General features: G+C 39.7%; 12 protein-coding genes, 1 long non-coding RNA gene and 2 other non-coding genes across 31 annotated transcripts; 9 read left to right on the forward strand and 6 right to left on the reverse strand.

The window, feature by feature from the left end:
- The first annotated feature begins 3,174 nt into the window (after positions 1-3,174).
- LOC144071030 (cyclin-dependent kinase 17-like) lies at positions 3,175-33,747 on the forward strand. Of its 2 annotated transcripts, none has more exons than XM_077595713.1 (17): positions 3,175-3,489; positions 17,371-17,519; positions 19,977-20,144; positions 20,784-20,917; positions 23,315-23,440; positions 24,557-24,613; positions 25,110-25,224; positions 25,488-25,582; positions 25,691-25,753; positions 26,083-26,206; positions 26,301-26,421; positions 26,695-26,792; positions 28,662-28,767; positions 31,933-31,975; positions 32,077-32,167; positions 32,646-32,723; positions 33,163-33,747. In XM_077595713.1, exons 2-17 carry the CDS (start codon positions 17,393-17,395, stop codon positions 33,198-33,200), a joined length of 1,584 nt encoding a protein of 527 aa, XP_077451839.1. In that variant the 5' UTR covers positions 3,175-3,489; positions 17,371-17,392; the 3' UTR covers positions 33,201-33,747. The 2 variants fall into 2 exon arrangements, with proteins under 2 accessions (XP_077451839.1, XP_077451840.1); XM_077595714.1 differs by having other exon boundaries at positions 19,980-20,144.
- A 1,502-nt stretch (positions 33,748-35,249) lies between these two features.
- LOC144071031 (ETS domain-containing protein Elk-3-like) lies at positions 35,250-48,599 on the reverse strand. Its single transcript, XM_077595715.1, has 5 exons — positions 48,274-48,599; positions 41,141-41,349; positions 40,227-41,012; positions 38,160-38,282; positions 35,250-35,792 (listed from the first exon to the last, which is right to left on the reverse strand). Exons 2-5 carry the CDS (start codon positions 41,345-41,347, stop codon positions 35,694-35,696), a joined length of 1,215 nt encoding a protein of 404 aa, XP_077451841.1. The 5' UTR covers positions 41,348-41,349; positions 48,274-48,599; the 3' UTR covers positions 35,250-35,693.
- Positions 48,600-49,960: 1,361 nt separating this feature from the next.
- On the forward strand, positions 49,961-57,881 carry hal (histidine ammonia-lyase). 2 transcript variants are annotated; one of them, XM_077596367.1, is made up of 20 exons: positions 49,961-50,260; positions 51,269-51,329; positions 51,434-51,461; positions 51,543-51,617; positions 51,698-51,770; positions 51,865-51,931; positions 52,011-52,048; positions 52,766-52,891; positions 53,376-53,515; positions 53,654-53,701; positions 54,459-54,606; positions 54,698-54,793; positions 54,900-54,958; positions 55,108-55,188; positions 55,490-55,555; positions 55,630-55,795; positions 55,857-55,991; positions 56,743-56,851; positions 56,952-57,021; positions 57,135-57,881. In XM_077596367.1, exons 1-20 carry the CDS (start codon positions 50,014-50,016, stop codon positions 57,264-57,266), a joined length of 1,965 nt encoding a protein of 654 aa, XP_077452493.1. In that variant the 5' UTR covers positions 49,961-50,013; the 3' UTR covers positions 57,267-57,881. The 2 variants fall into 2 exon arrangements, with proteins under 2 accessions (XP_077452493.1, XP_077452492.1); XM_077596366.1 differs by having other exon boundaries at positions 49,964-50,260; positions 56,952-57,881.
- Positions 57,882-58,222: 341 nt separating this feature from the next.
- trnay-gua (transfer RNA tyrosine (anticodon GUA)) lies at positions 58,223-58,310 on the reverse strand. Its single transcript is given in 2 exon segments — positions 58,223-58,258; positions 58,274-58,310. It is a non-coding gene; the product is annotated as a tRNA-Tyr (tRNA).
- A 684-nt stretch (positions 58,311-58,994) lies between these two features.
- LOC144071351 (netrin-4-like) lies at positions 58,995-71,618 on the forward strand. Its single transcript, XM_077596365.1, has 12 exons — positions 58,995-59,057; positions 60,165-60,413; positions 61,624-61,699; positions 61,946-62,481; positions 63,549-63,821; positions 64,835-64,961; positions 66,225-66,413; positions 67,389-67,596; positions 68,484-68,578; positions 68,892-68,960; positions 69,882-70,055; positions 70,494-71,618. Exons 3-12 carry the CDS (start codon positions 61,642-61,644, stop codon positions 70,634-70,636), a joined length of 1,872 nt encoding a protein of 623 aa, XP_077452491.1. The 5' UTR covers positions 58,995-59,057; positions 60,165-60,413; positions 61,624-61,641; the 3' UTR covers positions 70,637-71,618.
- Positions 70,414-78,856, reverse strand: LOC144071353 (methionine aminopeptidase 2-like). Its single transcript, XM_077596368.1, has 11 exons — positions 78,761-78,856; positions 77,492-77,641; positions 77,344-77,406; positions 77,141-77,243; positions 76,870-77,031; positions 76,483-76,664; positions 76,141-76,235; positions 75,620-75,716; positions 75,431-75,534; positions 72,780-72,895; positions 70,414-72,319 (listed from the first exon to the last, which is right to left on the reverse strand). Exons 1-11 carry the CDS (start codon positions 78,843-78,845, stop codon positions 72,067-72,069), a joined length of 1,410 nt encoding a protein of 469 aa, XP_077452494.1. The 5' UTR covers positions 78,846-78,856; the 3' UTR covers positions 70,414-72,066.
- Positions 78,857-80,688: 1,832 nt separating this feature from the next.
- LOC144071501 (uncharacterized protein C3orf20-like) lies at positions 80,689-93,315 on the forward strand. 2 transcript variants are annotated; one of them, XM_077596689.1, is made up of 18 exons: positions 80,689-80,834; positions 80,905-80,978; positions 82,187-82,527; positions 84,193-84,222; positions 84,575-84,619; positions 84,706-84,808; positions 85,325-85,516; positions 85,600-85,749; positions 85,819-85,939; positions 86,433-86,552; positions 87,053-87,200; positions 88,617-88,794; positions 88,922-88,999; positions 89,717-90,074; positions 90,635-90,751; positions 92,527-92,669; positions 92,732-92,877; positions 93,179-93,315. In XM_077596689.1, the coding sequence occupies exons 1-17, from the start codon at positions 80,751-80,753 to the stop codon at positions 92,862-92,864; spliced, it is 2,415 nt and encodes an 804-aa protein (XP_077452815.1). In that variant the 5' UTR covers positions 80,689-80,750; the 3' UTR covers positions 92,865-92,877; positions 93,179-93,315. The 2 variants fall into 2 exon arrangements, with proteins under 2 accessions (XP_077452815.1, XP_077452814.1); XM_077596688.1 differs by lacking the exon at positions 93,179-93,315 and having other exon boundaries at positions 92,732-92,941.
- A 1,353-nt stretch (positions 93,316-94,668) lies between these two features.
- Positions 94,669-109,983, forward strand: LOC144071583 (FYVE, RhoGEF and PH domain-containing protein 6-like). Its single transcript, XM_077596815.1, has 21 exons — positions 94,669-94,871; positions 96,993-98,763; positions 101,253-101,385; positions 101,702-101,769; positions 102,008-102,038; positions 104,190-104,341; positions 105,136-105,292; positions 105,462-105,549; positions 106,220-106,270; positions 106,346-106,404; positions 106,661-106,732; positions 106,823-106,891; positions 107,133-107,216; positions 107,289-107,368; positions 107,471-107,573; positions 107,975-108,121; positions 108,296-108,401; positions 108,481-108,572; positions 108,643-108,771; positions 109,575-109,714; positions 109,803-109,983. Exons 1-21 carry the CDS (start codon positions 94,859-94,861, stop codon positions 109,837-109,839), a joined length of 3,582 nt encoding a protein of 1,193 aa, XP_077452941.1. The 5' UTR covers positions 94,669-94,858; the 3' UTR covers positions 109,840-109,983.
- Positions 109,984-110,382: 399 nt separating this feature from the next.
- Positions 110,383-110,470, reverse strand: trnay-gua (transfer RNA tyrosine (anticodon GUA)). The gene is given in 2 exon segments: positions 110,383-110,418; positions 110,434-110,470. It is a non-coding gene; the product is annotated as a tRNA-Tyr (tRNA).
- An 84-nt stretch (positions 110,471-110,554) lies between these two features.
- On the forward strand, positions 110,555-119,452 carry nr2c1 (nuclear receptor subfamily 2, group C, member 1). Of its 2 annotated transcripts, none has more exons than XM_077597038.1 (14): positions 110,555-110,830; positions 112,117-112,249; positions 112,340-112,576; positions 113,228-113,300; positions 113,404-113,583; positions 113,667-113,817; positions 115,134-115,230; positions 115,671-115,852; positions 116,515-116,668; positions 116,741-116,862; positions 116,933-117,078; positions 117,175-117,312; positions 117,415-117,520; positions 118,392-119,452. In XM_077597038.1, exons 2-14 carry the CDS (start codon positions 112,181-112,183, stop codon positions 118,561-118,563), a joined length of 1,827 nt encoding a protein of 608 aa, XP_077453164.1. In that variant the 5' UTR covers positions 110,555-110,830; positions 112,117-112,180; the 3' UTR covers positions 118,564-119,452. The 2 variants fall into 2 exon arrangements, with proteins under 2 accessions (XP_077453164.1, XP_077453165.1); XM_077597039.1 differs by lacking the exon at positions 110,555-110,830 and adding an exon at positions 110,886-111,027.
- Positions 119,453-122,520: 3,068 nt separating this feature from the next.
- LOC144071668 (transmembrane and coiled-coil domain protein 3-like) lies at positions 122,521-137,660 on the forward strand. 2 transcript variants are annotated; one of them, XM_077596977.1, is made up of 5 exons: positions 122,521-122,670; positions 123,010-123,090; positions 132,649-133,586; positions 134,255-134,390; positions 134,853-137,660. In XM_077596977.1, the coding sequence occupies exons 2-5, from the start codon at positions 123,025-123,027 to the stop codon at positions 135,156-135,158; spliced, it is 1,446 nt and encodes a 481-aa protein (XP_077453103.1). In that variant the 5' UTR covers positions 122,521-122,670; positions 123,010-123,024; the 3' UTR covers positions 135,159-137,660. The 2 variants fall into 2 exon arrangements, with proteins under 2 accessions (XP_077453103.1, XP_077453102.1); XM_077596976.1 differs by having other exon boundaries at positions 122,522-123,090.
- Positions 137,435-161,439, reverse strand: LOC144071669 (uncharacterized). 2 transcript variants are annotated; one of them, XR_013299696.1, is made up of 4 exons: positions 161,291-161,439; positions 149,806-149,931; positions 137,967-138,046; positions 137,435-137,880 (listed from the first exon to the last, which is right to left on the reverse strand). XR_013299696.1 is itself a non-coding variant. In XM_077596978.1 (4 exons), the coding sequence occupies exons 1-4, from the start codon at positions 150,072-150,074 to the stop codon at positions 137,812-137,814; spliced, it is 306 nt and encodes a 101-aa protein (XP_077453104.1). In that variant the 5' UTR covers positions 150,075-150,088; the 3' UTR covers positions 137,435-137,811. The 2 variants fall into 2 exon arrangements, 1 of the variants encoding a protein (XP_077453104.1); XM_077596978.1 differs by lacking the exon at positions 161,291-161,439 and adding an exon at positions 150,044-150,088.
- LOC144071667 (uncharacterized) lies at positions 152,529-183,805 on the forward strand. Of its 5 annotated transcripts, none has more exons than XR_013299695.1 (10): positions 152,529-152,769; positions 164,600-164,875; positions 166,933-167,007; positions 169,346-169,569; positions 170,043-170,121; positions 172,676-172,793; positions 173,774-174,053; positions 174,416-174,547; positions 177,466-177,529; positions 179,997-180,081. XR_013299695.1 is itself a non-coding variant. In XM_077596972.1 (10 exons), exons 1-10 carry the CDS (start codon positions 152,568-152,570, stop codon positions 180,007-180,009), a joined length of 1,512 nt encoding a protein of 503 aa, XP_077453098.1. In that variant the 5' UTR covers positions 152,529-152,567; the 3' UTR covers positions 180,010-183,805. The 5 variants fall into 5 exon arrangements, 4 of the variants coding, with proteins under 4 accessions (XP_077453098.1, XP_077453100.1, XP_077453097.1 ...); XM_077596972.1 differs by having other exon boundaries at positions 177,417-177,529; positions 179,997-183,805; XM_077596974.1 differs by lacking the exon at positions 177,466-177,529 and having other exon boundaries at positions 179,997-183,805.
- LOC144071670 (uncharacterized) lies at positions 176,560-237,956 on the reverse strand. 5 transcript variants are annotated; one of them, XR_013299697.1, is made up of 4 exons: positions 237,811-237,956; positions 226,882-227,020; positions 196,653-196,732; positions 176,560-176,764 (listed from the first exon to the last, which is right to left on the reverse strand). It is a non-coding gene; the product is annotated as an uncharacterized LOC144071670 (long non-coding RNA). The 5 variants fall into 5 exon arrangements; XR_013299698.1 differs by lacking the exon at positions 176,560-176,764 and adding an exon at positions 194,302-194,571; XR_013299699.1 differs by lacking the exons at positions 176,560-176,764; positions 196,653-196,732 and adding an exon at positions 211,079-211,453.
- On the forward strand, positions 187,521-220,627 carry LOC144071666 (filamin-C-like). 3 transcript variants are annotated; one of them, XM_077596968.1, is made up of 47 exons: positions 187,521-187,918; positions 193,021-193,269; positions 195,463-195,560; positions 196,593-196,743; positions 197,112-197,230; positions 197,301-197,378; positions 197,470-197,632; positions 197,851-198,051; positions 198,190-198,297; positions 198,879-199,016; positions 199,157-199,283; positions 199,371-199,507; positions 200,000-200,193; positions 200,266-200,379; positions 200,553-200,696; positions 201,337-201,460; positions 201,684-201,844; positions 201,937-202,027; positions 203,137-203,306; positions 203,382-203,499; positions 204,140-204,402; positions 204,750-205,347; positions 206,281-206,454; positions 207,595-207,757; positions 208,471-208,799; positions 208,882-209,005; positions 209,399-209,555; positions 209,650-209,839; positions 210,149-210,172; positions 210,253-210,494; positions 211,384-211,483; positions 211,557-211,697; positions 212,521-212,649; positions 212,808-212,981; positions 213,056-213,220; positions 213,409-213,612; positions 213,696-213,848; positions 214,071-214,193; positions 214,364-214,612; positions 214,986-215,258; positions 215,383-215,520; positions 215,664-215,779; positions 217,319-217,451; positions 217,890-218,066; positions 218,162-218,380; positions 218,659-218,883; positions 220,023-220,627. In XM_077596968.1, exons 1-47 carry the CDS (start codon positions 187,552-187,554, stop codon positions 220,208-220,210), a joined length of 8,223 nt encoding a protein of 2,740 aa, XP_077453094.1. In that variant the 5' UTR covers positions 187,521-187,551; the 3' UTR covers positions 220,211-220,627. The 3 variants fall into 3 exon arrangements, with proteins under 3 accessions (XP_077453094.1, XP_077453095.1, XP_077453096.1); XM_077596969.1 differs by having other exon boundaries at positions 214,989-215,258; XM_077596970.1 differs by lacking the exon at positions 198,190-198,297 and having other exon boundaries at positions 214,989-215,258.
- Positions 237,957-252,799: the final 14,843 nt, after the last annotated feature.

Genomic DNA, 252,799 nt, shown 5'->3' on the forward strand with positions numbered 1-252,799 from the left:
ACTATACATGTATATGTATATATATATGTATATATATATATATATGTGTATATATATATATAGATATAGATATAGATATATATATATATATATATATATATATATATATATATATATATATATATATATATATATATATATATATATATATATATATATATATATATATATATGTATGTATGTATGTATACCAGTGGCGGGCGGTGCATTTTCTGGTAGCGCCTTCAACGTATCAATCCAACCCTCAAAAACTATTTTATGGCTATGAAACCTCTACTGCAGCTACAGCTGCAACACATAAAAAATAATATAAATTAATGCACAAAAATGGGTAAAATCCACTTCCTAGCAGCATTTTATGATTAAATACAAATACTGGAGCTTTTCAGACATTAAAACCAGGCCAGGGGGTGATTTTCCCGGGAAAAGACAGCGATGAACGTCAATGGCGTACGGGCAAACATTGCCCGAAAATGGGGTAAAATCCAGCCGAAAACAGCATTTATTGATTAAATACAAATACTGGAGCTTTTTAGACATCAGAACCGGGCCCGGAGTATTATTTCCCCAGTAAAAAGACAGCGATGAACGTCGATACGTCCATACGTGAAATGACAAAAAATGCACTAAAATACTAAAATGAGGTAAAATCCACTTCCTATCATCATTTATTGATTGAATACAAATACTGGAGCTTTTGAGACATTACAACCAGGCCAGGGGGGTGATTTTTCCCGGCAAAAGACAGCGATGGACGTCAATGGTGAAACGCCAAAAATTAAACTGGGGTAAAATCCACTTCCTAGCAGCATTTTGTGATTAAATACAAACACTGGAGCTTAAATACAAACACTGGAGCTTTTCAGATATCAGAACTTGGCCTACAATTGAAATATTATTTAGGAATATAGCCATATTTTACTCACCAAAAATCCTTTTTACACAATATCCATCCTCCTTTCTTTCTTCCTTCTTTCCTATCGCCATCGAAGCTAATGATGAAAGTCGAGCCTGTCCTGTCATATTTCTGGCATAGTCCGTTTTGAAAATGGCTTTAAATCAAAACAACAATATACTATTTGCTTGTGGAGCTAAGTTAGCACACTGAAAGTGCCGCACACCATTTTCCCGGCTGTAACAGGCTTGCTAGCTTCGGAGTTGACCGCCCTTTCTTAATGATGTCCATTTTTTTCTGTAAAAGTCCGTCTGGAAAATAGCTTTGTGAGAGAAATCTGCAACAGAAGCCATTTGTTTTTGCCACTGTCGGCCATGTGGGTGGAGTTTGCGATCTCTGGCTGCTTTGGCCCACCTACTAGCCAATCATAGTTTGTGAAAGCAATGACATGTCCCAGCCAGCCAGCAGAATCCTAACGCCTATGAAAAATCATTGTGGGGTTGCCAACTCGAAATCTGATTGGTTAAAAGCAACAGTCTAGTTTAATGCAGCAGAGCCCGCAAGAACTGATTGTGAAGGCTTTGAGGCAGATCTGATCTGGCTACAAATAATCGCTGAAATGTGATTGGTTAAATGCTTCAATATGAAAACACACATCTGGACGCAGTGCAACCAGGGGGAAAAGCAATGAAAGGAATTTAACAGACCATTTGGAATAATAAGTATTGATGGACAAAATATAATATGATTCAGATATTTCTTAGGCCAGCAGAGAAGGCCTTGAAGGCCCTGACGGCCCGCCACTGATATATACATACATATATACATGTATATATGTACATATGTACCTATATACATATATATACATACTGATGTATATATGTGTATATATATATATGTATATATATATGTATATATATATATATGTGTGTGTATATATGTGTATATATATATGTGTATATATGTATATATATGTGTATATGTATATATTGGATTGGATTGGATAACTTTATTCATCCCGTATTCGGGAAATTTCGTTGTCACAGTAGCAAGAGGGTGAGGATGCAGGAATAGGAAAGGCATTTTAGACATAAATAGATAGGTAATAGGTAAGTTAATGAATAAATATATAAATAAATAAGCGTGTTGCTTAGCACATATATACATACATACACATAAATGTACATGCATGCATACGGTAGGTCTTAACACTGCCACGCCATTTTTTGTTAAAGAGCCTGACAGCTGATGGGAGGAAGGATCTGCGGAAGCGCTCCTTCCTGCAATGAGGGTGCCGCAGTCTATTGCTAAAGGAGCTTCGGAGGGACTCCACAGACTCATGCAGGGGGTGGGAGGTGCTGTCCATGATGGACATCATCCTGGTCAGCATTCTCCGCTCTCCCACTTCCTCCACAGAGTCCAGAGGACAGCCCAGAACAGAGCTGGCCCTCCTGACCAGCTTATTCAGCCTGTTCCTGTCCCTCTCCGTGCTCCCGCATCCCCAACAGAGCACTGCATAAAACACTATAGATGCCACCACAGTGTCGTAGAAAGTCCTCAGCAGTGTCCTGCACACTCCAAAGGACCGTAGACTCCTCAGTAGGTAGAGGTGGCTCTGGCCCCTTTTGTACAGGGCATCAATGTTTGTGGACCAGTCTAGTTTGTTGTTGAGGGGAACACCCAGGTACTTAAAATTCTCCACATATGAGTATATATATGTATGTGTATATATGTATATGTATATATGTATATATACATATATACGTATATGTATATATGTGTATATATGTATATATGTATATATGTGTATATGTGTATATATGTATATGTATATATGTGTATATATGTATATATGTATATATATATGTATATATGTATATATGTATATATGTATATATATGTATATATGTATATATATGTATATATGTATATGTATGTATATGTATATATATGTATATTTATGTATGTATATATATGTATATTTATGTATGTATATATATGTATATTTATGTATGTATATATATATGTATGTATATATGCACACGTATATGTATGTGTGTGTATATTTATCATGGTGAGGCTTTAAATCTCATACTTATACTATACTCATTAAACTCATGTACATATACAATGACAATAATAGCATTCAATTCAATATTTCTGTCAACAGGGGGCCCTGTGTTGCCGATAGTTGTCGTCACCCCTCTTCCTGTTTTTTTCTCATTTGGCCACGGGGTGACGCTGTTCCTCCCCCAAAATAGCCATGCAAAGAGGATTCGGCTCTTGTCGTCGGTCGGATTCCCCGTCCGTGTGTCACTACTATCATGGTCGTCCTCGCTTGGGAGAAAAAAACACGGCTGGAACGCGTCGTACAAGCGTTATTTAAAAGCCCCAACACCACCGTACCGGGCGCCATCGCCCCTCCAATGTAAAAAAAGAAAAGAAAAGAAAATCTAAGCCAGAAAAGCAGCAGAGAACGAGAGAAGTTGGCGTTTTCATCCACCACGCGAGCAGGGAAAGACGGCGGCATCCGGCTCGAGAAGAAGCTCGGAGGTCGGGGGGGACTCCCGTCGGAGCAGCGCTTATCGGTTCTGGTGAGTAGGATTTATCTATCTATCTGTTTATCTATCTATTTATGTTTTTTTTTGTTATTTAAATGTCGCTAGCGAAATCCAAGCTGCACTCTCCGTTGGCGACTCGCAACCACGCGGAAAATGCGTTCGTTGACTGTTCCACTATTTGTGGATAGAATGCACTTTTTTTGTCCCTCTTCACATTCCTAACGAACGGGCCACCAAGCTTTAATACATTCGTAACGATTTTGTGCTTCCCCAACATTGGGAAGATATTTTAAATCAGGAAAATATCCGTACAAGGTAGGTACATGGGGCAATTGCCGTCTGCTGGTATCATTATTATGCCCGTGACCATACATTGCATGATCTCAGATCCACACGTTTTGCACATTTAAATCGTTACAATCGATCAAGTATAGTCAAAAACATGGCACAGGAGTAAATACTTCACATTTAACAAATGTAACAATTGCAGGAATTTATTTTTAGTGACATTTAAACATCCAAAGCCATGCTTTTCGCCCACACATTATTGTGTGTGTTGTACTATGGTATTTTAGTTATGTGCTATCTTAGTATCAAAATGTAGTGGGCAACATGTAAAAGAATTGCATACATATAAGAAACAAAGAAGAATTGAGAAACTTCCTTGCCTAATGGCATGCCACATCAATTTGGGGATATTTTGCAATGACAAATGTTGTCATTCTTGTTTACCTTAAAGCAGTGTTTCCCAACCTTTTTTGAGTTGCGGCACACTTTTGCATTGAAAAAAATCCCAAGGGAAATTTCCCGAATACGGGATGAATGAAGTGACCTTCTCTAATCTAATATTAGAGAAAAAAATAAGCAACAAAATGACTGTTTCACAATTTGAATCTTGTAATAGTATCTATAATTTAATGTTCAAGCTATTTTGATTTTAATCTTGCAATACTTCAATTTTAATCTCGCTATATTCATATTCATTTTTTTCCCTCTGAATTTTACATTGTACGACTTCTTGGAATTTCCCGCGGCACACCTGACCATTGCTCACGGCACAGTGGTTGGGAAACACTGCCTTTATAGTATCTAAACATGCTTGAGATGACTCTTACAGTACCTGCAATGGAGGTTTATGTCAAGTTGTATCATTGTGTAGTTTTATTGGAACTTTTTTGTTGTATTTTTTGTAACTTCTAAAATTGCAGGAAATAGTATTGATATTTGTGTAAGCTTTCTTGTAAACAGACTGATTAATATCTCACAGCTCTCATCCCACACAGGTTAGGGCTCACTTTACACTATTTTTTTTTTTTTTCAATCTCAGAAAACAAGATGCGATACCTTCTAGATGTCTGGCAGTTTTCTCTTTTGGCATGTATCGTCTTGTTTTACACACTGGTACTACCCAAACATTCAATGACCCACATTAGGAAGATGAAGCACAAGACAGACCAAACAGAAACGAGGAATGATATTATTAGAGAATATTTATTTTGCTATTTACTGTTGATTTTGTTTAATATTTCTTTGTTAGATGGTATTTGTAGCCCTTTGCAAATTTAATGATTTGGGCCTGTAATTATAAAGCGGAGAAAATACGTATTTGGTTAGTCACTAATTGTTTAACTTCTTCCACTTAAAAAAATGAGAGGCCCGTAATTTCATAATTGGTGTAATTTTTTTGAAGCACACTGTAAAGTAAATTTGAATCTCATTTAAAGTAGTGTATAGTGGCAATAAATGTATATCTATCTATATGAATCAAAAGTATGCAGTTTTAAGGAGGTTGAATGTATTTTTGACTTCAGCCTAGAAATTAAATTAGGTGCGGTTGTTTTACTTTTCCAAGGCACTGAGTTGTTTCGTGTGCTGCCACCACGTAGGGCCATCCCCCAGATAAAGACCTTGGGGGACATTGATGCACCGGTGTAACCCGACCTCCTGCGAAACAGCTGTGGCCACGCCAACACTGAGTCCTGGCGCAGATCGAATTTTGGTCCAGTATGCCATCATCTCATCAAACTTTTTTCCTGGAACCACCATCAAAAACATTTCCACACGTCCCAAATTATCAATATAAACTCCCACCCTCAAAAAGATCGATTATACATTGGGGTGAAATTTGATAGCCTTTATTCTTACGATGGCTGTCTACGAATTGTAATGTTTCAGTACTTTTGTTAGTGGCAGCCAAAGCGTTAATTTGGCTGTATTCAGTTTTGAAAGTCCAACTATTGGACACTCATACGATAGTTGGAAGCATCACCATGGTGAATTTAGAGTGCAACACAGTGTCATCACAAGGTTAGAACAAAGAGAAAGGAAAACTCACAGAAAGGCAAGGAAGCGGATTCCTTGAAAACAGCCAGTTCACCAACACCAAATAGTCAGATATGCATTCAAAAGTTCATGATTATCCAGTCTCCCCTGAACATAGCATTTTAGGCATTGTCACTGAATCCCACAATTTTCAATCGTACTTTTCTAATTTTGTGTAACGGTATGTAGCGGACATCTCTTTCCCAGATAACAAGAATCACCCACATTCTTGTCACAAGGGGTGTTTTCCTCTGACTGTGAAGCGTCTGGCCAAGACTTCTGTCTGAAGGTTAATGTGTCGGTGCTCTCCAGAGAGCAGCTGCCATGTCACAGGCAACACGCCAGTCTATAGATAGCCATGAATACAAACTCTTTCCTTATTCTTCCCCGTCCGCATTAACCCAACGGATCCAGCACCGAGAGGCTAAACCCCCCTGCCCCCATCAGACATAAATGCTTGACAGGTTTGTCCGCCTCCACTCCCCGATTCCCGAATTTGGGAGTGTCTGGATTGGGCCAGCTGGCTAGATTGGGCCATAGGCTAATAACCACATATGTGGCTTGTCAACTCGATGAGTGTCTAAAACAGCTGAGGGGCTATTATCGCCTTTTCTCGTCACTCTTTGAACACTCATTGCGTGCTTTTCCTGTTTTTGGATAGGTTTGGGTGGTCGTTACTAAAAATGGGGACAGTGTTCATACTCGCCTTTCGCAACTTTAAGATTTCCCCAGTGAAAGACTTTTGTAGGATGAGATGCTTTTGTATTAAGATGTTTGATGCTTTTTTTTTTCCTGGCATCTTGATGCCAACGGACTATTTTTAAGTGAATTTAGGAGCTTCATTAAGAATTTTACAGCCCTTTTGTGGCAATCTTAGGTAGTGACTCAATATCGTTATCGCCGCCTGATACAACTTTTTTTGGATATCGGATTTAGTCACATGATCGGATCACGCTTTTTAGTGCTTCATCTATTCAGAAATGCATCATTTTCACTGGTCTACAAATATGGTGAAAATTAAATTAGTATCGGCGAAACATATATTGAGTATATCTGGATAGGATCAGAAGTCAAAAAGTCAGTATCCCTAAGTATCGGCAATTATAGGCCATTTCATGGTTAGCGTTTTTAAGGTTGTTTTTTTAAAAATGGATTTCGTTAATGGTAGAATTTATTTTTTTAAGCCATTCATTAGCATTGAAATTTAATCAACATCAAATGCATTTGTACTGAGGTGGCTTGCTTTGAAAATGATCATGTTTCAGTGCAATGTTGACTGAGAGTCAACTTGGAATGAGCGTCTATCAATAACGGCGACAACCAATGAGGTCATTTTGAAAGTAACATAAATGGTGTTAGAACAGTAAGAGGTTTGTTGATCTGTTTCAGTGTTGTAAGTGGTAATTTATCAAAGTTACTGTATGTTCAATGTAAAAACAATTCATTTAAAAAAATTCTACTTTGTATATCATTGTCAGCTGAGGTAATATCTCAATTTTGAATTGTACTTTATTTGAAATACTCATGGCTGCCAAACAGTAGTTCCCTATGTTCTATTCTGTTCTACTCCTGAGTGCTATCATCAGAGGTAATTGAGAGATTTTCAACAGGTTTATTATCATTGTTGAATATTACAATCTATTAATCTCTCAGTTATTCTGCTGAATAACGAAAGAATCCGCCAAATATATACAGTTAGAGTGACTGACGAATAATATAAATTTGTGAGAGTATAAAAATTTGACAAAGCTGCTCTTAATCATTCCACCCATGTCCGCCTCAATTTGATCCAGAAAAAACTGTCTAAAATAGTGAGTGGGAGGCATAATCGTGGAATCAGGTTTTCCAGGCTCCTGGAAAGTACAAAGAAGAAGAAAGTAGTCATCAAAGAGGAAAGCGGAGAACGTTGCGTTTGTCAGCCTGTTTGCTTTCCAAAGAGATGGGCGAGCAAATATCTTAACGCCTCACCCAACCGGTTAGTTGCTGAAGAATATTTTATGACACCTCTAAATCTAGACATCTGAAAGACCCAATCAGGCCTGCCGCAGCTCAACTGTGAATCACGATAATTAGGAAGCAAAATGCAAACCAAAACCCTGTGGCTAAAAATAAGTCTTTATCAATCACCTGATCAATTTCCCTTTGATTCTAAAGCCGATTGAGTTTCTCACCGCACAAAAATTGAAATGGCATTGAGCATAGTGGGAAAAGAATTCCCGCAGGAGGTCAAAACTAGGTGTGCATCATAACAAAGGGACTGTAGTGCCCTTGTTGATTTCTACTCTGGGTCGAAGGTGTTTGCCTTTTTATTTTGCGTTCATCACTGCTCACCACTTTTTAACCTTTTGGTTAACACACTGCAGGTGGAACTGTGAGTGTGAAATGTTGTATATGTGCTGTGCGATTGGCTAGCATCCATTACAGGGTGTCCGCTGCCACAGTCAGCTGACCTAGGCTTTATTATGCCCATGGCAATTGTGAGGAGAGGTGGGATTGGATGGATGGAATTCCAACGGCCCCAGAATTGTAACATTTGGAACTCCACTAAACTGATCAGGAAAAATTCGGCCTCCATAAGTGTTACAATAATACAGTGTCCCACTTTGAAGACTTCAGTTCAGTTAGTATTGTGGTGTTGTAATGAAAACCCCACAAAAATAACCCATTGCAAATTCCTTAGAAGAAACGAGCTGTGGTTTTTCAAAAGAGTAATTCATATTTTTTTATCCTTAAATGAAATTTTTGCTTACACGAGCCTTAATGCATTTTTGAGGTCTCAGATATGTCTCATAAAATAAGCAAAGAAGGAGCGTTTCGACAACTACTTGGGGGGGGGGGGGGGGGATAGAATTTGGAAAAAATACAATGCATATACATCATAAAGTAAAAATACAGCATGAAGTAAACGCGTTAATGATCCCATTTACTTTGATTTGCTTTGTACTTTGTGCTTTTGCTTTGTTGTTCTGTCTAATCACCCTCTTGCTACTGCCCAAATGAAATTTCCCGAATACGGGATGAATAAAGTTATCCAATCCAATAAAGTTATCCAATATTGTATCCATAACAGCAGAATGCCAAATTACAAGATTCCGTAACTATCACTTATTTAGGTCTTTTGCCGAGTAAACGCATCTTATGGAGAAGCACCACCAATTTCGTCACACGCAGTTTCTGGGTGTGATGACAAGTAGGCTTTTTTGTTGTTGATAATGACAACAGGGCCTATGTCCGATTATTATTATTATTAATATACAAAAACAATTGTGAAATGGTGCCACCTTTGCCTCAATTTGATTCAGGAAAACCCTGCTTGATGGTTAGATGGCTGAAGACTAGCAAACATACAGAAACTGTAAAATTGTCGCACTTTTTAAAGCTAATAAAGCAGCATTTCTTTTAGAGTTTTATTTGGTGCCACTGTTTAGAGATGTCACTACGGGCATTACGTTATCCGAGATTGTCAACATAAACGTTCACCGATAAACATCAGGGTAACCGCAGAGACTACAAAAGCCGCTCAGCTGCGTTTGTTAGCTCTTTGATATGGCAACGATTGCGTGATAACCCCGTCTTGCTGCGTGGCCCCCTAAACAGATAGCCGCATGGCTTGTTGTTCCCTTTTAACATTGTTGAAAGGCAGCGAGCCCCTGCTGAGTTTGCTAGTGTAGCTGTGGTGGGGGTGGATAATTGAGTCGGGGGGTGTCTCTCTAATGGTGCTGCTGGCCCATGCTGATGCTCCCCAGCTGTGTTGACTCCGATCTGATGAGCCCACGCGGCCACGCCCCAGTGATTAACTCCCCAGTGTCATGTCTGTAATTCATTTTCCGCCTTTACAGTGAAGCTCCATTAATCGACCGAGATGTCAATTTGCAAACGGTTGGAACAGGTCCGTAGAAGATGCGATCCGTCCACCTCATCCAGGTCAGGACTCGAAGCTCACTGCGGTCAGCAGACCAGGAGAGCACGACTTGGCCAAAAGGCCAGGCTGGCAACCTAGCTGTTAGTGTTCTCTCTTGAAGGCGGTTTCTACGGCAAACAACGCATACGATGAACCTGTGTGCAGCCGTAACACGCAAGCAAAAGATGGGAGTCTCAGTCAAACCAAGAGCCAAGCAGCGATGCTTTATTGACATTGATTAAGCAGCCAAAAACACACGCCAGTCTTCATGTCCTAGGCCTGGGAAAACTAAAGATATGTACATCCGGGTTGTCCCTCAGACGTTTCCTTCTGAACACTGTTACTCTAACCATAGTTATGTTCCATATGAAATACTTGTAAAAAGAGAAAAAATACTTGGATAAATGTTGCTTTCAATGGTCACTACATGGTATTTTGCATTGTGGTGAATAACTAGGGGAAGGCTACAAAACTCCTGTGAAGGAAATTGGAAGACACCAGTTGGTACGCTATTCCTGTTTGGTAAGCAAGCTTAAGTCTTCATAAACAAACATGATTGTGTGGTCACTTTTTACTCTGACGTTATGCAATCTTTGCATAACAGATAAGCGCTAAATCGTTAAACAGGTTTTTAGATGACTTCTGTGCCTCAATGTTTAATGCGTGTAAATACAATCTTCCTTTTGCGGTGCTCAAAACAGGATCAACACGTAATACACTGGAAGCAAATACTCAATATCACAAATACAAAACTGGATTTAATGCCTGTCGACTATCCAACACACTGTTTTGTAACCATCTTTGGAATTTAAAATAGTATTTACAATGATGCCTTGGGATAATAATCATGTTCATTTAAGTCATTTTCATACTAAAAAGTAACTGAACATACAAAAAGACGAAATAATCTCCTTCAAAAAATGAATAGAAATTGCCATAATCCTTTCCACATACAAGAAAATCTGTGCTTACACTTTTATTTAAGGAAAAACAGCACCCAATAATATTGTTCTTGATCAAAATAAAAGCACTAACCATCAAATAGAACCACTGATTGAATCAAAAGCAATCAATTCAGTACCTAGAGGCAAATAAGAGTGTCCACCCAGCCTACTATTCATGTTTTAGGGATGTGGGAGGAAACCGGAGTACCCCTATAAACCCCACGCAAACCCAGGAAGAACATGCAAACTCCACAAAGTGAGGACCAACCTGGGATCGAACCCTCGACCGCAAAACTGCGAGGCCCACGCTCTAACCTCTCGTTCGCTGAACACTATTCATTGTAAATAAATAATTTTGGGAGAAATGAAGTGAAATCTGAGGACACGCTGCACACGATGTTTTTTCAGTGAGTCACTAACAGATGAGCTCCCGTTCAGTCATTGAGACTCTCCGTTCCCTCTTTCACACAGTGTCTATCATCAACTCTTAAGTGTACATGTGACCACTTTTCTTGTCATTACTAGAATGCTCGAGCTTAAGATCAAGTGAGTCATGGGTTTTTAGTACCGCTCATTCAGGTTGAGCACAATTTTTATCAAAACAATGAACAGATTGTTCAATTCTGTGGATTTAGGTTTGTTATATGCACACTCATCGTTACTTTCTTTACTTGATTGCGATACATGGGTTGGTAGGTAGACACAAATACTACAAAAGGTGTTGTAATTCCAGTTAACCAGTTTATATTCCCTGTCTTTAAACTTTTAAAAAATCCAACAAAAAAGGGGAAAAGATACTTTACGTCTGGTTAGGTTGCCATTGTAAGATTGGATCATTGTCAGAAACCTGCGACATCTTGCACAGTTTTGCCAAACTTTGAAACACTTTTTCCCCACTCACAAATGTTTTATCTCACATTGATTCTCCCTCAAAATGCGTTACCATTAAAGTAGCCGTTAGATCAGGTCCTAGGACCAGGTCACAGGAGAGAGCTTATACCAGAGTGAACCTCTCACTCAAGCTGTTGTAACCATAGCAGCGGTGTTAATCAGGCCAACCATCCAGTCTCATTGCCTGGGAGACTTATGGACCTGCGTAACATTTTTGGCTTTACATCTACTCGCCCTCTTGCCCATCTCTAAAGCGTATCATCACACACCTGTCTACCAGCAAAACAGGTGTTGTATAGGGTGTTGCGTTGGGGTTGCTGGTGGAAAAAGCCAATATGGAGGGAGCTACATGGTCATCTGCAAGTATCGGAAGGAAAAAAATAAACAGTTTCAGGGGGGTTCTCAGCTCAAATTTAGGCAATGGTATTACATTTTAGGCCCCTCTCACACCCCCAAAGACTCGATCCTTTTTTTCCGAAAAAACATTTCTGACCCATTTTGAGTCTTCAGTCCCATGCGCTGAAATTGCAGTACTTGAAACAAAGATTCTAGAGTTAGAGGTGATAGAACATTAAAATTAAGTGGCGGGATTTGGCAGTTAGAAAAAAAAACTTGACGTTGTTGCTTCACTCATCTTTATTTTTCTGGTGTCCGTACTAGGCTTGTGCATTTAAAGGTCATGTAAAATCCTTTATGTATTCGTTCTTAATAGAGAGCAGAATGGCCAGTCACCACAGGTCACAGACCTCCTCCCCTCTTCAAGTCCATGTGGTTCGTGCATACAATGCATTCTTTATGTAACAAACTAAGAGTCTCATGATAAAGCCAGCTCTTCCACTCATGTCCTCATTGTCTTGGTCCGAGTGAGAACAGTATGCTCTTTAAATGGGCTAGGCTGATCTCACCCATGAATCATGCGCCAGTCAGCCATCATGCTATATGCCTCCAGCAGTGTATTTTTGTTTTTTGTTTTAAACAAGCAACAAGCTTTATGTTGGTACTTAAGCCACCTCATAATGTAACCACAATGTGTCATGTTGCAATTGTGTAACCCATTTGTACTATACAACTATGCAACATAATGCATTCAGTTGTCTCAGATTACTCTGAGGGATCTGTTCAGAATACATATCAAATGACATGAAAACACAGCATGCACCAGTGACACAAAATCAAGTCATTTTCACTCTATCAAAAAATTTCTAAAGTAAAAAAATTCCAACTATGTTTGATTCATTTAGTGGCTGGAGAGTTGGATTCAAAAAGCAATATCTCAGAAAATTATTGACTACTTTAGGGACTTTTGTAAAAAAAAAATTATGTACCAAATATTTCCTCACTTTTTAAGTTTAAAAAAAAAAAACTTGGGATACCCTTTAAAGCAAATTATGGAATATATATCTATATATATATATATATATATATATATATATATATATATATATATATATATATATATATATATATATATATATACATACACCCTACATCTTGAATGTAGCTGTCTGTGTATTGTCACATTACAGTCTGGGAAATTAATTAATCTAATTTTAGTTTTAAAAATGTATTGCAGTTGAGTTTGTTAATGTTACATCAGTGCTTCTAGTAGTTTTCAGAGAAGACCTTGCTTGACACCTGACAACTGGTTGACACAGTCCCACTATGGGGTCAAGAGGAGTTTATGACCTTGCATTTTTCTATTTTGGTTGGTGGCCCAGACAGTACCCTGTGGCCTGAAAACGTAGGCTGCAGATGCACAAAACTGTTTTGCTTTGCATACCTGTTGATGCCCGAGGTTGGGTCCTAATTGTGGGATTCCTGACCTTCTCCTTCATGCTACAGTGAGAAAGTGGTTGAATGCAAGGAGATGCTAATTTGCCTACGAAACATGGTTTCATGACCAATTTGTCATTGCTATTTCTCAATTGCTGACCACACCTGTGATTTAGGGGTTACGGTGCATACGTCAAAGCGAAAGGGGTGTAAGATGGGAGATGGAACATCAGTATGCACACAGCCTCGTTGAATGTCTGCACTTTAAAAATGTGAAAACCCCCAGGTTGCTATGGCAACAAATCCCCAATCCTCCCATGCTTAGACCCCTCCACCTCACTGGTTCCCCCTGTTGCCACCTCTGGCCCAGTCCCGGTGGCTTTGGGGCTCAGATCTTGGACCAGCCTACTTAACAGGGATCAGGCATCATGTCCAAAGCCCTCAATCCCCGGCATGGAACATGGGACAGCAGCCTAGTGCTTTGATTCTGTTTGGTAACTAATGAGATTTAAATGACTCATTAAATTTAAAGCAACCATACTGTATGAATCAAAAGAGAAAGAATGAGCTTCACATTAAAGTGATTGATGGTAATCCCATCAAATACTACAAATCAATCACAAATTTTGACCAGCCAGCATGTTATCAATGTTAGGCCTGTTGACATTGTGATGTTTAGTCTTACTTCTGGTCCGATTTCTGGTCAATAATTGCGGCAAGATTTCTAGTTTGATTTGTTGCCGTCAGTGACATTGAGCAAAGGTAAGCACAAATCTTTGACTTTTCTTTTTTTTGGTCCAAATTGATCACCTGTTTTTCCATGTATGTAGTTGACGAAAATTCAGGTGCATTCATTCATTGATTTTATAAACGTTGACTCAATAAGACGTGGGCTCTCAAAAATGTACAGTTGTGTGTCATTTGCATTGGTATGATGAGCGTTGTTGCAATGTTTCGTAATTTGAGTTAGAAGAAGTACTATATACCTAGATGTTAAAACAGGAGTGGTCTGAGAATGGATCCTTGAAGAACCCCACGTGATTTTGGTTCATTCGGGCCATGGTTTCTTATAGACAAGGAAATCCGCACCTTTGTTTATTAGGTTTTTTATTAAATTTGGTTCAATAGTTATTTCCAAAATTGTTGTTCTTTGACCAAATTATTATTTGATATTTGATGAGTAAATGCAGCCAAATAATGGAGCTCACTGACGCTTTTGTAACAGAGCTACTTCTTAAAGAAACAGAAACAGTCATCTGAATTGGGTATTGATGGCAAAATAATCACTTACAGATGTTAAAAAAGGTACCCTAACTCAAGTTAAAAATACAGTGGTACCTCGACGTACGAGCACCCCTACATACGAGCATTTCGAGATACGAGTAAAATTTCGAGCAAATAATTATCTCTAGATAAGAGAAAAAATTTGAGATGCGAGAAAGCCAGGTGGCCAAGACATGAGGCTGTTTATCATTGTAGCGCACTGTCTTTTTTGCCGCATGTCTTTCGTGTATAACAGATATCTACGAGCACTGGGCGGAGCGTTGCATTTTCCCGATTTTTTTTCCCCATCACTCAGCGCGAATGCCGGAGTGATCGCTAATACGAGGTATATATTACTTCTCGTTGGCTGCTCATAAGAACATCAGGGGCACTGGCTGCGCAACTCCTCGTGTAATATCTCTGGTCGCAACTACCTCTTTGTAATGTTTCTGCAAGCACTGGGCGGAGCGTTGCATTTTTTCAGTGTTTTTTTCTCCCCCTTAACCTGTTGGCGGAGCGATCGCTAATTCAAGACTACTTCTCGTTGGCAAGTGGTCGTGCGTGATCCTAGTGTGTGGACATTTGTGTGCATCATTTTCAGAATATTTTGAAGGGAATACAACAGCAAACAGCCCTTCGATAGTGAACGTGAGGGTGGAGGTGGGGCAAACGGCCAACGCAGCCAGGAGAAGGTATAAAAATGTAAAACAAAATTAGAATTAAGTTTAGTGTAAGGTTAGATTAAACTTATTTTTGAGTGTGTCTGCATCGTAATCCAAGTTCATTTAAATTTGTTTGTTATATTACGATTCACCGGTGCAAAAAGACCCCCCCCCCCCCCCAAATATTCGACCTAGTTTTCTGCACGCACTTTTTACTGACATATATAAACAGTACATACAGTACTTAAGTGTGACATGCCTGAACTTGTCTGTCTTGCAATGTTTTGGCATTTTTCTCTCAGAATCAATGTTCAGCACCCAATATTTTTTCTTGCACTCAATCTAAACAAATTCAAACAGATGAAACTTGAAGAGTAGTATTCCAATTAAAGAATGGAAATGCCCACAGCAGTAAATGAGCATTCTGGCTGGATAAATTTGGAAACAAGAGTCAAGTATTCCATTCTTAATATTATAAGCGCAACAACAATGAACTAAATGTGTGTGCAAAAATCATTGTTATGTCATGTTGATGTCACAGACTGCGTGCTTGTGCTTTTTGCTATTGTCGCCGGGTGCAACTGACCGATGTGCAGCTGTTATGACAGGCCAGTTGACATTCCCTTTCGCTTTTCTCCCCACAGTAATTTGAACGTTTGTCAGACAGAAAACACGACGACGACTTTAGGAATATAAAATATATCTTTGTTTAAATTTGGGGATCGTGACATCTAGTGCTCAGTTTCGAAAGCATGAAATGTTCGAAGGCGAAGAACATACGATAGCCAAAGAGATGATGAATAGTCCCGGAACACATAAAAATTGTTCTGAAATTCAACATGCAAACAGTTAAACTTGTATGTCTACACTTTGACATTCAGCTAAATTGCTTGCTTACAGCAGTGTCTTCACTTTTAAAATGAACTGGCATTTTAACACACAGTCGGATTCAACAAAATAAACCTAAAATAACATAATTAACATAATAACATATGCATGATACTTACAGTCTCTCTGTCTTCTTCACCGTTGGCCTGTAGCTGTTAACCAACTCGACCACAAATGTATGGACGTTCTCTCTTGAAGCAGATGTGAGATGTCTGTAAACAACATTCTGGATAAATGTTACAACTGAATCACTTTTTTTTTAATTCTGTGGGTCCATATGTGTGTAGCTTTTGATCAAAACAAGTAAAAAATTAAAATAAAATAGAAACCTGAATGCTATGCATTCCAAAGTTACCATAGAAACAAGCTGCTGCTGAATCCACTTGCACTTTACAGTGGCTTGGTTTGGAATCTTCTAGACTAGTGGCAATAAAGTTTGGTGACGAATGATTCAAACCCGACATGTTTAGTGTCAGCCACATTTAAGGCTGTATGCTATGCATCAGTGTTGGGGGGCACCTGTGTTGTTATCCCATCTTTTTATTCATCAGCGATACATGTCCTGATCTGTCAAGGTGGTGAATTCTGGCTCTTTGCAAGGGCTGCCAATGTCCTCTCTCCATTTCCTACCCTTTCCTCTGGCAGTTTAGATTGAGCCTTTTAACTTCAGCCCGAGAGAATCTCTCACCGACTCGTCATGTTTTCTTAGCGGCGGGATGTTGAGTAATGCGCCCCAATGAGCAGAGTCATCATTAACATTACGGTGCCGCTTGGCCAGCGTCATTGTTGTCCAGTCAATCACTGGGGCATTGAATACTCTCTCTGGATGTGGGATTGTGAAACATGGCTGCAGGCGAATGACGTTTATTTCTCCAGAGCCACACTTTATATGACTTGGTTTGTTTTTGGATAGATGTACCAAATCCCTACATGCTAATTGGTATATTTCTATAGGCAATGCATGTACGTGCATGCACGCACACGTACATGTTTTGGGGGGAGGGATAATTGACTAAAATGTCCAGTGGCTATAATTACATAGTGATTAAAGAGTAAAGAATGATTGAATGTGTGAACTTACGTTCAAAGAGCAGAACTACAAAATGTGCAACTTATTCTATATTTTACTGCACAAAAAATGATTCCTAACGCAGCTGTTTCTTTGTCAAGAAATATGTCAAGGCCTGCGGTGGATAGATAGATACCCAGAGTACAACTATTACCTTTTATCTCCTGTGACATGTACACTTTGTCTTCTGTCATGCTGCAGGCCTCCTCTTCCCGAGAGCTCCATGGAAAAGATGAAGCGCTTAAAACGGCGGTTCTCTCAGACACTGCGAGGCAGCCACACTATCGACGAGTCGCTTTCGGAGCTGGCTGAGCAAATGACCATTGAGGAAAATGCTTTGAAGGATCATGGTGAGTGTCCAAATTGGACTCTTCTTCAAAGCATGTACATTTTGGAAATACATTTCCCAATTTATAAAAAAAAACTCAGCCAAACTTAAACATCACAATGAATTCCAGTTAATCTGCCACTTTGGCCAGATTATCTGATATGCACACCGTTCTCATTAAGGAACTTTTATGGTGCTTGATATGGTTTTCTCTTTCATGTTGCCTGTCCATACCGTGATTATTTAACTGTGTGTAATGTATCCCAAATGTGAGCAAAAGTGACAGAAAAATCCCCATTAGTCAAGTATGCTTTCGTGATTGTTACACGCGAGTGTCCCTGAGTATTAGTTGAACATCATTCTGATCTGGAACACGGCCTGCCAACTCCCTGTTTGAAATGGGAATTAGTGAGCTGAATATTAATGAACTGGATTCGTCTTGTCACCAAAGCCAAAATCTCACATTTTTATCTAACGCTGACCCAGAAAGTCACTACTGAATATCTTTTAATAAAGTTGGCTATATGCCAACTTGACAGCAATATAACTGCTTTGCTTAACTGTACAATGTTCTAAATGCTCTAGTTTGCCTTTTTTTAATACTACTTGCCAACAATGAAATCTGAATGAAAATTATGAATTATGAAATTTGTACACATCGGACTTGTGCATGGGGGGCGCTGGAGCGAGTGGTTAGCGCATCGGCCTCACAGCTCTAGGGGTACTGGGTTCAAATCCAGGTCATGTCTATCTGTGTGGAGTTTGCATGTTCTCCCCGGGCCTGCGTGGGTTTCCTCCGGGTACTCCGGTTGCCTCCCACATTACAAAAACATGCATGGTAGGCTGATTGGACACTCTAAATTGCCCCTAGGTTTGAGTGTGAGCGTGAATGGTTGCTTGTCTCCCTGTGCCCTGCGATTGGCTCTCCAACGATTCAGGGTGTCCTCCGCCTCTGGCCCAGCTGGGATAGGTTCCAGCACCCCACGCGACCCTAATGAGGATAAAGGGGTACAGAAAATGAGATGAGATATTCCCAACAGCGACAGGCACCGCAGCAGGGAATGTTCCACAGCATTGTTGGCATGGTGCTCGAGCTTTTGAGGAATTCACAAATTCTCCATGACATCCCCATAGCAACTTTCAGTCTTTCTTCTATTTCAGTACTACTCCGTTGCCTACACAGTTAAGCAAACGGCTCCCAGGCCTTCTATCAGGTTTCCTGACTTGTCTTTTGTCCCTGTCCCTCTGCTCTCTTTGTCTCTGTATGTTGCAAATTACTTTTGTGTAGTGATTCACTTCAGGATTATGTGCGATGGGATGTGTGCAGCCTGTGCGCCAGAGAGTAGGCTCGAGAGGAGGTAGAATGCAGTAGCTGGTTGAGATGTGATCTCAACTGTGTGATTCAGGGGAAAGCACTCTGGTCCTGATGTGATTATGCAAGTCATACCTTGGGCAAGCAGTAACAACAGCTGCTGAGAGATAAGGCAGCAGGGAGAGGGGGGATCAAGAACTCTATATTTTATACTGTTTGGTAAGGCAATATTTTTTTTGCTGATTTTTCAAGTTTCTTATTTGTAAGTTTAATTTCTTGTTTTCTACGGGATGATCCGTCGTTTAACAATCCTCCTTTCAAAATATAGAAATATAATTTACTGAACCCTGGTGGTGAAGGCTTGCTCACCAGAATGAGCAGTGCAATCCCAATTCAATTATCTTGAGGCACATACACACATGGGCTCGTACTTCTGTTGAATTATAGTACTACAGTAATACCACGACACTTTGCGGATCGACTATCGCGGATTCACCATCGCGGCTTGGATCCACTAAATAGAAAAGAAAAGTTTATAGCATAGGAACATTTTTTTTACCTAGGTCTACAATGACTTGTGTATCTTGTGTCTGTCTTTCTACAGTAACCAAGAAATTTCCCGAATACGGGATGAAATAAAGTTCTAATCTAATCTAAAATTACAAAATTGAAATGATGAAGGCAAAGGCAATCACAATTGGAAATTTCACTGACCAATAAAGGGCAGTGCCTACCTTTTGGAGTTAAATAAGAGTACACAAAATAGGGGGAAAAAACGAATCACATTTGGAGATTATTTCACTGGCTACTGGAGGGCAGTGTCTACCTTCGGGATCAATACGATGTAAATCTAAATATGTGACATGTGGCAATGCTATTTTGGCAAAAACTCAGTCCATTTTGAAGCTATTGCAGAACAATTGCCTTTTACCGAATCAACATATAGCTGTGTTGCTTGTGTTAATGTGTGGTTCTTTCTTTGCCACTGGCATAACACTGTGATGAGGAAAACTCTTGCTCAGTAGTATTACTCAAACACAAAGTTGCATCAATGCAACTGACTATATGGGAAAAGGTAACAGTTTTGAGGTTCAATGCAACCCAAGGCATGCTTTGGTGTCTCCATCCATTTTATAAAGATTTCCTTTTACGTTTCTTTTGTGCTAGCAGAGCCAGTCATGAAAAATGGTCGCCCTCCGTCAGCCCGCAGTGTCCACTCCTTCCTGCACCAGTACACGGGCTCCTTTAAGAAGCCACCACTGCGGCGGCCCCAGAGCGTCATCGGTGGAGGCCTGGGCTCACTCATGACAATGCCTCGCAACGGCAGTCGCCTCGGTGAGAATGGCACCACACCAAAGCCTCTTTTGTAGCAAATGGATTTATTTTATGCCTTAAAAAAATGCACCTCTGAATACAGTAGTTTTAAAGTTTGACCTCTACATGCTTTAACAGTAGCGACATTTAATGCAAAAGTGTAGTTCAAAAAAAAAAAAAAAGTTAATGTAGTTTCAAAGTGTACACATTGGTACAGATTTATAGTCGGGGTGGGCGATATACCCTTAAGTCATATTTTAATATTTCGAGAAAATTTGCGATGACGATATTTGTAACTTTTTGGAAACAAAAATACTGAAAAAGATTTATGTATTTGCTGCTTCTGATCAACAGCATTTATATTGCAAGCAATATTTAAGACAGACTTGTTTTTCACTCCAGTTAAACTTTGTGCAGTTTTGGATTTATCCCATGTCAAATTGCAGGGTGAAATACTCATGAGGAACGTAGAATAACAACAAATTATTACACATGATCACCTCACCTATGTTATGGCAGTTGTGTTGCTGTTACTAGCTTCTGTAATATTCACACTACTTTTAAGCAATCCAACAATTGCAAGCAAGCGCAACCAACATACCAGACTCCCTGCCTTCCTTCCCACCTTAATTTCTCCTCCTGATCTTTCCCCCCTTTCAGATATTGTGCACGAGAACCTGAAGATGGGGTCTGATGGAGAGAGCGACCAAGCATCTGGCACATCTTCGGATGAAGTGCAATCACCCTCAGGTGTCTGCTTGAGAAACCGCGGCAACCGACGCATCTCTGCAGAGGTCAGCAACTGTCCCCTCTCTTTTAAAACTTCATTTTCCAACCTATAAACCATCAATGACTTAACCACACTTTCCTAACACATGGTTGAATATATTCACTCTTGTACAAAACTTGAGCAAAAGTTATTACAATAAATGAGCTGTGCAGAGTGACACTGGTATAACATTGGGCGGTGAATCCGTATCTTCCAGTTGGTTAACTGTAAAAAGTCAAATGCGAATGTAGTGAGTTATGACCTCGGCGACAGAACGAATTAAATGCACGAGTCATATTACCGATGTGTTAGAATGGCGTCATGTAATAGAAGGTGCGTTAATGTTGTGCGTTGTAACTAAAGTGTAGGCGCAAAAGCTGCTTAGTGGCCTACGCAAGGTCAAACAGAGACGCGTAGTCCACCTACTTGGATGCCCAGCATGTTTTTCATGCCTGTTTAAAATAAATATAATCAGTGTGCCACCCCCCACCCTTTTCACACACCCACACATTCATTGATGGCAGATTGTGATGTTGTTCTAGTGGTTAGTTAGTTTAAATGTGGTTATTGTTCTAAAGGACAGACCACTTTTTGCTGCAGTAGAATCTTTGGAATGTTGAGGATTTCTCAATAGATCACAGGCATTAAAAGCCCCAAAAGAATATTGATTCTACGTTGAGATGAGGACTTTAGATGAGGATTTGAACGTGTATCCACTTGCTGGGTTTGTTTACTCACAAAGCCAATTCAATCAATTTTAATGGCTGCTTATTGGATTAAGGAATGTGCAACTGGCATATGTCAGAGAGGTACTCTGCACGTTTGTCAGTGAAATATCATCGTGTCATTTCTTTTTCTGTTAAAAAGGGTTATTCATTTATTTAGACTTTTTTTTAAATTAAAATGTTGATATAAATATTAATTCAATCCAATATTGGTCTCATATGGTGAAATACAGGGAATGACTTAAGGAGTTTAATCCAAATAAGTAATCAAATTCACTGAAGACAGTGTTTATGATGTTTGATTATAAAAAAAATCATCATATCGAATTCTTACAGTTAAAGATAGAACATTGTATGATACCTAAATATTTGGAAGGTGCAGAATAACACTTCTAAACACCACTTCAGATAATTACCGTATTTTTCAGGAGTATAAGTCGTACTAGCCAAAGAATGCACAATGAAAGAAGAAAATATATATGTTGTACTGGAGTGTAAATCATATAACATTAATTCATTTTCTGTACCGGTTATCCTCAGTTGTACAATATTATACATTAAAGTAATGGGAAAATACAGGACAACAGTTAAAATAAGCACCTGTTTGTGTAACATATTAACAGCCTAAAAAAATTAGATCAGGTTGAAAAAAAATGTATACATCACACCTGTGTATAATAAATTGTAGGAAAATTGAGAAAAAAGTGTGATTTACAGTCCAGAAAATATGGTGATAAAAAAGAGCCATTACTAAGAAGTATGACCCTAGTTACAAACGTCCTGTGAATGTTTGACAACAAGTATCAAGTTGAGGAAATCCCGCTTCCTGTCATTAGGTGTCCTGCTGTTGATGAGTGGAAACCATTGCTGCTTGGAATTACATCACATGGATTATCGTAATACGGGCCAGATGGGCCTTTGGGTTGTAACAGATTAGGGCAGCTTGATTGGTCAGCAGCAGGGGGGGATGCAAAGGTCACGTGAGGGATGTCATCACTTGGCCTTGGCGACCTCTCATCACCCAGAAGAGAGGAACTGGTTTGTCGTTGCAATGAGAATAATTTGCGCTTTTTTCCCCAGGTGGCAAACATTCTATCTTTTTAAATTGCGGTTAATAGCATGCGATCCGAGCCATTAATTGTATTTAGAATAAATGGGATTTTATCATCAGTTTCAGAAGATCAAAATCCTGGTTGTAACTCACATTTTTACCTCAGAAGATAAAGCAAATTGACCAGGGGATGCATTTCTAATTTAAAAAAATATAATAATAATAATAATAATAAAATGTAAGTAATTCTGTTCAGCTTTGTCATAATTTTGTCACTACTCAGAAAGGGCTCAGAAATTGCATTAAAGCTGCTACCAAGAGGCCGGATTAACAATAATCTAACAAAGAAAGGAAATGCATGATGGGAAATGTTTGGACTGTGTATGCACTTATGTAACAAAGAGGAAAGAATAATGCTTTTTATTCTGTGTTGTTCCTACAGTGTTGTTTCACCCAGAACTCCTCAAGTCGCTACAACATCCATGTTTCTATACCACCAACTTTCTGTTCACTAAATTTCTCTGTATTTGCTTAAACTGTCGCTCATGATTTATTCAGCTTGTTTGCACTGTTACTTACTGTTTTTTTTTTGTTTATTCTCTCAACTGACTGTATGGTATTATGTGCTCTATGACTCCACGTGCAGGACCTGAACAAGCGTCTGTCCCTGCCAGCCGATATCCGGATACCTGACGGCTATTTGGAGAAGTTGCAGTTTAGCAGCCCACCCTTTGATCAGCCGCTCAGTCGACGGTCCCGTAGGGCCTCACTGGTAAGCGGGCGGGTTGCGTCGGGGGTTCCACACGAGAACAGAGAAGGACCACATAAATATAAAATATACAACTATTTAGTGTCATATATTTTGGCTTCCTAAATGCTATAATGTTACATTCTATTTTATCTTTTTATTAATTAGAATGTAATTTACCAGCCTGTCACTACTTGGTAGGAGTCGCGGAAGGTCAACGCTGACATTGAATACATTTGACAATAAAAGAAGAATGAAAGCAGGAAGTATTTTAGTTGACCCCAGTTTTTCAATCTCGTTACCCTGTTCACTGCGCCTTTTTTTTACTGTTCAAGAAACAGAAATCAATAGATGAAGATTCATAATTTAATATACATTTATATTTTAACATACAATTTTGATAGTAAATGGTAAATAAAGCATTTAAAAAGAATGAATAGAATCAATTGAAATCCTGGGAGTAATGTTTTTTTTAATAAGATGTAGTCTTAAATAAACAACCAGAAAAAAAGGAATTGGAATGTTTAAAACAATTAGAGCCATCACTATATATTCATTTTAGAATTGATCAACATTGTTTTTTTGTATTCATTTATTTTAAAATCTGAACATTTCTGCCACCAGTTCCCAAAGCATGACTTTGTAGGGACCTGCTCTATTGTAGATTTAGGGTTTGTCTGGACTGTTAATGATGGAGGAGGGGATTATTGTATACTGCAGATAAGTAATTCAATGATTATTAACCACTATTAACCGTGGCTGATGAACATCAAATTCTATAGTTGCAGTTCCTTTTAAACTGATTAGAAGGCGACTAACAAAAACATCTTAGGGAGTACTTTGCTAAAGCCGGTGTTCTAAGCCAAATCCAAGAGCCATAGAATAACATTTTAGTTTTGACTTTAATATGCCTGACTGCATGTTCTTTAATTAAGCGTTATTTCCCATTCTGAGAGCCAGCAGCCATTTGTCACAAGGGATTAGCTAAGATGTCGGTGGCGGTTGTTTGACTTCCCCGGAGCCGTTGCCAAGCCGTCAAAAGGAGTCATTGTGGTGTCCGTTTGCTTGTCGCTAATAAGGACGACGTTCTCGCATGGCCATGTGTCTTCATCTCTTGCTCTCTCTCTCTCGTTCCTGCAGTCGGAGATTGGATTTGGGAAACTGGAGACCTACGTAAAATTGGACAAACTGGGGGAGGTATGCCAAAGTTTTCTCTTAACTGCTAGTGTTCCCACTTGAAGTCCGAACTTGAGATATTTCTACTTTGTTCCTCAATCATAAATGGTTAAGGCAATACTAGCCAAAGAGAGTGAGACTTGTAGTCTAATTTTGTTACCTTCTACATTCAAAAATTGTATTTCGGTTAAAAAAAATAAAAATGAATCGGAACTTGTAAGTAATTCCGTTCAGTTTTGACATAATTTTGGGAGAGCTATCCTAACTTTTTCCACGATACAGATTTTTGGGCTATAATTTCCAACGGAGTATAAATCACACCAGCCAAAGAATCCACACTAAAGAGTATGTATGTATATATGTGGCATGGAAGTATAAGTGGCATTTTTTCGAGACAGAAAAAAAGCTGAATCATAGGATTTCAATGGTCAGAAAAATAAAGAAAACAGATGTAAGCGGGTTTTTTTAATTTAATTGTTATTTTTTATAAACACAACCCCTCTTTTTTCCGCTGTAGGGCACCTATGCTACAGTCTTCAAGGGGCGAAGCAAGCTAACAGACAACCTGGTGGCTCTGAAGGAGATCAGGTTGGAGCATGAAGAGGGGGCGCCATGCACAGCTATCCGGGAGGGTATGTCAGTTTTCTTCACTTCTCATCACATTCTCACTTTGCAAGCGTTTTAAGGTGATCCAACAAATACATTCATAATAAATAAGAAATCGACTCTAATGTTGATGTCTAACCTTTGCAAAACTCTTTCTTATCTAAAAAAAACAATGCAATCATCACCGTTGTCTTGTTTCCTTTTTTGTATATTATCACATTACCGCTGACAAAACATCACAGTAATGGACGAATCCACCCTTTAACGGACGGCTGTTTTTTTCTGGCAGTGTCGCTACTAAAGGACTTAAAGCATGCCAACATTGTGACGCTCCACGATATCGTGCATACCGAAAAGTCACTGACGCTGGTCTTTGAGTACCTGGTGAGTGCCTCTGTGACAAAAGCACACAAACTTGGCCAAGAGGGATACAATTCAAGCAAATTTTATTCATTCATTGTCTTCACTGACATTTTTTTCCCTGTGGTGTAGGACAAAGACCTCAAACAGTACATGGATGATTGTGGGAACATCCTGAGCATGCAAAATGTCAAGGTGAGCACCTGCAGGTGGCTTGTCAACTATTGAAGATGAGCACTGTATATGAGAGACCCCTGCTGGTGGGCGGCAGCGAAATATCTCTGTCAGTCCATGTATTCAGTTTAGTCCCCTGACGAGTTTATGGACCAATATTGATGGTCAAGTCCCTGAGAAAATAAGATTGGCATGGGTGCCGAAGCCAATCCCAGCTACTAAAGGATACTTGAATTGATTGTTACCAAATGGCCATCTGAAATATCTGCTAAAACAAATGTTTTGTGTGTGTTTTTAATTCACATCTTTCTTCGCGCTCATCCTAAAGGTTTTCTTCTTCTTCTCTCCAGATATTTCTCTTCCAAATCCTGCGCGGCTTAGCATACTGTCACCGGCGGAAAGTTCTCCACCGAGATCTGAAACCCCAAAATTTGCTCATCAACGACAGGGGGGAACTTAAATTGGCCGACTTTGGTAAATTTGCCATTTTCATATGTGCTGTGAAAAAATGATTCGTCTCCATTTACATTGATTTTTTAAAATTATTTTTTTTATTTTTTTGCTGCAGGTCTCGCCAGAGCCAAGTCTGTGCCGACTAAAACATACTCCAATGAGGTGGTCACTTTGTGGTACCGACCCCCTGATGTCTTGCTGGGTTCTTCTGAGTACTCCACACAGATTGACATGTGGTGAGTGGATAAGTTTGATGAGTCGATAATGTTTTCTCGTCCGAATTTTGATGTCCCATTTCATTGATGGGCCTTGCATAGAGTCAAAGTCAGTTTTGACAGGGTATAATTAGCCCGGGTCATCTTTTTTCTGTTAGAATTTGCCGCCTTCTTTCTTCGAATGACTTTGCCCTACTTTGGAAGGGCACAGTGGCTGTGTGATGATCACAGACTGTGAAAAAAATAACTTTGAATGTTTGTGCTCATGCCACCTACACCGTGGGTTCCTGTCAGGGGCGTGGGCTGCATCTTCTATGAGATGGCCGCAGGCAGGCCCCTGTTTCCCGGATCTACGGTGGAGGACGAGTTGCACCTCATCTTCAGGCTTCTGGGTGAGTGCTCGTTGCCCCCTAGTGGCAGGTCTCTTCAGTAGTAGCAAATTTTACTGGATGTTGGTCAAATAGCACGTTGATAATGACATTCATTTATTTCATTTTTTTAAACCAATTGAATTATGAAAAGTCAGCAGTTCGGATTCAACTTTATATTTACATTTGAGTATTTTTTTTGTATTTTGTTGTCAGTAAATCATTAAGGTGGTACATGAATTCAAAGAGATACATGTGTGTACAGTGGTACCTCGTCATACGACCGCTCGTCATACAAAATTCTCGTCTTACGAGGGAAATTTCGATCGAATAATTCGCCCGTCATGCGATCAAAATTTCGTGATGCGACCAAGCCAGGTCTTTTTTGCATATCTTTCGTGTATAACAATATCTACGAGCACGGAACTAATTAATTCAGACGAGTTTCTCATACGACCAGGAAACGCACAACGCGCAGGCAAAAAGAGGGCTTTCTGGGTAATGAAGTATACTCGTGCACACAACACCCATAGGCAATGGCAACCTTTCTCAGAATAAAACTTCATTACCCACAATCAATACGTTGGTACGCTCAACTATTGTATTTCCTGTTATTCTTTCTAAGGAAAGAAGCTCCCGCGATCGTTCTTTAAAGACTATTTCTCGTTGGCAAGTGGTCGTGCGTTATCCTATTGTGATGACATTTGTATGCGACATCATCGAAATATTTTGAAGGGTAGACAAAAACAAACAACTCTTGATGCGTTCGTTTTGAAGACTTCGGCGGAGCGGCCAGGTGGTGTCAACCCGTAGAACTACGTAAGGTAAAAAAGATTACAACAAATTTAGAATTTAGTTTTGTTTGAAGTTACATTAAACGTTGAGTGTCTGTATATAGTTATTCAAGTTAATTTAAATTTGTTTGTTCGTTTATGAGTGCATTGTTGCCGTGGATAAAGCCCCCCCGAACAGCCCCCCCCTCCGCCTCCGTGTATGGCGCTGTCTCTACCCTCCGCGAAATGTGTCTAATTTTACTCCTATTAAACACATTATTACTATCAAACCACTCGTTATTTATTACTTTGTCAATATATGGCGAATTATAAGAAATAAAACATTTTTTTCAATCCAATATCCTGTTTTTGGTGTTTTTTTCAGAGAGTTGGAACGAATTAATTTGTTTCCCATTCATTTCAATGGGAAACTTCCGCTCGAGTTACGAGAATCTTGTCATACGAGCTCAGTCCCGGAACGGATTAAGCTCGTATCTCGAGGTACCACTGTATTATGTTACCTTGTTCATTTTCTAATTATCATGCATTCCTCAATATCTTCAAATATAATACTGTTAAATGTGTAAAAATAATGAATTCACCAATGGTATTGTTGTATTTTCAAAAGCACTTTCTTTAATAAAACAATGTTTTGATGGAGCCCATTTAAAAAAAAATATGCCAAGAAAGTATTTCATTCCTTAATGTTCAATGCACTTATGTTTTTTTATTTTATTGTTCAACAAATCATTTCAACCAAATCACTGTGCATTCATTTGCATACAAGTAAATGTACATAAAAAAATAAACAATTCCTTCACATTTGAAATTTTTATTTGGGGCTAATTTAACTGATAAAAATCTAAATTCAATATGTACATATAAATGTATTAATTTTACACTGCTGCCTATTACTGGCTGGGATAGGCTCCATCACCGCCGTGACACTTGCGAGGATAAGTGGCTCTTATAATGAATGAATATTTTAACATTTTTCATTGAGTCTACTCCAAACTTATGAGTTCCATGGATAGAGTAATATAAATATTTTTCTAACCACTTTTAAGGGCACCAATAGCTCAATAACTTCAGTCAATATTATCTGTGTCTCTTCTTTCAGGCACTCCCACCGAGGACAACTGGCCTGGTATCTCTTGTGTGGAGGAGTTCAAGTCCCACAAATTCCCAAAGTACAAGACCCAGGCGCTCATCAACCATGCACCCAGGTCAGCTTTCATTTCTACCGTTCAGCAGATTTATTTACTCTTCGCTATAATGCTGCTTTAGCTATACCGACTGTGATCAACCATGTTTTGGAAAAAAAAGTTTGGCTTCGTTAGTGTAGTGAGGGCTACACTAGACGAAAGCAAGAAACAAATTGGTCTCTTGGGTAAATTAGGCTACAAGAGGTAGAAGAAGGCTACTTGAGGGTCAAGGCCGTATGAGTGGTGTTTACTGTAGATCAGGGGTCTCAAACTTGCGGCCCGCGGGCCAACTGCGGCCCGCGGGACGATAATTTGCGGCCCCCGTCTTAATATGAAATATCGATTTATTTATTTTTGATTTTTTTTTTGATTTTTTTTTTTTTTTTTTTTTTACCCCTTTCCCCATGATGGCGCCGTTTAAGTGGCAGCCAGTGGCAGTAGCTCTGTCCACTCATGTTTTTCTTGTTTTACAGCATGTTTTACATGAAAAATTAGAGGGAACATTGACATGCACCTGCTTGTGGCAGGTGTGATACTGGTGTGCCGATAGCGAGCAATGATGATGTCGTGACCGGATGATTCGCCTAAAGACGTTTCGCCGACGGACGTTTGACAGACGGACAGGTCGTACTAGTATTTGTTAGTTTAATGATTAAATACAAATACTAGTATTTGTATTTAATCATTAAACGCTGTTTTCAGCTGGATTTGACCGAATTTGAGAGCATTTTGAGCCGTTTGGCGAATGGACGTCTATAGACGTTTTTTTGCCTCCATCGCGATATCATCCAGTATTTGTATTTAATCATTAAATGCTGTTTTAGGATGGATTTGACCCGATTGCTGTCATTTTACGGCTCGGTTCTGCTACATCTGCCTGCCCAAGAGTGCTTATTCCCGGACTGCCATTGATGGTAGACGAACATTGATTTTTACTATAATTTGGAAAACACCGGCGGCGGGCCGGATTAAAAATCCTAACGGGCCATATATGGCCCGCGGGCCGAGGTTGAAAAACTTGTACACACACGATCCGGCGGGGCGAGCGTTCGAATCCCGTTTCGGCGAAACCTCCGTTCGGCCGAATGAACGTTCGGTGGAACGTCCATTCGGCGACCTGCCCGTCTGTCAAACGTCCGTCGGCGAAACGTCTTTAAGCGAATCATCCGAGTACCGATGATGTCGCTCACACTGGTACTCAGTGCGCTCAGGGAGGTTGTCTTTCTGCTCAGACCAACAAAAAATTAGAGGGAACTTTGGTTCGGAGCTGAATGAACCAATCACGGTGAGGTATACGGCTCTGGAGGGCGGGACATCGGCCGGGCTGTCCAGTGCCTCGCTCACTCACTCATTCATTCCTCCAATCAGCTGGGCGGAGGAGAAGCCGTGAGGCCGATCACTCCGCTCGGCGCGCACACTCCTCCGCTGCTCTCAGCATAGAACTGAATGAGGCGCTATGATCCGTGATCCAGCCTGTGTCAGTGTCTGTAGCCATCTCCGCGATTGAAACGGAGAGCGAAAGTGCACATGCGCCACAAACCCGCGCGACTGAATGTGAAAGATCAACCCGAGACTCATTCCAAGTGGAAAAACATATTACAGAGCCCCAGAGATGTCTCTTTCAAAGCCTGCCGTGAAGAGAAAGGTCGGTGATGAGCACAGACAGTTTCAAGAAAAGTGGGGAGTGCAATATTTCTTTGTTGAACACAGGGGCACCCCGACGTGTCTCATTTACACTGAAAAAGTTGCGGTGCACAAGGAATACAATTTGAAACGTAATTGTACTATGAGACATGCTGAGGAGTACGAAAAATACCAGGGAGATGAGAGAGCCAACCAGGTTGCCAGTCTTAAAACACGTCTTCTGAGGCAACAGGATCTCTTCAAGAAGGCTACCAAAGACAGTAATGCAGCAGTCAAAGCTAGCTACGCCGTTTGTGAGTTGATTGATCCTGTGCTAAGTGATCCCAAATGGCTCATGGACTTGGCTTTTCTTGTTGATATCACACATGAGCTTAATGTACTGAACAAGAAGCTACAAGGCCAGGGGCAACTTGTCAGTGCTGCCTATGACAACGTGAGAGCATTCTGCACTAAACTTGTGTTATGGAAAGCCCAGCTCTCTCAGACAAACCTTTGCCATTTCCCAGCATGCAAGGCTCTCGTGGATGCAGGCACACCATTCAGTGGTGAGAAGTATGTTGAGGCCATTTCGAAGCTACAGGAGGAATTTGATCACAGATTTGCAGACTTCAAGACACACAAAGCCACATTTCAAATTTTTGCGGACCCCTTCTCCTTTGATGTGCAAGATGCCCCTGCTGAGCTTCAAATGGAGCTCATTGACCTGCAGTGCAACTCTGCACTCAAAGCCAAGTTCAGGGAGGTGAGTGGTGAAGCAGACAAGCTTGGGCAATTTTTGAGAGAGTTGACCCCCAGCTTCCCTGAACTTTCCCGAAGGTTCAAGCGGACCATGTGCCTTTTTGGGAGCACATACTTGTGTGAGAAGCTCTTCTCCACCTTGAACTTCAATAAGTCCAAGTACAGGTCCAGACTTACTGATGAGCATCTTCAAGCTCTACTGAGGGTCTCCACTGCTTCCTCCCTCAAGCCAAATGTGACTATGTGAGAAGAAGCGCTGCCAGGTCTCTAGCAGCAAGGAGTAGGCAAAAGAAGCCGTGTTCAGAATATTTCATGTTCAATGTTCCATTCAAGTTCAGAAAGTTAAAGGTTAAAGAGCTGTTAATACAGACATTTGAAACTGAATAAAAATAATTCATTTTCTCTACTTAGCCAGCCAGTGTATATCTACTGTATGCTCATTAGTATTATTTGGTTTTATATTACTGATTGATTTATTTTTTATTCATCTTTAAGTTAATTTATTTAATTCATTATTTTTTGTTAAAAAATAAAGATATTTGATAACGTTGGAAAGTTTTATCAGTGCTTTTCTTGTGGAAATCCTGATGCGGCCCAGTCTCACCCAGACTCGGCCTCTAGCGGCCCCCAGGTAAATTGAGTTCGAGACCCCTGCTGTAGATGAATGTGTGTGCGCCCTACTTCCCGTAAGGAAATCCTGTGGAACAGTTGACTGTGTTTCCTTCCTGGGGCCGGCCGGCCGGCCAGCGTCTATGACTCACTTCGCCTTTCCTCGGCGTTCTCTCTTTTCTCCCTTATCCGCAGATTGGACCCGGATGGCGTCGACCTGCTGATATCCTTCCTCAAAGTGAGGCTCTCGCCGTCATCGCCCAGAAATCCCGTGTGCCGCGAAATGCCGCTTGACCCCCCCCCCCCCTTTTTTTTTTGTGGTGTGCCGGGGCGTAACAGTACGAGTCTAGAAAGAGGCTGTCTGCAGATGAAGCCACGGGGCAGCCGTACTTTGGGAGCCTGGGGCCTCGCGTGCGCACACTGCCAGAGAGTGAGTAAGAAGATGGCAACCAAGCCAAGCAGACTTGGCAGGAAGCCTCACAAAAGGGGTGTCCAAACTTTTTTTTTCCTTGGAGGGCCGCTTTCAGAAAAAAAAAATCAACCAACTTGAAATCCTTCCACTTTCATTAGCCAAAGAGAGGATAGGAATTGGGTGAAAAAGGTCCGATTTTTAACGTGTTTTTAAGCATCAATTTATTGGTTACTATTGACGGTGATACACGTGCAATCTGTTTTGCCTGGGAGGGTTGGCAGTGATCGCCGTCAATGGCAGTGAAACATGATTATTCAATGCGAGGGGAAATGGGTTTAATGTCTAATATAATATTATGTCTGTCAATGGCATGGAATGAGTTGAGAGCTACCTGCAACAAAATAATCCTGAGGTATTTTAGGATTTTGTAAAATATATCATCATTTTCCCCACCCATACACACACACTAACTCTGACCCATTCCGTCCTTGTTTAGACGTCTCCATATTCACGTTGAAGGAGGTCCAGCTGCAGAGAGACCCCGGTTTCAGGAACTCCTCGTACCCCGAGTCAGGTATTGCCAAAATCTCATTGATTGGTTCATCAACCCTTGATATTGAGAACCTCTTAAGAAATTTCAGCAGCCAAGTCTTGGAGATTTATCCACAAGGGGGCACAAATTCCCTATACAAACAGCTAATGTTTATCCAAAAAGAAACCATTTCATGTTGAAATGTTTGAGAAAGCCTAAACCTACCTACCTAGCATACCTGAATATGACAATAAAAGAAGCATATTGAACCAATCACAGTTCCAGGAGTAGGTTTTAAAATTTTCCTTTTTTGACTACTGTTTTTATTTTTCCAATTTAGTTTGAATCCTTTTTTGTTTTAGTGTAGGATTTATATTTTTTCTTAATTAGTACAGCTTTTAAAATATATTTTTATTTTAAATAGTTTGAGTTTTTATTCTTATATTTATTTTATTTCTTTTGTTGTTGTTTTTTTTAACAGGTAACGGGAAGAGCCGAAGACAAAGCATGCTGTTTTAGATTCTTTGGACTGAATTTTTTTTGTATGGTATTTTGGAAAGAATTTCATGATTTGTACAGTCCCACTGCTGGATTGCGGTGGAAAATCATTTTCTTCATCGTCCTCATCAGCAGTACAAACCACTCGGGTTGCTTGTCCAGACGTGTGACTCCCATTCCCCCAACCCTCCACCCGTATTCAAGGTTTGGCCTCAATGTGGCACAACAGACATTTATATTCTATATTTATTAAGAAGAGAGAATTTGCTGCTAAAATCCGACTACTGTTTAGAATTCTAACTGGCTCCGTCACTTTAAAAAAAACTAAAAAAAACATGCAATGTGTATAGATATAATTTTTTGGGAAGTGGTAACCATTTTGTTGTGATTTTCTTCATTTTTCATACATAGAGCTCTACCTTTAAAAGAAGACCTTTTCATTGCCTCTTGAAATTGTTTGCACTTTTCTTTTTTACACCCTCCTCTGTAGGCCGGTGTTGACTGGCTTGTCGGGATATCATTCCTCTCAGGTAAAGCGTGCAGGGAATTAAAACAAAGGTACACCTCCCGCAATGTTTTTTTTTGTATCCTGTATGTAGCCTCAACTTTTTGATTAGCTGTGTCTTCTCTTTTACAAAGAAAAGTTCAAATCTCTGCCCTTTGTGTTTACGCCAATAACAATCTAACTAAAAAGACACTTATGGAGAAGCGCAGTTAAGCATTTATTGTATTAAATCCAGTGGTGGCCGTGAATTTCACAGGCGTTAAGCAGTACTACCTCTGAATCAATCCCTCAATAAATATTTTATGGCTAGAAAACCTTTACTACAGCTACGACACATAAAAAAAGCATAAATAACAACCCTAACCCGGCCTCACTGTGGGGGACCTGGGTTCAAATCCAGCTCAGTCCAAATGTGTGGAGTTTGCATGTTCTCCCGAGGCCTGCGTGGATTTTTTCCGGGTGCTCCGGTTTCCTCCCACATTCCAAAGACATGCATGGTAGGCACACAGTAAATCTGCAACCAAATCAATTTCTTCTTCTTCAGCCATTGTGGGTTGACAAAACCACTATTAAGTCAACACAACAATATATTTGATTGTGCACCTCGCTCCAGGTAGTTTGCTAGCTCTGGCTAGTCCACTCTATCACTAGCCAATCATAGTTGGTGAAAGCGATGACCTATCCCTACGCCTGCGAGAAGGCCTTGGAGTTGCCAATCCGAAATCTGATTGGTTAAAGCAACAGTTTTATCGACGCCTGCAGAACTGATTGTGAAGGCCAACCAGGGAAAATCATTAAAAGGTAGCTGACAGACAATTTGGAATGATTTAATAAGTATTCATGGTGAAAATATAATTAACATCAGTCTGTGATTCAGATTTTTTTTTAGGCCAGCAGAGAAGGCCTTGCAGGCCCTGATGGTCCACCACTGATTAAATCCTGTTCTAGCTCCACATACTGGAATACAGGTAATCAATCTACAGGGTTACGATTTTATGACGCCCATGCCTCATTTGCCATTTTAGCTCCGGTGTAATAGATTCTGCTGAAGTAATGCATAGTGCTCGTCTGTGTTTCTATGCCTTTTTTGCCCTCATTTTTCAAGTTATGTCCCCAAGGAAGAGAGCTGGGTTTTCAAGACGGATCCTAAAGAAAACCATAGAAAATACATTTCCCATCATAAAAAAAGAATGTAGAAAAGGAAAGACAATATTAAAGACCTTAGACCAAAATTAAATTGTTACACAAAAAGGGCCCACTAGGATAACCATAAGATATCAAGAAGAATTAATAACTATTCAAAATGATTCACCATACAAACACAGCTGAAATTTTGATTAATGTATGCTTTGAACATATTTTTTTTTTAACTTGTAAGTCCGAGATGCTTATATAAAATAGTAAGAGTCTGAAAACCATTACTAGAAAGAAAGAAGAGACCACTAGTTTAAATGCTAAATGCTAATTTTTAAAAAAGTATTTAACAGGGAGTGCTGTGTATGTATGTAAATTAAATCTGAACATTTGTTTTCCTTCCACTCTGCTGGGTGCAGGAAGTCACAATGTTCAAGCATTCAATGCTTTGTTTATTGAAAATGGATGACATTCTTCACAATACAAAATTATACAGAATACACACTGTATACCACGCCCAGTATAAAAAAAGAGGAAGTACTAAAAAAGGAGGCTTCATTATTTTGAAAATCTTGTTTTCAAGAAGTTGGGATGGTAGAGAGGAAAGGCAATGACACAAAATTTAAGGCACAGCCGGTATCTGAGAAGCATAGTGCATATGTTACATAGAGGAAAAAGAGGTTATAAACGAGCATCTCGCTAGTAACTAGCGATATGGCTTTTTTTTTTAAAACCGAGTGCTTTCACCACTGACTGCAACCTCAAGCGACCCAAGTGCAAAAAAAAAAAAAAAAAAAGAAAAACACAAATGAGGTCAAAACTGTCTCACGAGAATGTTAACCAGGATGAAGAAGGGGGCAACATCCCTCTCGGGATCAAGATTTGTGTGTAGCAGAGGGTGAGGAGGATGAGGAAGGTGTTCCTTCCAGGCTTGGCAGTGGGATCGGCATGTGTCCGTTGATTAGGCTGGGGAACTGCGGAGGAAGAGAAAGGTGGGCCCACAGTTAGGAAGGGGGGAGGAGAAGGTGGGGTCGTGGGCGGAAGCGCTGTCAAAGGCTCGCTTTCCGGTGAGGAACCGCCGCATTGTCACGGAGCGAACTTCCTGTTATTTGTTCATTGTGCCTCTTCCTGTTCGTCTCTGTCACCCGAACCCCCCCCGACTGTTTTGTCAAAAGGCCTTCTCTATAATCTAATGCACTCTTCCAAATATTAAATTTGCTTATTTCCAACAGCCTATTCTATTCATCTGGTCCACGTATCGCTATGCTAACTAAATCTGCCCAAAAATACTGTATATTGTGAATGCCCTTTTCTGAAAAACTCTGTGTTTCATAACAAAACAAATACAGAAAAGGCATTATTCGTTAGAGATACTCAGTTTGTTCGTTAACTTTTCTGTTCTTTTCGTTAAATCATTCGATAGATTTTCATTCTGACAGCCAGTGTATCAAATTCATGGTAAATATTGGGTCTTTTGTTTTCAAACGCATCTGGTTTTGCAGAAAACACCACTTCTATTGATATGAATAGCAGTTTATAAGAGCAATCAGTGCCATTGACAAGTACATCAATAACCCTTACCTTGTATGAACCTGGAAAACCCCTTTCAAATTTCCCTTATGCTGGCCTTCCCCTTTAAGACAACAGCATATTTTCTGTCTTCTGATTGGCCAGTCAGAGCAAAATTTGTTATAGCCGAGTTTAACAATTCTATCTTTAATGATGATACATTTGATGTGAATAACCATAATTACCAGAATTACTTATATATGAGTGATTTCATTTTTGTTGAATATTTGGTATTTTATGCCCCAGATCTTCATGGAAAAGTTTAGTACTATTACATTATAATTATTTTGCACTAGAATTGGTTTCAGAGACCAAATGACTGGTCGCCACGGTATAATTCAGTGTGGAGCACGTCGTGCGAGTTTGTTTGCGTGCGTATATGTGACGAGCAAGGATCCGCTCTCAAAACCAGTTCACCCTGTTCAGGCTGGTTCGCTCCCCCGGGTTCAAACAGGAAGTATTCACAGGATTTCCTCTCCCGCACTACAGTGCTGAAACCGGACACCCGCCATTCCCCCACCCGCCGGACCTGCTCGCTAGGTCTGATTAGTCGCACAAGTGTGCTAGTCTGTTGCGGCAACACAAAAACATCTTGAAAATTCTTTTGTGATTCCTTTGCCTTTGACCCGCTTGATCTGACAGCAATACTTTCACGTCAGCCAATTGAAATTCTCCTGTTCACTTGTAAATGTAGCTCAGTCTTTTTACTCCCGATATTAAATATGCCACAAAATGTGACATGTGATATTACATTATTTCTCAGACCAGAACAGTTGTCAAATTTCTCCTTACTGATTTTGATAGATTGGACTTTGGACCCACCCCCTTTTAGTTTGTCATCCCTAGGTAAGATGGCGGCGCCCTGAACGAGCCATGGCAGGCACTAGTAAGTGAATTTTTTCCCGTTTTATGCAAGATACGTTTTTTTTCTCTTGAATTTCATTCATGGACGTCAAAATAAATTTTCTTTAGCATTTTATCTGTTTATCTTTTCTGTATTTTGAAATAAATGACCGTAATGGCCGCATTGTCTTGCATTATAGCGTTTCGTTTCGTGACTTTAAAATTGAGTGGTCAATGTCAACGACTTTGTTTTCGGTTAGGGTTAGACTGCAGGGGTGGGCAAACTGGTCCTCGAGGGCAGCTCTGGGTGCAGGTTTTTGTTCCAACCGGTCAAGCACAGACACTTTGACCAATGAAATTTCTGCAGAAAACAAGATGCACCTGACTGCAATCCACGGACTGGTAAAAAGATGTCCTCCTTATGGGTTGGAATGAAAACCCGCACCCTTTGTGGAATAGTTTGCCTACCCCTGGGTTAGAGAGATAAGCAAAGCTTTTTAGAAATTGTAGTACTTATTAATTGTTTGTGCCTTTTTTTTACTGTATTGGCAAACTAGGTGTAAAATACACTTGAGATGAATGCTTGGGCCAAGTATAATAATGGAGTATGATGGGGATTGTAGATAAAGTGCTATTGTGTATGGTAAGTGCAGTAAACACTGATTTTTTGTGTACTTTTTCAGAAATATTATCTGTAAACTAGGTATTGTAAACAACAGTACAATGTGAAGCATTTCCTGAATTCCACGTGTACTATGGAAAATATGCGCCATCATTGTTTAGCTTTTTTTAATCAAATCGGGTAGCCTATTGTAATTATTTGTTACATTAAAAGTATACATTTCGGTGCCTTTCTAACATTGAAACTTCTTTTTTTACTCTACGAGTATACTTCAACTCAAGCACAAGGTGTGAGTAGTTTGTCTCACCTGGAACAAGGAGCCGTGGCCCTGCCGCCGGGCGGGGCTTAGAGGGGCCACGGGGCTGAGGCTGCTCCAGAAGTGAATGCCGGACAAGAGCGGACTGTGAGCCAGCAGCAGACCGGAGGGAGTCTGGAAAAAGAGGGAGGAGGAGGAGGAGGAGGAGAAGAAAGAGGGAGGCGTCAGAGAAATGGCTCCGAGGCCTTTCGGGGCTAATGCAAAACATGCTGAAAATGCAAAATGGAGCAGCTTTTTCGGCTTTTGGAAAAACAAACTGGCGGAGCAGGAAGGAAGTCTGCGGTTTCTCCTCTGCAATACAGGGGTGACGCTAGGGCGGGGGGTGTCTTGTTGTCGATGAAGAGGGGCATCCAGAGAGAAAACAGATGAAATCAATTTCTCTTTCTGGGTCTTCTCCTCACCCCCAAACCCCCCGTGTCACCTCAGAGAAGCCAGCCAGTGTTGCAGCTCCGCTGCCATTATTAATGGAATTATTGGAGCATATGGCATCACTTAAGTGCCTCTTGCCTCCTTGGCCCGCAGACATTTTTTTGGCGCACGTTAACGTCTCTCTCTCTCTCTCTCGCCCTCGCCACCCCCGGCAAACACCGCCGCGTCACCACCGAAGCGTTCCCAGATAGCGACAAATATTTATTTCGCAAATCCTCTGTTGACATGTGATTTAGGCAGCCGGATTGTTAACTAGCAAGTGGAAATTGTGGAGCCACAGCCCGCTGGGTCCACAAAGATGTCACGAGACTAGTACTCTTCTATGGACTGGACCGGGGATGTCCAATCTATGGCACTCAGAAAAAACGGCGGACTATGAAGATATTATTCACAAGAAGCTTTTAGTTGGGCATACATTATGTTGCACTTCTCAGCTGCAACAATAAATTAGGCTAGTAACGGTACAATTATTTTAGGGATCAAAACCTCACATGTTGAAATCAACGAAGGAAACGGCGTAAAATTTCAGTATTTTGTTTTACATGAATAAAGTTAGATAAAAAAATAAGCCAGTGTATTGGTGGTGATTTTCCTGACTCATTCACTGTCATTGAAAGTTGTGGACATCAAATTGAGTGAGAAAATTTCACTGGACCAATTTGATTCTCAGTCCAAATAGATTGTCTATGGTAGCCCATGTGGTAATACTTTTTCTTTTCTTTTTTTTCTGATGATGAAACAGAATGATGAAAATGGAAGGATTTCAAATTGGCCCTTGCATCCTTTGATTTTTCCTAAAGTGGCCCCCGGCTGCATTATAAATGGCCTGTATTTAACATGTAGAGAGGAAACCACTCCAGAATAGGGATGTCCCAATACTCATTTTTTGACTTCCGATTTTTCTTAAAATATGTTTTTCCAATAGCGATCTAATGCCCATATTTTTAGACCTGTAAATTCAATGCAAAAGATAGTAACCAGCAAATGATAAATCACTCAATCAACAAATGCTTTGGTTATATTACGCGATGATTTGTTATTGTTATTAGTTCTTAAGTGATATCGCCCAGCTCAGTGTTTGATTTATACCAGTCCAAAGCACAGCAATACTGAAAAGTAACTTCCAACCAATTTCGATACTCCCAAAATAGTTACCGTATTTACTCGCATATAAGCCGCTTTTGTCGGACAAAAAAATGATTATTGAATCTAGGCTTATAAGGCTTATATAGTCCACTGTATAAAAATCGAATCCGAACGCTTAGTTTATAATTATTATTTTTTAATCGGTGAACTACTGTAACAATCATATACTGCTGGCACTATTTATTCCCCAATCCTGAAGTACAATGGAAGTTTTTGTATATAGTAGACTATATGATGGATTCTACGTACGGATTTTGCATTGAACTCTTCCCTTTTCTATTGACCTCTCTCTCATCACGACCACAGAGGTCGGTAAGGACGCCAATTTTTAAAGGTGGCAAAATCCTTGTTTTGTGGATTTTTGCCGAATAGCAGCTTTGCGTGTAAAAAGAGTGCCAAAGAAGCAGCATTAATTGAAAAGCCGCAATCAACAACCGAATTGCGGTAATGTTCAACTCTAAGCATTTCGTTGCGTTTCCCCACCTGTGCGGTGAAGAAAGCGGGAGTCAGCGATCCGGACGGCAACGCCGGACTGTTGAGTGCGATGGAGCCGATGTCGCTCCCTGCCAGCAAGAGGGAGGGGGCTGAAATGTCCAGAGCTTTGGGCTTTTTGCTTTTGGCCGGGATGCCGTCTCCTCGACTACAACTACTACTTGAGGAGGAGGAGGAGGAGAAGCTTCTGCCGACGCCTCCGCCGACGATCCTGTTCTCAGCACCGGAGTGCAAGGCTCGCTGCCTGTGCCCGGACGACAAGTTGAGGGGCTGGGCGCTCTGTTCCGAGAAGTCCCCCTCCTGGTCCTTGTCCTCGTCTCCGTTGTCGTGGAAACCGTTCCGGCCCCCCTGCTGGATGGGGAAGCGGGGAGGCCGCTTGGGCGTCCCGGGTGAGGCGTAGGCCTCCACTTTGACGTCGTTGGCGCCAAAGCGGATGACGGAACGCGGCTCCTCCTGCAGCACCCGCAGCAGCTCGGGCTGGTTCTGGAGCGAAGCGATGCTAAAAGACGAGTACAGGCCCGAGCGGAGGTAGTCGTTGCGGCTCTGCTGCGCCCCCAGCGCGGCCGCTCGCGTCCTCCGCAGGGCCTCCTCGGCCTCTTCGTCCCCCTCCTCCGTCTCCTCCTCGTCCACATCCAGCTCGGAGACCTCGCCCTCCTGTGGGGGGAACCTCCCGGATGCCAAGCCCATCTCCACCATCTGCGGATCCATCTTGAGGATCTCGGGGAAGGAGACAAACTTGTAGACAAACTTTTGTCCGATCACCTTCTTGATGATGTTCTGCCGGGGAGAATCAGAATGGCGTACTTTCAAATTGAATTTCCAAACACATCTATGAGCACTCAGTGGAAACATCATTCAGCGTCAAAAGAAGAAGACAGCGAAGGACTAGAGGACGTGGCGTTTACCTTATCGTAGTAGTATCGCAGGGCCCGGCTGAGTTTGTCGTAATTCATGTTGGTCTTGTTCTTGCGTAGCCCCCACAGCTTGGCCACCTCCTCCGATTTGAGCAGCTTGAACTCTCCGTCGGTGGACGTCCAGCAGATCAAGTGCTTGTGGCTCTGGTCCAGCAGCAGCTGCAGCAGGAACTGCCACAGAGTGATGGCGCTGTCCATAGCTGCATCACGAAAACACATACCCCCATTAGAGTCCAGCCAATTCAGCACTTTAGCTGCTAGATTTAGCAACTTTTCCGAGTAGCAAAGTGAGCCTTGGTGAGCTCCAACTCTATCAAAAATATGCGAGCAAACGTTTGCCTTACGAGTATTTGCAACGAGCAGCAGTTTATCCATCAAAGTTGCGATGAAACAAGTGAAATGATAACAGACCGTAATTTGGACACAATTCAAAACAAGACAGAAAAAGCTTAGTAATGAAATTACACCCCATTTCGTCTTCCTTTCTTACATGCCTTAGCCCCGCCCACCCAAAAAATCGCATAACAAACATGTCACACCCAGAATGAGCTATAGATTTTTTTTTAACATGCTTTCCATAGGCACGCTAGTATTCTCCGGTTTCCGTCTTTCCATTCTGTCAACATCAACAATGATCAATGCTTGGTGTGATGTCACAACCAGAATTGCTGAAAAAAAGTGGGCATTCCCACATGCATTGTTTTGGCTTGAATAAACTATGACATTGTAAACGAAAAAGCTTGATTTGAGTACAAAATGTATGTAAAATTACATCATTTCTATTTTTTTTGACATTGTTACCATTTCATAGCACCATTGAGGAAGACCTCTTACTCATCGAAAGAGGCGATCCGATCGAGTTTGTTCCGAGTGCACATTCCACTACGAATTGAATAACCCACTGCCGAGCCCGTCACACTTCCTGTGGAGCGAAAGCGAGCCAGGTTGAACCGCAAGCATACTTCTGGCTTGAGCTGTCGTCCCTCCTCGTGCGTGTGTTTTTCCTCTTCTCCTTCTACCGCCTGCACTCGCGTGTGCTCATCATAGTATACTCCCAAACTAAATTTAGTGCTTGCGGAGACATAAGTGGGGTTGCAACAATCATTAAAAAGACATTCAGTTTGATTTGAGCGCTTCTTTGGGGGTCCATATTTCCAATTCATTTTTAGGGGAAATTTAAATTGAATTTTGGATTGAAGGAATCAATCCATAGTTGATGATAATCACATTCGGGTTTGAATGCTATCTTAACTATAAAAATGAAGATTTGAGTCACAAGTTGTGGTAATAAGTCACAAGCCGCAGAGTGTGAATAAATACAGACAAAAAGCTTTCAACTGATTATTGACACTCCCAGATGACTTATTATTGTCAAACTGGCCCCAAACAAAGTAACTTCCTCATGTTTCTTATTTAAGCACACCAATTTAACCTTGTCTTATGAAAAGTGTCTGTCTAGCTTCATGTTGATGCACAATAATAAAAAAATGCCATTGGCCAATGATACTAGAATCAATTTTAGAATCATTATATAAACCTATATTTAGGTTATTTGTAAACAAACAGAGGTAACTCATGGAGACAGTGCGCAAGACTACTCACTGGCACATCTTTATCTTCTGCAAATAAAATGACAAATTGCTCATTGACTCTTAAGGGGCTCAACGTGCAAGAAAGTAATACGTATCATATTGTAGTATATAGACAAGTATTATACAGATACTTAAAAAAGCTACTCCTTTTAACTAAATGAAGGTCCTCAAATCAGTTCATTGTTGTGTCAGAAAATTCTGCTATTATAGCAGGTGTTAATGATATACTAAATGCAGTGAACAATATTTTAAGTTCTTTATACTTGTTATTAGTTGAATTTTGAACAAATATTTCGCAGGGTGGCAGCTCAGCACTACTTTTGTCCACACGCAGCTCCAAAATTCCCCTCCACGTAGTTTTTTTTGTACAAAAATGCCACAAGTTAGTGTCAAAGGCTCCATTTTGAAACTCTTGTTTTAATTGGCGGACTTCCTGTATAACAAAATGAATCAACGGTATAACTACTGGAATTTTCCAGGAACAATTTCACGCTCGGAACACAATGACCACAGTGGCTTTGTTGTCCCTTAGCTTTCCTGTCACGCCTGTTTATTGGTGACAGGTGAGTGCTGCTTAGTAACATGTAACAAGGAGGGAGGAGATGTCCGGGGGAGAGGGAGGCAGCGGTGCTCGGAACCCGTTTCCGACGCACGCCATCCGCTGACTTTGGGATGTGCCATGTGAAACTACAAAGCTGTCAAAGTCAGGACTTCCTGCCATTCTGCTAGCAAGGACAAATAGCCCAGCGGAAGAGATCCCACAGCAGGAGAGCACTTCCTTACCGTCGCCACCACTCATTTCCCAATGGTGGCAAGATCCTCATCATCACCCTTCATCCATCAATGCTCATGGCATGCAGGGACCACAGCACAGGATGTAAGAGTGAAAAAAAAAACAGAACCCAATACATGTGTTCACCTGCTAGGATGCGGTCATTTGTTTGAGTTTGATCAAATATGAGCACTTGCAAATTTAGAAAGCTTTACTGTAGTACCACTTGGTGCCACAAAATGCCTGTAGCACTCTACTGGAAGCGATTAATTGTGCTGTAATTAAGAGTAGTGGCAGAGAAGGACCCAAACAAGTGTGCTCTACCCAGATTAATTAGGCAATATTCATATACATACTATTAAGTGTTGTTCAATATGCTCTCTCCTTTAAATTCTATTAGAGGCTGAAAGGTGTTTTGTTCTCAAATTTAAGCAAAGTATGATTTTTTTTCTTATTCCGCAAAATTAATTTCATTTCTTATTTGAAATTATATGCAAAATTTTATTACATGTTATGTTGAACAAACATCTACAATTATGTGATCAGTTAACAAAAATTGAATAAAAATGTTGTTTAATAATTGTTGTAAAATAAAAATATATACACAAATTCTTAATTATTTCAAATTTAAATAGCAATTTATATATATATATATATAAATTACAGTTCATACTCTAAGCATATTATATATTCCCAGTTATGTGATACTAATATCAACTAAAATATTTTTCTTTTTCTTAAAACAATTGTTAAAATATACAGTGGAAAAAAAAAATTGAGAATGGATTATTTTCATGTGACAAAAATATATCTAATTGATATTGGAAATTGTACGTGCATATAATTGTGATAACAGTTTTAAAAAAGGATCAAATTCAGAATGCAATTGGTTTGGCATTATTGTCAACTTTATCTGTAATGCAGACTTTAGTGAGTTATACTGTCTGGCTCTAAGTTACTGAAGGGAAACAGCATACCTGTACACAACCACAAATATTGTTGAAAAAAAAATCTTACACCAAATTTAATCCGATTCTTTCACTCAGTTGGATCAGTTTCTTTAAACCAATGGTGACCGGTTGGTTCTTATGGCAATGCCTACTGGTAGACGGAAACAATTATTTATATCTGATTTACACATCTTTACCAATTTTGAGGCCATTTTGTTGACCCGTCACCCCCCCCAAAAAACTCAACTTTGTTATTTTTCTGGCTAACATTTTTTTTTTACCAAGTTTGACGATTGTACAATTTATAGTCTCAGGATAAATCCTTATTGATATGTCTCCTTCTCTCGCACTCTCTGCCTCTATATCACTTTTTGCCCTATATATCCGCCTCTAAAATTAAAAAAATATTCCTGATGATTGTAAATTAAAATTAAATGAAATATTACAGAATGTTAACGCAATATGATTTATAAATTTAAAAAATATTCCCGATGACTGTAAATTAAAATAAAATTAAATATTACAGAATGTTAACGCAATATGATTTATAAATTACAAAAATTGTGCAGCAGACAACTAAGCGTGGAGGCAAGTTTATAAAAAAAAAAGACTCAAGATGTTTCCTACACTTCAGATATGGTCAACTTAAACACACACTAAGGATTAAAACACCCCCCAAAAATATATTTTCTGAACGTGCCCACTAGCCTAATGCTAATATACAATGGAATTCAAGCAACAATGAAAATTAGCATCAAGTGGCCTTATTTGTCTATCCAAAAGAATAAATATTAAGGCACATGAGTCTCACCACATTTCTTTTCATAAACAAGAAATATTAAAAGATTCAGCTCTTTGTACACGGCCAAACAAAGGTTTAATCAACCATCCATTAAAGAGAAAAACAAAATCCCAACAATGAAGGTGCGTCTCAGTCACCATGGTGAACACAGACTCAAGGATGTTCTTTTTAAAAAAATGAATTGCAATGTTGAAGGAATGTCTTTTTTCATGTACCTATTAAAAAGACCCTAAATTCCACAGATATATTTATACTTTTTATAGTACTTACATTGTTGAACATTTCATTTTATGTACGTATATACCGAATTGGCCTGAATATAAGACGATCCTGATTGTAAGACAACCCCCTTTTTCAAGACTCAAGTTTGAAAAAACTTTTTGAACACAAAATTAAATTTTTATACAGAAAATAATTACAGTACAGCTGAACAAATGATTATAACAATTTAGTCGAGAAAATGCATGTTATTTTGCCTCATTCAAATCATGCAAAAACTCAATCACATCTTTATCACATTTTTAAGTACAGCAGTACGACGAAAATTTCGATCGAATAATTCGCTCGCGATACGATTAAAATTTCAAGATGCGACCAAGCCAGGTGGTCATGACATGAGAGGCTGTTTATCATTCTAGCGCACTGTCTTTTTTGCCACATCTCTTTCGTGTATAACTACTATATCTACGAGGACTGAACGATTTATTCAGACGAATTTCGATACGAATACGATAAACAGGCGGCACAGTGGAAGCGTGGTTTGCACATCCGTCTCACAGTTCTGAAGTCAATCGTTTGCATATATTCTCCCCTATGCCTGTGTGGGTTACCTCCCAAAAACATGCATATCAGGCTGATTGAATACTCTAAAAATGTTCCTAGATATAAGTGTGAATGGTTGTTTGTCTCATTCTGCCCTGTGGTAATAGTCTGGCTGGCTGACTGGAATGAATTAATATAGTAAATAAATAACTGTCCGTATATGAATCAGTTATTCACAAAGGCCCATTTAAAATTTTGAAAGATATATTTGTGACAAAAAGAATTGTTTCATTTAAAAAATGAATCACGATTAATTAATTACATTGCCCTGCGATTGGCTGGTGACCAAATAAGACACCTTCAAGCTTTTCCATAACTGACTGAAGGCAAACTTTGGACATCCAGTGATCAGTTTCTAGGCAGATTTTGGAAGGCCATCTCACAGCCCAGACCTTATCCCCAGATTTCTTCCTTTGGGTCTACCTGATGGTCCGAGTATACCCAGAACTATCACTAAACTGAAGCAAGCCATCAGGGAAATAAGTATATTCAAATGCCCCAATTGAAACAGAGCTATCACAATGTAATAATCATATAAAAAGGTGATTTCAACATAGCAACAAAAAAAGCAATCACAAATCCCTTTTTCATAAAACAGTAGTGCACCGCCAAAATAAGGTTCCAAAATTTATATGTAAAAAATTGAAATGATCGAATGATTGGTCACTCAAAATGGATTGGGTGTCTCAGTCAACGGCAACTAATGAGTTAATACTTACAAATGTACACAACACATTTGAAAAACCGGATTTTTGGGGGGGGTTTACGTGATCAGATTGACAACATCCCTAATTTATATTTTAATTGATCTTCTGTACCACTTATCCAATTTAAAAACAATGCACTTTTTTTTAAACTGAGCTTTCAGAGCAGTGGTTCTTAACCTGGGTTCGATCGAACCCTAGAGGTTCGGTGGAGCCTCTGCCGCGAAGGTCAAGTCACATCGACTCATGTCTATTGACCATCACTGGCTGCAGATGATCACGTGACATTGCTTGGCCAACCAGTGCTGCAAGGAATTTATATACCTTGAATTTGAAAAAGATAATATTTAATTTTACACTAAAGGTAGGGTTCGGTGAATGGGCATATGAAACTGGTGGTGTTTTGGTAGCTCTGACAAGGTTAAGAACCACTGTTTTAGAGTTTGCCAACATGGATCAACTTTTGCTATTACCTGATTACTAAGTGACTGACTGGCCGCCTGAGTCACGGCCGCTCTCCCGAGCATTCTTGCGCCGGGCCTTCAGGATGCTCGGAGCTGCCGTGTCCCCGCCGGGCTCACAAAGCCGGCCAGTGTGTTGCCCCAACGGAAACTCTTAATGAGATTAGTAGACGGCGTGCTGCAGACATTACTTGGTCGGTTGTGACCACATCTCGCCCGCTTCCTGTTCGTACAGCCATGGAAAAAAGTCCATGCTGTGATTTCCTCACCCATTCATCTCCCCCCTTTGTTGCTGTTGGACTTATTTTGAAAGCCCAAGGGCTCCTATCTTAAACCACTGTCGTTGTGTTAATGCAGGTGTAATGAAACTTTTCTAGGGCGGGGATTTTTCTGGGATTTTTTTTAGGATTTTTGTCATTTCTATTAGATTAGATCAAGTTGGACCTTTTGGTCCTTTAGTAATCTGCTTTTTACAGTTTCTGGTTAAGTTCTGGTATCAATCATAGTGTTTGGGTTCAGTTGCACACGTGAGTCAAGGCTGTTTTTGTTTTGATCTTAAATTGACCTATGATTGAATTTTAGCAGAACTTTATATAAATCTAAGTTTTGAAGAAAGGGGCGTTTTGTGACTTCCTGCACTTGAGTGGATCAAATTTTGATTTGAGGAAGTGGAGATATCATTTGCTGGCCTTTGAGGATGATTATGCTTTTATAAAATAAGTGGAAAAAGTTGAAAAATGACGCGCTTTTGGAAAAAAAAAAGTTGAACCTTTTTAGAAACAAATGAAAATCTAAATTCTGTAGTTAGTTGGTCTACACGAGGCCAACGATAATCACGATTAAGACGATTAGTCTGTAAAACACTAGAAGTTTTTGTCCAGTCTTAATTTTTGTTCTCGGAAGCACACCGGAAGATAATAGCCAAGTTCCCATTCGGATCGACAAAACGTTGAATTGAAAAGCTTTTGGACCAAAAACAATGGCGAAAATGCAACAAACTTGAAGAAAAAGTAGAGTTTACCTGCGATCACTTCCGTGGCCTTTCTTTGCTGCCGAGGAACTTTTAGCGTGCCGCCGCCGGAGAGATGGCTTGTTTTTCCATGCTTGCAAGCTCCACGGCTTGTGCTCTGTCTGAAATCGGATCCTGGACTTTTTCTTTCCGCGAGCAGGAAGTCGGAGCAAGCAGACGCAGAGCCGGCGGCTCACTTCCTCTCGCCGACGATTCCCCAGGCGCTCTGCCGTCTGTGTAAACACACTTTTCCTCCCCTCCTCTTCGCCTCTGCCTGCCCGCTGATGACGGACGCCAGTCGGCACACATGGCCAGCGAGACAGAAAGAGAGTGAGAGAAAAAAAATCCGACAGCCCCTGAAGTGACATCATCCGTGGCCGTCATGGCGCCTTCAGGAAATCTTCGTCAATCTGACAATACCCTATTAAAAGTTCCCCTGCGCCACGATGATTGCTGATTTAAGGTGTATTAGATATTTAATATCTATATAAAACACATACATACTAGTATTAGAGTCATGATTTATATATTTTGACCTAATACTTGAGTCCACTGCAACGAAGGCCGTCGTGATGCATTCAGGATGCCCTCGGCAATCGCATCATTTTATGTATATGAACTGTTCTTTTAAACTCATTCGCAGTGATTCCCAGCCATCTCAGTGCAAATGTTTTGGACGTCTATCACCGTCAATTACTATAAATTTGTTACTTGGACATTTTAACCTATCTGAACTAAGTCATATACAACTTTACAATACGTAGTCAGAAGTTACCCCAAAACAAACTAAGCACTTGCTTATGACGCTTTTAACCACTAGAGAACGCCCAACTACAATTTTCAGTCAAGTTAACCCGGAGCGTGATCTTTTATTATAGAACTAGGGAGCACGATTCATTCATTCATTTTCTGTTCCGCTTATCCTCAACAAGAGGGGACGGGGGTGCTGGAGCGTATCCCAGTCATCTACGGGCAGCAGGCAACCCCAAATTGGTTGCCACCCAATCGCAGTGAGGGTGCAAGATTATTTTAAAAAAAATCATTTCAAACTATGTTTTTTCCCTCCTTTTCACGTAGTTATTAAGCCCATTTTTTTAAAAAAATAGTATTTCCCACTTAAACATCCATTCATTTAATTTCCGGACACGGGGGCGCGGGGGTGCTGGAGCCTATCCCAGCCAACAATGGCCCTAAAACAGCTAATTGCTAGTGCAGTGGTGAAAACCTTTTAACATATTGAAATCAACGTAGGAACCTGTAGAATTTCAGAATTATGTTTTACTTAATAAATGCATGCATATCCAACATAATCCAGTGTGATAAATTGACCTATCTCAGTTGTGATCTTTTGTGTTCTGTTCCACAAAATTTGTTGCAGTAGTGTAAATATAAATGTTGCATCCTTATGCCTCTGGATTATTATATACAATACAATAATTGATGGGGATAGACGTCCAAACTAATTCACTGCCAGACCCCAGTCAAATTGGATATGATTTTTTTTCTCTGAAAGCAAAATATTGGACAATCTTTGCTTTATGCATGTGTTTCAGTTATATCACCAAACCAAAGTGGATTACGGTCACTATGTCCCAACATCCGTACGGTGACCGAGTAACCAACCTCTCGGAAGGGTCAAACCGCGGTACCTCTGAGGCGTGGCCCGGGTAAACCGCGTCTGATTGGTGCCCATCCGCTCTCTGGACAGCACCTTTTTGGAGGAGCCCAATCCTCCCCAAAGTCAGTGCCGCCATGCCTCGGTTTACCGTCCACATCCGAGATGAGTGGCTATGCGTGTCGTGCCGGGACAGCTCGTCCACCATCCGCTGGCTCGGCCAAGAAGCGCTCAAACGCTACATGAAGAACAAGCCGGACAACGGGGGCATCCAGACCCTCAAGGAGACCCGCTTCGTGGTGCGCAGGTGTCAGGGGCTCGGCCTGCTGGACGCCGACGACACCATTGACGACGTCCTGGAGGATAACGACTTTGTCGAACTAGGTAAGATAAGACAATGAATTCCAATCAGCCTTTGCACGAGCTCTTCGGTTTAAGACGGGGTTACGTTTCCTAACGTAAATGGGAACACAAAGGTGATCAGGAGTAAAATGCAAAATTAGTACAGTCTTGTAAAATCATTTGCTAAAATACTTCCCTGTACACGGTTTGCAACTTTAAATCGCCAAATTCTGTGTTACATTTAAAATTAAAATGTTATCAAATCAGTGCCCGTCAAAACCTTTTTTCACCACACTCCTGGCCAATATTAAAATACAATAGCAAGAAATCTTGAAAATATTAGTAGGTAAAACACTTTCAGTGCGTGAATATGACATAGAAAATATTTTTTTGTACACAGTACACACCCAAGTATACCGCAAAATGCAATTTTTATTTTATTTAGAAATGTCATGTACTCCTGTATAATACACAGCTTTGATTTAGGAGAATGTGCAGTATCGTGTACCGAGCAAACATTAGAAATTATGATGAATGAAAAATAGTTCAGTGATTGAGTAGATGCACTGATGACATCATTGTGTGTTGTCGGAACCGAGGTCACCTGTATTGGCCACTCATTGAAATAGATTTAAAAAAATATCAAATGAACCTTTTCCCCCTAAAAAATGTAAGTAAGATCGCTATTTGAAGATTTGTTAATATTTTATATTACTGAATCTTTACCATTATGTGTTGTCTTTTTCAATGGAGACAGCAGTTCCCGTACTAGTTGTAATTGAAGTCAAACATTTATTTGTCAAAAATCTGTTTGAATCATGCATATTGTTTGCTGTGGAAGATATGTAAAAAAATGTAAAAATCTATACACCTTGCCTTGTTCAAATTCTACATTTAAAACAGCAACAACAAACTTTTCCTCATTAAGAAAAGGGGATGCGTAAACTTTTGATTCCAACTACATATCATGACCATATTTTCTTTCATTAATATTGGATGAATTTTGTAACCCGTCTACAATACGTGAACAAAAATATGTTCTACTTGCAGCTATCGAAGGAGACACAATGTGTCCTGACTTCATCCCATGTGAGCCTGGAGTTTCCAATATGTATCCATTTCAATAAAAGTATGAAGTATATAGTAATGTCATGAAGTTAATGACATGTGAACACTCTCAATGGTAATCCTTACATGATAATGCCAACAAAATAGAACAGCAGCATACAGGGAAGCTGGAGATGTAAGTCTTTGCATTTGCAATATTCAGCCTATCCATTTATCAGGTGCCTATCCAATGCATTCTTTATTCTTTCCCATGCAGTTTCTTTCTTTGGACGGCAACAGCCTAACATCAACAGACCTGGTCAACTTAGGCAGAGGCCTTTACAAGATAACAGTCAGTAACAATCAAACATACTTGCTTGTCAGTACTGATCTTTGACTCGCGTTTGTTCTGCGTTCCGCCTGACATTCCAGCTGACCCCAGAGGCCGAGAGAAAGGTTGTGCAATCCAGAGAGCTTTTGGACACCATCGTCAAGGAAAATAAAGGTACTGTAGGTCACTTCAATACTACGGAAATACAAGGGATGAATGATATCGTGTCCAACACACACAAATCAATTGTGTTGGTTCTTTTTTACAGTCGTTTACGGGATCACGACTGGTTTTGGAAAATTCGCCCGAACTGTCATTCCAGTCAGCAAACTCAAGTAAATACACATTTCTCTTGAAATTGTTCGTGTTTGATGCTGAAAACCGACTGTTTAGAGCTGTTTTCATGTTGCATAGAGAACTGCAGGAAAACTTGATCCGCTCACATTCAGCAGGTAAAACACAACTACACACATGCTTGATTGCATTCATAAATTTTTTAAATAATATTTTTGGTATTGTTTATTTGTAGAATGTCTTGATATGTTCCAAAATTGTTGTCTTTCTTTCATTTTGATGACATGTTTACCTTGTACTGTAGATTCCAATGTTGAAGAGGTAAGATAACTATATTATTAATCATAGCAAGGGAACTTTATAGATGATATACTGTACATATAGTATGGCTAGGGATTTTAAGGTATTTGTGGAGCTTTACAACAGGATATGGCATTAATATGACATAAATCTAAATTATAGAGAACAAGTTCAAGGATGTTGTTGCATTTCCCACTACTTTTGAACATGAAAACTGTGCCAAACAAAGCAATTAATTTTCACGTTAACCCCCAGAAAAAAACTTTTCTTTTTATTAGTAGTTTAGTACACAGTGTAATGATGTTTTCGGTTACATGATGATAAATTATATCAATCAATCAACCCAGATTAGTTCAATTTAGGGGATCTCCTTCTGGATTTTTCCTTTACATTAAATACAACAATTTCTTATTTATTTAATACAGCATTGATAAGTACAAGTGATATATTACAATGAAGAAAGAGGCTAAATTCATAGATCTGCCTGTCTTGTAAAAGTAGTGTGATTATTTTTTGTATGTCGTTTAGGGTGGTTTCAATTTAGCCTGGAATTGAAATGTCAGTGTTTTGTCCAGGTGTGGGAAACCCGCTGAGTCCAGAGAGGACCCGCATGCTGCTGGCTCTAAGGATCAACGTTCTGGCCAAAGGGCACAGTGGCATTTCTTTGGAGACCCTTCACGCCATGATCCAGGCCTTCAATGGTAAGAGGCGACAATTTCATAACACGACAAATTTTTTGTGTGTGTGTATTGCGAGGAAATATTTGACGTACAAACAAATCTAATAGCATCCACATGGTCCATTTTTTTACTGACTGCTTTTTTTTGTACTCAAAAAAGGGAAAACCTGCATTTATATTCAATAAAAGCTAATTTATGGGTAATCCTTGTTTGGGACCGTTTTAGTGTCTACATCGGGGTAAAAAGTGGACACAAACTTTGCTGTTTGGCTGGTGAGGTAGTTGATACATTATTTTCTGAATTAATTGATGATAAATCAAAATTCAAAACTGGGTATTATTTGATAAATGAAGTTGGATAGCTCACTGTCAATGCCACATCTCACAACACCAAACAGAAATTCTACCACGTGACATTTTGTTTCTAGAAAAACTCCTGATTTGGAGACTCATAAGTCAGTGTAGCACTATTTGTTTTTGTCTGACTAGTTATTGTCACGTTGCAGCTTCCTGTCTCTCATTCGTCCCGGAGAAGGGCACAGTTGGTGCCAGCGGAGACCTGGCACCACTCTCTCACTTGGCCCTCGGGCTGATGGGCGAGGGTAAAATGTGGTCACCTAAGAGTGGATGGGCCGACGCCAAATACGTAAGATAAGCTCTCGCGGCTGCTGACAGGCCGAGTGGCTTGCTCGCAGAAGGATGCAAGGTCCAACGGGAGGGAAAACATATTTGTGTTTGACGACCCTTGACCATAACGCCCCCCCTTCCTTTCATCTGTGATTAGGTCCTGGAGGCCCACGGGCTGAAGCCAATTTCGCTGAAACCCAAAGAGGTAATCTTGACAAAAAACAACAACAACAGTTTGCTGTCATATTTGCTCAAACAAGAAGGGTGTCCTGTACCACATTTACATCCCAGCTACGGGATTCAACTACTAAACTGTGTGAAGTCAATAAAGAAGGAACACAATTTTATAAACAACTCACGTGGGTAGTAATATGGAGCTACAGCACAGACAAACATTTATTGTTATGGCTGAGGAGTTTTCCTGACTACAAAACGAGGGCGAGTCGTTGTGTAGCAAAGATTGGGCAATCTGGTTTCTCGGACTTTTCACCTATCACAAAATACAAAGTCGAATAAATCAAAGATGTCTTCCACCATTCCAAAAGTTTTGAACAATAGCAAGAAGGATTGAGTGCCTTTAGCCTTAACTTACTGGAGCATTCTTATCACCTTGTTTGGATCTCCTGTTTTATCAAATCTGATAGTAAACCATTGCTAGAAACTATTTACAAACATAAATGTCTGGGCAAATTGAGAGTTCATATTGCCATCTAGTCACCACTGAGGAATAAATGACCCGAACCACGACCAGTTAAGGCGTAGTTGGTGTCATACTTGTCGTTTGGCCACTCGCTTAATACAAATCAGAACCAAAACATGTAGCATGTAGTATGTTAATCTGACGAAGCCAATATTGTAAATGACAAAAACTTTGATTTAAAAACAGGCTCCATTGGATGACTTCGTTACAATATTCTGTCACATGATTGCAAATTGCCGGATGTTTTGTCTTGTTCTGCCAGGGATTGGCTCTGATCAATGGCACTCAGATGATCACCTCGCTAGGGGCGGAGGCTGTGGAACGAGCCCAGGCCATTGCCCGCCAGGCGGACATCATTGCTGCGCTCACTCTAGAGGTGCTGAAGGGAACCACCAAGGCCTTCGACAGTGGTAAACAGAATTGAGCGAGCTTAGAGGATCTCTCTAAAGAAAATAGGACAATTTCAAGGTTGAGTTTCTTTGCGATATCCATCCGATCCAGACATCCACTCTTTGAGGCCCCACCCAGGACAAATAGAGGTGGCACAACGTTTTCGATCTTTGCTGGACTCGGATCACCATCCATCCCAGATTGCAGGTAGAGCCAAATTTTTGCAAGTGGATTAGAAGCATCCTTTTTGTTGAAGGGATTAAGATCCAGTCCCACCTGCAAGAGGTGAAAGTGTTTTTGTTGTTGTGTTCAGAGAGTCACCGTTTTTGCGACCGAGTTCAGGATGCCTACACCATGCGTTGTTGTCCTCAGGTAATGCGCAAATCACACATTAATTGCAGCTGACTTGAAAATCACCAAGTTGCATGTAGATTATTGTTTTGTTTTAACTCACCTCCAGTTGATCTGAATGAGTTGGCATGTATTCATTGACCTGATTCATGTTCCCGTTCTGCTTCAAGGTCCACGGCATTGCCAATGACACAATTCAATTTGTCCTGAACATCATCAACACAGAAATTAATAGTGCTACTGACAACCCTGTATCCTCCATTGTACTAGAAATGTCCATAATTGTATTTTCTTGGCAGTTGGGAGATGAACTCAAGTCGTTCGCCAGTCAGTCAGTCTTGTATTGGTTGTACACTTAGTCAAAGATTAAATCAATTAGGTATGTGAAGCAGCAACATTTTTCATTGTTGCCCTTGGTTTATGACAAAGTTCTATTCCAACATAGCCTGAACCTTTTTGTCCTGACTGACTTTTAATGATACCTGATTTAAGGTATTTGAAGTAATTATCATTATGCACACTATCGTTAGCTTTTCCTATCGGCCATACAAGATGGTGTTTGCTGAAAGAGGTGAGACTATTTCAGGGGGAAATTTTCACGGAGAGTACCCAGCAAAGGTAAGTCAAACACAACTAACTAACAACTTCAAGCTGTTGTTTTGTCCTTTTCTCAACCGTTACCTTCCTTTCAGGCATTAGACTTTTTAGCCATTGCCGTGCACGAACTGGCCTCGATCAGCGAGAGGAGGATCGAAAGGTTGTGCAACCCTTCTCTGAGTGAGCTGCCGGCTTTTTTGGTCAACGATGGGGGACTCAACTCGGGCTTCATGATCGCTCACTGCACTGCCGCTGCGTTGGGTGAGGCTCCCGTGTTTTCCCCCTGTTAACTATACCCTCCTCACTAATCTTCTGCGTACAGTTTCAGAGAATAAAGTTTTGTGCCATCCATCTTCTGTCGACTCCTTGTCCACCAGCGCTGCCACGGAGGACCACGTGTCCATGGGGGGCTGGGCTGCAAGGAAGGCCTTGAGAGTAGTAGAGCATGTGGAGCAAGGTCAGGAAACATCTCTTTTTAATTGCGCAGTACTAGGGCGGAACCTTGATTTCCGAAACTCACCCCTATTTTACGTTAAGACTTTGCATGTTGCAGGCTCTAAGCAAGAGAATTATAACTCTGAAATTGGAACTTTGTTAACATACCAGCATTGGTTGTTATAGTAACTTTTTCCATTTTCTAGATTCATTTCCTGTCCTATGCAATCTTCACTCTCAATTTACTGAAACTTGTACTTTGTCATATCTTCTCTGGGATGCATGGGTGCATTTTTTGCCAAGGGATGCCAGTTTTAGTTGTAGTTTGATTGGTGAAGATTCGTAAACAAGGGGGAAAAAGTGCAATTGATATTCTTCGACTTAAAAAATGTGTGGAAAATACAATAAGACAGAAAGAAACAGAAATTACAGTGAGTTGACACTGCACTAACAGTCTAAAGCAGAGGTCTCCAAACCGGTCCTGGAAGGCCGCTGTGGGTGCAGGTTTTTGTTCCAACCGATCCAACACAAACAGTTTAACCAATGAGGTTTCTGCTGAAAAAAAGAGCACCTGACTGCAATCCACTGATTGCACTTCTAGGATACCAGATTGGTGGAAAGGTTTCCTCTTACCGGTTGGAACGAAAACCTGCACCCACTGCGGCCCTTTCTGGAATAGTTTGGGGACCACTGGTCTAAAGACCAGAAGTGGCATTAAAGTTGACCTTCTTTGTTGATTTGTGTCATCTGAAATTGTTTGTATCTGTGCTCAGTTCTAGCTATTGAGCTGTTGGCGGCCTGCCAGGGAATTGAGTTCCTCCGCCCGCTCCGTACCACCACCCCACTGGAGAAGGTCTATGACCTGGTGCGCAGTGTAGTCAAGTAAGTCAAACACATGAGGGCCAAGGTACAGAAATCGTTACGCTCCAGTGGAAAAGAGGTACATGATGGTTAATAGTTATCTATTGTCCCACTTTTGCAGGCCGTGGATTAAAGATAGATTCATGTCTCCGGACATCGAGGCGGTGCATCGTCTCCTGCTCGACCAGAAGGCAAGTGCTAAACGAACGAACAAAGTTTAATTGATCTCCCTACATGCGAAAAGTGAGAGACTCGTTTTTCAGTCTGTTTTTTGTTTTGTTTTTAAACATAATTTTTAACCTAGGTTTGGACCGTGGCCAAACCCTACATTGACAAATATCAGACTGAGTACATCCCTGAGTCTCGTCCGGTCTCTCCGACTGCCTTTTCTCTGGAGTCGCCTCCGTCACCAAGAAAGCGCTGTCGCCATGACTGAAGCCACACATTCAAAATGAGGAGTGTGTATGTTTAGTATACGTATACATACATACACATATACGTACTGATAATAGGTGTCAGCATAGTATAGATATGCTTAATTGATAATTATTGAATTTTGGAAAGTGATGTATCCTATTCGCATTAGTACTGCCTCACAACTACCTCAGCCATTGTACTTAACTGCAATGCAGTCCCATCTTTTAAACGATGTTGCATAAATGACATCAGAAATAATCACGATATGTTGAATTATGGCATAGTTAGTAAGATAACTATAATATATTTTGTTGTATGTTATCCATTCCTTCTTCAAGCAGTAATTTTTTCATGTGTAGTATCTAGTTGAAATTTCCATATTTAGCACTTACTTTGGAACTTTCAGTCAGCACCTGATTCTCCGCAGGCTTCAAAACTGTCATAAGCACTCACCAAAATTTATGACCTAAACGCAGATATTTGTTCCATGAAATTGTTTTCAATTTATTCCCAACTGTCAATTGTCTTCATTACGTAACGTCTTGGCTTCACTGCCTCTGGTACGTGTATGTTAGATTTTGTTTGTTGTTGTGACAATATCCAATTTAGTAATTAAAAAAGTGAAAGCATTTTATGCCAGTTTGTGGGTCATTAAAACAGATACACATTAATACAACTAATAGTTTTGTAGCTACTACATAAAGGACTGACTCTTGGCTACTACTTCTTTAAGAAAATAATTGAATTGACAATTGAATGCTTATTGTCATTATACATATATAATGAGATTTAAAGCTTTTACCACGTAGTGCACAAATAACAACAACAAACAGACAAATAAATAAAAAATAAAGTAATTAAATAACAACAACTACGAACGATATTACTTTGTATTCACTGGCTGGTGATTATTTGTTACACGAGCGGTGAGAAAGAGCGTCAGCTAAAAAATCTAAAGAAAAATAAATAAAGATTTCCTTCGAGCCGGATTTGAACCAGCGACCTAAGGATTTCTACGCAGAACCACTACAGTCCTCCGCTCTACCAACTGAGCTATCGAAGGGATACACTACCTTCTACGGGTGCTAAATATATATCACATATTACTATCCAAGTTGTTGCGTTATATACATTTTTTACATTACATTACTTTTTGGACAAACGTGCTCAAAACGTTTTGTCGTTACTTAACAATAAAAGTGGAGGCTTGACGCCATTTACGCTACCCTTCAATGTTTTATGTGTATATGAGGCTGATGATATCATGCACGTTAAAAGCCAACGAGCATGGAGTCATCACTTCTCGGCCATTTTGGGTCAGAATCCATTCGCAAAATAGTCAACGCAGTTTTGAAATAGCTATAGTAAATTGTCATTTTTTGAATAGATGCATTAATACTGATGCATTATCATCAGAAGAACCCCAAAATATCAGCAAAAGTCAGTACAATATGATATACACCCACCTTAAAAGCAAACAAACAAACAAAAACATGATTACACACGAGCGCATATTATAGTAATGAAATACATCTATGAGCGCTTCACCCAATAAATTACGATATGGGGATTTTATACTCTACCTGTAAAGAAATTTCAAAAATTCTCCATATGCATCTGTGGCATCTGTGTATTTCTCTGTGAGTGCATAGTTGTGTCCGTGTCGATATTTAAACAATAAAGCCCAAAATATAAATGTCTACCTGCCTGGTCTCCTGTTGAGGCACTGACGGTGTCTGTAGATTAGTATTTGGAAGTGGGACCTGTAATAGCAAGAATTTGAAAATTAAGCAATCATACCATGTGCCAGGTGAGTCTTAATCTTGACAAGCAGACAAGCAGGTGTTGGTGATACCCCATATGACACACTTTGATTGTGTGGACATAATTTGCTTTTCTGGAATGTTTCTGCTGTTAATAAGGGCTGCAATATTGGGGATAGTTTCAGTGGCTGGTGGACTGCTTGATGGAGGAGGGTGTATGGTCCATCATATCCTTTTACAGTCTGGAAATAAGTTGAACAGCAGTTGTGGAACAATCTGTCATCTCTTCAAGCCGCTACTGTAGAAAGTCTGCAGGCTTTGAACTGACTAAATAGAGCAGGGGTAGGGAACCTATGGCTCGGGAGCCACATGTGGCTCTTTTGATGGGTGCATATGGCTCGGAGCTAAAATATGGAAACCGGTGGTGAGAGAGCCTAGTCCCGAACGCACCAATAGGAACGTCACGTCAGCACTGTGGCATTGATTTTTTTTTATTAGTCTTATGCATCCATTCTGTGTTTGATATTCATTGATTAGTAACAGCGTAACAATGTTATCAAAAGAATCCAAAGGCTTTTTTGTACTTTAAAAGTGGTAAAATGACCCAAAAAAAAGTCATTTTCATGTATTTTGACTTTTAAATTGTGGGTATGGCTCTCAAGGAATTACATTTGAAAATAGGAATTGTTTATGGCTCTCTCTTTCAAAAAGGTTCCCGACCCCTGAAATAGAGAGTAAGTTACCCATGATGTCAAATGGAAAACACTCTTACGTGTATCGGCACAATCCCCTCTACCCAAAATTCAGCCTTGAAAAAAGTAGTACCTCTACTTGTGAATGTATCTACATACAAAATACGTATTCAGGTTACGGAAGGCCTCAATTGAAAAATTTAGTCTCTAGTTACCAAAGAGATTTCAAGTTACGAGACGCAAAATCTGTATAACGTCATGTCCACATAAAAGATTGAGCTTCAAGTAAATGATATGCCTTACTGATTGATATACGTACTGAAGCTTAGTGGAATTTGTGTTGTGTAACAGAACAGATGATGCTTTAAAGGCAAATGGAGCTTGTTTTTTTATGTTTGTTGCTCTTCCCCTGCTTGCAGAATGCCTTTGAGACTCTCGTATTATTAAATATCCTTCCTGCAGGAATGTGGCGATGGGAAAACATGCGAGGGATTTCCACAAGCGTGACGAAGACGACAAGCTTGCCTCAATAAGCCTTGGAGAATGTGAATACATGCACAGAGCCGACTTGGTTAAACGGCAGAGGTTGTCGCTGTGAGCTGAGTGGCAGTTGTGGAGGAATGTCCTGATCCGACTGGACCGTGGGAGGCCTTGGGGAACAAATGCGGGAATGCAAGCGTCTCCTGTGACCTGCTACACAAGCGTTTAAAGGTAAAACCAGGAAAGGTGTACGTTTCTCGTGGCTTGTGAATTAGTACATTGTTCTGGACCCAAAATATACGTATGTAGTCAAAATATATGCAGTGTAGTATCTGTAAATTGTTACCTGGCATTTATATTGAGTTGATTCAATTGGCAATTGTTTATATAACACACGCGATATATTTGTTCAATCCATAACTCAAAAACAAGTAAAACAACAAAATTATCGGTTGTAAATTTCTATAATTCTGTTTTTATATCTTTAATATTTAACAAGTAAAGCGAATTTTAGGGAAAAAATGTGATGCACCAATAATTCAGTGTGCAAAAACTGAATACATACCTGCAACTCAATTCAAATTAACATACATGAACTACCGTCTCTGAACCACTTCGCCAATCATCTTAAAGACTGGCTGTTAGACGGCCAAAATTGCGATCACATCGCTGTCTAAAACTGTGCTATGTGTGTGTGCGTGTGTGTGCGCGCGTGTGTGTGTCTAGTACCTGTCATCGTTTATCTTCAACCTACAGATGGAAATTAGCCCTCGGCTACAATCTTACATATTTACATATATATGTTCATTAACATGAATATAAATATGTTCATTAATATGTGCTGTCCCTTATTAAATAAATCAAACTCAAACTCAAGTGTGAAAAGTACTACATTGACTCAGGACTTGAAAACTCAACTCATTTTTACTTTGTGTGTGTATATGTTCCAATTGTGATTGTAAGGCCTTGAAGAAGGTCATCTGTTTTCCTATGTTGTGTCTTTCTCCAAGTTGCTCTTTTAGGGTCAAATACTTGAACTGGTGCTGAGAGGATATAAATAGTACTGTATAACAAGCTGGGAGAATAATTACTGTCACTGTTCATTTTTTATACAACGCATTATTACCATCTTCGTCATCACACAGATGTGCAGTTCAGTACATCTGCCAGAAATAACACAATACATAGCTTCTTTTTAAAGGTCTTACTTGAGCAATTGGGCTGGGAAAGGAAAAGCACTGGGCGGTACCAACATCCTTATATTGCCTGATGTCAATGGAGCGTCCACTGCACTGCGCGCTTGAGGAAACATGTCACTCGTGTCTGGGTTTTTTTTTTTGAGGGGGGGAGAACTCTTCAAAGAGCTTTCAGAATGAAAAACCATCCATAATTCAAGCATGTTTGATTGTTGTTGTTTTTCCTTTCTTTCTTCAATCCCCAGATAATTTAGTACCTCACAATGCCACTGTGGACTCATCTCATCCTCTTCACTCTTTTTGGATCATCTCTCCTCAACGGTAAGTTTGATGCGGTTTATATACACTATTTCTATTAAATGTTCCGGTGCCATTGACGGCGATGGGTGCGCAAAGCCACAAATAAGTGCCTCATTTTCAGAATACAGCCTTAAATTGGCAGGGTTAGGCTCCAGTGCCCTTGTGAGGATACGTGGAACGGAAAATGAATGAATGAATGAATGAATGAATGAATGAAAACAAACCCCAGCTGTCTTCCCCTCCCTGATTAAAACATTTGCCCTGAAGATCTAAATGCAGACCACCGCTGCATGAGGAGAGCCTGCAAACCGCGCATGGGTAACCTGGCAAAGGGGAGAGTGGTAACCAGTCAAACGGAGTGCGGCGCCAACTCATCAGAGCCATTTTGCATCTTTAACCATGCATCGGCAGTTCCCCGCCGTCGCCGCCCGAGAGGGTTTTGCTCAACGCCACCTGCATGCGGCAAGTGCAACGCATCTATCACTGGTCAGGCGCACCCCGCATCGGCCATGAGCGACTCATCATTCATCACCTGGTGGCAGTCGGCCACGGGCGTGGACGAGGAGATGCTGAGTCTTGACCTGGAGACAGAATTCGTCTTCACGGAGATCGTCCTGGTGTTCCGCTCCCCGCGACCCGCCGCCATGGTGCTGGAGCTCTCTCAGGACCGCGGGCGCACGTGGAACACCCTCAAGCATTACGCACGCGACTGCGTTGAGGCATTCGGATTCTCAGAGGGGTCGCTTGCCGGTGCAACGTGCACGTCCAAATATTCGGGAGCGTTTCCTTGCACCGGAGGAGAGGTGAGCAATTGAGCGAAAGGAAAAATAGTGAAGTACACTATTTCTATTAAATGTTCCGGTGCCATTGACGGCGATGGGTGCGCAAAACCACTTGGACTGGACCTTCCAGTCAAAATGGAGCAGAAAATGAGTTAAAACCAGTCTTGCAACCTAATTCCGCCATTCACGATCACTAAAAACAAATATGCATCCTTAACCTTTTTAGGTTACAGTGGTCACTATAGTTGACAGCCATTAGATCTTTAACTTTTTATAGGGTAAGCGACTATTTTCAGTCATAAAAAACTGAATGTGTGTGTATATATATATAAACATATATACGTACATACATTCACATTTTTAATCATTCTATTTTTTATATTATTTTATATAATGCATCTATAAATGAAAACAATGTTAATAAAAACTAAATTAAAGTAATTAATATGAATAAAAACAGAAATTCACTCTGGTTTCGGCACCAAGAAACCCTAGCCACCCCTCGGAGTATTGATATGTTATAGCCTGCAATTGATGGCGATAGATGTCCAATTGACTTAAACTGGGACAACTACTACTCATGAAAGGTCATCAGATTTTTCAGCTACCTGTACTTCACTTGAATATTTGTGTAATGACTTTACAGAAAAGTTCTTATTTTCCAGACTATCAATCTCACTTTTTTGATAGTTTGATAGACTGCAACTTAGATGTTTTTTTCCTCTCTTATATAGTTTTTTAGGCTATAGTTGTCTAGAAAAACAGTTACATTAACAGATACCTATTTAACCTGTTGGTCTCCATCTTACTATTGTTACCAGATACATGTCTGTTCTCGGATTCTAATAAAATAAAACATTGCCGTTCCAAAAATACAACTTTAACTCTAGTGAGACTTTTTCCTCTCTTCATTGCATACTCTTTGGCAGGTGTGACTTCTACTAAGATGCAATTTATAGTCAGAAAAATCCAGTTTTTACATCTGCAAACATATGGGTAGTAGTTTCTACCCTCTCAAGTCCTCAGCATCACCTATAATAGACATGTTCACTATTTGAATACTGATTCCTCCTTCTATCGTTTTTCAGGTGATTTATCGGGCCGTGCAAAATTGGAACTCTGTGGACCCATATGGCCCAGCAGCAAAGGAAGAACTTGTGTTCACCAACCTTCGGGTCCGGCTGTTGCGACACCAACAGTGTCCCTGCCAGGCCCAACAGCCGGGAGCAGCCCTGCTGCCCACCGACCATTATGCCATTTCCCACCTGGTTATTAAAGGCAGCTGCCTGTGCCACGGACACGCTGATCAATGCATGCCAATCAAGGACGTCCGGCGGAGCCAGCAGCAGACCGTGGACATGGTGAGACTGGATTTAATGACACAGTTTCATCAACTGCTGTGGCGGGCTGGACATTTAGTCCTTAGGCGTTCGTTGGTGCTGCAACAAACAACAAATCATTCACCCTCATTTAAGGACAATTTGAAGTCTTAAATTAACTTATATCACCGTGCATGTTTTGAAATGTTGGCGGAAACCGAAGTACTTTGAATGCTATGCAAACCCTATACAGGAAGGCTGGAACCTGGTTTGAAAACGGCATGCTAAATACATCACACACAATATAGCTGATTATTACACTGTGTGTTTTTGAGTGCAGAGTCCTACAAAAGTGTTTTTTAGAGCATAAAAGTTTTACTGAGACCAACCAATTGGATGATTGGAAACATCTGACATAATCGAGTGCCAGCACTCTTACCCAACGAGGACATATTTGAAATATGCCCCATTGCTAAGACTGTCTTGTAGTTACATGGTCCAGCACAAGTAAAAATCCTTAAAGTTACAACAGTACTTATTTTACGGTAGTTTACAATTTGTAGTGTAAATGTTACCATTAGGCGGCCCATTGGTCGAGTAGTTAGCACGTTCACCTAACAGTTATGAGATCGAAGGTTCAATATACCCAGTTGGTTCCGACCTTTGTTTGTGGAGTTTGCATGTTCTCCCCGTGCCTATGTGGGTTTTCTCTGGGTACTCTGGTTTATTTCCACATTCCAAAGTCATGTATGGTAGGCTGGTTGAACACTCCAAATCGCCCCTAAGTGTGAGTGTCAGCCCGAATGGTTGTTAAGCCTCCTTGTGCCGTGAGAGGGCCTGCCAACAGATTCAGGATGTACCCTGTTAGCTCGGATAGGCTCCAGCACCCCCGTGACTCTTGTGAGAATACCCTCACTTTGGGTAGTATTTATACTATTATTTTATCCAAACAGTGAATAATTGGGACTTCATTTTGCGAGCAAAACTCCCTCAACTCACTTAACTGCTTCTAAAAATATGAAATTATATTTTTGTTTGTTGTTTCTTCCTGGCAGGTCCATGGTAAGTGTGTATGCAGACACAACACAGCTGGTGACCACTGCGAGCGCTGTGCACCGCTATATAACCAACAACCCTGGCGGGCCGCCCCTGGCATCAAGGGAACGCCACATCAGTGCCAAAGTGAGAGAGTTTTTCAAATAATTTGGTTACTGTATTCTGCAGTGGAGGGCTGTTCATTCACATCATTCAGATCAGTTTACAGCATTTGTAAATGTTTCTTTTAAGTTTAAATAAGGGTTAGTAACTGAACTTTAAAGACTAATTTAGAGCCTAATGGAAGTGAGTATTATAGTGAAACAAACATTAACGAAAATACAGAAGTTGAAAATTGAATGGTCAGGTTCTTAACAATATGTAAACATCCCCAAAAAGGCAGGAAAAAAGGTTTATTCTTTTAGCTATACTTTCTTGTGTCATAGTTTCTTTGTAATGAAATAATTTTTAAAAATCATGGCAAAACATAGCACTGATTGTAAAGGTCCTGGGCAAATTAGATTGATTTGAGCAACACAGTTCAATTGGAATATGAACCTAGCATTGACTTACAGTTGTGGTCAAAAGTTTACATACACTTTTGAAGAACATAATGTCATGGCTCTCTTCAGTTTCCAGTTGTTTCTACAACTATGATTTTTCTCTGATAGAGTGATTGGAACAGATACTTCTTTGTCACAAAAAACATTCATGAAGTTTGGTTCTTTTATCACTTTCTTGAGCATTGTCCACAAGTTCTCAATGGGGTTTAAGTCAGGACTTTGGGAAGGCCATTCGAAAACCTTAATTCTAGCCCGATTTAGCCATTCCATTACCACTTTTGATGTGTGTTTGGGGTCATTGTCCTGTTGGAACACCCAACTGCGATCCTTTGACTTTCCCATTGTAGCGTTCATGGGCGTTTGCATCCAATGAGCCCTATTTAAATGGCCTCCGAGAAGTCACCAGCTGTAGTCACTCATAATCACTCACAAGAAGTTAAGAGGCCATGCTATGAAGCTCATTTCACTGCACTGACAAAACTTTCTAAGTCACCAAAATTGCTTCGTGTTGCTGTATGTATATTTTTGACCCAGCAGATTTGATCACTTTTTCTGTTAACCCATAATAAAGTCATAAAAGAACCAAACATCATGAATGTTTTTTTGGCAAAGAAGTATCTGTTCCAATCACTCTATCAGAGAAAAATCAGAGTTGTAGAAATAACTGGAAACTCAAGAGAGCCATGACATTATGTTCTTCACAAGTGTATGTAAACTTTTGACCACAACTGTACATGCACCAGGAATTTCCTCCCAGCTTCCATGGAAGTTTAGTTCGCTGATTTCCTTTTGCATGGGTACACATCTTACAAAGTGTGGCTCCTTCATTGTTTGCTTGTTCACACAGAATGTAAATGTAATGGCCATGCCAAGAGCTGTCACTTTCACCGTGGACTGTGGTTAGCATCGGGTCGGCGGAATGGAGGCGTGTGCGATGACTGCCGCCACAACACGGTGGGCCGATACTGCCAGAACTGTAAAAAGGGTTTCTTCAGGGATCCAAGCCGTCCGAAAACAGCAAAGGACTCCTGCAAACGTAAGACTCCCAATATCTTTTTCACTACAATATAATCCCCCAAGCTGAATGGCGTGTCAGTTTTCACACATGATTTGCTGTAGTAATTCACAAACTGGAAAATGATGGCACTGCCAGATTTAAATTTAAAAAAATAAAGAAATATTATATATAAAAATATATATCATGTTCTCTTTTTGACCTTAAGACATTGGAAACTTTGTTGAGTTTGACCTACCTGTCAACCTCGGCTAATCACTCCCCTTATTATTGATTGCAATTCCCTTTATTAAGTGATAATAAACCGTACAAATGCAACGCGGCCCGTATTTACTCACATAGGGCGTACTTAAAAGTCTAAAATGTTCCCAAAGTGGATGGGGTGCCTAATCAGTCGGTTTGTATCCACTAAATTCAAGATTCCGTAGATGTCGCTGTATGACGCTGACAGCTTGAAAAAACGTATAAAATATCAAATCAAATCAAAAGCCTTTGTTGTCATCATACACAGCTGCGTATAACGAAATTGGTGGGAAAAACATATAAGTTGACAGGTATGCCCCTATGATAGATTGTGTTCTGCTCACCCATTGGTATTGTTAACAAGAATGATCTACTTGAATAAGACACTTCAAATATAGCTGTTGTTGTTTTGGACCTGTGACTGCTGTTGTTGGAAACAGCAAAGGAATTTCCCAAGTGCTTGCCATCACATTGTTTCCATCCTTCCCCTCTGCATCACTGGGAATGCTGCAACATTTTCACATAGAAGAAAAGCCATTCTTAAATTATCCGATAATCTATCACCACATATATTTTTTCCCCATTTTCCCAAGGCATATTAAACCAGATAACTAACAAACTAAATGTATTGGGACCAGAATAATAGCAAAGCAATGCCACAAGATGGTGCCAAAGCACAAATGATTCCACTTTTTTTCTGTTTCAAAAAGCATGTATACAGTGTTAACACGCAGCTTCATTTTTTTTCTCCAGCCTGTTTGTGTCACGGTGTTGGCTCTGTCTTCACGGGGGGCTTGTCTCTGTGTAACCCTGCCAATGGTCAGTGCCCATGTAAACCAGGTGTGGGTGGCAGCCGTTGTGACCGCTGCGCAGTGGGACACTGGGGGCTTCATCAATATGGCTGCCAGCCATGTGACTGCCCAGAGCAGTGTGACCATTACACCGGTGACTGCATTGCTGGGTGAGTGAACCAGGATAGAGGGGTAGCCAATCTCTATTTAAGTAAAAGAAGTGATTTTATTGGTGCCTTGAGAAACAAGAATATATATATATATATATATATATATATATATATATATATATATATATATATATATATATATATATATATACTTTGTTTATGAAAAACAAACAAACTAATACACGCTGGTTTAGGGCCCAAGTAGTACTACAGAGTTTTTTTTCTTTTAGTATTTTATTTATTGCCATTAATTGCGATAGACGTCCAATTCATTTGAACTGGGAAGACTAGCTGTGAATGCTCATTTTTAAATGCTATTGGGGCAGTGAAATGCATGGCCCGCTACTCTCGGCACTAGACGTCCAATCCATTTTCCCAGGAAGGGTCGAATGAACGTCTGTTCTTTCTCGCGCTGTCAATAACAGCCAATGAGTCAGAAGAAAAAAATAAGACAGCTGTGGCACAATTAGTAGAGTGAGTCGACTAATGACCCAAGGATTTGACTGCTCAATGTCAAAGTGTCCTTGGACAAGGAAAAGATCCTAAATTGCTCCCGGTGCGCACAGCAGCGCTTTATCAGCCGCAGCATCACAACATCCGGTATTGACTGCAATGGATTGCTATAATCTCAACATACGTAATTTAGTGGGAAAAGTTTGGGATCAGTATGATCTCCAAAGAAATTTGTATTTTTATGCCACCGGGGGAAAAAATAAGTTTCAAACACCCCTTTTTTATAACAGTAGAATTAGATGTGTTTAAAAATAATTTATTTACACTGAAGAATGAACAAATTCATTGTTACTTTGCACTACTGCTGTCACAGCCTTATGGTGCATTGTAGGAGCTTACACAGCTCCTTACTGGTTTCTGCTTGTGCGGCACAGCTCACAGGTGCAAGCCACAGGGCAACTCAAGGACAGTAAAGAAGATTCCCCACACTTCAGGCCAGAGGAGCTTTTCTCTGCACTGCATCATTCTGGTGAGCCATCTTGTACACTTTGTTTTAACAAGAATACTTACTAAATATTGACTCATCATTAGCCAATATCAGCAAAACGAATACATTCCGATTGACACTGAATACTAGAATCACCAGGAGAGTTACATCCCACTGGTGCAGTAAAATAGCTAATTCCATTTCCATATTTCCACCTCGGGTTGCAAGTTTTGTTGCCAGCGGTTCACTCTTAAACTCTTAAATGTTGTATAAATGCAAGGGATGTGCCCACTTTTGTATGATACTTTGAATCTGTGGAAATCTGATTGTCTTTTAACTCATTCTTTTCTTCTAGAGAAATGCAAATGTGTCGAAATGACCCTAAGCAACCCCAAACTCTTTTGTGCAGCTGAATATGACTACGGTAGGTCTGAATAGAATAAGAATTGTCAAATAAATACCCTAGGTCAGGGGTGTCAAACTCATTTTTTGTCGCGGGCCACATGGTAGTTTTGATTACATCCGGAGGGCAGTTATGTCTTCCAACTAGGCTGCCAAAATTAATCGATTAATAAATTGTCAGCTTTCTCGATCGTGCTAATCGATAGATCATTTTTGGACATTCAAATTAGTACATTTTTTTGCAATTATTGATTTAAAATGAGGAAACACAGGAAATAATCTACAATCTTCATTTGAATTTCATCATAAAACAGAAAGTTGGCACTCATCATTTACTTTTTCGGGCCACACAAAATGATGCGGCGGGCCAGATTTGGCCCCCGGGCCACCACTTTGACTGACACATGTGCCCTAGGTCAAAACTTTTTCCTTTTTTTTAAATGAATCTCAAAAAGTCTCAAAACTTTTTCCTTACATTGTGCTTGTCAATGAAGTATAAATTAGGCTTCCTGTTTATTACTAGGGTTGTCATCAGTGCTTAACAACTGTCTCTGAGGGCATGTTTTTAGGTTTAGCTAAATTATTGCTAACCTTTGGTAATGCAGTGTCACAAACGACTTTGCACAAGCAATTGGGGATTCACACTCTGGCTCAAGGAGACTTCAACAGGGTCACAAGCCTTCTGCTTTCATCCATCACTTTACTCAAAGACTTTTAGAAGACACTTCAAAAAAGTTCACATGCCTCATTCATTGTGCTCTTTGTGCTCACAAGCTTTGTACTCTTCTTTACTACTGTAAAGTTGCAGAATTAGATCTTAAAACTTTGTCTAATACCCAAAAGTGTGGTAAAAAGATATTTATACCAATCTGAACAGATGTCACATTTATCAATTGCTCTTTCTGCCGTGTTCTGTTCTCCTCACCGTATTTTATGGTGTCAGTACTGGTGGGGAAGGTGATGTCAGCTCGTGATAAAGGCTCGCATGCCGAAGTGGAGATTAAGGTGAAGAAGCTTTTGTACCAAAAGCCTCATGTGAAGATCCAGAGAGGAATTATCACACTTCATCCAGAACCCTGGACCACGCGAGGATGTACTTGTCCCATCCTTAATCCAGGTCAGATACAGTACAATTTCTTGACATGAGCATTCCAAGCAGTGGATATTTTGTATGCCGTTGGCCCAAATCTGTTACCAGATTTTTTTCTCCATCTTCGGGTTATGCTATTATTCACTGTAAACCATGCAGCTTTATATAGATTAAATCAGTCAACTGACTGTCATGAAAATATCCAAAAATCTCTAACGGCGTTGTTGGAAACTTGACATGGAATTTATCTCTGGTATGCATTATTGCAACAAGTGAGGAAAGCCATTTAAGGATAGAAGTAGTGCAAATGTGTTGTGCAAATGATGAAGAGTTGTCAAGTCAAGAATTGGGTTTTGTTGAGTTTTATTCACCCGCCCATTTCTTGTTCCTCTCTTTTGAACAACAGCTTTAAATGTCACCTATGCTGAGGAGCAAAACATCCTAAGATATATGATTTTTGTACAGGCTCTGAGTACCTGGTGGCAGGCCATAAAGTCTGGCGGAATGGCCGACTGGTTGTGAACGGCAAGAGTCACGTTTCGCCATGGGTGTCCAGTTTGAGTCGCAAGATCATCCACGTGGTCCAGAGAAACTGCAGACCGTGGTAGGACGCGGCTACACATTTTCCAAAGTGGAAAATAAACCAAAGTGAAAGTGGGGGGAAAAAACAGACGGTTTGTCATTTATCGTCTGGAGCCTTCAAGCCAAATATAAAAGTGATGACATTTTTTTTTTTTCTAAGTGGTCGTTTTTTGGAGAAGACATTTGTTGCAGGCAAAATAAACATCCTTTTTTGATAGAAGGACACTGACACCAAAGAATCCAAATGAAACCAAAGTGAGCTGATGGTAGTAGTTGGGGGCGAAAGTGGACTGGTGCATTCAAATGTTGTTTTGATAATTTGACAACCCATGTTTGACAACATTTGTTATATTTTATTTCAGATTTCAGGTAGTAATTAGATGATGATTACTACACAAGCCAATGCTTTTTTCTTGTGAATGCTTTCAGAGTTGGTCCGTCTAATATCCAATCAATTCATTATCTACGGTATAACACTTATCCAATGTTTATTAGAATGTTAATTAGTACAGCTATGGGTTATGTGGCTATGTTAAACTCTCACCCTAATCAAAGGTTTCAACCTTTCACATTTTCACAGCATTCCAATAGATTTTGTCTTGGAAAATAGTAGCCTACTTAAAATGTTTAAACTCGTGTACTTTTTTAAAATAGATTTACCACATACAGAGTAAAATATTTTATTTATATTTTGAAAAATATTACTTACAGCTGAGATGAAACCCATAAGAAACCCATTTTAAAATGAAAAAAAGGAAAATAGGATGGTAAGACAGGTTAAACATTGCAAACTATTTTTTTGTCACAAACTTTTTTTTTTATTTGTAATGATTGTGTCGTATGAGTGTTGTATGAATACTGGATGCGTCCATATGCCCTTTGTTTCATTTGAAGAAAAGCAAAATTAGGCCACCATGATCTAATATCATAGTTTAAGTTTGACACATATTGTACATCGTAAGGAGCAGTTCCGTGTCAATTGTAATCAAATAAAATGCCTAAAACAATTATCGTTGTTACCTTTTTTAATGTGTTTAAATCCCTAATTATGTTTCTTGATAATTCTAGTTGGCTGCTCTGAGTAGATGACAGAAAAATGGTGATGTCATCAAGTGTCAGGGCTAGGACTTCTTGAAAATCTAATCTATTAAATAAATAATTACCATTGCTAATATAGTTGAGGTCAATGGTCAGCACTAAAGATTTTTTAAGGTCCTTTGGAAGTTAGAATAGCATGGCACCATATATTTACAGGTAGCAGTTCAACCAGGAGAAAGGCTATCTGTTGCAAATGAACTAATACATAATTGTATTTGATCTGTTTTGTATATTTGTATTTGCCCTTTGGAATTTTCCATAGGACATATATGTGTTTTAAATATAGGTAATTATTTCTAAGCAGAGAAAGCCCATCAAGGCAAATATAGAGGTACGTAAAATAAATGTGTTCTCTCAGCTAGTAGTCATGACCCCGACTCACAACCTCCTTGCAGGTGGGCCTGAGGAGAATGGTGTGTTCATACTGCGCTGTGTAACTGCCCTTGATGTCGCACAGAGGCGGGTAGGCATCCACGATGCCCAGATCGCACAGGTTCTTCAGTGCTAGCAGGTACTTGCTCTCTCCCAAACGGTCCAACCAGCGACGACAGAACGCCAGCGTGCTGAAACTTTCATTTATTACGTTCAGTAGGTGCTTGGCCCTCGGAAGCCTGCAGTAGTGTCAAATTGGGGTCTTAATTAGAATATATTTCTTTCAGTCTTTGTCTTTAAGACCGTTCATTCATTCATCTTCCGTACTCCAGATCCTCGCAAAGGTTGCAGGGGTTACTGGATTTTAGGCTGGCGTGCCTCCTGGAGACCACGTCATTGTGGACCATAAGTACTGTCATGATCTTCATCTGATTTTTTTTAAATACTTTGTATTCATGAAATTTTCCAAGCAGACTACATTTTGTTCAGAACTCCTAACTTAGTGGGAGCCATTGGTGGTGATAGACATCCAATTCATTTGAACTTGGGTAATATCAAAAGGATTGGACTTCTATCGCCGTCAGTGCTGTTGAAACATGATCATTTACAGTGAGCCCTTTCATATTAAATGAATTGCAAATCTATCAGCATGAATAACATTCAATAAGAAACGGTTTAAACGCGAGTTTGAAGTCAGACCTTATCGGCACATGTCCCACGTTGAAATTTTTCATGTAATGCGAGCAGTCCATGTCATCGTAGACTGCACCACGTCCCGTGCTGCCGAAAGTCTCAATGGCATACGCTTCACCTTCCTGGAAATTAACGTGGAAAAAGAAAAACATCAGGAATGTAGTGTATTCTGCGATTGGCTGATCACCAAATCAGGGTGTCCCCCACCTGGTGCCTGTAGTTGGCATGGATAGGCTCCAGCACCCCCTGTAACCCTTGTGAGGATAAGCGCTATGGAAAATGAATGAATGAAGAACAGAGTTTCTCAACGCTGCCTTGCTCACTAATCGATGTCACAAGCCATAACTGAAGGACCTGGCAGGACATCCCCAATAAATTCATTCATTCGTTCGTTCGTTCATTCATCATCGTCTCCTTGTGCCCTGCGATTGGCTGACCACCGATTCAGGGTGTCCCCCCCCCCGTGGCCCTGAGACAGCTGGGATTGGCTCCAGCACCCCGCGCAACCCCAATGAGGATAAAGCACTTCAGAAAATGAGATGAGATGAGATTAGTGTTGGACTAACTGTGCACACATTTAACATTTATGTTCTTTTTACACCACATACACATATAGTAATGGTTTTAGCATTTGCACTAACATAGACATTCCAAGCTGTACTGTACTGTATATCAAGTAGTATGTTATGCTAAAAGCTAAATTTAAAAGTTGCGTGAAAATGGATGATGAGCTCTTGTGCCTTTTTGTCTTTGAAACCACAAAAATAGTAAATACCTTAATTTTGATGTTGGATTTTATATTTTCTGGTTTCATCAAGAAAATATAATCATTTACATAAACAATATGATACAAAAATTGGAGGATACCTGTTGCAGTCAGTGATTATCTACACACATGATTAGTAGTATATATGTTTTAAGTCTTTTCAGCATTCAGTTGAATGAGAGAGTCTCAAACCTTTTAATCAAGTGTCTACCTCACATTGTGAAATGAAAAAGATGGTTTGTTCATGTGCGTCAGCAGGCAAACCTTGTTTGCATGTGCTGATAACACTGACTTTGATAATCTAACTTCTTGCAGCCCTGCGGCACACCCAAGCACCGAAGAGGCAACTATGTTACAAAAGCGCTCACTATGTATTTGAGCAGAACAGATACTTGCGTCAAAATATGATTGTACTTTGTAGTCACTTTATACGTACAAGAATGTCTAATGGTACACAGTACCATAGAATGTGAGGTTATTGTAAACAGTAATAATATCTGTAGCTTATGTGCATATTGTATTTTTTTTACTCTACGTAACCTTGAAAAACTGATAAAATATTATATACAGAATATTTTGCACCAGCTTAGATACGCAATGAAATCTTGTTTACCAGGGTAAAATAGTAAAAATACCTGAAAATCTACTTCACCGCAGTAACATAAAGTAGTATTCGATCCAGGTTACTTTTTACAGACGACGGTACACACACACACACACACACACGCACAAACACGCACACACACACACGCACACACACACACACACACACACACACACACACACACACACACACACACACTTAGCTAAATAGGCCCGATCCAAAGCTGCCATATCAGCAGGCCCGTTGTATAGTAGAGTGCAGTACAGCACACACTTTTGGAAGGAAAGGTTGACGCTGCAGTTTGCCAATTAAAACCATTTGTGTCGAGAAAAAGTGACCTCCAGTAACTACACTGCAGCGAGGAGCTACACAAAGACCTTGGTCCTCGTCCCTCTCCTCGTTTTCACTCTAGCAGCTCTCGGACGCAGCAGTGAAACAAGGGCCCGTCACTCCAACACGTGTCGGCAGCTCATGCAGCAGCTAATTTAATTCCATTAAAGGCTTAATTAAAGTGCTGATGAGGGCGAGAGGGAAGCTGTTAGGGCACCCAAATGAAAAATGGCCTTGCATTGTAACCTTGCAACCTCAACTTGCCGTTATTCTTCCAATTAGACCCACGTTTCATGAAGACACCAGGTCAACCCATGCCCCCCCACCTCCATACACACACATTGTCTGAAATGATGACTTGATAAAATTGGATCGTTTTTGATATTAGTAGCATTTGGCCTCTGAATGTTAATATACACCTAATACCACCACTGTCGCGCAACAATACAATACAAAAAAGCAATAAAATGTAGACAACTCTACGTCATTTGGTTCAGTGTTTCCCAACCACTGTGTCGCAGGAAATTACAAGTTATAAATTAATTGACATTAGGTCGGTGTGAAAAAATAGATTTTGGAATAATTTTGGGGAGCTATTTTATTTCTGGTGATAAAAATTTGATGAGAACGATTTTATATTGGTAATGTAAGTGACATAGTTTTACATTTCCAGCTGATATCACTCAATACTGAATATACATATATTGCATTCAGCCCAATTATCTTTATCTATGCACTTTACTTTTATTGTTCATGAATTTTACTGGTGCACAATTCATAACAACACTAATACAAATCACGATCAGTTATGTTAAAATTGAATTAGAGATACTGTCGTATATGTATTTTTCAGGGGAAAGAAAATGGAATCTTAAACACACCCGGAAAACCAAGCTGTTTTTTAATATTGAGTCTAATTTTTTTTGTATGAGTACCACCAAACACATTTGCACTTACTTCCATCCTTGTGGCCTCTCCTCCTTTAACAATGGGAACCGTTTTCCCTGAGTGTATCCTGTACTGTCCAATGGAATGACCATTGAGGTTCCGGATCGGCTTCACTGCAACACAATACGGCTAATGAGCACAAATAGAAGGCGTCAGCGTATCAATGTAAGGGATATTAAAGACCTGCTTGGTCATCACCTTGGTAAGTTTTGCCATCTATGTCCACTTCGTAGGACTCCATGACCTCCTGAATCGTCTCACCGACATCGCACAGCCGCACGTCGATACCTGCGCACTGGAAGACACGGATCACAAGTACAAGCGCAAGCTTTGGAGGAGGAAACTGCGGCGAGGTCAGAGATTTTGATGCTTGCTTAATGGACAATGCGGCCCAAAAATCCACAAAGTCTGATTTAGCGACAAGTTATGAAATGTGACCCATTTATGCACTTACATCCAATTAGAAGTCTGAAACTGGGGTATAAGGTATTGTTAAATTCCCAAATTTAGGGAGGTTTGTTTAAATTGTTCAATACTCATGTGGTAGGGACTATAACAATTGACCGCTTAGTGAAGTCAAGATCAACAATGAAATGTTAAAATCCCTTAATACCTGTCACACAAAGCAAAACACAAGAGATAAAAATGTCAACATATTTTTTCTTGTATTTGCCTTTTGAGGCCATGTCACACTCCACTTGTCTCAAGGAGACACATACCTTGATTCCGGTGTTTGTTGCATCTTTCACAGCCTCAAGCAATCCATCATACTTTGGATTAAAAGTGACGGTGAAGGCACAGTCAATTATTCGACCTGAAAGGAACGTAAACAACAACATCGCATTTAATAACCTTTTCATTAGAAACAAACAACAGGTGAGCTACATACCAGAACTTCCTACTTCCGTGTGATAAACGTTTTAAAATGCCAATTTCAGTAATGTTCCATTGTTTCTTATTTTTGCTAGGCAGAATTCAAAGGAACATTTTCAGTTCATCTACAGCTCTAGGTTGAAACAGGATGCCAAATAGATACGTTTGACGAGTTGAGCCTTGCTTACCATTAATGTGAGTTCCAAAATCAATTTTGCAGACGTCGTTGTACCGCAGTATTGTGGGGTCTCCTGCGTTTGGGGTGTAATGGGCGGCACAGTGATTGATAGAGCAGCCGGTGGGGAAAGCCAGACCAGCATGCAGTCCATTTTCCTTTATGAGTCTCCTGGAGCAATCTTCCAGTTTCTCACTGGCAAATAACAAACAAGCAGGAGGTGGATTTGTAAGACATAACATGCAGTTAGCCTTTTGGCCTGTATTACTCCAAGACATCAGTTTTGTTTATTGGATAACTGAAGTCCAGTTGAGGAATCGCGACTTAATCCCTGATAGGTTTTGTAAAACTGGTGCTATTCTCGGCCAATGTAATATGTAAAGGCTTGGCCAATACTCACCAGATGTCAATCATGGTCATGCCTGGTTTGATCCAGCTCCTCACGTAGGAGCGAACCTGGCGGTGAGCCTCGGCTGCCTGCCTAAAGTCACTCCACATCTCCTCGTTGGCCAAGTCCAGCGCTCGCTTCTCCTCGTTGGACGTCCGCCATGCCGCACTGCGCCTGACAATGGGACCCATGACATTTTAAGTACACCTGCACCCTCGGAGTAAGTAACATGTCATCCATCCACGAGCACAAATCCGTAAGGACACGCACGGCGGTCACTCACCCGTCTTTTGAAGGCGGATATTCACACTCCTCTCCCTTGGGAAAGTCTCCGCTGGGATAAAGTTGGCAAATGGGGACTGAGGGGGGGTCAGTCTGTCCCTTAACTGTGCCCAAACAGAAAAAGGAAAAGAAACACTCAAAATTGTAACCCTCAGATTTGAGAATATATTAAACTCCGTATCAAAATGGTTCCGATGTACTCACCTGCTTTCTTTTTTTTCTTTTTCTTTTTTCTTTTGACAGTCGAGTTGTCTCCATCGTCACCATCTGCCAATTGCACCAATAAATGTTAGATTTAGAACCTTACTTCACCTTAGTTTTCGTATGTGTTGAGATGACCAAGTGGACTTACCCTCTTCCTGATCATCATCATCGCGCTCTTCTTTGTCCTCCAGTGTTGTCTTCTCCAGATGTTGTGTGACTTCAGCTACTCCTTCGACTTTGTTGTCATCCCGCTCGGAATTGTTTGAGCCCACAGCTGTGGAGTCACATATCTCGACACCTTGAAGGGTAAAGAACACGTTTCAACACCCAGTTTTCCTTGTGAAAAGATTCAAACAACCACATTTTACTTGTACAAGGTTTCAATACAAACTTTTTGGTGCATCCATGGCAGCTTTTCCCAGTGAGTTTTCAAAAGACACCTTTTTTATTGCAAGTGGAGAGTTCCAAATTGTAAAATGTCATTGTCTTAACCTTTTCCTAAGTTTTCCCACACTACAGTAGTACGGTGAATAATCATAGAGTGTTACTCTGTGCCATCAATATCTACTACCCATCCAAATCCCCTATATGCAGCTTTGTACCCTTGTCCACATATGTTGCAGGTCAACACACACCCACACACACACACACACACACACACGTAGGTGCTTTGAGTGGATAATTTGTAGTATCAAGAAATTGCCTCCAGTAAGAAGTTGGCAGGGCGTGCGCATAATTTCCATAGCAAAGGAGTCAATATCATCAAGGTCATCCATCCACTATTGTGTATACAGTATGGTATGTATATGCTACAGTGAGCACATTGAGACAGTGAAGCATGTTCAACATCTTCATTATTTTACTTTCAAGGCTGCCTTGTGTTTAATGAAATCCTATCTTCACACCTTCAAAGTGCCACTGTGGTACAGTCGTCTCATGTTAGTTGCAAGTGTCGTATACTTGAATCCTGTTCAAGGCAAATTTTGAATGTCTTAGGTTCCACATTCAATTTCCAAAAGACTCTTGTTTGGTCGTGACTTTCAAAACTCTTGATTTTAATCCCAGTGATTCCTGATTTCTGGCCAATCAAGGTTGGGGCCTTGTTGCTATGACATTGGGGCCTGATAGAATAGAATACTTTTCTGTCATTGTAACAAGTACAAGTAACAAGAATGTCCATCTCCTTGGCCCTGTGTTCCCCTGGCTGGGATAGGCTCCAGCACCCCTGCGACCCTTGTGAGGATACGCGCTTCAGAAATGAATGAAAAACCAAAGGTACCTTATACATTATCCTAATAGTAATAAATTCTCCAGTGAATATGTATTCAAATTTAACAAGTCTCCACTGTCTCAATAATCTCCCTTTCAATGTTGCACTGCACCTGCAAACACAATGTACGGAGAAGTTCATCCTCACCTGGTGCTGATGACTTATTATTCTTACGCCTTTTCCTTTTCTTCCTCTTCAAATCATCGGCCACGTCCTCGTCCAGCAGCTCCATGCTCACAAGGCTATGAGAAATGAAGAGAGGAAGTGTGTTGTGTCGCAGAGAGAGAGAAAGAGGGAGAAAGGGAGGAGGGTGTGAGAAAGAGAGAGCGTAGTAAAAGTACATACAACATTGAGAGTCCTGAAGAAAACCAAATAGTAGATCATAGCATAGTATCTGTTGGTCAAATCTGTCGGTTCTTAAACTATTTGCTGTCTGACAAATGTAGAGGTCAAATTCATTTATAACCCATTCTTGCTTGTTTTACGACTTTTAAAAAAAAATCCTTACAGGGCACTAGTTGAACTCATTGACTGCCATTGATCACCTTATAAAATCAGCATTCATGTTTGGGTACAGATCTGCAAGTGTCTTTCACACTCACACTTCAATGCCAAGCAATTAGTTAAATACTATGAAAAGAAAAAAATAAACCTCAGAGTTACTTAGCTCTGTAATTAATGTCTATTTCTGTTGTTATTCATTTTAATTTTACATTCAACTTTTGTTAACAATTTACAAATGTATTTATAAGTATCCAAAAACGAAATAAAATAGCCACTTGATGGTGTAGTCACTGTAGTGGTTCACGCGCCTGATTTTGGTGCGGGCAAGCGTGGAATCAATTCCCGCTTGTTCGTGGTGTGATTGTGAGTGCGATTGATTGTCTGCCTCTATGTGTATGTGAAACTGGCATCCAGTTTAGGGTAGTAGTCTCCCTTTCGCCTGTTGTTAGATGGGGTAGGCTCCAGGACCCCCAATTGCAGGGCACGAGGAGATGTGGTTGGTTGTTTATCTCCTGCCCTGAAATTGGCTGGCCACCAATTTAGGTTGTTCTGGTGCCTATAGTTGGCTGGGATAGGCTCCAGCACCCCCTGCGACCCTGGTGAGGATAAGCAGTACGACATGTCTTGTGGTACTTGGTGAAATTAATATTCAAATTAGCCATAAACAGGTGTTCTAGCGAGTCGGGCTACTTGGTCAAAGTAAGCTCACTTTGCATTGTAATTAATATTTCCATGTTAATTGCCAGAATTGGTTAGTGGTGAAAAGTCACCAAAGTAAATACATCAATATTACTTACTGGCAGCAACGATAAAAGCAAAGAATCTCAGTCAAAGTGATAGCTTATCTTTTTTTGTTTAATTTATTTGAAATCAATAAACTAATAATTGTGATACATGTAGATGTTAAGAATGACGGTTTGATAATTTCATTGCGTCCACTGAGAGAGCTGTTCAGATGTTTTCCAAAAGAGTAACATTAAGAATAATGATTTCCATGTTGGTGGACTGGTGGAGCGAGTGGTCAGCGCGTCGGCCTCACAACTCTGGGGTCCTGGGTTCAAATCCAGGTCGGTCCACTTGTGTGGAGTTTGCATGTTCTCCCCAGGCCTGCGTGGGTTTCCTCCAGGTACTCCGGTTTCCTCCCACATTCCAAAAACATGCATGGTAGGCTGATTGGACACTTTAAATTGCCCCTAGGTGTCCAAATCAGGGTGTCCCCCGCCTCTGGCCTGGAGTCAGCCGGGATAGGCTCCAGCACCCCCCGCGAACCTAATGAGGATGAAGTGGTTCAGAAAATGAGATGAGAAGAGATGAGAATGTCCATGTTACTATACATCTTAGTGGTCCGAACTCGTTAAGTTTTTTTGTTTTTGTTCCTCGAGCGCACTCTTCAGATCAGCTTGACAAACGTCAGTCACTACTATATTTACCATTTTGCGACTACAGCTATTCACCTGTAAAATCTCGCCATGATTTGATTATTATTTTTTGTGGATCTGGGCTACAGCGAGCTTTCTCTTGCTTGTGTTTTGGTGGACGTTGGGAGAGAAACTAGCTCTGACGACGGCCGCTTTGTGTCACTTGGTGACGCAAGTGACGCGAAAGGACTCCACTCGTGAGCGAAGCCGTCGTAATGGTCAAAGCTCGAGCCAATTCTTCCCTCCACATGAATTCGTTGACGCTGCTGACCCCCAACCCCATATATTTCTTCGACCAGGTGGGCTTTCCTCTCTGGCAACAGTCAAGTTGCTCGGGGTTTTTCATGATCATTTGTCCTCTTTTGCTAGCCTGCACCACCACGAAGTAAAAAGGGCAAAGTTGTGAATGTGGTTAAACCCAAAGAGGAGAGGAAGGAAAAAAGGTATGTCAAGATATGTGTATGTTGGAATAATGATTCAAACCTTTTATTAGGCCTGCGCAATTTTAGACGTGCTATTTTTTTTTTTTTTGGCATCGGAAGTTCAGTCATTCGTTTTCCGAATCGCCTATCAAGGGTCGTGGGGGGTGCTGGAGCCTATCCCAGCTTACTATGGCCACCAGGCGGCGGGCACCCTGAATTGCTGGTCAGCCAATTGCAGGGAAAACCCACGCAAGCCCGGGGAGAATATGCAAACTCTACACAGGAGGACTGACTTGGGATTGAATATATATATATATATATATATATATATATATATATATATATATATATATATATATATATATATATATATATATATATATAGTTAGACATTATAGTATTTTATTATGTTTTTTTTAATTATAACCTCATTTATAATTGAACAAAATGGTCAATCTAAGGTAATGATATATAATATACACATTGATTACAGCCCCAGGTAAAACTGCAGTTTATTGTTTATTTTTTTTACATGGAATTCAAGTCATTTCATGTCATTGATGGCAATAGATGTCCAATTCATTTAAACTGGAAAGACTGGCTATGAATCCTCATCTTTCACTACCATTGATGGCTCTAGATGTCCAAACAATTTTGATTGGGAGGAGCGTGTTTTCGAGTACAGTTAAAATTAATTAGATGTCCAGTGCCGTCAATGGCAAATTAAATGTGTCATGTAAGGGTTTAAAAAAATCCTAATTTATGCATAATAAAATTAAACTAGTCAAGAAGTGAGCAATTTTAGATATTAGCTGCAGCTTTTAATCAAGAGCCGTTTAATGATCAATTAATGATAGCTAATCATGATCAACTTCTTTGATAATCAGTTAGCAATTGAAATAACTTAAGTTATAAATATAATTGCCCAAATCCTTTGAAGTACAACCTCAAATTTAAATGCTCTCAACTTTCTCGATTGTTATCATCCAAGAAAAGTAATAATCCGCCTGCAGTATTTGTTGACTAAACAAGTGACCTAATCAAGAACTCAAAATTAAAACATTCTTTTATAAAATATCAATTCAATATCAAAATAATCAATTTTAAATCTCTTATTTCATAACCTAATTGAATGAAAGCTGGTGGCATTGAAACCCTTCACCAGAAGAAAAGTATTTTACAAATTATGAAGCTATTTTCGTACGTTTTGTTTTTGTGTTATTTCACAGGTCGGAAAATGGCAAACTGGTAAAGCTTGTAAAAAAGGCCAAAACCGACGAACTCCCAGACATATTGACAGGCGTAAAGGAAGAAAAATGCGAAGATGACTCAGCAGAAGATGAGAATGAAGACCCGTTGGCTAGCCATAAGCGGGCAGCCCCTCGCCTGCTGAATGAGTTGGGTCGCTTACTGTACCGCACCAGGGGCGCCGCTTTGCAGGCGGCCGACATCTTCAACTACTCGGCGGACACAGCGCTCAAGTTGTCTGCTAAAGATGCTGCACGATTCAATGCGGCAAGGAGGAGAAAGGCACAGAAGAAAACCACTAAAACCATTCAAGACGAAACTGGTAAGGCCTGCCACACACTTGGAAGGACCATTGTCCAATCAGCCTACCATGCATGTTTTTGGAATGTGGGAGGAAACCGGAGTCCCCGGAGAAAACCCACAGAGACTCCCACTGTGAGGCCGACGCGCTAACCACTCAGCCGCCAGGCCGCACGCCATATTATTATCATTATTATTATTATATATATAGGGTGGCCCGGTAGTGTGAGTGGTTAGCGTGTCGGCCTCAGAGCTCTGGATTCAAATCCAGGTCATGTCCATCTGTGTGGAGTTTGCATGTTCTCCCTGGGCCTGCATGGGTTTCCTCCGGGCACTCTGGTTTCCTCCCTCATTCCAAAGACATGCATGGTAGGCTGATTGGATCCTCTAAATTTCCCCTAGGTATGGGTATGGGTGTGAGTGTGCATGGTTGTCCGTCTCCTTGTGCCCTGCGATTGGCTGGCCACCGATTCAGGGTGTCCCCGCCTCTGGGATAGTCAGCTGGGATAGGCTCCAGCACCCGCCATGACCCTAATGATAAAGCGGTTCAGAAAATTAAATATTATTATTATATATATTATTACCTTAGTCTTTGCAGGTCTGCTCTGACACTCGTGACAGGTGGGACAAAGATAACAGCACAACTGAGCAGGAAAATAAAAATGTCCTCCCAAAAGATAAAATATGTCAATACAGTGGTACCTTGAGATACGAGCTTAATTTGTTCCGGGGCTGAGCTCGTATGTCGATCTTCTCGTAACTCGAACGAACGTTTCCCATTGAAATGAACTAAAAACAAATTAATTCGTTCCAACCCTCTGAAAAAACACCAAAAACAAAATATTGGATTGGAAAAAATGTTTTATTTCTTCTAATTCACCATCTATTAACAAAGTAACACATAACTTGTGGTTTAATATTACTAAAATGTGTTTAATAGTACTAAAATTATATGGATTTCGAAGGGGGAGAGAAAGAGAGACGGACAGAGAGGGGGGGTGCTTTTTGCACGGCAACATGCTCGTTTCATAACATAAAACAAATTTAAATGAACTTAGATTACGATGCAGACACTCAAAAATAAATTTAATCTAACCTTATACTAAACTTAATTCTAATTTTGTATTAAAGTTTGATACCTTTCTTCTCCCGCGTTGGCTCTATTTGCCCCGCCTCCAACCTGACTTTCACTATCAATGGGCTGTTTGCTTTTGTATTCCCTTCACAATATTCCGAAAATGATGCACACAAATGTCCTCATAATAGGATAACGCACGACCACTTGCCAACAAGTAATATATACTCCTCGTATTAGCGATCGCTCCACCATTCGCGCTGAGTGACGGGAAAAAAAACACTGAAAAAAATGCAACACTCCGCCCAGTGCTTTTAGATATCTGTTATACACGAAAGAGATGCGGCAAAAAAGACAGTGCGCTAAAATCATAAACAGCCTCTCATGTCCTGGCTTTCTCGTATCTCGAAATTTGTCTTGTATCTAGAGATAATTATTTGCTCGAAATTTTACTCGTATCTCGAAATGCTCGTATGTCGGTGTGCTCGTATGTCGAGGTACCACTGTATATAAAATTTGGAACTAAATGTTTACTTTCATCATTGTTAATCTGAAAGACTGCATCATTGACATTGTGTAATGCAAACCTTAACTTGTCTTTGGTTTGTTTAGATGCTGCAGATGATCCCAATGAGGTGTCTGGTAAGTCCTTACTGCCGATGAATAGGTTTTAATACGTTAACACGTTTTGTCACATTCATATGAGATGTGGATAGTTCAACAACCAGACTATTTAGTATTGTGAAATACTTACCATACTGTTATCGTATGCAGGGAATGTGAGTATTTCAACACCCTGAAATGAAAAATGTGGAACACCCACACTTCTTCAATAAAACATTTCATTACAAACTTGCTCATGCAATATCGCAGTTGAAACATCTACATTTTATCTGTTTCCAAATTTACTTGAGGTAAAAAAGTATTAAGAAAAAAATCTTATAGTTAATTTGTCTATGTTGCTTTTCTGTTGAATCCTATTTCTTCCATGAAGCTCTCAGCCCCACAGATGAGAACATGATAAGCAATCAAGATCCAGGTGAGTGGCCAGTAGTCGCTGAAGCACTGCCAAAAGACATAAAATTATTAGGCCTTGTTTCATGACTACCATTTTCATATTTTCAGAATGGCTTGCTATGCCAGTTCAAGCCTTGGAGGAAGACACGCCTCCTCCTCGGAGTGTGTGCCAGTGGGTGTTAGAGAGACTCAAGGCCAGCAAAACTCCAAAGTGAGCTATGCCAATATCCCGTCTTCAGAATATACAGTTGTATGTTTACTTATAAAATTAATGTGTTGCAGAAGTAGTTTCATAACTTGGGATTTTTTTGTAAGTAGTTGAGGCATATTTTACATTGAATCAATATAATTTGTTCTAAACCTTTTAAAAATGATAAAAGTATACCAACCTTGTTTGAAATATGTATACAAAAAACGGAAAAACAAGATGATTTTTATTAAGCCATTAAAATGACTGAGAAAGACAGACATGTTCCAATGATGTGGAATTGCGAGTGGCAGCTTAGTAAACATACTTGAACATCGACAAAGAAGTCGCCAGCTCTGTCAGGTTTTTACTCATTTATTTTTCGAACTGAAAGGTCAAAACGCGGCTACTGTCTATTGTAGCTGACGCCAATAACAACACTGGACCAAACAAAAAAAACCGAAAGCATTACGTCAATTTTTTCTGCACATGTCGCTCTTTCTCGTCATCAATCATAAACATCATGCTTCCATCTGTCAGCTTAAAACCACGAGTGATGGATCAAGTGCCAAGCACTCCCATCCTCCGCCACTACGTCGATCCAAAGGCGGGGATAAAGTCCAAGAGTGTGTTATGCGAGCCTTTAACCTTCAACGATGAAGGGACTCTTCAGCGGATGCCTCCGCTCAAGAAATTACATTGCAGGATCAGCAACGGAACCTCCTTCGTATAGTATCCTTTACAATGGCTATTTTCAAGGTAGCTCAGCGGCTCTGATGGTGGTCATCTGTTGCACCTTGATGCCGTGCCCTCAGCTACCCGTCAGGCAACATGGCTGTATGTCACAGCCCCTCGGGTCTTCCGACAGGAGGCTTCTACACCAACGTGTTCACCGACAGCCACACTCCTGGCATCCTGGCCACTGTCACCATGTTTGGCGATGGTTCTGCTTCGCACCCTGTCAGGTGGCTTAAGCACTCTTATTTTGGCAACGTGGCTGCTTTATACAATATGTTAAAATAATTCTCCTTCAGCTCTGCGGTGACAGCCTTGTGGGACCAGCATGGTGGATTAATGTGCGACTGGGAAGGCAAGCTCAAAAAGGAGTGGAGCTGGAAACCTGGCGAAGAACCGCCTGAAAAGATTCTCATCAAGGTGAACCATGAATGTTAAAATTATTGTATTAGGGTCTATTTGGTCACATTGCATTCCAATTCCAAATGATTGCATCTTACAAACTCCATAAGGCAAGTCCCTCTGATACCGCTGCTCATAACGTACTAAACAAAATGTACTAGTTGTTTTTTGCATGTTCACTAATGTAATTTACATGTATGAAAATACTGTGAGCATTGTATTTTATTCAGTTATGAATAATGGTTTCATTTAAATGAATATTGCTCTATTTCCACTTCATATCCAAGTGCTTCCAAACTGAATTGAATCATAATCGAACCATTGTCCTTAAAGATATGTTTTTTTATTGAAACGTATGCTTAAAGTATCAATGTCGTGAATCAACTTCATACCAAAGAAGGTCAATCCCATTGATTTTATTCAGAACCAGTTATGAATTCACATCAAGCCTCAAGTATTTATTTTACCTACTGTATGCTACATAAAGTCATAACTTCTGTGTGTGTTGCAGCTGTCTAAGGGCATCTCACTACGGCTTCTTAGTGGCACGTCGGCTCTTCTGTGTTTCAAGTCTGATGATAACAAAGTTCAAATCCCACTCTCAGCAGTCCCATACTCAGCGAAGGAAGTGGTAAGACTGATAACATTGATGATAAAGCTTAAGTACATTGGGGTCCTGGGTTCAAATCCAGGTCATGTCCATCTGTGTGGAGTTTGCATGTTCTCCCCAGGCCTGCGTGGGTTTCCTCCGGGTACTCCGGTTTCCTCCCACATTCCAAAAACATGCATGGTAGGCTGATTGAACACTCTAAATTGCCCCTAGGTATGGGTGTGAGTGTGCATGGTTGTCCGTCTCCTTGTGCCCTGCCACCGATTCAGGATGTTGTCCCCCGCCTCTGGCCCGCAGACAGCTGGGATAGGCTCCAGCACCCCCCTTAACCCTAATGAGGATAAAGCGGTTCAGAAAAGATGAGATGGACTATAATGCAGTACCAGATTGTCTTATTTAATATATACCAGAGCCCACATTTTACATGTGATGATTGTCAATAATAAGGTTTAATTTAATGGATGCTACCAATCAGGATTAAAATCAATTTAGATGTGCCACCCTGCCATATTCCCCTAAAGGATCCTGACCAGATTGTCCCAGAAACAGAGGGAACAGTGTTTGCACGCTGGAGGAAAGGATGTCTGGTGGTGGGCGAAATGACCAACCTACGGCTGAAAGTGCGAGATCTCATGGACGCTTGGCTGAAATATTACCGCACTGCCACTGGTAGCTATTGCTTCATACTGCTTTTTTATCTACAGTAAACACCGGAGATATATTCATGACCTTAATAGATTAAAAATCATCTTTTTCCCCACTTCCGCACGTGACCTTAATTAAATACATAAACTCAAGAAACACTTTACAAAGTATCCTTCAAGATGTTTTGATTATGCTTCATGAAAAAAGAAGGTGATCCTCAACACTTGGAGGAAATTAACAATAGACTAAAGAGGACAACTTTCTTAGAGTTCCTATTTTTTTCTTAATTGTTTCAATCTGTTTATTTTGCAGACCCTGCTAAGTTTACAATTAAACATTGCAAAACTGAAAGAGTGTTGCTAATGTAACGAACGCTAAAGTGCAAAACCCAAAAAGTGTACTAGTGTAATGTAAAAGTTAAAAAAACATAGACAGCGCAACAGGGATTTGCGGACCACGGGGTGTTTATCTTATAAATTTGCAAGTGCAACAAAAATGTACACACAGCAATAAGAAAAGCATTTAAATATATTTGAATGTTCATTCAAACACTTAATTGTACATCCAAGCATTATTATTTCAGGCTTCAAAAGCATGCAGGCTTAAAACTAAAATATAATGTGAGACAATAAAGATGGGCTAATGGAAAATAGCCTAGCTCTTGCAAAAATTCTGAACCTTCAAACAATTGCCCACATAAAATGCGTGTAAATGTATTCAAACATAGCACACAACAATACTATTTTCTCTCTTCAGGGACAAAAAAAACGGAAAAAAAATGTGTGCCTTGGGGTACTCGGACGTTTCGTCAAAAGACGTTTGGTCCCCGGACGTTTGGTCGACCGGACGTTTGGTCGACCGGACGTTTGGTAGAACGGACGTTTGGTCGCCGGGTTGTTACTGTTGAAACCAGCTCTCAAAATTATAATCATGAGGGAGAAAGAGAGAGTGTGTTTAATATCTAAATATCTAAAATCAAAATATCAATAGTGAACTCTCTGTCATAATTTGACAGCGAGCGAACCCGGCGACCAAACGTCCGTTCTACCAAACGTCCGTTCTACCAAACGTCCGTTCTACCAAACGTCCGTTCTACCAAACGTCCGTTCTACCAAACGTCCGTTCTACCAAACGTCCGGTCGACCAAACGTCCGGTCGACCAAACGTCCGGGGACCGAAGGTCCGGGGGCCAAACGTCTTTCAATGAAACGTCCGGTCACGGTGCCTTGGCACTCAACTCGAAATCCTGACCTGCCTAAAGTGTCCACTGTCGAAATTGAAGAAACGAAAAAGATCCATTAAATGAACGTTCACTGTATTGCCTGTATTGGATATCATTACATTGTGCATTTGTACATGATATGTCAGCATCCAGCTCACACTTCTCTAATCTATAATCGCTCATGGTAAAGTGTTATCCATGTGTGTGCTCACATGCAGGTATCAAGCGAGGTGAGAAGAAGAAGTCCATGTCTATGAAGGGCAAACACAAAAAACGGGCTAAAAAGTCTGAATCAGAACGGGCTAGCACCAAGCTGGGTAAGACCAAAGAGAAAGGACAGGAGAAACAAGAGCCACCAGCGAAGAAATCAAATCGGGAAGCTCCAACCAAGCAGAGGTAGTAACATGCCAATGTTAGTGGCAAAAATACACTTAAAATCAAACGTACGCAAATACTGTAAACAAATACATCTAACTTTGTTTAGTTGTCACTGAAGAAGATGAACGCATTCTGAATGTTTCAGGGGACCTGCAAAGAATAACAAGGAGCACAGTATGATACAAATCGGACCTCTACGCATCCATGGGAACATCAAACAGGAGTAAGATTTAGCCAATATTCACTCACCATTTTATATTGCCTTTGGCCATAACTCATTAATTGATCAACTATGAATTGTTTCTCAAATTATTCAACAAAGATTTTAAAAATGGATTCATCATTTACGGACCTATTTTTATTTAGAAATGGTCTAAATCCAAGAATAAATATTCTCGCATTTCTGTATCACTTCCTTTAAAATAGACAGTTTACCTTTTGCTCTATAGCAAAATAAGACATTTACAAACATCTGCTTTTACTTTGGAAAACGACAATCAACATTTTTGGTGAGTCTACACAAATGACTGAACAAACTAGAAACCAAATTGTGACTCATTCATGGAAGAAATAATTGTCATTTACAACTGTTGTACGTATGTCATAAAAATAAACTTGAATACTAAAACAGTAACTCAGTGCCAAATATTGGTGAACGATTATGTAATTGTTGCTAATCTGGTTTAAAGGGTTATTAAGTAATACCAAAAACAATATAAAATACATGTTATATAATAAACAGTATGCTAAATATGTTTTCGTCCTATTTCTGAATCAATAACTCCCTGAACAAAAAAGTGACACCCAATTTCCAAAACAAACAGATTAATTTAATACATATATATGGTTACAAAGTGAGTACGAATTGAAAGAATGACCACCAACACAACCTCATAAGTTGATTGACTGTTTTCTGTCGACTTTCTGACCCTCTCGCTAGGTTAGTGATCCTTCCAGACCATCCCAACTCACGTCTGATCAGTCTTCCTCGTTGCCCCGTGCAGTCGCAAATGGTCCCCTCGGTGCCTCTCACTGTGTGCCCCCTGCTGCTCCGGGCAACCCTGCTCAAGCAGCTGAAAGAGAATGCGCCCAAGAGATGCTGCTGCAGCACAGCGCTGATGCCCGTTCTGCTAGACATAGAGTACGACGCCTTCATCACAGGTCAGCCGCAGTACAGCCAACAGATTCTGGTTGTGGTGGTCACCCTACCTGTCAAACCGGGCGTCACCCTGGAGCAGGATGCCATCCAGCAACTCTATCGCAGGAGCAACAGGAAGAGAACCATGCCCTGTACTCAGGTGATAAAAGGGGTGAAAGAACTCCAGGGGTTTGTCCTGTAAAAATGCCCCCCAAAATGTGCTGAGCACATCTAGTCAACTTCAAAAAGCTATCACCTAATGAGGCAAATGCTTAACATGCACAATAATGGGTTTGTCGTTCTAATGTTTTCAAGGGTGAAAAGCGAATAAATAGTATAATACCTTATTTTTCGCTGTTTTTGGATGCTAGGCGACAATTAGCTTTTATATGTGCTTAGTAAGGATTTTCTATTGTCCCACTGGAGTTGTTGGAAGTTGATGGAAAATAAAACACATCTACAAAACTCCAGAAATTGGCACTTTTCAACTAGGCATGAAAACACGAGTAGAAATAGTGAGGACGAGACAAAATACATTATTCAATCTAAAAAACGTATAGTAGTTTCTTGAAAAGACTAATAAAATACAAATCCCTTAACAGACACTATTATGTTGATTTCTTCAGTATGGAGACCAGTATAAAGAGTTTACATTTCCACCAATGTACATTAACTTCTCTGTTTTTTTTTTTACATTGGACAACTTGTTTGCACTTTCAGTGTCAGATGGACTCATTTCGCCTGGTGAGGTATGAAGTGTCCACCGGGTCGTTGGGCTGCCCCGTTAACAACATCCTGTTGCAGCATCGGCACAATGTTGCAGCTGGCATGATCCTGGTTAGTACCAAATATGGCCAGATGCCTCAACATTAACCTTTAGTTTGACATCTGAGGAACATTTTGTCATCTGATTGGTTGTTTATCCTCATTTACTAAAACTAAATTTTCCTTGACATCATTGTCTGTGCAATTTGGAGCCACTTTACCATGCAATATTTCACGTGGGGCAGAGCTAAAACATGGCACAATTGTCACTATCACAAAAGCTAATACAGTGGTACCCAGACATACGATCTTAATCCGTTCCGGGACTGAGATCGTATGTCGAGCTTTTCGTAACTCGAGCGAACGTTTCCCATTGAAATGAACTAAAAATAAATTAATTTGTTCCAACCCTCTGAAAAAACACCAAAAACAGGATATTAGATTGGAAAAAATGTTTTATTTGTTCTAATTCGCCATATATTGACAAAGTAATAAATAACGAGTGGTTTAATAGTAATAAAATGTGTTTAATAGAAGTAAAATTAGACGCATTTCGCGGAGGGTAGAGACAGCGACATACACGGAGGCAGGGGGTGGGGGGTGTTCGGGGGGACTTTATCCACGGCATCTCACTCGAACAAACAAATTTAAATTAACTTGGATAAATATATACAGACACTCAACGTTTAATGTAACTTCACACAAGACTGAATTCTAATTTTGTTTTAATCTTTTTTACTTTTGTTCTACGGGTTGACCCCACTCCGACGTTCAGCCGGAGTCTTCAAAACGAATGCATCAAGAGTTGTTTGTTTTTGGCTCCCCTTCAAAATATTTCGAAAATGACGCGCACAAATGTCATCACAATACAATAACGCGCGACCACTTGCCAGCTTGTCCGGGTGCCTCTTTTCTACAAAATCCGAAAACTCTTGCCACTTCGCGAGCATGTCTTTGATATCCTTTGTAGCCAGGGGCCCTGCCTCTTCTACCGCCTCCTCGCTACTGAGTTCCGACAACAAATGTTCACTTTCCTGGAGCTCCATTAAATCCTGTGTCATGAGTTCTTCGTGGTCCTTGGCGATTAGGTCATTCACATCTGCCTCGTTAACCTCCAGCCCAAAGGAATTTCCAAGCGACATGATATCCATTACAACGAGTTCATCATGTGCAGTCCAGTGCTCGTAGATATATTTTATACACGAAAGAGACGCAAAAAAGACAGTGCCATGGCCACCTGGCTTGGTCGCATCTCGAAATGTTGATTGTATCTAGGGCGAATTATTCGATTGAAATTTTCATCGTATCTCGAGCATGTCGTAGGTAGAGCTGATCGTAGCTCGAGGTACCACTGTAAAGCCGTTTCCACCAGTGTTGTGTAATACACCATATTTTGGTATTGATCAAATACAAAGCAAACTTGGGCCAATGTTGTCAATACCAATGTTTTTTTTGTTTTGTTTTTTTGTATGTAGGTTGTCACGTTCAGCTGCTTAGACACAAAAATAGAGCGTGTCTTTAAGGACACAGAATAACAATACTTTTCAAAGAAATGGGTGGAATGTATTTTTTTCTTTTTATTTCATCTGATCCGTGCGTTCTGCTTCATGCATTATGTCAACATTTTTAATGGAATATACATATAAAGAGAAATAGACTTAGTAGCTGAACTGTGATAATTTTCATATTTTAATATGATTACAATCAATTTAAAGTTATTTAGAAGCATGAAGCATGGAAATACATTCAAGTTATGTTAGGGTGTGATGTTGAACTTTTTTTTCTTAACGTGGCAGCATTACATTTCTCTACTTACATTATCTAATGAAATCCTATCAATCTGTTAGATGTACATCCGAGGGCGGCTGATGTTTTTGGGCTATGTGTCCAATGGTCGCACATTCTCGGTGTTGGACCTTCAAAAGCAAATCTTGAGAACAAGGGAAGACTACAGGGTGGGGGTGAGCCTCCCTCCCGATTACAAATTCAGGTAGGACTGCACCAATTTTGCAATTTGAAGATGAATATCCTGATGTAATCCTTACTTTGCAGCGAGAGTGCAAGGGTCAGCGCGAGTTCCTCCGACGTCTCAGACGCAAATAACGTGGAAGGATCAGCACACAGGTTAAATAATGACATCACATTGACTCACATACCAGAGAAAGACTATGCCACCGAAACATGAGACTAAACCAAAGGTGCAAATATCTCATTTTTAAGCTATTTTTGGTGTGAATTTTATTTCCCACGATAGTTACATTTATTTTACAAAAAAAAGCTAACAAAATATAAACACCCAGATGGGAACAAAATAGGAACAGAAATGTAGTATGAGAAATATTTTTGAACTTCTTTGTGGAATAACCATACAATATATTATTTTGCTACTATATGTCATCCAATCAAATACTTTTGTTCTAATCATGTGTAGTATCACAGTGACGTAGATTTTTTAAAAGTTTTTAAGTTTTTATTCTTATTGTGTATGTTTTCCCACAGGCGTTTAGGCTCTGTAATAAAACAATCTGCATGCAACAGAAACAGATACTCATAACAAGGAAAACTTCATTGCAGCATTTAGAATTGTTTATTGTTGTTTCTATTGTTTTTTCATATTCCTATTTTTAATGTTTTTTATGGGGAAATTAACAGAATAAAAATGATTGCATATTACAACTACTTTGTTTTGCTCTGCGTTTGACAACAACACACGTGAACCTTCACAAGAGGCCATGAAAACATGAATACAAAATGAGATGACTCAGTGAGTTGTAGGAGGCCTCAACACAAACCCAGAAATCAAAGTTGACTACTTCTTTCCTATCGTCATTGAATGAAATGATAGATTTTGCAGAGCTTTCATTATGGATTTCATTAGCTTGTGCATGCATATTGTTTAAAGTTTGTCCTTATTGTCCTCTAAAAACTCACCTAGCATTTGTTTTATTTTCCGTTCTCTATCAAATTGCCAGATATTTAAAAATTGCAACATTGTAAAAGCGCCACAAGTTTTTCCTGTGTGATTTGAGTCGCACTTCCTCACCCATATTCCAAATATGTCATGGAAATGCATCAGTTCATTGAAATCATCATTTAGAATGTTTAAAATAACAATGATAAAAGAGATGTTCAATTTTATGTGGCTGATGAGACAAACTAAGATTATGAAATTATCTGATAAATTCTAAAATTTCATGGTTTTTACAATACAAACAAATTAGGTCATATAACAATTTTGAAAAGCATGTAATTTTTCTTCTTAATGAAGAAACAACCTAGATGTCTAAATGTCTGAATTAAAATCCATACTTTGCAGGCTCCTACTCAGTTTTCCCCCAAATTTCCCCTTTTTAAGTCTCATCATTTCCTATTAAAATATTCAATATTTTTGCTTTCCATTCCTTTTTTTATGACATTCACATCATTCCAACTTCAATATACATATGCCAAGATTATGAAATTATCTAGTAAAGAATAAAACCGCATGATTTTTTTTCTATTTAAAGCCACTCTACTTACAATACAAACAAATGAGGTAATATATAAGAATTTTGAAAAGCATGTAATTATGCTCTTTATCTACAAATCATCTAACCAATATATCTGTTGGAAAACTCAAATATATCCACTCGAGTGCAAAAACTTTCCCGCAATATTTCCCAATAAGTATTAATTCATTCATTTATTTTCTGAACCGCTTATCCTCACAAGGGTCATGGCCCAACAAATATATTTTTCCGAAATCTGAAGACAAGTGAATAAATCAGTTGGAATAAATATTCCAAGACCTAATAATGCAAAATATTGCTTACGAGCCCCCATGTCCCTAACCAACTTGTATGCATTTTCATTTACAAGGCAAATAAATAAAGTTACTTTAATGAAGTCACCAGGACTGACAATGAACGTTTAGGTCTTCCTTTGGCGCCCCCTATATGTTGTTACGGTTCCTGCAAGCAGGAAGCTGAGTAAATGCTCAAATCCACTTCACTCACTCACTTGCTAAGTTAAGTCGAAGCAACGTGTTTGTTTGTTTGTTGTTGTCACATTTTTATTTACTTTACCACATTCAGGCAAAAATGTCCACTGTGGACATCTTATGTTAACTCGACGTCTTGGAAGTTTGAAGCCGGACATGAAGAAGGACGATTTTTGTGGAAAATTTGACGGACTGACGCGATGATGAAGTCTGGTACGAGAGAACTCAATTACTATTTTATCGGCAAACGTTTTGTAATTTATGGAATATAAAAATGTCTCCTTACTGTTGTCAAGTTTTTACGTACAGTTTTTTGTTAAGTGTTGATAATTGAAACATTCCATCTAGTCACTGGTGTCAAACTCAAGGTACGGGGATGATGTGTTTATCACAAATAAAACCAGATGAATTAAAGCATTTAACAAGTATTGTCTTAAAATTATGACATTTTTATTAGAGTGAATGTGTGAATATGCGCTATACTTAGAGGAGGATTACAGTTAAATTCAACTGAACTGCAGTTATGAATGTACTCAATAGAAGCAAATACTGTATTTGATAAAAAGATTTTTTTAAAGTGTGTTTAAATAGCTACTGGATACATTGTGTGTGATGGAATTGCAGGGTAAAAATATAAATTTTATTTCCAATAAAAGGAGTAATTCTACAATACACTTTGGGAGGCGCCAATCAGATTAGATTAGATATTACTATAAATGCCTAATTTCAAGAATGTATTTATGAAACATTTTTGCTGCAAATTGATATTTTAAAAAAATCATGATTGAATTAGTCAAGACGGTTGTGTATACTTACTACTGTTACTACTACCAAGTTTTTATACATGTTAACCCCTGATCTTAGAGCATCATTGTTGAGCAGGGTTTCAGGTTTTAAACATCACTGTTACTACTATTTACTTCTGAAAGGTTAGGCATAAAAGCTGTCTTTTACGTGTTTATTCCACTAGTTTTACTTGTAGTACTAGTTTGTTTGACACCCATCCAACATCTCTGACACAACCCTCCCCCCAATAATTCCCCCAACTCCCCATCCTCAACCTTCTGACATGGACCACTAGATGGATTACTTATATGTGGGGTTATACGGCAAAGCCAAACAATTTTAGAACATCCCCCGTGGGGCATTTTAAAGTATAGGTTCGGATCAGTGATTCCAAAGCAGCTTTCAAGAGTTAAAACAGTGAGCCCCTACCCTCATCTCCCACTGGGGAACATCTGGCATCTATCTGTAAATGGATTGAACATGCAATTTTGGATATTCTGGTTGGAATGTCTGATTTGATTTTACAGTCCAATTTCAAAAATCCAATGGAATCCCTTTGGATTGGCACGCTTCACCAATTGGGAACAGGATCAAACTCACAATCATGAAACCTTGAACTGTTAAGATATGGAGTGTTGTTTCATATGGTGAGATATGTCACATAAACATAGCATATTAGCGTCAAAGTCACTGTTCTGTGAGTTTTCTTTTAACAGAAAACTTGATGTCTCTGCTTCTTGGTGCCAAAATTGTGTTTTTGGTGTGCGAAAACTCCTACCAAGCTACTACTGAGAATGAGTACATCGTTACAAGAATATTGTACACACCTATCTAAGTCAAATCTTTTAGACTAGGGGTCTTAAACTGATTCCACAAAGTAAGTCAATGGGTGTAACTTTTTTTTCAAATCAAAGAAGAGGACCCCTTTTCACAAATCCTGTGTCTTAATCAGGTAATTCCAGTCATTGTTTCAGCAGAAACCTAATTGGCTATTCTGTCTAATCCTTTGGAGTGAAAACCCTCACTTTGAGACTCCAGTTTTTCAGCCACCGTATAAAATGAGATTTTTGAGTGGAGCTTTCAAGATTGTTGCTGTGTAAACAACAAACACTCACATTATGTAGAGGACTCTTATCAGTGGCTCTCATACAAACACATTTTTACTGGGTTGTCAAAATGGTAAAAAGTAAAAACATTTTAGTGAGGGCTGGTCTGCTGTTATTAATGTAGCTATTTTACAGTATCTCTGTAAGACAAGCTTGTAATAAAGCCTGAGGAATGAGGAACAGAGATCACGTTCATTCATCTTTGGAACATGAGGTTCTTGTAGCGTCAGTACGAGGACATCTGATTAAAAAAAGACTTACAAAAAGAGGTCATCATTACAACGTAATCCAACAGAACTCCAAATTGTGCTCTGTCCATCAAATTATTGTTGCTACCTGTGAGGCTTATCTCCCCAAAATTTGCATTAGGTTGCAAATGTTATTACCCTTAGAGCATCGAGCATGCTTATCATTTAATGAATCTCTTCCTGTGTCTCCTTAGCCATGAACAAGCCACCTCTGGCCCCTAAACCCAAGTTATCCCAGCTCCAGCCGGCATCTCCTTTGATACCTGGAAAATATGCCCCGCCTCACCAGTCCTCTGGCCGCCCGTACCGGGTGAAACCGATGCTGGCACCAAAACCCAACCCCTCCAAGCTGAACTCCAAACCTATTGCCTCAAAGGTCCTTCCAAATAAAATCACGACAACCCCGCAGATGGTTGGCTGCCTTAACGCCCAAAATGGAATACAGAATGACAGTAAAAAGCCAAACTGGGATTATATTATTCCTATTTGTCTATGTAGCCAAAAAGACTGCCGCTGCATTCGTGACAATCACATTGACAAAGTAGAGAAAGACTTTAAAACTTTGCCCATTGTGAAGACTGAGGTCAATGGAAAGAGCATGTCTCCAGAAAGAAAAATGGACAATGCCAAAAGACAAGTCATACTTACTGCTAATGCCCACCTCCCAAACCATAACCCCAATTGTGAGTCTTCACATGATTTAGACAAGTATGTCAACAATAATTTAAATACCTCCTGTACTCAGATTAAAGTGAGACCACTTCCTTTTAGAACTGTGAACAATAAATCGAACGTGAGGGAAATTACCTGGGATAATACCAGGCAAGGTCCAGATGAAGACACTAATCCTTCTGAACAAAAACAACAACCAGCAACCCCTAGTAAACCTGTCCCTGTCCCGGTGCCCCGCAGACCCAAAAACGTTTTTCTGGCCTGCCAGGAAAAAGCTGAGGAGGAGATGCAGGAGATCACTATCCAGGAAGGGCGAAAAATGAAAGAGTTGAACGTGTCATCTGAAGGGAAAGACAAAGCATCCTCATCTGTCAGTGCGACTGCTAGTGAAAACAGACCATCGTCGTCATCTGCCGCAAAACCAGCCGCTACGCCCAGGAAAATGCTTTATCATTCTGCACCTGAAAATTCACCAACACCTGCTCAGTCAATGCTCCTAAACAATGTGGAAGAAGAAGACCTGGGTTTGGACACCAACGCCTATGATATTGAGCTATCTGTTGATAAGGACGAGGAGGTGGAAGTAGAAAGGGAAGGAAGGCATAATCAGGTGGCCGGCAATAAAGCCCAGACAGATTCCAGTTTTCACTCCAACAATCCAGGCAATCACTATGAAGCAGTCACGCTAATTCCGAAGAAGCCTCTAGGAAACAACAGCTCAATGGCATGGATGAAGAAGACGGAATCTCCTGATGTCGAAGAACAACTGAAATCAGGAATTGATGTGAAAAATCGGAAGACTGTCGAGGCTGTTATGTCTTCGCCTGCAGAAAAGACAACCACAACACATGAGCGTACATCAACGGCATCTTTGGACAAACAGAAGGCCAGGTCTTTCTCTGGTGCAGATTTGGCCCGATCCAAAGGAAGGAGGAGCTCTTTCAGAAAGCTGCTGGATCTGAAGTTGTCCGTCATGATGCTGCATAAGCTTAAGGCTAAAGGATCCCAGACCCCAGAGTCCAATGAGCATGACATACCCCATGATCTCCAATGTGCTCTCGCAATGGAACGCAAGTATTCTTGCCCTCTGGTTGGAGTGGAACAAAGCGTAGACGGTGGGGACGCAAACTATGAGAACATTTGCTACTATGAAGAGATATCAGACTACGAGAACATCTATTTTGGCGGCTCAGAAGGTTCTAGTGTCACCTGGCAGAGTTTGTACAATGACGATGGGATTTATGAAGAACCAGAGTCATATTTGGCCCCAGATAAAAACACTGACTATGACAGGTATGTGAACTTTTTTTTGTCTCCGCCACTTGCTCATTTTTTGTGAAAAACATTAACTGGAAATCTTTGGGTTATGATGGAGTTCTGTTCTAATGGATGGTAGTAGATGGTATTCAAATGTATGTAGTGGTAAATTCCCAGTTATAATGAATATTAATAAAACGGTTCTTGGCCCCCAAATTTTTTTGGACCATGAAGTCCGTAGAAATTCATTTTATCAATTTTTTTTAAAATTCCAGACACTGTTTCAGTTACATGACATTTTTCGACAGACCTCTAGTATCCATCACAAATATTTCAACTTTTCACTGGCTGCACTTACATGAAATTGTATTAATTCATTTCCTGCAGTCTGTCAGTCATTTATTTGTCCAAAAAATATTGGTATAACAAATATGTATGGGTGGGTGTGTGGGGACTCTATGCAGGTATTTTACTGTACCTTAGCAATCTTTTGATTGGTATGTCAGTACCTAACTGGCTAACACATACAACTTCTGTATCCTCTTCCCAAAATTCCCAGGTCACATAAACATGACCAGTGTATATATTATACATTATATTTTAGACCAATTATTTAATTATTTTTTGTGTTAACCAGGGACAAAATTTGAAACCCTGTTGAGGGTTTGTAAATTCAAGACTAAATGGAATGGAGCTCATAAGATTGCCCCTTAATTTGTGAAGCATGTTGACACTCTTCAGTCGCAGGTTCCTGTTTGGGGAGTTTGGCACGTTTGCCTTTCTGTTGTTAATGCTTTCTAGGCGTGCTCAATGAAGTCATTTGAAATTTGAATCACGTCCCTTTTTTGAAAACCAAATGTGTTTGTGAGATAATAGAATAGATGAACTTCACTGTATGCTGGACAGATGCCAGAACATTGTATAGTTGCAGTTTGCAGGGTTGTCGAATTTTATGTATTTAAAATTGATGTGTGATTTTCACATTTTAAGAACTGAAAACAAATAATAATATTTTTTTTTTCATTCAGATGTGAGTCTTAGTAGCAAGCAGAAGACAGGGGAGTGGCTTCCACTTGAGAGTTTCAGCGTGTATTTTCATGAACATTTAAAAAACAAACAAAAAAAAACAAAATTAATAGCAGAAAAAAATCGCAAAGAAGTGAATTCGCGATAATCCAGGGAAGACTGTACAATAATTTGGATTGTTATTCTTACTTGAAACACTTATTTTTTCTGAGGAAATAATAATTAATAAAATATAAAATCTTACCATTAATTACAATTTAAAAAATATGATTAAAATGCGTGTGGCTACAGAAATAGTCAACCGTGTGTCTCGTTGCATAATTGTGCCGTTGGACAAAATATAATTTTACTTTACTTCTGGCTAAAACAATGACATTTCATAAAGGTACAGTGTTTCTGAGACAGATTACAGTTTTTTGGGAGTAATGACCTGTCACTGGTTTTTCTTTGTATTGCGATCCAGTACATATTTAAGTTTTGAATGTGCTACATTCAGTTAAGCCACAACTTGAGTCAATTAAAAATGACTAAATACCCAAATGGCCATTGTCGTGATCATATTTGATACTTGTACTTTCTTGACTGTTAAATTACCCGCAGTTCAGAATTCCTTCCCAAAAATTGTCATGACGTTTACCCTTTTAAACATGGAAAAAACCTTTTTTTTGATAACTTCTCCCTTTTTGCTACACTAATAACAAATGATCCAAAGTCAGTCAGGCTAAAAGGAGCAGGATTATGTCGTACAACTGTACACTGTCTCTTGCGGCTTATCATAGTTTAGTTTAGCATGCCACAACTTCAAAGTGCTTCAAAATCACATGCTACAAAACACGTTGAGCAGCTCACAAACACAAATGAGTCATAGCTGTTGTCAACATAGCGGGTGTGTGTGTGAGGAGCTCATTTTTGCGACACTTGATTTATTTGCTTTTGGTCCTTTTTCTGTGGTCAACCTACTACTGGAAATTGGACAATGCATCGAGTTTTACCAAATCGCAAACATTTTTGAGAGAAGATCTCCATGGAACAAATTTTAATTGTATTGCGTATGAGTGTATTGTATTGTACACGACATTCCAGTTTGCCGTTTTAAAACACATCAAACTAACATCTACCCCTTTAAGTAAATAAAAATAAAAATGTTGGACTCAGTTGTACAAATAATAGGATGTCAAATTACGTTTAAAAATATTAACAATTTTTTTTGTGTATAAGTGAACTTGGTGAACACGGGCTTTATTTGTATGACACAGCTGATGTTTCCCCTTCGGTTTATTATTACCCTGAATTGTTTTTTTTCTGTTGTGTTTAGGAATCTGCAGGAAATGTTAAAATGCAGCTGCAGACATCATGCTGTTTGCTGAACATACTGTTTGGGTTATTAAAAACATGACCCCCATTCCATAAATAACATCCTCCCTCTATTTCCACACAGATGTGTCATCACATTAGCGCTGACAACTCACTTTGTGCTTTGGTTATTTTGCTTTGAACAGAAGTTCTATCGACGACAAAGCGGACGATGGTGCTTCAGACGATGACTTCATGCTACCTTTTTCAGACGTGGAAGCCGAAGACGACAGCTCCGTCTCAAGTAAAGGAGACCATGAGCTGCCAGAGGAAAGTATGGTGAGGAAATGAAATTATACTGTGTTTCCTTGACATACAAGTCCAGCAAAATCTGAAAAAAAGACAACCATTTTTTTTGCTAAATAGGGTCGCGCCCCTCATTTGGTTATAAATTTTATATAAACGCAAATGAATATAATGAACCCCTTTACTGCCATACACAATTAACCTTTTCAGTTATAAATTTAATGTCCAATGCCAAGATGTGTCAAAATAAGTGTAAGCTGGTAGACTGTTTAATGTTACACCATTTGCTATCTAATTGTCATATTTTAGGCATATTCTTCATTTTAATGTTTTCTTCATCTTATTTTAGATGCAAAGTGGCCCTCGAATGACCAAGATCCATCACATTGCTACTGAAATTATGACCTCTGAGAAAGTGTAAGACACTTTATCTTTCAAAGCTTGGAAGCCCCGTTACTCAGTCCTTCATAAGTAGGGATGCCACAATATTGCGATATTGTGTTATCAAAAGTGGCTCAGTATTTTTATGGTTTTGCTGTGGTACAAAAAATAAACAATGAGCTATTACATTTACAATAAATTAAGGGGTGTGCATTTATTTTTATCTACTAGACATGCTATATTTATAACATTTTGCTTTTATGGTTGCCTCTAGGTTTGTTGATGTCCTGAAGCTGCTTCATGTTGTAAGTATGCGACAATTTAGCTATTCTGTTTCCCTCCTGCATTTTTAAATTGCAAATGAATAACACTTGCTTATCATCTACTGTGTTGACACTTGACTACACAAACACATAGATACACAGTGTAACGATAGGGGGTTAAAGCGACTCTCTCCTTTGACTACATCAGACTGGTTGAACAATTTAAATGCTTGCCTTATTATCTCAAAGGTGCTGCGTATACTGAAAGAGGACTAAAGGCATCTACAGTAAGCCCTTACATGCAGGTTTTTCAGCTGATGACCTCTCAGAGGTTAACAAAGGCAGCCGATGATAAAGTGGCTTAAGCTTGAGGATAATTTAACCTTCAAGTCATGCCCTGACTCGGCTGATTCATTTAAATGTACAACCTAATTAAATCTGGAATAGCAGATGCCCAAAGTGACAAATATTTCTTTACTGTACTTAAACAGATTCTTTTTCAAATGATTTCACTGACTTTTTACTTTTCTCTCCACGGTTTGGAAACAGATGGCAAAAGATATAATATAATACTGTCTTGTGCCGCAATACACAGTACAGTAAGCAGTGAACCTGCCAAAATAACTTGAATTCATTTCCTATACATTAATTTTTTGACTCCACTGTGTTTAAAAAAATCATATGAGCAGATGTCACTGCAGCCCACAGACAGGAAGTGTCTGTCACTTAAACTGGATGAATTGAGTCTGTTGATGACACACAGTCATGCTAAGTTAGAAAGAATGTCAATGCTGTTTGTTCAGGCAGTATATAAATACAGTGGTACCTCGAGATACAAGCTTAATGCGTTCCGAGACTGAGCTCGTATGTCGATTTTCTCGTAACTCAAACAAACGTTTCCCATAGAAATGAACTAAAAAGAGAGACTTTTAGCACCGGTGAATCGTAATATAACATAAACAAATTTAAATGAACTTGGATTACGATGCAGACACACTCAAAAATAAGTTTAATCTAACCTTACACTAAACGTAATTCTAATTTTGTTTTAAATTTTTAAACAGTGGTACCTCGACGTACGAGCACCCCTACATACGAGCATTTCGAGATACGAGTAAAATTTCGAGCAAATAATTATCTCTAGATACGAGAAACATTTTGAGATGCGAGAAAGCCAGGTGGCCAAGACATGAGAGGCTGTCGAATTAAGCTCGTATCTCGAGGTACCACTGTACTTTGTTGTTAGGGTTAGAATTCAGGGGTGGGCAAAGCGGTCCTGGAGGGCTGTTGTGGCTAGGTGCAGCTTTTTGTTCCACAAACACCTTAACCAATGGGGGTTGTGCTGAAACGAGACTGACTGCAATCCACTCATTGCACTTCTATCATATACCACATTTGTGGAAAGGTATCACACATGACTTACTGCAAGGGTGTTCAAACTTTTTTGCTCCAAGATCTACTTTTCAAGGAGTTAACCTTCCACGATCCCATGATCTTCTTTTACAGGCCACTGACAACCCTCAGCAATTATTTCCGTTGCTATACCTCGCATTAGACTCTATCAACATGGAGCGGCGGTGAAAATCCACTCTCGATTCATGCTAAAGCATACTGCGGACATGCCAAATTCATAAAAGCCTAGCTAAGGAAATTGACAGAGGGGAGGGATCAAAATGTTATTGTCGTGCGATCTACCAATAGTACTTTGGCGATCTACCGGTAGATCGCGATCTACATAATGGGCACCCCTGTCCTACACTCTCACTTATTATGAGACCTTAGGAGGTAATGCAAACACATTATTTAAGTGCAAAGCTGCTGAGGTCAGCCAAACTTAGATTATTTTATAAATGGCTTCAACTTATGTATAGAGAGTAATCTTCAACCATTTAGTAATTGGCAATTTATCATATTCAGGCCGATTACATGAAGATTGATCACAAACACTAGGGATTGTGTGCATTTCCTGGTTCTTGGAGCCTTACAAATACGATATAAAATTGAAGACATTTGTAGTGATTTACTATATATATATATATATATATATATATATATATATATATATATATATATATATATATATATATATATATATATATATATATAAATATCTTAGGGGTTATAAAACCAATAATAATAATGGAGAGTCACCTTCAACAGTGCATGTGCCTTCATTTTTTTTGTGGACCATAGGACTTCCGGGATGCCGTGAACAAAGCGTCTCATCAAAACACCAAACCTGTGATTGAGGAGCGTCTGCTCAACCAGATTCTGTATTACCTTCCGCAACTCTATGAACTCAACCAGGATTTGCTTCAGGAGCTGCAGAATAGACTAGCGAAATGGTAACATTCCCTTCAAAGTGTTTTTCAATTTTTTATGGGTATTGGTCAGTTGCTGGCCATGGGTTCATTATTTGGGCCTTCAACTGGGACTTGACGACTAGAAAGCCGTCAGCATCAAATTATGTTGATTTGATTGCAATAGAAGATGGCACTAATGCATTATGAAAATGGTTAGCCAACTGCTGAACAAAAAACACACTGAAGGACAAGACCTGACAAGATCTGTATCATAAATGATTTGAGATGTAAACAATGACTGTGGAACAAAATGAACTCTTATTTTAGGAAGCCATTATATTTAACTAGTAGCTTGACCAAAATATGAATTAAAAAATAAACACAGATTAATAGATATATTAGTTGGTACAGAATGATTCAGCATGTTTTTACTAGTCAAAGTTGGCTGATCCACATAGATGACAACACACAAGTTTATACCTTGAACTTTTAAAATTCAGATGTTAAAGCTGTCATTTGTCCTTAACTAAAACAAGTGATGACTCGCTGCAAAACTTGAAGATATTAACCTAAGGAAAATGACAACATCCAGACAATGAATCTGGAATGGGATGCGGTCAGTTTATCATTCCAATGGTATTCTGGTATTCATCCACTTTTTAGTGATTAGAGTTACGTCAAAAACACTAAAGAGTTATAGTCACTACCATAGCTATTATCTATCTTATCTATCTCTTTTTATCCTTGTAAAGCCGTTTTTTTCTTGCTCGAATGTTTATTTTGCCTCATTAGATTGTATATTCCTTCATTAAAAACGTCTTTTTTTGTATGAACAGGGATGAAAAAAAGCAGTTGGCTGATATCTTCTTGAAAAAAGGTCCTTATCTGAAGATGTACTCAACATACATCCGCGAGTTTGACAAGAATGTGGCTCTACTGGAAGAGCAGAGCAAAAAGAATCCACTGTTTGGTGCCGTCGTGAAAGAATTTGAGGTAACGTGGCGCTTTCTTTTTATTTCCTGCACGTTGAAGTCTCTGTATTATAGATTACAAGAGAATGAATCAATTTGTACATCACTTGCCTCAATCATACGAAGTACATAGTGAATGTGTACTTTTTTTGTTCATTTTATTCACCCCAAATGTGATATTTGCGTTCTAGGCTGATCCACGTTGTGCCAACTTGGCTCTGAAGCATTACCTCCTGAAGCCTATTCAAAGGATTCCTCAGTACCAGCTTCTCCTTAGAGGTGGCTAAAATGCTTCATCATTGTCACTGTGCTGCCCTCTAGTGCAAACATGGGTTTTAATTCAAGTAAATATAATTTAAAAGATTCAAAAAAAATATTTATGTATATTTTGAAGGACTGGGGTCACACGCTCACCATCATAAAGCCTAAACATATTAAAATAAAATACATTTTGTAATATTTTTTTCCTCTTAGATAATGTTATATTTTCTTCAATTTCTGTCCTCTTTCCTTTTTGAACAACAACAAAGACCCACAAAGACAATTAAAAAGGTAACAAAAGTTAGAAAGGTAAATATGCACAGAGGTTTTCTGACATCACCTAAGAATTAATCCGCCTTTTTAGAGCCCTCCCCCAATACGTAGTTCTGTAACTCAATATTTTTCGCTGCAAAAGTATAATGGGATTTTTGTACACAAATCAGATTAGGTGGAACAACATTACCTTTGTAACCTGAAAATCTTTTTGCACACGTTGTACTGTATTTATCTGGTCTGAAAATGTCAAGAATGTTTGTTGGCGTCACTGTTGCGTAACATCATCATTTAAACACAATCGACATTTTTTTGCAAATGGGATTAAAACGCAAGATTACGTAGCAGGAATTTACTACACAGTGGCGTGCTTAGTAGTTTTCAAACCTGATCAACTAAACTGTTTGTTTTCCAGACTATTTGAAAAACCTGTCCAAAGACTCAGCTGATTACAAGGACACACAAGGTAAGTAAAGAGTCACATTAAATTGTCTTTAAATGGAATGACTGATATGTAACGCTGATGTTTTGCTCCATTCAGACGCTCTTGCTATCATGAAGGACGTCGTTAATCATGCCAATGATATCATGAAGGAAGGGGTATGGCCGAAATTCAACTTCTTTTAATAGAATGGAAATGTAGTGGAGCTGTTGTTGTTCGTCCAATTTGGGGGGAAATAGAACAAGGGAATTTTATTCATTTTGAATGGGAAAGATAGTTGCAGATGAGAGTCTAGTAAGAGAGTATAAACTCACAAAACTATTTAACTTTATCTTTGAATTTAAATTTATCTCAAGGAACCACTGCAAACACGTGGTTGATTCTAATGTCTTGTTTTTCTGGTTTTCATACAAGGACAATTTCCAGAAGCTGATTCGGGTTCAGTGCAGTCTAAATGGTCATCATGAAATCGTGCAGCCTGGAAGAGTGAGATGTTTTGCACTCGTGACAAAATACTAGAATCCTTATGGAGGATTTTGCACGACACATGATGAAAATAACTTTGTTTTGTGATAGGTATTCCTGAAGGAGGGTATCCTCAATAAACTGTCCAGGAAAGTCATGCAGCCCAGGATGTTCTTCCTGGTACACTTGACTTTTATCTTTTCAAAAGTAACCAGTTTGGGCAACAAGCAGCTAAAGTAACTTCCTTGATTGCAATAATTAGGAATATCGGAATCCATGCTCTCTCAAATTGTAAATGTAACACATTGCATTTAGTATGTACACATTACCAGGTACTAGAGTAAATCATTTCTGTGAGGTTGAATCCTGGTGTCTTCAAAATCACTGAAAACTAACATTTCCATGTCATGTTCTACTTCAGTTTAACGACACTTTGCTGTACACCAGTCCTGTTCAGTCGGGCCAGTATAAGTTGAATAACATGCTGTCCTTAGCTGGGATGAAGGTGAGAACTCCTTTCTAGGTGTAATGCACTGTAATATTTTCATTTGCACTGACAATATTTTATTGATGACAGGTGAGCAAACCAAGTCAAGAGGCCTACCAGAATGAGTTCTTTATTGAGAGCATAGAGCGCTCATTCATTCTGTCTGCAAGGTAATGATCGTCTCTCTTTTTTTTTTTACTGTTATTTAAGTTTAGGTTGGTAATTATGTTTAGTCATGTGGCCCCCTTTTTTTCTTTTAAATTTCAATAAAGTTCAGCTTCGGAGAGAGATGAATGGCTTGAGGACATTTCAACAGCTATAAGTAATTACACCAAGAAAAAGATCACTTTCATATCTGGAAAGAGCTACGATGAGGTAACTAAACCAAAACAAAAACCAAAGATGATCTTGCTCATCAATGAAGAATTTTTGGCACTAAATCTAAAGCATTCAAACCACAATATAATTGAACCTTGCCACCAACTAATGAGTTTTTTCTTTAGTTGTTGTTGTTTGGCTTTGTTTTACCTGTCAAAATTTTAGGTATGCACACGCTTTAGATGCAACTCTATTTAAATTAAGTAAAATAAAAATAAAAACGCTGTGGTAGTGCCCTGGCATGTGGACAAGACAAACTTTCATCGCCAACTTTTAGCCATTTTTCAATTTTTCAAATGTATTGCCTTTCGATGCGACATATTTTTTCTGTGACTTTATGCAGGTGCACTTAATGTAATGAATTGATATTTATATATTTTTTGTTTCTTTTTAATTAGTTTCAACTGAGCAATTGTGCTGATGGCGCCTCTTTGGGTGCCAAAGCCCCCATTTGGATCCCAGACCCACGTGCCACCATGTGCATGATTTGTACATGTGAGTTCACTCTGACGTGGAGGCGACACCACTGTCGGGCCTGTGGCAAGGTGAGGCACTGCTTTAATTCCACTTTACATGCCAGCACCTGTCAGCCTAGCAATTGAGTTTAAAAAAAATCTAATACAAATACTAACTGGCAGTCAGAGTTGTCTATTTTTTGGCAAAATCCTATTAACAATAATATAAAGTACCACGTGAGGTGTATTTTTTTTGTCTACTAGGTTGTGTGCCAGTCATGTTCCTCCAACAAGCAAACCCTTGAGTACCTCAAAAACCATTTAGCGAGAGTGTGTGACCAGTGTTACTTTATACTCCGAGAGCAGAAAAGTAGGTTTCTCACTATTTCCTCACCTCCTGTCTTGTATGTCTGCAAATGATTCCTCTTACTTTTTGTTCGGTTTGCCAGACGAAGAAGATGTCTCAGCTGCTGCACTTCCCAAAGCCACCTTTGCATTCCCTCGCAAACAAAAGCGGATACTACCAGCTGCTCTCAAAGAGGTGACACTAACCATTATCTTTCTTTTTTCCCCGGTTTGATCTCTTCATGTCGTGCATTTGACTTTGGCAGGTGTCCGCCAGCACAGACAACCCCTCCATGAGTGGATATTTGCAGAGGTCAAAGGGCAAGAAGAAGCAGGGAAAGCGCTTGTGGTTTGTGATCAAAGATAAGGTTCTGTACACCTATGCTGCCAGTGAGGTAGGCAATGCTTCAAGAGTACACTGTACTGGATTTACATCAGCGGCTGAGCAATTCTTTTTATTTATTGATGTTGACAAATGAACACATTACAACCAAAAAACTAAAATAATGTCAAAGAAACAAAATTGAATCCAATGTTCTGCCCATAATTTGCATCTTCACTGTTGCAAACATTAAGGGGCCCCAAAAATATATCTTTGCAATCAATCTTTCTCATCAATAACTGAATTACGTATATCCATATTAATTGAGTCAAAAAAGAAGAGACCACATTGGATGACTTCATATGAAGTGTCGGAAATTTGGGAATAGAATTGCGGTATTAAAACACTGATTTTCAAAGCAGTCCTTCCAACTTTACTGCTGGCAACAAATAGGGAGCTAAAATGTAACATTACTTTGAGAAAAGGAAAAGACTAGCTCATTTAAGGCACATTTTGTCCGCTTTAGGTTACTTAGTTAAAATTTGAATAATTTACATTTTGTCCACTTTAGGCTACTTAGTTAAAATTTGAATAATTGACACATTTATTCATACATCTTCCTTACTAGGCATCCTCGTAAGTGTTGCGGGAGTTCCCCATTGGATGCTAATGGAAATTGGCATTAAATGTAAAAATATAATCCTTCATTGAGCGGGGGTGTCAACAGTGAACCATGATTTGGTGGTGCTTAACGATTCAAAAACCTCTGTCAATAAATAGAACCTGCTGTTGTAAATCCAGCTGATGTACATTATTACAAATCCTTCATCGGGATTTGATTAGTAATACCCAACAAATGTGTTTCCATCATGCAAGGATGTCGCCGCTTTGGAGAGTCAACCACTCTTAGGATTTGTCTTAAAAGTTGATTCATTCCAAAAGTTACAGTTCAAGCTCTACCACAAAAATACACTGTACTACAATTTTAAAGCAGATGACGTCCAGACAGCCCAGAGGTAAAGTATGAAGGTTAAAGCTGATATTGCAATGATTCTCAAAATGTGGTTGTACTTTAATACTTTAACTTGAATGTCCTGTTAACAGGTGGATTGACACTTTCCGAGAATCATCTGTACTTTAGTGTCTGGAACTGACTGTGTGATGTTGACATTTCATCTGGACTGCAAAGATTTACCCCATTGTTTCCAGTTTTTCCCCATCAGAAGACAACACATTTATTATTTTAAAATAAAATATTATTTTCATGATTTTTTCCTTTGCTGAAGTTACCTCTTGTGAGCGTTGCTCATTATTATTATTTTTAAGGCAGCAGGAATATGTATGTGGTGTATTTTATGACCACCTGTAGGGATTTAATGTTATCCTTTTCATAATAGTATTTGTGATTACAAGCACTTTTGTTTAAAATTTAGTTCATTGTTGACTTTTGGTTTAGTTGTATTTACACAAAATGCAAATGCCTGTGCAATGTTGTACACTACTTTTGGTGGATTTTATGAACCCTAAATTATAGTTTTTTTTTTAAATAGACAATGTGAAGGTGTGTACATTTCCCTTCACAAGTACTTGTATCAGTAGTGGAAGCACTTATCTAACTAAAATGCATGTAAATTGTGGTGAAAATGGTCCCTGAAATAAACAAATTTGACACTTGACAAAAATGTCCTTCGAGCCGGATTTGAACCAGCGACCTAAGGATTTCAGCTACATGTCTCTACAGTCCTCCGCTCTACCAACTGAGCTATCGAAGGCGTACCTCTTCTGTTGAGATTCAACTATACATAGGCGGAAGAAAAGCTGCCAATACTCGACGCCTTTCCTTCTTCGTTGCCGTCAAAGCGCATGCGCCTGCGTCCCGATCGTGGGGGGAAAAGGGGTCACGAACTCTGACCCTCTCATAAAACTGACCAAAATACTATTTGTCAGGATATTAAAGGATATAAAATAAGTAGTGACTTATGGATAGGTGAGGAAAAAAACATTTGTCTACGCGCCGAGGGCCAGCGTCGCTGTTTGCCGAGAATCAAAGGGAGGAAGCGCTAGTAACCGCCGGGCGCCATTGGCTTCCTACTAGCAATCGGCTAAAAGCTCGCTCGTGAGCACACCGGAAAGTAAGTAGATACGTCTTATAAATTACTTCCTATTACTGTAAATATATCTAATAATGTTAGTAAAGGTATCGCATTTCTGTTATTCTCCATCCCGCGTGTTCACTCCTTGATCGCTGCACCAAGTAGCTGACGTTAGCTCCAAAGCGTACGATTGCTAACTATTCTCCAAGTAGGCAACCGGCACGAGACATTCGAAAGTAGGAATATTTATGCTCCTATACTGAGGTTTCATGTTGTATTTCCAAATGTTTTTAATGTAAAATGTGTCCGTCCTTTCCATGGTCGCTGCGTTTCCGCCCCGCTCGTACGGGCCTCTTGGCATACTTTAACCCTTCAATTTTGACCTTTCACCGACAGGAAAAGAAATACCTTTATCTTCCGTATCGATTCGCTTAAGGAGTGCAATTTAGAATTAAAGAACCTGACGTTCAGGCCACGATCGTTAGTTGGTTATCAGTCCAAACGTCAGGAAAACAACAATAAACCTTTATATAGGAAAAGCAGATCCATTCATACAGAACGAGGGCTCACTTTCTCCCCCAAAATAAAGTGGACCGGAATTAAAATACAGTACAATGTTTACATTAAAGATTACAGTTTACGTGAAAGCATACATAGAGACTGCAGCTACAATCACAAAATTCGGAAAAATCTTATCGTCCATCCAGCGGAGACCACGATAGATAAGAACCAAATATATTTTCCATAATGCAAGTACATGTCACTGCAGGAAAAAAAATACCTCTTCAAATTGTAGTTGAAAACCATAAACAAAGCACAGAGTTCAGTTTTGACGTCACAGACGTTTTTTCTTAACATACAATTAAATGTCACCACAATATGACAACCTAGTACTTTAAGACACTCATTATTTGTTTATAATAAATATCAGGGCTGGAGTCCATCCTTATATGCAAAACAGGCATGCATACATTGCAAAGTGTTGAATATATACCAGTAATTTTTCTGTGTCCTTAATATCCTTTTGATATTTTATCAGCTATTCATAGTTTTTTCCTTTAGTTGAAAGTAAAACTTGTGTTCAAATGTGTCTCAAACAAATGTGGATTTGCACGGAGTCAGGGGTCAAAATGGAGTCACTCCTTCAAGCCAGTGGACCAGATTTATAATGCCTGCATCCTTAATAATTGCTGTAGTGATTTCCCTTATGGCTGTTCTGGTATTTTAAATGTATTATCAATTGTTTATATAATAGCAATTTGATAGTGTAGGTATGACATGTTGGGAATATCCACTCCTTAAAGTCTTCATTGTTTCCTCACTAGGTGTTTATACCTGATGGGCCACTGAGGTGTCGTGCAGTGGGAAATTCATGTGTGCAGCTTGAGTATGGATGGGCAGAATCGGAGGATACAGCTTGTGTCGGCAGATAACACGATGTCAATGGGACGAATTCAGGTAATCTCATTTTGTGAGATGGTGTATATTTATGTATGTTCATTGGCTGACCTTCTACATTTCCAATTTTATTTTAATATTTCCTCCCAGATTATAACTGATCCCCAGACTGGCCAAAAGCTTCAAATTGTCACCTCTGTTGAGCCAGCGTCTCACGGCAAGCAGCAATTTATCCTTGCCAATGCAGAGTATTCCTCTTCCAGTGGCAAAGTGATACTAGCCAAGCAGGAGGGCTCACCTAACAAAGTCATCCTCACCACTCCAGACAGTTCTGGTGTTAACCAGCTGCTCTTTGCCTCTCCGGATCTGTCTGGTCAGCAGATTCAGGTTTGATCCCCATTGTTCCTCGTTCACGTTCTGCAAATATTGAGGATTTTCGGTAACGGAAAGAGCTCAGCGTTCGAATCTCACCTCTGACTCAATGCTGGAGAAGTGTTCTCAGTCAGGATTCATGAACTCTAAATGCCTCCATATTGATTAGATCAAGATGGATTAAAAAAAAATCCTGGTTTTACAGTATTAAGATTTGTTTGGATTTAGACACACCTCTAGTATTGTATTAGATTGTGTCCCACCATGCTTGCCAATATTGAGCTCTTCTAGGAGAGATGCATTGCAATTAATTGGGAAGAGAGTACCACAGAACTTTGTCCTTCTTATTTTCAGACCGCTAATACACAACACACAAAGAACGAAAACAAGGGCAACATTGAGGTGGTATAAACATAAATCTACTCATCTTAAAAAACACACATATCTCCTCTTATGTGGCGAACCTTGAGTTATGCAATCATCTCCTGAATCTTAAGAGCAAAAACAGGCACCAAGGATTGCGGTAAAAAGTATGTTTTCAAGATTAAAGTGTATGGAGGGGGTAAATCAATATACTACCCATTTTTTTCACCTATCAATAATAATAATAATTTAGCCTCATTGTTTCAGGGTGTTGAATGACTCCATTCTCTTGCTTCTTGTCAGTTTGTAACCGAGGACCAGTCTCTTGCCAAGCCTATTGTTGAGTATTGTGTTGTCTGCGGAGACAAGGCTTCAGGTTGGAATTGACTTTAATTTGTCTTAGCTCTATTTTTCTAGTGACACACATCTTGCTGATCTCTTTCCCTCTGCCGTAACCTTGTTTTTGGTTCCTCTCGCAGGGCGCCATTATGGCGCAATCAGCTGCGAGGGCTGCAAAGGTTTCTTCAAACGCAGCATCAGAAAGAACCTTTTGTACACGTGCAGGCTCTCCGGCGAGTGCGCGATCAACAAGATGCACCGGAATCGCTGCCAGTTCTGTCGACTGCAGCGCTGCATTGCTGTGGGCATGAAACAGGATTGTACGACACTTTACACATTTTGTACTACTGTGTACTGTGTCTGCTCATTTTAGCAATCACAGACGTGTACTGTTATGTTGCAGCTGTACAGTGTGAGAGGAAACCGATGGACACGCCCAACCGGGAGAAGCCTGTCAACTGTGCTGCCTCCACAGAGAAGATCTACATCCGCAAAAACCTTTGCAGTCCACTGGCTGCCACGCCCACCTTTGTGTGCGACAAAGAGACTTCCAGGTGAGAGAGTAAATTGATCGCTTTTGTACATCCATCCGATTACTTTTACAGGCTAAAGATTATGAAAGTCCCATCTCAGGTTGTTGTTTTTGAAGACACTAACTTTGAAGTCCTACTCGTCTGTCATTAGTGAACTAATTGTCGTGATACTTGTTGGCTATCCAATATGGACCAATATCCATCAAACCTCAGGGAGGGTGCGGATGTAAAATAATGGATTGAATTTGTGTCGGTTAAGTTGTAGCAAATTATTTTACGTAAGGGAAGCGCTCGAATAATAATGTAATGTGATATTGCAGTTTTAGTCCAATTGGAATTTTTTTTTCTAAGTGGTGTCAAACTGGACAGCATAACGATCATAGTTTCATACCTGTCAACCTTGGCCAATTGCTCCCCTTATCAATGATTGCAATTCCCCTTATTAATCGATATTAAACCGTACAAATGCAGCGCAGCACATATTTACTCACATAGCGCGCACTTAAAAGTCTAAAATTTCCCCCAAAGTGGACATAGTGTCCAATCAGTCGGTGAGCCTTTTGCATGCACTAAATTCAAGATTCTGTAGATGTCGCTGTGTGACGCTGGAAGCTTGACTGTCTGGGTACATTGCTTGTTGATGCGCTATATTTAAATAGTGAAAAGGGGGGAAGTGACTGCATAGCATGCTCGATGCATGACACCATTAATAATCGACGTTGACGTTTTTGTCTGCTACCAGAGACCGAGATGATCCGATTAGAGACAAAATGGAGAAGAAAGATCGTTTTTACAAAAATGGAATTTAAAAAAAACATTTTCCTGTATAAAAGTTGTTATACGGCGTACACAATTGGAAATGATCAAAAAACGTATCAAATATGTGAAAAACGTATGAATTGACAGGTTTTGTAGTTTTGAGGTTGAGGGCTTAAATCTCTTCCTGCTTGGTTTCCATTTTTATTGTACACTGATGGCCTATTCAATCGGCCCTCAAGTTGTTGTTGTTCTTGTGGGCATAACTTTGAAGTCCTACTCTTCCATTATTCATCATCATTTGTCAGCCTGGAACGCAGTTTCGTTGTACCAAGAAAACTAAATATATTCAATTTCATTGAAATTTTGTAGCTGTGTAGCATGGGGCAGCATGTATCACTCCTGTTGTGTGATTTTTATTTTTGGTTGTTTTTTTTTTAAATAAGAGCCTGCCATTAATTGCAAACGTATTGCCTGTGGTCAGTGTGGTATAATTTCCACCTCCCACCCAAAGTCAGTGTTGCATGTTTACGTGTCATTATTTAAATCAATGTGATTTGTGATGCATCTATACAAAACAGGTCTACACATTTGCTGGAGTCAAGCATGTTGCTCAATATCCAGCAACCATTTACTAAGATGGAAAATACCATCTTGATCCCTGCATCACCAGAAAAGGTAACTCTTTCATTCCCATTGCAAATATCATGTGGGGGCTGTAGAATAAAAGGTGCATTCATAAGAACAATAATATTACATTCAAATCCTGTCTAGTGAATGTTAGTGTGAAACTGCTTAACCCTAGAATGGTAACCCTCTATTTCAGGGGTTACCTTTCACGTTTCTGAAATAGAGGGTTACCATGGTTACCGGGGAAAAATGGGTACCCGTCATTGCACCGTCTTGCTTGGGACCCATTTTTTCCCCCCGGTAACCATGGTAACTCCTGAAATAGAGGGTTACCATTCTAGGGTTAATTGCTGCAATTTACACATTTTAATGAATACTATACACGTTTATTTTTGGAATTCTAGTTAGACCATAGATGACATGTAAAAAAAAAAATCGGTGATTATTCTTGGATACCCTTTGTTCATTTATGCCAGTGTCTCTTTCAGCATGACGACCGTTCTCAAAGTGACCTTGGCACTCTGGCCAATGTGGTGACCTCCCTCGCCCACCTCAACAAGGCGAGAGACGCCATTGACTGTGCAGGCGAGCTGGTCGGCGTCGAAACACTCAGCAACGGCGACAGCTCCATGACAGACATGCAGGACGACGAGCAAAGTGATATAACCAGGTGAGTGGCAATGCGTTAAGACAAAGAAGTTCCCAGTTATTTGGTAACCGTGCAAACTCAGAGTGATATGATTTCTAGCAGGACCTTGTGTCTTATTCCTAAAGACTTAATGAAATAAGCAGACAATGGGACTGGAATCAAATTTTCTGACTCAAACTTAGGGCGTGGTGGGTGTAACTTGGACATGACTTGCTTGGCCCGGATGGTCTAAGACTATTTGGCAGGCAATGACTTCAGACTGGACCCGATTAAGAGGCAACGACTGGAGACTCGACAAGACCAGGAAAAGCTGTAGCATGACAATTTCTTACCATTGTGATTCCCACAGCAAAGAAAAAAAGATCTTCCATTTTAGAAGTGGTTATTTAAAAAATATATTATTGATTGGTCTGGGTGTTTAAATCAACACCATGCCCCAACTATATATTTGAGTTTCCACTGAGAGCTCATTCGCTCCCATTTACCCTATGACTTTCAAAACGCAGAAACAATTTTACCACCATATAACTGCTATCTGAATACAGGAATTCAGCTCCTTGAAAAATAGAAGTGAATCAGTAAAAAGTTATCTTAATTTTTTCCCATTCCTTGATTTAATTCCCATATATTTACATTCATTTCCATAGTATGTTTTCAATTAAATCATCCTGCATGTCATTCAGAGCCTTTGACACGCTGGCCAAAGTCTTGCACTCTGGCGACGGCTCCTCACCGACCAACCTGGAGGCCACTATGCATCTGATGTCAGGCGACCAGTCGGGCCCAGTGTTAGAGCTCGAAGGCCTGTTGCTCTCGGATAGCCATATTCCATTCAAAGTAAGCAGCCAGCAAAATGACAGTGTGCACTCCTCTTTACTACTAGATTACACACATTTTTTGTTTGTACAGCTTATGATGCCTGTACCTGTGCCAGAGTATCTCAATGTCAACTACATCTGCGAGTCAGCCTCGCGCCTTCTTTTTCTCTCTATGCATTGGGCACGCTCCATACCTGCCTTCCAAGCATTGAGGTAAGTAATCTGCTGTCCCTTTAAAAAAAAAAAAAAATCATAACTGCACTAACCTGTCATATTTTTGCAGCGGTCAAGAAGACAATGACATCAACCTAATGAAAGCCTGTTGGAACGAGCTGTTTGCGTTGGGTCTGGCCCAATGTTCCAATGTTATGAACGTTGGAACCATCTTAAGTGCTATCATCAGCCATCTACAGACGAGCTTGCAGGAAGGTAGGCGTATTTCGGTACCTTGACTTAAAAACTAGCCAGACTATGCATTTCTGCAAGGCGCTACATGTTTGTTTACTCGCTCCTTGTCTCCAACAGAGAAGCTCTCTCAAGACCGGGTGAAATTGGTGATGGAGCACATCTGGCGATTGCAGGAGTTCTGTAACAGCATGACTAAGCTGTGTCCCGATGCTTACGAATATGCCTTCCTCAAAGCCATTGTTCTCTTCAGTCCTGGTGCATCTTGTCAAAACATTTAAACAAATAACCCAAGACTATGAGGCTAAATATAAACACTTATTTATGCTGCATGTTTTTTTTTTCCATTTAATTCTTCAGATCATCCTGGTATAGACAATATTCTGCAAATAGAGAGGTTCCAGGAGAAGGCTTACATGGAGTTGCAGGACTATGTAACTAGGACGTATCCAGAAGATACATACCGGTTAGTATTGCATATTTTTGTATTTTTCCATAGTCTGAATGTGTTTGGGGAATTGGAATGTGATGATTATACCTCAAACCTGCAATAATGCAGTACTAATCATAGTCGCAGCAAATGTTTATATGAAAAACAGAAGGTTAAGTGGGGATTGAGCATGCCTTCTTGGGCCGCATGAACCCCCAGTTGCTGCAACAGATAAGAATCAGTAATACCTGTAGGCAGACCATATTAAAATAATGTATATTAACCCCTCTTAAAATCATTTATTCCATTTGAATCTGGTCAAGTTTAAAATTTTCCTGGGCACTTTTTTAAAATTCTCACTGTAGGGGAAATGGGCTATGATCTGTTACTGTCATTAATTTCTAGACTTAAGAAACTAATGGCAGTAACAGATCATTGTATCAAATTTTAAATCTAAAGCAAAGTCGCTCCACTCAGTGGACGTGTTTGCCGAGATTTACAGCAGCCTAAAATCACGGTTACTACAGTAATACCACGTTTATTGCCCTTAACAGGTTCCCAGACCTGTCGGAATAGATGAATATTCTTGATGTAGGGACAGTGTTTTTCTGGTGTTTATTTAATATCATTTTGACTTTTAAAACCCACCCCTTTACTATTATTTAACTCCCGAGGGTAGACACCTCCCTCTGGTGGCCAGTGACATAATCTTCGATTGTGACTTGCCTCCTTTTCCCTATTTCATACTGTACTGAAAACGCACCGAACTACTGGATCGTATCCGATATTGGGACCAAATCTGATATTCCAAAAATAGACGTCTCGGATCAAGACATCACTACTGTGTATTGATGAGGAACAAACAACGATGTCACAGAACATATTGCGGTAATGTGTTACTTTGCAGTTTGTCCAAGCTGCTTCTGCGACTTCCTGCCCTGCGTCTGATCAGTGCTGCCGTCACCGAGGAGCTCTTTTTCGCCGGCCTGATTGGCAATGTACAGATCGACAGCATCATCCCGTACATCCTCAAAATGGACTCCACTGACTACAACAGCCAGTCGCTCACTGGGGTTTGACTCTCTTAAGCCTACCCTATTGCCTCTTTAGCTTTTAGAAATACTGGACTATTTCAGACAGTGTCCGGCCACTGCGTGGTCACGACGTCATCTATTTATGGAAACTTTTTAAGGTGCGTCAGCAGAGAAGACTCTTTGAAGTTAAAAGTGAGGTGGGTATAGAAGCGGGCCAAAATGTGCACAATCAGAACTCAGCCATTGCTCAAGTAGTGTGCATTTTACGGTACATAAATTAGCAATTTATGCTTCATCGACTTAAGGCATTTCAGAAAAAGTGTTGAGAAAAATGATCATCAGAAACGCATCTCCTACACACCACTCGCAAAAAGTTTTGGCTATTTGCTCTTGGTTGAAATTTCGATAATGAATGTTTCATTACTTTTTGTTGTACACAACAGGTGTTTGAACTTGCACTTCTTTACCTATCTGCGACTCTTCCAGTTTGTGTCATCAGCTGCGAGGCTCGAAACAGGAGTGTTGTCAGCAGTTTTCCCAAAGATACTGGATGAGTGCGTGAAAGAAAATCTAGGTAAAATTCATTTTGGTTTGTCCTAAAATTTTAATCCAAGATCCCAAACTTTTTGTGAGTAGTGGACAATCATGCTGTTTTTTTAATGATAATTTACTGAAAATGTCCATAAGACTTCATTTGTGACTCCTGTTGAAGGTTATAACCTTTTTTTTTTTTTAATTGTTATTGTGAATTTGTTCGCCCATCCAAAGGATAGGACCAAGAGTGTGGTCACTGTGTGTAAATAGAACTGTGCAGTGAGTTTATCAAGGAGAATTCAGGGGAGGGCACTCTTAAATGGTCATATACTGTCTTCTGGACAAAAAAAATATCTATTATGGTCTTGTCATTTGGAAATTAAAACAAGTCTCCATTGTATTTTTCTACTGTTAATGTGTTGGTATCTCTATTTACCACAAGGACTATCGACTAAGGGTTGATGAGTCTGAAACATTACTGTAAATGAATTATATTCTAATCTCACAAACTGTTCAAAGGGCATCATAAATGACTGAATAGATCAGTAGGAAATGCGATGCATACCAAAGGCCTCACAGAGGGCGTGACAAATAGAAATTTGAGGTATGTTATCACTATATGGACTGACAGTAAAATACAAAGGAGCCAGGAAAAGAAAAATGGAAAAAAGGAATCTCAAAAGTTAAAAAAGGTAGTATCCACTAAAAATGGACAAATCCATCAAAACCCCAGCAAAGGTCCACCGTGGAAGAATCTGATTTAATTAGCAATGACTCTGGTGTCCTGTAAAAGTACCAGCTAATTTGATATTTCAAAAGCTCAACTCACTAAAACTCATTTTAAAGATCAATAATTACACACAACAATCCAGTAAAGCCTGAAGATGTTGCAGTTGAATTGTCAATGCAGTCTTGATTGTGCTGTTTTTGTCTCATGTGACTATAGGGATGTCTTGTCATGTGGTGTGAGGCCCTGCTAACTCTGAAACTAATGAAGAAAATGAAACTCAAATGAGCTCCAAAATAGACATGCAGCCAGTGGATAGAATGGCAGTTTTATACCTTCTCTACACTTTATAGCTTATAGTATACTCTTATAATTACAATAAGAAAAACAAATATTTTTGAACAAGGGAGGTATAATGTGTGATGCAAAAGTATTCGTATCCTCTTACATGTGGGGATCCTCCTGAGTTCAGAATTAACCATCAAACTAAAATATCAGTAAGCCACTATGGGGCCTTTGTTTAATACCAAATCAAATTCAGCTCTTCTACAAGGCACTACATCATCCATAATGGGCTATCTTTCAGCAATCCACTCAAGAGACTCCCATTGGCCCCCATTAAACTTGTCTGGGTACAACGCAGGCCAAACTAATTGCAAAGACAAAAAAAAGAAAAATGGACGAAAGTTTAGTGCAAGTGCGGTGACGTAACGTGTGGGTTTGTGCGCAGAGCCCTTCTCGGTGGATTAGCCCGTTCCATTAAGGCTCAATGTAGACCACAGAGCCAGGTGCAACGTTCCCACGCTCTCGCTGGGATTTGGGATTCATTGCGCAAAAGGGATTGCAAAACAGGGCCACAAAAGCTTCATTAGCAAGGAGACATAAGACTGTTCATGTAAGCGCTCTTATGTAATGTTCTGATTGTGGAATGGAATATCACGCCAAATCTAAGTGTTTTACATCTACAGGTAAAATTACATCTTTTGAACAAAAAGGGGGTGCTGGAGCCTATCCCAGCCAACTATATACACTAAGTGGGGGACACCTTGAATTGGTGGCCAGCCAATTGGAGGGCACAAGGAGACAAAGGACAACCATTCACACTCACATTCATACCTAGGGGCGCTTTAGAGTGTTAAACCAGCCTACTATGCATGGTTTTGGAATGTGAGAGGAAACCGGAGTACCCGTAGACAATCGACGCAAGCCCGGGGAGAACATTTAAACTCCACACAGTCAGGACCCACCCGGGATTGAACACCCGACCCCAGAACCATGAGGCCCACGTGCTAACTACTCGCACACAGAGCCACCATTTGCATATTTTAAACACATTGATTACTGAATATTGATTGTCTAAATAGTTATTGCATTACCAAGTGTGTTCTTTTTTTCCAGTGTTTAATTTTGAATGGTTAAACATGCGTCTGGTCACATTGACCTGGAACATTTCTGAAGTAACATGAAGCTTTGTGTCATATATCATATGATTACATGATTGGTAGGCTGGTTGAACACTCTAAAATTTAAAATATGTTGTCCCTAGACAATAAATTGTCCCTAGGTATGAGTGTGAGCATGAATGGTTGTCTGTCTCCATATGCCCTGTGATTAGCTGGCAACCAATTCAGGTTGTCTTCTGCCTACCTCCCACAGTTGGCTGGGATAGGCTCCAGCACCCCTACGATCCTTGTGAGGATAAGCGATATTTATGGTCTTATTTGCATGAGAAGTGAACTAGTTAATCAATGGATGTGCACAAAAACAACAGCAAATAGTTGCTTTTATAAACCACCTATTGCCCATAGTTGGCTTGGATAGACTCTAGCACCCCCCGCGACCCATGTGAGAATAAGCGGTACACAAAGGGAAAAAAAGTTGTTTGTTTCACGTGTGTGTTTTGTCAGTGGTCAAACGTTTGTCTGTTCTTTTACCTATACATTCACCCTGCAACATTAGAAAATGTTTTTGCATGTGTTTGTTATTCATTTTCATCACCTAGTAAATCATTTTTTCATCTTTTTTCCCTGGGCGGCCCGGCAGCTGAGTGTTTAGTGTGTCAGCCTTACAGTGGGAGACCTGGGTTCAAATCCAGGTCGGTCCACCTGTGTGGAGTTTGCATGTTCCCCCTGGGCCTTCTCCGGGTACTCTGGTTTCCTCCCACATTCCAAAGGCATGCATGGTAGGCTGATTGGACACTCTAAATTGCCCCTAGGTATGAGTGTGAGCGTGAATGGTTGTCTGTCTCCTCATGCGTTGTGATTGGCTGGCCACCAATTCAGGGTGTCCCCCACCTCTGGCCCGAAGTCAACTGGGTTAGGCTCCAGCACCCCCTGCGACCCTAGTGATGATAAAGTAGTTCAGAAAATGAAATGAAATTAGATAAGATTTTTTTCCCTTCTTTTTTGTGTTTCTCACAAATTTCATGCAAAATGGTTATACTTGGATCATTTTAAAAGGCTTTCATTGGTAGTATTGGAACAGATAGATCAGGGGTGGCCAAGTCCGGTCCTTGAGAGCCCCTATCCCAGGGGTGGGCAAACCGGTCATCGAGGGCTGCTGTGGGTGCAGGTTTTTGTTCCAACCGATCCAAAACAAACTGCATAACCAATGAGGTTTCTGCTGAACCAAGAAGCACCTGACTTCAATCCACTGATTGCACTTCTAAGCTACACCTGAATCAAATAATCGGGAACGGTATGAAGCTTCTGGACAGCTTGCTAATGAGTTGATAATTTGATTCAGGTGTGGTAGAGGAGGGAGATATGGAAAACAGACTGGATAGGGGCTCTGGAGGACCGGACTTGGCCACCCCTGCGATACATGAAGGCTTTTACATTAAAATGCATCTGTACTTATGAAAAAATCAAGTTGCAAAACCAATCTATTTCGTAAGTAGAGGTGCCACTGTACTGAACTTTTTCTGGTGTGGCAGTAAAACGCTTCCGTAGTGTTACAATCTAATGTAATATGACTGACTCATGATGAGCACGATTCATTGTACTGCTGATTGTGTTGAAAGAGTTAAGCACACGCTAATACGCGCGCTTGCGCTTGCGCACACGCGCAAGCGCACACACACGCTAACACACAAAGGCGGGGTTTGTTGGACATAGTTCTTCTACTTACAAGTGATCTGAACGAGAATGCGTTGGAGAGAGTACCCTCGTAGAGAAAAAGAATCACATAAACATGGTCACTAACACTGGTAATTTCGTATTAAATTGAAGTTTTCCAGGATTAATATGCCCAGCGCCAGTGTGTCCGTGCGGAGTTTATCCGAAGTGGAGAAACACCTCAGTAGCCGGATGGTGAGTTCATGTTTACTCAAACATATGTTTTGTTGAACCTTTTGAGACACCTAATGTCGTCATACTTTAACTTATTGTGCGAAAACAAAAGAACGATAACAATCGCGTTGCGGCTATGTTCACTTTAAGGGCAAAATTTATCATTTAACAGAATGTAGCCAGTTACTGGAGTGATTTACTCAACTGGGCATTTAGACTATTCCATTTTAAGGAAATAGTCAATAAAGAACTTTTTTTTTCTTTTATGTAATTCCGTGTGATGCGAGATCACTTCAGATTGTTTTCAAAGGGAGTCTTGGTCATTAAAGTGCAACATCAGCTTCTTTGTCACAAGATAAAAGTAGCTTTATTTGTCTAAGAGGTTAGTATAGGAAATGTAATTAAGGAAAGGATTCATGTGAACGTTTTGTAATTCCTTAAGCCTCATTCTATAAATTGTTTTATTATATAGTATATTATATAGAAAGAATGTGAGACATGGAGAATTTGAGATGAATGAAAATAAAATTTACTATTAATTTGAGTGTTGGGAAAAATTGATCATTTGCAAAAAAGGACCAGATTTGATTGTTTATTTTTTTAGTTGAAATGCTTTCAGATGTTCAAGGAATATTTAAGTTTTAAACCATCAAAACGGGATTGTCAAAATAACAACCTTGTAATATTTGTATCATTCACCAAAATGAAAGTTATGTTCTTTGTGTGTTGTTTATAAATGCTTATCAATTGTTTATACGGTGCAAATTGAATAGATGAAATAGAATGTACATAGAGTTTAGGGAGATTTAACCCTAATTTTGGCGTCAAAACTATGTACACAAATGTTTGGTGGGTTCATATTTTACAAAAGAATATTCTAGGGGAATATAGAGCTAAAACAAAGATATCTTGAGTTGTGAAATGTACTTGAAATTTGTAAAAAATTGGTAGTTTGATTGAATTGATTTCATAATTTATCAATACCTATGAACGCAATTACTGAAGTGCAATGAATAGAACTAAGGTAGATATTTCAACTGTTGTTTAGCCTTTAAAAAAAAGTAAAATAAGATAAAACAAGCAAAATATAAGAAACAGCTGACAGTATAATGCAGTACAGATTCTGACCCCTCCCCCATTTACTGGACTACACTGTACAATTTATGGATACCACATGGTGCAATATTAGGAGGACTTTTTCAGTTACTGTCCAAAAAATGCCACATGGCAAATCGCAATTGTTAGATTTAATTAAACAAGTGTCCAGTGCAGGAACACATCATTAAAAAAATGAGTTGTCTTGTTTTCCTCCCAAATAAGTATTTCTCCGTAGTTGTTCCTTCCATCCAAAATTAATTGTGCAGCACAAATGTGCAAATTAGTTCCATTTTCAAAGCCCATCTGTCCGCTTGATCGTCTCCCAGGGCACATTCGCCCTCACATGACCTTTTATAATGATGCTAACATCACATAAAAGGCGTGCTCATATTTAAGTATGTCATCAGCAACTTTTTCTTTTACGCTGCAGTCATCATTGAATATATCAAAGAGACAGTTTTGATTGCAGGAGGAAAGCTACCTGCGTATTCATCATTATTTCCGGAATGTAAGAGGTAATGAGATGTATGTAAAATATGGCCGACAGAGTTGGGTCTGTATGTCGACGTGGTTGGGAAACGTCGCTTATGTCTGGGTAAGTGCAAAACATGCAGTAAATGCAGCAAAGATAAAGATGCTCCCCCTAAGGCACACGCTCGCAAAGCCTTGCTGGCCTGAAAGGTTTGATTGATTGATTTATTTGATAAGTGACAGCACATAATAATGAACATATTCATGTTTCCTTCGTCTTATTGGGAACTGAATTCATGCTCCCTGCATGGAATTCTTGCCAGTCTTCTAAAAAGATTCCCTGTTGCTCTGTCTCTGCCTGTTCCCATTTCTCAGTGGGAGACAACTGGCCGCAGGGAATACCAACAAGCATGACGGCAGGGCTCTAAGCCCTTTGAGTTTCTGTTCTTTGCTCGAAGAGGGCTGGTTTGTTCGATCTCGGCAAGTGAACTCCAGCCAGGATGTTTCCCCAGCTCTGCAGTTTTTATCCGTTTTATTCAAATGAGTTCAAATGCTTCCGATTGTGTTTTTTTTTATATGGAAATATGCCAGGGTGGCTTCTTACCAGGAAAACATGTACTTCCAGCCATACATATTCTCTAGGGCCTATCCTCTTTAAGATTGTGGGTGAGATGACGTTAAAGAGAGAAAAGGGTAAACACAAAGTAGATGGGTCGCCACACAATCATAGGGCATATGGAACAAACAAGCATTCACACTTGCATTCAGTCGATAGACAAATGACATGCTTGGAAATTCCTTTCAGTCATTCATAATCTGTACTGCACATCCTCACAAGACTTGCGGGTTTTGTCTCCTTTCTCTTTGGCCTACAGCATTGATGTTCATGATTTCCTCTTTTTGTCAGGCCATCTCAGATGGGCTCGGGCCAAAAAAGCCAGCAGAATTCCCAAGTGTTGTCGATTGCTTTCGGCTGGGATTTGTAGATAAAGTGATTAACACGGTTGGCTAACAATGTTTTTCTGAAGTGTTGCTGAGCCCACGTGGCAATATTGTCTAAACAATGATGCTGGTTGTGTGTACTTTTTTGATGATGCTAAGAGAAAAGTCCTGGCAGTCTTTTAAACAGATAATTTTTTTATCCTTACCTCACGCAGTTGTGCACAAAAGAAAAGTAACTATCACTCCATCTTTTCTTGTGACCAACCAACCATAACTCAACATTGATATGTTATTATCTAATTATCCAAACATGTTTATTTTTTATTTAGCATTGCTCAACTCCGCATTTTTGGAACATGTTCTATCCATCAAATATATATTTTGCCAAAATTTGTAATGTTTCCCAATTGAACATAGGGCAATGGGGTTTGGTATTTGTTGTACTCAGTTTTTATGTATTTGATGGAACATCCTATCTGAACTGGATTTTAAGGTTTGAATGAAAATCTGTCAGATGTTTTAGCTAGCAATGGCTGCGAACAAGCCACCTCCCCAACGTCTCACTAGGTCAGATAATTGAGTTATGTGAGAAACCCTGGCTTTGTTTTGATAGTTTCTCCAAATGTTGAATTCACAAACAGGCCGGTTTAAACGTGCATTCCAGGCATTCTCTAGCACTTTGACTTCATTTCCCTGGAATATCCTGATGCTCATTTGCTTTCTTTCATGTTCAGTGCTGCATTGCATCAATGCTTTGAAATCATTCATGCCTATCGCAATAGTCAGTGATCCAAGAGGCAGTGCAGCATATTAAAAAAATGCATTGCCAGACAAAAGTCAGGAAAATATGGTAGGAAAATAAGATATACATGAGGACACGTGGGATAAAAATGATCAGACCATCTGCACACATTAGAAGCTTAATGTGTCACCAAAGCCCGTTTGATTCACATGGCATCACATTGAAAAGGAAGTATAATTGCATAAAATATGTCGGATATGCACATTTACTGGGAACAGTGCAGCTAGCACAATGCAGTAGGCCCTTCATATCTGGGTCATGGTTGCAGTCGACAGACGCCGAGGGCTATGTAGGGCAGCGTGGGGGCACTGTCGGGGGGTCCATGATGGACCCCCCACCCACCCAAGTACCGGCCCTGTACAGCCAGATAGTGGACGTGGCCTCTCTTTGCCTTCTGTTTTGGTTTGTCTTAGCCTACTGACATACTGACACAGATTGGGGAGTTACCTTTTGAAATTGACGTGGCGCTAAATTAAACCTTCAATGGGACACATGGTCAATTGGCCCTTAGTGGAGTTGATACCTGCTTTTAGCTCTATAGAAGCTTTCCTTAAGGTGGAGAAGCTTCCTAAAAACATGCTGTAGTGTGTGAGAGGGAAAAATTATGTAGGTCTTTGTATTGTTGGGAAACTAAAGGTTGTCCTTGGGCTGCCTTCCAACTCTGAAATACTTCATATATGTGTTTAAGGTCAAAGGCAGCATGAAGGCTCATCGCCTAAAGCACTGATAACACAGACTGATAAAAGCAAGCTTAACAAAAGATCACACTCTTTGGTGCTGTCTGATGATCGATTGCTGTTGGGGCATTAAAATGCGTGGGAGACCCTGAGGTGTGGATGGATGGGGTTGCCTTGACACTACTTTGCAGTGCAAACAATGTAAGAATTCTTCGAGCAGCTCTTGGCTATATTCCGTACAGATCCGTGCTCATGTACTGTACGCTACTATGAAATTGATTTTCTAGGAAGAAAAAAAAACAGCACTCTTTAAATTAATTAGCCTTCTTTTTAGTACTCATCCTGGCTGACTGCTTAAGATCAAGTGAGTCTCTGTGAATGGAGCTTACGGACTAAATGAATTAGCCACACAGAGAAGGAAGACAATATCCTCCCGCATCTGTCCCGAAGAGCTGGCCTACTTTTCATACTTCTGCTTATAACATCATATGTAACCATTCCCCAGGCGTGTTTGAGGTATGACCGAAATGGGGGTTGAGGATTAAGATGTTTTTGGGGAAGGCGGGAGACGGCAGAAGGGGATGAAAATGGAGGAGGTGAAGAAGCAGATGGTTGCGAGAGCCTGGCAATTGCAGCATTTTCAAAATGGACAGCAGCAGGCTGAAATGGTTTGGTCAACAAGTGTTCTTGAAAAATTCACCAAAATGTGCTCTAGAGCCAGGAGGAATGACTAACATGATCACAATTCGATAAGATGGGAAAGAAGATAAGTTGCGGAAGGCGTGGAATAGACGTGGAATAAATGGTGCAAAATGTAAAGCATACATGCAATAAACGAGAACAGTCGCCAAAGCAGAGGAACTAAAATGACTTGACATACAGTAATTACACAATCACACCTGTTTATAAGGCTGTTCATAAAATGTACTGAGTTTTAAGTTTGTTGCACTGTGAAGTGAAAATTCATTCAGATCAAAGGTTTGGTTTTTGCCCTTTACAATAGCCAAACTTGACAAACTTGTTCCAAGGAAGGAATGCAGTGAAGAAGCTGGTTTTGCCATTTAATGTCTGCACTCAAGCACTTTCTGCTCACGCAAATAAGCGCATATACTTCTTTATCTGAAACATAGTTGAGGTCAACAAAGAGATTCGAGTCTCAGTGCCTTGGGGGATTCCAGCCTCTCATCCATCCCACGCGCCTCCACCTTTCTCCTTCTGTGGTGTGTTGTCCTTCCACAACACAAGGCTCTTTCTGTAGCTCAGCACACAGGGAAAAAGGCACACTTTGTCACCATCCACCTCCGTCCGCAGCTAAGCTTCGTCATGTGGACTGACATCACCGAGACGGAAGGACGCCACGGCCAATCAGCGGCTGCCTGCATACTGCCTGCAGGCGATAGGCAAGAACTTATTTTTGTCAAACCTGTTTGGTCTCGAGAGGATCCCGGTCTCTTAACCTAAAAATGACCCAGTGAAATCACATGGAGGCACTGTTTATTCATTTGAGAAGAAAACTATTTAAAAAAAAATGCTATATCGCTCATCTCCATCGTGTACAAAGGACAACACAGTCATTTTAAGGAAGCAAAAAAATCCTTCTGTCAATACCATGCTGCATGATGCAGATGATTGACACAGTTTTGACGGGTAAAGAAGCAAAAATCGTAAACAGTAAACAGTTACGAACTCTATTCTAATGATTGCTCAGGTGTATCTCTATTTAAGTCAAATGTAGTCAGTAAACCTATTAAAAGATTCCCAAGACATGACATCATGTTTTTATTTTTATTTTTTACTGTTAACGCTATGAAATTCCATTTGCTTTAAAGCAGGGGTCTCAAACTTGCGGCCCGCGGGCCAACTGCGGCCCGCGGGACGATAATTTGCGGCCCCCGTCTTAATATGAAATATCGATTTTTTTTTTAATTTTTTTTTTTTTTTTTTTTAAATTTTTTTTTACCCCTTTCCCCATGATGGCGCCGTTTAAGTGGCAGCCAGTGGCAGTAGCTCTGTCCACTCGTGTTTTTCTTGTTTTACAGCATGTTTTACATGAAAAATTAGAGGGAACATTGACATGCACCTGCTTGTGGCAGGTGTGATACTGGTGTGCCGATAGCGAGCAATGATGATGTCGTGACCGGATGATTCGCCTAAAGACGTTTCGCCGACGGACGTTTGACAGACGGACAGGTCGTACTAGTATTTGTTAGTTTAATGATTAAATACAAATACTAGTATTTGTATTTAATCATTAAACGCTGTTTTCAGCTGGATTTGACCGAATTTGAGAGCATTTTGAGCCGTTTGGCGAATGGACGTCTATAGACGTTTTTTTGCCTCCATCGCGATATCATCCAGTATTTGTATTTAATCATTAAATGCTGTTTTAGGATGGATTTGACCCGATTGCTGTCATTTTACGGCTCGGTTCTGCTACATCTGCCTGCCCAAGAGTGCTTATTCCCGGACTGCCATTGATGGTAGACGAACATTGATTTTTACTATAATTTGGAAAACACCGGCGGCGGGCCGGATTAAAAATCCTAACGGGCCGTATATGGCCCGCGGGCCGAGGTTGAAAAACTTGTACACACACGATCCGGCGGGGCGAGCGTTCGAATCCCGTTTCGGCGAAACCTCCGTTCGGCCGAATGAACGTTCGGTGGAACGTCCATTCGGCGACCTGCCCGTCTGTCAAACGTCCGTCGGCGAAACGTCTTTAAGCGAATCATCCGAGTACCGATGATGTCGCTCACACTGGTACTCAGTGCGCTCAGGGAGGTTGTCTTTCTGCTCAGACCAACAAAAAATTAGAGGGAACTTTGGTTCGGAGCTGAATGAACCAATCACGGTGAGGTATACGGCTCTGGAGGGCGGGACATGGGCCGGGCTGTCCAGTGCCTCGCTCACTCACTCATTCATTCCTCCAATCAGCTGGGCGGAGGAGAAGCCGTGAGGCCGATCACTCCGCTCGGCGCGCACACTCCTCCGCTGCTCTCAACATAGAACTGAATGAGGCGCTATGATCCGTGATCCAGCCTGTGTCAGTGTCTGTAGCCATCTCCGCGATTGAAACGGAGAGCGAAAGTGCACATGCGCCACAAACCCGCGCGACTGAATGTGAAAGATCAACCCGAGACTCATTCCAAGTGGAAAAACATATTACAGAGCCCCAGAGATGTCTCTTTCAAAGCCTGCCGTGAAGAGAAAGGTCGGTGATGAGCACAGACAGTTTCAAGAAAAGTGGGGAGTGCAATATTTCTTTGTTGAACACGGGCACCCCGACGTGTCTCATTTACACTGAAAAAGTTGCGGTGCACAAGGAATACAATTTGAAACGTAATTGTACTATGAGACATGCTGAGGAGTACGAAAAATACCAGGGAGATGAGAGAGCCAACCAGGTTGCCAGTCTTAAAACACGTCTTCTGAGGCAACAGGATCTCTTCAAGAAGGCTACCAAAGACAGTAATGCAGCAGTCAAAGCTAGCTACGCCGTTTGTGAGTTGATTGATCCTGTGCTAAGTGATCCCAAATGGCTCATGGACTTGGCTTTTCTTGTTGATATCACACATGAGCTTAATGTACTGAACAAGAAGCTACAAGGCCAGGGGCAACTTGTCAGTGCTGCCTATGACAACGTGAGAGCATTCTGCACTAAACTTGTGTTATGGAAAGCCCAGCTCTCTCAGACAAACCTTTGCCATTTCCCAGCATGCAAGGCTCTCGTGGATGCAGGCACACCATTCAGTGGTGAGAAGTATGTTGAGGCCATTTCGAAGCTACAGGAGGAATTTGATCACAGATTTGCAGACTTCAAGACACACAAAGCCACATTTCAAATTTTTGCGGACCCCTTCTCCTTTGATGTGCAAGATGCCCCTCCTGAGCTTCAAATGGAGCTCATTGACCTGCAGTGCAACTCTGCACTCAAAGCCAAGTTCAGGGAGGTGAGTGGAGAAGCAGACAAGCTTGGGCAATTTTTGAGAGAGTTGACCCCCAGCTTCCCTGAACTTTCCCGAAGGTTCAAGCGGACCATGTGCCTTTTTGGGAGCACATACTTGTGTGAGAAGCTCTTCTCCACCTTGAACTTCAATAAGTCCAAGTATAGGTCCAGACTTACTGATGAGCATCTTCAAGCTCTACTGAGGGTCTCCACTGCTTCCGCCCTCAAGCCAAATGTGACTATGTGAGAAGAAGCGCTGCCAGGTCTCTAGCAGCAAGGAGTAGGCAAAAGAAGCCGTGTTCAGAATATTTCATGTTCAATGTTCCATTCAAGTTCAGAAAGTTAAAGGTTAAAGAGCTGTTAATACAGACATTTGAAACGGAATAAAAATAATTCATTTTCTCTACTTAGCCAGCCAGTGTATATCTACTGTATGCTCATTAGTATTATTTGGTTTTATATTACTGATTGATTTATTTTTTATTCATCTTTAAGTTAATTTATTTAATTCATTATTTTTTGTTAAAAAATAAAGATATTTGATAACGTTGGAAAGTTTTATCAGTGCTTTTCTTGTGGAAATCCTGATGCGGCCCAGTCTCACCCAGACTCGGCCTCTAGCGGCCCCCAGGTAAATTGAGTTCGAGACCCCTGCTTTAAAGATAGAAAATTTAACCTTCAGCTGCTTTTCGTTTATTTTTTACATTATTTCAATTGTTCATTCAAATGTTTTAAATTATGAGGTTAATTTGTTCCATGACTCTTTTCGTAAAACAATACACAACTAACTGAATTTAGTTTTCTTTTATACACTCCACTATTGTAACACTAGTGTGCGTCTTTACCGTCACACTTTGGTAACACCCCGACCAAAGGGACGCACTGAAACTAACTACTACATTCTCTCCACAGCTTTTCTCAGCTTGCGCTCTACCTTTCCTAGCATTCACAGTAGGACATGCTTAGTGGGATTAAGCCTATCGTGTTTCACTTCCTTAAATTTTGTCTGAGTGTTCAGTTAACGTGTTCATTTATCAACAGGACAAATGTCTAGTAAAGGGATTTCAAATCCAGCATTGACATGGCTGACCTACATTAGATGTGTACGGGCCACTTGTTTCACATATTAAAAGCCGTTATCTGAAATTTGTTACTCACGTGTCGTATTATAAGCAAACAGGATTTGATCCTAATCCAGACAGTTGTGTCCAATAAGAGCATTACATACTTGCGCAGATGGACGTTTGGAGACTGAATCTAATTCATGCAGTCTATGAAAAAGGACAAGAGCCGGCCTGAATAGAACTAATTGAGCGTAACCCCCAAAAAACTAAAAACAGGGGAATGGGATATTTTATATCTACTTGCATAAATGTTGGAGCTTTCCAGTTGATTGAAAAAAGTGCTCAGAAGACATCTTGCATGGATGAACATGGTTGTGTAGTATTATTGTCAGAAATGATTTTTTATGGAACAAATACATACGGTTTAACTGTTGATTCTAGGAAAAAAAGCCAGGAACAAACTTTTTTTTTAGCGTGAAAGAAGTGTCTACTCTTTCCTTTTGAAAGCTAAGAATGTAACTTAAAATAATTGTAAGGAAAGGCTTTTATAAGTCACTGAACATATTCCTTACATTGCAGGACCGGAGTGTTGAGGGCAGCTTTCTTAGCCTCCAAGCAACCATGCGTCGGGGTTCCTCAGAGAACAATCTGGATCTGGACCTGAACGATGTTGTTCCTTCTCCTTCTCTGGCCTTTGAAGTCCAACGCAGCCGCTCCTGTTTGGACAACCTCCAACAGAAGATCCTTAAAGTGACCGAGCAGCTGAAGATTGAACAAACAGCGCGGGATGACAACGTGGCCGAGTACTTGAAGCTGGTGAACAGTGCAGACAAGCAGCAGGTGGGCCGCATCAAGCAAGTGTTTGAGAAGAAAAACCAGAAATCGGCACAAAACATCGCCCAAATGCAGAAGAAGCTAGAGCAGTACCACCGCAAGATGGACAGCGAACTTCAGCACGCCCCGTCGCCTCAACCGTCCAGCGGCAAGCATAGCACAATCCCCAGAGAGTCCCGCAGGGAGCTTTTGAGGGACATGACTGGCAGCGGTCGGCACCCAACCATGGACAAGATCAAAACCATCGGCCCTGGCGTCTCCCTTTCGCCCCCTTTCTTCTTCAGCAAACCCAGAGAATTTGCCAACCTCATCAGGAACCGATTTGGTAGCGCTGACAACATAGCCCAGCTGAAGACCTCAATGGAGGCGTCCATCCCGCTGCCCGACGAGACGGCGGCGAAGACTCTGAGTAGTAGCACCTCACTGGTGGGAAAACCCAAGTATCCCAGCGATGACGAGTGCTCCTTGGTCAGCGCTTCCAATTCAGCGGAGAGTAATGGACTCACAGCTCAAGGCCAGCAGGTGGGAGGTGAATCCCACAGTGGCTTGGCAATGTGTATGGAGGAGGCCAGGGTCATTAAAGATGCACAAAACCAACTGGAGGAAGACATGGAGGAGATAAAGGCCCAGTTCCAGAAGGAGTACGCCATCATCAACCAAACACTCCAGGAGGAGCGTTACAGGTCGGTAGCATAATCAATCACTTGTCCTATCTTAATCTCATCAAACACTACATTCGTCTCATTTGGTAGGTCTTCAATGAAGACCGATAAGGTTTATTCCACAATAAAACACATAAAAATGAGGCATGCCATAGTATAAGGGTCTCCATAGTCCTCACGGGCCGCTGTTTTTTTCCCCCCAACCGATCTCGCACGTACAATGTAACCAATTAGGTTTCTGCTAAAAAATGGAGCACCTGACTACAACCAACCGATTACACTTGTAGGAAACTGGATTGTTGAAAAGGTTCCATCTTTTTTTGGTTGGAATGGAATCCTACACCCACTGTGGCTCTTTGTGAAAAGGTTTAGAGACCCTTGCCATAGCACTTTTGGTTTCCACTGTACGTTTCCCTACATCATGGTCGTTTTAGTTGCACTGTACATTTCCCTACATCATGGTCGTTTCAGTTGCACTGTATTAACTAGTGATTGTCTTTCTTGACCAAAATTTAAAAATTAGCGTATCATTTTCACATTTTAACACCCTAATTTCTACATTTTTACGTGAAAAAGTCATAATGTTTTAATCCAGTTGCCAAAGATTTCTGGCACAGGTTCCATTGTTTTGATAGTATTACGTCTGCCTTGATGTGCACCTTTATGTGACGCAGTAGCTCACGTTTCAGGTATACACGTTTGGAGGACCAATTGAACGATCTGACTGAACTTCACCAACATGAGATGACGGACCTGAAACAAGAACTTGGCAGCATTGAGGAGCGGATTGCCTATCAGGCTCACGAGAGAACCCGGGACATTCAGGTAGCTGAATAATATTTACCCAAATATCAGTCATTATTAGACTTAAGATTTTTTTTCAAGAAACTTACATTTTGACTTTATTCTCATTAATACAAACATTCATAGGAATGCCTTCATATGTTAGGAGTCAAACTTGTCTATTTTCTTATCGTAGTATTTTGACTTTACTCCCGTAACCCTCAGTATTGTTGTTCTTTCAATATCAAAACAGTTTCGTATTTGGATTTTTTTTCCTATAGAATTTTTATTGTAATACAACTGACTACAGGCAAAAAAGGAACCTTTTCCAGCTAACTATGGCTATAACTAGTTATTACTCATTTTATTTATGATTTAAACTGATGGGGAATTATTTTTGGATCTCACACTATTTGCGTTGCTTATATTGCGTGAGCAATCTGGATTTCCTCTTCAATGAATTGAGAGCCCCTTTTAATCCAGCGTCCACTTTCTGCTTGCCAGGAAGCTCTGGAGTCATGTCAGACACGTGTGTCCAAGCTGGAGTTTCAGCAACAGCAGCAGCAACAGACCGTGCAGCTGGAGAGTGGTGACGCCCGCGTTCTTCTGGGTCGCAGCATCAACATCATGCTGGCCATCATCACCGTCATCCTCGTGTGTGTCTCCACCGCTGCCAAGTTTGCCGCCCCGCTCATGAGGAGCCGCCAGCACGTGGTGGCCACCTTTCTGGGCGTCTTCTTCCTAACGGTATTCTGGAAGAACTGGGAGCGCTTGCAGTACGCCATAGATAAAATGCTGGTGCCAGCGTAGCAGCGATCAGCTCTCAGACGATTGGTTGTACAATTGTCTGCAAGGTAGTCTTATTAGATTCCGCCTGAAATGAAATGAATTTATTTCTTCGGTGTGAATGAGTTTACCTACCGATCTCATTAACCTTAATCATTCTATTTACAGAATATTATCCAGTGAAACCCTCTAAATTGAAACCTCGACATGTGAACTCTTTAAATTAAATTTTAAAAATAGACTTAGTTGTTCGTACAAATTAAAATGTTGAAAAAATACTTTGAAATAGTTCGTTAGCGCTTGCGCTCACACTCGTAGTCAAGTAAGGGCTCTTTATCGTATGATAATTTTAAAAAGAAACTTTGCAATCTTCATCTTATCAGAGGTCAAAATGTCGAAATATAAAACCCAAATTTGTGAATTTACATAAATTGCCGATGAGTTAAAATATTTTATTTCTAAATTATTATGAAATGAAAGGTACTGCACAATGCATATGAAAGTAAAATGAAAATAAAAGCTGAAAGACGTTGAATCAAAGTTGAACAACACTGAACTTAACTGTACTTAGCAGCATTTCATTCTTTGACCATGAGATAGCCAAAAAAAAAGACAATAATGTTCATATTATTAACTTAATGAAAACAGATGGACCAAAATGAATGGGGGGGGAACTCATATTGGTGTTGATAATAAATAAACTTGCACAAGACAGACTCAAACTGGCCCACAGCCTTGAAGGAATAAGGAAGTAAGGCGTTATTCCTACAACGTGAAACTTCCAGCGATTAGTGGACAAATCCTAACACTTGAAGAAATTCCTTATGTATACTCGCACTAATGGGACAAAAGATTAGTTACACACAAGTACTGTGGCTCCAACAGAATACTTGCATCACTGGAGCTCTCTTTCCTAAGGTATTACGAATCACTAGTAATGATGAAATAATCATTTTATGGAATATTTGCATTTAACAATGGTTAAAGACACTTTTAATTGTTCTCCTTGTGTGACAAAACAGGATATTATTTCAAATTGGTCCATAACATGTTTAAAAAAATAGGGAAAAATTGTTGATCATCGACTTTCAATGTAATTTACATTGGGTGCTAATGATTGTCTAATTTTAGACTCTTTGGCTGTGAATGACGATGTTAAACATGAATTCATTTAGCATTATGATCTTTACAAACAATAGTGTACCAGTACACATACAAGTAATTGACGAAGTGTCCAGTGAGTGTTTCCTCCTTTGTAAAAGTTGCACATGTTTAAAAAGACTAACTCTGCGTGAATGACAAAAGAACAATGTAACGTATTTAACCAGACAACACTAGTGGGAAGCACGTCTGCTCCACACGTCTGAGGTTATTGGTTCAAATCTTAGCTTGTGTTGCGGGAATGTGCATGTACTCCCACATTCCCAAACATGATCGTCCATAGGTGTGAATTTGAGTGTGTACTTGTTTTTTTTGTCTGCAGTCCAAGATGACCGCTGTGAAAATAATTTGTTGTCTTTTAATGTCGAAGCCTTTCGTTTTTGAGTGCAATATAAGGCAAGCAAAATGTTATGGGATATCTGGCATTGGGATGAAGAAGATTTTTCGGTCAAATGTGCATTTTAGGGTCATCATAAGATTCCAAAGCCTGTTTACGCTTAACTTTTTACAGATCGCGCCTTGATTTTTTTTTCTCCCTCAAAGCACTGTTTTTTTTGTTACTTATGGTGGCTGAGGAGGCATTGACTCAGATCTCAATGCTTCAAGCCCCTTCATAGCTCTGATTAGACCATATTTGTCTCTCCAGGGCTAGAACATCGATCCAAGCATACCCAACTCACCCTCCCCTTTGTACTACCCCCATAGCCGGCCTACAAAAGCACACCGAGCACAGTGGCTTAGTTTCTATTTGGTGAATTATAGGTGAGGGGTTATAATATGATACTTTGTGTTTTTCGAGTTGGCCAAGCTAATTTGCCAGAATTTACTTTTTATTTTTGTTAAATGTTTACTTGCCGTTACTATATGTGCTCTAACTCCTGTTTACTTTTTAATGTGTCTTGGTCTACTGACTGCAACCTTAAATCTTGCCTTCAGAGACCCACACTTGGTGGTCCAAATATTAGGTACACCTCAATAGCATTTAATGCAAGATATTAAATGAAAAATGTTTTTCTAGCTTTGATTGACACAAGAATGATAACTGCCAATCAAAAGTAAATCCTGCATATTTTGTTGCTGCAAATTACTGGTGTTCCAAAATAGAATGCCCCAGTTAGTGGACAATAATGATTTATTTACATGACCTTTTCACCTCTGGTGCACTGTGACCAATCATGTGTTTTTTGTGGATTTAATGTGCCTTTGTCTTATAGTGATTGTTAATTTAAAACAACTTTTTAATCAGCTTTTGTATAATTTTTGATTAATTGTCACATCTTACGAAATTAAAATACTTGAACGAATACATACAAACTATATACTACTGAGACGCCCCTTGAATTACGTCACCCCAACGGTCCTGATTCTCCTCATGCACACCAGAGGGCGCAAGTGAAGCAAAAATCTAGTCTGGAGCACTCATGTTGTTTAACATCTAAACTACTGTAGTAATTTACGTAATATCGCAGTGCAAGCCACACCCAAATTACATCTCCAAAGTTCAGAGACATCACCTTCAAGCAGGCAACCTGCGAGGAAGATCACCTGGTCCTCCACTTGGAGACCCTCCAGAGTGGATGTGGGCCTGTTGCATGCAAAAGTTAGCATATAGAGACTCAACAGATAGGCTTGGGTGTTTTTTTTGGGGTGGGGGTCTTGGAGTCGTTGTACCTTGATCTGGCCCAGTCTCCTCTCCTGTAACCTCAAGGGTGTAAGTGTTCTGGGCAGACAGGAAGAGCTGCATGTTGATGCTAAACAGGGAAAACTTGATTTAACCAAGCTATTTGGGAGTTGCCAAACAATTATTACAGGAAAGTGAAATCTTACAAGAAATTTAATAAACGATCAAGATAAAGAATGAAAATAAGTTAGCGAGTGCTCTGTGCTATTTTCTTTTTTTCCAGACAAGGCGATTAAATATACAGACTGACGTTAACAGCTAGGAGAAATCTGGGTTAACAATTTTTGTATAAATGATTGTGTGAAAACGTAAAAATTACAACTTGGAAACGGGTGTTTAGCACTTGCAGTGAAAACTTTCATTACATACAACCAGTGGTGGGCTGTCGGGGCCTTCAAGGCCTTCTCTGCTGGCCTAAGAAATATCTGAATCATATTATATTTTGTCCATCAATACTTATTATTCCAAATGGTCTGTTAGCTTCCTTTAATTGCTTTCCCGCCTGGTTGCACTGCTTCCAGATGTGTGTTTTCATATTGAAGCATTTAACCAATCACATTTCAGCTGTTATTTGTTGCCAGATCAGATCTGCCTCAAAGCCTTCACAATCAGTTCTGCGGGGTCTGCTGCATTAAACACGACAGTTGCTTTTAACCAATCAGATTTCGAGTTGGCAACCCCACAATGATTTTTCATAGGCGTTAGCATTTTGATGGCTGGGATACTTCATTGCTTTCACCAACTATGATTGGCTAGTAGGCGGGCCAAAGCCCGGATGTGGAGGCAGCCAGAGATCGCAGACTCCACCCACAATGGCTGACAGATTTGGTTGCAGATTTGTTCACAAAGCTATTTTCCAGACGGACTTTTCCAGAAAAAAATGGACATCATTAAGAAAGGGCGGTCAACTCCAAAGCTAGCAAGCCTGTTACAGCCGGGAAAATGGTGTGCACCACTTTCATTGCGCTAACTTAGCTGCACAAACAAATATATTGTTGTGTTTATTTAAAGCCATTTTCAAGACGGACTATGCCAGAAATATGACAGGACAGGCTCGACTTTCATCATTAGCTTCGATGGCGATAGAAAAGAAGGAAGAAAGAAAGGAGGATGGATATTGTGTAAAAAGGATTTTTGGTGAGTAAAATATGGCTATATTCCTAAATAATATTTCAATTGTGGGCCCGGTTCTGATATCTGAAAAGCTCCAGTATTTTTATTTAAGCTCCAGTGTTTGTATTTAATCACTAAATGCTGCTAGGATGTGGATTTTACCCCAGTTTAATTTTTGCCGTTTCGCCATTGACGTCCATCGCTGTCTTTTCGCGAGGAAATCACCCCCTGGCCTGGTTGTAATGTCTCAAAAGCTCCAGTATTTGTATTCAATCAATAAATGCTGCTAGGAAGTGGATTTTACCTCATTTTAGTGCATTTTTTGTCATTTCACGTATGGACGTATCGACGTTCATCACTGTCTTTTTACCGGGGAAATTATACTCCGGGCCCGGTTCTGATGTCTAAAAAGCTCCAGTATTTGTATTTAATCAATAAATGCTCCTATTAGTATGTTCGGGACTCAGCTCTCTCACCATTGATTTTCATATTTTACCTCACAGGTTAGTGGAGAGCCACAGGCACCCATGGAAAGAGCCACATATGGCTCCCGAGCCATAGGTTCCCTACCCCTGCTATACATGGTCATTTTAAAAAAAGCCTTACTATACATGCTCATATTTAAAAAAAAAAACACCTTACTATACATGGTCATTTAAAAAAAATCCTTTCTATACATGGACATTTAAAAAAAGCTTACTATACATGGTCATTTAAAAAAAGCCTTACTATACATGGTCATTTTAAATAAAGCCTTACTACACATGGTCATTTTTTGTTTTTTGTTTCTAAAAAAGCCTTACTGTAAATGGTCGTTTAAAAAATCCTTACTATACATGGTCATTAAAAAAACCTTTCCGATACATGGTCATTTTTTTAAAAACAAAAGAGCCTTACTATAAATAATCATTAACAAAAAGCCTTACTATACATGGACATTTAAAAAAAGCCTTACTATACATGGTCATTTAAAAAAAAGCCTTACTATACATGGTCATTTTAAATAAAGCCTTACTACACATGGTCATTTTTTGTTTTTTTGTTTCTAAAAAAGCCTTACTATACATGGTGATTTAAAAAAAAACCTTTCCAATACATGGTCATTTTTTTTTTAAACAAAAAAGCCTTACTATAAATAATCATTAAAAAAGCCTAACTATACATAGTCATTTAAAAAAAAGCCTGACGATACATGGTCATTTTAAATAAAGCCTTACTACACATGGTCATTTTTTGTTTTTTGTTTCTAAAAAAAGCCTTACTGTAAATGGTCATTTAAAAAATCCTTACTATAGATGGTCATTAAAAAACCTTTCCGATACATGGTCATTTTTTAAAAAACAAAAAAGCCTTACTATAAATAATCATTAACAAAAAGCCTTACTCTACATGGACATTTAAAAAAAAGCCTTACTATACATTGACATTTTTTAAAAGCCTTACTATAGTAGTACTATAGTTGTTTTATTTATTTTTCTACTATACATTAGATCTTTAATTTTTTTAATCCTTACTATACATGGCCATTTTTTCATAAAGAAGCCTTAGTATATACGGTCTACTTTTTTTCACAAATAAAAGCTTTTCTATACATTAGCATTTTTGAAAAAATAAAAGCCTTACTATACATTGCCATTTTTTAAACAAATTAAATGCCTTACAATTCATAATCTTTCCTTTTCCACGAAAAAAGCCTTACTATACAGAGTAATTTTTTTTTAACAAAAAAAGCCTTATTATACATTTTTTTATAAAGCCTTATTATAAATAGCCTTTTTTTTAAAGCCTTACTATAAATAGCCTTTTTTTTAAGCCTTACTATACATGGCCATTTTTTTTTTTTCTACTACATTAGATCTTTAATTTTTTTAATCCTTACTATACATGGCCATTTTTTTTTATTTTTTTCCATATAGAAGCCTTAGTATATATGGTCTACTTTTTTTTTTTTTTTTACAAATAAAAGCTTTTCTACACATTAGCATTTTTGAAAAAATAAAAGCCTTACTATACATGGCCATTTTTTAAACAAATTAAATGGCTTACAATTCATAATCTTTCCTTTTCCACGAAAATAAGCCTTACTATACAGAGTAATTTTTTTGAACAAAAAAAGCCTTACTATACATCAGGGGTCTCAAACTTGCGGCCCGCGGGCCAACTGCGGCCCGCGGGACGATAATTTGCGGCCCCCGTCTTAATATGAAAGATCGATGTTTTTTTTTTTTTTTTTTTTTTTTTTTTTTTTTTACCCCTTTCCCCATGATGGCGCCGTTTAAGTGGCAGACAGTGGCAGTAGCTCTGTCCACTCATGTTTTTCTTGTTTTACAGCATGCTTTACATGAAAAATTAGAGGGAACATTGACATGCACCTGCTTGTGGCAGGTGTGATACTGGTGTGCCGATAGCGAGCAATGATGATGTCGTGACCGGATGATTCGCCTAAAGACGTTTCGCCAACGGACGTTTGACAGACGGACAGGTCGTACTAGTATTTGTTAGTTTAATGATTAAATACAAATACTAGTATTTGTATTTAATCATTAAACACTGTTTTCAGCTGGATTTGACCGAATTTGAGAGCATTTTGAGGTTGAAAAACTTGTACACACACGATCCGGCGGGGCGAGCGTTCGAATCCCGTTTCGGCGAAACCTCCGTTCGGCCGAATGAATGTTCGGTGGAACGTCCATTCGGCGACCTGCCCGTCTGTCAAACGGCCGTCGGCGAAACGTCTTTAGGCGAATCATCCGAGTACCGATGATGTCGCTCACACTGGTACTCAGTGCGCTCAGGGAGGTTGTCTTTCTGCTCAGACCAACAAAAAATTAGAGGGAACTTTGGTTCGGAGCTGAATGAACCAATCACGGTGAGGTATACGGCTCTGGAGGGCGGGACATCGGCCGGGCTGTCCAGTGCCTCGCTCACTCACTCATTCATTCCTCCAATTAGCTGGGCGGAGGAGAAGCCGTGAGGCCGATCCCTCCGCTCGGCGCGCACACTCCTCCGCTGCTCTCAGCATAGAACTGAATGAGGCGCTATGATCCGTGATCCAGCCTGTGTCAGTGTCTGTAGCCATCTCCACGATTGAAACGGAGAGCGAAAGTGCACATGCGCCACAAACCCGCGCGACTGAATGTGAAAGATCAACCCGAGACTCATTCCAAGTGGAAAAACATATTACAGAGCCCCAGAGATGTCTCTTTCAAAGCCTGCCGTGAAGAGAAAGGTCGGTGATGAGCACAGACAGTTTCAAGAAAAGTGGGGAGTGCAATATTTCTTTGTTGAACACAGGGGCACCCCGACGTGTCTCATTTACACTGAAAAAGTTGCGGTGCACAAGGAATACAATTTGAAACGTAATTGTACTATGAGACATGCTGAGGAGTACGAAAAATACCAGGGAGATGAGAGAGCCAACCAGGTTGGCAGTCTTAAAACACGTCTTCTGAGGCAACAGGATCTCTTCAAGAAGGCTACCAAAGACAGTAATGCAGCAGTCAAAGCTAGCTACGCCGTTTGTGAGTTGATTGATCCTGTGCTAAGTGATCCCAAATGGCTCATGGACTTGGCTTTTCTTGTTGATATCACACATGAGCTTAATGTACTGAACAAGAAGCTACAAGGCCAGGGGCAACTTGTCAGTGCTGCCTATGACAACGTGAGAGCATTCTGCACTAAACTTGTGTTATGGAAAGCCCAGCTCTCTCAGACAAACCTTTGCCATTTCCCAGCATGCAAGGCTCTCGTGGATGCAGGCACACCATTCAATGGTGAGAAGTATGTTGAGGCCATTTCGAAGCTACAGGAGGAATTTGATCACAGATTTGCAGACTTCAAGACACACAAAGCCACATTTCAAATTTTTGCGGACCCCTTCTCCTTTGATGTGCAAAATGCCCCTCCTGAGCTTCAAATGGAGCTCATTGACCTGCAGTGCAACTCTGCACTCAAAGCCAAGTTCAGGGAGGTGAGTGGAGAAGCAGACAAGCTTGGGCAATTTTTGAGAGAGTTGACCCATAGCTTCCCTGAACTTTCCCGAAGGTTCAAGCGGAACATGTGCCTTTTTGGGAGCACATACTTGTGTGAGAAGCTCTTCTCCACCTTGAACTTCAATAAGTCCAAGTACAGGTCCAGACTTACTGATGAGCATCTTCAAGCTATACTGAGGGTCTCCACTGCTTCCTCCCTCAAGCCAAATGTGACTATGTGAGAAGAAGCGCTGCCAGGTCTCTAGCAGCAAGGAGTAGGCAAAAGAAGCCGTGTTCAGAATATTTCATGTTCAATGTTCCATTCAAGTTCAGAAAGTTAAAGGTTAAAGAGCTGTTAATACAGACATTTGAAACGGAATAAAAATAATTCATTTTCTCTACTTAGCCAGCCAGTGTATATCTACTGTATGCTCATTAGTATTATTTGGTTTTATATTACTGATTGATTTATTTTTATTCATCTTTAAGTTAATTTATTTAATTCATTATTTTTTGTTAAAAAATAAAGATATTTGATAATGTTGGAAAGTTTTATCAGTGCTTTTCTTGTGGAAATCCTGATGCGGCCCAGTCTCACCCAGACTCGGCCTCTAGCGGCCCCCAGGTAAATTGAGTTCGAGACCCCTGCTATACATGGTCATTTTTTAAAAAATAAAGCCTTACTATAAATAGTCTTTTTTTAAAAGCCTTACTAACATGGCCATTTTTTGTTTTATTTATTTTTCTACTACATTAGCTCTTTAATTTTTTTAATCATTACTATACATGGCCATTTTTTTTCCCATATAGAAGCCTTAGTATATATGGTCTACTTTTTTTCCACAAATAAAAGCTTTTCTATACATTAGCATTAAAAATAAAATAAAAGCCTTACTCTCCATGGTCATTTTTTTATTAAAAGCCTTACTATTCATAGTCATTTCTTAAAAATAAAGCCTTACTATGCATGGTCATTTTTTTTAAAATAAAGTCTTACTATAAATATTCTTTTTTTTAAAGCCTTACTATACATGGCCATTTTTTGTTTTATTTATTTTTCTACTACATTAGATCTTTAATTTTTTTAATCCTTACTATACATGGCCAATTTTTTATTTTTTTCATATAGAAGCCTTAGTATATATATGGTCTACTTTTTTCACAAAAAAAAGCTTTTCTATACATTAGCATTTTTGAAAAAATAAAAGCCTTACTATACATGGCCATTTTTTTAACAAATTAAATGCCTTACAATTCATAATCTTTCCTTTTCCACGAAAACAAGCCTTACTATACAAAGTAATTTTTAGAACAAAAAGCCTTAGTATACATGGTCATTTAAAAAACAAAACAAGTAAAAGCCTTACTGTACATGGTCATTTTTTGTTGCATGAAAATTGTGTATTTTTACTAATTTCTCCTTTTGAAATTTGCACAAATGGATGCATTGATAGATAAGTTATTTAATTATATATTTATTCATGTATATATTTCTTGACCTACTTATTACCTATCTATTTATGTCTAAAATGCCTTTCTATTCCTGCATCCTCACCCTCTTGCCAATGGAACAACGAAATTTCCCGAATACGGGATGAATAAAGTTATCCAATCCAATAAAGTTATCCAAGTTAACTGGATATCTGCGTTCGTCATGCCAAGTCTGCCAGTTTTACACCAGCTGAAGAGCATTCCACACATACTTACACCCACATATGTCACTAACTGTGTCTGCGTGAGTGTGGGAGGGAGAATCGGCCATATTTTGTGAATTTGTGAAGCTGCTAAGATCTCTTGGAACAGTGGGTGAGGGAAGAATGAAAACAGAGTGGTGCAATTCTGTTGAGTCCGAGCATTGAGAGGATAGGAAAATTAAAGGTAGAAATAATGATTCATGGAACATAAGTAGATTTTTTTGAAACTCCACAACAACAGACAGCAGGGTGTTGAGACCACTGAGCTGCCATCAAGTTTCACCCTTTCTATATGTACGATATGGTATATAATGTGTGGCAGCGTTTTCCAATTTCACACAGCTTGAGAAGAGCACTCATCTTTTCTCTCCATGGCTCACCAAGCACCTCCGTCTGTTCAGCGGTCATTTTAATGGGCTGCGAATTGTCCCAGGACCTCATCAAGTCTCTTGAGGACCTCCATAAAACGTGGTTCGCATGGCCATCTCGCAGGCGCGGAAGCCACCCAATCTGGGTCTACAGCCCCTCGTTCAGCGAAGAGTGTGGTGATATTACAGTTCGCAAACTATTTTTAAATGCGTACATACTTGGGTACTTTGTTAGGTACTTTATGAAATGATACTATGGAAATGCAACTGAGTGCCACAATTAAAAACTGCTGCATCTAAAATAAATCCAAGAATTACGTGAGAGCTTGTGACTTTTTGTGTTTATTTATATTATTATTATTATTATTGTTTTTTTAATTATTATTATTACTCAGTGGCGGGCCGTCAGGGCCTTCAAGGCCTTCTCTGCTGGCCTAAGAAATATCTGAATCATATTATATTGCGTCCATCAATACTTATTATTCCAAATGGTCTGTTAGCTTCCTTTCATTGCTTTTCCCCCTGGTTGCACTGCTTCCAGATGTGTGTTTTCATATTGAAGCATTTAACCAATCACATTTCAGCCATTATTTGTTGCCAGATCAGATCTGCCTCAAAGCATTCACAATCAGTTCTTGCGGGCTCTGCTGCATTAAACTAGACTTTTGCTTTTAACCAATCAGATTTCGAGTTGGCAACCCCACAATGATTTTTCATAGGTGTTAGCATTTTGCTGGCTGGGACATGTCATTGCTTTCACAAACTATGATTGGCTAGTAGGCGGGCCAAAGCAGCCAGAGATCGCAAACTCCACCCACATGGTTGACAGTGGCAAAAACAAATGAATTCTGTTGCAGATTTCTCTCACAAAGCTATTTTCCAGACGGACTTTTCCAGAAAAAAAAATGGACATCATTAAGAAAGGGCGGTCAAGTCCGAAGCTAGCAAGCCTGTTACAGCCGGGAATATGGTGTGTGCGGCACTTTCAGTGTGCTAACTTAACTCCACAAGCAAATAGTATATTGTTGTTTTGATTTAAAGCCATTTTCAAAACGGACTATGCCAGAAATATGACAGGACAGGCTCGACTTTGTTTGCCCGTACGCCATTGACGTTCATCGCTGTCTTTTCCCGGCCTTAACCCCTGGCCTGGTTTTAATGTCTGAAAAGCTCCAGTATTTGTATTTAATCATGAAATGCTGCTAGGAAGTGGATTTTACCCCATTTTTGTGCATTAATTTATTGATTATTTTTTATGTGATGCAGCTGTAGCTGCAGTAGAGGTTTTATAGCCATAAAATAGTTTTTGAGGGTTGGATTGATACGTTGAAGACGCGACCAGAAAATGCACCGCCCGCCACTGTTATTACTACAGGATACATCGAAGTCCAAATTTAGACCGGCATCACTTTTGTATAATTGTAGTACCACACTGTGTCACAACATGCTAATTAGCAGACCTTAACTGGAGGAGATGTATTGACATAAACAATACTATATTTGTATGTCTTGCTGCTCCACCTGTTGTCAAGGTGCAGTTCCATGAAATTAAATAGAATATTTCCAACTTGTGTTAGCATGTCAATGATGTTTTACAATATATGTTGGCATTAAGCTATTGCTCTTCGTTGACATAGTGTAAGGCATGCGTATGGAAGCTGGTATTGCCGGAGAAAAGCCACACAAACATGGGTAAACATGCAACCTGAACACATTAGTCAGGATTTAAACACAATGACTGCAAGGCAAACCTGAAGAATCACACTACAACTTTGCTGAATAAATGTCAAGTGGTAAACTATAGTATCACCTTTTTTTAAGACCCAAATTCAAAAGGCACCCGTGAGTACTTTCAGTTGCTAGGCAACCACAGTGCAATTCAAGATGCTGCGAATCAAAGGCTAGCAGCCTGGCAATAAAAGTGGAAGGTGGCCTGACTCACTGCCTTTTCCTGTTTGGAGCTTGCATTACATGGCCAAAGGAGGCTCATAATACAAGGTGGTGACCACTCGCCACTCCTTGAATCCATGATTCCATTGATGCTCACGAGGCAACCACTGGTGTAGTGCTGCACGGCCTGTTTTAGATTAACATATCCAGGAGCTATAAAAAGTCTATACACCTCTGTTCAAACGCCAGATCTAAGTGGTGCAAAAATCAGCGCAACCTAAACCAATTGAAAACTACTTTCCTTCCCCTATAATTATTTCGACCTTTTGGCTTTTTGAGAGGGGGGTAAACAGAACTGAGATTTAGTGTTGTCGCATAGTATAGGTATTCAAATCCTCATAGAATTGGAGCCTGGATATGTTCCGAACAAACCACCTCAAAGTGTTATTTATTTACTATTTCTTGCATTTCATTGATGTGCTTGAACAATATAGAAATAAATAACATTGCTATTTCAGTTGCGTAAATACAAAAAGTCTTCTAGCTCACATTATGGAGCAAAAAATGAGTACAGTTGCCTTATTTCAAACTTTTTTTTGAGGACTAGAGAATGTTATATTTCCCCAGTTTAACAAAAGTACACAAAAATGGTCAGAATTAGTTTTTTGAGTGGGAAACTGTCATGAACTCATGACGTTTCATTCATTCAGTACTCTTCTGTGCCCGTTTTTCCTACAAGGGTTGCCAAAATGCTGAAAGCTATTCCAAGCTATAGGCAGGAGGTGGGCTACACCCTAAACTTTTTGCCAGCCAATTCCAGGCCACATTAAATGGTAAATGGACTTGTATAAGAGTAACAACTATGGTCACGGAACAAAATACATTAAGGTCACAAGGCCTCCCCATTGTTGTTCCTTTGCATCAACCTGGATCATATTTATAAATGATATTCTTGTCATGCCCAAAGATCAAATTTTCTAAAAAATGCATGGTTGTATTCAAAGAAAGATACAGTCACACACAATGAGAAAAATCCCAAGGACATTTGTGGAATTCCACACTTAATGGCAGTTCAAGATACAGATGTTTAACTTAAATCATGTCCAAACACAGCTACACCCACCAAAGCGTCCACGATGACTGTTCTCGTTTGACAGCTCCTTTGTGTTCGTAGGACACGCAAAGGACAAAAAATACAATTTACACATACACATTGCAATTTTCACATGCGTTTGTGCTCCAAATGCAACATTCCTGCGGCCGGCGCAGACGAACGGACTGTGGGCGTCACACATGTGACTGACAATTTGGACAAAACAAAGACGCTAGTATGAGACGGGTGGAGAGGAGGGCCTTTCTATGACCTCACTTGCTCGTGCAGATGACTTCATGGATTTGGTGCTCAAGAAATAAGTCTGTTGACATTGAAGATGACTCCACAATTAAATTGTCAAAATATACGTATATAACGTGTATTTTTTTATAAATAGTAACAATACAACTGTAGAATAAAGATGGTTTAAATGAGAATATTTTCATCCCTTGATATCTAAAAGGTGTATTTTTTTACAAAGAAAATGTAATCCTTTCACTATGATACCATTTTATTTTGATGAGGAAAATGTTGCAATTAATTGTAAAAGAAGGAACGTAAAACTTCACTATATAATAGACACCACTAAAAAGCTGTATTTTTGAAGTCAACTTCAAGTCATTTTATCGCCATAAAAAAGAATACAATGATTTTCAAATTTTGTTTAACCAATATTTATTTGAATACTCATCTCATTTTCTGAACCGCTTCATCCTCACGAGGGTTGCGGGGGGTGCTGGAGCCCATCCCAGCTGACTTCGGGCCAGAGGTGGGGGACACCCTAAATTGGTGCCCAGCCAATCGCAGGGCACAAGGAGACAAACAACCATTCATGCTCACACCCATACCTATGGGCAATTTAGAGTGTCCAATCAGCCTACCATGTATGTCTTTGGAATGTGGGAGGAAACCAGGGTACCCGGAGAAAACCCACGGGAGAACATGCAAAGTCCACACAGATGGACCGACCTGAATTTGAACCCAGGTCCCCCACTATGAGGCCGACGCGTTAACCACTCGAGTCGCCGGGCCGCCCTTTTCTGAACACAATACAAAAAATACATGTCTTTTAAAACCTCATTCTGTGGCTGTTAGATGAACAAAATTGCGATCACAACACTGTCTAAAACTGTGCTACGTGTGTGTGTGTGTGTGTGTGTGTGTGTGTGTGTGTGTGTGTGTGTCTAGTGTGTGTCATCTTTTATCTTCAACCTAAACAAGGGACTAAAGATGGAAATTAGGTCTCGGCTACAATCTTACATTATTTACATATACATATATGTTCATTAACATGAATATAAATATGTTCATTAATATGTGCTGTCCCTTATTAAATAAATCAAACTCAATCTCAAATGTACCCGTCCATGCTTGGATATGAAAGTATAGTTACTTATTTCACCCAAACTCTGTAATTGCACTCAATATGCAGTAGGTTTTCACATGTTCATAAACCGGCTTGGTGATAGAATATAAGTGAATTTAAATACATACTTTTACCTCGACCTTGACCATTTTTGACTCAGGTACAAACTTAAAAAAAACATTTCCTTTCATGTGTCGTGCAATGACTGTACTTTTTGTGTTTGTGTGAGAGAGAGCAAAGCATTTCCTGTTCTATGACAGCGCGCTGATACGAATATCCTCTTGACAGGGCCAAAGAGGTCCTTCAAGCGCAAAATGCTCCTCCAACTACTCACCCTCCAACGCCATCGCCTCTCCGTGCTGACATCTTTTTTTTTGGCCTTTATAGCAACACCCCTCACATTTCTCCCTCCTGACGTACTTGGAGAGCAGCTTCCAGATGTCAACAAGAACAGGGCCAACTACAGAGTGTCAGAAAGGTGAAAATGCAAGCAGAAAGAGAATAAGTTCAGACGACATAACTGGAGGTTGCTCATATGTCTTAGCTATGAGTACACAGAGAAAGAATACTACCAGTTGTGACAGCTTGTGCTCTGGAAGTCATTAGTATAGTTGAAAAGGGGCTCGCAGGTTGGGGGCACAAGGAAACATGTCAGGAAATCAAAGCTCAGGAAATCAAACATGGGGACGGATGTAAGTCAAAATATCTTTTTTGTTGCTTTAGTGTTGCTCAAGCACCTCGCTACAGGATACACAGTGCTAAATAGATCGATGGGTTATGTTGTTTGGGATTTTGCGCGTGGGTGGCTTTTCTACTGCAGCCGGGCCAAAAACATTATAAAAGAAAAATGATAACACTTAAACCTGTGAACATTTAGGCTGACTCAAAAACATGTTTGTGGGAGCAGCAACTTTTTAGTTATGAGTACAATACAGTTTTGCAGAAGCCTAATTATATAATAGTTCAGCTTCCCTGCAGTAAACCTTTTTAATATATATAAGGAAATATCATACACGAAAAACAAGAATGACATCACTTTTTTTAAGTACACTGATTTTACAACTAATTTCACAAACAATAATTTATGAAAATTGGATTGAACTTTGTCCAAACAACTTTTGGATTGTTAGACAACATTCAGACTACTAGATAATCATAATCATTCTCACTTCCAATTTCTTAGAGCTGCAAGACTTCTACTTTCTGTTCTTATTAAACCCATAAAACTTGGTGATTTTTCACCTAAATCAAGAATTTTTTTTTCAAATTATATATAATATCATTTTTTTTTCCAAAACCACTATTTCTGACATATTTACTTTTCCTCCATTAAAATAAGAAACACCACAATATAAGTTGAAATAAAAACTGATTGGTATAGTTCATCTCAAACGTCAAAGCAAAATAGATATTTTAATGTTAAAACACAATAGAACTGCTGGCAATGATGTTGTCGAGACAAAATCTGTGAGATTATCAAAGTAGATTTTTAAAAATCCTCATGCATGGGAAAGGTTTTTCCTCAAAATAATTCCATCCATATGGGAAAATATTTGATTTGATGCTTAATATAAGTGATTGAAGCTTGTTAAAAAGATCAAATTTCCTTCATTTGTTCCTTACAATAGCTGAATTTATATAACACTATATATCTGTATATTAACGTAAACTAAACAAGTAAATACAACTTACACAAAAAGGGTTTTCCACAACATTGTGATGCCAATTTCACGGAGCCTTGTCCTAAATACATAAACGCTAAAGACTAAACATATAAACACATTTATCTTTATATTCCCGTGAAGTAATATAAACAAGTAAATACAACTCACACAAAAAGGGTTTTTCATCTGTGTGTCAAAGCCAATGTCACTGCACATTGTCCTCAATAGGAGACCAGTTAAGTTTCAGAAGACACAATTTCCGCTATATAATCCCATAGGGGCTAATTATTTAACTCGAATGGAAACTGCCTTTGTAAGTTTACCCCTGTATGCTTTAATGATGAAAATGATATATCCTGCGAGTGGTTCCAGTTGAAGAAAAGACAGAAACTAACTAACATAACAACTAGAGTATGCCTATTTAGCACTTTGGCCAGCTGCCACCATTCACAGGAAATGTGCATATTTGCTTTGTTAAATCTAATATGATCAGAATTGTTGGGGTCAACTGTGTTTTTTTGTGCACTCATATGAAGAAATCATCAGAAAGAATGTAGTCTATGCCTTTGAGTATTGTTATATGCTCTGGTTTAATTACACTTCTGATGAGTTTGTGCTAAATCAATTGTTGTTCATTATTTGGAATAACCATAATTTTAAGACACACAGTGCACACATAGCCATCCAGTGGTGGTCAAGCACTTTTTTTTTCTTATCCCATAATTCAATGTGTTACAGACTCCCCCCCCCCCCCCCCCCCCCCCGCCTCCCTACAGCCCATGACAAAATAAAATTAAAACAACCATTTATGTCATCAATTCCACCCAAAATATTTTATTACGTAACTGTCATTTGTTGGAATCCTTGAGAAATTGTACATTTGCTCCCAGTGACACCCAGTTAACATAACAAGTTGAAATTTGAATGGTTCTATATATTTATTTTTCTGTCAATTCCCAGAACACGACTATTCACTTATTGCGAGGGGTCTCAAAAAACACCAAAAAACATTCAGATTTATACTTTCAACGTTAAAACTTGAAACCTAACATGATATCCTTCAACTTTTTGGTTGTGTCAAATTGCATCTGAATCTAACCACCACAAATGTTGATCTGTCACAATAGAAACCAGGTGGTAAAAATAGGAACCAGAACATAAGCAATGAGAGAGAGTGAGCGAGAGAGAGAGAGAGAGAGAGAGAGAGAGAGAGAGAGAGAGAGAGAGAGAGAGAGAGAGAGAGAGAGAGAGAGAGAGAGAAGGAAGAAGGAGCCTGCCTTCTGGAAGCAGCATCATCTTTCGCTCTCCGCTTAGCTCCTCCCCTCATCCCCTTTGGCGTCGCTCCCACGCTCCCCTGATCCTCCCCATTTCTCTTGTGGTGCAGTCTGTACGTATGAGTGTGTGAGATGAGAGGGTGTGTGTCACTCTGTGTATGCGTGCGTGCGAGTACTTGATGCTCAGCGCCTCGTATTTTGTCCCTCTCTCTCCTTTGCTGCAGCTGTGGTGGGTGTGCGGTGTCTGTGACCCTCTCTGTCGCCCACACACTCTGGTTTGTGCGTTTTCGCCTCCGCTGCGGGAGGCGATGGACGGATTGCGTTTACCTCCGCTCATCGAGGAGGCTTTGGACTCTACAGGTCTGTGTGCTACCTATTCGTCACTCTTCACGTGTGTGTGTGTGTTTGCCATGATGTTATGCTGGTGGCTATTTTTAGCAGGGAAGTGAAGGATGGATAGATGGATGGATGGGTGCATAGGGATTGAGGAGGAGGAGGTCAGGTGGTTAGGAGGAGGGGAGATTAAAATGAGAGCTCATCTGTAACAGACTAGCAGACAGACTGGCGGGCACGTGGAGATGATCTTGATGGAGATGACCCACTGCCAGGTAATGGATGAGAGAGATGAGGTTTCTTTGGGGTCTTATTGTGGCCCGTTTGATAGTTTATGGTCATGTTTTTTGTAGTTATTTGTTGGTTACTTAGTTGAATAGGAACTGAACTTGCTGAAAATGAGGAGTCTCAGGTCAATGAAGAATTGGGGAGAATGTCGTGGTAATGTGTTGATCTTTTCTGAAATATTGTAATTTTTATGTCCTTCTTTTAGCTGTTTGTGTGATCCTAGCTGCTCTGCACAATAGCTATATGGTTGATTTCATTAGAAACATTGGGAGAATGAAGGTCAAGGGAGAACACATGCAAAAGCAGTGCTAATCTGATGATTGTTTGACCAAAACTGTAGTGTATTAGTGTTTTTGCATTTTTCTTTTGGTTTCCTGCTTGGTTTTAGAGTACTACAACTACTCTTATTTTTTTAGTTGCAAGAAGTAAAGGTATACAAAGAAAAGATGAAAAGCAATGTGAACATGACTAACTTGAAGTCAACATTGCACAATTTCTTCTCTCACATTTTCTCATTTTCTGGTTTTATAGTGAGGCAGTAAAAATGCGCTGGTGCTTAAACTGAACTTTCTGGAAAGAATTGTGAAATACAAAAGTATCAATTTAAAAAAAACAGTACTGATCTGGTGATTATTTGGCAAACAGTGCAGCGCTGTTTTTGTTCTACATTTTTTGTTGGTTTTGTAGCAGGATTACATAAAACTACATCGCCGAGGAGCAGAATTGAACTTTCTGGGGAGGAAGGGTCAAATTGTATTAAGTATGTATTACAATAAATTTTCTTAGTCATTTTTCTAGCAGGACTCTCCAAAATTAAATAATAAAAAATCAAAAAGTGTGCTGTTCAACTTTGGAAGAGTGCCATCCTAGTTTGTACCTGCATAGTATTAACATCTTTAAAATTGCGACTGCAAATAATATTTGATTACTGTTCAGCAGTTTATTGGTTTATCAGGGTTACATAAAAACAATATTGATTATTTCAAATATTTTTTTTCTGGAGATAAAGGGGCACTGGTTAAGAAACAGGAAAAATTTGTATTCTTTAATTGTTTGAGTGTTCATACAATGAGTAGATTAAAATGCTTGTGCAAGAAGGGTGTATGTGTGCGTGCATGAAAAAGATCAATTGATAACTTGAGAATGTCTGTGATGTTATTTTGAGTGATGTGAATCAGGAAGTGGATTCTTGTTCTACTTTTGATTGACATGCAGTAGGAGGACTCTGTCTGTGGGGAGTGTTTACCAGGAGGATGTTTATGAGTGCATGTAAAGGGTCTGGGGGAAAGAAAAACACAGGTCAATAACCTTGTAAGCAGTGTCAAATATGCAGCTTCCTCTTTTTGTGTTTGTCACAGTGCCCGAAAAAGAATGATAACAAACATGTAATAGGGTTTTATCTTTCATAACCAGTGGATTAATTGTTTTTAATTGCTCTTCTTCTATTCAGTCTGCGCTTTTTATAGCAGCGAGGAGAAATTCCTTGCGTCTAACATGCTTCGTCTTGTTAACTCCAGTGTGTCTCTTTTCTTTGCCCAAGTTTAACAGAATATATTATTAACATAAAGCTTTACGGAAGTGTGTTAAAAGGTATAAAAAGGATGGACGAGGTGTGACTTAAAAATGTACATGTGCTTCTGTGTACTGTGTTTAGAAACTCCACATTCCAATTGAAGACATTCCAAAGACAGGACAGAAATGGGTCTTGTTTGCTTAATTCGCAGTGGTGTTTTTCTATGCAAAAAATGAGGCTGTAGCGTAAATCATTCACATAAAAGGAGATAAAAGGGAAATTTAAGCACCATCTTGCCTCATGTGATTTCTTGCAATAATTATTCGCTAGTACATTAAAGGAGGGGGTTTCATTTACGACCAAAATCCAGATGTTGTTTCTTTCCAAAAGTCTAATATTCCATTACAAGATGGCATTTCTTTTGCACTGTGTCCATTTAATCTGATTTTAGCCTTCATGTATTGCTGTGTCAATCTAATCTACTGAATTCACTTCCTGCCTTTGCGCAAGAAGCACAAGAGAAACAGCTACAGCTCTTGTTGTAAATTAAACAATGTTAGCAAAAGGACTGTTTCTTGAACAAATTAGATTCTTTTTAAGAATATCATCTATGGTCTGCAATATTTAATTACGTTTTGTCATCTTTATAAATAAATGTTTAAATGTTTGTCGAGATTACATACGCTATGTAGAAAATTAAATGTGCGTTTTGTTGCAATATTTTAATACTGAATTACACAATTTGCTCATTGATTCAAAATCCATCTGAAACGATAGCTACATGTGTGCTTTTGGTGGACATAAACAGTAAGTGGCTGTAGTGTCTCTCCCATCCACTAGTGTAGGTGTTGGTAAAACTTGCCCTAGGACTATAACGCAGGTTTCATCTCCACGATAAAGTGTTTCACGGTGCTACACTAAATACAGCACCGTCTGGTGGACACAGTTTGCTCTTGCAGTACTGTTGCCAAGTGCGGATTCGCAAGCTGTTTGTTGTACAATTTGCCGACACCATATTGCACCTCCTACGTGCATGAGCAGCGGCTCCCTACTATCCCACTCGACATCTTTCCACAGTGCCTACACACACACACACACGCATGAAAACACACTCAATCCACCCTTCTCTCCTACCTAAGCCCACATTTTCTACTCCTGGCCTCCTCTATCCTCGCACTTTTCTCTAGTGTGGTACCCCCAGAAGCACTGCTAGCCCCACAGGATGCACTGGCAGAATTTCTCTCGGATCTGCGGGACTTATTAACAGTAACACAGTTGGCTGTGCGAACCTTGAGCCACAGAAACCTGTAAAAACATCCACAGCAGCAAAATTCTCATGGAGAGAGTACTAATGAAAACAAACATTTGAGGGGCCCTCGAGGCACCCTTGTTTCTTTTGTTTTGGCCTTGCCAGTGGGAAATCGTGCGTTTGGTAGTAATTGATCTCTCTCGCAATACCACTATCACTGCGTAATAATAATAGAATCCATTACTGACTAAAATTACAATAGAGCAAGAAATTACTTCAAATTACTAGTATGCCATCTGAAGCAATGCTGATTTGATATTCATCTATTAACCTGCCCAAACATTATGCAAAACATCAGAGGTTATGATGATTAACCTCTTAGGACATGGCGTCCACATATGTGGACATCACATTTTTGGTTGTCACAAGACTACAATGTTAATTTTTGGACTACAAGGGCCTGGCGTCCACTTATGATGTGGACATCATTTTTCTCAGAAACTACATCATGTCTAAAGATAATGCTTTGTTTTTACACTCATCAGGTTACAATTAGCCCAAATATCAAAGAGAAAATGAAAATGCATGCCTTGCAAGAGTCTGGGTTTTAGGAGATGAAATGTGTTTTGTTTGGAATTGACCAGTTTTCGTCTGAAGAACAAATCAGATGACACAAAAATGCTGACATCGTTGAGGGCCTGCTTGGGCAAATGAGGAATTTGATTAGGAGAAGATACTGCTTGCATTATACTTTAAATTACATGGGTGAGCAAAAGTCCAGGGCAGATAAGAATGACGTTGTAACAACACAAAAAGGCTGAAATCCGATTGTCAAAGACCGAAAAAAAAGAACACCAAGTTGAAATGCACAGTATTCCATAATTGAGATCCCAAATGATATTTTTTCCATGACCACTTGTATTTCAAAACATCTTTCCCCATCTCTAACCTAATCTAAAACTTTGTTTTAATGAAAGAAAATAGCACTCAATAATATTTTTCAGAAAATATAGTAATGACAATTAAACATATGTATATTGGATTTTCAGAAAATATCAGTGCATAGGTCCCCCCAAAATAGGATATGTAGGCAAATTTGCAAACAATAACCCATGAATATGCGAGAGTGCACTTCATCAACAAAACTAACTATTGTGTAAAAAACTAACACCACAATATAATTAACCAATAAACACCCTCCCATGTGCTTTTCCCCTGTGGATTTTTCATTCACATGTTGATCCGTGGCTTGTTTTGGCCTTGGGTGATGTAAAAAGATTGGTGTCAGGTGGGAGGCACTGATTTGCAATCAAATGGATTACCGCCACATCCTTTGTTCTCTTGCTTTGTTACGCTGCTATTCATATCGTCTCGATAAAATAGCGTGTCAGAAGCGTGGCTGCACACTACAAATGCATGTTTATGCCTATGACCCATTTTGTGTTTACTTCCCCTCTTCCCAACAATAACAAGCTCCTCTCACCAGGGTGAAATTCCACCTGCCTCAAAGTACGTGCACGCCATCGAGGCAACCAATTAAATAACTCTTATTTTACAAGAATCGCAACAGTTGACACTTCTGTGCAACGACTTTATTCTCTTGATATATCAATCCCAGTCCTCCTGTTTTTTTTGCTCTCATAATATATCCCCCTTAACCCTCCCTTAAAGGAATACTGCGTAATACGTGTTTGCCATTGCAGCTCCATCGCTAGCGAGCTGGCTTCAAAGATGGACTGTGCATTATGCAAGACCTCCTACACGAGGAATACTCATTAGAATACTTGGCTGGGTATCAAACAAGGCTTCACACAGAATGGGCTTTTCATAGGGATTGGTCGTCCGTTTTGAATGGTACCCCATCCAACATCTCCTTTGTGTCCATAAAAAAGGTTGCATACACATACACCAGATGGTTTTCTTAAAACCATTCAAAAAGCATTGCCAAAATGTCCTCTGAAGCTGCATTCGTTGTACACATCAGAAATGGCTCAATTGACATTTCAACAGGTACACATGCAACAACAGCTAATGACACCAAATGCAACTGTGCTTATACAAAGATATTTTTTTTCTCACTATATCTATTGCTCAAGGTTTGCCGTAATGTTGCAGCAGACTGACAGCAACTGGGAGAGGATTGTCCATCTTGTCAGCTGTAGTTATGTATAGTTCCTTTCCTTTCAACAAGTGGTCATTTTTTTATACAATGGTAACTTTACCTATGGGTGTACAATGTGAAGTTTTTAAGTTAATGTTTGAGCTATCACCTGGCCAATTTTTAGCTTGGTAAAATGAGCCAACATATTTGTTACTAGTGAGATTCAGATATGCTGCCACTTGCGAAGTGAAGAAAAATGGACCAATGGAAATACTGAGAGCAAGGGCCTTAGGACTTAAGAAATCTAATCCGTTGTCTGATTTCAACTTGTCTTATCTGGTAACGACCAGTGCCTTTGACCTAATACCGGACTAAAACTCATGCAGCAACAATTTTATTCAGATTAGTTTCCTACAGTTATTGGGGTGTATTTATTCCTTAATGGCAAATTGCTGTTTAGTGTGCAATTGTTTCTAAAACCACTACAGAGAGCCCAGTGTGTGTGTGTGTGTGTGTGTGTGTGTGTGTGTGTGTGTGTGTGTGTGTGTGTGTGTGTGTGTGTGCGCGTGTGTGTGTGTGTATATCAATTTGATGTGTTGAGTAATCAATGCAGATTGAAAACTGTTCAAACAAAGCATGAATCAAACGCTCGCTGTAAAACACAAAGTGGGGTACAGGTTCGAGCTACATTTTCTTTGGAGGTTTTACTCACTTTTAGTGTCAAATGTTTATTTTGTTAACACTAGAGTTTGCTATGAATTGAGATTTTTACTGCTTTTGTTTGAAATACCTTGCTGTCTAAACTTTTCCAGAAGGGCGCAGATTTTTGTTCCAACTGATCCAATACGGACCGTTTAAACAATGAGATTTCTTCTGAAACACTACAGTTAACTGATTATACACTATTTAAGACATGAAATCAGTCAAAATGTATTCAATTTATCAATTAAAATAAAACCTGCACCCACGTCGTACATAGTTTGACATAAATTCAGTTAACACAAAATTTATTCACTGATTTAAAATTCCATTGTCACTAAATCAAAAAGGACACAACAAGGCTTTTAAAACTCTCCCTAATGTACGAATTTAATCTCAGGCAAGTCAACAGAGAATGCTGCTTGTTGGATGCCCACTAATGTGTGCCACTGACTGCAGTGGCAATGTGTTCAACGCTAAATCTGGATTACACAAGAATGTTACGTGGATGGACAACAACTCGCCTATGGGGTTTTTCATCTTCTACTGCATCAGGCTGGACTTTCCAAACTGCCCATGATTGTGTCCAATTTGATCACGAGGCCTGTAGTGAAGCCAAGAGAGATTCTATGCAAGAAAGAAAATCAATTGTAGGCTCCAAGTTCATATTTAGGTTGTAAATGTAGGTCAGTGCTTTCCACTGTTTTAGTAGTAGTGGAAGTATCAGTTTTCATTTTTGATAAAGCCAAGATGTTGATAGTTGAGTCGAATATATAATCACAATATTGATATTTTAGTTCTCCCCAACTTGCTCAGTCCAACAAATAAGAACACTGGCTTAACCATTTTGCTTTTGGACACCCTACATTTCTTGCAGACAGTTGGAAAAAAATGTTAAACTCTTAAATCAATACAGTCAAAACAATTTCTGACACACACCCTACACCACATGTGTCAAAGTGGCGGCCCAGGGGCCAAATCTGGCCCGCCGCATCATTTTCTGTGGCCCGAGAAAGAAAATCATGAGTGCCGACTTTCTGTTTTAGGATCAAATTAAAATGAAGAGTATAGACGTATATTAAATTTCCTGATTTTCCCCCTTTTAAATCAATAATTGTAAATTTTTAATCAATTGTTTTGTGTTTTTAGTTCAAAAATCATTTTGTAAAATCTAAAAATATATTTAAAAAAAAAGCTAAAAGAAACATTGTTTTAGATCTATAAAAAAATTAATATTCAGGGATTAAAATCAAATTCTTTTAATCCATTTATTTTAAAAAAATCTAAATATTATATCTAAAATGGTCCAGCCCGCGTGAAATCAAGTTGACGTTAAAGCGGCCCGCGAACCAACCCGAGTCTGACACCCATGCTCTACACAGTTAATAACATTACAGTAGAACTTTGGTAATCATTATGTTTGAGGTTGTGTTTTGTCATGACTTTTTTTTTTGTGAAATTGTCCAAGTTTTGATAATTCATGATACATTCCCAAAAAACATGCTGCTTGGCCAATCACTTTTCAGAATTGATGCACCATGTTATGTGTTTTTACTGAGGTTCCATATTTTAATGCCAAAATAAGATTGCCAGTTGATCAAATTTAAACCTTATCTGACATTTCTGAGAGGAAAAGTTGATCGATTAGTTATTAAAGCAATAGTGAGTAGTGGCTTGAGGTCCCTGCAGCTGCATCTTAAAGCCTTGACATCCAAGCAAAAGTCAGAAGCTCACAGGTCTTTCAAAAGGGATTTCCTCCTTTCTTTTAAGGCATTGCAACTCATTACAACATCAAAGTTGAATCATAAAACGGCCTGGTGCATTGTTTAAATGAACTTGCGTCTGCAAGTGTAAGGAAAGACAAAGTGATAACTAATTGTGATGGAAATTGTTACATCTTGCAAAAGAGGGAGGCTAGCGGGAGGCACTGAAGGAGGGGGTGACACAGAGGTAGAGAAATAATTAAGCCAAGGAAGACAAGAATCCCTTGAGCTGAGATTAAATCTGTGAGACTCACTTTTAATTAGGAGTATCTTTGGTTAATCCTCCGAACAGTCGCCTGCTGCGGTCGACTGTTGTCATACGTTTGCATCTGCACGGCAACTAGGTAGAGATAATGGCGATTTGCACTTTTTTGGGGGACAAAAGGAGCTGAATGACGAATTAAAAGAAGGGAGGGAAATGAACCAGAATCATTCATACAATTTGCATTTCAATTGCCACATATGCCCTTGCTCACTCTGTGTTTGAGAGTCACAATATTCTATGCATGAATTTAATCACATTTAAATTCATTGCAAACCATTTTTAGAAAAAACAAACACTGATTTCCATCTAGAAAACCTTATATTAGAGCATTTTGGGAGATTTTCAAGGCCCATAGATTGTGTTTTAGGAAAACATATACATATTTACATATATATGTTGATTAACATGAATATAAATATGTTTACTAATATGTACCGTCCCTTAATTAAATACATCAAACTCAAATTCAAAACTGAATCTACCAAGAGTAAACTTGACCTCTACAAGCAAAAAAGAAAAAGTTTTGTTCGACCTTGACTTTTTTGGGGGGTAATAAGATCAGCAACCATGATAATCATGGCAAAGCACAGGTGCAGGGGTTGGCAAAGTTGCTCACTTTTTACTTCAACCACAGGGGATACGTGGTCCATATAGAACTGTGTGAACTCACCATATTGTGCAGGGAAATCCAGGTCTCCAATATCTTTTGGAAGATGTCTCTGTAGAGTCGACAGGTGTCCAAAAAATTCCACAAAGGGTCCAGCAGATGCAGGTTTTCCAAGCCACCAGTGAAAATGGCATCTCTTCACCAATGTGTTTGTTTTCTTGCAACTGTGATCAGTTGATTGCAGTCAGGTGCAGCTAGTTTCAGCAGAAACCTGGTTGGTCAAATTGAGCATGCTGTTTCAGTTGGAATGAAATTCTGCATCCACTTTGTGGAATTGGTTTGACACCAGTAATGTAAATAGACCAAAGCTAAGTCCAGCTGGGAAACTCCATTAGTGGAACATTTGAAATTGACTTAAAAACACAGTAGGGCAAGATAAAACATGCATAATTTTTTTTAAAGGCTAAATCTGAACAAACCCACTGTGAGGCTGACACACTAAACACTCAGCCGTCGGGCCACCCACCAAGAGAATATGTAATTTATTTATTTAAAATTCTGTTAAAATCTAGCACACACAGCTAATCTCGAGTCGTACGGTGTTTGTAAGGTTTTTGGGGGGTTTGTAAGGGGAATCATAATCATTTATAAGGGCAGTTATCGGCAGAGATTGACAGGTATGTAATCTTCATCCTCATTTTAAAAGCATCTTCAGTCTCTGAGGCACTTCTGGCATGCATTTATTCATTTTCCGAACATCTTATCCTCACAAGGGTGCTGGAGCCTATCCCAGCCTACCACAGGCACCAGGCCGTTTTAACTGGAATTTAACTGAAGTCACAACTAATAGAAAGAAATATAACTACAATTAGATGTGAAAAGAGGCCTGTTTTCATGGACTTGTGCTTCCTGACAAAAAGAAGACACCAAAAACAGCTTTCCCCTTTTAGAGCCAATCTTGTTTTAGTGCAATTTTCACCGATGCATAGAGAAATCCCACTCTTTACTGTTATACTCTTGTTTGGCTGGAGAACACGCCTTGGTTGACTTTAGTCTTGAGCACGCAACAGCTTTGTGTGATGTCATTCATTGGAGAGTCTCCAAAATATCAGGGTGTGCAAACTTTTTGTTTTTTCTTGCTTTAGGGCTTCATGCGATTTTCCAAGCAGACAGATGGCTCATTTTATTAAAAAAGTATTCATGAAACAAACAAACCAAAATCACAAATTTGTTTCAATATGTTAATATTAATAATTGACTTGGTTAAAACATTTCAAGCCGTTAGTGTAATTCGACAAATTAATATGAAATTGATAATCATAAGGTTTCTCATCATGAATTCATAATAGTCAAATATTTAATTATAAAATTAGTTAAATGTAGGAAAAATAGATTTTTTTACATATGCAGTTTCTGATAAAACTATAGATTACATCACAGTTAGATACTCAATTAGTCAATCATTTAAATAAAAATCTGTCAATATGCAAGTTTGTTATAATATACAATTATAGCTTTCATTTGTATTGTATTAGGTAACTATGATTTAAAACCTTTTGGAAAATACAGTATATACAATTGTTTAACATCCATGTACATTAACCAAATTCAACATTTAATTATTGTCAATAGGAAAAAACCAAATACATAAATTTAAAATATTTGAGTGTATTAGTATGATAAAAGACCTAAATTTTACAGTATTATAACAAATGTAATTTAAAAAGAAATTCTTCCATTTTTTCAATTGTTACTATTGGCATTTTAAAAAAAACCCCAGAATTGTTTAAATAGATGGTTGAATAAAAAATGACTACTAATGAATTGATTAGGGTGATATCATCCCACTGTCAGACTGTGTTCAGAATTTAATTATATTTGGAGTGAAAACGAGGAAACGACTTGTGCGGGGTGGATTTGTCACAACTATTATGAATATTAACATACTACATTGCTATGTGGTGAGTCACAGTGATGACTTCAGCATACCCCATTTACCCCCTCCACTCTACATTGTGCTAGCTCTCTCCTGTCACCTGCTGGATTGAAAGGTTGAGACAGGATGCAGCTTTGTAGAGTGCAGCAAAAACATATTTTGCAGTGGTACAAATACTACTTTGTTTCTGTACTCAAGTGGATTTACTTAACCTAGTGCTTGAGTCCTTATTTTTCTAATCTCTTTTTTTTACAGAACATTCTGTGCATCTTGAAAAATCCGCCAATGTAATAAGCAATGCGAGGCGGCCCGGCCGCTCGAGTGGTTAGCACGTTGGCCTCACAGGTTTGGGGTCCAAGGTTTGAATCCAGGTCGGTCCACCGGTGTGGCGTTTGCATGTTCTCCCTGGGCCTGCGTGGGTTTTCTCTGGGTACTCTGGTTTCCTCCCACATTCCAAAAACATGTACGGGAGGCTGATTGGACACTATAAATTGCCCCTATGTATGAGTGTATGCATGAATGGTTGGCTGTCTCCTCGTGCACTGCGAGCGGCTGGCCATCGATTTAGGACGTCCCCTGCCTCTGGCCTAAGGTCAGCTGCGATAAACTCCAGCACCCCCCGCGACCCTAATGACAATAAAGCGGTTCAGAAAATGAATGAATGAATGCAATTTTGTTCTTCAGGATTTGAATCAGTACTTTTTGCATTCTTTTTACCCCAATACAAAGCTATCTATAATGCTACATATTCTTTCATTCATTTTCTGAACAGCTTATCCTCACAAGAGTCGCGGGGGGTGCTTGAGCCTATCCCAGCTAACTCTGGGCATGAGGCAGGGGGCACCCTGAATTAGTTGTCTGACAATCACAGGGCACAAGTAGACAAAGGACAACCATTCACGCTCACACTCATACCTAGTGTTCAACCAGCCTGCTCAAAGTATGGACCGACCTGGGCTCGAACCCTCGACCCCAGAACTGCGAGACCGACATGCTAACCACTCTCCCGCCAGGCCGCCACGCTACATATTCAATATGTCATTGTCATTCCACCAGTACGCTACATATTAGTATACAAGTATACTAATGTGTACTTTTGCCCTCTCTGCTTCTATGTAAAGTGTATACTTACCATCAGTCCAGACTGTCTTTCCTGTACTTTCCCTTGACGTCTTTCTCGGCTCCATTCTGTCAACTGTCCCAGCTGCAGCCATGATGAAAAGGCGGCAATACTTTGAATATTCAAATCAGGCCCTCTGTTTCTGCACAAAAAGAGGATTCAAAGATGCTTTTATCACAAGAGGGTGCAATTGATCCAGAAGACAATGGCGGGCCTTCCTTTTAAAGCAGAGATGGAATGAATGTGTGGTTGGTGAGAGCAGGCTTTGTCACCTCCTCCATTAGATGCTTACCGATCACTTTCATGTCTCCTTCAGATGATCTGAGCGAGCTCAAAGCAGACAGTAGTCCCCCCGAGGAGCACATCAGCGCCAAAGAGAGGGGCGTGCTGGACCAGGACGACGAGAAGCGGGAGATGGAGTGCGAGAGAGCTCACAAGGACGAGGATGGGGGGGACGAGGAGGACAAGAAGGAGCTGAGCGAGGAGCAGGAGCTGGAGGAGCTCAGGGCTCAGGTCCTGCAATTGCTTCTGGAGCTAGAGGACGCCAGAGAGACGTCCAGTAAGCATCAGGAGAGCTTCTTGGAGCTGCAAGGTGAGGAGATCACATGATCATTTTTTTGGGACACTGACCCAATGGGGGCGCTGTTCATCTTTCTTTAAAAATGTCTGTTCAGAGAACCAACCTTACTTCACAATCACTTATTGGAGAGTTTGCAGAATCCTTAATGATCTATAATGCTAATTCCCCTGACAATGAAGTATTTTACAACTAACTAAATTAGATTATAAGGTAATTTAATATTTACATTCAGTGGATGCCTTTGAAACTGACCCGTGTTTTGGCCTTGTTGTCTAAACTTCCTCTAAATGTCCCTTGTTCGCCTAAATGTAATATAATATTATAATATAATATTTGATAATATATACATTTAATATATTTAATATATATTTTCCTGCAGTTGTATTTTCAACACTGGTTGAACTGATGTTATCAAAAACTATAAAATTGTCTTTTTAGAATAGACTTGAAGTAAAAAAAATAGAAACAGATATATAAACAGTCTAGCTGTTTTACTTTTTCATTAAACAGAAATATGTTTACAAAATTCATTACTGTCATAACTTGTCTTTCTAGAGTTCACTTCACAATGTTTTATTAAAACTGTGACTGCAAAATTTTTTATAGTGCCATGCAAACTCTTGGAGCCATCAATTCATGCAGAATTTGAAGTTAAGTGAAATGTTTTCATCCTATAAAAACACAAATAATAATTCATCTTCATAGTAAACAAGCCACCCTGTGTTGTAGAAGTTAACTCACCAGAATTTCGTTGACTCCTCCGAAAGAATCCAACAAGTGTCACCACTGAAGTTGTCTGCAAGAGATTTAAAAATGTATGTCAAATCCCAAATAATTTATGTCGAGCAATAATTCATAACACCGCAGCTCGAGGAGCAACTCTAATGATAATAACATAAGAAAATGCCTCCAAGACAGTGCTGTTTTGTGTGATTTTCATTTTGTAGCCTACCCGCAGTCTGAGGGTGGTGCGCCACTATTATTCTTGTGGAAGAACGTCACTGCTCTCGTATTAAAAGACACATGACCGTCTCAGCTTGCACTGCAGCTTCCTTAAACAAACTGATATATGTCATCTATATATTGGCTCTGATGTCATCTTTTTACAGTTATAGAAAGGCCTTCTGGGTAATGACCTGCAGTCATCTCAGAGGTGTGTGCGTCATGCCAACAGACATGGCTGTTTGTGTGTATGGGTGGCGGCAGCAAATTTTTGTAACAACTGTGTACGCACAAGAGAAGCTTCCAGGCTTCCCGCTGGGATGCCTCAGCTGTTTCTCCACACCAACTGTTGGGGTTCCTCAGGGAACATTGTCAGAGAATGACATAAGGTGGATGGGGGATGGAGGTAGTGGTTATCCCGGCTACGGCGGCAGTTTTTCAGGGTGCCAATGATGCGTCGCTTACTCACACGGGCTGCGTGACATGAGCTTAACACAAATGACAATGATATAATTGAAAACAAGTTGGGATTTCCCCTCCTCTGAGGATTTGCTAAATTTTCCCTGTTGCACAAAATGCTTGACATGTCACACCATTCTGACTGAAGTTTGCACTCATTAAAAGACTTTACAAAAAATCACTAAAACCTGTCATTCAAATATGATCAAGTAGAGTGAAAAATGATTTTTGAGAGTCAAATGTCATACATATGAGGGTAGACTTGACAGAATGTAATAAATGGAAAATTAGATGGGATTTTGTGGCCATCGCATAAACAAAAAAAGTCAAAAGAAAACCCATTAGTTAGGGTCTTGTTCCTCTATCTAATGACATATGTGGTACAATGTGGCTTTGACAGTTTCAATTATTTTGTGTCCAAAAGGAGATATGTTGATTCCCCTCTCAAAAAATGTATGGCATATCTTGTTTCGAGCTCTAGTAATACACACACACACATACTCCTCACACAAAGCCTCAAAAGTTGTTTTTGCCCCTTAGTTCAAGGACAAACAGCTTATCGAATTGTCATCTTTCCATCCGTCTGCTGAATTGACACGCTTCTCTTATCTCTTTTCCCATTTCCTCCATTTCCCTCCCTTTCCATTTCCCCTCCTCTTCCTCCATAGGGCTGTTGGAGGATGAGCGCCTGGCTAGCGCCCATCAGGCCGAAGCCTTCACTCGACAGATCCAGAATCTGCAAGGTAGAATAGTGCAAAGGCTCATTTAAATTAACGTGTCAAATTTCTGATAGAAAAAAAATATCACATTTGCTGGTTTTAATATACAAATGTTAATTTCTGAATCTCATATCATCAGAATGTAGTAGGATTATGATCAAAAGAAAGAAATGTACGAGGTAAGAGACACTGTCAGCCCCTTATTGTCAGCTGTGGTATATTCAAGCACCCCCACATCGCCTTTGGCAAAGAAAATGAATGGTTGTTTTGAAACATTGCATCTGGAGAGTCTTTTAATTCACAGTTGAAATAGTGATGCACAATTACATTACATAATCCTTTTTCATTTTTGTACTTTGTTATTTACTGTCGGGTTCAATCATTCATTTTCCATACCGCCCATCCTCGAAAGGGTTGCGGGGGTTGCTGGAGCTTAACCCAGCTGTCTTCGGGCGAAAGGCAGAGTATTTACTGTCAGGTGAAAATGGTTAAAAACTACTGTAATACAATAAAGTTTTTGGTGCAGTGATGCTCTTAGCTCCTGAACATAATCTAGTATTCTAAATTCCAAATATAGTTATTTAGCTTATTACTTTTTAAAATGTTCAAATAAAGCAACCATGTCATCCCACAGTAAATTCTTGGCGTAAATGTTCCCACAATGAGGAATAATTCATAAGCAAAATGTCAGGAGACCCATTGGTTGGACTGAATGTAGAGTGGATTGCTTTTCAGGACTTGACTGAACTAGCACACTGGGGAAAAACAATTGATGACCTAATTTTAGGGGGATGTGTTTGAACACTACAAGAGAACATTTAGGATAGACTAAATGGACTATGAGGGATAAACAATGTATGTAGTGGGAAGCCGCATCTGCTACAATTCAAGAGAAATTATGTCAGCCATTGCATTTTATTGTGGTCGTTGCCTCTTCAAGTAGAAACCACACACACACACACACACATGCAGACACGCACACATAGCTATCAACAATTTGAAGTGTTCAATCAGCCTACCATGCATGTTTATTTTCTTTTTCTTTTTCTTTTTAAGGATGCCTGTAGTGTTTGAAAACAAAGTAAACGATTTAATTTTGTTCGCATTTTTAAACACTCATTTAAAGCAGTAAATTGGGGTTTTCTTTTTATTTATTCTATTTGTTTACTTTTTATACATGTTTTACCTCCACCACCAGGAAAGATAAAATGCATATAAATGTATACAGTAAGTGTGTGATTGTCAAAAACTGATGCATTTGACGGTAACAACAAATATGTGTCTGCGTGCATGGGTGGGTGCACGCGTGTATGTGTGTTTGCATAGTTGTTAATCTCCATGTGCATTGGCAAACAGCTGGCAACCAATTCAGGGTGTACCCTGCTTACTGCCGATTGTTGGCTGGGATAGGCTTCAGCATGCCTGCAACCCTTGTGAGGATAAACGGCTCGGAAAATGAATGGATGAATAAATAAATACGCCAGTATCTGAAGGATAGTTGCATTGTCGTCAGTATATTGTATTATAATATATATGTATTTAGGCTATTAGAGTATTAGGTAGTATAATAGTATTATAAGAAAATGTATTATTAGATTAGTATTTCTTCATTTTCTATACTGTTTACCCTTATGAGGCTTGCGGGGGAGCTGGAGCCTTAGTTCTTTTTTGCTTTGAACCCCCCTACCAGCCCCTCCGCTGCTGCTGATTAGGTGATAGGACAGCTTAGGAGGATCGAGGCAAGGAAGATGATCTTTAAAACCCCCAGACTGAGGGACTGTGCAGTAACCTCAGTCTCAGTCTGTAGAAGGTCCCCACCTTGTGGACTTCCTGTTTGTGGCTCCAGTTTTTTACCTAGGTCTACAATGTCTTGTGTGTCTTGTCTGTCTTGCTACTGCAACCAAGAAATTTCGCGAATACGGGATGAAATAAAGTTCTAACCTAACCTAACCTAAGCGGGAAGCATCCGGAATTGATTGCCAGCAAAACTGTGAAAAAATGGGCTCTAGTTCTTTGATAATTGGGCAGGGGGAGAATATGCCTTTTTTTTGGGAAAGGTTATACATATCAATACAGTTCAAGGGTATCAGCTCTTATTTTTTTTGTGCAAATGGGGTGAAAATGCTGGCAAGTCCTGATTTTTGTGCTAGAGTAGAATTTGCTGCATGACCGTTGATTGGACAGACTGGCCGGCGCCACTCTGGCCATTGTGATGAAGCAGAGTAAGAGTTTGTGGAAGTGTGCCTGGTGGAATGACAATTGAGAATATGGAAGGAACTGTACAGGGAAAATGAACAATGTACAATTTTTGAGTACATTGGGATGAATATGTTACCCACCTGTGATCTTTCCTCGCCTGCAGCCCAGCTGCGCTCAGTGCAGGAGGAGATGGAGAGCTTGGAGGAGGAGAAAGAAAGCGAGCTGGCCGAGGCCCAAGAGGAGTTGCGTGTGGCCCAGGAGGAAGTGGTCCTCCTCCAGCAGGCTGCCGAGGAGGCTGCAGCAGAACGTGAAAATGACATCGCCTCCCTGCAGGAGGAACTGTGTAGGCGCAGGGCTGAGCTCCAGCGTCTCAGCGACGAGACGCAGGTGGGAATGTTTTTTTTTGGCAGTTTTAATGAGGATGAGTCATAATTTGATGACATACTGAACATCCACATTTCATTGTCTCCATTGAGTACTATTAAAGTTTTTGATGACATGGTTTTTGTCATCTTACCATTTTACGATCAAGTACACTTATTTATGGCGCTTTAGATTCATACCTATGTCCTTGTTTTTATATTCGTTGATATAATGCATTTGATTTGTTATTTGGCTATTTTAATCGTTGTTTTTTTCTTGGGTAGAAAATCTTTTTGACGGCTGCCATTTTAAAAGCTGTATATAAATTAACTTTGACTTAAAGTCTAATAGTTGAAAAAAACATCACACAAGGCAGTGATTCTAATAGTAATGTGCTGTTTTGTTTTACATGTGTAGAGTATGCTATTACTTTGTACATAGATGTTAAGTCTGATAATAGCAACGTAAAATTTATGCTTATTTGGCTTTATACACAGGAGTACGATCTGGAAATCACTACTCTGAGGGCCGAGATCAGCATGAAGAGTCAGCGCAGGGAGGCTGAAAGGAAGGAAGGTGAGAATCTGACTACTAAAGAGGCCTTTTGGAACAAAGGCACATAAGAGCGCTTTCCGATATACAATTAGAGTAAATTATAGGGCTGAAAGTTTCCAATCAGATACAGCGATCCACACGTAGCGGCATATTGCGGCGTCTTGTCTTTTTTTGGTACGCACTCTAAATCTTGAATAGTGCAAGTGTGCTCCAAATTCAATACAATTTAAACAGAGTTTTGGCAATAACATGGAAAGGTGGAAGACTGTGCTTTGGAAAACGTGCGGGATGTGATGTTTGTAGGCGGAACCACCTGTCTCCGACACAATAATAAGCAGGTTGCTTCACAATCCCCTTAACAGCCACCAGTTTTTTGGGATACCTTGTCTCTACCTGACTGAAAGTTAAACTAGTTACCTCACTGACTTGTGCTTGCTGTGAAAAAGTACAGCAGAACAAATGCATTTTGTAAGGGAAATCTGCTCAGTAAAATATGCCTTCCACCCGCTCACTCACTTCTCATTCTAATTTTCACTTTTTTATGCCAGAGCTCAAATCTATTTTCTCTCGAATAGCAGGGCCCCACGGTATTCTTCTTTTTCCTCATCAAATATGTCACTTGAGAGAAAAAAAAGTGTGCCCAGTTGACATGTATGCTTCTAAAGTCTAAACTGAATAATTTCCCCATCTATAACACTTGTTTAAAAAGTCCACAGCTTTAGCTACGCTACTGACAAAACTGCACGTCAAGAAAACTCTAAAGCACCTTTCAAAGTGCACAAGACCATCTTGCAGCAGGACGTTAGCATCAGCCAGTCAAGCCCATAAATCATTTATGCCTTTAAATAAGTATTACCACTGTGATTATGGTGCCAAGGGAGCAGTGTGCGCAATTAGGATAGCAGGCTCATTAAGTCAGGGGGGATGGGAAGGTTGCGGGTGGTGGGGATATGTGATTATATCGCTTGATGTCACCGCTGGGCTCCAAGCTGGGTCTCTGGGAATATACTTCATGTTGTTTAATCACAGCATCCTTCACCCCTAGGGTATTTATGACTGCACAGAAAGAATAATGGGAATGAAGAAGCACAGTTTCAATTCCTTGAGAAATCAAAGTGGGTGTGACAAAACTAACAAGTTTTTCAAATTTTGAGTAATCATTCAACGGCTTTCTTTTCTCTGATTAATAGTGGATATGAATGCAACTGAACTCAAAAACAGGCAGGACTTTGAGAAATACTGAACATTAAAATCATTTTCATGTCATGCGGTTTAATTTAGACTTGTATTCTGCTTTATTAATATAATTGAACCTAAAATTAGCTCCATTCTGCACGATGTTTATTTTTTAAACTCAGATTTACCTGTGTAGCCGCTCATTTTGCAAGAATATGGAATTTGGAGATCTCTGTTGGCACGCTTATGAGCAGCAGCCTAGGTACATACTACAATATGCGCAAGTACAGATTATTTATCCTCGGTCCAAAAGTATCGGAGATGACTTTGTTGCTTACAGTATTTGAATGAACTCAAAAACTGTTTAATTCTATAGATTTTACTCTATTTTGAAAAGAAATCTAAGAGACTGTAATACGGTACATGGTCGATTGGTCGCCGATCTTTTGGTCACCCGGAAGGTTATTGATAATTACCATTTAAATCGTTGCTCAAATTCCCTAAATACAAACTGCGAATTACTATTTAGTCATACTTAATGCCCTATTAATTATTAGGCTAAAGAAAAGCTCCAAATTTCCCGTACTTTTATTGTGTTTTGTTGGAGAACTTGTTAAGACCCTGACTGACGTACCTTCCTAAGGGGACAACTCATGTACATACAAACTCTTATACACTCAGTGAAACTGCTCAGGGCCATTGTTGGCTTTTATTGATGCGTAGACCGTGTTGTTTTACCTTGTTTTGTTGCCGGTCTTTTGGTCGTCGGTCTTTTGGTCGCCTGTTGTCGCGGTCCGGGCGACCAAAAGACGGCGACCAAAAGACGGCGACCAATCGACCGCACACGCTGTAATACTGTAAACATTTATAAAAAAAATAAAATTTGCTGTTTCTTCTAAGGACCAGGAAATTGATTAATGACATATCGTTTTTTAGATTTTCGTGCCGAATAAAATTCAAATTGGCACGCTGATTCTAAAATTAAATTCATTTTTTTTAAAGAACCACATTTTTTTTCCCGTACAACTTACCCACTTACTCCTATCTATCAAGGTATTACTGCGTTTAAGTAAAAATTTAAAACAGCTTATAAAGAAGTCACAAATGATAAAAAGCTATGTCGGCTAATGCTAAAAAAAGGAAATCTGACATCTTGCTTTTATACATATTAGATGAATGATTTTTCAACACTGAAAGCCTGTGCTCTGAAAGCTGGCACAAGTTAGCATCCACTACAAATAAATCCTTTAAATCTGTGGAAGCATCTTGCTTATTTTGACCAAAAGTGCACACTGCTTATCTTGGGTCAGAGAGTCATAGAAAAACTCACTGAAAAAAAATAATGACGCTGCTCAAACTCCAATAACAAACATTACGTCCCTTAACCTGACCTATCCAGGCAATGTGGACGTGCTTAAGGAGGAGTGTCAGACCCTGCGGGAAGAGTGCCAAGCCCTAAAGGAGGACAACCAACGTCTCTCAGAGCGGCTGCAGCTGCTTCAAAGACAGAGGACATGGTGAGAGGTCATTCGTCAGCTGTGCTTAGTGGATCAGCTGACAGGGATACCTTTTAGAATAGTAGGGTAAAAACACCGGCCACCTGTTTGAGGGCTCCAGTGTTGTAGTAATATGAAACGTAGCATTGGCAGCCTGTGCATTTACTACCTGGGGCCTTCGGTGGGGACTTATTCAATCTCCTAATAGCAGTATTATCAAGTCATATTTAAATAAAACATCTGAAAAAGCAAAAGACAAGAGCATAAAGCAAGATAAGTACTACATAAAATACGTTTTGACTTTGAAGATCCGGGGCATAATACATTGATGTGCCAAGACAACAGATCTTAATTCTTATAAGTTAGAAAAACATTGACCCAAAGTGGAAACCAGGCTATATTCTATAAAAAATTGCACTTTTTGCCCCTCACTGTCAGGCATAACGTCAGATCAGGTGGATTACAAATTATATATATTTCCTAAAGTACAAACTAGATAAACATTTAAAAAATAATAAATATTAAATGTTTATATACTGTTATATTACTGCACCTTTAGACAATTTGGGAATATCCAGATGTTGATGTGTCTTGACATCATCACGTGGGAATGCATTGAAAGATTTTGAAATGACTGGTAATTCGTAATGTTTAGGGTAAATTGAGATCCACCCGTATGTTTATCTAATCTTATCTAATCTAAGCATTTTTTTAAACATAATAGGTTACTTGAATGTATTTGAAGGCACATCTGAACCACTGGTTCCTTTTGTAACATATGAAACCCAAGAATTTGACCTTGATATCAGGAAGATAATTGTGGACTTTCGTAAGTTTGGTTCATCCTTGGGTGCAACTTCCAAATGCCTTACAATCCCATCTCTCCAATAACTATTTGCAAGGAAAACTTAACCTTTAACTTGTGACTACAGAGTGGACATTGATTTTTGTGTATATTACAGTAGTCGCTTTACCAGTTCTCCTGTTGGTTTTCCTCCCAGTTCCAGTGTCTACTTGTCCCTGAAGGAGGAAGATACAGGCACAGAGGGCAGCAAGAGCAAGGAGATGGTGACAGCCACTGACGATGTCATGACGGAGAGCTACATGACTATGGCCCAGTCAGACAATTGCCGGCTTGTGGACGCCTCCATCCAAAAGAACATCTCCTTTGACGGCAAGCCAGTGACACCCACAGGCTGGAATGGCGGCATCGGGGAGATCTTCTCGCTTAGGCAGCAGCTGAAAGAGGCAGAGGAGAAGGCTACACTGGTTCAGAGAGAGGTGGGGAGATATTTTGGTGTGTGTGTGTGTGTGTGTGTGTGTGTGTGTGTGTGTGTGTGTTTTATGCCACTGTCATGGAGAACTTACTAGAAAACTGAACAAAACAACAACACTCATGTCATAAAATTGCTAAGACAGGATCTACTTTATGTGTCTTATATCTGAATGAAATTGTTTAGGATCATTTCAAGAGAAACATTATAATAATAATAATAATAATAATAATAAAGGTCAACATTTTTATTTTCTGTGAAAAACAGCTAATGTTATATTATTACTATTACTTCATTTTTTCCTACACATAAATGGGTTCGTTTATCATGAGTTGGCCGGTTCATTACATTTTGTTGTGATTTCTGCAGTGTAACGGGCTGAAGCAAGAGCTCCAAGAGTTGCAGGAGCTATATGACAGCAGTCAGAAAGAGAGGAACGAGTTGGAGGAGGAACTTCAGCGCTGCAAAGCCGAGGTGGAGAAGTTGTCTGGGGGTGCTCAGGTGAGTAAGCTTACTAATTGTCCAATATAATAAACCAGGGGTTGGGAACCTATGGATCGCAAGCCGTATATGACTCTTGATGGGTGCCAATGGATCTGCACTAACCTGCAAGCTAACAATGCAGCGTAACAATGTACTTTAAAAGTGTCGAAATTATGAAAAATGCACACATTCTATGGTATTTTTACGTTAGTAAAGTACGGCTCTCAAGGAATTACATTTAAAAATATGAATAGTTTATGGTGCCTGGTAAATGTTTCTCTACCTTTAAAAGCCAAGGCAGGTAAAGTAAATTACATTGGTAACTTGGTTTAGTTGCATTCTTACTTTCTTTTATTAAATTTGAATTACCTACAAGCAAGCTTCATATATTGCATGACTTGAATGGGGTGAAAAACACTTCATTGGTTCATTGGTTAGATACGTAATTAAAATCTCAGATGACAATGTGCCACGAATGTGGGCCACGACAAAACAGCTTCAACAAACTAACCAAAATAACACGTTCTTAAAAAAACAAACAGAAATACTACAGGAAAGTATGTATAGTACTGTAATGTGCTCTAAAAGTGCCATTATTATTATTATGTTCTTATATTTTACTTAATATCATTTTTAAAAATCGGAATACAATATAGTTTTTAAAATGCTTTCCGAGAATGGATTTAAGTGGAATTAGAGAAATAAGAAGAATGTAGCCGCTCATCTGGCATAAAATCAAGTAAAGTAAAAAATGGTGTCTGTTTTTTTAGGAATGTTGGAATGTATACTAACTTTTAATGAGGGGTTTTAATTATTAAGTTACGAGTTTCTGTTTTCTCTTGTTTCACAATGAATATATGCATACCCTGTGGACTAACACAAATGACAATACACCTCCTGTTTCTCCTGTCTTTTGTTCGTCTCTCATGGTGTGGTGATGTACAACATGTTTCTAACTGGATTACATTACATGTTTTTACCTGAGTGGTGTGGAGCACACCAACAATACCACCCACCTCTGTGTTTGTCCTTTTAATCTCTATGAGACAGCAGAGCTTTAAAAAAAGTGCTGATCTAAAACATTACACCTCCAAGAGGACGTGAATAAATAGAAACTTAAGGGCAGGAATGTCTTTTGTGCCATGCCAAGGCTCATGTCGGCCTTAAATATTGTTCAACTGGAACAAAGGGACTCAATACATTACATGATTATTATTTGTGGTGTTAATTAACTGGGTTTTTGCCCCCCAAACCATTACAAATAATAAACTGAGTGATATTTCCACACCATTTAGTGTGTTTGCTCCGGGGTCAAACATTAGGTTTGCAATCAAAACGGCTCCTCTCATTTCCTTTAAATATGTCGTACAAGTCAGACATTGACAACTATGTAGTAGTGATCTCTGCATTGCCACTTCTTAGCCAGTCTGAGAACAGACAGCATTTTGAATTCATTTAAAATGTTGCCATCCATGTCCTTGAAGTATCCGAATTAGATATTTTTCTCAGCGGTCAGTAAACATGCCACAGCAAGAGGGGAAACTTCTTCAAGGGGGCAACATGAATTGCATTCGACCAAATGGCTGTTAGCAACGAGTCTCCCGACTTAAAAACCTGATCACCTTTTGATACAGCATATATCTCACGAGTGAGACAGAAAGTGTGAGTCAGGTCTTAAGCATCTATTTCAAAGCTCATGTCATTAATCAGGCAAGTCAAGGAAAATTCCTACTAATGACAAGCAAGTCATTACAGAAGTTGAGAAGGTCACATGTCAAGTCCTAAAGCTTACTTGCATGATTGATATTTGCGTGTTAGCCAGTTTTTGCCCATTATTAGGATGTAGCATGAAGTCAGTTATTAGAAAATAGTTACAACCGCACCCACTTTAAAGTGCCATTGACACACTATGTCGAAATTACAGATTACATCGTAAATGTAAATGGTCAAGATTGTCCAAAAGTCAAGAAACTCAAGTTGAAATCCGATAAAATTTTAAGGACATTTTACCCATGCAAAACTTAATTCCCTAAGTTAATAAACCTCTGTTATTTTTCCACCTGATCTCAATGGGATTCAGTGGATGTTTGAAAAGAATCAAACATTTAGGCTGCTGTTTTGTCTTCGACATCTGTGACGAGACGTCTGTGTGTTGTGTCAAACTGTCTACCCGTGCCTGTCTCTGCTGCTGTCCTTATTCTCTGATTGTCCATGACCGTTCAGCCAAGGGAGGACCTTTCAAACATCATCATCAGCATCATCATCATCATCAATATCATCATCATCATCATCATCAATCCATTAACTACACGTTTGACTAATAAGAAGGGGACAGTTAGAGAAAAAGAATCAGTTGCAAGCACCATGGAGAAGGCTTTTTCCATGAATGCCCACGCAATGGTATAATGGAACAATTTTTTCCATCTAAATTTTGTTGCAGTTTCTTCATACATCCGCTTCCTTATTTTATTTTATGACATTATTTTCTAATGTGATAATAATAAGAATAAACAAAATAGTCTTTTTATTCCTATTTCTTAATCATAATGGTCAAGTGATATATTTTATGTATTTATTATTTAAATAAAATATAGTTAACTGTAATTTTGTTAAAAGTTAAAACAAACGTAACAAAAAAAACCTAAAATAGTTATGCCTCTTTTTTTTCCCGAACATGACACTCGAATAAACAATCCCTCCAGCTTCACCCAGCTCCCCCACATTTCAGTTTATGTTGCACATGGGAATCATGGAATTTGTTTGTTCGTGTGGTTGACACAGTCACACTTATCTACGTGCCTTATGATTTGTATCCTTCCATTCATGTGTTCGTAAATTCACCCTTGCCATCCCCATGGTCCCTGTGTTTCTTTTATTCCCTCTTCAGAGATTCATCCATCCGTCTGAGCACCCTGTTCTCTCCATCCCCTTCATAGGAATGATTGTAATAGTGGCTGTGGTCTGGTGCTGGTTGTCGGAGTTGGCGTCCCAGAGAGCAAGGTATGAGCGGAGCTTATCTCCATGCGAACAGTCGCGTGTACTGAGCCATGCAGTGACCCTTACCTTTGACTGAGATGACACAAAGGGATATCTTTTTTTATAGGGCATGAAATTTCATGTCTATGTAAATTGGATTTCCTGGTGAATTAGTTTGATAAAGAAAACAGACCATAGATTTGTGCTTTGATGTATCTGATCTCAACTCAACTTGCGGGCAAAAACTTCAAATTAGACCAGTGTAAGGGCAGTGAACTACAGTCAAATCACATCAAGCAGCAGTTTGCCAAATAGTGAACAAATGTACAAGAGGGGATTTGACCCGTTGTGTACTAAAGGGACAGGATAATAGTATAAGGGCGGCTTTACACGACACGGTTTTCTGGGCATTGAAATCTAACAGCAAAAAAGACTACACGAGTATTGACCATGATACTCATGCCAGATAATGTAAACATGCTTTCGCTACAGGCATTAGAAAATCAAAGACACTTTTGGCATTCAAGAAAATCAACCCAGATACTCCGGCCAGTCAATGTAAACATGCCTCAGGATTTAGAAAATTAAATGCACTAAGATACGACTCAGACACTTGTGTCAGAAGATGTAAAACATGCAAATCATATGCACTCTTGGTAAATAGACAGGTTAATGTTTTTGATGCTATTAGATTTCAATGCCCATCAAATCATGTGTTGCAAGGTCATGCTACACCGCATGATTTTCAGGGAATAGGAATCTGATAGCATGAAAGACTCGACATGAATTGTCCCAGATTGTGCAGCAGATAATGTAAACATGCCTCCACTATAGGATTTAGAAAATCAAAGACACTTTTGGCATTCAAGAAAATCAACCCAGATACTCAGCCAGTTAATGTAAACATGCTTGCACTACAGGATTTAGAAAATTATATGCACTCAGATACTTGTGTCAGATGATGTAAAACATGCAAATCATATGTACGCTTGACAAATGGACAGGTTACTGTTTTTGATGCTATTAGATTTCAATGCCCATCAAACCATGTGTTGCAAGGTCATGCTTACACTACATGATTTTCTGGGCATTGGAATCTGATAGCATGAAAGACTCAACGTGAATTGTCCCAGATTGTGCAGCAGATTTGGTAAACATGCCTCCACTATAGGATTTAGAAAATCTGGCGTGATGCTGGCTAAAACATTATATTCATATGAAAAGATAGGAATAGAATGCCACATGCGCAGTCGGTTTAAGACTTAATTATCATTCCTGAAAAATTCTCTATTGTTTCAATCCCTGCCCAATATTGTATTCATTTTTACTCAGAGAGATCCGTGGTGCGCCAACTGTCCAGAGGTTTCTTTAAATGGAGGTGTATGGTGCAGCCAAACGTGAATTCTAAACTAATAAATTACAACAGCCTATTTACTCCTCAGCGTTCCTGTCTGGGAAAAAATCATTTACGATTACAAGATCGTTTGTTTTTTGTTCAAAGCGGGATTCTTTAAACCATTTCTTTTTCCTACTAAAAAAGACATTAATAAAGTGATAGATTTTGTGAAACTGGAACGGATTAATGGAATTTCTATTTATTCACGCTAGACTAGCATGAATCATTAATCATCTCTTTGGAGTCCAGAGAGCTGATTCGTGATTCCAGTGTGCTGAGATATGAATGTGACTCAATTAAGAGAGTATGTCAAAGCACCCCTGTCTATATTTTGATGTCTCTGCATGGCTAGATGACACTGAAAGTAAGAGTAATGTACTTTTGCTCAGTACATAAGGCTTTACTTGAGGTAGGGGCATCTGAATGGAAAATTTTATGCACGCAGAATGAAGGAACGGATGGGCAGTTTGTCAAAGCACAGCACGACCCGTTTCATCTTTTTAAAGTAGCGACCCAACTCATTTTAAATTTTATGCTTAACAGTAATCTGAAATTTGGCATCTATGTTGAGTTTGCATGGAAAAAAGTAAATATCATCACATGAACAATATATAATTTTCATTTGAAATTAAGGTAATACCAATAATGCAAGGCACACACATTTCAGCAGCATTTTAGGGCTTGAAATTAAGTATTGCATAATGTATTGTTAATTCTTAAGCAATTTGCCAGAGGGAAAAATTTGTATATTTATACGAGTTATTGTTGAGGTAACAAAGTGAGATAAATGTGGGCGGCAACAAATAAGTAGGTCAACAAATTGGCTACCGACGCAACAGGAGCATCAGATCTCATGAATATGATATTACTATCTATGTGAGGCTATTTAAATACCTGTTATGTTTTAATGTTTTTTTATTCATTACCTAGGTTACTGCCAGGAAGTTAATTAAGATAGAAAAAAGTGCGATGCACTGAATGCAATAGGTGAACTACAATATAACATGGGTTTACTGCATTTAACATGTTCCTTTTTGTTGTGAGTGTTGCGCTTTTATTTTGTTTTACTACCTCCTCCCTCGTGTGTTCCCTTAGGGGAGTGAGGTAGGTTGGAACTCTATCCTGACGGTCACTGCAGCTGCTGCCATGCTGCTGATGATGACTGGCTTGTTGAGGGCGCTCGTCCGATGTTGAGCATGCAGACGCGACGACCGCATTTGAAATAAAATAGCGAGATGTCGGCCAGATGTCAACATCCAACTGGAATCTTCGCAATACAATGGAGTCCCCCCTTGTGTGCCGCCAAGGTACGACTCATGCGAAAAAGAATGAGGAGCGTCACCATGGCAACAGGTTGAGGACCTTGTCACTCCTCTTCTGTGAATAGTATTTCTCTTTTAGGCTTCGATGTGCACCCAGTAGATTTATTTAATTGTTATTTATTGATTTGTTTGCTTCGGTATATTGTGTTTGTCAATAACATCTAATGCACTGAAATGTACATGTTCTTTAATTATAGCGGGGATGAGGTTTATGCCACATTTGATTCAAGTATATTTATCGTGAGGGCAAGGAAAAGTTTAAATGCACATGTAAAATATGTAAAATAGATCATTATTTGAATGAATTGAAATGCCTATAATTTGTTCCAAAATGCTTTACAGTGGTACTTTGACTTTTGTGTGATTTATCAAGGTACAAAGTCGATTTATTTGCTTCATATTGCCACGTAATAGTTATGAGCGAGCTGCAGCAACCTGGAGAAAGTGAAAAACAGTGGCGCAATAACAGACTTAAATGTCATCACATGTGGGCAAGAAGAGGCAAAGTCACTAATGTTTGATGCATTTTCTATATATAGTAAGGTGGGAACATGGGAAAAAATGAAACCATTGAATGACCAAAGCGGCATGGAACTAACAACATAATTTTCGGAACATACAATGCAATTGACCGAAACCCTTTCTAACCCACTCTCCTCATTTGAGAACAGCCTATATTTGTTATATTACTTGATTGATATGAAGGCGTTTTTCCATTGAATGCAAATGTTCTGAAAACGTTGGAAAAATCTAAAAAATTGTTAACTTGGGTTAAGATGCACGGACAAAATTCTACAAGGCATCTGTCTGTATTTGTTCCTATATAACGTGCACTGGACTATAAAATGTGGGTGTCCAGAATGTATTGAGGCTCAGGTAGCAGTTTATAGCTTGAAAATAATAGTCATTTGGCCAATCAAAATAAGAGCTAGAGCTCCCGATGTCACTCATCATCACTACAAATATTACTTTGTGTCTGTGATGACCTTTAGCTTACTTACACTGTAGGACTAGTTTATTTACTGACAATCTTCTTTCTCTTTTTATTGCTATATTTTAAAAAGGCTCTAGCAAAAAAAACTGTTGTTTTTCTGCCGGCTGAAACGAAAGACTGACTTTTCAATTAATTTCAATTAGGACAATTTCATCATGAGTTTGAATGATGTCAAAGTAGCACTGTATGCTATGGATTTAATGAAATTAAAGGTATTTTGGGTGGATGGGAAAGTACGATTTTTATTAGTTTGTACATTAGTCATCTTAGTGATTTGTTTTTGGATTTTATTTCTATATAATGCATGACATAGGGAGTGGGGAATAACAAATACGTATAACAGAAGTCTTGAGATTATAACTCCACAATGAGCCTGGATTTACCAAGCCATGCTTTAAGGTCTTATAGTGAATATAATTTGTTTTGCCCCTGACACGCAATAAATGCTAAACACAGCAGCCTTCGTCAACCATGACTATGTACTTCTGTATAAGGATGTCTTTTTTAAATTGTCCAACAATGAGTTATACCTGACTCTGCATATGTGGATGTCTTAGAAGATAAACACCAGTCCCCGCTCTTGCCTCATTTTGGCTGCAGGCTCTTTCGCTTCCTCATTGGCATAATATTGTCTTTTCACCTCCCACTCCTGCCAAAATAATTGTCACTTGATCAAGGGTCCGAAAGACACCGTGGTGTCTCAGACGAATTCCCAGCCTTTTCTCAAGGGCACTCAACAGAATCTCAGCAACTTTTTTGTGGTCCGATGGAAGCTGTTAATGGCTTTTAAGACTTGTCTTACTTTGGGCTCTAATTTCATGCTTGATAAAACATTTGTGGTTAAGCGGTGTGTTATGTTGTCGTTAACAATTGTAATTATTGCAGGTACACAGGCAGAAGCCTGAATGTCTACATTTGCTTAGTTTATGGGCCAAAACAGAAAATAGAATGCTGCTTTAAGTGGAGTAAATGTATTGAGTTTTAACATTGCAAGAGTTGATCAAATTTGATCATTTTACAAAGTCATTAAAGGCTTGATTATTGTCATACCAGACAATGGGTTTAGAGCAATATGAAATAATTGTGTACATAGTTAAAACGTTATTAAAAATTCCACTCTATGGAAAGCTACTGTTTACATGTGTAATCTTTTATTTTTGTATTTATTTATTTTAGTTGTGTAACAAAAAAGCATGCACAATACTTTGGAAGGCAATTTTAACAATAACCAACATTCAATATCCATGATATCCATCTTAATGTCTACATACTGGAACACATTTTGCTCGCCCTTAAAACCTCTTTTCTTACAAATAATATTATATTCTGTTAATATAGAAATTTGTGGTTTACCAGTACACAATAAACATTACAAGTAATCTACTTTAGAGAAGTATTAAGACTACAAGACTCCATTAGTAGCATGTGTCACACAATAGTAGTTTCCTGGGCCATATTAGTTGTTTCCCCACTACTATTATTGTTTACAATTATTACGTTGTATGCTGTGTCTAGTATGCAAGTCGTATAGTAATGGAAGGCAGCAGTGGAAAAACAACTGGTGTACATGTACACACCCATACAGAATAGTTACAAGAAAGCTAGTTGGTTTGTTGGTTGTCTGACTAATGCTCTCAATGGTATAACTAGTGAACATTAAGAATGTAGGATAACATAGACCTGAATCATCTGAAGGTGTATATCGAGGATATGGAATCAAAGCTACAACAGCTTTCCATAAATGATTACAATCAACATAATGTCAGGATGATGTCACTTTAGTAATATTCCATGTAAATAAGACCGAGACGGCACTATAACGGGGATTTCCTAAATTCCATTTTTACCTGCTTTGTAGAAAGTTCTATTTTAAAAAAGAGCATTGTATATTTGATATAGTCCAATGTAAAATGTCTATATATGGTGACTTTGTTCCAAAGAGTAATTATAATAATAATAATAAAAAACTATGTTTCTTGGTGGTGTTGTGTGGTTGCATGTGTTCAACTGTTAATGCCAGCAATGTGATTCTACTATTTCTTGCCAGTTGACTTTTTCATGCACAATGTCTTTGTAAATGGGACAACATTGCAAAAGGAAAAGAAAAATATGTTTTACTGTCTGTTGATGCAAACTGTTGACGAATAGCTCGCAATTAAACTTGCCTTTGACTGCAATTGAATGGAAGAATGTTGTCTTATTTGGGGGCGTGGAACAAAGTTGGAACTCATGGAATGCTACACAAATATTGTAAAAACAAAATTTGATTCTAGTTTGGCGGTGGGGCTGGAGTATTCTGTAAAATAAAAATAAATAACCAAAGAAATAATGAAAAAAAAATTCATTGATAATGCAAAAGCCATGGGAATAATTTATTTTACTTTGAGGGATTAAAAAAATGTATTGTGAAATTCCACAAACATTAAAAGTACTTGTGAGTGTACCAGCCCAATCTTCTCTTTAGAAACCTGCTTTGCATACATTCATAGAATTGTGTTTACTATTTTGGGCAAAGTTGTAGCTATTTTGTTACCTGGAGGTTTATTTTCACTGTCAATGATTTGAGAAAATAAAAATAACTTGCTGACCTCATGGTGTCCGATTATTGTTTTTTTTTTCTCTGGTAGGTGGCGGGTGTTATTCATGAAGGTATGTGCAGAGTGTGAGCTATTGCTGCCAGCATCATGTTAGGTGACGTGTCTTTCAGTAGAAATACTTTGTGAGTTATGGGATGTCTTATATTGTAGAAATACATTGTGAGTGTACTTACTGTAAAGATGCAGTGAATAGAATTTCTTTAGGTTTCGTTTTCTGAAGACATCTTATACTATGTTAGTAGTTATTTTATAAATCTATATTTTCTCAACAAAAAATACTTCACTCGTTATATTTAGAAAATAAGATGATAAGAAGATGACAACATGATGCAAACAGGACAGATACAATGTAGAGAGCAGGAATGTCTACGAGATTTTAACACACAGATTAGTGATTTTTTTAAAATTGGGATTTAATAAAGGGGAAATACCTAGAGCAGGGGTGTCAGACTCGGGTTGGTTCGCGGCCCGCATTAACGTCAACTTGATTTCACGCGGGCCGGACCATTTTAGATATAATATTTAGATTTTTAAAAATAAATGGATTAAAAGAACTGGATTAAAAACCCTGAATATTCAGTTTTTTATAGATCTAAAACAATGTTTATTTTAGCTTTTTTAAAATATATTTTTAGATTTTACAAAATGATTATTGAAATAAAAACACAGAAAAAATGGATTAAAAAATTACAATTATTGATTTAAAAGGGGGAAAATCAGGAAATTTAATATACATCTATACTCTTCATTTTAATTTGATCCTAAAACAGAAAGTTGGCACTCATGATTTTCTTTCTCGGGCCACACAAAATGATGCGGCGGGCCAGATTTGGCCTCCGGGCCGCCACTTTGAGAAATGTGCTATAGAGGAAACACGATGATACAACTAATTGATTAAAGGAAGGACTTTTGAGATAATTGAGTGAATGATTCATGGGGGGTGCATTTTCTAATGGCAGCCTACAAATTTGCAACTTCTGGCATTCCCAAATTGTATCTCTAATCTACAAAAGGTGTATGTAATAAAATAAATCAATGAAATGTATATTCTTTTTCAATGACAATCTCTAAATTGGCCTTTGCTGAAGAAAAGATGAGTTTTCAAGGTATGCACACCGCTGGCTGGCTACCTAGCTCTCTGTTGCAATTCCACTGAATAGCTGCTAATTTGAACAAAAGGGATCAATTTTGAATAGTGTCTGTGTTGTGACTACTGTCAAATGCCACACCGAAAGAAAAATAAATCTGAAAACCTTTTGATGCTGCTGTATGGTTTTTCAGTACTACGAACCTATGCAAGTTTCAGGAATCATATCCAAATGTTAATTTATTTGAAAATACTGTACATGTCACTTAGCCTTTATTTGAGTCCTTTTCTATACAGATATTATCTGTACTTCTACTTTAGTGTGAGTAATTTTGCATCTCAGTTTGAATGGATATTAATAACACCTACTGTGGGGGATTTGACATTATGACATAAGCTAGCAGAAATGAACCCCCTACTACACCATCCGCACCCCCCAATGCATGCCAGTAAGCGGTGCATTTACTGTCACAAGTCAGCCTCGACTAAGTCGGAGAATATGGTAATCACACAAAAGTAGCAGGTGATATAATGGATATAGAGCTTCTCAAAGATGAGACGGGTTTAACTTTCAATTCGTTCCATGAAGGTGTAAATATCCCCACGGGAGTCTGAATGGAAGTCTGCCTCATACCCTTGAGAGTTATGGCTTAAGTCTTAAAGGTGGAAATGTGTCATTGTCATCTATCTATGCGTGCATCATAACCTGCCTAGAATATTGATTTTTTTTTCAAGTGAGGGGAGGAATACAAATGAGATGCTCAGGGGCTAGTTGGTACAATCATATTAATAGTTTGACACACTCTAGCCTCTTTGAAAATCATCATAAAAAGAAAAACACGGGATTTCAAATGGTTCCTTAACTTAACAAGTGTCCTAATTCATGAGGCATTGTTTGTCCGGTTTTTGGCAATGAGTTGCACACCAAAACATAATTAGAAGGAAAACTTGAGGGAGGGAAAGGTAAGCATAAGTAATACAGGCCATTTAATGAACAGGAAAACAATCAAACTGGTAAAATGGAGGAAAAAAACGATTGGACTGGTATCCGATTTTGAATTTCAGAAACCAATTCAAGATTCAAATTTCTGACGTTTAGAGCCACAAAGTGCTGTTTTCTAAATCCCTGGTAACATCTTGTTGATTGGCATTTTGTGACACACCAACGGGGGTAGTATATCAATTATCCAGCTGAAATTGTCCGAATTTGTGAGTGCTAACATTTTATGTCAATAATTGAATGTTCATTTGGTGAGTATGCACCCTCGGGTCCTGCTAAATGCTCATTTGGGATAACTAAAAATTTGAGCACCTCCTAATATGAATTTATTCAAATGAATTATGCCTGTCTGGAATGCAAATGGATCCCAATTCACACAGTTAAACACTAAATTAATCGAATTCAAATCTGCCTCTCGCAGTGACCTTTTAAAAGAGAGAACTGAGTCATTGGTAGTGATGAAATTCATCTTATGCAGAACTCAAGGAAGGACATGCTCATTTGTCTCCCCTAATATCTTCGTTTTCGAATTAGGAAATGCTAAATTGGAAAGCAGACGAGAGCATGATACACTACTTTTTGTTGTTGTGGCATATACATTAGACACTGACCCATAATTGATGAACACATTTTAACCAAACTAAATACATTTCTCAAAGTATTCCTGAGTTGTTATTCTTACTTTCCCATCTTCAAGAAATTGGACATTATTATTTTTATTGTTTTTTTTGTCACTTACAATAGAATAGGTTTTATTACCCTTTTGTTATGATTTACAAGAGAATTTGAAACCTTCTCTTTAAAGGATGTTAAATAAAAATAATCAAAATCATTAAATTAAACAGCAGCATATGTTGTGCCGTGAAACTTCAATGATAATTTTACTACTATCTTCAATATTTTTTTAATTTTGGATTCTGCACAACCATGTATTTAAACTACAAACAACCTGTTAAAAACTTGAACAAATGTCAATAAAAACGGAGCTTTGTAAGCGCGTACATTTTTGTGGTAATGAATCCAGAAGTGTTCCAAATGAAGTGACCAGTAAGTGTATAGCTATGTGTGTGCTTCTTTTTTAAAGGCTTCTCTCACTTTCTTTTCTTAGCTCAGTTGTTCAGCCTCATGAGTGCTGGAAGTGACACACATTGTCAAGAATTACAAGCACACACACATGCATGCGCGCACTTCCCCAGACACACAGTCTCCCAAATAGGAATAGCTAAAAATAAGCGGCATGCTTTGACCGGGCTCTGACCAATCAGGAACACCCCCCCAGTAAACTGAGCCGGAGACCCCGGTCCCCTTCGGGATGAGCACATGGTGTATAATCGCAGGGCTCCAGAATGACGTGGTCTAGTGATGGGTGGTGGAGGGGCCTTTATAAAGCCACTTGTTGCCTCTCTGGACATTCAAGTTAAAGACGTTGAGAGACCAGCCGGGGCCGCACACTCGCTCCCGAGGCCACACTGCACGGTACAAGGAGCAACTTTAGCACAACTGTGGCAATTGAATCCAAGAGGCGGTGGAATTTGGAATTCTATGACAGCTATTCACAACCCTGTTCTCTTCACCAGTTGACTTATCTCAGTGCACACCACTAACAAAATAAACTTGTGGTAAAAAAAAAAAAATCCAACCAGGAGCGCCATGATGAGCAACAATTACAGCGAGGAGCCCCAGTACTACCAGTCCGCCGACTTTGTCGGGGAGGAGGACGATGAGATGCCAGCAACAGAGAAGGACCTGGCGGAGGACGCGCCATGGAAGAAAATTCAGCAGAACACCTTCACCCGGTGGTGCAATGAGCACCTGAAGTGTGTCAATAAGAACATTGGTGACCTGCAGCGCGACTTCAGTGACGGCCTGAAGCTCATCTGGCTTCTGGAGGTGCTTAGCCAGAAGAAGATGTACAGAAAGTACCACAACAGGCCTAACTTTCGCCAGATGAAGCTGGAGAATGTCTCTGTAGCATTGGAGTTCCTGGACCGGGAGCACATCAAACTAGTGTCAATTGGTAAGTCCCGTAAACTGTGTGGATTTGGAGATGTTTTAATACCGGAAGCTGAGTTTACTGCAGTTCCAAATCACCAGTACAGATTTGTGTGCATGGCCCACAAAGATTGTGCCAAAATTGTTGTAAATGTGAGGGAGGTCACCCTTTAAATGAACGTTTTACACTGGAAATAATGGTTTTCTTCCATACCACACATCCTCGTCAGGGTCAGGGGGGTTTCTGGAGGCTATCCCAGTCGACTTCGGGCGAAAGGCAGACTACACTCTAAACTGGTCGCCAGTCAGTTGTAGGGCACACAGAGAGACAAACACTGCAAACACCCAAATACTTTGAAGTCGTTGAAATGTAAGTGTTAGTGAAAGAGATAAACTAACCACCACAATAACTGCTTTCATTGTTAAAGATAACTGTGACATTTTGTCTTTGAGATGAAAAACTGGTCACTGCTAGTTGTCTGAGGCATGACAATTCGTATTGTGATTTAATCCATTTGCGACTCATCCTCTCGATATATTATCATTCAATTTGCATCACCACTTAATCTCATTTGGGTTGCTGGGTGCTGGAGCTTTTCCCAGATGAGAAAGGGCAAATGGCAGACTGCACCCCGAACTGGTCACCAGGCATTCATTCACACAGTCAAACAATTCACAAAAGTTCATAGAGCTCAAATATTGCTGCTCCATACTACAATGAATCAAGTGGAGTCACACCCACTAAAAGCAGTTTGGCTCAAAAACATTTTCTTTTTACTGAGTGAATCAGATTTTCATATATTGTAAGATAAGCAAAATTATTCATTTGACGAGGCACTCTGGCCATAATGCAGAAGTTTCGCGAGAGTACATTTCTGAGCCTTAAGGTATGATGTACACTCACGTATTATCCATAGCTCGGTAAATGGTTATTTAACCTATTTTATAGTTTAGGTATAGTGCTTTTCTTTTTATTGTTGATCAATGGTGAACGAAGGAAAATAATTGTTCTATTCAGTGTCTGGAAAAGGTACAGGCAGCTACTTCAGAGTCCAATCATGATGAGTACATTTCAAATTAATTTTATTTTGGTGGGATGTTAAGTACTGTGGCAATACTTCTTAAAGATTAGGTACACTTGTTACAATTGTAGAATGCTTATCTGTTTATCGATTTGTTTTCAACCAATCAGATTTTATATTTGTCTTCCTGGTTTCCTACGGCTTGCCTTTTCTGACATAATTTTTTTCATCACCTGAGTGATATGTTTGTGCAAAACTCGTTACAGCCAATTTTACATTAACACATTTAGTGTAAGTGCTTTTTTTATAGTGGTAAAACAGTCAATATAAGAGATAGATGTTGATTGTGAATAATCCATCTAACCGTTTACTGTGTTTTTAAATATGGATATTTTCTGGTATTGACACTTGTTTTCGACACAAACTCATCAAAACAAGCACACGGTGGTGTTGGCACTAATGTTGAGTGAGACATAATTGAGAGGAAGGAGGGCATATGCGGGAGGGTCGACATCTCATTTGAAATTTTACTGCAGAAGTGTCACTAAGGTCAGAGCAGCAGCAACACACCCAAGTTTAGCTCACAAGTTTCCTCAACACTTTGCTTATTCACAGGCTTTGCATTCACTGAAGTTATGCTAATGAGTGCACAATTTTGTATACTCGTCGTGACGGGTCAACCTGGCCCTGGTGCATTCTGCAAGGTCATAGGCCGGACATAGGTACCAGCTAGCTGGCTGGCAAATGAATATACATCCTCAAATGTCTATTAATGTACTATTTATAGCTTTGCTGTAATGTTTCACCTAATTGCAAGACATGCATTTTTGGGCCTTCAATATAGTATTAACTCTTCGTACAGCCATCAATACCACACATAACCATTGCACAACACTGTGACCTTGCTTTTATATCACAGTTCAAAGTATGAGTGAGTGTGAATGGTTGTACAACTCCTTGTGCCCTGTGATTGGCTGACCACCAATTCAGGGTGTCCCTGCCTTATGCTTGGAGTCAGCTGGGATAGGCTTGCTATGACTGACTGAGCAGAGGACAGAAAAAAATCATTAATTCTTTTTCAGTACCACTTATCCTCACAGGCATCGCACGGTTTTCTGCGGCCTATCCCAGCCATCTATGGGCACCAGGCAGGAGACATCCTTAACTGGCTAATCGCGGGGCATGGACAGAAAAATGCCCATGTATTTATTGACGTCATCTTCTTGCATCTACTGGAAGCAGTATGGCTAAGAGAAATTCAGCACCATTGAGAGATTAGACAGTTGAAAAATCAAGAAATCCAATTTGATGGACCAATTATTACAATTTAGATTCTTTAGCGGCTTGTTGGCTGCATGAGAACTGAATGCAGCATGGAAAATATCACCATAAACGCCTTGAGGTAGACAGACCTCACACAGTGCATCTCTGGTCATATGTGAGCTCACATTCATGTATTAGAAGAACACACACAATCTGTTTGGCCTTTTGAGAAAAGTCAAGGAATTGTTTGACCTAACAGCTTGGGTATCTGCACACACACTGTCAGAGGCAATAAAAAGCCACAAGCAGGCTCGGTGCACAAGTGTGCCCACAGTGTTTTATGGATGTCTCTTTGTGCTCACAGTTGGCTTGCCAAAGCCAGACGTGTCCTGGACGGACCTCTTTTGCCGCACCTGACTGTGCCAGTCAAACTGTGACCACATCAGTGGCCTCACTTATCAACGCTGTGTAGACACAAAACAAGGTCTGAAATATCCTCAGCAACTTCCTTTTTGTAATATAACAAAAAAAAAACGTACAGATAAATGTGTCATGGACCTACCAATGCTATCTATGCCCAAAACAGGCATCAACATACTGCACAAAGCGCCACGTTGTTCTTGTCCATAGGCTATAAGGTTAAATTTGGGCATAAAGTGAGCCGAGTTTCTGAGCTGAGGGGTAATGTCTGACGAAATTTTCGAACACATCTATACGCTGAAAAATGCAGGGATGCAGAGGGAGACTGAACACTAAGGTTAATTTTAAGAAGCTAAAATTAACATGGATTCCCTGGGCCACAATATAGGTTAGGATGTCTAGGGAGACGCTAATTTTCAACATGTCTAACAACAGTGTGCTGTGCAAATAATGTTTTGTTGGGATTTTGTTTAGACCTTGATTATGATCCCTCGACATTCTTGGATAAAAGAATTACAAAATCCCAGAATTAATCAACGTACTAAATCTTTTTTTTTCAGGGGGTTATGGAGAAAAAGAAAAAGGGCAAACATCTGAATGAATTAACAAACCAAAAACTAACAAAAATTTGCAATTAAAAACTGATTAAATCAGACAAAAGAAATTGACAAATATAAGCCCTGTCAAATAATGAGTTTTCTGAGCATTACAATTTTTTTTTGCTCATGGGGCACAGTTTGTTATAGGGTACACTATCCTCCAACTTGCTTGCAAAATGACAGAAAATTATCTATGAAAAATAGAGCATGTCCTGTAGAAAGTTCTGCATATTAAACCAGGGATTAAAGACAGCTGAAGTAAGCCATACTGCTATCCAGGTGCCCATCAAGACAACAGGGCTTCCCTTGGTATATTGTGGTTATGCAAAAGTGTACATAATTCAATTTGCAAAGACAAAAAGTTGCATAATGACGCAGTAAACATTGACAATTGAATGGCATCTCCTAAAAGAATAATATTTTTAGCAACCCAAAAATAGCTTTACCTAATCCTGCTAGAACAAAAAGGGATTTAAAAAAAATGCATGAGCTCCCCTGAGGCCCACAAACTGCTGACCGCATGAAAAGTGGAGCTCGTCTTTGAGGTTAAGCGATGGCATCTTTAAATTAAAGCGGCTCATTCGGCGAACTTTCCCTTCAGGCAACTTTTAGGAAATGAAGTGCCTCGCTTTGCCGTCGATTCGGCCAATTTCCAAGTCTTTGATTTATCACACACTGGCGCTCCCAGTTTGGAAGGTAATTGAAATCCAAGCGGTATTTATGCAGGGAGAGATCCACTTGCACACATCCTCAGCTGTCACTGTCTTCAGTGTAGCATTGTGAGCACATGACAGATTGTTAGGGCTCTTCTGCCAGACAGCTGTCTGGAAGAAAAGGGCTGTAGTGGGAGGAGGGTTTGCTGGGGTGAGCTGCGGTGGAGACACATTAGATTGCTGTCCCCTCGGTAGTCAATCACGGTTGTTTATATACCTACTCAGAATAGCCTGGTCAGCTCTGCGCTCCAACACTGATAAAACATGCCCAGCGTAGCTCCTAAATCTTGCCTCAAGTCCTTGTTCACTGAAAACCAGGTGGTGGAAAGTAACAGAGTACAAACACAAAAGATGCGTATCTTTTTGCGATCACTTAAAGGTGACTTTCATAAGATTTGCTGCCATTTTATCAGGTTTAAGAGGCAATGTTTACTGAAAAGACTTTTTAGTCGGTCATTTTTGATTGCAAATGAAAAGAGAGGGATTCTCATTAAGATGTGGCTTACTATATTTAATAGTCACTTATATTTTGCTCTCATTGGGCGTTGATAAGTTGGTCTGTCAGAAGCAAGTATTCATGTTATGACGACTTTGCATGGATGCTGGGGAGTGGGTGTGTCATTTTGAAAGTGAACAAGCATGCAGAGTGGCTGAAATAAAAGAGATTTCACTTGACACAAACGCATGTGTCATTGGCCCCAACATTTATCAAATTCATAATTACGCATAGTATTAAGTACAGAGTATTAAAATAAACAACACAGAACCCTTAAGTTCTAAATCACAAATCTAAAATAAAAATATTGTATGAAAGAGCACTTTAAGAAAACCATGATAACCTTTGATAAAAATGTATTAACATTTCCAAGCTGCAAGCTGTGGAAAATAATCTGCAAAAATGTGATTTTGAGTGTGCATGTTGAACTACATACGTGAGAAAGTGATCTTACCATGCCAAAGTATAAGCCTATTACTGGACTATCTATTCTATACATGCACAGTCTGTACTTTTACTTAACTAAAGAGTCTGAGCACTTCTGCCATCTCAGCTGAAGATGAGCAAAAACAAATACAGCTGTGTAAAAATCCACTGATGTTCTCTCACCACAGATAGCAAAGCCATCGTTGATGGGAACTTAAAACTTATCCTGGGTCTCATCTGGACTCTCATCCTGCACTATTCTATATCCATGCCAATGTGGGATGACGAGGACGATGAAGAGACAAAGAAGATGACACCCAAACAGCGTCTGCTCGGCTGGATCCAGAACAAAGTGCCCCAGCTCCCCATCAACAACTTCAATCGTGACTGGAGGGATGGCAAAGCCCTTGGAGCTTTGGTGGACAATTGCGCTCCAGGTAAATACTCACTTGCACCATTTGCAGGAGCTGGCTCATTTAGTCTACCTAAAAAAAGTTGGTAACAACATTCAAATAGCCATGTCATTTGTTCATGATATTGCCCATTTATAAGTTAATTTGAAATCAAATTAAATTGGACAGGACTGTTCACACTGTTTTTAGAAAGTGTCCAAATCGGATCTGGGCCTTTTCAAACTCGGCAGCATCATTGACTCATCTGACAGATTGCTGTGGCAACAAAGACGTCACCTAGCGTAGAGTGATGTCCCGGAGGTCCAAAACCCATCTGATCTTGCCATTTAGTGTACGAGGTGTCTCTTAGTTTTCATCGTTGCTAGGAAGGCAAGGCCAAGCAGAGTCCATCAGGTCATTAGAAACTTTAACACCTTCCAGAAAGAACTTGCCATCTTATTATCTGTCACACACTTAAACGTCAGCCTGTGTCATCTCTCTCTGGAGAGCAGGTAGTGTCAGAGGGTTAGTCATGTCTCTGTGACGTCTCAGCCAGCTGTCCTGCAATGACTGAATCTGTCATCAAATCTGAGGCTCAGGGTTCTCTCTTGCTCTGCTGTTGCTGCTATAACTATACCCCCAAATTTGGCCACCATTCTTCCTTCTCATGTTTGGCAGGGCATCAATAAGAAAAAAAATCCAAGTGGTATATCGCAGAGACGTGCGTAGAAGCCACAGAAAAACCACAGTCCTCTGGATGGGGGAACATATTCAAATATTGAGTTGTTTTATTTTATTATGATAGTTAATTCTCTGGACTGAACATTAGACAACGTGTATTTTCTGCTTCTGATTTTGCAATGTGTACCTTTGTACTTTAAGTCGATGAAAAGAGAAGGGACTGCCCTTCTTCTAACCCTGACCGTCCTAAATCAGGAAAACCCCAAAAATCTACTACCACGTAGAGTACTTCCCGTTATTTGCCTGTTTTTAGTAATTACTATACCGTCAAACATAGTATTTATGTAAAATGATTTAGAAGCACATCTCCGCATGCACCTTCGATTAGAGAACCTCTAAGTACAGCGTAAGTCCATTTGCCACCTCTGCTGATGACAACTTTTTCCTAGACAACTGTTGAGAGTTCCCTTGCCGGTGTGAATTTTAGAAGCATAAATGGAGTTGAGTGCAAACCCTTATTTAACTGTGTTTACACATGGTGCGGGGAGACGCATCTCTAAGTGCTGCAATGCTGCCCATACAAGGTTGCGCTGTTTCATCAGCCTGACTTTCTTGCTGTATGACAGGAGACAACACGGAGCAGCTCTGTTTTGCGTTTGCACACCCCTATAAAAGAAAGCATCTTAAATCGTCTATGCTGAGATAAAATCAATTTTGAAAATAAAAAGGCTGGTGTAGGCCTGTTTTAGTGCACCCACTGGGTTTTTAGACAATTAAACTGACTCCTTGCTTTTACAATGCACTCTCTACAGCCTTGCCACTAAACTGTCTATAAATATCTTAATGTATTTAATTAAACTTCTGTTTCAATGTAAAATTTTACTTATTCACTCCCTTTGGGACTGACTCCGCGATTCCTTTATTAATTTTCTGAGGAATTTCAAAGGCCCTGGTGGAAATACAGGACGAAGTGCCAAACATTACTTTTGATTTGATTTGTAGTTTCAATTTCTATTTCTATCATAAGTATGCAAATAAATCTGCTCAAGCATGAAAATGCCTTATAATTGGTCATTGTAGTTTTTTTTTTTTTTAAGACCTATACAAAAGCATCTTTCAAGGTGCACAATCAAGATTTTTTTTCTCGGTAGAAACCGGATTGTTCTCTACTAAATCTATGCTTTTTTGCCGTTAATTCCTGGGAGACTAATTATTATCCAACTACCTTCAATTTATCAGTATTTTCAATATGAAATTGATTTAGTATCCCTGCATTCATCACGTTTCTATATATCTTGCATTGAACTTGAAGCCAGACATAATCAACACTAATCCAATTTAGCTATTAGCTGCCCAGAGCATGCTAGCTCTAGCATGTTCCTCGCACTTGTTTGTTTTGAAGAGCCAGCAGACGGCATGTAAGATGTTGGAGCTGAAGGTGCCATAGCAGTGCTAGTGCTGGCCCAAGCAGAGTCTCATTATGCCAATGGCTGTGGAAGCCAACCTGCACACATTCGTGCACCAGGTTCATCTAATGGCTTGTCTGCATTGTGCTAGGTTTGTGTCCTGATTGGGCTGAGTGGGACCCCAACCAGCCAGTGGAAAATGCAAGAGAAGCCATGCAGCAGGCAGATGATTGGCTGGGTGTGCCTCAGGTGAGTTTTATATCAATAATAATCATCTAATTTTGATGGGAATGGTTGGTGCAGCTAGACCAGTGTTTCCAAAACATTACCAGCAACAAGAAGTTTTTTTTACTTGCAAACTGTAGCACTAGGCTGAAGTCGTGCAACTCTTAATATTGTCTTGCATATAAAAAAAAAATCTAAAACATGTGAAACAGCAGCCCTACAAACGAGGGAAATACAGTATAGCGTGATAACACTGCAAACCAGAGCAACGTGAGACCATGCAGAAGGAAGGATAGAACAAATAAGATTGCTTTTTTATGCATTGCCATTAAAAGACTAAGAACAAATTATCCCCTGTTAAAAGTTGGTCTCAGTTTAAAATGAAAGTTTTTACAAGCAGAAGATGCTTTATGGTGGCATCAAAGACTTTACAGTGTCAGAGATTTTTATTTTCGTTCTTTTAAAAGACCTTTAAGCACCTCCCAAGCAGGCTCTGAAAGATTGATCTAATCTGCGTCGCTCAGAATAACGATGTAATCAGAGCAAGGTTGCATTCTTCCATTCCATCCCTTTATAATGACCCTTGCTGTTCTCCGGTCCACTGTGCAGGTTGTTTAGTTGCACACTAGCTAATCACCACGAGGATAAGCACTGACCAGATAGCTCGAGGGTGGATGTCATGGCCCTGACGGTTGGGAGTGGGGGGTGGACTAGATTCCATTGCGCCAGCGTTAAGGAGATGTGGGAGAGGTCTGGCTAAGTATAAATCCTCGTGGCTGACTTCTAGAAGGCAACAATCCTTAACCCTGCAGAACTAGGGTTAAATATATCTGGCTAGAGTCATTGCTTTGTGGCAGTGAATGATTGACAAAGTGCTAGAAGTAGGAGAGGAGTGAGTAGAAGGTGCTAATAGATATGTTTATTTTCTGTCAAATCCCTATGCACCATGGTTATTAGAAAGGGGTCACACACTAGTCTAAGTCTATCAAATGTGCTAGGCTCAAATCTACCATCCAATTTTGTACATATATTGTTGATGTGTTGTTTGCACCATAGGTGATTGCACCTGAGGAGATAGTGGATCCAGATGTGGATGAGCACTCTGTGATGACTTACCTGTCGCAGTTCCCAAAAGCCAAGCTGAAGCCAGGTGCTCCTCTCAAACCCAAACAGCTTTTTCCTCACAAGGCCAAAGCCTATGGACCAGGTGAGAAGTCAAGTCAAGTAGCATTCTTATTTACAAAAAATGTCTAAAAGGGTTACAGATGCCTACAGTTGACAAAAAATGTGACATCCCCCAGTCTAAACACCCAAAAGGGCAGAGATTAACCCCATATTTTGAAAAATAGTAAACCTCGAGAAAACCCCTCTAATGGGGGATCTTCCTTTCAGGCAGACCAGGTTACTGAGGATGCTTTATAAATTATGGAAATTCATACAATTCTCAGGGTTTCCTGTCAAAGCACTAGTCTTTTTGGTATCTGACATCAGAACAGTGTTGGGACAAGTACTTCTTTCGTGGACATTCCTGTTGTAAAAAAAGATGCATGAATGGTGCTATTGTTTTCTTTGCAGGTCTTGAGCCTCATGGTAACAAAGTCCTTCACCCTGCTGTATTCACTGTGGATACTAGTGAAGCAGGCAGTGGTGAGGTCCTAGTCTATGTGGAGGACCCCGAGGGACACAAAGAAGAGGTAAATTGGTTGTATAAAGCCAGGATATTTTTCAATGAATTCTGTCAATCATTTGTCTCTTTTTCTATAGGCCAAGGTGAAACCAAACAGGGAAAAAAACCGAACCTACACAGTAACTTATATTCCCAAAGTTGAAGGTCTTCACAAGGTTAGAAAAAAATAGCCTTCAATGTCCAATTAAGACCTCTCCAAATGATAGTTTGTTAAAATTGTCTTTTATTATATCACTTAAATTTCAGGTTAAGGTGTTATTTGCTGGTCAAGACATTGACAAGAGCCCATATTCAGTGAATGTGGCAAAGGACATGGGTGACCCCAGTAAAGTGCATGCCAGGGGACCCGGCCTAGAACGCACTGGGAATATTGCCAACAAACCCACTTATTTTGACATCTTCACAGCCGGTGAGAAAGCCATTTAACTTTTTGCAGAAAGAGAATAAGAGCATGAAAAGTATATTACTACTTTTATTACACATGAAGTAATAGTGAGTAATATATGCCCATCAGGCATTCTTATGGTCATATTTTCTGTGAGTTGTGGTCTTCCATCCATTGAAAGCTCACAACAAACAACTGCCTGCACGGTCCAACGGAGACTAATATTCATCCATGTCAACAAGGTGCTGGCAATGGCGACGTCAGCGTGGTCATTGTGGATCCTCAGGGTAAAAATGACACGGTGGAAATCATTTTGGAAAACAAAGGTGACAGTGTTTTCCGATGCACCTATCGCCCTGTGACTGAGGGTCCTCACGCCATCCATGTCCTGTTTGGTGGCCAAGAGATCCCAAAAAGCCCATTCCCTGTCAACATTGCAGAAGGTGAGCCATGTGTTTCTTTTCTTTCAGACAACGGGACGTCTCAACACGGGGAATACGTCGGGGTGATCTTTTCAACCCGGTTTTATTGCTTTAGGCCTTCAACATTAGACCATAACCCTTCTTATCTGTCATTTCTAGCACCTACTGTTGCTCCTCCCATAGGAGCGCCATTGCAGATAATCCCTCAGTCAGTGCTCACTCCTCCTGGAACTAAGGGGGCCCCACCTAAAAAACCTGTTCGCCCAAGTTAGTATGGCCCACTGGGATAAGCCTTCGCTCAGCACTCAGCTCAAATGCCCCCTCTCTCCGCATCAAAAGAAATGTTCTCTGTGTGGTCATGAGGAAGCCTTCACACTATTGGAGGTGCATGGTGCAGTGTAGTGCTTGGTCCAACTTTCTGTGGCCTGCCAGCTTGATAGATTAGTTTCAAAGAAAGCACCGATGCAATGTTCATTTGCCCGTTTTGCCTATTTCTTCACTTTTTTCAACTTTCAACTGCCCTGTTTGCTGCTAGCCCCACATATTTGCATCTGCCGGCATTCTGTCAGCGCCTAGAAGCATTTACTGTATATCTGACGAACTGAATCTTTGTTGAAATTATGCTTGGTGTTTGTCTAAAACGTCAATGTGCAGTATGTAATTGTGAAACGCATCTTTTTCATTTACAGGACTTTTTTAATCTGTCTGGAATTCCAGTTGAATATTCTGCTACTAACACCTGTCTGCAATTCCAGTTGAATATTCTGCTACTAACACTGCTACCAACTGCAGGTTTTGCTGGATACCAAAATACTTTCTTACTCAATTCTTGTTGGTATTCCTTCTAGCCATCAATCCAAATGCCTGCAGAGCTACGGGCAGGGGCCTTCAGCCTAAGGGCGTGAGAGTAAAGGAGGTTGCAGACTTCAAAGTTTTCACCAAAGGAGCTGGCAGCGGAACATTGAGCGTCACGGTCAAAGGGCCCAGTGAGTTAGACAGCTTTTTCATCTTTACTCCTCCTGATTTGGATTACTTCTCTCGTCCTAGCTTCTTGGCCAAAAAAATGCATACATGCATAAAATATATGTTGTCTTGACGAGGATCCATATTGCATTGTTTCTCCCAGCTGGAACGCAGGAACAAGTAAAAGTGCGAGACACAGGAAATGGCGTGTATGAATGCGAGTATTACCCTCTCAAGCCGGGTAAATATACAGTTATTATCACATGGGGAAGCCAGCCCATCCCACGCAGGTAAAACCCTAAGGCTGCATTATGGCCATCGCAAGAAATGAAACAAAGGTGATAACGCTGAGATGTTTGTATAATTAATCTCTGCAGTCCATTTGAAGTGGAGGTGGGACCCGAGGCAGGTTTCCAGAAGGTGAGGGCCTGGGGTCCTGGTCTTAAGACAGGGATGGTGGGAAAATCTGCTGACTTTGTGGTAGAAGCCATCGGCACAGATGTTGGGACTTTGGGTAAGTCCGGACCAGACTCGAAACAACATTACCGCAAATTCTCATACATGACAGAAGACAAAAGACTAGACCCATTCATGAAAACATGCTCCAGAAAGAAAACCTTTTGGATATAGTTTAAAATGCTCCCCACGTTCGAACTGACTGAAAACGTTCTTCTAAAAGTATTCAACGGCCCCTGCTCAGACGCTCTCACTGTCAAAAGAGTGGTTACCATATATCATTGGATGTTGCAACAATTTGTGGGCAAACCTTCAGATACTTACCTTAACATGAAGCAAGTCACACTAGCAACACAACAACACAGTTTGAAGAAAGCGAGATTGATATTGTTGTTATTTGAGAACCATCTCTGGATCTTCTTGCTTTCTGGCTTTTCATTAAGCTGCATTGCGCAAAGTGATATTCACTTTTACAGAAATCTGTGATATGTGGGGGGTTCACCATTACATAAATCAGCTAATTGAAGTTATTCCCTCTTTTTTCGTGAAGGCTTCTCCATCGAAGGACCCTCTCAGGCTAAGATAGAGTGTGATGACAAAGGTGATGGCTCCTGCGATGTCCGCTATTGGCCCACTGAACCCGGCGACTATGCTGTCCATGTAATTTGTGATGACGAGGACATCAAGGACAGCCCCTTCATGGCTCACATTCTCCCTGCCGCCAATGACACTTTCCCAGAGAAGGTAACCAGTCCAGAGTAACAAAGAGATAAAAACAGAGATTGGTGTCTTTATCAGATACATTGAAATGTTTAGGTAAAAGCCTTTGGGCCGGGCCTGCAGCCAACTGGCGTTACTGTGAACAAGCCAACAGAATTCACTATTGATGCCCGCATGGCTGGGAAGGGTCCACTCTCCATCTATGCCCAGGTATTTCAAAAGCATCATTTTCTATTACAAGTCCTTGAAACATGGTAAAAAAACATACTTTCCCCAATGACCGAATAAAGCTGCTTAAATATTTGACATTGAAGACTCGTATGGATTCACTGTAAACAGCTTGTGAGAAGGTTCGGGGTTGACTTGGTTTTGCATCCACTTAGGATGCCGAAGGGTGCACAATCAACATCAAAGTCAATGACAAAGGTGATGGAACATATCTGTGCACGTACACCCCCACCAAGCCTATTAAGCACACTATCATCATCGCCTGGAATGGTGTAAATGTGCCCAACAGTCCCTTTAGGGTAAGATACATGCAGCTGCACTCAATACTTATAGACTTTAGGAAGTCAATGTTGGATACCTTTTCCATACTGTTTGCCCAATGGTACTTGTAGGTGGCAAAAAGTGATTGGCTATCATCGACCTGAAATGTAAGGGTGTATATTTTAATGTTACAGGTACTATCTAAAATTATTACCTCAAGATATCAACAACATCATTTTACCTAATTAAAACCAGATTTGACATATGTGATTAGGGAAACATACATCTAGATATGTTGGAATGAGGTGTGTTTAAGAGTTTGGCTATCATCGACCTGAAATGTAAGGATGTATATTTTAATGTTACAGGTACTATCTAAAATTATTACCTAGAGATGTCAACAACATCATTTTACCTAATTAAAACCTGATTTGACATATGTGATTAGGGAAACATACATCTCGATATGTTGGAATGAGGTGTGTTTAAGAGTTTTAGTATTAAAATATAAAACACAAATATCTGCCTTACATATCATATATAGGTGTTTGTCTAAGTCTTTACCATTATGCTCTTCCAGCTAGAAGTACTGCATGTGTGACGTCATGATTAAAAGGTCAATTAACGAAGACCTGGCAACCACTCCCTGGTTGCTCAAGTACACTGTGAATTCATTAGGTGCAGGTCAGAGAGGGTTGTCATCCAGACAAGGTCAAGGTCTATGGGCCCGGAGTGGAGAAGACGGGCCTCAAGGCTAACGAGCCAACATACTTCACTGTGGACTGCAGTGAGGCTGGTCAAGGTAAGCACATACTAAGAGAAAATGACAGTTATAAAAAAACGTTGAGAATTCAAGTACTAAGTCCCATATGAAAGGTCTGTGAATGCTGAAAAGAATTTGGTATAATTGTAACAAAAAATTGAGAAAAGCCTACTTGAAAGATTTTTTTCATCATTTTATTTATTCATAGCCTCTATATTTAGTTCATTCTTATTAAACTATTCTTCCTGCTGTGCACTGCTAGGTGACATTAGCATAGGAATCAAGTGTGCCCCAGGGGTGGTTGGCCCTGCCGAGGCAGACATCGACTTTGACATCATCAAGAATGACAATGACACCTTTACTGTCAAATACACTCCCCCGGGACCAGGTCGCTACACCATCATGGTGCTCTTTGCTGACCAGGTAAGATTAGGGTTGTTATGTAACATCACCTTTGAAAATAGCAAGCTTTTTTTCCAGATATTAATGCATTTTCTCAATGCTCTCCTTGTCAGGAAATTCCCATCAGTCCATTCAAAGTCAAAGTTGATCCCTCTCACAATGCTGGAAAGGTGAGAGCAGAAGGCCCTGGACTCAACAAGACAGGTTTGTACTGTGAGAGAAACTAACATAACCAAGTACAAATATTTGAGTACACTGCACATGTATGTTTATCAGGAACATTTATGAAATGTATAATTAACAGATGCATTTGGAAACAGACGCTTTATCTTCAAATTTCTTATCTGGTCAAAGTAGGCTGGTTACAACTCATCATATTATAGTTATATTGTTTATATTATATGGTAGGTATAGCTCAATGTTACAGGTACTATCTAAAATTATTACCGATAGACATGACGTAAAAATGGCATGAATAGAGAGTTATAAAGTCTGCTGAGATCTTGGGATTGGCCATAAAATTTATGAATTTAAGAATTATCAATCTGTATGTTTTTTGTTTAGGTTTCTTTACCCTTTTTCTTGGTCATCATGGAGACCAGTCCTATGTTTATGAATCAGGGTCATCACCTGATGCTACAAATAATTATTAATATGGCAAACTCAAACAAACAAAATAAATTGCAAACTAGGCAGATGTGGCAGAATGTTGTGGTTGTGACTGCTAAACAGTTGTTCACAAGACCACACGATCCAGACTTGCCGAAAACAGGATTTACCAAGACACTGACCAGACTAAGCCTATTAGTAGTTAAGACTGAGGGAAGTCCAATATCCTTTTACAACATTAGTACTTAATGTGTGGAACCACACCCCACATAAAACTGGATACTACTTTCTTATGCCAACAAATCCCTACATGTTTAACACGAAAAAATATAGCTTGTTTGAGGCAAAAAGCCTGGGCCAAGTAATAACTTGAAAATGAACTAGATATTCTCTCATGTGAACAAAAATGTAGTAATGTGCCAGTGGGACCTTCTTTAGCCTTGTACAAAAAAAATTAGGTAACAGGTCAAGGCTGTCACTCCACAAATGAGCAGTATTTTACAAAGTTCTAAATCATGCATATTTTCAGTAACCATCTTCAACCGTATAATAAATTCAGAAGCAGGGCTCTTAATTTACATGAAAGGGTTGAATTACAAGAACTACTCTTGCCACTTTGAGGTTTGGCAATTGAATCCACCCACATACTAACGGTGCATCTGAGCAGCATTTGTTAAACAGAAGAAATATGCATGTGATTGCAGGTGTGGAGGTGGGCATGCCGACCCACTTTACAATCTACACAAAAGGAGCAGGCAAAGCCAAGCCAGAAGTGCGCTTCGCAGCCTCGGGCCCAGGAGAGGTCATCCGTGACTTTGAGATAATCGATAACCATGATTACTCCTACACAGTCAAATACACAGCTCTTCAACAGGTGCGCTAGTTTTTAAGTTCATTTGTGTTCGATCTGGATGCAGAGTTTGCTCACCATAATGCTTTCCTCTTTTAGGGTAATATGGCAATCACGGTCACTTACGGAGCAGATCCCATCCCCAAGAGCCCCTTCCATATCACAGTAGCTCCACAGCTGAATATTGGAAAAGTCAAAGTTGAGGGATTAGATACCAGTAAGTCCAATTTGCTATCTCTGAAATAACACAGATGCTTGCTTCATGAGTGGAGAAATTTATTTTCTTGCTAATTTGCTCTTAAAATTCCATTTAATTTTACTGACAGAGCCCCAAATCTTAGCTTCCAAGTAAGAAAAAAGGTATAATTATACGTAGAACTACGGAAATAAATTGATTTTAACTCCAGCAGACAGCTGAGGATGTTGTCTGACCTAAGAGGAAATTGACTAGAATCTTTCTGCACCCCCAAGTTCTATTTAATTAACCAGGTGTGCAGTGCCTATAGACTATCTGTACCCAGCATGTAACATCATTGAGTTTAGGTGCTCGTACATCACCTCGGGTTTGGCCATATAAATTGCAAGGAAAAGTAACTAAGACACACTTGCGAAACAACTTAATTCATTATTTGCATACTATTTATCTTTCCCCCATTTATACTACCAATATTATGGGTGATATCCCCATAAAGTCAACCGACTGTGGTTTGAATCAAGATGAGAATGTAGTCTGTGTACATAGTGATGCGTATTTCTACGTCACTGTAGAAATAGGTCATCTTACACCTTAAGGCCAGTTGCAAACTGTATAAAGAGTAAAGTGCCGCATTAAAGGTTAATGACATTTTTTGTTCCAGAAGTAGAAGTAGGACGGGACCAAGAATTCACAGTCAACACAAAGGGTGCCGGCGGGCAGGGCAATGTAGGCGTGAAAATGACCTCACCCACCGGCCGACCAATTCCATGCAAGCTGGAATCGGACAAAGCCAAAGGCATTCACAACGTGAAGTACATCCCCCCGGAGGAGGGGCAGTACAAGGTGGATGTCAGCTATGACGGAAACCCCGTCATGGGGAGCCCCTTTGGGTTGGAAGCTGTGATGCCTGCTGATCCCTCAAAGGTAAATGTTCATGAAAGTGCTCTTGAACTACTGCACTAAAGTGAACCTTTGTTGAACACATAGAATGCGGTCCACAGTAACCAAACAATACGTGATGGGCCCTCACAGAGCAATCATATGAATGTACTTTGAACACATTAAAGTTTTCTTTAACACACTTTTTAAAGTATTCCTCCATGCCAAAAAGGAAAACTATCACATACCGTTATGGTCTATGTACTTTAAAACGCAAACTCAAATGAGAAATCTGTAGCAAGGCCAGGATTAGATAGAATATAGGGAAGTTCATCAAGAATAAAATATGAACTAATTTACTCATGCTTGACCAGATTTTTTTTCGTGTTTAGGTTCGAGCATTTGGCCCGGGACTTCAAGGTGGTATTGTAGGGAAACCTGCTCCATTCACTATTGACACAAAAGGAGCGGGAGCAGGTGGACTAGGTCTGACGGTGGAGGGTCCTTGTGAGGCCAAAATTGAGTGCCAAGACAATGGCGACGGAACATGCTCGGTAGCCTACTTACCCACCGAAGCTGGAGAGTACAACATAAACATTCTTTTCGCAGAGCAGCACATCCCAGGGTCACCTTTCAAGGCGGCCGTGCGATCAGCCTTTGACCCCAGCAAGGTCACGGCCAGTGGTCCAGGCCTGGAGAGGGCCAAGGCGGGTGAGGCCGCCACCTTCACCGTGGACTGCACACGAGCTGGCGACGCCGAACTTAGCATCGAAATTATCTCGGACACCGGGGCAAAGGCTGAGGTGCACATCCAGAAAACGGCAGAGGGAACGTTCTGTGTCACATACATCCCACCATTCCATGGCGCGCACACCATTACCATCAAATACGGAGGTCACATGATCCCCCAGTTCCCCAAGGTTCTGCAGGTGGACCCCTCTGTGGACACCAGCGGTGTGCATGTCTACGGGCCAGGAGTAGAGCCAAGAGGTAAAATGCCATAATAAACAGTTGATGTCTTTTAAAAGTGCAGAGGTAGATTGATTTACAAGCTTATCCACCTTCTTAAATATATATTTATTGAGAATAGTTCTGAAAGATGATTTTGAATCAATTTTCTTCCCCAACATATCCAACCTGAACATCTAATACCATCAATATCTAATATCTAATGGCAATACCAGTACTAGGGTAGGTTGCAGTTGTGAAATATGGGTGCGTTAGATAATGCGTTCCTGGTATCTTCATGTTTGATTCTTTCCATCTCATTTTTTCTTGCAATCTTGTTGACTATTTGCAACCAAACATTTGATGGTTCGCTGAAAATTCCCCCATATCTTAAATATTTAAAGAGTTCTGCAACCCTTTGAAAGACATTTTTTTTACTTTCAAAGTCAACTAAATTATTTTTTTCCCATTTTTCTGGGGAAGAATTGGCTTAATAATTCTGCACACTATGATATAGGGTGATGATCTGAGATAGGCCACGCCCTAATCCCGTTACACAAATACACATCAACTGATATGCATGGCACCTGACAATATTCCTTTTTATAGTCCTCCGAGTTGTAAATTATACATAACATTATGATCTGGTAAAACTTTGCCTCTTGCCTAATATAGAAATATTGTGTAGACTGGTATGTACACTCTGTCAGTGACAGGTTAGCAGTCAAGAGTGTAGCCCACCTCTCACCTCACGTGCAACCCTAATGACACATTAGAAAAAAGATGAAGTAAATAAAACAGCATGACTGATTAGATATTTGTTTTTGCTAAGGAATGAATCATCAGGCTAAATGTAAAACATTCAGTGTTGCGGTGGATGGGCTTATGAAAAAATGAATAGCAGAAGGTTTTTGCTTTGACAAAGGGCTTCAATACCGAATGACAAACCATATTAAGGGAATGCTTTCTTCCCAGGAGTCCTTAGAGAAGTCACGACTCATTTTATCGTGGATGCCCGCACTCTAAACAAGGTTGGAGGAAAACACGTGAAGGCTCGCATTGTTAACCCCTCAGGCACCACCACAGATGGCTACATCACTGACAAGGCCGATGGCACCTACAGAGTGGAGTACACGCCCTTTGAAGATGGTGAGAGCACAAGAACACAAATGATGGTTTATTACCATTTGCTCAATTTTAAATGTTCTAAAATAGGAACGGGTCTGCCTATTTATCAACTGCCAATATTTCTCAAGCCAAAACATCACTCCATATTTTAGTCAAAATACATTAGTCCAAAGCCTCTGACTGTATTACACTCCACTATTCTGTCCCAGTGCTTTCCCAAGCTGTAAGGATAAGACGGGCATATCAGAGTAAGATATTGTGCTGTTTAACATTGCAGCCATGCAGTTCAGCATAAAACACAATGCAAGTTCATTTTTGTGTCAGCAAAAGGTTTTAGTGGACTAGTCTTCCCAAGTATCAAAATAATTGGGTGGAAAAAAGTCTCCAAGTTTTCACAGCACAGATCTCCCCTGACCGAATTCATGTCGATTCGGTCTGCTCGTATTTACTCATGCCATGTCAAAATCAACATTCCACTGTCAATACGAGTTTCTTCTCTTTTAAGGTAGATGAGATGAAGCACAATGAAATGCAAGTTATTTAAAGTTAATGTAGAGAGCCCACTTTTGGGCAGAAAGAGTCTTATGTGTTCTCACTTTTAACCTATGCATCCAGGCCTCTTTACAAGGCAGATACAATAGTTTACACTGATCCTAGGAAGATGGTTTTGTCCGACAATAATGCTAATATCTGATTTCGTCAAACAGAAAAAAATACAATTACAACCAAGTGTTGGTACAGTGCACTGCTGGGGAAAGTGAGAGTGGGAAAAGTCAATGTGAGAGATTTGGGGAGGGGTATAAATACAGAATGATGCACTGCTTCAATGATGTGAGGGCCAGAGAGCAGGCAGCCAGGGAGGCTCTGATTTATAAATAGTCTGCACTGGAACAGAAGCTTTTAACCAGGCAGGTATGTGTGCCCAAGGCTGCTAGCGCACTTGCCATACAGTTGGAATACGATAAGGGTTATTAATAGTGATTTTTAACACCAAGCACAGAGATGATGCAGTAACAGAATAAAAAAAGATGCATGAAATTGTGAACATAAAGCACATTTGATTGTTTTAAATTTCCTTTTCTAATGGTGTCCCTTAGTGAAAAGCTATTTTTTTCCCGTTTTGTGTTATAAACATGACTAATTCAAAGGATTTGCGTACAGGCATGCATCTGATCGAGGTACTTTATGATGATGTACCTGCACCCAAGAGTCCCTTCCGAGTGTCGGTGATGGAAGGATGCGATCCCACCCGAGTAAGAGCATATGGACCTGGCCTAGAGGGAGGAATAACCAACAAGCCGAACTGCTTTACTGTGGAAACTAGGTATTGAAAAGATCGATTGTTACTCAATTGTGTCTCCTTTGGTAATGTCCAGAGTTCGGAGTCACCTCTCCCAACCACTACTATGACTACCACCACTACATCTACTACTACTAAGAAATTATTTAAAACTAAAAGAGAAATATTTTTTTTTGTTTTAACATGCTGTGAATGTATATCGTTGAATTGAAGAGGTAAAAATCAGGTCGGCACATTTTCTTTAGGTATATTTTTTTAAATACATTTTACGTTGAACTTTATTTGAATGCTTCTTATGACAGACTAATAAAACTGATATAATCATGACATTTCACCTGTCATAAAGATGAAAGAATGCTTATTGAAGGTGTCATTCGGTGTCTTTCAATAAATTATGTCACTTTTGATGCGGAGTTGACATTGTCTCAAATGACTTTGGGTTAAGACACTTAATGACACCTGTTGCCATATTTTAGTACACTGCTTTTTTTCTTGGATTGGTAATATTTGTATGCATTTAAATGGAAAAATTTGATTTGCTACATCAGTAAAAATATTTTTTTAAAACATTTCAACATGTTAGTCATGCATAAAAACAATAATTAATTGTTTGAAGCTATTAGTATATTTCATGAGAAAATTGTGAACTTTAAAGTGGCCCTCGGGTCCTTTAAATTACAAATATGTTGAAGACCCCATGGTCTTGTTAATGGATAAAAATCTTTCAATTTTTTTAGGGGTGCTGGCACTGGAGGCTTGGGCCTTACCATTGAAGGCGCTTCTGAGGCCAAAATCTCATGTAAAGACAACAAAGATGGAAGCTGCAGTGTGGAGTATGTCCCCTTCACACATGGCGACTATGACGTCAACATCAACTACGGTGGCCACCCTATCCCTGGTAGTCCCTTCAAGGTGCCAGTCAAGGACCCAGTTGACCCCAGCAAGGTCAAATGCTCAGGTCCTGGCCTGGGTTCAGGAGTGAGAGCGCACATCCCTCAAACATTCACTGTGGACTGCACTCAGGCCGGACAGGCTGGGCTGGATGTCAAACTCTTTGGGCCAACAGGTAGATAGGCATTTTTTAATGTGTGTTGTTTCATTATAATTTGGTGTGTATAGTACATGCATCATATAACACTTATATGAAGGTACCATGGAACCAGTGGGGGTTAAAAACAACGGTGATGGAACCCACACAGTTCATTACACCCCAGCTCAAGATGGACCGTACACTGTGGCAGTCAAGTATGCAGACCAGGAAGTCCCACATAGGTACATAGCCATATCATGGTGTATATTAATTAATCGTAAATAAAAAAATATTTCAAATTTAATTAATTTTTTTCCCGAAAGGTTTATTTTAACAAGGGTCACTCGGGTTGCTGGAGCCTATCCCAGCTAACTATAAAAAAATTCAGAAGCCAAAGGCATAGCCAAAACTTGGTGAAACATCATCGTTATTAAATGAGTAAGGCATTGAGAACTTGGTATTGCCCATTACTAAAAATTGAGTGAGATGATTTGGTTTCCTTTGTAAAATCTCCTAAGAAAATAATTACTTGATTATATGTGAAACAATGGCAGCCGAATTGTTAAACTTTCAAATAGTGAGTCTTTTATTATCAACCACGGCTGGATTGATTTATCTTATCTGTGCTATCACAGCGCATTCAAAGTAATGTCTCAGCCTGGGCATGATGCCAGTAAGGTGCGAGCCAGTGGGCCTGGTCTGGACAGCAAAGGCGTATCAGCTAGCCTTCCTGTGGAGTTCACCATTGATGCCCGTGAGGCTGGCGAGGGGCTGCTCACTGTGCAAATTCTGGTCAGTCAACCTAATGTAGTAATGCGATGTCAAATATGCTATACAGCTCAATTTCTTCAACTTCCCCATGTAACCCGATATGTTTCATTGACAGGACCCCGAGGGCAAGCCAAAAAATGCAAGCATCCAAGACAACAGAGATGGCACCTACACTGTGTCCTACGTACCTGACTCTATCGGCCCATACACTATCACCATCAAATATGGAGGAGATGAGATTCCGTACTCCCCCTATCGGATTCAGTCAAATCCCACTGGAGATGCCAGCAAGTGTCGCGTCACAGGTAAATCCATTAGTTCCTCGTTACGATGGTATTTGAGAAAAGTTAATGATAATGGAATATGAATCCCAGACCCAAGCACATTGAAAATCCTTGGTGTACACAGCACACCAACAAAAGCAAACAGAACATTCACCATTCTTAATTATGTTGCTCCACACTACTTGTGTGTGGTACTACACAAGACGCACACAACTTTGAATTCAGTTGCCCGTGCCTGCTTTAACAATCAATGTAATAGGAAAAAATCAAAAGATGAATGGTGATATTGTTTGAGTGATTTATGTACACTCATGATCTTTTCTTTTGCAGTGTCCATAGGAGGACACGGTGTCTGTAAGTAATCTTTAATCTTAATCTATGCAACAAAACCGTTCAAAATGAATGTCTCCAACCCATCCCTCTCTGCCGAATAGCGGGCCTTCAAAAGCTGCAGACCTCTGAGGATACTGTAATCACGGTGGACGCTAAAGCTGCTGGCAAGGGCAAGGTGACATGCAAGGTTTTGACACCGCAAGGGATGGAGCTAGACATGGATGTGGTGGAAAATCGCGACGGGACCTTCGACATTTATTACACTGCTCCTGAACCTGGCAAATACGTGATCACCATTCGATTCGGAGGACAGAACATACCCAAAAGCCCCTTTCATGTGGTGGTAGGTATACCAAATGCTAATTACCCGTCTTGACTAAGAACCCAGTTAGAACTCAAGGAATACAACAAAACAACTCAGGAACCAATTCACAACCATTACAATCAATGTATGTAGTCCATGTTTAAATTTTGTCTCCATTGCATCACTGCAATGCAATCTGAGAATGATGTTTTTATACTTGCCGGATGCCACATGTGAAACACAACCATCCGCAAAAGCACAACTCACAGAGCACAACTTCTATCTGGATACAGCATAAAAAATCCACATCATTTTTCAAATAAAATGACGTCAATATGTTAAACTGTTTTCATATTACAGGGCAAGGGTTCAACACAAGATTCAAAATGTCTTTTGATTTATGAATACACACATTCTTTTAATATCAATTCTTAGATTAAAGGGAGAAAAGCGAGACGTGACAGATCGGATCCGGTGGCCGATTGTATGCATCTGTTTTTGATGTGGCACAAGATGCAGATGCCGCACTCTGGGCTAAGGCTTTATCCTGTCACATTTCATTTTAACATAGCACATTAATCACCACGTGCTTGGGAGATTTTAAAAAGTGGTTTTAGAGAAGGATGAGGGAATTATATGAACAGTTCAAATTGGTACTCAGTTTGCCACAATATTGCACAAGAGGATATCTACCTTTGTGAAACCACATTGGTATTTAAATTGCTGGCTTTTTATTTTATTTCTGAAATGATACAAAGAAAAAAATTTCAATGGCCTTGAGTGCTTTACACAGTAACAATTAAACCGTTACAGGACACAGAGAAAAAAGTTTTAAAATAATTTAACATCGCTTGTCTCCTTTTTCCTTACGTATTTTTTTCGCATTTTCTTTGGAAAAATCCTTTTCATATTTCTTGGGTTCCTAAAGGCCTCAAATGAACCAGTTGCTCCTCGCGACACAGTGGATCCTCTCTTCAGACCTGTCAACTTCCTTGTGCCTTTCACACCACAACAAGGAGAAATATCAGGTGCCTTGTGCAAAAATAGGAAACCCTAATACATTCAAACTAACATTCTAAACTAATTCCCTGTCACTCTTAGGTGAGGTCCGGATGCCTTCAGGCAAGACGGCGAGGCCGCATATCACAGATAACAAAGATGGTACTATCACTATCAAGTATCAACCAACCGAGAAGGGCCTGCATGAGATGGACATCAAATATGACGGCAACCACATCCCAGGTCCAGAAATGAACCTCATACTACATTACAATGCAGTTCGAGAAGATACTATTTTGTTCTTTGACTTTGAAAATGGTTTTGCTTCCAAACAGTAGGTTTAGAAGAGAGCAAGCAATAATCCATGTTTTTAATGGTTACTAATTAACAGTTAAACTTGAGAAAGCAATTTGTGTGTTGTTTATAATAGTGTAAATGTTTAATCAATTGACACTGACCTCAAATGCTATGGAATTGAATTAATTTCATATCTTGAACTTGGAGTAGTTTGATCCGGTCGAGAGATGTGCAAAATAGAAGATACCGATTATCTCTTCAATTGAGAACTTAATTGTCAAAATTTAAGTTGGAGTAGACCAAATACTGTACATATAAAATATCTTTTAAATTTGAGAAATTTACTTTGTTGATGTATTTACTAATTCAGAGAATATGGATGATTCTTTAAAAAAATGGAACAAACAACTTAGAATTGAATTGTTAGTATGGTTTGAATTGATGAAAATTATGGAGGCGGTAAATATGTACTTCAAAAAGATGCCCTAATTTGGTTATTTTGTTATAGAAATAATTTTACTTCACCCAATATAAATTGGCATACTTAAGGTCAGGTTTATCCATGATTTACTTAAACGAATTAGCATGAGATAAAAGAGCCGTTAATTAAGACATACCAGTAGTGTTAATTGTTCATGCATCAATTGTAACAGACAATTTCATGCCTTTGTTAACATGGGTACTGCGAGCAAACAATATTTCATAAGGTATTTCTCATTACTCCAATTAAAAAATGCAAATGTTAACACAATCATTTTTCTCATGACAGGAAGCCCTCTGCAGTTCTTTGTTGATGCTGTTAACAGTGGAGTGGTGTCAGCCTATGGTCCGGGCCTAAGTTATGGAATGGTCAACAAATCTGCCACATTTACTGTGGTCACCAAGAATGCAGGAGAAGGTAAAATACAATACATAAGAATTAAATATAAAGGCAGATCGACCACTTAATACCACAACTATCAATACTAACCATAAAAGACAGTCCCAAACTGTGCCAGATACATCAACATGAGTGTTAAAAATATCAATTCATAAAGAGTTGGTTTTGTGTGTCAGGTGGTCTGTCCCTGGCAGTGGAGGGCCCATCTAAGGCAGAGATCACCTGTAAAGACAACAAAGACGGCACCTGCACTGTGTCCTACCTGCCCACGGCCCCTGGAGACTACAACATCATTGTCAAGTTTGACAACAAGCACATTCCTGGCAGTCCTTTTGTTGCCAAGATCACCGGTGAGGAAATTGCTCACTTCTTCCTTTAGCTTTAAGTCAATTAACTAAGAACAAAACACCTTTGTCTCACCAAGGGGATGACACCATTACCAGAACATCCCAGCTAAACGTGGGCACTGCTGCTGATGTATCGCTCAAGATAGCTGAAACGGACCTGAGCTCTCTCAGTGCCAGCATTAGAGCGCCCTCGGGCAACGAAGAACCCTGCTTGCTCAAGAGGTTGCCTAACAGACACCTTGGTGAGAAAAGACCAGTCTATCTTACCTAGCAACCACATCTGCAATAACAGGCTTTAAAAAATAGACCATACTCTGTCAATTGGGGCTGTGCTCACTAATTAGGAAGGCAGAAAAAAGCTCACATTTGTCCTGATTGTTTGCATGCTGTATATGTAACATCTTAATTTACCCCCCTTTTCCTCTTTCAGGTATCTCATTTACCCCCAAGGAGGTGGGTGAACACGAAGTGAGCGTGAGAAAGAACGGCGTACATGTGGCCAACAGCCCTTTCAAGATCATGGTTGGGCAATCGGAGATCGGTGAGGCCAGTCGGGTTAAAGCCTTCGGCAAAGGTCTGGTGGAGGCACACACATTAGAGATGGCGGAATTCTTTGTCGACACCCGGAATGCTGGTACGTTCCTTAAAAACTACGTCTGGCTCTCAACAAACACGGGAAATGTATAAAGTAACAAAGTGCTTATCTTTTCCTTGTAGGTTATGGCGGGCTGGCCCTCTCTATTGAGGGACCGAGCAAAGTGGATATCAACTGTGAAGATATGGAGGACGGCACTTGCAGAGTAACCTATTGTCCCACAGAACCTGGAAATTACACCGTAAACATTAAATTTGCTGAAAAGCACATTCCAGGTTAGAAGCTAATGCAGAAGTGGCAGAAATGCTCACACTCTATTAATAACTATCCGATTTTAAAAACGAATTTTGCTAAAGCTCGAATTACTGATTTCACTTCTAAAATAAATTAAAGAATAAAGAGTTTGTGTTTTGCAACTCTTTATCAGTGAAAAAATGTTCTTGAGCATTAAGAGGGATTTTAAAAACTTATTGTTTGTTTCTTTTTGCATCCTTAAGGAAGCCCGTTCACAGTGAAGGTGACTGGTGAAGGAAGAATGAAGGAGAGCATAACCAGAAAGAGGCAGGCATCTTCTATTGCTTCAGTGGGAAGCACCTGTGGACTCAACCTAAAGATTCCAGGTCAATACATAAGAAATGTTCACTAAAAACTATAGACATCTCACCCGGGTCAATGTTTAACTATGGTCATAACCTGACATCATAGCAACGCAACAGATTGTTGCAAGAAGGGAAGTTCTAAGCTAGAGGGCAGCAAATGATTTTTCTCACAACCTTCTCCTTTGTTATAGGAAACTGGTTCCAGATGGTGTCTGCCCAGGAAAGGTTAACCCGATCATTTACCCGTAGCAGCCATACTTACACACGCACTGAGCGGACCGAGTTCAGCAAAACTCGTGGCGGGGAGACTAAGCGGGAGGTCCGAGTTGAGGAGAGCACCCAGGTGGGCGGAGGTGGAAGCCCTTTCAGAGATGTCTTTGGAGATTTCCTTGGCCGGGAGAGCCTCAGCAGCTTTGCTGGTATAACGGCCAGACCTGAATGTGAGCTCGTTAAACTTGACACTATACTATAATTCACTGCATTTATGTCCGCCACAGTTCCCAAATCATCTGCATTCACACTTTTCACTGTTCCCAAATTCACTCACTGGTTTTTCTATGTATATGTACTTGCTAAAACATTGAGGATTGGCATCAGTCAAGTTAGTTGAAGCTCTATATCTGGACAGAGTGATAGTTTTGTATGCCAGAGAACAGGGAAGCTAAGTTAATCCTGGGTTGTTCCACCCCATATTCTGATCCAGCAATTTGGTTTCATTCTGTTATGAGGATAATATTCACTAATACTGAATACTTTTGGTCTTTGTTTCTAACCTTTTGTGTTTTATGTAACCCCTTTATGAATCAACCGCAGCAGCTGAGACGGGCTCGCAAGCCATGACGGCTCAGGTAACCAGCCCTGGAGGGAAGACGGTGGACGCTGACCTCGTGGATGGAGGAAACAGCACCTACAGTGTGCGATTTATCCCCCATGAGATGGGAACGCACACTGTCAATGTTAAATACAGAGGCCAGCATGTCCCTGGGAGCCCCTTCCAATTTACCGTGGGGCCCATGGGAGAGGGCGGTGCACACAAGGTCCGTGCAGGAGGCCCTGGTCTGGAGAGAGGCGTGGCTTCAGCACCTTGTAAATTGAATTTCTACTCTGAACAGTAAAATCTGGGCTTTGTTCCAAAAGAACCCAGAATAGCAGATAAGGAGCCACATGGAATCCACTGTGTTTTTTGATGTATATATATTTTTGTCTCCAGCTGAATTTAGCATCTGGACCAGAGAGGCTGGTGCCGGGGGACTGTCCATTGCCGTAGAGGGGCCGAGCAAAGCAGAAATCTCCTTTGAGGACAGGAAGGACGGTTCCTGCGGCGTCTCCTATGTTGTTAAAGAACCGGGTAAATAACTCGCAGGATGCTTAGTTGTCTTTATTTTCATTTTCATCCAAGCGTGTGCTGCCCCAGTTCGTCCGTAATTTTCTCAGTTTTTTTCTCTCCAGTTTATGTAGCGATGAAAACTAATAAGCCATCTGTTCCCTCAGGTGACTACGAGGTGTCAATTAAGTTCAACAACGAGCACATCCCTGACAGCCCATTCATCGTTCCCATCGCGACACTGTCAGATGAAGCCCGCAGGCTCACGTTCACAAGCCTGCAGGTGAGAATTTACACGCACCCACATGGAGAATTTTAATTTGTTGCCAAAAATAATCAAAACATTTCAGCAGTCACAGCAGCATGAGTGCTTGGAGACACTTTTTTTGTCCTTGACGTGTTGATGAAGCAGAGACATGGGCTGAATATGATGAAACTGGCTATAAAGGTTGGGATTAACTGTCCCTTGCAAAGTTCATGCTGGGCTATGTATGGACTCTAAGCTCGTCAATGGCTACAAGGACAACAATAACACAACTTTATTTGGACAGTGGTCCTATTTAGCGTTTCATTGACTACTCACAAAAAGTTTGATATTGGACTTTGAGATAAAATTTCCCAACCTGAATGGGCCAATATAAGATCTTGACAGGATAATAAACTGATGAAAATCTTATACGGTCACATGATGTTCCAATTGCAGCTCCAAACTAAATTTGTAAGCCGCCTCGTGGTGTAGAAGTTCACTCGCTTGACTTTGGTGCGATCAACGGTGGGCTCGATTCCCGCTGGTAGCGGTATGATTGGGAGTGTGGTTTTGGTCGTTTGTCTCTCAGTGTGCTCTCCGACTGACTGGCAACCAGTTTAGGCTGTGTCAGCCTTTCGCCCGAAGACATCTGGGCTAGGCTCCAGCAACCCTTTCGATGAGGGGCGGTATAGAAGATGAATGAATGAAAGAACACAATGTGTCGAGAATTTTCCAAAAATGGTAGCATGATAGAATAAAAGTTTTTATTTTATTTTTATCAAACGGTAGCTTCCTTACCATTTGAGGTTTGATGGCAATCAAGTCCTTTGGTCAGGGTGTTTTTGTGATATTGTCGATTGAAAATGTGGAGAAACCAATTTTTCCACATTAGACAACTTTTTCAATTTCCCTTAGCGTTTAAGGGATGTAGCAGAAAACAAGTCAGCAGCAGATGGTCTAAGCCACAGACCATCTTGTGTTGTCTGCTATTCGGGAAAGTCTTTTTCCAATGCCTGAGATGTTTCACTCAAAAACAAAGACTAAGCTAAGATGGGCCAAACTGCTCAAGGGTTCTCTAATTTAAGGCAAGAAAAGAACTTAGAAAAGGTCATATACTTAACTAATCATTCGGTGTTTATTTGTAATAGAGGATTTGAAATTAAATAAACCAAACACACTAATTTTCTAGTTTCTCGTAGTCGTCCTGATTCTCTTCACATTTGCTTTTTTAATGCATTCCCACTTTTTACAGGCAGCAATATTTAAAATCCCACTTGCTTCATAGAGTCGAGGCAGGGGATGCCACTTCAGAGAATTTTCACTCAGTAAAGGAAACTCGGGAAGTACAATATGAGAGCAGGACTTCAAATGTCAGGCAATCTCTCATGTCTGCTGCAGCCCGTCACTCGCCTGCAGGGCAAAAACACTAAACGCCTCACTATAAACTCTGACCTTTCCTGCCTCGCACGCCCAACTGCTCCATCTATTCTGGTTCAGCTGCAATGAATTACACACTCTGCGTCCTTGGAGGGCCACACACATATTATGATAACACTTTTACGTATCTTTTTTTAGGAGAAGGATTTGAAGGTAAACCAAGAAGCATCGTTTATGGTGCAGCGCAATGGGACTCGTGGTGTAGTAGATGCCAAAGTCCACACCCCCTCCGGGTGTTCTGAGGAGTGTTATGTCACTGAGTTGGATGGCGGTAAGTATCTGACTTCAAAACACTAGTTTGTCTTATTCACACAGCTTGTTTGAATAACTGAATTACAGATTTGCCTTGGTACCTTTCACTATGTAGAAATACACAAACCAAAATGATACATGATAAATGCATGCTCGAGGTAGAGTGGAACTTTGCATATCACCTAGTAGGTGAAATGAATTTATTGGCAGGTTAATCGCCCTTATTAAAATAAAACACACAAGAGACTACTACTAAGTGTGAAGAGGAGCTTCAATTCGCACTTAATTGATATCACTTCATAAAGATAAAAATATAATTGACTCAACCTAGAGACTCAACATATAGAAGTGAATTAAATCTCTTTTTTACATTACAGTGCTATCGTGAGTCTTCCTAGTGCATAAATCCATTGTCCATTTCAGACCCCCTTGATGTTATGCATGTTGCTACTTTCAGACAAGACAGCCGTGCGCTTCATTCCACGGGAGAACGGCGTTCACTCCATAGACGTCAAATTCAATGGCTGCCACATCCCCGGGAGCCCTTTCAACGTGCGAGTGGGTGACCCAGGACTGATCGGAGATCCAGGCATGGTTACTGCACATGGCCCTGGACTGCTGGGTGGAAACACAGGTGAATACAATTGCTGCCATCGATTAGTTTACAAGTGTGCTCCTGGCAGGTGCTTTGGTCTGTGAATCATGAGCATCCTTTGTGGCTTCATAAAGGTGTGTCCTCCGAGTTTGTGGTCAACACGTGCAATGCTGGACCGGGGACACTGTCGGTGAACATCGATGGGCCTTCCAAAGTCAAGATGGACTGTTGCGAGTGCCCCGAGGGCTACAAAGTCACCTATATTCCCATGGCTCCTGGCAGTTATCTCATCACCATCAAATATGGCGGCCCACAGCACATTGTGGGAAGCCCCTTCAAAGCTAAAGTAATAGGTAAATAGAGAACCTAACGTTTCCCCAAAAAAGTTAATACGAAGTAATCGTTGGTCTTTTTATGGTCATTTAACTGACAAATGCTGTAATAAAACGAAAGACTGAAAAGTGGGAGATGTTCCACAAAATTGTAAGAATTATAGCCACAGAGAGAAAACCATTTGAGATGCAAATTTTGTTATTTTCAAAAATTTGTGGTAAAATGATTTGTTCGCTTAGTTGCTATATAGCTGCATTGACCTGTAATGAATTTGATGACCCCTCTCTGTTTCTTGCAGGCGCTAGACTATCAGGTGGCCACAGTCTCCACGAGACGTCATCCGTCCTAGTGGAAACGGTCACCAAATCGTCCACAGTGGCAGGCGGAGGCTTTAGCTCATCCACTACGGCCGCTTCATCCAAGTTGACATCGGACGCTAGCAAGGTGGTCTGCCGCGGAATGGGCTTGACCAAGGCCATGGTGGGGCAAAAAAACAATTTCACAGTCGACTGCGGCAAAGCAGGTGAGGTCGCATGGGCTGATTTTGCACTCACATATCAACAACTCATCATTTGATGAGCCGCTTAGATTGCCTGATTTGCTTTTGTGTGAGTGTTTTATGAAAACAGCTGTCTGCCCCAGATGGAAGTTTATTGCAAGCGTTCTTAGTGATGTGCATGTGGAGGCCATGAATGTAGCACACTGAGGGAGGGGATGATAAAACTCATAGGGCTTCATTTACTATCACATAAATTTGGAAAATTTGTGCATACAACAAGTCATTCAGTTTGTTGGCACCTATTCGTGTACATTTGTTTTCTCGTGAGTTGATTCCAAATAGCATGAGTAAATAACCTCCCGCTTCCTTTAAAAGTGAACGAGCCTGACGAATGTCATGTCTGATCTACTTTGAACATCCTGTAATATAAATCATTTGAAAAGAAATGAAAATTTCCAAATTACTCAAATCACACGCACAAAATCTCTGTAAGGAAAAAAGTTAATGAGGACAATTTTGTCATCCATTTTAAGTGGTGACTGTAATTATTGAGAATGAGCCGAACTCTATCCCAACTGACTTTTGGAGAGACATGTGCTACACACCAGACTTGTACTTGCTATTTTTCCCCAGAAAAAATGGGTGTGCATTTCATTATTATAATAGGTGCCTCCAATTGAACATTCTTAACTGGTATTAATTTGACTGACAGTCCATGGTTGAAAGTCAAGTGTTTGGTTCCTTGAGTGACATGTTTGTCGAATGTTAGTGTAATTGGCTTTTGTCAGCTTAGGTAGTAAATGGCTAGCTGATAATATATACTGCCAATTAGCTAGTCTAGAAGTCAGGTGAGCAAATTGCGTACAAAAGGTTTTCGTGTTCATTTGGTTCCTTTTTCTTCAATTAAGTAAACTGTTAGTAGCTTGCTTCCAAATCAACATTAAAATTAGTTGTAAATATGGAAATTGATAACTTCTACACAGTCTAGTAGCAGAGATTTTTCTTTTAATCAAATTATTTGAGTTTGTCAATTAATTGGTAATGAGTCCATTCTAAGAAAGCAGTAAACAGAAAATAAATCATTGAATTACAAACCCTTCAAAATCAGTTTAACTTATTCAATCTTAATGTTGACTATCAGTCGCCCCTGTTTTTGTCCACAGGCAGCAACATGCTTATGGTGGGTGTGCATGGACCGCATGCTCCATGTGAGGAGGTATACGTGAAGCACATGGGCAACAAGCTCTACAACGTCACCTACACGATCAAGGACAAGGGTAGCTATACCGTCATCGTCAAATGGGGTGACGACAGTGTCCCCGGGAGCCCTTACAAAGTGTCCGCACCGTAAAATCAAAGCTCTCTCTGCCAATTTTATATATCACCATCAGCCAACCCCATGCCCTCATCACCACTGTCATTTCGATGGACTCCACTTTGGACTGATAACAATTGACTGCACTAAAGCTTAAGGAGGCTTCAGTGAGAAATAGGTGTGTGTGTGTGTGTGTGTGCCAAATTGTGTATTCAATCCCAGACACTGAATTTACAAAGAAACATAAGCACGTCAAGGCTACAGTGTGGTTTATGATTGTGAGTTTTCTTTCTTTCTTTGCTAATTTGCCCAAGTGTATGTATGTGAATGTTATTAGCCAACGTACTTCGCAACATTGACATGTGGCATACTTTGGTTTTTGTATGTTTTGAATGATTGCCTTTTTTGTTATATTAACCTATTTTTGCAGACCCAATAAAGATTTAATGGATACACTTCTCCAAAGTGTCATACTTTGTATTATTCTTTTTAAATTGTTTATGATTTAGTGTGAGGCTGAGATTGCAGATTAAAAACAAGCTCTGAACGCTTTCCTCTTAGTTATTCTGCTCTGTTATTGATTAAATTCACATCAAATCCATCTTCTTATCCGGCATATTCGTACCTCGGCCAGTTTTTTAAATCTTAATCGGATTTCTCTCGAAAACATTCCAAACCCAGTGGGAAATTTTGAATATAGTAGTCGATTTTACGACTGTGTTGACTTATACATCTCAGTCCAATAGTGTTGTGAGCCCGCGCAATAAATTACCGCCACATTTTCTTGTAATTCCTTCCCATGTGGTCTGCTGACTGGCAATTCTCTCTTAATAACGGAAGCTCTCCTTTGAGAGTCTGAGCCCTTTCAAAAAGCTTTGGATAGCCCTTTTCGTATGGAAATTAGAACGTGACTATAGGGCAGCGTGACTACTGTATTATGCGCTCTCATGATGGAAGCCTATTTGTCTAAACGCAATCACAAGATGGCAGCACAGTCAAGCTGTCTTCCATATCGACATTGCAGATCCAACACATCATTGTTGCCCAATGAAGATGAACTACATCCCCTTTGAAAACCAGAGCGCACATAGCGTAAAGAAAACAGAGGAGTCACCTTCTATTGTGCGCATAATTAATCCTGTCGACTGTGCAATGAGACTGGAGGTTAATTCCATTGTTGCACCCTCAGGGGGATGGAGTACCACAAACCGAAGTAGATCCAAAAGAAAAAGGTGGTTGGCATTTGGTACTGTAGCTTGCTGTGTGGAATCTACCAAATGCTCACTAGGGTGTCTGGAGGTCAGCAACGCAACACTGCCATACAGCTTATCCTCACTAGGGTTGCGAGGGCTGCTGGAGCATAACCCACCCAACTATGGGCCCCAGGTGGGAGACACCCTAGATAGGTGGCCACCCAATCACAGGGCACACGAAGACAGACAACCATCATGCTCACACTCATATCTAGGGGCAATTTTGTTTGATCAACTAAACTACCATGCATGTATTTAGTATATGGGAGGAAGCCGGAGTACCTGGAAAAAAAACCCACCCAAGGCTGGGGAGAACATGCAAACTCCAGAAGAGAAGGTCTGAAACTGGGATTGAACTCCTGATGTCAGAGCTGTGTGGCCAACGCACTAACCACCCATCCACCGGGTCACCCCTGTCTAATATTTTGTCCATTTAGATCTTAAACATTTAAAGTAAAAAAAAAAGTCACTGATCATGTAGTTGGGATTTTTCCTGACTTTGGTGCAGGATCAATGTCCACTCAGTGGCGGTGTGATTTAGGGTGCAAATGGTTGCCTGTCTAAAACTGACTGGTGACAATTCTAGGTGTTTTCTGCCTTTTGTCGAATATCAGCTGGGATGGAATCCAACAACAAGCGACCCTGACAAGGATAAGTTGATGGAAATGTTCAAATATAATTTAGGCAGCCATATAAAAATAAATAATTCAGCTGTGTCCAGAAGCAAGCAAAAATTACCAAGTAAAATCGCTTCAAAAGGACATCCTGGGCATTTTCAACACATTTTCTCCCAAACCTTATAAAATGACATCAAAGGTTAGAGGAAAAGTTCATGAAAATGAAAGGACTTGTGGTGTTTGTATGTTGTAGTTCATACACCGAATATGCATACATTATTTGGATTTTTACTTCTTTTTAAGTTGACAGAGGATAATTGAACAGCAGCAATCTATTTCACAGTGATGATTGAAAAATGAATAATTGTACCGTAGTCCCATTCTTCACGTCGAGAGTAAAGGAGAGGAGCCTATAATTAGGTGCTAATTTTCTCCGCTTCCACTGTGACGTGACGCTGGGGGCCATTAAGAGGCAAGATGAGCAGTGGCGAGCGAACTGCTCTCAGGCCATCTGGCTAAATGACGTTGGGTCCGGAGCACAACACACCCACGTCAGTCTATCCTTGCCCGACACCTGTGCGTCTGTCCAGAGCAACATCTTTACCAGGAGTCATTGCCAAGTGGATTAAAACGTCATGGAAGAATGCAGCAAGTGGGGGAGGGAGATGAGAAGAGGGGGCTGTATATGGGGGGCAAAGAAAGGGGAAAACAGCGTAGGAGGAAGAGAGGGAGAAAGGTGGATTAGAGCAAGAATAGGATTAAAAGAATCCAAATGAAAGAATGGGTCTGAAAACAACCATTCTCAAATGTGGAAGGATACAAACAAAAATAAAATATAGATTGCTCCACATGCCATGACAGCATGCTAATGCAGCATGCAGTTGAATCCTGTGAGCAATCACATGTTGGCAAGAGCATGTTGTTGCAATGGGTTAGGGCGTTATTAAAGGCACACCACGGGGGGTCCATGTTGGGGCTGATGGGGGTCGGCTGCATGAAGCTCAAACATTTCAGTCGACTGCTCTCGTGCACATGCACAAGAGTATGGTGTTAAGTGTTAAAAATGTCCTAAAATGTTTCTTGACAACTGCTGTCTAATCCTAACTCCCATTTATCTCACTTTTCTTCCTTTTTCTCGCTTTCTTTCACTCACGCTCTTATTTTGGTGTGGTTCATGTCGAATGTGTGAAAGCATTCTGATTTGGAATTGGTGAAGTGACATTGTAAAATAATCAACACCAGATAAATGTAGGTACTTTTTTGTCATTCGTTCTCCATTTCACTAATCCCCACAAGGAGCGTGAGTGTGTTGGAGGCCAGCCCAGCTAAAAACAGGCATTAGCAAGGGTTCACCCTGAATTGGTTGCCAGCCAAAGATACGGCACAGCATACCAAAGTATATAAACAATGAATCTGACTAACGCACACTCACTTGCTCCTTTTTCTTTAAACCCTTGTTAATTTTCACAACTGCCCTTTTGCATTCTCTTTGCTTTCACTTTTCACCCTTATTTTTCAATCAATCTCATATCACCCTTCTACACATCCTCTTGGTTTTTGTTTCTCTCCAAGGAGTCAAACCAACTGGCTTTACTGTGCCTTGTGATACAAAATTGTTCAGTGACTATTCATGCAACTCCAAATACACAAAACCATAAATAAAAAAGCATTGTAGACGTGTATGAATTTACCAGGATTATTACTTGGTATAGGAGGTCGTTCAGAGACAGAAAGGTCGGTGGTTTGAAACCCATCTTTGACTGAACACCTTTAGCCCAGCATCCAACTACACGTTTCACAAGCAACAATTCAAGCAAATTTCCTTTCATATTCTACAACTCAATGAACCATTCCAACATTGAAATTATTGAATCAATGCAGAAATCTGACATTTAGATCTGCCTTCAACATTTGCAGACAAATATAAACCATCCCTTCTTGGTGTTTATCCCATTCATGTAATATTAATTGCAATCCACAAATTGCCACATTTCGAGTTAAAATTTCCTAATTGGGAATCATTTTACGCAATAATCTCTTTCAAATTTCTTAAACTGTTTAAAAAACAACAACTTCATATTGCCAAACTCATCCAGGTAATTTGGGGAAATATTGTTAATATTTCCTATTTTTTAATTATTTTTATATAGTATTTTCTCCATCCTTCCACATTACTTGAGTGAGTCAAACCATACCAAGTCTCACATTCTTCAGCTCAACAATCCCATTAATTCCAAAGCATTTCAATTTAGCGTGAGCTTTTCAGCATCCCAATACAATTTCTACAAAAATTGGATTTTGTAGTTTCCATTATTTCGCTACTCTCTTTCCCCTGCTACGTGCTCGACTCTGACCTTTATTTATTAGTGTGGCGTCTCTCTTCAGCTTCTAATGGAAATCCCTAAAGAGAGTTTTACAAGATGCTGACCTCTCCAGGAGAAGCCAAGGAGAGAAAACCTCCCATGTAAGGCTGAGTAAGGCAGAAAACAAACAGCTAAACGAATATTTGTACAAGCAAATGGCTGCCTGGCTGGATTAATGAATGGACGTGTTGAAAAAAATGAGAGGAGGGGATGTTTTGTGTGTGTGCCTGGTGGGTGTGTGGGTTTGTGTTAAGGGGCTACATTTGTTGCAATTCACCCATTTGTACGCCATTGGCAGCCCCAGGCCTTCTTTGTAATTGCTTCATGCATAGTTGATACAGCGCACAGTCAAGCAAATACACTAGATTTCCTCTGCATTTATGTACATGAATGCACCAACATTTACAGGCCAACAGCGCAGTTTGGCATCCTTTAATGGATGAGCGCATGGTGTTGGCGAAAGCTCATCATTCACACACACACACGGGGCCGATTGAAAGGTATCTTGGCCTGTGGCCGAATCACGGTTACATTGTTTTATTCATATAGAACAAATATGAAATATTCATAAGAGTGGTGTTGTGAATGACTCCCTCTCTCCAAGTAGTTCATCTCACTTGCTTACAAATCTTGATTAAAGAATATCTGGCAAACAGTGGTGGAAAATTGGTTTCTGTTGCATGGTGTGGGAAGAAAAACAGCACACATGCAAATACAATAGATGGAAGAAGGTCCCAAGGGACAGCGGTAGTTTGTATGAGAATACTTAAAACATGGAGTTGTTTCAGCCTACTAGTACTTTATATGGATAAAACGCAATAGGACACACCTTGGAAGCTATAGACATTTCAATTAGGGGGAGGACAAGGTATCCTCATGACCTTCCCCCACACTGAATCTTTAATTCTTGATAGCACAAAAAGATTCCATGCTTCTAACTTTGTGGGGAAAGTTAGAAGGGCAACTTTTTTTCAATATTAAAAAAAACACTGCTGTGTTGCAGTGTTGAAAAATGGTGAATGAATAATATATAATATACCGTTGCCTGTGAAGAATGGTCTATGTTTTGTTTTTGTGTTTTGTTAGAACAGCATTTATTTGAAGGTTCATGACTATCGTAACATTTAAATGAGTTTCCGTGACCATGTCAATGGGATTTTATGGACTATATTAACATTAGATTATTTGTTTTTATTGGAAAACTATGGTTATGATAAACATTGTGTTGAAATATATATTTAATTCTCTTTAGTTTTATATGAGGCTTTACATAAACACATTTAAGCAAGTATACTTAATGTATTTTAGTATGTATTTTTGGTTTCCCAAATGTGATGTTATATGAGAACCCACTTACTGACAGAAAAAGTGAGAAGAGACGCAACCTAAGACTTTGAGAATACCATGCTTTAATCACCTAAAATGTGTTTTTTAAAAAAAGACGCATTGGAACTGCACTAAAAAAGAAATTATGGTATTAATGTAATGTGGATTTCCACTAATTGCACATAGATGGTGGACTTATTCTTCTGAATAAATGAAGGGTACGTATTGCTCTTAAAATAGATGCAATGATCTTTTGTTTCACAATTGTTTTCCATGCTGGCCCTGTCAATGTTGTGCATCTAACTTTCGGGTCCTTTTAAAAGATGGATGAGTGGAAAGCAGATGGGACATAACAAGTGTAGTATACTAAAAGGTTGACACAGCAGTTTCCATTGCAGCCACACAAGCTCACTTAAACACCAGTACTCTTTCATGTGCACCCATACTTAAAACACTTACACAAATAAGTACACCCCACACCCCTGTCCACACTTATTTAAACACAAATATGCAAAGTACATTTAAAACACACAAATTAAACTACTTGAGCACACGCACACACACACAAATGCTTATTTTAATACACTCAAACACATCCTCTGCATAGTAACAGGACAACAAAACTAAATAAACTACACTCAAAAAAAAAAATCACACTAACCCACTCACTCAAAGCACACTTGAAAATTCCAATTTTTCCACAATTGCTAAAACACTTAATCTCATTCTTCAATCCAAATTCTTCCTATCGGTAAATTCATTTTTCAGATCAAAACCTTTTCACCAGTCCCAGTGTTCGGGTGCTTTAAACCCAGTTTTAAAAACTCATTTGGTCTTTTTTGCTAAACCTTATAAACATTCTTGATCTCTAGTCACTTTTCCCAGATTGCCACTGGGGCTTGCTTTAGAACAGAGGAATGATTTTTAGATTACCAGTACAAAGCATCCGATTTCACATTCAAAATGATACAGTTTGAAGTCTAAAACAAATTTTGAATTTGGACTGCATGGCAGTACTTGGCATTAAGTCACCTCAATTTCACTGAGCCACAACCTGCAGTCATTTTCTTTGTAAAATAAAACCAAAAAAAGAACAAAACACAGTTTAAAACACATTTCACTGTTGGCCAGAAAGTCGGTGTCCTTACCGGGAGTGATGTTGCAGAAAGTCGGCTCCTTCGTGCGCTGCTTCCTCTTCCATTAAGTTTTGCCAGCAATGGAGGGAGGACAAAATTCCAAATACCCATAAATAAGCTTTGAAAGTGTGGTTGCTATCATGGCTGTGCTCTGAAAAGTGAAAAGTGTGGAGAAAATAGATTTGTTTAGTATTTCTTTTACAATTGAAACATCAAAGTCAGAGCAGCAGCTTTGGCTATTGCATCTAGCCCTGAATACCGGTTCAGATGGGTCAAGGGGAAATGGCTGTATGGCTTACATACAATTTTGTCAGAATGTATAGAGGCAAGATCTAAAGGCAAACTTAAACAGAGGTACCCATTCTAAATTCCAAGTGTAAGGCGTTCTACAGTGTTCGAGCCTGAACCTTTTGACTTCGGGGTTGCCAAGAAATGTGCTCGTTGCAAATGAAGATTCCTGAAAGGAACATTCAGTGTTATTAAGCGAAAAAAGAAGGTCTTAAGACCAATAGTATTTTATAAGTATTAGCCCAGACCTTAAAATCAAACTGCAATTGGATCAGGAGCCAGTGGAAGTTGGTCAGTATAAGGTAGAATTAATTTGTTTTAATTTTATCGTCCACGTCAGAGGTCTGCGGCATTCGGAACTAATTGCAGGCTTTTAATAGTAGCCATGGGAAGACCAGAAAGCACCACAGTACAATAGCCCAAACAACACATAGCAAGTTGTGAGAGAAAAGTTAGGAACTTTCGTAAATGCAGTTAGAAGTGAAGAATGTTTTTTAGATGTTAAGAAAATGGGTGAACTTTTCAAGCAATTGGAAACACTAAAAGCACCAGAAACATGTAGCATGTGTTATCTGTCCTCACCCAATATAGAATGAATATAGTCTAGTGTAGTATCCTCTACATCCAAAACTGGAATGCTTTATATAGTAATCACCAGTGTTTAATTTTGCAAAGTAATCTTTTGGTAGCGTGATTTATTTATTGTTGAACAAAATTGTGTTTTAGTTAGTATCAAAACACAGAACCTTTTCCAGTAATTCAGGCTTGCAGACTTGTATTCATGAAGAGTGACATAAAGTAAATGGCTGGGCTCCATGCAGTGAATGACTGGCAACTGTAGGCAGCAGGAATGACAAGCGAGACCCTTTCTGAGTGACCGAACGAGTCTGGATCCCGACCCCATTGCAGAGCAGCGGGTGCATGTCTGGGGCCAAAGTCCCCATGTTGCCATCTTTAATTAGAGCCAATCCCTCTGCCCCTGTGCTCCGTGGCACTATGGTAGAGGAGGGTTGGAGCACTAATGGATGGCCCACCCGCAGCGTGCCTGTCCTTCAGTGCTGTGGTAGCACTGGCCCACGCTCACGGTGAACTGGAGATTAGAGGCAAATCACACAACTTGTTTGTCCTCTACACGCCGGGGCGCGACTTTTCAAGGAGAAGCCCTGATGGATTGGCTCGGACCTGTGCGACAGATGGGCCGTCGTGTGACTGATGTCTGTGTAGTAGTCATGGTGATAGCACTGTGTTGTAGTGTTAGAAAAATATATATAAATAAGAATATAAGGAAATAAATTACTTCTATAAAGGTATAATTTACTTTATGTACAGAATGGTAGTTTGTGTGTGTCTGTGTTGGATGAGTGTCTTTAAGGGACCTGGCCTAATGACGTGATCTGTCTGGTTTTGAGTTGTTCACTTGCTACATACAGTACAGCAGCTTTTTATGATTGTTCTCCTTTTGTATTTCTTTGTTTAATGTGTTTCTCTGTTCAATAAAAGGCCATGATGAACATGATTAGTGACAGTGTTTATCCATTTATAAATGGCAGTACACCAAATAATTTGTTCCAGTTTTTTCCCCACTTTGCCCTGGCAGATAACTTGTAATTTATATGTGGATTAGTGACCCAAGGCAAACAGCGGCCAAGTATTTGAAATAAATATTTCGGGCTCCCAACAGCACCTTAAATTATTACTGACCTGGCATAAGAGTTTTTTCGAGATATTTACTCATCCTATTTTTTGCTTTGACTTTACTTTGCAGATGCCAACTTGAGACATTCATTAAGCGCTGTTTAGTGGCATGTTGCTCAAATCACTTTACGTCAAGCAGCAGCAGCTTTGAAAAAGAGGCTTCCAAACAGTTCATTTTGCTTTGCATTACTTTAGTTTCAACAATTTGTGCATCTTGAGTTTGAAATGTTTCACTGTGAAAGACTGATTCTTTGTTATTAGTGCGAATGCATTGGCTGAGGTGGTGGATTAAGGTTGAAATGTCTTCAAGAGTCACGAGAACTCAATTTTCTGCCATTCAATTAAAACATAATGGACTGTTGGACAGGCTGTTTCAAATTTAGAATCAGAGAAATTCCTCTTATTGTCTTTAAAGACCCCTATTTGTTTCATTGCTGTAATGGCAAGTGTTTCAGTTGTTTATTTCACCCCAATAAATTCAATTGCTTTATTGGAAAAATGGTTAATACATCTTGTGTAGGAAATTGCTGCAACACAAATACTTCAGGTGTAAGACTTTCTTCTTTTTTTTTGTCCGACCAAGCAGTGACCTGAGTGGATTGAGCACATATAATAGGAAATATAACTGCCAAGCTGTTCATTCAAATCCAAAACTCAAGAAACCACTTCATAGGTTTCTTTTTGGAAGGGGGGATTTAGGTGAAGATAGCACAGTCGTAATTACCTCTGTTTATTTGGCGCTGTGGATGCTCAATGAGCTATAAGCAAAGTTACCATGGTCCCGTTGAGGTAATCGTTTCAAAAAGCTGCAAGTGCCTGAACCACTGATGGGGAAATTGGAAGGGGTGGTATCCTGTAATTTCTCACACCACTGAAGCGTGTCCTGTGTGGGGCCAGCGATTCGGGCTAGTTTGAAATCGAAGCATAATTTACTTTCCTCCCTGTTGGGAACCCAAGTCACTGCTCCTGACATGCTTTTAACATAAGATGTTATCCAGGACTTCCATTAGCCCTTAGGACCTACCTACTTTGTTAATTTTGTTTTTTTTATCTGAGCCACAAAAAAAAATACTTCTTAATTATTGTGCACAGATGTTTGTATCCCTGAACCACCATCTTGAAATTGCTGGACAGTAAGACATCTCATTGGATTCTCAGCACAGATGGTGTGTTAATATTTCCATAATGGAATTCAGAGCACATCCGGCCAAAATTTCACTAATTGATCACAGCATTGGGTCTTGCTGAATGTGTGTCCCTTGGGCTGCAGAGGGGGCACAGAGTTCCCAAATATTTAAGCAGATCGATCTTTTGGAGGCCAAATAAGAGCTCAGCTCAACTGTTGGACCTGCATACGCTGGCACTAAGCAGCATGGGGAGAATTTGTAAGGCTGCCATGTGAGCTTTTTCCTGAGAAAACTATGATCATGGTTTATCCCCTGATTTGACAGATGACATCTAAAAAGTAGATTTTCCCTAGCAAGCAGCCAAGACTCACAGTGCCTGCATACAAGGGTGCAGTTGGGGATTTTGGACCCAATGAAAAGAAATATTACTGAGCCCTGGCATTATAACCAGCAAAGATTTATTCACACTGTTCACATAAACCTGTGCATTCAAAATATATCTTTGGTTGTCATTGCCCGAATCTTTGATATTTCCCAATTTTGTCAGCATTATAATGTTACCCTGGTGGTTTTTGAGACCCTTTCAGTGATAGAAAGATTTGGTGAACTGCTATTTTCGCTGGCAACATGTTATGTCCCATATAGTGTTGTTTTCTCAACCATTCCTTTCATCAAGTCAACATGACGAACTATGACAAGCATTCACTTTATTGACAAAAACGTGATGACAAGTGGGTATATGGGCTTTTCTTGATGATATGAGCCTGGATGACAATTGTCAGCAGAAAGTGTCTGTGAGATGTTGGAATGATTGGAAGAGTAAGTAAAACAAGTGTGTATTCTTTGTACGTGTGCTGCATACTAGAAGGTGCTTTTCCTGAACCTAGTGTCTTAACCAAGCGTAAATGGCACAACCGTGGAACGCAAGTTGAAAAAAGGGAAAATGCGCTCAACTTGGGTTCAAGTGCTATGCCAAATGCTCATCCCGGAATGGAGGTCTTGTTGTTTGTGGGTAAAATGCAGAAAATCGCCAGGGGCGAATGGGAACCATTTTTCTCAACGCGTAAAGAAGTAAAAAACATTGCCAGCTTAACGCCAAGTCATATATAAACACACAGACCATATGTTTCAGGTTCAGCGTGACTTAGTCTGAAAAATATCTTCAATTCAATACGTGCCGCATCCCCCCAAAAAACCATTAACCCAGACACACCACCAAAAAATGTCACACACTCACTTTGATCAGAGCAGCCATTTTCTGCAGTATTGTTTTGATAAGCTTCTGTAATGTCCCAACATTTATTCCCATCCAGTGATACATGAATTTTTAAACTTCAACTTGCATTGATGATGGCAGAGTCAGACAACTGTGCAAAGCATTGTCCAACGCATCCTAAATATTCTCAATGGGGTTAGAGATTGCACTCCAGAGCAATGAAAGAATATCATGTGGTTTGATAAATCCAGATTTACACTGTTCCAGAGTGATAGGTGCAGAGTAAAAAAATAGGCAGATGAAGTGGTGTACCCATCATGCACAGTGCTTATAGTGGGCTTACATCTCACGGTGGTTTGTGGTTCATAATAGAGATTCACTACAGTCAATAAGTGCATTTACGCAGCTTGACACAAGGAATGTCACTTGAATGCAATGCATCATTTCTGAATCAGAAGGCCATGAGGTGTGCATTGATTAATACCCCACTCACAAGGACACACACACGCTGCATGCCTCGCTGACACTTGGTCTCCTTTCTGTGCACTCTCAGCCATCATTAATGATGTGATGCTTACATTATTTAGATTCTGGAAACAAGTTGCGTCATTTATTAACACTCATAATGCATTTCAATGTAGGCCTACATTGAGGCCGCATTAGTGCCATGCGGGTTTACGTCATCCTGTGAATTTAATCAAGCATGTTGCCTATAGTGTATGCGTGCACATGCGGTTCTGCGTAGATTTGCTGCAGGCTTCGCACGGGGACGTCCCATGTCATCAATGTGAAATATGCATTAGATATCGTGCATTGACGCTTGTGCATGCAGTTCATTACAGCCATCGTTACTGACGGTTGGGAAGATAACGAGAGAAATGACGGGACAACAGGATTATTGGGAGACACTGGAGGGCACATGAGCTGACAGCAATAACCATGCAGTTGACTAACAGTATATTGCTGTTGCTTTAGCAACGCCACGCTATCACGCGATTGGCGATCTAGTATGCTAATCTTTTGCCTCTTGAATTGGACTACCTGATTGGTCAATGATGTATATCAATCGCCTATTCCATCTGACTAAGGGCGAAAGGCGAACTGTACCGTAGACCGCGCGCTAGTCAGTTGCAGCGCACACAGAGACAGACAAATATTCACACTCACAATCACACTGCCATCGTGTGGGAATCGATCCCACACTGCCCACACCTATTATTTCTATTTTAGGATGTAAGTTTTGAGAAACTATGTTTTGAAAGTCAGCTCTAATGAGGATGTTATTTTTTTTTTTACGTTGAAAACTGATAATGCGGTAAGTGCGAAATTCTACCACCGAAAAAAACATTCATTAAATTCTACTTTTTCTGTCATGAGCAAGTATAGTGGTACCATAGTACTATATTATCTCGAGCTGCGTTAATTACTGCAATCCTCTTCTATCTGGTCTCCATTAAAGTGTTTGAAAAAACTCTTAGTGATTTAAAATTACTGCAGAATTCAGCAGTGATTCGGCTCTACCAGAAAGAAAAGCACATTACACTGATTTAGTAGCCCTGCCTTTTCTGTTCGTGTGTTTCAGGTTCGATTTTTAAAGTTCTTTCACTAATTCATTAAACCCTTCATGGTCTTGGCCCGCCTTATCTAGCGGTCCTTCTTCTACTATAAAACCCTTGAGAACTCAACTTCATCAGTACTGACCTTTCAGTTCTACCGGGAGTCAGATTAAAGACCAACTGCTAGATGTCATACAGTCATTGTCTGTAGAACAGAATAATGGAAGGGCTCAGAGCTACAGAGGTTGTTGATATTGCGGCACATTTTTTCCCAGTGGATTTCCAAGCAGTCAAACCCCTGAATTTGATGTTTTCTCTTATCATGTACAGTATATCGTATTTATGCAGCAAAATCCACCATGTTCGTTCAATAATTTTCTGAACTGCGTATCCTAACAAGGATCCTGGGGGGTGCTGGAGCATATCCTAGCTAACTATGGGCACCTGGCGGGGGACAATCGCAGGGCACAAGGATACAGACCACCATTCACGCTCACACTCATACCTAGGGACAATTTAAAAAGTCTTCAGCCATCCTACCCTGCATGTTTTTGGGATGTGGGAAAAAAATCAGAGTACGCAGACAAAACCCACACAAGCCTGGGGAGAATATGCAATATGAGTTGAAGGACACAAAGCCAACCTTTTTACTTTTATTTGGTTATGGCTAGTCTTTATGTTCTGTGGTCTGTTTGTGGATTAAGAGAAATCTAATGATTGCTGTAGCCATCTGATTGTGTAGTGAGTCACTCGCCTGACTTTGGAGCGGGCAGGCGTGGGCTTGATTCCCTCTGGTGGTGGTATAATTGTAAGTACCCAGAAGTGCCAGAAGAACAAGCTCCTTTAGAGTAGTATATATAGTTTTCATAAGGAACGGCAATAGCAACGATATAATGAAAGTATGGCAAAACACATTTTACTATGGTCTTTGCAATATATAGGATGTAACAATATTGGCCTTGTCTGTTGTTGTAGCCATAAGCATATTCACCACGTGGTGGACATAAACTAAATTATCCACATATTGGACATGGGGAATAAGAAGGACGGCACTGCCGAGTCAATTAGATCCTCCAGTCAGGGAAAATCAAGTTAAAAGTAATCCCACTATTGGATTTACCAGGAGGTCTAAAACACATGATTGCCAACATTTTTCTTTGTTTACCGGATGTGTAAATCGCTATCTGCTCCTCGATAAATTATACATAATACGCACCGGTTATTTCGTTGCCTTGCAGTGGCCAAAGCAGTCGATAAAAACTGCTTTAAGCATCTGTGATAAATCAATGTCAGAATACAGATAAGAGGCTGTCATTGCTTTTTGTGCAACATACTCCTTTTTCTGTCTTGTAGAGCCACAGATGATGAAACAGTGTAGAAAAAAAGCCATAAATACAAGGTCCTGGGCCCAATTTTCATAGAGCAAGTAAATCTGGCATTTTATGAACAGGCACAAGCCTCTGCTTTAGAGAGAGGGTAGAATGCATTGGTTTTGGGCATTAACAATTCTGTCTCATTTGCACCACAAAGCAAGCTTTACTACCCATCCTCCTCTTTATGGAAGGGGAAACAGGTTTGATCCTTTTGTGAGTTTGAGGGATGCTTTGTATGAGGAAGTACAAGTAAACCTAATGGCCAGGTTTCTTGAATTGCATTGAATCTGCAATGAAATGGACATTTGGAGACCTCCTTCCTTCTCTAGTCATTTTTGTCCGGATTAGACCCCTGGGAACATTAACAATGGTGACAAAAAGCATTCGGCATCCTTTGGCTGATTCTTCTTTTCTTTTTTTTTTTTTTTATCCACACAAGAATGATTTGTGGCAACTGCGTTAAGCCTAAAACACACTATGACTTAAAAAACCCCATATATTTTGGGACACAACATAAAGTCAACCTGTATTTGATCAGATGTTAGTTATATTTGCTGATATCCCATTTTTTGTTATCTGTCTGAATTTACCTTCCAACAAAGCAATGTCCAGTCTAGTGACTTTCTTTCCCCTTCTTTGTACAAGGGCTATAGAAGTTATTAAATGAGACGCACTTTCTTGTGTTCAGAATTTGTGTGTGTGAGACAATGTATCAAACTGGTTTGACATGTGCTGTAAATATATTTAAACTTGCTTTATTGTCATTCAGTTAACACAGCAGCGATGCATCCATATATAATGCTAAATGACATCTGTGGTACTTACTCATACAGTACCAAATGAGTTCAAGTAGTTACAAGAAGTAGTTATTATTGTGCTAAAAACCATGACTGAAACCCAATCAAAACATACACACAATCACAAATCACTGGGATTAAGTAAAGATTTCTTCTTCCAGGCATCAAGGCTGAAACTAAAACCAGCCTCCAAAACAAGATTAAGACCAAGATCAAGAAAGTTTTGAAACAATCACGTCCCAGACAAGAACAAAACCTTCAAAACTCGTCTTGAACCAATCTAGTCTCCAGTGTACAACACTCCTAGTAGCATACTAAATATGATTTGTTGCACCGTCCACATCATTTTAGGAGCTTTATAATACGAGTGATAAACCTATACTATATAGTTGAGTAGGGACCTGGTGGAAAAATGCAGGGTGGCAGTTGGTGGATGTTAAAGAAGATAACAGTACTCAATTACATCTCAGGAGACGACTGTACTTTTGCCTCCTCTACTTGTACTTCAAATCCACTTAACAAAACACTTACCCAACATGGTATCATCAGTGGCGGGCCGTCAGGGCCTTCAAGGCCTTCTCTGATGGCCTAAGAAATATCTGAATCATATTATAATTTGTCCATCAATACTTATTATTCCAAATGGTCTGTTAGCTTCCTTTCATTGCTTTTCCCCCTGGTTGGACTGCTTCCAGATGTGTGTTTTCATATTGAAGCATTTAACCAATCACATTTCAGCCATTATTTGTTGCCAGATCAGATCTGCCTCAAAGCCTTCACAATCAGTTCTTGCGGGCTCTGCTGCATTAAACTAGACTGTTGCTTTTAACCAATCAAATTTCGAGTTGGCAACCCCACAATGATTTTTCATAGGCGTTAGCATTTTGCTGGCTGGGACATGTCATTGCTTTCACAAACTATGATTGGCTAGTAGGCGGGCCAAAGCAGTACCCAAGGCAGCCGAGATCGCAAACTCCACCCACTATGGCCAACAGAAGCAGAAGCAAAAAAAAATTGATTCTGTTTGCTCACAAAGCTATTTTCCAGATGGAGTTTTCCAGAAAAAAATGGACATCATTAAGAAAGGGCGGTCAACTCCGAAGCTAGCAAGCCTGTTACAGCCGGGAAAATGGTGCGCTAACAGCGCGCTAACTTAGCTCCACAAGCAAATAGTATATTGTTGTGTTGATTTAATGCTATTTTCAAAACGGACTATGCCGGAAATATGACAGGACAGGCTCGACTTTCATCATTAGCTTCGATGGCGATAGGAAAGAAGGAAGAAAGAAAGGAGGATGGATATTGTGTAAAAAGGATTTTTGGTGAGTAAAATTACAAATATGGCTATATTCCTAAATAATATTTCAATTGTGTATCTGAAAAGCTCCAGTGTTTGTATTTAATCACAAAATGCTGCTAGGAAGTGGATTTTACCCCAGTTTAATTTTTGGCGTTTCACTATTGACGTCCATCGCTGTCTTTTCCCGGGAAAAATCACCCCCCTGGCCTGGTTGTAATGTCTCAAAAGCTCCAGTATTTGTATTCAATCAATAAATGATGCTAGGAAGTGGATTTTACCTAATTTTAGTGCATTTTTTGTCATTTCACGTATGGACGTATCGACGTTCATCGCTGTCTTTCTACCGGGGAAATGATACTCCGTGCCCGGTTCTGATGTCTAAAAAGCTCCAGTATTTGTATTTAATCAATAAATGCTGTTTTCGCCTGGATTTTACCCCATTTTCGGGCAATGTTTGCCCGTACGCCATTGACGTTCATCGCTGTCTTTTTCCGGGAAAATCACCCCATGGCCTGGTTTTAATGTCTGAAAAGCTCCAGTATTTGTATTTAAATAAAATAAATGCTGCTAGGAAGTGGATTTTACCCCATTTATGTGCATTAATTTATTTTTTATTTTTTATGTGTCGCAGCTGTAGCTGCAGTAGAGGTTTTATAGCCATAAAATAGTTTTTGAGGGTTGGATTGATACGTTGAAGGCGCTACCAGAAAATGCACCGCCCGCCACTGGGTATCATGATGTGAAACATTCCATATATTAACACACTGGCACCAGAGGCCTCTTTGCTTCCTCCCCTCTGACCCCCATCTTTCCCTACTTGACCTCCTTTCAAAGGCACAATTTCTCCACAAAATACACAAAAAAACAGTAAGCTTTAAAACACTATCATTCCTAAATAAATGCCTTATATCCTGCGGGGGGAAAATAATTAATTGGCGTTCATCCAAATTGTTTTACACAGAGCGTAAAATAAGTATGTTGGTGAGTGGCAACTAGTTTTCTGACCCCTAGATGTGAAGAGAGGAAAGAAAAGACGAGAGGAAGAAAATGTGTTGCAACATGCATCAAAATGGAGAAGCAGTGTGTTTCTTTATAAAATCAAGGATTTAAAACTTTGAGCGATGCTGAGGGGAGGATTGTAGCATTCTTGTTTGCTGTGATCCAGTCCCAGCTGTGTCTCATTAACCGCTGTCATTATAATCCTCTTAGTCAAATCCCATAATTTTGTCTATCAACAATAGGTTAAGCACTGAGGATAAGGCAAAGCACTGGGACTCGTAACATCTACGTCACTGCTGTTTTAAAGTGATAGTTTACAACCACTGTGCAATCAGCGTGTTGCAACCGCAAGTTTGACGGCAACAACAACTAGACAACTGTGGAAATATTCATAGAATATAATATTCTTATTATCTATTGTGGATATTGCTGTACATTTCCAGAGAGGATCTAATGTTATTTCTCTGACTCACTTAATTGATATCATTAAGAGTTCCAATCATCTCATCTGCTGACGCAAAGTATACAGCTTGTGTTTGAAATGAAACAAAATGAGCATTAACTAAGTGGTATCCAAGACCATTTCCTACCTGTTGCGCATGATCGGGAACTGAAAGGTGCCTTTGGGTTTTTTTGGTTGCTTGTCTTGTCTGTTGCCTTGCTCTGTCAGGCTTCCTTTGACTGCTCTACTCAAGCTTAATTACTGTCTGTGGGCAGTATGACCACCCCTGGACTCTTGGAAGTGTAGGAAGTTTTGTCTGGTTGAGGTTTCTCTGCCCCCTTCAGGTCTGGAGAGGGGGCAGGTGCATCTTCGTGTTGGTTGATTTGACACTAATTGACAAGTTGGCTAGCATGGTAGTCTGGTGGGAGAGTGGTTAGAGCATTGGCCTTGCAGTAATGAGGTCCTAGGTTCAAATCCTGGTCAATCTACCTTTGTGGAGTTTGCATGTGATCCTCATCCCTGTGTGAGTTTTCTCCCACATTTCAAAAACATGTATGGTAGGCTGATTGAATCTAATGAGGATAAAGTAGTTCAGAAAATTAATGAATTAAAAAGTTGGCTACTTTGGAGTCCTTGAGTTTTGCGCCCCCATCTTGGTCCACATTAATATTTGGGTAAGGATATTTTCTAGAAGAGCAAAAAAATCAGATTTGAATTGAATTGAATTCAAAATGAATGCTTTTATTGTCATTATACAAGTATAATGAGATTTAAAGCTTTCACCACATAGTGCACAAATAACAACAGACAGACAAATAAATAATCAATAAATAAGTAGTCCAAGTGAGGTCAGAAGAGTGAAGCGGGCTTGTTACATCTGAAGTCCAGGATAAGTTCCATGGCTTGCCTCGGATTTATGTTTTAACATTCATCAGTAGGTACTTTGTTTTCAAGGAAGAGTAAGCGCACGTCACTGTCCCCACAGTCCCATTCTAGTAGTATACCTGTGTGAATTTATTTGAGTGATTTAGCCCAAGCCTCCCCATGGTCTGACAGCCGCCTCCCTTCCGCCGTGAGAGCTATTTTCTCCTTGTTTTTGCCGCAGACAGCTGGCATGTGTTCCTCTACAAGTAACACTTCGATCGGCTCTATGTATAGAATGCCAACAATGAAAATGGAGGAATGGGTGTATATGTCTGCCTTTTAATACATTACATTAGCACACCTTCAATGAATGGGCTATCTACTAGTGGTAGTAGTAGGGGATTGTGTTATAACATCCACTAGATGGAGCTGTGCTGGTGGTTAGGAGTTATGTTATGCATTAATTAGATGGAGCTGTTGTAGTAGTAATTATCATAGTGGTGGGAAGTTGTGTTATGCAATAACTAGATGGAGCTGTAGTAGTAGTAGTTAGGAGTTGTGTTATGCATGAATTAGATGGAGCTGTTCTAAAGGAAATTTCATAAAACGATTAACCAATATTGATACATATAAAAGGTGCATCGGATTGTAAGGCGCACGGTACTCGGACGTTTGGTCGCTGGACGTTTGACAACATGACAGAGAGTTTACTGTTGAAACCAGCTCTCAAAATTATATTCATGAGAGAAAGAGAGTTTAATATCTAAATATCTACTGTTGAAACCAGCTCTCCAAATTATATTCACCCGGGCGACCAAACGTCCGGCGACCAAACGTCCGGGCGACCAAACGTCCGGGCGACCAGACGTCCGGCGACCAGACGTCCGGCGACCAAACGTCCGGCAACCAAACGTCCGGTCACGAGGCGCACTGCTGACTTTTGAGAAAATTGAAGTCTTTTAAATGCACATTATAGCATGAAAAGTATGGTAAACTTCTATGCGCACTTCTATGAAGACTCCCAAGAATACATCTCATCTAGCTTCTTTTTAACAGGTGGAATTGTCATGTGTATTTGCATAAAAGTGTAATGATGATAATTGCAAGAGATGGTAAAACATTGTGTGCTGCTTATCAAGGGGAAGAAGTAAAGTAGTTTAAAAAAGAGAGGACGAAAATTAGAAGAAAAAAACTATTCGCTTTGATTTTCTTGCAATGGAAGGATATTATCACTTATGGGTCTTTTAAATCGTAATCTGCAACCACCAATAGAGTTTAAAAAAGAAGGGGTGGTTTGGGTTTGATTTCATTCACTGATGATGTGGGATACGAGCGTTTTGAGAATTAACTGCATTTAGAGAACAAATTAAAGTTTGCCTCCTTTTCTGCAAGCAGAGAAACTTGAGTCCTTTTTGTGTTGCTGTTCTGCTATCAGGGGGAATTGTCCATTAATTGCGCCTACATACGTCTGATCAATTGTCAGGTCGTATTTTTCTGAGCTGCAAATTAGTTTCCCCTTTGATGCCCTTAGACTGGTAGCAGGAGGAAGTGTATTGGCTCAACACTGGATTGCTCCTACCTCGTGCCTTCCCATGATGCTAATAAAGTTCAGATCAACAGATTGCAATTAACATTGTTTTTGCTCAGTATGCGTGTGAGTGGGGGAGTCCTTATCTCCGTTTGTAAGGACGTGTATACGCATCCACATTTATAGACTTGCATGAGATATAGGATGATAATTAAAAAACAAGGAAGGGCACATTTGATTTGCTTAAATAGTAGTGGCATTGTTAAAATGTCTGTTTTCTATGTTGGGTTATATAGTGAGTTTTATTTATTTTTTTCCCCACTATTCCACATGACAAAGTTAAAAGTCTTTTGCTTTTAAAACGTATCAAACATGATTCTTCCCACCCAGGGTGTGATTAAGCTGCTATCATATCTCTCTAAACAACTGCAACCTGAAAAATTTCAAAAATAAATAAATACAATGAATGTGTGTTTATACTTTTGAAATGGAATTTAAGGTATTGGTCTTGTCTGCTTCTCAGTTTGTCTCGAGCGTGACTCAATCTTGACTACCAAAAGTGAGGCGAGTTTCCTAAGACAAATTTTGGTCTCGGCTAGTGAGTGTTCTCTTAATCATTTGAGTGAAGATACATTTTGGGATGTGGATATACTCTAACCCTGGGGTGCCCAACTCCAGTCCTCGAGGGCCCCTCCATGTCTCCCCCCACACATCTGAAAAAATAAATCATTAACATTATCAATCTTCTGGACAGCTTGCTTATGAGTTGATCTTTTGATTCAGGTGTGTTAGAGTAGGGAGAAAGGGAAAACAGGCTGGATAGGGGCCCTCGAGGACTGGAGTTTGGCATCCCTGCTATAACCCCTCATCATGAAAATGGTGAATAATTGCTGATGCAAACTGCGCCACTGAAGTTCTTATTTAGTGGTAAATGGGTGACTCCAAAGTGTGGCATTTTAGTTCAAAGAAATGAAAGGGTGACCCAGTGATCGAGTGGTTAGTGCGTCAGCGTCGTAGTTGTGAGATTGAGGGTTCAAACCTGGGAGTATGTGTTTTTTTTCGGGTACTCTGGTTTCACCACACATCCCAAATACATGGATGGTAGGCTGGTTGGACACTCTAAATTGCCCCTAGGTATTAGCGTGAGCATGAATGATTGTCCATCTCTTTGTACCCTGCGATTGACTGGCCACCGATTCAGGGTGTCCCCCACCTCTGGCCCGGAGTCAGCTGGGATAGGCTCCAGCACCCCCCGCGACCTTAATGACGATAAAGCGGTTCAGAGAATGAGATGAGGCTCTAGCAACCCCTTGTGAGGATAATAAATGAATGAATGGATAACATCAACAAACAACACATGCTCCATTTCCACAATTGACCTCTACACTGCTTACAGTTTTTGCCAAATTTTAAGGTTTAAGTTCTTATATTTAAACATGTGTAATGTATTTAGAAACAGATTTCTGAATTCTCTTCACGGGGTCAGGAAGACGTGGCAGTATTAGAGTGCGTGAATGAAAAGCACAGAGCATCAACAATATAAAGAAAAAATGATGTCTTCACTCAGAGAGAGACACACCCACCCACCCACTCTCTCTCTCTCTCTCTCTCTCTCTCTCTCACACACACACACACACACACACACACACACACACACACACACACGCACGCACGCACGCACGCACGCACGCACGCACGCACACACACACAGGAAACCACTCTGGCATGTCAGGCGTGTGCAATGTGTTTGGGAAAAAGAGGATTAATATCTGTTATTTACATTCGTTCCCCAAAGGCCGCCCAGTAGACCTTCCACATTTGTCATTTCCGCCACACTGTTTCTCAAATGGAAGCGAAATAGAAAGTGTGGCCCTCCTGGGTCCACCTCACAGGGAGTGCGCAAGAAGAGAGCGTATTTGCTCATAATAACAACATGGCCATGTCAACATGGCGCATGAGGCAGCCACATTGCATGCTATCTTTTTCACTCTTGTAAACAACAACAAAAATGCACTGACAGTATGTGGCGCTGGACTCATGCACACTCGCACAACCTCTTTTTTTACTCTCCTAATTAGAGCTTTGATTGGATGGTCACAGGCCATAAAGCAGACATAATAGTGACTCAATCAAGTTCCTGGTTGAGGCTTGCTTGTTTTTTTTAAGTAATCCAAGGGAAGCCAGCATTCACAGTTTATGCATTCTTGCACCTTACTTCCTCTCCTTCATCTCCTCCATCTCTAGACCTCTTCTTCTCCTGGGAGAGAGAGTAGCAGGGAAAAGAAAGAGAAAGTGATACTTGAAGGTATCCCGCACGGTGGAGAATTTCGCTGCTATTCCTCTAAGGGTCATTGTACTTACTGCATCCTAATTAGGAAGTGCCTTTGTAAAGGTAAGCACAGACAGTTCCAAGGTCCTGAAAGTCCATAGAGCTATTTTTGGCTACCCATACACTTTTCATGTTAAAAAGTGAAAGAATGTCCAGCCGAGTAATAAAAAAATATAGGTTGACTCATCTGCACATTGTTTTTGAAGGCATGGTCTTTTTTTTTTCTTTTTTTTTTTAATCAATAATGAAATAATTCCGAACTTACTGAAGGACAACAATCCATGAATATAATCATTGCTGTCCCCAAAATACAGAAATAAAATTTTCTCTTTAATTGCACATTGGCAGTTCACACATAGAAAATAAAATTATAAAACGCTTTCACGGCTCTTTACCAGCCTTATCTTGGCCCTATGCGGGGGAGAACATATCTGTACAGGGAAAAATGAATGAATGAGTTGGTTGTTTTTTATAAACTCGAGTTGTCTGCAGTCACAAAAGCCAACATTCACCTGGACCTGACAGGTAAACGTGATGGATATGGGCATCAAAAGACCACCTCAAGCTGATTACTGATAATTTATTGTGAACTCAATGTTTCCTGTTGGTTAGGAGTTAGGCCCCGGAGGGCATGTGTAGTCTTCTTCATAGCCTTTAACCTGTATAGCATACATACTGTATCACATCTCTTCTGTTGAAGAGAAAGAGCATATACTCTATTTTGGAGTGTTTAGTGCCTATATGTTCACAAAACACAATATTCAGTGGGTCTCGTCATTGATGATAGAATGGAATGGGAGAACTAAATACGCTGTCAGAAAATGAGTGGTTTAGGAGTTTTTCAATGTTAGGCACAATGCTTCAAACAATCAGCCGCCATCTAGATGACTAATGGTCACTTTCAGTAATGGTGTTATCGCTATTCCCTCATTTTTATTATTATACAAACATGGCCATTGTGGATGGTCTGACACATACGCTGTCCCGTGGGCTGAGTCACTACAGCTGGCCTGCACCGATGATCATAACTTGTCTGTAATGGGGTCCGGGCCCTCAAAACAAGCTGACCTGCGTCGGCATGGGATCGTTTGGCAGTGATAATTACTCATGTGAGCCATTTAAATGAGTGTGATTAGGCAGTAACAAGCTGAAAGAGGGAAAGGGGCCGATTAGACAATTGCACACTGATTCATAGGCGAGGGGCAAAAACAGAATGCCGCAGGTCAAGACATGTTGCTGGCCGATAATGTAGACATAAAAGTAACAATGATTAAAACCATGTCTATTTTTATTCATAGCATGCACTCATAATGTAATTAGAGTTATATAGAACAGTAAATCTGTATATGAAGTGTATAGACATTGAATTGAATGTAAATATAGTACATTACACTTAACGTATAATGGAAATATAATTAATTAGAGGATACAGATATTTAACGAATACATGCTCATTTAAGTATAAATGGTATTAAATATATTGCAAATTCAGTAAATTTGATATACATACACGTAAAATACATATATAAGTATATAATTAGTGAGATACAGTATATCTGAGTGAATGGTTGTCCATCTCCTTGTGCTCTGCAATTGGCTGGCCACCAATTAAGGGTGTCCCCTGCCTGGTGTCCAATATCAGCTGGGATAGGCTCCAGCACCCCTTGTGACCCTTTTGAGGATAGGTGGTACAGAAAATGAATGACTGAATGAATAAATCCACCATAAAAAATGAAACTTTTGCAGCTAATCCTTGCAAGATGAATCAGTAATGGGCAGAGCTCACTCATGAAAGATTGGTATTCCAAGCATAATAGACTGATAGGAGTAACCCTAGTGACAACATTAATATAGATTGTTGTGTGCCTTTCCAAATCATGTCCACTTGACTGAATTTACCAAAGAGGAGATCTAATTAAACTGCAAAAACATCTGAAGGAAGATCAGTGGAAAGAGGAGGAGCACCTCAGTGAATTTTGTTTTTGTGACAGGGAAGGCTAATGTGCATGTAGTAATTTATTTGTGTATTCAACTACATATTTTTATCTTAAAAGCCTGGATAGCTTTTTCCACATTGTTATAGTTACCCTCGGTTTTGTGTCTAATTACACATTCACATTGTGGTAAAATTGTTTCATAGAGCCACAGTCCATTTTAGGTCGCCCAACTCATATTATTTCACTGTCTTGTTTAAATCAACTACCGGGTCGTCTTGACAGCATTGCCCCTGAGCTCGTCTCAAAGCCATCCGCCACATCGCCTTCTGGCATTTCCTTCCTCTTTGCTTAACAAAACACACGGCTTAGCGTATAAAAATAGTTTAAAAAATTGCTATTTAATGTGGAAGCATATTTATAGTATTACATATTTAAAAGTTTGTTTTTTTCACATCAAAAGACAGAGCCTCCCTGTAAAACTTAACACGCTACTTTACATCATAACTACTGGGAATATTCAGGAGTCATAGTGACTGTTTTGACTTCAACCCTGCTCATCGATAGTTAGTCGACGTTTATGTACCTTCGCTTTCATGTTCAGTGACCAGAGTCGCTCCAAGCAGTGCACAAATATTTCATCACTCATGAAACTTAAATTGGAGCTTCATTTTAAAGGCAGCTCAACGCCTTTCAGCAGAGGAACAGAAATGCCTACCACTGTGTGCAACTACCGTGTCCCCTTGGCCAAGCAGCTTGTCAAACAATAAATTCATAATATGGCACGCAGACACACGAACAAAAGTCTGCACAGCTATCACAGCTCTGTCTTTTTATTATTCAATCAAAATACATATTTTCAATGTAAAAAATCAAAAGCTTTTTGCTATCAAAGAATATCGTGTTGAGAACACAAAAATATAATTCAAACTAAATATAACTTTTTTTGTGATAGTTATTTTTGGGCGGTTTCTTTTTAAAATTAATAAAAGAGATTTCTGTGGAGGAGTTGTATTGTTTTATTGCTTACACTCTACGTATATCCTTGTGACCTTTGATGGGTATCTTGAATCATATATCATTCAATATGAGAAGATATCCCTGATGCCTTAATATGTACTATATTGTGGTATTTGACAGGAGAGCCTGAAGTCGAGAGAAAGTAATGGTGATTTTGAGGATTCATCACTCACAGGGGCTTCATAAAATCATATTTTTAATGTGCCGTATTAAAATGGTCAGGCCCAAAGTGGATTTATTTATTTATTTATTTTATCCCACATAGAACCAGTGGGGTATTGCAACGGTGAAGTGAGGTCAAACAACAACAAAACAAAATTGAAAGAAATATAAATCAGTTTAAGATGTGTTTTACAGTAGTAGTTTTTCTTCCAAAACGTTTTGTCTATGGAAGGCTTCTACCTGACAACGAGAATATGCAGACAGCCTAATACCTCCTCAACCTATGACTGATGAATTAATGAAACAAGGACCTTTGCTACATGTCTGTCATTAGAATAATGTCAAATGAGCCTAAGTTGAGGAGTGAGTCAGTGGGTGTGTGGTCTGTTAAATGCAGAACTGGGAGTTATCTGCTCAGCTGTAAAAGGATTTTTCTGTCTCTAGGAGAAGTCGCAGGAGCCTGTGTATAGGGGGTATCAGTGATCTGAGAGTAATTAAGATATGGGCTCACATCACGAGGGTTTTTGCTCGCAAGATAGTATCAGCTAAATTTGAACGTAAAAGACTTTGCTTTAAAATGAGGGACTTTGATTAATTACAAAAGTCTCAAAGGAGACCCCAGCCCTCCCACTTGAATTCAAGCAAAGCTGCCAACCCTGACACCTTCGGTGCTATCTTTAATAGGTAGGTTATCACCTATAATTCCTCGCAGGTCACACGTTCATTTGGTACACGGCTCTTTTTGCCAGGCGGAAATACATCATTATCTTTATATAAGGCTCTTACGTGCAAAGATTTTCTTCAAAGGTTAACACAATTGAGTTTATAACACAGGCCATGCCTGTTCTTTCACATTCTTCGTAAACCCATTCCTGAGCTAGTTTTTTATAGGCTAGGCTGAAGCGTTATAGAGCGACATGAAGTTTGGAGAAATATAGCTGCAGGGGTTTTAAATAGTAAAATGAAAATTTAATACTGTTCTTGTGCATGCCCAATAATAAAGCGCTCAGTGTTAGTTTAATAAAACACAAATTCCTCAAAGTGCAAATAAAACAAACCAAAAAACAGTACATCAAAAACGTACTAATTAGGTTTACAATTTACAATTACACCGAATACAAAAAAAAAATCCAGTTTTATTTATTTATTTTTTTACAGTGGTGGTTTCTGTATATTTAAGGTAAAATATCGGGTCAGAGCTGTTGCCTGGCAACCGATTAAGACTACAGGAAGTTGCTGCTCCCAGACATAAGCCCCACAGTACAGCTGTGAATTAACAGATTGCTTTTTACACCAATTTGGCAAATAACACACCGAGAGTTGTTTCCGCGAGTGTTACATGCATGCTTGTCATCCTCATGCAGATCTACTAAATGACCTATCGTTAATACACAGATGTGTCTTAATCTCCTGAAATCTTTGCCAGTCAGGAAACCAACTTGTCTATTTGGTAAATGACTCAAGAAATTCCAACTAAATTAATCTTGTTGTCGGCTTTTTTTTACATTCCAAGAGCCACTGGGCTTAGCATCCCATGAAGATAAATGCTTAGCCATAACTTTGTTCAACCAAGACTGCAGTTACGTATGCATTATTTGTTCATTGCTATCCAGAATTTAAAAAGAAGCTTGAAAGAATAGTGGCGTTATCAAAGGTATGATGTATTCAGGGAGAAAAGGTCTTCTGTTTTTCTCTAAGCTGTGATATTCTTGATGGATGAAACAATTAAAGAGGAAAGTGATTTGCATAAAACTGCTTTCAGGTTGTTTGGTTTCCCCTTTAGCAAAGTCAATTGTGAATGTAAAAACAACAAGCCTGCGTATTTATAATGGGTGCCCTTTTGTGTTTATGTTCAGTTTTCTAAACGTGCAAATCACCTTCCGGGCCTGCACATGTGTCCTGCCACCTGTTCCTTCTATCATTACCTCTGTTCTATTTCAGTCATTTTCACCTCTGTGCAACACTCAACTATCTGTACATCTGTTCAGACGATGTTCCTCTATAAAATTAAATGCATTCTTTCAGTGCCAAATGATACCAACACTAAGATCTACATCTGTACTCCAAGTAAATGCCACATTAAACCACACCAAGGACTACCACACACGCTCTACTTGCTACAGAAATAAGATACTGAAACATCAGCAGGTTCAACTCTTCCTACTTTGGTTTTGAGCTGTGTTTATAAGATTTGTTTTTACCACTCTTCCAGAAATTGCATAAGTGATCTGAAAACTAAAATCTATTATTGCACTTATATTCATAACCCTGTCTCATTGCGAGAAGTGATGCAGGTTTCACAAGTGTGCAAAACAAATCTGATGGAATGTTGTATCCAGTTATAACATCTTGAACAAAGATTCTGTATTGATGATTTTAATAAGACACCGACAAAATTGAATGAAGAATGCTTGAGGGAACAGAAACAAAAGAAAAAAAACAATACGGCAAAGAAGCCAGGTATCGCAAGCATAAGAAAAAAATGCTACAAAAGTCAATATTGAATTTTTTATGACTCTTTGTGCATTCAATAAGTACTAAACTACTAAACAAATTTGAATCACTTCCAGGAACTCTTCAGCCTCACTTCCAGCTTTAGCACCGCCATAATTATCATCCTAATTTGTGCCATTTTTTTTTATTCCCCAGCGGACTTCCAGTTGGTTGTTTCCATTCCAGGAGTGCTGAGTGTATGGTGAATCAACCATCCATCCATTTTCTCCACTGAATTTATTACCCAGACCATTTCTTGCTGTGAGGAAGCAGCGGGAAATACTACTCTGTCACTTAGTTGGTCCCGTGCAGTTCAATGACAAATTCAAGTTCACTGTCAAAACCATTGCTAAAAGGGAGAAACAGTGAGGGCCATGGGACAGAGACAGATTTAGCCACACAAAGGTGAGTTGAAAGATTTTCGGGAAAATGTTTCACCCTGAGCAACCAAAACTGGGCCACCGAAAGCGAGGAAAGCATTAATCTCCTTGAGCTGCAGCCTTGATACATCAACATTTCCCTCCATTCGATCAGCAATTTATGAATTATTTTTCAGTGACCAGTTTCTTTGTCACCCCTTTTAAAAGAAAATTACTTACCGAAAGGGAAGTTGTTGTTATTGTGTTTGCGGAGGAGTACTTGTGGGTGTATCATCTGTTTTAGAGGCACCATCTGCCATCTGGCCCAAAAGTACATAGGCCACATGGTGTGACAGCAAATGTCAGTGGTCAGGCCAACTAATGCCTCGGCCTGACAAGTGACGTCAGGAGAAGGCCGCGCTGTAACACCTGAAAACACACACACACACATTAATGTCTTTGGGTCACTAATAGCTTTTGATTTAGACTTAAAATGAAAAAAAGTTTAGATAGACCCAATATACCATATCTAGGACAAAATACTTTAGCTTCAGTTACTGCAATCATTGTACAAAATGTGTGAATGTTGTACTAACCTGACATTCTTGTGCGGCAACTTATCGAATTTTGGCTTAGCTTTGTTAACCATAATTGGGTTTATGGGGAAGTGGCACAATTGTGTGAACTTTAAACTAATAATGATTTACTCGTTAACTATGAGCCCTTTTACAGCATTTTGACTGATCTTTCAAGATCCACAAAATATCTTCTGTAACGATTTAATCAGGTCACGCTACCACAAAATCAAGTCTGTTTGTCTTTACTCGTTGTTGATTGTAGTGCTATTTACTTCCCAATGGTGACAATAGGTATCAAATAAAAACAGATGAATGTTTTTCCTAATGCTATGGCATATCAGTTTTTGAGGAACAAAATGTATTCTTTTTTTGTCTTTTAATGCAAGCAACGTGCAACAGTGTGGCTAATCTCTGTTCTATTTCTTTGCTTTCACTTTGTGAGTGCATCTGAAGCAGTTAGAACAAAGGTATTTTGCTAAATGATTGTTTTTTAAACAGCAGTAGCACCCACTACGAGGCTATTGCCATGAGGATGGTGCTCTACCGATGCCGCGACCTTGAATTGGAATCCCGATTGCAGACAGGATAGATTGTGGGAGAGAATAGGGTGTTTGGCTTTAATTGCCCACCGTGAGATGCGCACACACACATTCTCATAAGCAGCCAAGTATTTGTGGTCAGATGAAATACAGCAAATTTGAAAGTGACAAGGTCAGGTGCGGGAAAATGCAGCAGAACACACCTTCACGGCCATTGTTGATATTTTACTGGATCATGTGTCCTTGTGTTGCAGTGATGTACTGCATGCACTCAAGGTATTTTCATGACAGCCTTGCTATAGGCGCTTGGATTCGCACATGCACAACTCCCTCTTGTCTAACTCTTTCTTCAACTTCTTTCCTCCAGCAGATGACAACAAAGATTTTCCCTTGTGAGAATCAGCTGGGTAGAAATCTATTAAACCTCCCTCCCCTACCCATATCCCCACATTTCCACATCCAAATAACAGTATTGTGTTTTTGTTCGTCTAATGGCACAAGAGAGGCTTTGTCTCCATCGCCTGCAGGGAGTGATGCTACACAAATCTAATTTAAATGCTGAGAAGCGTAAGGAGCCTGTTTTGGAGCTGAAAACATCATTCTGCCTGTATTTGAGGCTTTTATCAATAAGAGATCATGGTCAACGTTTAAGTGGACCCTGGTAAATCGTGGTTGATCCTTTGCTTCATAGCTATCTCTGAATGATTTACTGGAGTCATTTGTGTAAAGCACATTTTTCCCCCATACGTTTCATTAAAAAGTACATTATTCCATTGTTCAAGCCCTGTTCAGAGATTTAAAAAAAATCTTCCTGTGTAGAGTAAGCATATGGACCCTGTTCCTGAGTGGGCTTCTTCAGGTACTCCAGTTTCTACCAACATCCCACAACCATGCATCATAGTAGTCTGGTTGAGCACTCTTAATTGTCCATAAGTGTGCATGTGATTGCGCACGTTGTGTTTTTCAGCATTGCAATTGGCAGTGTACCCTCTTTCCCATTGTTCATATGAACTAGACCACAATTCTGTGTTAACGATCCAGAAACAAAATAAAATTATGGCATGTTCATTAATCAGCTAAAGCATCTAGAAAAATCTTTTCTCTATTTGCTCACTAGGTGCCTAAATAAGATACAAAATACTAGCTATTCCTCCATCATCATTTTTATTCATTCAGTCATCCAACATTGTTCCAAACCGTGTTGGCTTTCAAAAGTGGACATTTTTTCCAAAATCATCAAGTGCAACCGTGGAGGAAAGGTAAGAGCAAGCTGTGCAAAGAGAATTCTCAGGAGAAGAGAATGTGTGAGCCCACAGCACACCACTAGCTAGCGACGCAATTATAGACTTTGTGAGAAGTAATCCTATTTTTAAAAAATCATTAATGTCAACTGATTAGAAAAAAATATTTTAAAATACTCTTGATGAATCACAATGAATTATTTAAGAAATGAATGCAATGAATGAATCACATTAATGTGTGCTGCTCATCAAATCTTGGAACCGATACTTTCATTGTGTGAAATTTAATGGATGTTCATCACAAAGAAATTTTATGTAGATTGAACAGAAATACTCCTCTGCCTCTCGTTGTCATACAAAGTGGTGCCATGTTTCCCATTGAATGGAGGACTATGATTTGGATCTCCTGATAACCCAAATAAGCGCTCTCAATCTCCATCTCCATAATATCAATCAAGCGTTCGTTCTGTGATGAAAGCATAACAATCGAATCAGTTACTCTCCTACCTACAGTTTGAGTGGGGAACCACACTCCAGCAGTGTCAATTATCGACGCACAACACAAGTTTCCTCTAATTTTGCATGCCAATCACGTACAAATTATATCTGGTATCTGAATTTGCCTTTGTAAAGCGCACAAACTAATTTAGATTTTGCAAATACCTAAATAAAAAATTGTGAAAGTTTTCACCCTTAAAGACTTCTTTTCATCTTTATGTGGGTGAGTGGCCCCGAAGTTTGGCTTCACATGTGAACCGAGGCTTAGGAGTGAACTGAAATATCTAGTGAGTTCATTTTAAAGGATTACACATTTTACTATATAACCTTCACTGAATAACTGCTGCTTTTTTATATGGTTAGGATACGGTCAGGAACAAGTGAAATGGCTTCACACATGATTGCAGGGAGAGACCCTCACACATCCACAAACACACCAGCTGCCACACGCAATAAAGAACCAAGGAAGCCTGGTATTTTTTACACATCTGCAGGGGGTCAATAACTCATTAGAGGCAGGGAGGAAGGCAGGAGGCAGCTGAGCGATGACGCGGCATATGAGAGGGCCGGCCTATTGCGGATTCTTCACCTGAGGATATCGGCATGCCATCCGACCCAAATATCTAAGACGATTCATGGCTTCAGTAGATATCATAAAACATGCCTGGGTCTATCCAGGCCACAAATAGGATCCTAAATACTAGACTGTATGTGCTTTGTCTTTCTCATCTCAGACCTTATACTTTTCATGCATGTGTATGTAGATGGATGGAAGGAGGGATAGATCGATGATAGCGTGTTTTATAGCTTATGTTGACTACTTGTTTATTTGATACTGATTTATTGATTATTTATTTATGCACTTTATGGTCAAGCTTTAAATCTCATTACACTTGTATAATACCAATAAATGTGTTCAATGCAATTCAATTCAATTATAGATTGTCCCAGAAATAAAATTGATGACAGTGTGTTGGGCCGGTAGTGGTGGTGATGATGAAGGGGTGGGGGCCTTTTTTTTCCTTGAAAGGCCATGTCCACAGTGCACGGTTTAGCATTGATTACAATTATCTGATCTTCTCGGAGGAAAAAAGTTTATTTCCTGCTCAGTGGCGGCAAAAAGTTGGAGATTTGATTTTAAAAATTCATTCCTCTCCAGTGCCACTTATCATCATGAGAGGTGCAGGGGTGCCATAGCCTATCCCATCTGTACATCTTCCTACAAGGACTCTGCATTTCTATATACTGAATATTCCAAAATCCAGATAAAATTCATTTTGCAACACCCATCAGTTGTAAAACTGCTATTAAACTCCCTTAAAGTCAATCCCTGAGCTGACTAATTTTGTTTCAGAATTTAAAACACACGCTTTTTACACGTTGCTCTGGCCTGACCCTTTGTACTTTGTTTCTTTCATATTAATCTCAATTGTTTTTTATTATTGTTCTTGTTTGTACTCTGTGAGCCACCCTGTAAACCATTTGATTGCTAGAAAGTGCAACATGAATGTGTTTTGATTTGATGTATTTCTTTTTGATACATAGCACTTATCGAAATGTGGCATAAAAAGACATTTTAATGATTCAATTGT

Source organism: Stigmatopora argus, chromosome 3 (genome assembly GCF_051989625.1).
Source record: "Stigmatopora argus isolate UIUO_Sarg chromosome 3, RoL_Sarg_1.0, whole genome shotgun sequence".
Taxonomy (NCBI): Eukaryota; Metazoa; Chordata; class Actinopteri; order Syngnathiformes; family Syngnathidae; genus Stigmatopora; species Stigmatopora argus.

Excerpts from the sequence above, each read along its gene's own strand:
- LOC144071030 (XM_077595713.1), top strand. The coding sequence starts at position 17,393 with ATGGAAAAGATGAAGCGCTTAAAACGGCGGTTCTCTCAGACACTGCGA. Across the intron at positions 23,441-24,556 it reads GGTCCCGTAGGGCCTCACTG|TCGGAGATTGGATTTGGGAA; the intron begins GTAAGCGGGCGG and ends TCGTTCCTGCAG. Across the intron at positions 26,422-26,694 it reads TCCACACAGATTGACATGTG|GGGCGTGGGCTGCATCTTCT; the intron begins GTGAGTGGATAA and ends GGTTCCTGTCAG.
- LOC144071031 (XM_077595715.1), bottom strand. The coding sequence starts at position 41,347 with ATGGACAGCGCCATCACTCTGTGGCAGTTCCTGCTGCAGCTGCTGCTG. Across the intron at positions 38,283-40,226 it reads CCGCTTTCTTCACCGCACAG|ACTCCCTCCGGTCTGCTGCT; the intron begins GTGGGGAAACGC and ends CTCTTTTTCCAG. Across the intron at positions 35,793-38,159 it reads GCCACGGCTCCTTGTTCCAG|TTCCCCAGCCTAATCAACGG; the intron begins GTGAGACAAACT and ends CTTCCTCCGCAG.
- hal (XM_077596367.1), top strand. The coding sequence starts at position 50,014 with ATGCCTCGGTTTACCGTCCACATCCGAGATGAGTGGCTATGCGTGTCG. Across the intron at positions 51,771-51,864 it reads CATCGTCAAGGAAAATAAAG|TCGTTTACGGGATCACGACT; the intron begins GTACTGTAGGTC and ends TCTTTTTTACAG. Across the intron at positions 57,022-57,134 it reads GTCTCCTGCTCGACCAGAAG|GTTTGGACCGTGGCCAAACC; the intron begins GCAAGTGCTAAA and ends TTTTTAACCTAG.
- LOC144071351 (XM_077596365.1), top strand. The coding sequence starts at position 61,642 with ATGCCACTGTGGACTCATCTCATCCTCTTCACTCTTTTTGGATCATCT. Across the intron at positions 62,482-63,548 it reads TTCCTTGCACCGGAGGAGAG|GTGATTTATCGGGCCGTGCA; the intron begins GTGAGCAATTGA and ends ATCGTTTTTCAG. Across the intron at positions 63,822-64,834 it reads AGCAGCAGACCGTGGACATG|GTCCATGGTAAGTGTGTATG; the intron begins GTGAGACTGGAT and ends TCTTCCTGGCAG.
- LOC144071353 (XM_077596368.1), bottom strand. The coding sequence starts at position 78,845 with ATGGAGCTGCTGGACGAGGACGTGGCCGATGATTTGAAGAGGAAGAAA. Across the intron at positions 77,032-77,140 it reads TATCCGCCTTCAAAAGACGG|GCGCAGTGCGGCATGGCGGA; the intron begins GTGAGTGACCGC and ends TCCCATTGTCAG. Across the intron at positions 75,717-76,140 it reads CAACAAACACCGGAATCAAG|TGCGCAGGTATCGACGTGCG; the intron begins GTATGTGTCTCC and ends CGTGTCTTCCAG.
- LOC144071501 (XM_077596689.1), top strand. The coding sequence starts at position 80,751 with ATGGTCAAAGCTCGAGCCAATTCTTCCCTCCACATGAATTCGTTGACG. Across the intron at positions 80,835-80,904 it reads CCATATATTTCTTCGACCAG|CCTGCACCACCACGAAGTAA; the intron begins GTGGGCTTTCCT and ends CTCTTTTGCTAG. Across the intron at positions 84,620-84,705 it reads GATAAGCAATCAAGATCCAG|AATGGCTTGCTATGCCAGTT; the intron begins GTGAGTGGCCAG and ends TCATATTTTCAG.
- LOC144071583 (XM_077596815.1), top strand. Across the intron at positions 106,271-106,345 it reads TGATTACAAGGACACACAAG|ACGCTCTTGCTATCATGAAG; the intron begins GTAAGTAAAGAG and ends TGCTCCATTCAG. Across the intron at positions 106,733-106,822 it reads AAATCGTGCAGCCTGGAAGA|GTATTCCTGAAGGAGGGTAT; the intron begins GTGAGATGTTTT and ends GTTTTGTGATAG.
- nr2c1 (XM_077597038.1), top strand. The coding sequence starts at position 112,181 with ATGGATGGGCAGAATCGGAGGATACAGCTTGTGTCGGCAGATAACACG. Across the intron at positions 113,818-115,133 it reads TGCGACAAAGAGACTTCCAG|GTCTACACATTTGCTGGAGT; the intron begins GTGAGAGAGTAA and ends TATACAAAACAG. Across the intron at positions 116,669-116,740 it reads ATAGCCATATTCCATTCAAA|CTTATGATGCCTGTACCTGT; the intron begins GTAAGCAGCCAG and ends TTGTTTGTACAG.
- LOC144071668 (XM_077596977.1), top strand. The coding sequence starts at position 123,025 with ATGCCCAGCGCCAGTGTGTCCGTGCGGAGTTTATCCGAAGTGGAGAAA. Across the intron at positions 123,091-132,648 it reads AACACCTCAGTAGCCGGATG|GACCGGAGTGTTGAGGGCAG; the intron begins GTGAGTTCATGT and ends CTTACATTGCAG. Across the intron at positions 133,587-134,254 it reads CTCCAGGAGGAGCGTTACAG|GTATACACGTTTGGAGGACC; the intron begins GTCGGTAGCATA and ends CTCACGTTTCAG.
- LOC144071669 (XM_077596978.1), bottom strand. The coding sequence starts at position 150,074 with ATGACTTCCAGAGCACAAGCTGTCACAACTG. Across the intron at positions 138,047-149,805 it reads AGAGGCGATGGCGTTGGAGG|CATCAACATGCAGCTCTTCC; the intron begins GTGAGTAGTTGG and ends TTCCCTGTTTAG. Across the intron at positions 137,881-137,966 it reads GGAGACTGGGCCAGATCAAG|GCCCACATCCACTCTGGAGG; the intron begins GTACAACGACTC and ends TGCATGCAACAG.
- LOC144071667 (XM_077596971.1), top strand. The coding sequence starts at position 152,568 with ATGCGTGCGTGCGAGTACTTGATGCTCAGCGCCTCGTATTTTGTCCCT. Across the intron at positions 152,770-164,599 it reads GGAGGCTTTGGACTCTACAG|ATGATCTGAGCGAGCTCAAA; the intron begins GTCTGTGTGCTA and ends TGTCTCCTTCAG. Across the intron at positions 174,548-177,416 it reads AGTTGTCTGGGGGTGCTCAG|AGATTCATCCATCCGTCTGA; the intron begins GTGAGTAAGCTT and ends TTCCCTCTTCAG.
- LOC144071666 (XM_077596968.1), top strand. The coding sequence starts at position 187,552 with ATGATGAGCAACAATTACAGCGAGGAGCCCCAGTACTACCAGTCCGCC. Across the intron at positions 199,284-199,370 it reads AGCCAGCCCATCCCACGCAG|TCCATTTGAAGTGGAGGTGG; the intron begins GTAAAACCCTAA and ends TAATCTCTGCAG. Across the intron at positions 209,006-209,398 it reads GACCAGGAAGTCCCACATAG|CGCATTCAAAGTAATGTCTC; the intron begins GTACATAGCCAT and ends GTGCTATCACAG.